This window comes from Halichoeres trimaculatus, unplaced genomic scaffold (assembly GCF_033239565.1).
Source record: "Halichoeres trimaculatus isolate MK-OKI-2021-1 unplaced genomic scaffold, fHalTri1.1 fHalTri1_scaffold_8, whole genome shotgun sequence".
NCBI classification, from domain to species: domain Eukaryota; kingdom Metazoa; phylum Chordata; class Actinopteri; order Labriformes; family Labridae; genus Halichoeres; species Halichoeres trimaculatus.
The window spans coordinates 13477955-13766312 of NW_027437186.1; the positions used below are offsets into that span (position 1 = coordinate 13477955).

Consider the following 288358-nt stretch of genomic DNA (forward strand, 5'->3'; position numbering starts at 1 on the left):
TCTGAAAGTATAGAAAACAACAGACAGAGTAGAAAGCTGATGGAATTCAAAAATGCTGTACTACCAGATCAAGCCGAAATAGGATGCACAAGTTTTCCACTGAGGGCTTACGTTCAGCCTCTCAAGTGCAGAGAAGAATACAGATATGATGTCTAGACTGTAAAAACAATCTTCAGGTTAAATGTTGCAACTGCAGAGGCCAGCGCTGTGGGCCATATGGAGGATGTGAGGTGAGAAAAGGTGGAGCTGAAATCCAGAAAGTCAAAACCATGAACAATAGAAGCCATTCAGTGGTAAGGAAGAAAGTACAAACACACAAGGGGATGGAAAAAGACGATAAAACAAGTCAAAGTATCAGGATCAGAGAAAGGAAAATGAGAACAAGAGAACAAGAAAGCTGCACGAATCACGCTTTACACAAAAACAAACAAAAAAATGTAAAAGAAAGATCGTTTTGGAGGCAGCTGAAAAGTTCCTGAATATAAGAGAAGTATTATTTTGCCTTATATTAATTCATATAAACTTTTCACTTTCTCTTTTTTAAATTACTTTTCTTTGGGATTGAGGTCAGCTTGTTTGCCAATAGCTTGGTCATTAAACCAATTTCTGGTATTTTGGTATTGTTGGCAGGAGCCAGGTCCTGCTGCAAAATGAAATTAGCATCTACATAAAGCTAGTCAGCAGAGGGAAGCATGAGGTACCCTATTTTCACCCATGTATTTACATGATTTTCATTATGTTGCATTTGTTTGAGTTTCATTGGTCACCAGGAAGCTTCAGACCACTCACTGATGTCATCGAAGGTTGGTGTTGTCCTCCTATGGTCTTTATTTTTTTCCCTGCAGGCATATGTCTGGATAATTTTCATCTGGTGTTAGTGATTAGGAGTTAAATATTTTTACCATTACTTAAAATATGAAGATTTACATTTTTTCTTCCTGATTTTTCACAAATTTTAGAGCCTTACTTTTGCGTCTGCTCATGACACCTTTTCTTTGTTAGTTTTATGAGTCTTTGTCCATGGAAAAGTAAAGGAAGAGTACTTCACTTTGCCATGACTTGTTGTACTCAATATATTTTGATGTTGAGTATTGTTTATTTCGGGTAAAATATACCAGAGGTTAGTGATGGTGTTCTAGGGTTAAATTTCCTGGTAAACGTCTACATTAACTTTAAACCTCAGAAAACACAGTGACACAGTGAACAAACAGCAGCAAACCATCACTGACTGTGGAAACTTCCCTCTCTATTCTCGTTCCCCAAAATTCTTGAATGGGTTTTTCTTGGCTATCCTCTCCGGTCTGCTGTTGTGCATCTTTTTCTACTACACCTTTTTCTTCCACTCATCTTCTTGGTGATCTGCTTGGATACAGCACCCTGAACAGCCAGCTTCTTTAGCAATTGCCTTATGTGGTGTAACCTCCCTGTTGGGGGCGTCAATGACTGTCAGTTCATGACAGTTCATTGAGATGTACCCGTATTACAAGCTGCAGATTTTAGTGTTTCTCTAAATAAGCAAAGTTTGTCTAAAGTTTCTCCACAAACTCACGTTTGTGTGTGGAGTGCTTGTAGGAAGGCTGAGCTGTTCAGACAGCACAAAGGCCCAGCTGTGTAGGAAGCGATTGCTAAAATTGCATCATGGCAGCCTCTCCATTTTTGACAGAACACATGACTGCATTTTCTTTTCTCTGTCTCCTCTGAAAGAGTTCCTGAGCTGGGAGGGAAAAAGCTGCTGCTGCAGTGGATGCAACGTGTCCTTATTTGAATTCTCACCTTCGCTGTCATCCCAGCTCACTCTTATCATCTCGTCGTTTGTTCTTTGTTCAGTAAGCTCTCTGTCATCCTGCTCTCCCAGGTTCTTTTTTCCACCCTCCTCGTTTATCTTGTATTTCACCCTCTGTTGCTGTCATTTCCCCCTCTCCTGTTGTATTGTGATTATGAGCCTCTCTCCTAATAATGTCTCTGGATTTAAGCCTTTTTTTTTTTCTAGTGCACAAAGCGACAGAGTCTGCAATGTACTGTCAGCTCAGGAGGTTTTTGGATGCAATAATGCGACACAGAGGCAGAAATGTTCAGACTGCAACTGTTTCAAACCATACATTCATACCAAAAATTACAGACACCTGCAAAGAGTATATGCTAGAATCTTTATCCAGTCTCTATTGTGAGGTCTGTTTGATTTATTTGCTACAGTATGGCCCAAAAAGAGATGTCATGACTCTGCTATTTAAAGTTCAAGTCCCTGTGTTCTCAGTGTTCCACTTTCCTCCTGCACCGTCAGATAATTTCACACTCCACCTCTTGCCACTCCTCCTGATGAGCAGCCTAATGAACTAATGATGTAGATCTAATGAACAATCATGTCGAGTGAGACGTCTGATGTCCCACCTGATCTATTGAGACATGAAGTGGCTTTTTTAATAATTTACTACATTCTGTCTGTCAGCTGTGCATTTTTCATTGCAGCTTAAACTAGATTTACAGGTGACCTTGTTTCTTTGTTTCCTTGGTGCCCCTGTCTGCAAACACTCAGCACATCTTGAGTGTGAATTCATTTTCATAATGTAAAGGTACATTTTGTTAACACAGTTTTTTTAATGCGTTTGAAAAAGTGCTGACTTATCTGTCACAAGAAAGAGCTCACAGCGCAAAAGAACAAAAAATAAAAGTCTCCATTAATTTCAAAATGTCTAACAGTTTTTCCTCCATATTTGATGTTGAGGGAAACACTCGCCTCAGCATCTTCTTGTTGTCGGGAACAGGAAAAGATACAAACAGTTTATTAAACACAATATTCACAATGCAAGGAAAGAGGGAATTAAAGGGTCATGGGAGAGAAATTGTATCAGGCTCAGCTCTGGGCTGAAACTTCACCCTCCTGAACCTCAACTTCATGAAAGAGAAAAAGAAAAGAAACATAAAAGGCTCTCTGAAGTAGAAGCCTGTGGGTGCAGATCTTTTCAAAACACACAACCACATATAATCTGCTCCCCCTGCCATCTCACTGCTTGGTGGAACAGTGTGAGTTAGTGACACTGTCAGTGTTTGGACAAATGTCCCGAACAACTTTGACGTCAGCAGCAGCAGATATGAAAAGGACACCCAGGCACCAGCACACATTTAGGTGGGTATCAGTGTGTGTGAGTGTGTTTATGAACAACACCTCCTTCGAGGCTTCATGTTCACTTCACAGCTAGTCCCTCTCCAACACTTAACAAATAATAAACATGTCCATCAACAAAACCAGTTCCTAGTTCTTCAGTCAGTAAAGCTTGAAGCCCAAAGTCAGTTCCGTGCCATAACACTACACAAATGTTCTTATAGTTCAAACAACTCAGACAGCAGATGTGCCTTCCAGATTGTCCAAAAAGGTCAAGTCACCAGAGGATGACCAGGAGACGTTAGCTGCTCTGTGACCTTTCCTCTAATCGAATCATAAGTAGAAGTTTATACCTGCGCTCAATTTTGAAAACTGTGACTGAGTGCACAGAACATGTTTTGTCACAGTCTCCCTTCAGGCAGTCAAGCTCCCCAGAGGAGAAGCCTTTCCATTTCTAAAATCTTAAAACTACAACCATATTGTCTTTTCACATCACATGTAGCCTCACTTTGAATTCAGTAAACGCAAACCTTGTTTGATTTGATTAAAACAGTTTATAAACCAAGCCAACAACTTTGTATTTAAGTTAATTCCGACAATGTTAATTATTTTGTTATGATCTGAGTATGGTAGGTGATGCTCCATCCTCTTTTCTCCATATTACCAAGGAACTACTCCAAGGTTTAGTCATTCTCCTCTCTTTTCACCTTAACATAAAAAAAATGTTACAGTAAGTCATTTAACAACTGCATTTTTCATCTTTATGCTGATGACACTGTCTTTTACTCATCTGCCACCCCCATCCATTGTAAAACTCTAAATCTGGAGAAAGCAGCTCCTATATATCAAAAGGATGCTATTTTCAAATGTGGGGTTTATTAACTAGCATTGGCAATTGAAAGGATAACAGCAACCTTTTCATTTATCTTGAAATCATTGAACTCCTGAAATAACTCTCCCCCTGATCTTTCAACCTTACTCTCTATTAATATAGGCAGCCACCACACTTGCTGCCGGGAAGAGCTCATCCAACAGGTCCCCAAATTTCACAGTTAGGAAGATCTGCTTTTAGCTTCTTTTGCTTTAAATACTTGCTGATATCACTGAAATTACCAAGTTTTAATTTCTGATCTAATTTTGATTGTTTTTGCTTGCTTTTATGACCAGCACGTTTTTGATTTTTTTTTGACTCTTTGTATCACTGCTCCCCATCCATCCATCCTTTTTTTTTTTTTTACCTGCCTATTTCATTTGTTTATACCTCATCACCAAATCAGGGATCTTTCTAAATGTGGTTTACAAAGATTTAAATAAATGATGATGACGTCCAGAGCTCAAATAAATGTGAACAGCACTCAAAAAGACTGAAAAAACACAGTAAACCTATTTGAGAAGCAAACTTATTTTTTAACTGTTAAACGATTTATACAAGTGATCAAACAAAACAATGCAAGAGAACTAATATGAAAGGAGTGAAGTCAGTTATATAAAAGAAAATTTTGTATAATGTGAACAAGATGCAAAAAATATACACAAGAGGTACACTCAGGCAGCTTTAGCAGAAACTGCATTAAAAAAACAGCATTCCTTCAGCTTCATCAACAAACTCAACATCTGTCTGAAAGAAACAGCTTTCAGCAGCTGGAGAAGAAACAGAACTTTGTGTAGAAAAGATCTTTCAGTAACAGGTACAATGTTATGTCCTTGGGCTTTTTCTGTCCTCGGAGTCACATTTTGCTCCTTTACCAACATTATTTTCAAGAGAAAGTGCAGAAGAGGATTAATCCAAGTTTTCTGAAGGTTCGATATATTTCAATGCTCAACAGCAGCTTTTGTTTTTATCAGTCATAAAAAAGGCGGTGGTCGTCTCTGTTTGAAGACCTTTTTTTTTCACTGCTGTGGCTTCTTTGATAAAAGTAGAAATAAAGAAACATGAAAAATCAAACTCTAGCAGAGACCAAAAATCTTAAAGATTGCACATGAAAGTAAAGTCAGAATCTCGTCTTTAAAGTGTACTACCGTATGAACAAAGTCAGAGTGCTTACTATGTATATGTAGTTATTCTTTTGTAAACATGGAGATCATATAAGACCATCAGTAGAGTGTCAAATTAACATTTTTCAGTCCAAATGTTGAAGAAAAGTTGATAGAGTTTAGTGTCTTCTGCTTGTAAGATGTTTGTACACTATAGACTAAGGAATGTCCCTAAGATGTACAAAGTAATCTTATAAACTCTTGCTTTTTTCAGGAAGACTATCCAGCATGTGACGAAAGCAAAATTGGAAGTGATTAACAGCATGTAAATGATTGTAAAGGTTTGTGAACTATTTGTGTTTAAACTTTAAATGAAGTCTTGCAGCTCCATGACCTCTCTGCTAATCCTTATGCTAAACTATACAGATCGTCTTACAGCTCCACTTCTTACAAGAACAGTTTCAGTTTTTTTGATCAACAAAACGAAAGTTAGTGTATTCCTGCATACTAGATTTGTCCTCTACATGCCACACAGCCAACTGTACAGTATTGACTTTGCTTTAACATAAGATCTACTTGACTTATTAAATATTACAGATAACAGATTAAATAAGGTGACAAAGAATGTGTGTGTTGCTATATTTAAGACTTTCAGCCATCATAACACAGATTATTGCTTTTTCCTTCATTTTTAAAAAATAATGATGCACACACACACAAAAAACACAGTATACAGTACTTTATGAAGGCAAGTTATTTAGCTATTCTTGATCGAAGACGTCTCTTTATGATCTGATGGTCGCTCTCTTTCTCTTCTGGTTCTCTGCTGATTATCTTCAATTAGAGGAGAAAGAACAAGTTGTTACAAACGCACAATAGTGTAAAATAGCTAAATAATACCTTCATCAAGATATCAAACACAGAAATAAGCTGAGGTACCAGTGTTCTACACTAATTCATCAGCATGTTTTAATAGATTATTGCAGAGAATAAGAGCCAGTCCCAAATGTACTCCTTAGCCCTTTGGTGGAGCAAACAGACTTCACAACAATGAACTGCATTTCATGAATGATTAGACAGCTAAGCTGGATCCAGGAGTAGCAATAGCTACAATATATTATCAAAAGCTAACATTACGGTATTCGGGAGCTACACAATAACATAGCTTCTGAAAACTTACATTTGTGAAAATTTTCCCTTTTCATAGCTTAACTGTCTCATCATTCATGTAACAGTACGATGTAGTGAAGTCTATTTGCTGTGACTTTGTCATCCTAATCTGACAAAGGTTTATCATCAGTTTGTAAAAATGTGTTAGGTTTGGACGTTAATAAACTGTTGCTCTAACTACGACATAGCCAGGAAGTGACTAGGGATGGTGACGTAGCAGTTATCGAGTGGCGTCTTGTTTCTGAGAAACGTTTTCACCTCTTCCCCTTGGCCCTCAAAACAGAGGGTCATGGAGAAGGGATAGATGAAGGCGTAAGACAAAGAGTGACAATTGGTACTGGCTAAGTCTATCATGTTATGACTGTGGTTGAGATGCTCTGGTGGTGAGACAGGAGAGGTCACTTTATGTTATTTTCCAGTGCCCCTAGACTAGGTTGTAACAATCAGCATTATTTTTCTTTCATCAAAGTTACGGTGCAAAAGAGAATCAGGAAAAAAATAAATAATCCCAGCAATCCTGACATGAAATGTAGAAAGCAACTTGCTATAAGTATCAAAAAATCATCACCAGCAGTTGGCCAAGGAGTTGAAGTTCTACAGGGTGAGAGTGAATTAGTTCATGGTTTAAAATCTGAAGGTTGAAAAGCATTAAAACAAGGTTGAAACGTCAGTGGTAGTCCAGTTGATTAATGCAGACAATGGATACAAACTGTTACTTGGCCGTGCATTGATTAAGGCTGCACAAACTTTATAGACTTATACTGTTGGCAAGGCTTCTGCCCAGAGGTTCCCAAAGAGAAAACACTCATAGGAGAGTCAGGAAATGTCTTCCAAAGTCCAACACTATTTATGGTTGCATATTTCATCCATTTTCTTTAAATTTTCAACTAATATAGGAGTTAAATTTGAATCAAACCATGCAAACAAAAAATGTTTATCTGCCTCTCACGTTTCTCTTGTCAAAGTCGCATTCATTCCCAATTCTGCTGCTTTTTACACGTCATGTTCTTGTGCTGAGTACAGGGCTTGAAGCAGGAAAAAATCCTGTGCCTGAAAGCGGGGGGGGGGGGGGGGCGTTTACTGCGTTTAATATTGTTTTTAATAATAATAATAATAATAATAATAATAATAATAACAACATTAAACACAGTAACACTAATTTTTTGTTCACACAAACGGTCAGTCAGCGATACAGCATAAGTACCTGTGGCCATCGCTTCTGGTAGGGTCCACAATATTGTTGTTGGATAATTATGTTTGATATGATCAAGGCGGATGATGAAATGCTAAAGTTTACCTGAAATAGATTTAAAACCTTTTTAAATATAAATGACCCCTGTGCACACTCAAATAAAGACTACCTAAATCAGGTATTCAGCTCTGAAATGGTTGTGCTCCTTAAATATGAAAATATGCAGACTATTGAAACAATCTAATTAAAGGAGGAGCATAATATTGCATTCAATGAAAGTTGTGAAGGTTGAAGATTAATTGAAAAAATAAAAACTAAACTGAAAAAGCTTTCTAGAAACACTGTCTACTTAAATATTTATTTACAACAGTAATTTTTCACTAATAAACTAGTACCATACTTTCTGGACTACAAGTCACTTCGTAGTACTGTCATACATTTTTTGAGGTCGTATCAGTCAAAAAAATGCGTCATGAAGACGAAAATAACGTAGGCCTACCTAAGTCACACTGGACCATAAGTTTCATTTATTTAGAATGATTTGGTTTGTTTACAGTATTTCCAGAGTGAACTTATTACATATAACTTTTAAAATGTTTGTTTATTAGGAGGTTTAAATACTGTTCCTACGGCTTCTCATATCTATGATCAGTTTCACTTCTCTACGTGTGCTCCTGTCTTCTCCTCCTCCCCTGCTCAAGGTGAGTGTTGCTGGTGAGAACGGTGCACTGTGAGCTTAAATGAGCTCCGTCTGATAAATGTCCTCACTTTTAACAAGTTACGGAATATTTGGCGCTAGATTGTGACTTAAATCCCGGAATCCGTTTACCATAGAGAGCAAACAAGACGCGAGTGAAGTTTTAAAACACGTTATCAGGCGCTAAACACCGGGAGCTGTCACAGTGTCCGAGACGAAGGCTGAAGACCAGCGCGTCTGGGGCGCCTCTCAGTAGAAGACTTTGCGAAGGGACCAATGAGCAAACACTGTGTGCAGGCAGTGCTCGTGGGAGTTGTGGTGTCGTAGTCTCATACTGCAATGGGTTTAGTATTTCAGATGCCGTTTCAGAAAACTACAATTAAATAATTCAACCCGCCGAAGTCGCTAGTAGGAGGGACGGTTTTACTGAAATTCACATGGATGAAAAATACATCCATGCGCGCCCGATTGCGTGATTACAGACTCGCTGGCGGCGCAGTTTTCGAGCGGGTATCCCGATTACGTGGTAAACTTGCTCTCTGAAGCCAAGCTTCTTTGTTGTCCAAAAACATCTCTCAGTATCACTGCTTCATTATAAGGGGTTGCTACTCCGCTTCTGCTCTCCGCCTCCGTCATTAATTACTCTCTTCACGAAGCACATTTATCTGACAAATTAGACGGACAGTGCCATACTGGACGATCGTTCTGCCAGTCACACTCATCATAGACCAATACGCATCAAGCCACGGTATGACGTAGCGGATTTGGGCCGCTGCTGCTTGTTTGTGAAAGAGAGGCGGGAGCTGCTCTCTGCAGCTCCCGCCTCTCTTTCCTGACTGGTTCAGTCGGAACTCGATCGAGTGAAATCAACGGAGGGCAGCCAGACCGACCTGCAGGATTTCACAATCTGGCAGGTTTGTCTACGCCGGATTTCCGGCACTATGCCGGAGGTCTTCAAGCCCTGTGAGTATTCCTCCTGCTCACTAACAGGAGTTGTTGTGAGGAGAAAATTGTCGTTTAACTGGCCTGTCAGTGGTAATGACGCCATGGCTGAAGAACCTTTTTGGTTGTTTTTTGATGGAACAATCAATTCCCTTTATCTATAGAAAGACATCTTAAAAATAAAGTCTGCTAAAAAATTATGTGTTTTTCTATACTCTAGCTAAACATGTTGGTGCGGAAACATGGGTTGTGAGTTTGATACCCAGCTGAAGCACTGTAGTGGTCACGTGTACTGTGTGTGTAATGTGCAGGACTTACAGGATGAGAAGGCATGTCCATGGGAGAGGAGATTTCAGGCCTGTAGAGTTTCCTTTTGTTCTTCTTGGCTCTTAGGCTGAGGGATGAAGAGGAGGAAGAGGAGGCTGCTGAGTCTGCATCAGCCCGACCACTCACCAGGCTCATCATCTTCTTGGCTGCAGTGTTAGAGACAGTTTTAGAGGAAGAGGAACATGCTGAATAGATACTTGGGATAGATTGATATCTTTTAATTGGTTGCTTAACTTTTTTTGTTGGTTAGCATATTTTTAATAAAGTGCTGAATGTACCACCGTTCATGTTAATGAACCATTAAAGCAGGAGATTTTATTACAGTAGTGCCTATTAAATTACAGTCAACAATTTTGATTACTGACCAGATATCAGAGTCTGACCAAATGTGTTGTACCCAGCTCAGAATGTAAATGTAAAATCAGAGTTGGCTGTATGATGCTGGGCTCCTTTTAGTCAGTCTAAACCCCTATTTAAGACACCATTTACCAGAGTATTTCAAAAGTCAGGCCTCTATGAGAAAAAAAATAGTGGTGTCAATTGATGAAAAAAAATTAATCTGAGTTAATCACATGTCTATTTTGTGATTAATCATGATTAATCACACATTTCCTTTTTGCTTAATTAAGTTTATAGATACAATCCATCTAGCAAAATCATTGACTTGAATTTTGTTATAAGTAGTGCTGTCAAACGATTCAAATATTGAATCAGATTAACCACAGGGTTGCTATGGATATTAATGTTCCATTTTGCATGATCAAACAGACTCAAGAAAGGAGAAAAATTTTTTGCACTTGAGGTGTTAACTACACACCTTTAACAGTTCATGTTAAAAAAAACTTTGTGCTTCTCGATGGAGCCTTGTACAAATGCATCTTGAGGGGCAACTTGCAAAACCTTTGCAAAAAACATGTCCTCGTCAGAATTAATGGCTCTTGAGTTTGTTGCAATTCACTTTGTAATTGTGTCAATTTGTTTGAGGTAGACTTACTGAAGCCTCGAGGCAGATAAGAAAACTCCTTCCTGCAAAGTGTGCATAATACTTTATGTTGGTCGACTATTCTTGTCATATTTTATTTCTTTTTCTTTTTTGCATTCAAATCTAGTTGGAAAACTGCCCAAAATGTGTTGCCAGAGACATTTCAGGGATTTTGAGTCATTCTGCACGGCAGAGGAATTAACCTGGTTAAAATTTTTAATCAGATTAATCATGACGATGGGATTAATCTGATAAATGCATTGATTTTGACAGCTCTAGAAAAAATGTCTACTGTCCAGAAGTTTTAAACTCAACGCTGCAAAGGAAAGACCTGCCTGCACAGCCTGTAAACTGCACAGCCTGTAAACTGGAACTTGCTTTTTATGGGAGCACAAAAACACAAGTGTCTGAAGAGAAGAGGTGACATTTAACTCAATGGTCCAAATTCAAAGGCACAGTGTGTACGCTTTATATTTTTGGTTACTTGCATGATTATTTTTTATGTCTTTATTTGTCTTAGGATTAAATAATCATTGCATTCCTAAATGGAACTGGTCCTAAGTACCCAAGCCTTGGTGGGACTACAGGGTGTTGCATAACAAGCAGGATGACAGACATGAGACCCACAGGAGGTTGTATGGGAAGCATCAGAGAGGTTAAGTGGATGTGAGAGGAAGAGGTTGGAAAAAAGGACAGTTCAGGGACAGAAGAAATCAGTGATGAAGAGAGGAAACTTTCGGAACAAAAAGGCAGTGAAGAACTTGAAGAAGTAAAATAACTTTGAATAGAGGACGAGTGAAGGTGAGAGATGAAGGATTTAGAGACAGCAGGTTGAATTAGGGAGCAGCACTAAGAGAGATACAGAGAAAAGGGGGGAAGATGGAAGGGGGATCAGATGGTGGCACACCACAGCACCCTTGCACTGGAACCCTGGGGCGACAATTAATTGACCGAGTGAAACTGCAAGTCCCCGAGGATAAAAAATACTCACAGATGACTCCAGTTGATTCCAATATGTTCTCTGTCATTACTCTCTCCTCCAAGCCATCATTAGTGTCACAAACCTGCTGCCTTTGCCCAGTTACTTTGTCAAACTCGTGTTATCCTCCCACAAATGACATTTAGACAAAACCTCTGCGGTTTGTCCTTGTGTGTCCGAATGTTTCAGCAGTTGTTTGCTGTTAAACTTTAAACCTATCTGGATCAGGTGACAGCCTCCTGGACTCCATCAAGGAAGTAACTGGAGGTGAATGTGGAGCTGAGAGCTGGTAACCTTGGAGTTCTTTTGGGAGACAGCTGGAATATCAAAGCTCTTCTTAAATACTAAGCAAACTGGTTTTGAGTGTCTCAGGAATATTGCATCAGAAAAGAAATGTCCATACACAGCACATGCTAATAGACTGCAGCAGACTTTCATCATTAACAGGTTCGATTACAGCACTGCTTTGTATTAAGGGATTTCTTTTAAGATACTTTGGTTTATCTGCCCTCAAATGTTACTCGTTTGAAATAATCAGTTTGATTGCACTAAAATGCGAGGGGAGGAAGTACTTGATCTTTTTTTGGGATTAAGCAGTGAGGTCTATTAAATGGCAATGTCCAGGAAACACATCGTTATGACAGTGATGTTTCAGTGCAGAAGCCAACACAAAGCATCTTGGCAAACTGGTTGCAAACATTGCCACAAACCATAAAACTTTCCGTGGTAGAAGCTGTAGAGTCTGATCAAAGTTGAAGGCAGAGCAGCGTGACTACAGGCTGTCAGCTGCTCCCTGCTTCGATGACGACTGTCAATCACTCAGCTGTCTGAAACACTGTGCTGCACGTAGATGTTATAACTGAGTTTTGGCCTTTACTTTTCTTTGAGTTTGGACAGCGATGGTTGGAAAAAAGAATAAAAAACACAACCGTTCGAGAACAATCCCATACAGGCTGATAGAGCTTTGTGACCCGCTTATGATAAAAAGGAGCTATAAACATACGGATAAGAGCTCAGAGGACTATTACTGCCAGTAATGGACAATGGTACTGTGATGTAGCACAACCTTAGGGATCAAACAGCAATTCACACCTGGTGTTAGTGATGTATCTTAGTTAACCTGAGCACAAATAGTCAAGTCTAAGCACAGCTGTTCTGTCTGGCCAGATCACGTGTGCCTCCAGTGACTACTTATAATCCAATCTGTATGCAAAATAACATGAAGCCTCAGTCCCTTCTGTTAGACATTGAAAACCATCATAAGATAGTAGAGCTCATGAGGAGTGTGAGGGAAAGAGATTCAGGTGATTGACTGATGCTGTGGAACACAGCACAAAGACTTGAGTCGTGATGTTCCTCTACAGTTTTGTAGTTAATCAGTGAATCACCGACTGGGGGCAATTAGATGAGACACAGAGCTAAGTTATGAACTTAAAAATGGAATCTACACTCCGTCTTCTTATCTCCTCTGAAAACATTAAGACTTTAAATCAAAAGACACTATGCACCCACCTTCCACTGCACTACCTAGTTAGCTAGTTAGCTAGTAAGCATCAGAATGAAGAAGAAAGGTGAATTAAGTGACTTTGAAGTAGTGCTGCACGATTTGGGGAAAAGGTGCGATTTGCGATTAGGTGGACAATATTACAATTGCGATTGTGCTTGCGATTTAATAAAAAAAGTTGTGTCATGAGTCTACAGACTTGCTTGGTTATCATGGAGAAAAATCAAGAAAAAAGCAGAGATGGATTACTGAAGATTTTAATTGTGTAATAATTCTCAAAATATCCAAATTTACTGTATACAAACAACAATGTACAGCACAACAGTACTGTTTTGTTTGTATTCAAAATAGCACATTTATGCCACTTTTGCTTTGCATGTCTTGAAAATTACATCTTTTTGCTGTGTCATTCAACCTGTAACCAAAATAACACCAAATAACAGAGGTAGAGTTTCTTTTCGCCTTGAGCGCCTCACTTACTTCTTCGTGCTCCATCTTGTCTGATTAAACTGCCGAACCAGGGGGGCAGGTATTCACATGACCAGTTGAAACAGTGACTGATTAGTCACCTCACGCTCTCTCTCTTACTCAGTCACACACACGCACACACACGCACGCACACACACACACACACACACACACACACACATCACTCACATAAACACACTCATTTTTTTACACTATTTTTTAAATAATTGCACAATTGCACCTCTTTTTGTGATAATGTAATTGCATGTGCTGACATTGCGATTGCGATAATCGTGCAGCACTACTTTGAACCTCGCATGTTTGTTGGTGCCAGGCTACTGGTCTGAGTGTTTCAAAATCTGCTGATCTGCTTGGATTTATCCACACAACTATCTCAAGGTTTTACAGAGAACGGCCCATAAAAGAGAAAAAAATCTCTGAGAAAAATGTCTTGTTGTTGCCAGAGGTCAGGAGAATGGACAGAATGGCTGAAGGCTACAGTTCTACTCATGACAAGTAATTTAGGCATTATTTTTATCTTTTAATTTATCAAAATAAGACTTTTTTTCTGGACTTCTCAGGTAAATGTGACTCATATTGAGTCTAATAAAACATTATTTTTTATCTACAAAAATTAAGACTTTAACATTTGTTTAGAGTTTAGTTGCAATGCACACCACCTTACCTTCATTCCTCATGAAACAAAAGGATGCGCTGGACAACTTTGACCTTGTCACCTGTTCTCAAGTTTTCCTCCCTTCCATTACTTTTGAAAACCCCACGAGAGTTACAGTTTCCGAAACGCTCTGATCAAGCCATCCAACCTTTTTAGCTTGGTGCGTTTCAAAGTCATTTCCCTTCTTACACTAACCCCTTTTTTTCTGCTTTCAACACTTCAAGGACAACATGTCTACATGCTGCCCAACAACCCCCCCCCACTGACAGGTATTCCTGTCATTGATGTTAGTTTTTTATTTTATTAAGTGTTGTAATAGAGTTGTTACAGTGGATCCACAGACAGAAGCTTACTGCAGTAGCTTGTTATCTTTACAGCAATAAAATCACTTCAGAGACTGTCAAGCTAAAGAACAGAGTGCCTGTGGCTATGTGACCGACCCGTTACACTGACAGCCTGTGTATCTGTCCAAGAAGTTCAGCAGAAGACGGTTAGAAACAGTTTTCCTAGCAATGAAGAGACAGTGTTTTTATTTCCACTTTAGCAAACAGGAGTCTGGTTAGGCTTTGTCATGGTGTTTAGTATCAATTTGCTTTGGATTTACGTTACTGTTGCTTTTCAGTTTTTTGATTTGTGTTAAAACAGTTATGTAGTCATTAATGAGAGCTCTACAATCTCTTTATTTTATCTCCACTGAACATAAATTTGCAGATGCAGCAGTTAGTCTAGTTATTAACATGCTTTATGCATCGTGGACATGTCATCAGTAAGAAAGGTATTTGTTCCGCTCTGAGCGACAAAAAGCTGTGTCAGCCCTCTTCTGGTGTAATATTTGCTGCCTCATCGTATCACAAGTTCTTTTAATGTAATTTCCTCCTACAATGAAGCATAATTACATATAAACCCCAAAAAATAAACAGTCAAACACTGACACACTAACCTTTAGAGCCTAGGAGTGTGGGGGAGCTCTGCAAGAAGTCCCCGATCTTCTGCAGCGTTCCTTCTTTTCTGCTGCGGAGACTGCTCTGGGAGTCATGGCTCCTTGCAAGGGACGAAACCTGGGCACAGGCGAAATACATGAATATAAATGAATGAGTAATAAATTCAGTGCAGCTTCTTACAACGAAACACAGCAAATGCTACTGTTTAAAGTCTGAAATTCACTGGAAACCTTCAAATTACTGACATGCAGAAATTGTTGAAAAAAATCCTTACTGATCCTTGTTAATGTCTACATGTCTCTTGAATTAGTTTATAAGAGCATATTCTATAAGCAGAAATATATCTTGTTCTCTTTGTAATCAAGCCCATAAATTTAATATAATGACCAGGGATGACAAAAAAATATACATGAAATGTAACAACACCTCCTTTCTTTCAGGAGACCTGTGAGCTTCATGCCGACATTTCATGAGGCACAATTTAATGCTTTAAACAATAACTAGTTGAAGCCCTTACCTTAAAACAATATTTCATATTAATATGTTTTATACAGCTTTTTTTATGACAGGAACAGCAACCTTTATTTCATGTCATTAAGACATGCAATGAAATGACAAGTTTGATTTTTTTTTTTAAATCTTATTTTATCACCATTTTTAGGAGAACAGTGCATATGATTTGATGTAATGTGTCTGCTTGTGTATAAATATAATAACTAAATATTGGCAGAGAGACAGTGTATGATGAGTTTACATTCCACCATCCTGATTTTGTACATCGAGGTATCAGCTATGATTACTTTGGTTGACACATGTAAAGATGTCTCACAGCACATGGTCATGGTTATTCATGTGTCTGCACTTATCTGTTTTTGCTTGTTAGGTGTTTGTGTGTGTGTTTGTGTGTGTGTGTGTGTGTGTGTGTGTGTGTGTGTGTGTGTGATTTTGGTGTGTTGTCTGGTTGTCACCTCCTCTTGGTGTGGAGTCAGCTTTGGTGTCAATTTGGTCCGCGTGTTCCTTCTGTTCTCTGCCTCGACCTCTTCCTACAAGAAAAACACAGAGGCACATCAAAACGGAGAAACACACACCCAGACACACTGTTAGAAAAAGCACACAGACCAAGTGCTAAAACTCTGAGTATGTACTGAGTCATCTGTTTGAGCAGAAAGGGTAGAGAGAAGCAGGGGGCTGAAAACAACCACAAAACGTTTCTAAATGAAAGGATGGTTGGATGAATAGTGGCTGGTCATTAATATGGGACAGACGTCAAAAGACAAACATTCAGACACTGCACAGAGCCGCCTTGGTGGGCGGTCAATTCCACTTTTACCATTTTCGCGGCTAGAATAATCTTCACAGGGAGAAAACAAGCTTCAATTTAGGGTTATTTACCTGCCAGAGAGGCCTGAAGAGTTGACAAGCTCAACTACTACCAGTCAAAATATATTGTATGGGTGTCTAAGAAACACCCAATTAATCTGCAGTTTTACTTTGGCACAAGGTTTTAATGTCAGCACCGAGCACCGTGATCGACCGGGCGTGGAAAACTTCCATTGAGACTAAACAAAGAGAACAAATCAAAGTCTTAGATGTTTTCATTGCTTCCTGCTCAATAAATCTTTGGGAAATTCTAAATCTCCCAGAGAAAGGTAAGAATAAAAGTTTTAAAACAGGTTTGAGACTGATTATTGTGGTTATTTATCTAGCTTTTCTAAACACAGGACATCACAACTTTCATTTATCAAGCCAGGTATTTGAGATTGTGTCTGTGCTCTGCTGCTTGAGAGGTTGAGTAAACTGGTGGTTTAATGAGATGACAAAGGCAGAGAGGTTGATGAAAAATGACTGAGTGAAACAAACGTTTGTATTTTTCACCTTATACATTTTCAAGTTTTGTTTTTTTTGGAGAGTTTAAAAAGGCTGTGAGGGCTATCAGGAAAAGCTGGTATTTTTCTGGGATAAAGACTCCATTTCCTGTTAACAGTTGCACTTACTGCTGTGAGAATGTGACTGTTACTAAGCCGTGCGTTTGTTTTAAAGCAAATAAATAGAGAGGAGATCTAATTTTTAACACTGCTCTTCTGTGTTCAAGACAACTTTTACCAGATAAAGCGCAACAAGGTAATGTATTCATTAATAGATTCGTAGCTCTATTGTTTTAAACATGACAACAATCAAACTTTGCCAACTGATTTTGTTCCGTAGTTTAGTGCCAAGTGCACTGATCCAGCTTTTCTGGCTGATTACCAATACCAATACCTGGGCTTTGGGTATTGGTACCGATCCTGATCCAATACCAGTGTAAAACAACAACCTGCCTGCTCTACTGTGGGATAAGGCTGGTAATGTTTTGAGTGAAAGACAAAATGACTACATATGGAATTACTGAAGTATATATTGATTTAAACTATGTGTTTAATGTGTTTAAATTTTTAACAGCAGTTTGATTAAAAAATGCTTCAGAATTTACAGAAATAACTATTTGATTGTTAAATTTTACACCTTGTAGACTATATCATAGTCTAGCCTTAGTGTCAAGCTTGGACCTATCCTTTACCACCGTTACCCGATCCAGCTTTGAGGGGCTAGATAAGTGCTAATACCTGATACCAGGATAGGATCGGTGCATCCCTAGTGCCAAGCTATATTTAGTGTTACTCACAGCCTGGCACTCTGAGTTGGTAACTTCTAACGTTAGTGAATCATGGTTACGTCCTGCCCGTGCTCATCTACCATCTCCAACCTCACCAAGCAGAGCTAACGTAACCCAACTCTTCATTTTATTGACAAACTCTCAAGTTTGAACAGACCACTGCAGAATAACTGCTGCCTGTGTGTGGAAATGCACGTTATCTCAACCAGCCTAGCCCATAATTTTAGCTAGTGTGCTATCACACTTCTGTTTAGCTTTCTTCTGCTCTTCAGTCCTTTTTCTTTTTGGGAGTCCAGCTTCAGTGTCTATCACTACAAAATTAATCAAAGAAACCGTATTCAGAAAAAAAACAGATCTCTTTTCTCACTGCAAAACTTCATAGACTGGCATGGGGTTGTGCTGTAAAATCAATCCCGTCCCACCCAACAGGAAGCTGAGAAAAAGCCTTTAGAAATAACCGTCTTTGATCATCTCATTTTGAAATGTGGATTACAATTAGGCGTATACCTAAAAGTGAGACTTTTTCAATTTATTAAGGAAAGTCCTTATAGGCTCTTTAATTTCCCATCATCACATCCTGTGGTTATTCTGCCCTCAGCAGTTCCTTTATCCCAGGTGGCAGATCTAGGTCTAATAATACAAAACCTGTATGGAAGTGTTGTAAAACTGCAGTTTCTCAAGATTACTCTTGAGGCTGGCTGTAGAAATACACGCATCTTTAGGCACCCACATAAGTGCTCATTTTTACAAATCTTTGCTTGGCTAACAGTGGCTATTAGCTATGAGCAAAACTAAAGGGAAACATAAATTCTGAAAAAGGCACCAGAAATATAAAAACCCAACAATCTCAGTAAAATAAACACAGCTCTGAACAGTTTTTTTTTCCTTTCCTTCACTGGCTTCAGTAATTCCTGGCAAACAGAGTAATTCTGACTCACAGCTAGCTGTTAGGGTTTCAGCAGGCTACGCTGACGGTATAACTTGGTGCACCAACATGCTCCAGTTTAGAAATTACAAAAGAAGTCAAAACACTCGGCGTCATCTGTGACTCATGTGGCATTTTCAGAAATAATCAGAGAGGAGGGAAGAAATGAATGGAAGTGCATGAAAGAAGTGCAGATGTGGGAACTGGATGGATCAAGAATGTGAATAAAGAACATAATGGAGCTGAAGTGAGTGAGTGTCTAATGTAGTACGTGTGAGAGCGAGGCTGACAGAGCTACAGCAAAAGAAAAAGACACAGACGAGTAGTGTTGAGTGGTAGAGATAAATAGTAATTGGAGTGTGTGGAGAAAGTAAACAAGATGAATTGTTGGGGAGCAGAGAGGAAGATGAGACGATAGAGGGAGCATGTAAAAAAATTAAATGAGACATAAGATAATGTGAATCAACACAAGGGACAAATAAAGATGTAGTGAAGATAGGGAGAGTGGAAATGTGCTTCTAGTAATCTTCCATAAAGGCACTGCTGAGAGTTTCCCTGAGGTAATCTTTTACATCAATGAGAGCCTCTCCTATTTTTTAATTGATGAAGTTCAACCAAAGCAAAGCTGATTAAGTCTATTCCCATTCTTTCTATATTCCACAGTTTTTGTCTTACAAAGCCTTTAAGTAATGTCACACTCCACAGAAATCATATACATGTAGCTATGAACACAAAAAACTTTTGATATTGTTTTTAGTTTTTTGTGTTCCTGTAATGAATGTAGAATGAAAAATAAGAAATCAACAGGATGGCAGAAAGGAATGCTGATATGATATTTTGTTACTGTGTGTGTACATTTTGATTGTATCCGGTTACAAAGAAGGGTTAGGGTTAAATACATATTCTAGGGATGACCACTTTTTGACCCCTTGTTTATTTATCTACATAAATGTAGATAACTATAAGGCTGTCAGAGTAAAAAAAGAAGAAAAAGTGTCTACACTTTGTTGTTTTGGACTGTAACAGAGTTTCACAACACAGCTTATCAAAGTGTACGTGAGATTGACTCCAATCCTCTGAGTACTTTGGTTGGCAGAGCCACAAAACTCTCACTGAAATCATAAAAGCCGAAAGTTCAGATAAGGATTTTCTGGGACAGTGACGATGTCTCCCTTTTGAAGAAAAGCCACAGCCTGGTCAATAAATCGTTAAGATCTCATCTGCTCAGCAGACAGAGAGACATGAGAATCAGAGAGAGAGGATGAGAAGGTTGAGCTTGTCTGAAAAATGATTAGGGACAGATAAACAGGATGGTGGATGGAGAACAGGAAGGCAGGAAAGACAATGATTGCAAGTGAGAGGTGAGGCACGGGATTTGCTTGTGTGTTCATATCGTGCTAGTTTACATGTTCAATCCTGCCAAAACTCCACTATCTGAGAAAAATTGAAAAGTGCAGAGGTCTGGATAGCCGATGAAATCGGCTGCCCCTCACTGCCCACGGATGTCAGCCCCATCAGATAAAAATCCACTTTACCATACAACTCTCCTCCTGGGTTTTACATGGATGAAATGTCAGCACTCAACCTAAGAAATAGCAATTACATTTAAATATTCCATTGATTTTGACAATGTAATTACTTTGAGCAAGAACATTTCAAAAAGATTGGAAAAAAATCTACTTTGCATTAAACAAATGAAGCAGTGAAAGGAACACTGTTTCTCACGTGATGCTCTCTAGCATTTAGCTTTAAGTCACTGATGCTGAGCATGTTGCCTGTAATCATTTAGGTGTAAAAGCTACCAGTCCCAGCATTTTTTATTGAATTCTATAAAGTGTTTTATAAAAAACAGAGAGATATGAAAATATTTGTCAACTGTATGAACATAGTGTCAAGGCAAGGGACTGCACATCATCTAAAAAAGAAACTGTTGGAATGAGATCCTAAATCTCAGCACTGTGAAGAGGGCTCAGCTTGGTGAGTGGCCTCATCTTTATTACATTTTATGAAGTTAAAACTGGTGAACCCAAGTGCAGTGCTAGAGAAAGAAGTCAATCCAAAAAGAACTCCATATTCTGAAGGGAAATGTGTAAGCCTGTGGTCATACAAGCTGCCCTTTAATAATAGCTTTACACCTCAAACCCCGAGTTGACGCTTAAGTGTCCTTGAACAAGGAAGTGAGTTCTAACAATTTTGAGGAGCGCTGCCCTGTGGCTCAGCCTCCACTGCGACCTCCCTTCAAGAGGGAGGAATGAGCTACAGCTTGATTGCACCTGGAAAAAGTCAAGAGTCTGAGGCAATAACAAAAATCTGTGCAGACCAAAGCTACTTTTCTCCCAAATACTCTCTGGTCAACCAGGTGCAAGCTAGAAAGAAAATACAGGGCTTGAAGCAGGAAAAAATCCTGTGCCTGAAAGCGGGGGGGGGGGGGGGGGGGGGCGTTTACTGCGTTTAATATTGTTTTTAATAATAATAATAATAATAATAATAATAATAATAATAACATTAAACACAGTAACACTAATTTTTTGTTCACACAAACGGTCAGTCAGCGATACAGCATAAGTACCTGTGGCCATCGCTTCTGGTAGGGTCCACAATATTGTTGTTGGATAATTATGTTTGATATGATCAAGGCGGATGATGAAATGCTAAAGTTTACCTGAAATAGATTTAAAACCTTTTTAAATATAAATGACCCCTGTGCACACTCAAATAAAGACTACCTAAATCAGGTATTCAGCTCTGAAATGGTTGTGCTCCTTAAATATGAAAATATGCAGACTATTGAAACAATCTAATTAAAGGAGGAGCATAATATTGCATTCAATGAAAGTTGTGAAGGTTGAAGATTAATTGAAAAAATAAAAACTAAACTGAAAAAGCTTTCTAGAAACACTGTCTACTTAAATATTTATTTACAACAGTAATTTTTCACTAATAAACTAGTACCATACTTTCTGGACTACAAGTCACTTCGTAGTACTGTCATACATTTTTTGAGGTCGTATCAGTCAAAAAAATGCGTCATGAAGACGAAAATAACGTAGGCCTACCTAAGTCACACTGGACCATAAGTTTCATTTATTTAGAATGATTTGGTTTGTTTACAGTATTTCCAGAGTGAACTTATTACATATAACTTTTAAAATGTTTGTTTATTAGGAGGTTTAAATACTGTTCCTACGGCTTCTCATATCTATGATCAGTTTCACTTCTCTACGTGTGCTCCTGTCTTCTCCTCCTCCCCTGCTCAAGGTGAGTGTTGCTGGTGAGAACGGTGCACTGTGAGCTTAAATGAGCTCCGTCTGATAAATGTCCTCACTTTTAACAAGTTACGGAATATTTGGCGCTAGATTGTGACTTAAATCCCGGAATCCGTTTACCATAGAGAGCAAACAAGACGCGAGTGAAGTTTTAAAACACGTTATCAGGCGCTAAACACCGGGAGCTGTCACAGTGTCCGAGACGAAGGCTGAAGACCAGCGCGTCTGGGGCGCCTCTCAGTAGAAGACTTTGCGAAGGGACCAATGAGCAAACACTGTGTGCAGGCAGTGCTCGTGGGAGTTGTGGTGTCGTAGTCTCATACTGCAATGGGTTTAGTATTTCAGATGCCGTTTCAGAAAACTACAATTAAATAATTCAACCCGCCGAAGTCGCTAGTAGGAGGGACGGTTTTACTGAAATTCGCATGGATGAAAAATACATCCATGCGCGCCCGATTGCGTGATTACAGACTCGCTGGCGGCGCAGTTTTCGAGCGGGTATCCCGATTACGTGGTAAACTTGCTCTCTGAAGCCAAGCTTCTTTGTTGTCCAAAAACATCTCTCAGTATCACTGCTTCATTATAAGGGGTTGCTACTCCGCTTCTGCTCTCCGCCTCCGTCATTAATTACTCTCTTCACGAAGCACATTTATCTGACAAATTAGACGGACAGTGCCATACTGGACGATCGTTCTGCCAGTCACACTCATCATAGACCAATACGCATCAAGCCACGGTATGACGTAGCGGATTTGGGCCGCTGCTGCTTGTTTGTGAAAGAGAGGCGGGAGCTGCTCTCTGCAGCTCCCGCCTCTCTTTCCTGACTGGTTCAGTCGGAACTCGATCGAGTGAAATCAACGGAGGGCAGCCAGACCGACCTGCAGGATTTCACAATCTGGCAGGTTTGTCTACGCCGGATTTCCGGCACTATGCCGGAGGTCTTCAAGCCCTGAAAATATCAGGTGATATCAAAGACATTTGTTGTGCTGTGTTTCTGATGGGTACTGTACATTTCATAAAACATCAAAAACTACTTTCTGAGGAACCAGTGAACCTCACCCATACTACATTCCTAACTACACTGTGGAAAAAATAATCTTTGAGGTTGGATACTGGTGGGAGTCAGTGATGTCAGATGATCTGAGTGGAGGCTTTGCCTGCCACTAGTCACACTTTCCTCTGTGTAACACTAAAAAGGGTTAAAGTAATGGACTGCTTCACCCAAAGGAAACTATATTGGTGCAATTTATTACATTACTGGCCCTATCAAGTAACATGCAGGCAAATGTTGCCTCACTCTCGTTACTGCAAAACACCAAATCACCATCTGCTTACAAATCTTTATAGAAGTAGAAACTGCTTAATAGGAGTATGCAGTTTCCTGTATCATATTTATACAGTTTTGCATTCTTTCTTAAACAGTGCGAGAACCGATAAAGCTTAAAACAGACTTAAAAAAATTGGCTTAGGGTGAAATTTAAATTTTTTTATTAAGGTTTGAATTACTAACATAGTGAAACTGAGAATCTCTCCAAGGCTAGCAGCCTTTTTATGTAAAACAGTGGGTATTTGCTCCACCAAAGGTCTCAAAAGCAAACTGCTTTTAGACAGTTCCAGATAATCACTGACTGTGTGCTTAGAAAAACAGTGAAAATAATGAGCCTGTTAATTACCAGTGGCCTAGACTTCTTAACTTGCGCTTTATACATACAGAAAAAAAACTGTGTGTCAACAGCACACTCTGCCAGTGAGTGTCATGTTTAGTTCAGGTCAAATGACTGTTATCACACATAACTATACCTGAAAACCGTTGTTCATGATTACAGCACTTTAGCCTATAATTGGAATGTGCTGCATTCTGAGAAGAATTTAATTATTGCTTTCCTAACTGAGAAACTGTAAAGATTCAGGGTGGCAGCAGATTCATAGGAAACCCTCTTTGTTTAAGAGGGGTGTCATGCTTTTCCATTGTTTCAACGTGTTTAAAGTGACAACGCTGGATGTTTATTCTGAACATGCAGATTTTGAGAGGACAAATGTTATTACGGACAACATTTCTCTGTAAACAACAGTGAGTTGTCTACAGATAAATAACCACAAGTTGAATAAATCCCTGAATCTGACTCTAAACTGCTCCAAGCACTCTGTTTTAAACAACAGCACGAGGTCTTCACAAGACTTGCTGAAATGATGCAGTCATCACATATCGATCTCCTAAACTGGTTCATGACACATTAGAAGGGCAGGCTTCAATCACCAGGTCTGCCCAGCTCTGCCCCTGATGGGTCTCAAGAAGACCAGCCAATCAGAGGGGGCACGCGTTGCAGGGAGACATAACAAGGCAACACCAGAGTGAGGAAAGGAGGGATATTTTAGGCTGTATACCCTTTAAAGCTAGATGGGAACAAGGGGGACAGAACAAAGCCTAAAAAATACACCCCTTCAATGTTAAACGCTTCAGCTACTGCCACACTAAAACAAGTGTGAGTATACTATACATGAGTGTTAAGTGATAATGAAGGCTATAATGAGGAATGTTTGCATGATTGTGGATATGAGAATGAAAAATGAAAACATTTACTAACAATTAATAAAAACAAACATCAAAGTACCTCTTGTGTTGCTCGTCGTTTACTTCTCCTGAAAATATGAGGCTTCAGAAAAGAAAGATCATGGTCAAAGACAAGCCAGTGATACAGTGTGAAGACTTTAAAACAATAACACTTTAGAACAGTGCCAAATATAATAGCACCAATATAGCTACTAAACATTAAACTTAACAGATAAGAGCCTGGGATGCACTGGAAATCTAGTCTGTGACCTTCTCAAAGTGAGCAACACCCACTGAGACTCAAAGACCCAGAAGGGTCAACAGCCAGTTTGAGAAAGGTGACTTCTTATGTTTACATTTCCTGACATGCATGAGCGATAATCAACTGCATTTCTTATTCCTTTGAGGTTTGGAGAACATGGTTGCCTTGTTCCCCACCTTGATAAAGACCTTGTGTGGAATGGAAGAAAACGTGTTTGCCATAGTCAGCAATAGCACAACTTTTCTTTCTTTGGTATGGCCTTAATTCAAAGGGCCAACGGAGCTTGATGAGAATAAACAAGCATGGAAACACATCACATTGCACTTAGCAGCAGGGGGCACGAGAGCGAGTATTGGTTGGGAGATTTTTCCCCAGCTCTTTGTCAGCTATACAGAATGTGCTTGTCTGTGTGTGTAAATGTGGGCGTATGTTTGTGTGTCTGAATGCGTTGGGGCGGAACTTTGCCATGCGCAAAACAGCATGAGGAGAAATGTGAGTGCTACGATGTACGGACAATTGACATCCCATCAGGTAAATTAGATAGATAACATAAGGTTATTTAGTCTGTTAAATCAAAAAAACAAGGCATAAACCTTATTTATGAGAGAGGTAACTAAATTACCTGTACTGTGATCTGGCACTACATGGAAAATAAAATTGACTCAACTTCCTTGGGGGTCACCGACGTTCATGGCTACTTACTTGTAATCCATCTAATTAAAGGTTTGCAGCATGCGTAACGTTGTATTTACACAGACCAAAACTCATGTACATTCTGTTTGATATTGTGTTTCTCACATGTATATGTGATATGTATTCAAAATGGCAGTGAGATGGTTTATTATTTCATGTTATTGTTAAAAGAAGCATCAAAATTTGATAGTTTCGACTCTACAGGGGTTGGATGTTAAGTAACTACTGATGTCAACATGGAGTGAAGACTCTTTGTTGAGCAGTTTAAACCTCAGGTGTCCTGCTACTCCATGCAGCATTTATGTTTAATTCAGAAACTCCCTTGTTTTATTGCATATATTATATATGAACATTTTTGTTTTTTTATAGATGGAAAATACTACAGTCATTGGGGAGGATATCAACATACATCTGCCTTAAAAATGTGAACACATGTACATATTCGCCTCACTGCTGATGGAAACAAAACATCTCTTTAAGCATTCAAAGGAAAATGCTTAAACAAAAAACAAACAAACACAATACAATACACAATACAATACAAGCACCACCCAGCAAAAGCCTGCAATCCAATGCAACACGTCCACTTACTAAAGCATGATACGCTTTAAAGAGATGTGAGAATTTAAGGTTTAATGTTTAGCTTTTAAACAATGACGATTGAAAGAATAAATTATCACTAAGGGTGATAAGTGCAATTATCTGCAGCAGTTTTCCCCCTTACTATCTAGCATAAATCACTGATGCAGCAACCGACAAAAGTCGACGGTTCCTCGTGCAACTACTAAATCAAAGGTGCTTAAAAGGATACATTTTGGCTCCTTAACAACATGACGCTATGTAATGTGGTATTTTTCCCTTAATTACTTCCTCCTTTTTGTGTCTATGCATCACAAGCACAGCCAAGAAAAAACCCACGTGCCATAAATACTAATCTATTCCCCAATCACTTAAGGGCTGAAGAGCAAAACCGAGAGAGATGGATCGGATCTTGTCTTCATTTGTCTGAACTGAATAAATGCAAATCTGCAATTCAGAAATAGAGCTCCAAGGACCTCACTGTGTCTGTCCGTTCTCTGACTCTTATTCTCTCCCTGACCCCTGTGAGCTTCTATTAAGTGTTGTCCCATTAATCAGTGGTGAACCCACTCTCTGCCTGCGCCCTGGCTGACTCTGAGTTAGATCAAGGATAGGCCAAGAACCTGCTGACAGATGCTCCAGCAGATAAAGAGACAGAGTGAAGGAATGGGACAGAGAGACTCGATCAGTCTGTTTCAAGTGATCTGTAACCTTCTCTGGCAGCAGCACTGTACAACACATTTGACTTTGGTGCAACATTGGTCATGACAAATCAAACAAAAACACGAACCTTCACAACCATCTTAATGCATCGTTCTTGTTTTTCACCCATGATGCACTTTTTAAATATCTTTTTTCACCTTTTGTGTTGTAGGAGTATCTTAAGTCAGACGACCTACATGTGTGCTCTCTGCTCACATCAGTTTGTAAAATCCCAGCTCACCAGGGTCAGGAGGCAGATGAGCAGGTTGTTACAAAACCGAACCACTGTCAGTGAAGTTGGCCAAATCACACTTGACCCAGACAGTCATGATCAGAGTAGGGAGTGAAGGAACAGCTGACAGAGCCGAGTCTAGCTGCCTTGCCTCTGGCATCACGCTGCCCTCTGTTTATACCACCCTTCTCTGCGCCCTTCACTGTGAGCTTTGTGCTTTTAAAAGTGTTCACTTGAAGACTCAGTTTGCCAGGCTTTTAGTCTTTGTTTCTTTTCTGTTAAATGCACATCAGCCGACTTTGTTTTTACCCACAGAATGATACAGGACAGGAAAAAAAAGCCTCTTTTTATCACAAGTTGTCATTTCATTAAGTCTGTACTGTAGCCAGTTTTAACAAATGTATCTTTTTTTTTATTCAAGAGCTACAGATCTTCCTGGATTCAAATTATTGCCCTATTTCTCTATAGGACCCACACAACTGCCTCTTATTGGTTGGCCACATACCAGCAGTAGATGGAACTATGCCTTGGATTCACCGTGGGTGGTTGCACCCAATGGAATGGAGCGCAACACAAGATGACTTAAAAAGTCACAAAGGAACTTATCCATAGGGCAGATCTTGTAAAGAAAATGATAATGCTAGAAATCTTTACTCAAACATAAAGCTATGATGACAATGTACCTGTGGTGGGCACCTGAGGAGGAGTAATGTATTAAAATAAAAATACATGTGTTTAAGTGTACATTCAGGAACAGATTTCATTTGCTCAATTCATTTCTTCATTGTAACATAATTCCATTGCAAGGCATAAAGAAAAACAGGGTTTTTTGTGCAGATACAGTGAAAAGGGCTGTTAAAATCAAGGTTAAGGAGTAGAAACATCCACAAACAGGGGACTGTGCCGGGTGCTATCTAGCACCTCATATACAACTCCACTTAAAGAGAACAACAACAAAAAAAAAGTGTTGAATAGGGTTTTGATAATGTTATGTTCTTTCAACAGAGACCAAGTTAAAGGTTTATTTTGTCACTGATTGTTGTGCTCTTTTTAAAGGTTAACTCCAAATTACGTAAATTAATTTTACAGAAGGCTGGGGACAATCTTCATCTGCAGCAGTGCTCCACCACAAACCATTCATGTAGTTAAAATGTCAAAATTGCACAAGCATTTTGTGTGTTTCTTAAGCTAGCCAGGCTGTCTCAGTTTCTATGTAACAGTTATTTCCATGTACTCATTATATTATAATGTCTTGAATGTTGATGAGCACTGACCGTTTTTTTTTTCTTCTTTAAATTTTGATGGGTTGAGAAAGCCTGAATTACAGGCTGAGTAACTGTGGTGGGAGATGGGGGGAGAAGAGTGCGGTGATCAGTTACATGCTGTGTGAAGGAGGACAGTAGGTTTCTGTAAGTGCAGGCTGTGTCACTTTGCACTGTGTGGTTTTCTGTATGTATGTATAATGACACGAAGGAAAGAAACAACTTAAGATTTATTTTTCTATGAGAACACAAACTAAACGCAAAGCAAATATAGCGCCCCAATAGAGGTCATATGGCTTTTCCTTTATCTGTTCACTTGATAACATTGCATGATATCTTTTTTTCTCAATTGTGAGGGTTTATAAAGAAACTGTGGCACTGGTGTAAGAGGTTATAATTATAGGCTCTATTGTGTACTGACAAGAAAAGGGGTGCACAGTGTGCATAAAAATCTTTAACACGTGACGTGTGTTTACGTGAGAAGATTACATGCTGTGTTAATGGAAATGTGTGAGACTCTGGTTCTGTGCACTTAAACTCAGCTCAGCTCTCAACTTTCTCATTCTCAAATGTAAGGGATATCAGAGACTCATGCTCCATTTTTACCCTTTCCATTGCTTTTTACTCTCTGCTCCAATTTACCCATCCTACCCACGATCTTACCTCTTTCATCTCTCCATCTAACTTCCCTCAATCACTCCCCCACACACCCTTTCTTCAGCTCTGCCACTTTCAGCTTCACTTTCTCCTATTTCCGCCCAGTTTTCTTCTCTTTTCCTTCAATCCACTGCTGTATTCCCTTTGCTGTCTGTCTTTCCTTGTCTTGTGGTATTTCAGTTTCTTCCTCCCAAGCCCCCAACCCTGAACCAATCTCTCTCTGTTAATCAATTCTTTGCTGCTTCTACCTTCCCCTGCACTCTTTATCTCAATTTATCTTTGTCCACTGCTCCTTTGTTTTAAACTTACTTCCACCCTTTTCTCTCCCTTTTTATGTCATCTTGCTTTACTAAAACAATTCTTCACTTTGAACAGTATAAAACTGATGGGGTCACCTATGTGCTGACTGTATGATCCTAAGGGTCTGGACACTTAAAAATTCCCATAAATGCATTAATTGGTTTACGCAGAAGCAAAATAAACAGATATTTAAAGTTCTTGCTAAAGCAGACAATCCATCTCTTTAGAGCTGAAATCATTTTCTAATTGATTAATGATTGACACATTACATATTGAAATTGTGTTTTTGTGTTCTTTAGTTATCTGTCACCTCCTGAGAAGTTGTCTGATTCTTGCCTGTTAGTCTATTTTTACTGGCTTTAAAAAGAGTTGTGTTCATGTTCATAAATGCTGACTTGGGTGCCCCAGATACTAAGAATAAGTTGTGATGTAACACCACATCACTTAGGATGCGCCGTAGAGCTGCTTCCTCACAAACACCTACTTTTTGCTGTCCTTTGATTACCCATCCCTTCCTTCTATTTCTGTTCCAATTCGCTCTTTAGAGCCCAGCTCAGTCAGCAGAACGCCAGTCATTAGTGGAATTACTTTGGGGTTTCATCGCAAAGCTTTCAACCCCTTAGAAGTACTCCCCACTGCTGGTATCAAAAGAAATAATGGCGTCATATTAGCGGAGTTCATGGAGCCTGAAACAGAAGAGTGTAGACATGGGAATACTTTTTACATGAATGTAGCCTATCTTGTCCTAGAAATGAGCTGTTGTCAGAGCAAGAAGGCAGAGTGCTAACAAGTCTTTACAGGTTTTACTAAAGGTTTTAAAATATTGCAGGTGGAAGATGTTCAGTACGGGGGTCCCTAATTTTATGTACACTCAAAAAAAAGTGTACAAAAAACAAAACAAAACAAAACAAAACAAAAAAAGCTGAGTAGTAGCAATGGAGTTGTCACATTTTTGGCTCCTGTTTTAAGTTAAATTTGAATTTTAGTCTGTAAGCTACATGTTGCTGACTAATTTAGGCACATTTACTGTCAAAGAGTGAACCATTTCGTTTGAAATGGGTTTAATTGCTGTAGAGTTGAATTTCTCTTATGTTCCCTGCGAACAGGGTTTTTTTTAAACTTACTTTGTCAGTTGTGAAATAGGCCAATTTTCCCCTGGTTCTGGGTATTGTTATGACTATCTCAGGGAGAGTATCATCCAAGTGTTAAATCGGATGCATCTTTTTGTACAATTTTTTAAAAGCAATTGTCATAAATAAATAAATATTTCAAACGTTTCTCAGTGCACGAGTTTCTGCCATGACAAACACAGCGATACACAAGGTGGCATCCCTCGATACGGAAAGCATCTCTGTAACACCAGACTGGTGACAAAAGCACTGGGAGATGTTTCTTGTGGTGGTTTTCCCAGCTCTCTGTCAGCTTTTCAGAATGTGCTTGTCTGTGTGCATGTATACTCTATTCAGTTATTAGTGTGTGTGAGGAGGTAATGTGTGTGTGTGTGTGTGTGTGTGTGTGTGTGTGTGTGTGTGTGTGTGTGTGTGTGTGTGTGTGTGTGTGTGTGTGTGTGTCTGTATGTGCGTGTGCTCTGCTTACGCGTGTCTGTGTGTTGGAGTTTCAGTCAGTACGTTTACATGGATGCAGCGGTCTGACGAAGGTTACCACACAGATAAATCTCACAAGACATCAACCATCTGTGCTCAATTACATCTTTGTAGTAGTGCTGCACGATTTGGGGAAAAGGTGCGATTTGCGATTAGGTGGACAATATTGCGATTGTGCTTGCGATTTAATAAAAAAAGTTGTGTCATGATGAGTCTACAGACTTGCTTGGTTATCATGGAGAAAAATCGTAATTGCATGTGCTGACATTGCGATAATCGTGTAGCACTACTTTGTAGTAGAGCATTGTAGTGTTATGGAAGCAGTCATCAACTAGAGCCAGACCTCTGGCTTGCAGGGGGTAACTTTACTACCGCTTAGACGCAACATGTAATCAGCATCTTGGGGTAATGCATGAACTAAAACTGATGTTTGACTACAACTGTCAGGTAATCACTAAATTAGTCATCCAGTAGCAGCAGGTGTAGATATTTTGATGCTCAACAAACAGCATAATAGAATAGTTTCCATGCATGTAAAGATACTAGTTAAAGAAAAAAAAATCGGAGTAATGTCACACTTTTTCTTCAAGCTGCATGCGTGTTTTTGTTTGTAAGAAGCATGCTTTTATCAGAGCTGTGAGTATGTCTGCACTTGCTCATTTAGCACTTGTATGCGGCACATGCCTTTGGGAGCGAGATGTCATTGAGACATTAGCCTACTTCCCTTGAATTACTTGAAACAAAACCTAAGTACAGCTCACACACTGCGTTTAATCAAATTCCTGTGAGACAGTGTCCTGAAAAATACCTTTACCCTGCTCACCCAGCCATTCTGCTTCACTTCACAAGTCTCAGTGTCTGGTCTTTTTTCACTGGAGCCTCTTTGGTCCGTTTCTGTGATTACTTTTCAAAACAACATATCACATGCAATTGGTTTTGCAGACAAGCTGAGGTATCCAGCAGTTCACAGGATGAGGACTGTGTTATCTTTTTCCAAATGGCACAGATGGGTTTGGCTTTTTGACCTTGTTACTTGTCACATATTTCAAACACAGTACGCCAGCAGGATGCTTTGGGCATTAGGGACTAGCACACTGATCTTGGTGAAAGGCCAGTATTTAGATTAAAACTGAACTGTGACTGGCCTTTCCAAAGATATATAAATATACAAAATAAACCTGTTTGCATTTTCTATCAATTTTGTTTTTTCAGATCTTTGTTGTGGAGGTGAAATTTGTTGAATCAAAAATAATACTGATTCCAATTTTTCTCTAAGGTGTAGGAACAGCAAAAGAAAGGTAGGGCTTTAAAGTATCTGTAAGCGTCTCTTAATAGAAAGCCGGTGTGATTTAAGATTACACACTGATGCAGGGGAAGCTCAAATCCTCTGCCGCCAAATACACTGATTTTTCGATTGAATAAATATACAGGGTCAAGTTTTCTGAATCATATTATAAGTAGCACGTAAGCAGCGCAAGCTTCTCAACCATAAGTAAAAAAATGTTAACATAGATAACTGAATTAAAGCATAAAAATACCCAGACTTGTGATAATCACATGATGAATCATAAATGTTTGACTTGTCTGTGTCTTTGCTTAGGACTGCAAAATGTACAACAGCTACCGAGTTAGATTTGCCCCATTCTGAGAAGATACTTTCAAAACAATCATGCACTTTCCAGTGCAGGATGAACAGTGGCTGAGGGAAAGGTTTCACACTGACATTTATCTATAGAACATGCTTGAAGAATAACCTTTCCCTCTGAAAATCACAGAAAAGGCCAATTGCTCCCCCTCTCTGGAGGATTCATGTTTTGAAACTTAGGAGTACATATTGGTTTTTCATTCAAAAAAGCAGAACACTTGAGAATGTCCTATCAATTCCAGACTCACTGAAAAGCTTTGGATTTGAATATAAAAACTGTTTCTACTGCTGTTTCTTGTGATTGTCTCTTACCCTTTGCATCTCTCCACTCTTCCTCTTGCGAGCTGAGCGGGTGATTTTGACAGTGACAGCGCTCTCCTCCCCCTGGCGCCGCAGAGCCATACGGTTAGGCTGCAGAGGGCTGAAGGAGATCTCCAGCTCTGGCTGGGGGAAGCGACTTGTCCTTCCATTCTCGGTGGAAATCTCAGAGGAGTCCAACACTGACGGATAACCAGCTGAGCCCTGTGGGACCAAAAAGGGTTCATGGTCAATTCATGGGTTGAGTAACAGAGGGGACAGACAGGTCAACAACTTTTAGATTTCAGCAGCAGCCAGAGGATTCAGAACTGTCTATTGCTGAGCAAATGGAATCCAAAAACTATACAGAAATATGTGACATACTGTGTCTATACACACCCATTTGTTTTCTACAATTCGTCAACCTATTAAAATACCTAAGTTATTTTTTCCAAGTTTTTGGGAAAACACAAATAACTTTACCCAATACAGAGCATATATTTATGAATAATTTCAATCAAAAAGGCCTTCACACTGGATGACTGTTGACATGCATAGAATATTGTGTGTCAATCATGTAATATCAAAGAATAAAGTGACTTTTTCTAACATTCTAGTGTAACTTAGGCAACTTTAAACCTGGCTTAAACTGTTCTTTCATTCCATAGTGCTAACTCAAAACTGAAATTACACTGAGGTAAATTTGAAAAAAAAAAAAGTCAGGTAAAACAAAATGATCAGGAGGCAGTCCCTTCCCTCACTTTTTGAAGTGAGTGCGCCACAAAAACTACTTCCCCTGGTGGCTGGCTGCAGTATAGGTAAAAAAAATCAGACTCCCCAGTCATCCCTGCTGAGCTGTGGTCAAACTTTAAAAAATTAGTACACCTTGTTGAAATGTTTCTCACATCAGACTGTTGTAGTGATTTGAAGACATCATTCGACTGCCTTGTATTCAAGTCCTCTTTCTTCTGAAGAATTTTGTTTTCATTAGTTGTAAGAGGTTAAAAACAAGGTTTTATGACATGTTTAATGATGATTGACAGCTGCCGTTCTTGTGTGTTTTTATCAGGGATTGTAAATTATGTCGGGAAGTAGAGTCAAGAAGTGATTAGACTCGCAAAAAAAAAAAAAGAAATTATTATTTTTGTCACCCGGCTCCACTCAGATTCTCCCAGAATCCCTCACAGTCTTTACTGTTGAGACTCTGGCTGCACAACAGCTGCCAGTGGCTGTGCCTGTGACGGGGGAATTTTGGCTTTGAAACCGTACAGTGGTAAATGGTGGAGCCACACTGTCCACTCTATATACAGTCTTTGGTCAGAACCAAAGAAGAATAAAAATATCTGATTTTATTTTCAAGATTATCATAACTTGGCCTCGTTCAAAGATATCGCAGAAAGTGTCTTAAACTGCAAACTTTATCCCCCTGCTTCTTGTAGAAGGGATTCATGAACTTGTGATCATACAGTGCTTGGTGACCCTTGTAGCTTTATGAAAAGCAAAGGAAAAAGGACCTTTAGAAAGATGCTTGAGATGCAGACTTTCTCAATCTGCGCACCTCACAAAATGTTGTGCAAAAGGGCTGTGACCAGAAAACCAAAACCTTATGGTTTCTGAAAGGTGAGGGTGACGTAAGATGCTTTCTGACCTTTTCAGGAGCACTTCATTTAAAACATTTTGATGTTTTTAGTTCTCAGAGGAATGAGGAAATCAGAAACCAGAGCAATACCATGATGGAGAGTTTTGTTTAAGAATCATTTGTTACTTTCGCATCAAAAATGAGGGGTGGGGTTATGATATTGTCCTTTAAGTACCTCCATGGTAGCTTTACACGATTGAGGCCCCACACTCCCTCCTTGTTTTTGTTTTTTTTTTAATGGCAGGACAAATTTTTAAAACATTAAAAATAATCAAAGGGCAGCAAATGTGATAGACTCTGTACCCCACATACTCTTTCTATAAGGTTTCCTCTACTCGCAGAGAAAGTTGTGATGTTGTAACTACAGACTAGCGGTAGAGACTGAAATATATGTCGAAAGCCTCTCTTTTACTGCAGCTCACTGAAGTGTTTAATATGGTTTAATGTGGTTTATTAAAGGTTAACTCCTGAAACATCTTTGTCATTTCATGAGCTTACCTGGCTGCTGACTGATGCTCGAGTATCCCTCCTTCCTCCGGACTTCCTCTTGATTATTTCAGTGTCTTGTTTTCCAGCCGGTGCAGCAAAGCTTTCCTTTACAATAGTCTGTCCAAGACAAGACAAGCAGTGGTAAAAGAAAACAACCATCACTCGTTATACAAAACATGTTGATGATGAATGTATTCATTTCTGGCATGTTCAACCAAAGACTCTACAGGTTTCCTGGTTAGCAGAATTTAAAAAATAGCATCTCCTATGATAGTCATAATTATATTATTATAATTGAAACCCAACTTAATTTCAGTCTCAGCTTAAACACATAAAGGAAAATCACTATCAAGGCTTCAAAAATGAAAGAGAAAATATGAGCCGACAGCCTGGCATTCTGTCAGCCACGTGGTTTCGGCCTCTTTCATGTTTCAGGTAAAGTCTTGTAATCTGACCTGTGTGACTGTTTCTGCCTTTTTGGCTCTTGAAGCCTCAAGCTCCTCTTGCAGTCGCAGGATCTCTGCCTCTCTCTCCGACAGAACAGCCTTTAGTTCAGTCAAGTTGTTCCCATCAACATCACCACTCTGTCAGAGAAAGTAAAACAATGTTTTTTATGGATGTTATCCAGAGCTATGAATCACGAATGCAATTTCATGTACATTTTATTCAAATTTAATAAAATAATTAATGTTGACGATTCACAAAGCACTAAACCAAACCTATGTATCCAATGATATTTTTTCAAGTTAAAGTCAGGACACTGGTTATTTCTAAACGCTTTCTAATGATTGGTTATGAAACAAACTTCAATCAATATCCGTTTCCCACACAAAGCTGAGGTTTCCATTTATGGGGAAAGACGAACAGCTCATTCTCAGGAAAAAAACAGAAGTAAAACCTCAGAACACTTCAAGCAAAATCAGAAACCTAGAAACTACACATTATGCCACAAAATGCCTTCAAAAATAATTACAAAATAATAATTACAACTACACGTTTCACCCATTACTGTTAGAATATATTAAAAAATGTGGTCCAATTTTATATCAAACCATGCAAACAAAAAAATCTTGATTCCATTTTCCACTTATTTTATTGAGACCACCAAGTTGACACAGCCAGGATAACAGTGATGTCAGTCCCAGCAGGTTATTTACAACACACAGCAATATGTGTGCACTGGTGGTGTAATTTAGGTTTTAGCTTAATTCAGTATTTTGGATTGGTCTAGCAGCATATTCCCATAACAGGAGGGGCTCTGGCACCACTACTTGGGTCAGGGGTTGAAAAGTTGATCCACTTGTTTAATACATAATGGCATGTAACATTTTTTAAATGGAAATGTGTCTCCACTGTGACAATACTAAGATAAAAATGAAAATCCTGCAGTTGCTCAGAAAGGAAAGAAAACCAGCTGGAGTTAGCCTGAAGCGTCATAAACGTATAAAACAGATGAGAACTTCTGCTACAGGCTGTACACCTCTACTCTGTGACCTTTTAGAAACTTGGCTGGCGAGGTCAATCACTTCACCAATCAGCACTGAGAGTGCCTTTTTTGGTTTTCTGCTGAAACATTGTTCACAGAGCAGCGCAGGAGCAACAGCTTGGCAGGCTGTAAACTTAACAAACCGAGTCTCACAATTACCCTGAATGTATGTCATTCACAGGGTTTTTCTCTGAGCCTGAGTATTCTCAAAGGTCTCCTCTTTTCCAGGGCAGAAGACACCAAGTCATTAAAACATTAGAATTGTTTTTTTTTTTTGTCTCCACTGCTCATGTTTGGTGGATACCAGCAGCTAAAACTTGAAAAAAAAAAAAAAAAGCTGAGGAGAGCTTACAGCTAGGTGGTCCGGGGCAACTGCACTATTAACTCCATTTTTTTTTTTTTTACTTCTATTGGGACATTTAATGAGAGTTAAAAGAGTTGTAGGTGGCTCTTCTCAAAAGAAAAATTCTCTGTAACCAAAAAAACAGATAAACATAAATATGAAAGGTTAAAATAAGGCCAGGCTGATATAAGAGTTTGGATTGACACTAAAAGCAAGAAACGGATCAGGGGAAGCCTTATCTAGAGAACTCTAATGTAATCTCAGTCAGATACAGGCCTAACAAAAACCAGTTCTTACTTATCACCAAATGAATTCTGTGTGGCTGCGGTTCTTCTATCTTTCTGTGGGGTTTAAACAATGTCTGACGAATGCCTTTTTAGCTCCTCCCTCTGTAGGAAACTAAAAATAGATGATCCCAATAAATTCCTCTAAAGCGTAAATCAACTGTGAATCAAATGGGCCAGAAAACTGTTGATACGGCGCACTCGCAGGTTTCAGACTTTCAGTATAGCTTCACCTGTGGCGAAGCTCAGATCAATAGTGTTACTGCAGATAGTTTGCCCTGACAGATGATTGGGAACCAATTGCTCTGACATCTCTGTTTAGAGTGCACACTGACTCGAGTCTTGAAAGAAAATTCAAATAGTAGAGAGAAGCAACTTTTTAGTTTTAGGTATGATTTTTCAAGAAAAACTATTTTCTTTTAAAGCAAGACATACGAGACAGCTGAAATATATATTCATAAATATACTGTGATTTAAAATAAATTAATACAAGAACTTTGCCTTTCACAATCTTTACCCACCCTAATTACTCTTACCCTTCAATAGACGCATGTGACAATAACAATGTCTTTACCCTTTTCTTTCTGTCTCTATGCTGCGTACAGTCCGCTCAGACAGATACAGGGACCACACACTATCATGTCTTCTTGATGCCACACTGACCTCTTGTGGTAGCTCTTTGTTGCTCTGGCTCAACTGTTGGATGAGTTTGTCTTTCTCTGCTTGGCTGGTGAGCAGTTTCTGCAGCTGGATCTCTAAAGCTGCAACCAGAGTGTCTCTCTCCTTCCTCCACTCCTCCATGGCCTGCTCCTTCTCTGCCAGCTGGGATGTCAGTGACTCCTGGCATGGAGGGAAAGGCAGGTAAAACTTATGTTGAGAACTCTGGTTTTGATCTGCATAATTGTAACAGTGAGATAAAGATACAGAGCAAGTACTGTGCCTTATTGAACAGTAGAAATCATGATCTAAGTATAAAACTTAGGCTAAGCTGTATTTGGTCAAAACTGGGTCAACTTCCATCAGGAAAGTATGTCCTCATGTCTAAGCTACTTTATTACATGTCGCACATGTCATCCTCATCTTACCAACTGGCTCTGCTGCCGAGTGTAGCGTTCTCTGTCATCAGCAAACTTCCTCATTTCCTGGTTCCTCTTGTCCTCCGCTTCTTTAGCTTGGCCAATCAGGGACAGCTTCTCCTCCATCCACTTTCTTCGTTCAGTCTGGTGTTTCTCGTTGCACAGCTGTATCCAAAAATGTTTTAATTTTTTTCTGTTATTAGAAATTACATTAGTTTAACCATCCTAATAAATTATTTCTAGTTCTCATTGAAGAGCCTTAACACATCAAAACAATTATGGGTATTTATCCTTGTGCTGAAATTTCTCACTGAAAAAATAAGTTTCTTTTTTTTTCAGTGAGGAGGTACTGTGGGGTTTTTAGGCTTTATATTGTCCCTCTGGAGCAGCTTTACATAATTGCCAGCCCTCTGGAGGCCAGTCAAGGGTAGAGCTATGGGCAGACCCTGGTGTTTAAGGCCCGCCCCATCCAACTTGTCATCAACCATTTAATAGAGCTCTATTTGATAACTTCATTATTTCAACAAGTCTTGAAAAGATCTCCAAAGATCTGACTGTTTTGAGCAGTTTACAGACAGCTTCAAGAATAAAAATAATATGAATATGTAGCTGTTTTTTTTTCATATCAAGTATGAAAATCTAGCACTGTTGCCTTATTTCCATGTTTAAAATACAGTAAAAGCATAATACCTCCTGTTTTAAAAACTGTATGTGTATCCAAGCAAATGTGATATTGTGGTGGGATAAACTCGTTATCAATTATCACAGTGACTTTTAAAAAACAAACTCTACATAGACTATGTCACTAAAATTGCATTTCCAGTTAAACCATGTGAAACATTTTGATATTCCCTCATTACCTTCAAGCTTTCTTGAGTCTGTGTAACTTCCTGTTTGGCCAGTGTGAGCTCATCTGATGAGTTGTCAACCTGATGGTGTGAAGTGTTTCCAGTATCCTGCTGCAACAGTGCCCCTTTCAGTTTCTGAACCTCTGAAACATAAAATGCATCAAAAATAAAGACACAGAAACCAGAGCCAAAAAAAATAACTTTTGCATGGATATTAACACTTTGTTTACATTTAGAGAAACTTAAAACAAAGATTTGTTTCACTAAATCAGGGAGGTGAAAAAAACGTTTCATCCTTTAAATAATACATTTTTTGCTTGTTTGTTTTCACATTTCATAAACTGCAATTTGTAAGGACAAAATGATTAGACCAAATTGTCCTTCACACATCCATTTTTAACAACAAAAAAAAAACAGAATCTTCCCTGATGCTGTGTGCTATTCATGATTCTTTTTAATCTTTTGTCTTACCGCCGGAGAGCTCCTGGATGAGGTTAAGTTTCTCCTCTAAGACCTGCTCCATCTGCTCCTGTGTTTCCTCCTGCTCCGTCAAAGCCAAACGCATGTCTTCCATCACACGTTCTCTGGCTTCAAGGTCTAAAAAAATTATACACAGAAAAGTAGAGTATTACTAACAGAATGACCTCTAGTCCCAAATTGAGCAGTGAACTACTTTAAAATATGTTGATCCCTAAGGGAGGTATTCTCTGTTTCATAACACTTCAGTAGAAAAAGTCAAAGGTCAGACAGACTTAAGCTCAGAGTTTGGGACAAGACCATTTGAGCTTAGAAAAGTTTGGAGATTCACTTTCGGCAGAGGAGGAAAATGTTCAAAGACTCCAAATTGGAAAGAAACTGAACTTGGCCAGAGGGATGAAACTAAAAGAAAGTTCACTGCTGAAAAAGTCAAAGTTTCAAAATGTAAGGATGGATATACAGACTTTCCAAACCATAAAGAGCAGCAAACTTCATGGGCTTTAAGGGGCTTGGATAAAGGCTTTTGGCTTTTTTTCTTACCCTTATAGAAAAAATAAATAATAAAGATGGATTTTTAAGTATAATACCTTCTTTGTTGACAAAAACGTGACCATACTGGTCTCAACAGCTGATGTCTTTCCATACGCCATAACTTATAATCCAATTAGAAATTCTCCTGTTTACCTTTACAGGTCTTCTGGTAGAGCTGAAGTGTCTCGTCAGGCTTTGAGTCAGATGATTGTTCCTAGAGGGGAGAATAACTAAGAGATTAGAGGATCACAAACACAGCACATCAGACACCAGAGGTAAATCCGTTCAGCTGCTCTCTAGCAAACAAGATGAATTGCGTTGTGGTAAACAGAGCTAAAAGCTTCAGAGATTTATACTTAGGTAAAAAATGAGAGATTATTTACTGATTTGAGCTGCTGGATTGTTCTGTCCCTGATAGCAAGGTCTGTCTGAAGCTGCTTCTTGGCTTTCTCTGTGTCAGCAAGCTTCTGTCTCAAAGCCTTTTCCTCTTCTCTCATGGTGGATATCTGGGAAAAAAACAACAGATCTGTCCTTGTATTCACAGCAAAAAGTTGTTGACAATTTTCTCATCAAGTTATTGTTGTCTATAAATTGAGTTATAAATGTGAGTACCTCTTTTTGGACCTGTTGTATCTGCTTCTTATAGTCTGCTGACTTTTCTCTGAGGTCTGAAGCGTCGTCCTCCTTCCTCTGAAGGTCCTGGCTCAGGCTCTGGACTTTTTCTGTGTCCTGTTTGGCATTTTCTTTAAGTCTAGACAGACAACAACAAACTGTTAGCACTAAGAAAACCTTCAGGAGACACTTTATTTCAAATAAACACAAGGTCAAAAACAAAAGCTGTGGCTCTTGAGACCCCTTTGTACTCTAGAGAATAATACAACTCTCTGGATATTAAGATATTTGTAGAAAGCCGATAGGAGAGATGAAGTGAAGATATATTTCACAATGACAGAATAATAAAGTGAGCCACAAAACCAGATGACAAGGTAAAACAAACAGACTGCTCTCACTGTTTATTAGTTTTCTCTGCCTCCAGGGGAAAACTCTCTGAAGAGGGATAATAAATAACTCCAGCATGACACAGGGCGCACCTTTCTTTCAAGAGGCTGCTTTGATTACATTCCCATTTAACTCTTTCCGACCTCAGATGAAGGTCATGAATGAAGCATTACTTCTTTTTATAAGAGTCCATATGTCTGTGAACCTTAATGCTTTATACTTCTGCCTTAAAAAAGGATCAAATCAATGTTCAGAGTTTAAAGCTGACAGAGCTTTAATTGCAGGCCATGTATCAGACCTGACTCTGAGTCAAAGTGTGGAGTAAGTGGAGCCCCTTTGTTCATCACAGTGTAATAATAATATGAAATGGAAGTGGAAAAGTTACTGAAACTTGGATCATTAAAAAGAGGAAGCGTTACCTTTTGATTTCCTCCGTTTTTTTCTCAAGCTCAGCGTCCTTTTGTGCGATAGCTTCGTGTGCTACAGCAAGCAGCTCTCTGCGCCTTTCTACCTCCCTGCGTCGAGCCTCCTGCACTGCCTGGCTCTCCTCCTCTTCCCGGCGCTCCTGCTCCTCCTTCAGGCTCTTGTGGAAGAATTTTATCTGTTCCTCCTTCTCTAGAATCTGTCTCTGCAGCTCTGTCTCCCTTTCTGTAGAGACTTTCATATACTCTGTCAGCCTCTCTTCCACCTGTCTCTCCTTTTCTTTTAGGATACTGTCCGTCTCTGGAGGTGAATGATGAGCTTCCGTTTCCTTTGCTTCTTCCATGTCCAACACCTTTGCCCTCAAGGATGCCAACTCAGTCTGGAGGTCAGAGTTTAATCTCTTGAGCTCTTCCTCAGCAGCAGAAGTAGAGACACAGTTTGAACATTTAAGCTTAGCCTCTTGTAACTCAGCCTTGAGCAGCTCTACAGTTTGCTTCTTCTCACTAAGCTCCTGTTTGGAATCATCTAAAAGTTTGCTTTGTTCATTCAGTTTGTGTTCAAACTCCTCCTTCTGCTGCTGTGACAGCAATTCATGTGTCTGCAGCTTCTCATTGAGCTCCTCAATCTGCTTCTTCGCCACCTCTGGTTGTTCCTCAAGTTTTGCTCTCAACTGAACAACTTCTTCATTAGACGCCTTTTCTTGGCATTCAAGGTTGAATCTGAGCTCATCCAGTGATTGCTGCGACATCTTTTCTTGCTCTTGAAGCTTCTTTTGCAATTCTTCGAGCTCCAGTTTTGAAGCTGCATCCCTTTGGTTCAGCTTCTCTGTGAACTGCTCCACCTGCTGGTCAAAGGCCAGCTGATTCTGGACCAACTGCTCTTCTGTCTGGGCTAGCTCACGCTCCGAATCCAGCATCCGTCTGTGGTTGCTCTCATTCTTCTCCTTTTCCTCTGAGAGGTTCTTCCTGAGCTCCAAAACTTCTGATGCTGCCAGTGTTTGATGTTCCTGTGAAAGGCCTTGGACTTCCTGTCTCAGTGAGTTGATCAGGATAGATTTTTGTTGAATCTCCTCAGAGTGTTCTTCTAATAGTGTTTGAGCAGTCTGTAGCTGGAGCAGTGCTTGTTCAGCCCTCTCTTTTTCGCTCTTTACCTGTGGTCAAAAAAACAAATTGGGTTTCTATTCGAACGGTAACATGAAAATAAAAAACAGTAATGAGAAACATGGTGTACATTTTTTTGGGAGACAAAGCTCAAAAGATTACGTTAGGTCACGAAAGAAACACAAACATATAACCGATAATACACTGAATGCTGTTTGATAAGTAGTCACACTTGCACACCTGACTCTTTGTTTCTTCCAGTTTGGCGGTCAGCTCTCTGCATTCTTGTTGAAGCCCTTCACCCTTTTTCTTAATCTTCTCTATCTCCTCAGCCAGCCTTTCATTTTCACTAAGAGCACTTTGTAGGTCCTTTTTGCTTTGTTTCTCCTCTGCAAGCGATGCCACGGCATCCTCTTTAGCTCTCCTCTCAGCTTCAAGATCTGCCACCACTTTCTCGTTAACTTTTCTCTCTTCTTTAAGAGATGCTTGCAACTCCTCGTTGTTTTGTTTTAATCCTCCAAGTGCAGTAAGAGCCTCCTCCTTCGCTCTCTTTTCCTCCTTCAGGGACAGCAGTGCTTCCTCTTTTCCCAAAGTTTGGTACTCTAAAGCGGCAATGGTGTCTTCTCTGCCTCTCTTCTCCTTCTCAAGGGCGAGAAGTGCCTCCTGTATGAAAAATAATCATCTGTTGTGAAAGCTTAGAGGATTAGAAAGTCTGGAGTTATAAAAAGTCCAACAAAAAAAGAAAAAGACTCCCCAATCTTTCTCAGAGATATGACTTTCCACTTTTTGCATAACTGCTTACTGTGTAATACAAGAAATACACGCTCACCCCCAAAATTAAAAGATAATCTGTGGGCTTAGAAAGACTAGTGTGTGTAGAGATTATTTGTTTGATTCTGTGAAACTTGAAAACAGAGTAAACCAAAAGAAACAAAGAATTATCTTCGCCCACAGGGGAGTTTCATTACGTCATATATACCTTGCCCTTCTGAGCCAAAGTCTTCCACAAATATTTTCAAAATAGCAATAATGACAATACACCTCCCCCTATGTGCTACTCTCCTCTGAGCACTCACCTGAAGCTGCTCTCCCTCACGTGAGCCCAGCTCCACCATCCTCTTTAGATCTTCAACTTGTTTCTCCAGCTGGGAAACCTCTGACATCTTCTCCTGGAGCTGAGAGAAAAGCTTTGTTTTCTCTTCATCCACCTCTGTACTGGGTTCCTCTGAGGAATAACACAGACATGAAAAAAGACAAGAGGATGTCAAAAGTAGGTCAGGATCAAAAGTTTTACCAGTAGTTGTCTTAATTTAATAAAGCTGTGAGATCTATAAGAGGAAACAGAAAGAAAACAGGGTTTCTACTTCTAAACATTCAAAAGGCACACTGTGTCTCTTTAAATAACCTAAAGGTTCTCTGTGAAACAACTCTTTGATGAATAAATATACAATTATTCTAACACAAAGTCCCAATGGAAGCCATGCAGTCAAATATTTGGCTACACTTAGCTGTTTACAGGTCCTCTACCACAAAAAAAAAGTAACAAAGACTTGTTTTTTTCAGTCTGCATTCAACTTCTGCCTTCCTGAGATCCATTCACTGATAGATATGTAAATGTCCTTACCAGTGAGTTTGAGAGCCCTCTGCTCTTGGACTTTTTGCTGGTGCTCATTCAGTCCCAACACCTTCCTTTCCAGCTCCTCCATAGCATCCTCTCTGCCTCCCAGAGCTCCTGCTCTGCCTGAAGCCAGACACTTACGAGCAGCCTCGGTGGCTTTCATGATGTCTGCCAATTCAGAGGAGCTAGTGTCCAGAGATTTGTCCTGCAAAAGGAGGGAACCATCAGAAAAATTAGCCTGGGACATTGAGGAGCAGAGGATTTAAGTTTTGTGTCCTGAGGTGGTTTTGTCAGAATTCCTGGAGTAAAATACTGGAAAAAATCCCTGCTCAAGTGGCTAAATATAAAGGAATCGTTGGGTAGTTCACTTCGGATGTTGTACAAGGTTAGAGAAGTGGCCCGATTCTTTGTTGACCATAGAATTTCATTTGCTATCACAGCATACAACGCTGCTGCAGAAGAAATAATTGTTTTAATGGTGATCTGTAAGAAGGGGTAGGTTACACTCAGTAATTCAGACAGCTCAGCCATGGATAACTGAAAGTGCAAAGTGGGAGTGTAGCACAAGAATCTCAAAAATGTGAAATAACTTGCCTTTATCAAAAATGTTTTTTTTTCCTATCAAAAAATTTGAAGAATAGCCTTTGAAAAATGAACATGCATTATATAACATTATGTTACCATGGCTTGTGCATCTTGGCTCGGTCCAGCAGTGCCCAGTTTGTCAATAAGGTTCTTGAAGATCTCCAGTCTCCTCTCTGCTCGCTCCTCCAAAATCTCTCTCTCCCTTGCCAGGCGGTCACTGAATTGACACACACATGTTCACATGTTGAAAACTTATACATCAAAGACAAAGATTTTAGGAAAAAATAACCCTTGAAGGAAATAGATCTTACTTGTAGTCACTCTGCATATCAGAGAACAGCTCTGAAAACTCTCTGCTGATTTCTTCCCTGACTCTTGCCTCCATGAGCAGATTGTTGGCTCGCTCCTTCTTCAGCTCTACCTGCAAATGCTTCAACAGCGCCACCTGCCTCTAAAGAACAGGACACACAAGGATATTTTTTATCATTAGAAGGGCCCGTCTATTTCCATTAGGGTGTGCTTTATCATACCGTCTACAAAAACACTGGTATATTTTTTTGGCATTAATTCGTCATTACAGGATATTTACAGTGCAGAGACTGTCATATGACACTCCCTACTGTGTACAAAACAACAACGGCCGAGAGCGAAGATAGCACGGCAGCACCAACTTCATCCTCACATGAGGATTTAGTGCCTAAAAGAGGAGCTACCTCAGTGATGTGGAGGTGGTTTGGCTGACCAAAGATCAGACACGCAGCAAAACACATTAAATGCAAAATGTGCAGAAGTACTATTACCGCGAAGGGTGGCAACACCACAAACATGTTCCACGACCTAAAGCTGAAAGCCACAGCTGAATAAAACCAGGCTGTGAAGACATGTGAGGAGGACGTGAAAGCTGCGTTGTTATCAGTGGAGTTGTCTCACCTCTACGACAGACGTATGGTCAAGACGAACAGCCAAACCCGATATCAGCACTATCCTTAATTCACTCGTAAAGCGTGAGTGCTGCGCAGCGCAGTTCTGCAGATTTTGGGTGCGTGCCAATTCATACTGGATTCATCACTGGATGCGCAGCACAGCGCAGGGCAGCGCCTATAGCAGCTGGATACCCCAAGATCACAAGATCACAGGAAAAACACATGTTCCTGCAGGAATCCCACCCATGTCAACGTACTTTCATGTTAATTAATGAGTATGTTAAGCTCATTTGGCCCTCCCAAAACTTCAGCACCTTCAGCCCATATCTACTCCTTTCTGTTAGTGTCCTTATAGAAAGAATGTGTTGTGTCGTTTAGAATTATGACGTTTTTTGCCTGCAAAGATCAACTTTTCCTCATACAAATCGTCACATTTCCTCTGACCTACTTACTATGTTGACATTTCAAGCTTGTGTAGTAATAGTAAGTGGTTGGAAAAGTGGCTTCCAAACTGTGTGTGCAATAAAAATGCTGTTATTCAGAAGCAGCAACCACTAATAAGTTGTTGTTTTTTTTTTTTTTCTTCGCCCATATCGCCATATCGTTATTGCAAATTTCCTTGAAATATCATGGTATAATTTTGAGGCTATATCGCCCACCCCTTATCTACATACTAAACAGACAGAACATAAACTAGATTAATTCATTTACCAATACAAGAACAGAATGTGAATTTAGATTCAGTACAGAAGAAACAGAAGAAAAGTGAAGTAAAATTCAAACAGGTCTGAACACAGTTTGGTTTATATTACTGAAATAAGTAGTTCCACAGTTCTATGTTTTCTAAGCCACTGACCTGGTGAGCTGCTTTGTCCTCATTTTCACTGCCAATCTCGTCTACTGTGACATCCATCAGGCTCCCATCTGCCTCATGATCATCATCCTCATCCTCCTGCACAAAAGGTTTGAACATGAAGACATGAGTAGTTTTGATCGGAGCCCAAAAAGTATCATCATCAGAGACAGTCAACATCCCACCTGTACATCCTCAAGGCTACTTTCCAAGCCAATGAGGGAGCTCCCCCCTCTGCCCTGAAGAGTATTTCTCTCATTGATCATGGTAAGGGATCCATCACTGTTAGACCCTTGGAGTATGATGGGAAGGGTCCTGGTGGCAAGTACTACCACCTGGAAACAGACACAAGCAGAAACTGAGGTCAATCAATAATAAGCATTAACACTGCAGACTTCAGGACTGTTTCATGGAGCATTTATGAATATATTTTAGTTTGCAAAAAAAGAAAAAAAAAACACAGAACAGCACCTTCTGAGCAACAGCAGAGAATTTGAGGACGTTGAGAGTCTCGTCATACATGGAGGCACATTGGTTGATGTTGACGATCATACAGGCTTTACCCCGACCACAGAAGAAGCCCTGCAGGTAGTGGGTCAGCTTGCTCTCTCTGAAGGGAACATGCTGGAGCAGTCTAAGGGAAAAAATGGAAAAATCAGAGATGGCTAACATGCATTCTAAATAGCTGGACACACTGACTGACACGATCCACACAACGTGACTAAATAAAAATTATACTTATTTTAGTTCTCTCTTGACTATCTAGAGTTAAAAAACAACACATTGGTGTCGAACATGCAGCAGACACTGAGCAACTTTTAATCCTGTTTTATGTAGGTGAGCCGAAAATATTCACTCTATTTTTAGCTGTAAATAAATATCTGGCTCTGTTTTTTTAAGCTGATAACAGCTGCTTACAGAAGTCAAGAAGAGCCACAGCATCACCAAAGACAGTGTACAAAACAAAGTAGTGTACTAAGAGAAGCATCCTGTATCAGAGTCTAACATTAAAACTGACCTCTTTGCATCATATGTTTTGGATTTGACCTGATTTTAAAAGGGAGAAAAAAAATGACAGAAGATTAAAAATCTCACTTGGCCTGCTGGTTGTGTCGTAGAGCATTGAGGCATTTTCCCAGAATAAGGAGCGAAGTGTTGATGTTTCCAGCTTCTTTCAGGCGCTCTCCTTTATTCTGTGTTTTTGCACATCGCTCAGAGCCGGCTAGGTCACACAGACACAACCTGAAAACAATGAAAATCATTTTTTATTACAAAAAAACCCTGAAGGATTGCAGTCATATTTTCAACATGCTTGAATTGAATTTTACAGGATTTTCTGTTCTACATCAGAAATTATATCAAAATACTTAATAGATAAATATTTGCTAGATGGATAAGGATTTCCACTTACTCGCTGACTGTGTGGACCCTTGGGATCCCATTATCCTCAATCTTCAAAATACGTATGGAGAAAATACTGTGACTGTGGACAGGGAGAGGAAATCAAATACATACTTTTAATAACTTCAAATTTAGAAGGAATAAAGAGTCATGTCTAGAGAAAGGACACAAAGACATCATTTTGAAAAACAAAAAAGAAAAGTGGAAAAAAAAAAAATCTCCTTAAGCTCAGATCAACTTTCTATTTAGGAAAAAAATCAAAGCTAAATATCTGTACCTCCTGCTGGAGAGCTGGTTGAGTCGGGTTGCAGAGAAGCTCTGGTTCTTCTTTCCCACTTTCATCACCTTGTAAGCCTCTTCTGCACTGTTCACCTGAACCCAACGCAGATCTAAAAACAAAATGCACAAACCATGTTTTTGTTTTTTTAAACACATCACAAACATAACTTTTATGTCCAATGTTGTGGATGATTCCTTCAGTTATGGCTGTTACATAAAAACATTCAACAACAATTATTGAAAATATCTGAAGCATTATTTTACACAAACATAACACATAATTGTTGGGACATGACCACATCTTTTGTCCTGATTCAAAGAAAGAGAAACTCCTACTGATGTGCAATGTATCTTTAGGATATATTTTATGCTGAAGTGGAGCTTTGTAGAAAATAAACAAAGTAAATAAAGAAAGGGAATTCTTCACAGAAAATAATTGAAAAATAAAAGGAACAAAAAACAACAACAAACCTTTGACAAAAGCATTTCCCTTGATGTCCTGTGACAGACGTAGTGCAGTTCTCTTTAAGGGCCCACTGGGCATGACTTCAAGGAGGTCGTGAATGTTTTCATTGTAAATCTCACAGAAAGACACCCAAACAGAGAACTTGATTTGTGTTTCCACTTTCACGCTGATTTTATCCTCCACTGAAATCACTGCACCAAGCATGGAAGAGCCTACATGAGAAGCACATTAGAAACCTTTAAAGGAGGGTACGGACACATGACCACAATCATCAAAAGCAGTTGATTACTTTTATATGTTGACTTCACTTCTCAAGTTTAAATGCGGTATGAAGATAATGTCAGATGTGTAGCTGTGGTGGTTATTTACAATAAGTAGATAACAGATATAGAACAAATGTTAATCTTGCCTTCAAGGAGAGTCTTATTTGTGGAGTTCAACAGGCTCACATTGCTCTTTTCATTCTGAAAGTCAGAGAGAAAAAAGGTGAGCATTACAAATGCCTTGTGCACACACAGGCATATTAAACAATGAGTGCTTCAGGAGCAGGTCACGATGTGCTTCATACTGGAAATTACTAAAACAAATAAATACAAAACAAACATAGTATTGTTTTCAAGGAGCGTCACCACTTCGACTTTACCAGTGTTGAACAAAGCTCTCAGAGGCCTACTTTTTGCTTAGAGAAGCAGCAAATTAATCACAGGAGTGGCTGACCATCATTAAGAGTTCTGAAGGCATTTGTCATATTGTCACAAATCGGATAACTTCTACTCTTACACATTTGGAGCTAGAAATCCATGCAGGCACCTATCAAAATGTTGCAATCCTCTATCTAAAGAAGTTGAGTGAACAATCACACTGACTGGGCAGCAATGAAACCTGATATCTCAAGCCTTAATCAGTGACAAAACAAATTATTTGTAGGTACATGGAAGCCTCTCACACACAAGTTACCTCTTTAAGTTGCCTGAAGAGGTTTCTCTTAAACATTGCCTCCTCAGTCTCTTGCTCCTTGGTGAGCCTTATGGCTTCCCGGCACCGGTGAGGTTTGATGTTCATGCCAGTGAAAACCTGCCCATCAATACTGCTGAAAATTACATCAAGTGATCTTGGCAAGATACCAGGATCACCATCTGGACCTGGACAGAGATAAGCACAAAGCCCGGTCTTCAATCTAAATACAAAGATCTGTTTTTAACAGTTTGAATTGAAAAATTATACATACATGTAAATATGACAACACTTGAGATTTCATTCAGGGTAAGTTGATAAAAGTTATTGTTATGAACTGCCTCGTGGTTTCCAAAAAGAGTTCCTTGCAACTCATCTACAAAGCACTTTCTCCTAAGAAGTCTTCAAAATGGTGCAGTGGTTTTTTGATATAAGCTTACAAAAGAGCCCTTAGAAAAGAAAAGAAAGTGAAACCTAAGAATGTGAAGGTCTTTCCAGCATTGGTGACTCCATAAGTGAACACCAGAGAATTTCCTCCTTCAAGAACATCTTTCACCAAGTCCTTCACGGTCCCTTGGAAGAGCTCTTGCTGTGTTGTCCCAGGACCATAAACCTGTTGAGATACGTAAAGAAGCTTCTCAGCAACAATTTTAAACAATGAAAATAGCTACCAGCTTGTGGTAATAAACTGTAGTAGACACGGATTCTGGTAGCAGAAGTGAATGCGAAAAGGAAATACCCAAACTTGCAGTTTTATTAAACCATTAAAGCATTCTTACTTATTGGTTTCAATCATTAGTTTTGAGTCCCCTCATATAAAGCATGGCTTTTATTTCCCAGATTATGGGTCCATATGAGGCCTGAATACATATTACGTTAGTAAAAATACATTCAAAATTAAAATTAGTGCATATCCACATACAAGTCTAAAAATAAAGAGGAAAATGCTTTCTTTGCACAAAACAAAAAGACATTATGAGTGGTTTTGTCCATGCTTGGAGACACCAACCTGAGAGAACTGAAAGCGCTGCCCAGTTTGAGGGAAGGGTCGATCAGTGCTGAGCCTCGCAGAGAGGGACAAGCTCGGAGGCTTGAGAAGAACTGAGTCAGCGGGTTCAATAACAATGCAGTCCTATTAAAAGTAAAATGCAGAGAAACAGAAAACATAAATCTCCAGTGACACCGTATTAAATCATCAGGAAAATCTGGTCATGTGGAACTTTTGATGGAAGGTTGTCTGTTCATGAACTGTTATTAATTTATCAACATTTGTTTTGTTTTTTTCTTTACTTGTGACTCTCCGTTAAGGTCCTCTGCTGATGTGAAAGGGCGGATGCGGAGATAAACCTGAAGGTGCTCTTTCTCCTCCTCCATACTGGACTGCTGCACAAAGTAAAATACAACATATTTAGTCACAACATTGAAGCTTACATCTACACAAGAGACAACATCAATTGGCCAACTTAATGTTAGTACCAGTCACCTCATTTTGGACAAAACAACTGAATTGTTATCATTATGAACTGCCTCATAGTTTCCATCTTTACCTGTAAGTCTGGAAGGGGGTTGTACTCCGATGAGAGACCTCTCTCCATGTCATGGTCTTCTACCTGTGTCGGTCTGACAGCTTTACTCAGACATGACTCCATCTTTCTGTAACATACAAGAAAGAGGAGAAAGCACAAAGCGTTGTTTAACGGATGGTGAGAATGGGAACATTTCCTTTCATTCTGAATTGATATCAACATATTAACGACTCTTGGATTAATGCAGTTGCTCTGTTGTACACAACACACCTCACAAACAGGAGTGCTAAGAGTTGACAGAAAAAAATTAACGGGCTTTTAGCTGTCAGTACGCTACTCTGTTTACGTCCTTTTCAAACGTTGCTGAACGTAACTGTTTTTTTTTTTCAGTTTGTTAAACCAATGCTGGGGGTTTCTTCGTCAACCCAGCTGGTAAGGTGGACAAGTTTACCTGACTGGTGTTTCAGATCTAAACGTGACCACGCTATACCACCTTCACTAGTGCCCCAAAACTGTCAAATATAGTTTCGGCTTCACGACAGACCACGTTGACTGGCAACTTTCAGCCGAAAGTGTCAATTGTGTTACGATGCGATTTTTGTCATGCACGCATTTTCTACGTTACTTGATTCAATGCGGACAATAAAGTATTCACATGGACAGCAACTGTCCTCATTTCGTTAGCACATCGACCACAATCGCTGATAGTCGCCGATAAGTTGTGTCACAAGCAAATTCGTAACATTTATTCATGGCAGCCCACGTCCTGTCAGTTGGAATTTGAAACAAAATTCAGTTTAAAAAAAGAGTTTCCGTTTGCCTTTCTGGAAACAAACGGCACTTCAATGGGACTTTTCTAGCCTCGAAAACTTACCTTGTAGCTGCTAATTTTAAGACATTTAATATATTAAATGAAATATGTCTTCCTTTTTCTGAGTTTAGCGTTCACGCTAGCTTTGGTTTAGCTGCTAAACAAAACAACACCCGCCGACTGCGTTTGAAACGGACCAATTAGATTCATTCTGAAACTGCACATGCGCTGTTGTACTTTCTCCTTCTTCTTCCTCCTCTTTGATGGTAGATTAAGGGCGAGGGTGTGTACCGCCGCCTACTGTCCAGGAGTATGAGCATACTTTATTTTCTTTGTCACAGATATATTTGTCAGCTTCTCATTAGACAGCTCTTTTTTAATAGGAATATTAAGCAAAAAACTCCACTGGCTCCTCACCCCCATTGATTACTTAGACAACTTTCGGGGCTTTAGTATGAACTTACATAGTTTACAAAAACAATGATTCTAAAAGCCATTTTTCTCTTTTTCTCTTTCCACTCTGTCTCTGTCTCTCCAAACACACACACACACACACACACACACACACACACACACACACACACACACACACAGACACACGCACACACCCGCACACACACACACACACACACACACGAGACGCGCACACACTATCTCTTTCGCGTTTTGTGCTATCATCTGACCTGCGAGTGGAAAGTTACAGAGGCAAAGGTTTCAGCTGCTTTCAGGAGTATCCTTGAATGTAAGTCACAGACACAACATCCTGATCACAATATGAGAACAGAGTCACTTTTAGAGCATGCAGGATAAACTTAACATGCCAACCTTCACACCTTCATAACTTGATTTTAGTATATTAGCTGCAGTTCTTTTAAATTAGGAAAAAAAATGTGTAAGTAACATACAATCTGCTCAACCAGTCTTTCAACCTATAAATATCTCTTGATCTCTTTCGCTTTGTGCAATCTGACTTGGAAGTGGAAAGTTTCAGAGGGAAAAGTTTCACATGCTTTCCCTTTTTAAACACCTATAAAGGATAAGACTTGTTCCAAGGTCAATGAAAGTAGATAATGCAAGACTATTAAATACAGTCAGTGTAAACATAAAGGGGATATTTTAGTATTGTGCTGTGAATATTTTAGTGTCCATCTTTAAGTGTCCAACTAGAGGCTGACGCTTTGGACAGCTCTGCAAAGGGGAAAAGAGGAAAAGGGAGGTTGAGTTCAAGAGAGAGAGGAGTTCCTCACTCCTAAATCTCACTCCTATATAAATACGTAAAAAGTAATATCTCACTCCTATGTAAATATGTAAATTGCAATATTTTTTTCTACTTTTCTATACTTCTTATATTCTTTATATTTCTTCAAGTTTTTAATTTTATATTCTATTATCATTATTCTATTTTTATTGTTATTGCATTACTGCACTTCTTTTTGTGAGCTGCTGTGGCAAAAATAAAAAAATAAAAAAAAAACCAAGGGGGATCAATAAAGAATATTCTAAGAGTCACTGTGTGCTATCCCCCTTTCCTGGCTGTGAGGTGTTAAACAGACTGATAGCAAGGGGCAAAAAGAGTTCCAGAGTCGGTCAGAGAAGCAGGACAGTCACAGCAGTCCATTGTTGAATACACTCCTCTGCCTGGTGAAGGTGCTATGCAGGGTGTTGGGTGTTGTCCCTGACGAAGAGCATTTTGTTTCGGGTTCTTCTCTCTGCCATTGTAACTACAGAGTCCAACTGTGCTCCCACCACAGAGCCAGACTTCTCACCAGTCTGTCCAGTCGTGCTGCATCCCTCTTCTTGCTGCTTTCACCCAAGCATACCAGAGCATAGAAGAGGGGGCTGGCCACCACTAACCACTCGAACAACAGTAGCAGCTTTTTGCAAATGTTGAAGGACCCCAGCCTTTAACGGCTGTGTCCCTTCCTGCAGATTGTGTACAAGCATACAGGATAAACTTTGCATACCAACTTTAATGTGTTGTCTGTGGTTTTTCCTCACACATCTTCACGCCTTTCATAACTCACTTTTACAATATAAGCTGTGGTTCCTTTTTAATGAGGAAAAAAACGTGTACATAACATACAAACAGCATCAACCAGTATTTCAACCTATCAACCAGTCCATCAACTTATAAATATGTTTCTCTCTAGCATCCTGTGCTATCATCTGACCTGCGAGTGGAAAGTTACAGAGGCAAACGTTTCAGCTGCTTTCAGGAGTATCCTTGAATGTAAGTCACAGACACAATATCCTGATCACAAGATGAGAACAGAGTCACTTTTAGAGCACGCAGTATAAACTTTACATGCCAACCACAGGTGTAGTCTGTGGTTCTTCATCGCACATCTTCACACCTTTCATAACTCACTTTTATATATGTATATCTGTATATTAGCTGCAATTCTTCTAAATGATGAAAAAAACATGTGTACATGACATGCAATCTGCTTGACTTTGTTACCTTGTTGCAACTTTGGATTCTAACCCTATCCTTCATATTTGTGCCACAGCTTGCTGCCTGGCCTGCTTGCTCCACCTGCTCCCCCACCTAACCTTCCAGCAGCTCCGTCACTCCCTAGCTACGGCATACATCTCATCAGCTCACCTTTCTCCACCTTCTCTAGTGCTTACAATTTTTTTGTGTTTGTCACATAGTGTACATGTTCCAGATCACAACTCTCCAGTCTAGGTGCCCTGCTTATTATATTCTCGAGTTTTCATTTAGCTTAAGTTGGTATAGGCATATTTAGTCTGTAGTTGGCTTTCAGTTTTATTTTGACTTGTCTTTGTTATCTTGTGAAAGCAGGGGAAATTATTTGTCTTCCACTGGTGCTTGAGTCAAACAAACATTTTGAATCTTTTGTCAGTGATTCTGACTAATGGAAATCCTGAATTAATGACCGGGCAGGTAGGAAATATGTGATCACACCCAAACCGATAGGTGGGCCTGGCACAAGTGGTGGTTTCAGCTAACACTAAGTGAAAACAGTTTTGGAGAAGAGAATGCATGACTTGTTTACTGTTGTAGCTGTTGATGACAGACAGTCATGTAGATTGATGAGAGTGAACTCCATGCTGACAACATTTGGCTTACCTGTCTTTATAGATGAATCTTGCCTTGTTTGCATACTGATGCACGGTTCTAGAACAGGTTGAACTTGTCAATGAAGAACATACTGTGAGAACTGCATGCAGATTAGTGCAGACTAAGGATTATGAAAAGTTCAGCTCCGTGACCCCTGCTGGTATGTGATGATCAAAAAATGGATGTCTTCTATTTTTGGGGCACCCCTGTAAAATGTGCTGCTGAAATATTATTGGGAGCTCTGTTGTCCATTTCACCAGCACTGGAGGAAGTTGTTGCAGGGCCAAAGAATAGAGAATAGAATAGAATAGAATAGAATAGAATAGAATAGAATAGAATAGAATAGAATAGAAAATACTTTATTTATCCCCGAGGGGAAATTCAGGAGTCACAGCAGCATTTAAGAAAACAAAAGTAAGAAAGTGTATTGCAAGTGCAAAAAGGTCCACAAGAATATAGATGGAGGAGTAGAGGACTGAGATGAAGAGAAGAGAAGAGAAGAGAAGAGAAGAGAAGAAAGGAGAAGAGAAGAGAAAAGAAGAGAAGAGAAGAGAAGAGAAGAGAAGAGAAGAGAAGAGAAGAGAAGAGAAGAGAAGAGAAGAGAAGAGAAGAGAAGAGAAGAGAAGAGAAGAGAAGAGAAGAGGACTGTGACCAGGTCTTTCTCAGCATCTTGAATTTAGTTGAGATTGAAAACTGCGTTCCAACCCAGAAGTTTTCTTGCTGAACTCAGCACAGCTAAAGACAAACAATAAGCACAGTACTGACACATTTTTGGGATACATATGGTAGTAGCAGGGATTATTATGATGTTGAAGATGTTAGGTATTCACAAAATGAAAATACATTTCCTGTCATGCTGCAAAATTTAGTGCCCCAGTCCGTCAACTCCTCTTCTGTCAAAAAAAGTCTGGTCTGTCCCAAGCAAGGAGATCCATTTCTGGACTTAGATGCAATTCATCTTGTTTTCTGATACTATTTGCCATCTGGATAAAGCTGCTTGACTGGTATATTTACTCTGCCAGTCAAACATTCTGTCATCTTTTGTGGGTTCACCAGTTCATGATTCCACCATAGCTGTCAACATCCCAGGAGTGGTAGCATCAGCATCTAGGCTTCTTAAAGTCTAAAAGGGAACAGAGAATACATACACACTCACTAGTCCAGGAACCACCTGCAGCATCAGATTCATACGCGGGAGACTTGAGAGCCGTGCACCTGACTTGGCATGTTAGCACAAGCTAATCATGGGTTTTCAACACATACCTGGTCAGCAGAAAGCTAACTTGCATTGCTTTTCATCCTTTCCTCAGTGCTATGTCCACTATCATAGCTGCTCTGTATAGTTTCATTAACCCGCTATCATTAACGCAAAGTCACCTGCGCACTGGGCACGCTTTGATTGGCTGATGTAACCATGCTTACTTTTCCCCCAGAAACGTCCCATCACAACAAAAACAACAACATACAGGCAGAGGAGAGGGTTGAGGCATACGCTGACACACACATGTATAGAGGCCCATAGGAGACCTTTAAGCAGGTTGTTTTCTGTGAAAGTTGAAATTCTTTATTTTTTTAAGAAAATCCCACAGACCTTATTTTTAAAGAAACAGCAACTGAAACTAAGCATTTCAAAAAGAGCCTTAAACAAGAGTTTTCTGAAACACTAGGGTTTTTTTTTTTTTTTTTTTTAATTTTAGCTGTAAAACATCTAAAGCTACTAGGAGAGTACAAAGGGACAGTGTAAACCCTTTAAAATAGGATACTACCCCTGGTGTAACCTTTTGTCGGGCAAGGAACTATATTTTGTAACTTTTGCACACTCTAAAAGAAACACAATTTAAAAAAATGCTGAAAAAGTAAAGTAATCTTGTTATGTGCTCCAATTAAAATAAAAAGGGTTGACATTTTGCATTTAAGAGTATTCTAATGAGTGCACTATAAAAAGTTACGGTCAAAATTCTGAGTGACCCATTTAACAGTAAACTAACAGAAGATTTCAGCTTAAAATAATGACATAATGTGTTTTTCTACCCATTAAAATCACTACTAAAGATATATTTTGTTTAACTGTAAAGGCAATTTTCAAAACTGAATAGTCAGATATGAAGTCTTTCTCAGGGAGACAAAGATGTAGCAAAAGGGTAAGAATATTCATCATATGGTGAGGAAAGCAGAGCTGACACAGTGAGGAGGGTCTCTCTATGACTGCACTTGACTTGCAAAATCACGACTTTAGCTATGCACTGTAGCCAACTCTTGCATAAGACCACTGTAAATAAATCCTTCTAAAATAGCTCTGCAACTGATAAATGAAATATAGGCTATGGTTATGTAATATGTGTGTTTAGTCAGTGGTAATTTGAGGGACTTTTGCACCCCACCTAAATTCTTGCTGTTTTCAATAAATGTATTTCACAGTTTGTCCTCTGGTTTCTTGCATTTCCTCTTCTTCTTCTTAACACTTCATCATAATGACTCCCTGTTAGTATATTAGCTGCTGTGCTTTTGAATAAAGTAGAATACAAATGTTTGGCCATAATATACAAACAATAATATATATCTGTTAGAAGTCTGCAGGGTGCAACATACTCCTTGTTAGTGTTGTATCTTGTCAGATTGTCTCAAACTTGAGCACAGAAAGGTAGACACAAATCCATCAACTGAGACACCAAACCAGAGTTCAAAAGGCTAAAGGCTTTAATGAGACTCCAGGCAGAGGTCATTCATTCATTCATTTTCTGAACTGCTTATCCTGTTCAGGGTTGCTGGTGGCTGGAGCCTATCCCAGCTGTTATTGGGCAAGAGGTGGGGTACACCCTGGACTGGTCGCCAGTCAATCACAGGGCTGACACAGACAGACAGATGAACAACCATTCACACACCTACGGTCAATTTAGAGCAACCAATTAACCTGATGAGCATGTATTCGGACTGCAGAAGGAAGCTGGAGGACCCGGAGAGAACCCACGCATGCAAACTCCACACAGAAAGGCCCACCGGCCAAGCTGGGAACCAAACCAGTGACCTTCTTGCTGTGAGGCTGCAGCGCTAACCGTTGCGCCACCATGCAGCCCCAAGTTGAGTTGGATACAAAAACAGGCAGACGTAACAGGCAAAAGAAAGGTCAAAAACGGCAGGCAAGGCTTAAAACATGGCAAGGGTTTTTACTGTGAATAAAGGCTGGAATGAAGACAGAAGTGCAACGAACTGGCAGTGAGACAGTGAGACAGTGAGAGACTTGAGGTTAAATACAAGAGGTAATGAGGGTGTTTGGAAACAGGTGAACAGGAACAATCAGGGATCAGGTTTAACCAGACAGAGGCAGGGCAGACACATCTAAACCAGAGACAAGGGTTAGTGATTTCAAAATAAAAACATTACATGAATGTGTAGACAAAAATGAAACTAAAGAGGGATCAGCAATGCTGCACTGCTAAGTATAATGGTTTGTCAACTGACATGGAGGAGTTAACCACCAAAAAACGCATTTTTAAACTCAATATCATCACTTATAAGGTTGGTAAACGGCTCCCAGGTTTGTTAAATAGCAGTGAGTGAACAGAAGAGATCAGCAAGTGGACAGATATCAGGTGGACAGACGCCTATGGCGGAGACATCCAGCATGTACCCAGAGAGCAATTTAAACACACAACTGTCACTAGACGCCCAGGACTGCATCATCCGGAACCAGGAAGTAAAAGTGTCAATAAATCAGAAACCCTCTTAAACCAAAAAAAGCACACAGACTGCTGAGTCTGAGACCCGGTTCATAATAAAAGAACCAGAAAACTGCGACCCCAGCTAATTATTTACCTGCAAACGTTGCTGGTGTTTCAGTGTAAAGTGTGACCCTGTTAACTGGTGACTCTCGGCCGTAAATCACTGATTCTGTTGGCTGAGAGTCACCAGTAGGCGTGGTCGCTATTAACTCCAAAACACTGGTTGCTCTGTGTCGCTCAAAACTTGAAAGACATTGCCTATGTTGTAAAGTATCGTTTCTAAAAACTGACCACAGAGCAGTCGTACGTTTTTATGTTGTTAACAGGTTGAATTTAGTGTTTAAAAACAGCTAACTCGTCTGAATGAATGGAGCTAAACGCTGCTTCTGTGGTCAAGATTTGTGGGCATCTTTATGATGACATAGACTGATAATCCCTCTTTACAGACATGACAGACCCCCCCCCATTTGGCCAGAGGGTACAGAGCACTGGTCTTAACTGGTTTGACAAGGCTGACATGGAAGGTGGGGTGGATTTGCACAGACCTGGGAAGCTTGAGTTGAACAGAGGTAGGGTTGATTACCTTACTGATGGGGAACGGACCAATGAACCTGTGAGCAAGCTTCCTGGATTCCACCTGGGCCCACCTGGCAATGAGAAACTGGTGGAGAGGAAATATAGGGTAGCAGGTGTGACCAGACAGGGGAGGGCATGTTCAAAAACGAATACCAGCTGAAATTTCTTTTTAAAAATATTTTCATTCACACACAGTGGGCAAATCTACTGATAAGTGCAGCTCAAGGCATGCCATACCCATGTTTGGCAGTATTTTTTAGACATAAAATTTGTGCCGGCCAATCATAATGACCCCCCGTCATTAAGCGGTGACGTTTGAGAACCAAAAACTCTGTTTAAGGGTGTCCACATGACACCATGAAACCAGAGTTTTCCAAAATCTTCACTTTGGCCGGTGTTTTCAGAAAACATTGTTTTAAGTGACGTAAAGCTGCTTTTGTGTGGCTGGCAGGCATAAACGTATAAAATTATATGCGGTTTTCCATATAACCGGCTACATGTGAACATGGCCTAAAACACAGGCGAGGGTTATTGATTTCAAAATAAAAGCATGTCATGAATGGGCAGAAAATAATGAAACTGTATGGACATGACACAGGAAGACTGTAGCATGGTAAAAAAAATGCAGACTATCAAGTAAAAGCTGTACCCCAAACATGATGGAGAAACTCAATACAGAGGGCCACGGGAAACAAATGAACAAAAGAAAGTCAGGTTTCAGAACAAGTCCTAATGTTGAGAGAATCGAGGTGTAGTTTTATGAGAAAGCAGTCTTAACTACTGGCTAACAGCTAATCTATATGAATGTTGGATATGAAATTATGATTTTCCTTTCTAAATAAGGGATATGCTTTATCTAGAGAACTACAATCTAACAGCTAGGGATCAACAAGCTGCGTATTATTCTAGATGCTCAGAAACAAGGCAACTGGACTGTTAAAATTTTGGGAAGACGTTTTGGTGTTCTCAACAAAGAGGCTTCATCAGTTCCAAATTGCTGGTGAGGGAAACAGGTTTTTATGGTAATAGAGAAGAGATAACACCAACTGGGAGGAGTTGAAACTGTGGGTCATAGAAACCCATCCCCTCCCGAGAGTTGTTATCATCCTGGGTGAGCCATAAACTCCTCCTGTCATACGCGGTGTTGTGGTAACATGAGCCCAGGTGTGGCTGTTTGGAGAACATCCTGGGAAGAGAGTAGAGCAGTGGCGATTGCTCTAAGACTGCAAGGGAAGCTCAGCTTCCCTTAAAATGTCCCCAAGAAAAGTGGTGATATGTACTGCTGTGTGTACATTTCATTGACAAAATATGCCCTAGAATATCTTCATCTTTTGTTCAGAATCAGCTACCTATCCCAGGTAACTAGCACGTTCTTCGTCTCATTCATCCCCGCAGCGTCTCAGCGCTTTAACACAGTCGGACGCTAAGCGTCTTCTGCATGATGATTGGATGATCTGTCTGAGGCCGAATCCCTTTTTGATTGACGGTGAAATGAGCCAGTCAGCGATCTTGAAGTATAACCCTCCACTGGAGCATCTTCTCAGTTGTTCTGAACAGATCTGGAGGCTTTATCGATCCCCAGCGAGTTTACCTTTCTTAAAAACGACGAGCGTTGTATTTAAAGATTTTCTCTCTTTTCACCAATAAGCAGCTACAGCTACAGCTGCGGAGCTTCTCCCCCTGTGACTCACACTTACAGCCTGCAGGTGTAGGGAGGAGCTTCTCCTAATGGGCCAAGGCCGTTTAAGCAGTCTAGCTCTGCTGGCCATTGAGAGAACACCAGTAAAATCCCTGGAAAAAACACCTGGTTGGTACGACAGGGTCACAGATTATTTTCTTGAAAAGGAACCGAGGGTAGAATTTACGTTTGATTAAATAAACAAATTTATGATGTAGGTAGGAAAAAAATGAGCTTCCCCTCCTTGACTGACCAGCAGCCGCCACTGGAGTACAGCACTGTATTTTAGATGGCTGAAAGGTTAAGCCTGAAGCCACCCCCTCTTTTAAGGGCGCAGTCACACCAGCCATCCAAACCATGCTGTTCTCAAGCATAAATGGATGAGAAGTGAAACGTCCTCATGCCTTCAGTCGGGCTACCTTCTTTCTGAGCAGTCAGACTAACCATTAACTGGATGAGTAGGGTGCATAGTTAGGATGATCATTTCAGAATCCATTGCTTGGCTGTCATTGTTTACTATCAGAAATACAACACGAAGTGCAAAGTCTGTGGTTTTCAGATTTCCGGCAGACACGGAGCATGCTCTTCTTGTTTACAAATGTTCAAGTTTAACTATGCAACTTTTTCATTTTGTTTTTTAATTCCTCTAAAGTCTTATTTAATGATCTTAACAGTGATGAGAAGGAGTAGACAGGGTGGCCAGCAGAGGCCAGAGTAAATCCTCAAGTCTGAGGCCCCGTTTAAACGACAATGTTTCATCTGAAAACGCTAAAACTCAGTAGAAACACAGTGTAAAAAAGTCTGTGTTTACATGGAAACACTGAGGGACTGAAAACACTGGAGTAAACATGCCAGGCCTGCAGGTGGTGCTTTAACTGTCTTGTCCAGAAGCAGCTTTTGGGAGATCTCCACAGAAGTAGAGTTGAGCTGGTCATCTGGTGAATTGGGGAATACCAGTGCAAGAGTGGAGCAATAGAAACACATTTTGTATGAAGACAGTCAGCAGATACAACATATTGAGCAGCACAAGCTCAACAAGCTAGTTTGCGATAATTGTGACAATGGTACTGTTGCACTGTTGTACTGTTGTATGCGCTCACCAGCTTACTGTTTACTCTGCAACTGGGTCGGCAGTGTTTCAGAAAAATCCCACTCTGGAGGCTGTTTTCAAAAGTTTGCGTTTAAGGTCGGCTAAAACACCTTTACCGTGTAAATGCAAGGCTGAAACGCAACAAAACTTTTGCATTCCACCCCAAAACTGTTGTCATGTAAACGGCCCCTAGGTGGCTACCCAAATATCCAAAACAATGACTGACTTTTTGCCTCCTTAACAGGATATAAATAATACAAATATTGCACGTAAAACGCATTATATTAACACTTTTATTTATTTGGTTTATTCAAAACCAGATGGAAGAGTTTGTACAAGACAATAAAAATGTGTCACAATCAAAGGTAGAAAAAAAGGTCTTTCTCATGGTTTGGACCTTAGTTAATTGGTGTTCGAACATCTTGTTCCTTTGAACATCTTGCCTCTTAATGTGTAACTCAGTCTAACATCCAGGGGGGGAAAGGGAAGGCATTTAACACAGAGAAAAGGAGATTCACTCTCACTCAGTCAAACATCATCCAGTGAGGACAGCAGTCAGCCAGTTTTATCATGGCTGTCAACATCCCAGGAGTGGTAGTAATGGTGTTTTTCTACTTGCTGGTTCTTGGAACTGGCATCTGGGCTTCTTTCAAGTCCAAAAGAGAACAGAAGAAAAGTGAAGCCACAGGAATGGATATGGTTTTGTTGGGAAACCGCAGAATAAGCTGGGTGATAGGAATCTTCACAATGACAGGTATGAGTCCTGTCAAGCTGACAAAGAGGGACATAAACTGTTTTAAAGTGGATTAAAAAACATGTTTGCATATAAAACAAAGACTGTTTGCAGGATGTGCACTTTTACAAATTGTCACGATTTATATCATTTAACTTCGCTCTCCACTTTAAGAACTATGAATAACTAAAATTGTACAGATATTTCATTCCAGTTTTTTGGTTTTAGTATAAAATATGTTACACATAATGTGTGTCAGCCAGTCTGTTATTTTAAAGCAGAGTTTTTAAGACAAAACTGATAAGACAAACCATTGAATTACTACAAAAAAGGGCATTTAAAGCAGTAATAGCAAGAACATATTTAATGAAAATGCTGTGTGTGCAACATTCCTTGTTACTCAATTAATCACCATATTATTTTAATAGACACAGTCACATGCAGATAAATCAAAGAACGAGAGTCATCTTGTTGTCAGCCACCCTACTGAGTGTCTCTGACTGTTTGTAGCTATGAGTCTAACTACAAGGCCCTCACAGACATATTCAGTCACAGCCATCTCACTAACATGTGTCTTTTATATGGTGTTTTGAAGTGATGCTGCTTGACATGTAACAGATGGTAACTGCAGGTAACTGAATGGCACTGATTGAGGATTTACTAAACAGTCAAGTTCCAATTTCTCATAATATAAAAGGAAAAAGTTAAAACATCTAAGAGTTTCAGCAGGTAGGCAAAACAGCTTTTAACATTTAAATGCAAGGGACTTGAGAATAATTCATACATGTAGGCTCCTGAAAACTGAAAATACATAATGTGTTTTTCATTTTTCTTCAAGACTTCAGTAGGTAGATCTTGCATTCACACAAGTTGGGTTTAGAGATCTGGGGCTCAAAAAGGTTGGTGACCACTGATTTTAAGCGATTAAAATATATATATATATATATTTTAAACTCTTGTAAGGAATCTGCTTTACTAAATCAGACTGTTGTGCAATGTGAAATCAAGTCTGAAGAATGTGTTTTATGTTTTGATGATAAAAATCGTCCTGATACTCTCAGGTATCTTATGATTCATGTTTGACTGTGAGAAACACATCCAAGCATGATGGAAGAAAGCGCTGATAACATAGTGCTTTGCAGGCATGAATAAGAATGAATTGCTTAAGCAAGAAATGACTGTCAAGAGATTTATAAATTAAAAAGAAAGAATTCATGCAAAGCGTTTGTATGTGTTGTGAAGATTTCCAGGAACTAATAGAAAAGGCTCCAACAGAGCAGGACGAAACGTTTCAGTCGACTTGTCACAGTGCAGGCTTACTAGGAAGCAAAAGTCACTGCATTGAGATAAAAAACAGGCCTTAGTGCCAAAGGATGCACAGCTAATAGCTGAAAATAAGGAGTTAGGAATTCAAACAGCTTTGGCGGTGCATAGTATAAAAATTAAGATATTTAAAAAAAACATGATAGTTAATGAATATGATGAGAAATGAATTAGTACTAAGATGCAGCAGCCCCAACACACACACAAAAGACCCTCTGACCTTTCATTAGGAGCCAGACCCCAGTTACAAACACTGCATGGGTCTATTGCATTTCAGCTTGTCAAACATCAGCAATCAGCTGTTTCAACTTTTTTCCCGTGTTTTGAGATGACACTTGATTTTAGACCCCTTATAAATGGAGATTTTCCCAAGAAGAGACAAATGACACATGCCTTTGTATTTATACACTGGCAAACAGTTTTTCTTTCTTCTTCTTTTTTTGATTGTTAATCACTGAGAAGGCAAGTAGATAAGTAACAGCAAAATCACACCACATCCGTCTCCACTCCGTCCTTAGTGATAGGATTCAATGGAAGTTCAAAGTGCACTAGCTACAATAGCTGTAATGCAGTCCTACTATGTGTGGGTGAGAGCTGACTGATAAAAAGCACTCAGCCAATATGGAATCAAGTGTGGATGGAATGGACACAAATCTGGTATCAGTGTGGTATAAAAAAAAGTCTTATAAGAAATTCAGCTGAATAGACAAGGATAAATAAGTCACATATTCTAAAATTTTCACTCAATAGATCATCCCAGTTGGAAAGAAAAAAAATATTCACAGTCTTTTGGCCCAATATCAATAAGATGAAGAGTGAGGTTACATTAGGTCTGCTTGATGAGGTTGCAGTTGGTAGATGAGCACTACTACTATAGCTTGGCCTCAGTTTGTGTTACAAACTGAGTTTACAAAGTTTGCTTTTTTTCACATTTCAAACTATAGAGCTATGTAACTTTTAATAAATATATTACTATCTCTTTTGTATCTGGTAAAAATTTGTCTCTAAACAATGAAAAGTAGTGTTAAAAAGAAGATCTGCCCTCCATGATTTTTTTTCAAAACAAACCCACACCTTGATAACAGTTACACACTCACAACAATAGGTGCAAGTGCTAATGGGAAAGTCTTTATACCAGAAAAAAACCCTAGCTTCTTCAGATAGTCTTCACAGCCCCTCTAACAAGAAAATGTGTCAGTTCTTTGAATTATAACAAGCAATTAGGGTCTTATTTTGTTCTTGTATTGTCTTAAATGAAGATGTTTACCTGAACTTGTCAGGTGATAGTGGCTTACATCAAGTATACCAGGTGTACTGTGTTAACCGCTGCTGTATTTACATTCAGTTCCTGTCTCTTCCTCAAGCTACATGGATTGGAGGAGGCTTTATCCTTGGCACAACTGAAATGATGTACACGCCCTCTATGGGACTGACCTGGACGATAGTGACAGTATTGGCATATAGCGCTGCTTTTGTAGTCGGTAAGCTACTAAAATTGTGTCGCACAAGGTATAAAAAGAATACATGTTACAACTAATTATACATAGAATTGATTGATGTGTTTCCTCTCATGACACTGTCTTTTAATTTGAACTTTTTACACATTCATTCAAACATGCTGCGTTCTGCTTACAAGGAGAACAAAAGAATTATCTTTGTGCATGGTGGCATCTCTTTGTTGATCTAAGTCAGTGAAGACTTGGCTGTACATTCAAGAATGAAGATTCCTAACAAGACCTGGGAATGCTGATGAAATTTTGTCGTTGCAACTTGATAAACCTCTGTCATTTTTATTTCAAGGTGGCTTGGTGTTTGCCAAGCCGATGAGAGAAAGAAACTTTGTGACAATGATGGATCCTTTTCGAATCAAGTATGGGAAAGTACTGACAGCTGGACTGTGTGTGGCTTCACTTATCATTGATTTGTTTTGGGTTCCGACAACGCTGATTGCTTTAGGTATGGGGACAGATTTCTCTCTCCTTATTTTGCAGTAAAATCACTTTATTAAAATGAGTAAATTTAAAGAGGTTCTGTAAAGAACTGTTTCAGTGATCCCATTGATTTAATACTGTAGGAGGGACCATGAGTGTGGTTTTGGATGTATCCTACTCTATTTGTGTTTGGATCTCTGCCACAATTGCCATCATATACACACTGCTGGGAGGTCTGTACTCTGTGGCCTACACAGATGTTATACAGCTTGTCCTTGTGTTCCTTGGCTTGGTGAGTTGCCTGCGATTAAATGAGTAGAGTGTTGAATCAAACATTCAGAGCCATGCTTTTTAATATTTCTGTCATTAACATGTTATTTGTCTCCATAGAGTATCTGTGTCCCTTTTGTTTTGATGAGCCCTTTTACGTTAGATATAAGCCAGACTCTGATGAATAACACTCTTCATGCCCCCTGGATTGGTGCTCCAAAGCTGGAGAAGATCTGGATTTTGATTGATAACTTCCTGTTCTTGGTAGGAGAGCTAAAGAACTATCTTAATATATCTGTAAAGTTACATCTTGTTGAGCATTTTGCAGCATTTTCTCTCTTCAATTCAACTGTTTTACTTCTTAGACACTTGGGAGTCAGGGATATCAGTGTTTCCACCAAAGAACCCTGTCAGCCTCTTCTCCATCTACAGCCAGGCTCACATGCCTTATTGCTTCTCTTGCTGTTCTTGCATTTGGGATACCTCCTGTACTGCTTGGGGCAGCTGCTGCATCTACAGGTATGAACAGCTTTTGCAAACAGGTGTTTTTTGTTCATATTTGAATAATGCAAACAAAAACGTGAGTGGATATATGCCACTTCTAAAAAAAACAGTCCATCTGGTACACTTGTGGTAACTCTATATGACTTACAGCTAAAAATAATCCTAATTTTTCTCACACTGGTGTTAAAAAAAAAAAAAAAAAAAAAAACTGTTTCAGCCTCTGTTGGCCACCTTTCGTTTTAGCAGCTGCCCCCTTGAGTTTCCCACTCTACAAATCCCCCTTCCCTCTTCCCTTACCAGACCTCTGGAGGTTGCTGAAGGCAGAGCTATGGGCAGACCTTGGTGTCACCTACAACATGTCACAAAGATGGGAGACCCTTACACGATGACCTCATCATTTCAGCAAGTTTTGAGAGGATGTTGGGCAATATAGAGAGCATACTGTTTCAAGCAGTGGGCAGATAGATTCAGAGATTTCTACAACAGATGGATGTGTAGTGGTTTGAAAATCTTCACATTTTGAGTGAACATTGAGCATTGTTATTTGACTCACATGTAGGGAAGAATTGTAGCCACTCTTGAAAGGTAGGGTCTGCAATAGTTTTTGTTACTTGTTAGTAAACACAACATTCAAACTCCTCCTTTGCTTAGTGCCTGCTGCAGCACACACCCACATCTTATGACCAAAGCTATATGAAGACACTCACCAGCCCAGCAACTACCTGTAGTATTGTATTTCTAAGTGGGAAAGACGCAAGAGCTGTGCACGTGATTTGGCGCAAGCCAATCACAGATATGTGACACAAACCTGGTTAGTGGAAAGCCAACTCGTGTCGCTTTTCATCCCGTGCTGCTCTCTAAAGCCCTGTTTCCAACAAGAAGGCCGGTTCAGATTAGTACGCTTTGGAACAGGTTGACATGCACTGTAAAAAATTTCACTGTAAAATTACAGTAAGTTACTGGTTAATAATTGCATTACTTTCACAGCAAGTTGCTGCAAATATTTTCACAGCAATTTACTGTAAGTAATACACAGTAGTTTACTGTAATTGTTTCACAGTAGTTTACATTGAAACAACAACACTTTACTGTTAATTCACGGTTGCCAGGCCCAAGGAATTACCGTAAAACAGGACAAGCAGCCTATGCTGTGGAGCACAACCAGGCAGCCAGGCAGCCAATGTCACTGGGCACAGCCAGGCAGCCAAGACAAGCAGCCTATGCTGTGGAGCACAACCAGGCAGCCAGACAGCTAATGTCACTGGGCATAGCCAGGCAGTCAAGACAAGCAGTCTATGCTGTTGAGCACACACAGCCAGCCAGCGCAGTGGCCCATAGACAGCTAGCTGGTCCATGCCATGGAGCACAGACACACTGGCCCTGTGTGGTATCTTAATGTGCATCAGGGTCTCATATCCACAGTGTTGCCTCCTCACCCATGGTTTTTCCTTTCGGGTTTTGCAGATTATTGAGTTGAAACAACTGAAAACTTTAAGTTGGACTGATGCAAAATGTTGATTTGAGAAGAATTAGAATATTTAGTTTATTTGACCTATTAAGTTGTGTTAAATGAACTAGTTTATTTCATTTCAAAGAACTTAATTTATTTAGGTGTGACTAATTGAAGCCATTCATTTAAGTTGGTCCAACTACTTCTTTTTATTAGTTGTACTAACGCAGAATTTCAAGTTGACATGATCCACAAAAATACATTGGAAACCTTAATCTAAAAATTTTGAGTTGGATTGATTGAAAAAATTACATCACCTCAACTGACTAGAGATTCCCTTTTCACAGTGTAAGCTGACATACAGTCTTTGTTTCTAACGTGATCTAAAAAAGATTTTTTCCTCCTATTATTGACAAAGGAACAGTTTACATCTGTGCTGGGAGCTGGCCCACACGGTGACGCGCTTCATGGCCTCTGATGCGCGCCCCGATGGTCAGTCTGTTCTCCCGGTTGCTGAGGTAACAGAGGCTCCGACCGTCTCCGCTACCCGGTCTTTCCAGCACACTTTTTCCGCGCTGGCATGGATCATCCAGACCAAGCAGTCGCTGCGCCTTGGCCGCAATAAAAAAGCGTCAGAAAAGCAAATAAAAAAGCGTCAGAGAAAAGAGGAATTAAAATGGTGAACTTCACACTAGTTCAAAATGACAATATGTAGATAAAGTAAAGGTGGAAAACAAGGGTACAATAACTTGACAGAATATGTTAAACTTACTTTGGTGGCATCAACCTTGAAAATGTTGAAAATCTGCTGCACGTCCCACAATTCAGTTCATGGAATTTGCTGTTTTTTTGCAGTGGATAGTCTTAATACAGCATTTCATGGTGAAATAATGCAATAAAATGCTGTAAAATCCTGGTAATAATTGAAACAGCAAATATCACAGCAGTTGACTGTAGTAATACTGTTGTTATTGTAAATTTTAAAATTACAGTCTTATATTGTAATTATTACAGTTAAGTCCTGTAAAGTTGTAATACAGCAATTTACTGTGAGAAAATACAGTGAAACATTGTGAAATCCTGGTAATTTTTTACAGTGTGGTTAAACTTGGTCTTGTTTGGTAGGCAGCGTGTTAGCTGGATGCCGCATGTAGTGTAATGCCATAGCAGCGCAACACAGTTTACCTCGCTAATAAATCCAATGAAGAAGAAAAACGCGACACAGTAAACAAAGAGCAACGATGGGAGACATCTAGCATTTCGTTCTCTGCAATTGGCATGTAGCTCTTTGATATAAAGTGCAATCAAGCTTTGTTTCAGAGAAGTCTGTGTGCCGCCAGGAGAAATACAGCCAGAATGGTCATAATAAGTGACGATTCTATCAACCAATCAGCGGTCTGCAGTGTTGTAGCTCCAACCTTAGAGAGCAGATCGGATCGGTCCCAAAAAGTGTGACAGCTCGTTTGGGGATCTGTCCCGGGGTAAGTCAGTAAAAACGCCACAAAATACATGCCGTACCGAGATAAACTGAACTGGACTACTTGGTGGAAACTCAGCTTAAGTGCCCAAAAGAGACTAAAAGTCAAGCCAAGCTTCACCCTCATTTAGGAGTTTTATCTGTGCAGCGTTTCCTTTCACAATGGTTCTTTGGTTGTTTCTCCATGCTACGTCCGCTATTGTAGCCGCTCAGGATAGCTTCTTCCACTTGCTAATCAGCCCGTCCTGTGATTGGCTGATATAACCATGCTTACACTCCAAACACTCCACCCAGAAACATCCCAACACAACCAACATGCAGGCAAAGGAGAGGGTTCAAGGCAGACAGAGACACTGACACATGTATAGAGACCCATCAAGGCAAGTAAGAAGGAATATTCATTCTATATATTTTTTTTTAGAAAATCCTGCAGACCCTGCCTTTAAAGTCTTGTAGCTTTACAAAAGCGAGCATAGACATATGTCCAGTTTTGTAAATGTTTACCTGATTGTTTAGCAAAATGTCCTTGAACAAGGTTCTAAATAATTAAGTCTGAGATCACAGCTGAAAAAATAAACAATATAAAGGGTCTCTCATTTGACTTACAAACAAGTCGTCGCATTTCAAAACAACCACCAACCATCTAACTATCAATTAATCTATCATCCATGCAGATAGAAGCCAGGTGTGCTTGCTTTGACTAAGTGTTTTGACCCAAACCCTGCATCTAAAATTTGGAAACAGGCCAGGAACAAAGACAGACGTTCCATAGCCCCAAAAGTTGTCACTTTCAATAATTTTTAAAAGTCTTCCCATACGCTTGATTAATGCTAAACTAAGCCTTCATGTACCAAACTTTAGACCAAGGGTGAGGTCACAGTGGCTATTCAGACCATGACTGTGAATTGTGCTCAAGCGAGGCTTGCTTGCGGTCAAACAAACTAGACTTTGTAGTTGAAGTGTGCTTAAGTATGATATGGTTTGCCACTGTGAACATGTCCCAAATGCTCAGAAATTTATATTTGTGTGATTCTATTTCAGCAAACAAAACTTACATGACTAATAACTTCCTTCTTCTTCTGTGCCCTTGTTCTAGACTGGAACCTGACTACTTATGGTTCTCCATCACCATATGAACGTGGGGAAGCAGCTCTAGCTATGCCCCTTACCTTACAGCATCTCACCCCTCCATTCATCTCCATTATTGGGATTGGATGTATAGCTGCTGCTGTCATGTCATCTGCTGACTCTGCGCTGCTTTCTGCAGCTTCAGTTTTTAGCTCCAACCTATACAAGAACATCCTCAGGCCTCAGGTGAGAAACTTACAATCATCTTCTAATGTACTGTATTGAGTTTTGAGAAAGGAGGTAAAAGACAGAGAGGTACAGAAAGAAATGAAAGAGAGTATTCTTTTGGACAGGCCTTCATTTGGCTGATTACTACTTCTGATCTTCATCTTGACTCATCAGATGGAGATTCTTAAATGTGCTGCACAAAATTAAAAGCTTTGATCTTATACAATTCTTTATCAACTGTCTTTCTCAGGCCTCAGACAGAGAGATTCAGTGGGTGATTCGTACTACAGTGGTGATTTTTGGAGTAATTGGCTCATCCCTCACCAGCCTGAAAAACAGCATCTTATTGTTCTGGTTTCTCGGTGCTGAAGTGGCCTACTTGATAATCTTCCCTCAACTCTTCTGTATCCTGTTCTTTGACATCTCCAATGGTTATGGGGCTGTAATGGGTTTCCTTGTGGGACTGGTGTTGAGGCTGCTCAGTGGAGATAGAGAATTAAGATTAACACCAGTCATACACTTCCCAGGATGCACTCTTGAGGACGGTGTTTATGTCCAGTATGCTCCAGTTAAAGCCATCTCAATGTTGTCTGCTGTTGCTGCAATTGTGAGTTTCTCCCACATCACTTCTTTGCTCTTCAACAAAGGCTGGCTTCCTGAGAAGTGGGACATTTTTGAAGTGAAAGCTAAGCACCCACCACATCACCTGACAACAACCAGTGGTGACACAGAACAAACTGAAGATGAGAAATGTGGATCTACGGACGCACAGACTGAAGCATCAAAGCCAATGCTCAACACAAGCTGTTAGCTGTCTTGTTTGATCTACAGGGGCAGCAAGGGCAGAGTGGCTACAAGATGGTTTGATGTGTTGGGTTTATTTTGATGTGTTGGTTGATTGGTAATGACATGTTTTCCCATTATTAAATTAATCTTCTCACTAATAACCACTGAGATTTATGATGGCGGTGTAAAGCTTTGGCTGAGTTGTGTGTGGTGTGTAGTTTGCTCCTCAGGGACACAAGAGTTTTACTGTACTCTCGCAAAGGGTCATAAAAATGGTTCCAACTGTATTTGAGACAAATCTTCGCCTACACCCTCCCCACATTTTCTGTCTCTTATAAACTATAGACAAAAGGCAACACATATATGAACAATAAGCTATCAATCAGGTCAGCGTCCAGCTTCACCTCCACTGACCTCACTGAGAGTCCACTGAATCAAGTGGAGCTTACATTACTTTAGTGCAATATTAAACTACATTGTGTAATGTGTACACCAAGTGTGACACTGCCTTTCTCAGTGTCTGAAATGCTTGTCAAATGGGAGCTTCACATTTTTATTTTTGATAAGCAATAAAACTTAAAACCAGTCATTCTCACCAGGGAGAACAATTGAACTTTTTTTCTTTAAAGTTTTTCTAAAAACTAATCAGTCCCTTCCACAGCTGAATTTTGGAGAGTGGGGAAGGTCCATTATGGCTGTCAACATCCCAGGAGTGGTAGCTATGGGGTTTTTCTACCTGCTGGTGTTTGGGACCAGCATCTGGGCCTCTTTCAAATCCAAAAAGGAACAGAAGAGAAGTGCAGCCTCTGGAGTGGATATGGCTCTACTGGGAAACCGCAGCATTGGCTGGGTGGTGGGGACCTTCGATGACAGGTCAGAAACACTCAGCTGGCAAAATTGTGCAGAAATTACTGGACCACAATTATAACGAATGGACTCTTTCAAGGTGCAAAGGCTGCATGAATGACAGAAACTACCCAGTCATCGAACAGCATGGTTATTGTTATGGTATTAACTTTATCAGGTTTATGCTCATAGTCTTTTCTGGCGAAATATGACCTGCCCCTGCTTTTTGAGAGCCTGTATAAAATACTATGACACGTAATGATATCTTTAGCTCAGTTGTGCTTGTTGAAAAAGAGGACAGACAACCTATACTGAAAAAAAGAAAATAGTTGGATCAACTTTAATTATTGCTTCAATTGGTCACACCTAAAGATATTATTTGAAATGAAGTTAATAATTTCAATCAACACAATTGATTAAGTCAAATGAACTAAAAAAAAAAAAAAAAAAAAAAAAAAAAGATTGTTCTCAAGTCAACAATTTGTATCAGTCCAAATTAAGGTTTTCAGTTGTTTCAACTAAATAATTTGCAAAACCTCAAAGTAAAATCTGACAAGGTGTTTTTACACTTTATTGCACTGTAAAAATGTGACAGGTTGAGCTCACTTAAAAGAATCTAGGAAAACAATTGCACTAAAAAGGTGAGTAAATATGACCAATAATCTTAAGTTGAGTTTACTTTGTCTTCTTGTAAAGTTTAATTTACAGCCTATTGAATTGACTCATTTCAAACCGTGAGTGAGGAGGGAATGCAGTGAATATGCATCCTATGCTGTGGAGCACAGCCAGGCAGCCAGGACAAGCAGCCTATGCCGTGGAGCACAGCCAGGCAACCAGGACAAGCAGCCTATGCCGTGGAACACAGCCAAGCAGCCTTTTCTGTGTGGCACAGCCAGGCAGCCCATGCCGTGAAGCACAGACAGCCAGTTGGTCCATGCCATGGAGCACAGACACGCTGTCCCTGTGTGGTATCTTAATGTGCATCAGGGTCTCATCCACAGTGTTCCCTCCTCATCCATGGTTTGTCCTTTTGGGTTTTGCAGATCATTGAGTTGAAAAAACTTAAAACTTTAGGTTGAGCTGATGCAAAATGTTGATTTAAAAATAATTAAAATATTTAGTTTATTTGACCTTTTAAATTGTGTTAAATGAACTTGTTTATTTCATTTCAAAGAACTGTATTTAGGTGTGACCAGTTAAAGCATTTAATTTAAGTTGGTCCAACTACTTATTTTTATTGGTTGTGGCAATGCAGAATTTCAAGTTGATATGATACACAAAAAACATTGGAAATATTAACTTGAAAATATTGAGTTGGATTGATTAAAACTATTGCATCTCTTCAGCTTATTGAAGATTCCCTTTTTACAGTGTAGCTTAGTGGAATGAAAAAAAAAAAGTTATCTGGATTAGTTCAAACACTTTGCCAGTATCAGAATATATTTATGGGAGGTTACTTAATTAGTTCAAAGGATTAAGGTTCACACTTTTCAAGAAAATGGTCCTAGTGATGGCAAGGCATTTAGCATTTCATGGCAATAGACGCTTCTCCTGCCTGTCATTGTTGAGCTGACAAACTTTCCTCAGTCAGCACTCCTGTGGTGGGATTTTCATATTACTTAATGCCTTTCCCTAGTTGATTCTGTAAATTGTCTCTATATGTGTCACAATAATCCCTGAATTTGCTATCTGTACAGTTATCTACAGTGTGTTTCTCGTCTGAGTTGGATTGGATTCACACATTCCTGTCTCCTCGAACACTGTTTCTCACATTGAGATCCCAAGCTAAGCTGAACCCACTGGCTCATAGATAGACATAGCAATCCCAATCTCAGGAATGATAAATACTGAGCACATGGATTGGTCTGTCAGAATTGACTCTCCATTACTCTGGGCACCCATGTGTACTGTCTGTCCTCTTCCCCTCTATCGAGCTATAAAAACTTTTCAACCTAAGCCATCTGAGTCTCCTGATTCTTCTTCATCAAGTGTCAAGATTCCTGAAATTTCCTCAACACTTCCTTCCTGTCTTAGCTCTGTAGCTGATGCACCCTTAAAAAATTATCAAATGTCACAACTTTTAACACTGTTACTTTCAACACCCAGCACATGGTTTGAGTCTTGTTTTTTTTATATATATATATATATTTTTTTTTGAGTAAACAGTAAGCTAAAGTTCATTCACCTGCTACGCTTCTATTACTAGGGTTGCTGAACACAATCCATTACTAAAATGTCCGCATTGACGATGGTTGAAATATCAACCACAAGCCTCAGCATCCACATGTGTGATCATGACCTCTGATGTAGCAACACAGCCAGTTAAAAACAAATAGCACCCTCTATACAAGCTTTACATCTGGTTTGGGAAATGTTACTGAGCTGATTTTGTTTGACTCTTAGGATAGTGGCACTAGATGATTTTATTCTGTTTATTGCACTCTCTTTTTATATCTATTTTACTTGTGTGTTTGTGTGTTTCAATCCATTTGTAGCTTCATGGGTTGGAGGAGGCTTTATTGTTTGCACAACAGAGATGGTATATCTGCCCTCCATGGGACTAACCTGGACAATCATTATGACTTTTGCATACTGCGCAGCACTAATGATTGGTAAGCAAGAACAGACCGTACAAGAGCAAGTAACACTGACCTAAAAAGACTTTCTATGTCACCTTCAGCACATTAATCCAACACTGAAGACATGTAATAAATCAGCTATAACAGTTTAACGTTCAACCTACCAAAGTACAGTGACACTCCTCTTCAGTGCAACTCACCCAGGGCTTCCCCCTCCTTACCCATCTTCAGACCTGTTTGCACTTGTCAGTCCTGCAGTTTTCTGGACTTAACATACCTTTCCTGAACTTCATTAACAGGCAACACCTGCTTAGTGTTAACTAGTACTTTAACACATGTCATAGCCAGGAGCCATCTTAACATCACATGTGCACATTTTTTTCAGTACAAACTTGAAAGGGGGAAAGAGGCATGCCCAGACTATTTCAACTGGGATTGACATCAACTGGGATTCTCTCTGGGGTGAGATGATAGTCGAGTGCATACATATATATACCCTTTTCAATCACACCTATTGTATCTCCTTTAGCACTCGCATTTATGTAACCAAAATGAGTTTTATGCATTTTTTGTGAGCTTCAGGCCTGATACACAAGCTCTTGTGTCTGGGTAAACCAGGCTCCAGGGGCTGAATGTTTGAAGATAATGGGCCTGATTTAGGGTGTGGCTAAATTAGCCAATAAACTATGCCCACTGTTTAAACATTTAAAAAAACATTATATCACTCTATTAGGAGCCTGCATGGCTTGTTTTGTGACTCTACAGTTTGTTCAAGTCGTTCTTACAACAATGTCCTGTCTACTTCCTGTTTAAAATTTTAGGGCCCTCATCAAAGCCATCATTTACAGAAGAAAACTGTCAACCTATGGGATAGAGTAGGGATCTCACACCATTGAAATCTAATTTTTAAGCACAGGTTTTAATATTTAATATATACAAAAAAGCTTCGCTAAGAGGGATCTCCAGCCCAGGATGCCCCACATATTGTTGTGCAAATGTATTTCAGAATTTTCTGTTGTTCATGCATTTTACCTTGTTGGTTTGTTGTTTTTGTTTCAACAATTAATTTTTGATAAATGTCATGCATTATTTCATATCTTAAATAAAGGTGGCCTGGTGTTTGCCAAACCAATGAGAGAAAGAAAATTTGTGACAATGATAGATCCATTTCGTATCAAGTATGGGAAAGTACTAACAGCTGGACTGTGCCTGGCTTCACTTACCACTGATTGGTTTGGGTAACTTTTTCTGAGAAATATTTATTTATTTATCTATTTGTTTATTTTGCATTTTTGAAAATGCTTCCATCTGATTTTTGGTTTGTATTAGTGCTGTCAGGCGATTAAAAAAATAATCTAATTAATTACAGGATTTGTAATTAATTAATCTAATTAATCGCATTTTAATCTCATATCTGCTTAAGGTCCCAAAATAAAGAATTTGAATTCCAGGACATTAGAATTACATTAAAAAAAAAAACAATTAAAAAATAAGGTGGAAATATATATAACACATTCTTAGGTACCCTGAGGCATAAGGAACAAATGAAAAAAGTGTTATGGTTCTATCTTTACAAAATCTACACAGTCCTGCACCTAAGATAAGCTGATTTGATTTTTGGGACGATTTTTGCTTCTGTTCACATTTTTACTCAATGTGGACTCAATTTTCACTGCAATATTAACTTCTATACTTCTATGAGGACAGGAGAACCAGGGCTACTGGCTAAAAACTGTGAGGAACTATGTACAAAACACTTTTTTTCAAGTCTTGGATCAAAAAGGAGAGTGAAGTATTTTCAGTTTTACATGCTCTGAACACACAAACTGTTGCTCATTGGTGCAGAGCAGCCCCAAGCTGAAACATGAAACCAGGAAGATAGAAGGAAATTTTCTAAGAATTCTTTAGATTTAAATACAAGACATTTATCGATCATTCAGGGCTTCTTCGATGTAGTAGAGAGTGTAAAATTACCTGTTTTTTTTACAGAATTGAGCTAGAGCAAACGGTTGATTTTCTGTAGATTTTCAAAAAGGACGTGTGAATGAACGAGATGTGAACGGCAGTCCCCTTAACAGCGCTATCTCTTCCCCCGGTTCAGAGCATGATGTCAGGTGTGATACATTCAGGGACCGTCAGAAATTTGAAAATCTGACAAGAACACCACTTTTTCCATGTAGGACAAACGGTTTGTAAATGCTAGACATTTGAAAATAAGTGGGTCTTTGAACGCCTCCCGGGTTTGATATCCAGATTAATCTGCGTTAATTTTTATAACGCGTTAATTTGCTGTGTAATTAATTAATCAAATTAACGCGTTAAAATAAAACCCCTTGTTTGTATATATATTTGTTATTGATATGAGTAAAATATGCACAGAATGACAATAATAGCCCAACACAACTGGTTTTGCAGGAGGAACCATGGCTGTGGTCTTCGATATATCTCACACCGTTAGCATCTGGATTTCTGCAGCTGTTGTCATTACCTACACACTGCTGGGAGGTCTGAACTCTGTGGCTTACACTGATGTTATACAGCTTGTCCTCATGTTCCTTGGCTTTGTAAGCACTGAAGAAATCCTTTTTGTTTGTTTGTTTGTTTGTTTGTTTGTTTTTAATAGATAAATCGACTCCGATCAGTCCAAACATTGTAAATTATGGGCTCTAATTTTGTGGCGTAGTGCAGGGGGTGCAAGCCTGGCGCAACCGGCGCAGTGTTAATTTCGTGCGGTGCACCACCGTGCGCTGCCAATTTGACAATTTGGTAGACCGTCTGTGCAGAGATGGGTGTGACGACGCGCCAGGGGGAGTTGACGGCGCACCAGGGGGAGGTGTTGGCATATTCATGTTGGTGCATTGACAATTTCATGCCAAAAACAGTACCAAAAAAGTGCGCTGAAAGCTAGCTAGCTCCAACCTGGTCTATCCTCGGTGCAAAGCGGAGCACACCCTCCGCAGATGTAGTTTGGTGACAGGCGCACATGTGCACACATGTCAACAAAGCCTCAGAGGCAGGTTTCCAGAGTGTCAGGCACATTTTGATGCAATAAACAATCACAGTAATCGCTATTTAATGTAACAGTCTGAGCCAGCATTTACATTTGTATCTATATTAACTGTCCCATCACATCTGATGTCAGATTGAAGCCGTTTGTCATAATGGAAAGTTAACCTGACGGCAGCTGGAAGTTTGATGCACATCTTACAATTAAACAACAAACAGCCTTAACATCTGATACTGAGTATATATCTGGTTCTCTCATTTCATTTAATTCAAAGAAAAGAGGGAGAGAAAAGACGAAGAAAAAAGAGACAAAATACATTTTTGTCACTCAGGATTTACCCGTGATTTCCCATATTTTTCTGTTTTAGTCTTTATTTTTAATGTGATCTAAAAAGATGGAGTACATTATTGTAAGGAGGATGAGGTGGAGACATCGGGAGAGTATACAGTATATCACCAAAGGTTCTGCTATTTGGTGATGACAAACCAGGAGTGCAGGTGGATCAAAAGTATTCTGAATGGATAAGCCAGCTGTGTAACTGTCTCTTAATTTTGTACTCCTCTTAATGACAAAGGAACAGATTACATCTGTCCCGGGAGCTGGCCCACACGGTGACGTGTTTTTTTTTCCTCCTATGTGCCCCGCTGTCCATTCTCCTGCTGCAGGGACAGCAGCTCTGACCGTCTCCGCTACCGGGTCTTTCCAGCACACTTTCCGCTGTGTCAGGGATCAGTCAGACCAATCAGACGCTGCACCTCGGCAGCAGCGCATTTAGAGGCGAGGAGAGGCGCTCATTTGATCGGTGAAAACAGCGCTCGGCTGTGTTTAACCCACTCACGGCTTTTCTCCACCCTCTCTGCCATTTGCGTAGAGGGAGGCGTGGACACGCTCTTGCGCTCCTCTGCGCCTTCAATGCACCTCTCTTGGCACTGCAGGAAACTTGCAAAGTGCGCCGGTCACACCCTGTCCGTGCAGCAAAGGCCGGCGCAGGGCAGGTGCGCCTGCGCTTGTGCCTGGTCTACGAAATTAGAGCTTTATGTTTATGATTTACATTTTATTCATCTCCACAGAATATTTGTGTCCCTTTTATGTTTTGATGAGCCCCTTTACCTTGGACATAAGCCAGACGCTGATGAACAACACTTTTCATGCTCCCTGGATTGGTGCTCCAAAGCTGGAGAAGATCTGGATTATGGTTGATAACTTCTTACTTTTGGTAGGGAAGCAAAAACGTGGAGCTAGTTAAATGAACCCCCGGTCAGAAAGAAATATCTATTTGACCAAACTGTGTAACACTTCAGTCAAGTCAGGAGAAACCAGCAGCTGGTAGGCCAAGAGAGATACTGCAAGAATGTGAAAGAATCTGAAGGTGACATTTGCGACTTAACGTTTCCTGCAAAGGGACCATGAATATGTAAAGTTGACCATAGACCCTTCGAAAAGGTGCCATTAATTTGCAGTTAAATTGTGGTGGTAAAATGGCCTTTTAATCTTGTTTTTGGTTGCATTAGAGCAACTTAACTTAAAATGAAACTTATCACAGGTCCCAGAGTTAAGGACTGGAGGAGTCCAAAAATAAAAGACTTAGTCTGAAAAATGAGAATATTGGATGGTGGTGAGGGATGAGGCATGAATTGGAAGTGAGGAAGGGTGTTTAAGGTGGAACTGGTGGATAAGAAAGATCATATGGTGATTGTGGAACATCAAGAAACTAAGGAGTTGTGATTTAGTGTTAAGGTGCCATTGGGCTCAGAGTGAACACTAAAGAAGAAAAAAGCAGTGAGAGTTCTTAAAGCCTTCAGCTTTTTGTAGAACACTGGTTCCTCTTGAACAATTTTTTCATCCCAAGAGAATCTTCAAGACTCCTGACAACTCCTTAAAAAATAATCTGTGGATAATTACACAAACAGAATAAATGCAGATTTTCTGAAGTGTTTGTCTTTTTGCCCTTGTTCTAGACTGGAACCTGACTACTTATGGTTCTCCATCACAATATGAACGTGGGGAAGCAGCTCTGGCTATGCCCCTTGTCCTGCAGCATCTCATACCTCCATTCATCTCCATTATTGGGATTGGATGTATAGCTGCTGCTGTGATGTCATCTGCTGACTCTGTGCTGCTTTCTGCAGCTTCAGTTTTTAGCTCCAACCTATACAAGAACATCCTCAGGCCTCAGGTGAGACGCTTGCAATCATCTTCTGATGTGCTTCATCATTTCATGGAATTTTGAAAAAAGAGGCAAAAGACATAAAGGGGAGGAAAGAAAATACTACTTTGTTGATCAGACCCTGTTTTGGCTGTTTACTTTTCTCTGTTTCATCTTTCATCTTTAGGCCTCAGACAGAGAGATTCAGTGGGTGATTCGTACTACAGTGGTGGTTTTTGGCGTAATTGGCTCATCCCTCACCAGCCTGAAAAACAGCGTTGTAACATTTTGGTTCCTTGCTGCTTATGTGGCCTACGTGATAATCTTCCCTCAACTCTTCTGTATCCTGTTCTTTGACATCTCCAATGGTTATGGGGCTGTAATGGGTTTCCTTGTGGGACTGGTGTTGAGGCTGCTCAGTGGAGATAGAGAATTAAGATTAACACCAGTCATACACTTCCCAGGATGCACTCTTGAGGACGGTGTTTATGTCCAGTATGCTCCAGTTAAAGCCATCTCAATGTTGTCTGCTGTTGCTGTAATCTTGAGTTTCTCCTACATCACTTCTTTGCTCTTCAACAAAGGCTGGCTTCCTGAGAAGTGGGACATTTTTGAAGTGAAGGCTAAGCAATCACCACAACAGCTGACAACAACCAGTGGTGACACAGAACAAACTGAGGATGAGAAAAGGGGATCTACGGACGCACAGACTGAAGCATCAAAGCCAATGATGAACACAAGCTGTTAGCTGTCTTGTTTGATCTTCACAGCAGCAAGGGCAGAGTGGTTACCACAAACTAGTTGTTTTAAAGGTCCCAAATTAAGCTCCTTTTCTGCAGTTTAATATGGATCATTGATGTCTTCATGAAATGGTAGTAACATGTTTTCATCCAAAAAGCTAATAAATCAAGCACAGCAGCATTGTTTCCAGGCTCTCATAGCCCCTCTGTTCAGAAGAGTCCGATTTAGTGGGCTTGACCTTCATATGTAAATGAGCCACTGCTGATACCGCCCCGCTCTGAGATCGGTGCCACAAGCTTCAAATGCACAATGTTTAGGAAACAGCGAAGCTCTTTTACTGTAACATTACAGGCTAAAACAACAGGCTAACCACAGCTAAAGTTAGCATCCTGAAGCTAACACAGTGACAGGGGGGACCTTATGATAAATTAAATGTCAGCTATGATGGAACATACACTCTAATGCAACAGAATTCAGAGAGATGTTGTGCCTCCTACTTTGTTAATAGCACTGCTTCATTTGTAAGTCAGACCTGTTTAACCTGTGAACAAAAAGTTTGGCATTACAGTAAAGCTGTCTGAACCGCTTAACCTCTGTATGAGATGTTCTTTTTTTTTAACTTCAGGGTTTACTCTGGCCCATTTGTCCCTGCAACGACTGTGTGCGTAAGAGAGAGAGAGAGATAGAGATAGCCGACATTAACACTATGTTCTCATTTAACCTTGTTCTTTGGCCTCAGACAAGGCAGTGTGGTTTCGTGTTTGTTGGCGTGGAAAAGGATTAACTTGAAATAATTTATACTTTGCATGTTACAACAGCACCTGTAAAATCAGAAGAGAAAAAACATCAGTCCTTGGGTAAGAGAGAAAAGTTTTCCCTATGAACATATGGCTGAAGCTGCTTGACCACACCATGAGCTTACATCCCTGGAAAATATCCAAAATCTATCGGTAAATAGAAACAAACACAGACAGGCCAACTCTAGATTTATTAGACAAAAGGAAAACAAAACATAAACAAAATCCAAAACAGGAACCTTATCAATGTACAACATGAAATGACACAAACATAGATTTACTTTTTAACTAAATCTTCTAAAAGTTGGATGTTTTTTTCAGTGTTTTTTTTTTTTTGGGGGGGGGGGGCTTCAAACCCCTCATCCTCCTTTCTGGCCTCCTCCTGTAAAAAAGTTTAAAAAGGCCCCCCTGTTGGGCCTCTGCTTTTTTTTTTTTTTTTTGGGGGGGGGGGGGGGGGGGGTGCAAGGCCTGGAGGAGGTTGGTGGCTCATCGTCTGGAAATAATAATAAATTTATCTTACATAACATTCTTTCAAACAGGGACACGGAGTGCTTTTCCAAAGAAAGATAGGGGGTAAAAGTGAATTATACAACACATGTCAGGACAAGAATTAAAACTTTAACAGAAAGATTAACAGAAAATTAACAGAAGACAAGAAAACAATTCGTAACAGGCAAAAGAACCACCAGCAGATGAAAGAAAGTGGAACTTTAGACAAACTTAAGAAAGTAAACATGAAATTACATGCTTGTGCCAGGCCTCTTCTTCTCCTTCTTCTTCTTCTTCCTCCTCCTCTTCCTCCTCCTCCTCCTCCACCTCCAGGGCCCGGCGACAAGCTGCAGCTGTTGATGGGCCATCAGTGGAGGCCACAGCAGCATCAGCTCCAAGGCTTTCCCCCACACGAGTCCATCAGGACTGGAGGCTCTATCGAGGGCCGTGCCCCAATGGCCTCATGTATGGGGGAATACCAAGGCCAAGTTGCCCCCCGTCCCTGTTCCCATTGGCGGGTTGCGTAGCTCCTGTGTAAAACAAGAAACAAATATTCTTCAATGGGATGCCAACAAGAAGAAAAGTACTTCAACATATCGGATTAAGACACACAAAGCTTCGACAGCATCTGGAACATGCGCTGCATGCAGGAAAATTCTACATTCTTACTTTAGATTTTCTTTTAAGATTGTCCCACATTTTGGAGGCCTGGCCCACCGCCAGGGCATCATTTTTGGCGTGCAGCTCGATGAATTTGGCTGTTATGTCCTCTGTCTTTGTTATGACGCATGAAATTATCAAACTATTAATTTTGCTCATTGTGTATGTGTCTGTCTGTCTGTCTAGATTAGATTGATTATTCAGTCTATTTATTAGCTTCAAACTGAAGCCATGTCAGTACAAAGTGGTGCTTCCCAGGTAAATGATCTTGAAACATCTGTTACTTACTTCTGGTTTTTGAGCATTTCTACAAAGCAGGCTTGGACATTACTTCATTCATTATCAGGACTGCTTATCCTGTTCAGGGTCGTAGGTGGCTGGGGCCTAACCTTGCAGAGCAGACAGACCTGCCTGATTCAGTTTCTGAACTCCTGCAGGTCCATCTTACCAGGCTCCAATGACCAACGATTTCACTCGGCTAAATTCTGACCGGCCCAATCAGGGAAGAGAGGCGGGAGCTGTGGGAGCAGACGTGACGTCAGCAGACTTTCGTACTTGACAGTGTTCCTTTGATTCTTAAGTTAAATTTATAAAAACGGAAGCTGTCGTCCAACGCTTTTTTCACAGCTGTTCCTTGTGATTCAGTAGTTGTTCATCTATTGTTTCTTAGAAGCATCGGCTCACATAAGCTACGTCATACCATGGCTTGATGTGGATTGGTCCGTGGTGAGTGTGTTAATCAGAACGGTTGTCCAATCACCAGCTGCAGTTCTTTTTTTTTTAAGTCTGGCCTCTGAAAAAAAATCGGAAGAGCTGCTACCCAGATGGACTGGTGAAATATTTCCATGACGGATATATGAAACTGTTCGTCTGGTGTGTCAGGTTAACTGGGGCCTATCCCAGCTGTCTTTGGGCGAGAGGCGGGGTACACCCTGGACTGGTCGCCAGTCAATCACAGGGCTGACACAGAGACAGACAACCTTCCATGCACACTCTCACACCTTTTGGACAATTTAGAGTGGTCAATTAACCTGATGAGCCTGTTTTTGGACCGTGGGAGGAAGCCAGATGGACATGACTTATTACAGCTTGATTTACATCTACTCAGAAATCATCAATCAAAACTATCCATGTAAATATTGACAAATGTATAAGCCTGAGGACAAAAAATTGTATAAGACTGAAGACTTCACCTTGGCAGGTCACTTGGCCCTAGCCACAGGATGTTCAGAGTTCTGACATCACAGTTACCCCAGTAGAAAAGCCTGTCAAGCCTGAAGATCCAGGAGATCAGTCCCAAAGGTGCTCTATTGGATTGAGATCTGGGGACTGTGGAGGACATTTGAGTACAGGGAACTCATTGTCACGTTAAAGAAACCAGTCTGAGATGATTCCAGCTTTATGACATGGAGCGTTATCCTGCTGGAAGTAGCCATCAGAAGATGGGTACACTGTGCTCATAAAGGGATGGACATGGTCAGCAACAATACTCAGGTAGGCTGTGGACTTTAAACCATGCTCAGTTGGTACTAAGGGGCCCAAAGTGAGCCAAGAAAATATCCCCCACACCATTACACCACCAGCAGCAGCCTGAACCGTTGATACAAGGCAGGATGGATCCATGCTTTCATCTTGTTGACGCCAAATTCTGACCCTACCATCTGAATGTGGAGCAGAAATCCAGACTCATTAGACCAGGCAACGTTTTTCCAATCTTCTATTGTCCAGTTTTGGTGAGCCTGTATGAATTGTAGCCTCAGTTTCCTGTTCTTAGCTGACAGGAGGGTCACTCGGTGTGGTCTTCTGCTGCTGTAGCCCATCTGCCTCAAGGTTGGACGTGTTGTGCGATCAGAGATGCTCTTCTGCAGACCTCGGTTGTAACCAGTGGTTATTTGAGTTACTGTTGCCTTTCTATCAGCTTGAACAAGTCTGATCATTCTCCTCTGACCTCTGGCATCAACAAGGCATCAAAGTCCCTTTAATCACCTTTCTTCCCCATTCTGATGCTCCTCTCAAAACAACAAGATTCATATTATCCCATTATCTTAAAAAAGGGGTGGTTGGGATGACATAAGCATCTCAGGAAAACACATGAAATTTTGGAAATGAGAGCATATTGTATCACAGCCTTTTAGTGCTTTCATATTTAGCATTATTTTCAAGTGTCCTTATCCCAACTCTATGACACACTGAAAACATTCCAGTTATGTACTGTAGTTTGCAGGTAAACTTATTCTTGGGAATGTCTCTCAACAGAAGGCAAAATTCAGTTTCAAGGGGAGGAGTTGTTTGACAACACGGGAAAAACAGGGGAGGCATTCAACACAGGAAAAACCGGAGATTCACTCTCACTCAGTCAAACATCAGACAGTGAGGAGAGCAGTCAACCAGTTTCATCATGGCTGTCAACATCCCAGGAGTGATAGCAATGGTCTTCTTCTATCTGCTGGTTCTTGGAACCGGCATCTGGGCTTCTTTCAAGTCCAAAAGGGAACAGAAGAAAAGTGCTGCCACAGGAATGGATATGGCTCTACTGGGAAACAGGAGGATTAGTTTGGTGGTAGGAATCTTCACAATGACAGGTGAGGGGAGCACAACTGGCAGAAGGGGTATGGCAGTTGATGTTTTAACTTAACTAATACTACTAATAATAAAATATATAATTCAAAATATACAATAAAAAACATTTTAGATCTATTAGCAAGTATCAAAGGTTTGGAAGCAGGTGGTGATCAATTTAAAGAAGCAGAAAATAGTTACTGGAGAAGTTGTCTATAAGGGTTAATTGATAAAATGGCAAATCATAAAATATAGCCATATTTTCAAAGAAGTTGTAGTGCTGTGAAAAAAATCAATAAAGCTTTGATAAATTTTGAATTAATAAAAAAAAACTATTTTCAATTGTAAATAGTGCGTTAACAGCAAATCAGATGCACAGCTATCACATTATGAACAAAGAAAGAAAAAAAAGAAGTACTTGGAGGGACCATAAAAATTTAACATCTTTTGCTACCATAAGAAACACCTGGAGGAACTCAGAATTTACACCTAGCAGCTAGTCCAGGCAGGCAACTCAAGCTGTAAATCCTTTAGGTTTGACTAATGTCTGACAGTCTGACACATGATAAATTTTTCTCTTGGAGATGAAAGATCTCAAAAGAGTTTTATGATCCCATACCTCTTTCTGCAGGTATTACAACAAACTAACAACAGGTACAACACAGGCAGTGGTAGACAGTTATGGACTACATTTACCTAAGTACTGTCATAAAATTTCTAGGAAGCTTGTTGTTACTTGTTCTTTTTAAGCTCAGCATTGCTCTGTAGCCATCTGCTGGTGATTTTTTGTTAGTTTTTTTTCTTAAATGCAATTGGCCGCATGCTGTGCATGTCACAGAAAGGAACCGATCACAGTGGTTTATACCTGGGATGGATTCAGACACAGATCATCCTCACTCTGTGCGGCAAGCTCTCCTGCAGTCATTTAAACAAAACTTGATGATGACAGGAGAAACTCAAGCTGAGAAACCAGCTCACTCATGGCCACATCTCAGCTTGATGTATTTGAAATTCCACAAATCTTTTGGGCCAGTGGTTCTATACTGGAGTAATGTTATGGTGGGGGACGAAATGTGGTTTGGGGTGTCATTAAAAAAAAATAAAAAAAACAACAACAAAAAAAAACCTTAAAATATTTGTCTATCATCTCTGTTCACTGAGGTTTTTTATTCTTGGCTCTGTGTGCTGCTCCATATGTGTGAGCAGAGAGTCACCAACGGTTAGACATAAACCAGAGGTGACGTGAACTGCGCCTGTTGTGACCTCAAGAAACAGCAATAAATCTCTGTGATTCAAATGTCAACATTGTATCCACTTTTGGTACCACTAAAATGTGAACATGCAGACGTGTTTATTCTGCTCTCTCTGTTAAAGCAGGTCACTCCACCCTAACAGCTAATTGTCACTCCCAGATTTTTATGAGGTGCCATTTGAGCCAGAAATCTGTTAATGGCTTTAACGACGGCGCCATAATATGTCATTTGACAAAGTGTTGTTATGATGTGTTGTTTGGCAGCGTCATGTTTGTAATGGTGTGTTGTCTTGATGTGTAGTTTGGCATTATAACATGTCATTTGACAACGTTGCTAAGCATCATATGCATCATGACTATGTGTCGTTTGACATTTAAGTGATTATGCATCGTTGTTATGCGTTGTTGTTATGCGCTATTACTATGCATCGTTACTATGTGTCGTTGACAATGCCATTGCTGTGTGTTGTTACTATATGTCAAAACACACATAGTAACGACACACAGCAACGACATTGACGAACAACACGAAATAATGACGCATAGCAATGACCTTGTCAAACAACATTACAATGACATTGCCAAACTACACATCAAGAGAACACACCATAACAAGCATGACACTGTCAAACAACACATCATAACAACACTTTGTCAAACGACACATCATAATCACACAATGTCATGACATGGTGAAATGACACAAGTACAGTTTAATATTCACTAGAAATAGACGAATGTCATGTCACATGCACAGCAGACATACACAGTGCGCATGACAACATACTGTTTGGTACAAATGGAACCTCATAGATTTTACCTTGTATTCGTGTTATTTTATATATTAGAGTCTTGTTTACAGAGTGAGTGAGATCAGGAGAGGAGGCCCTGAACATTTTAACAGGTCCAACATAAACATGATTTATTTATTTGTCATTATGTTAAATTTAAATAAGCCCTGATAGATCTTAGTATACATAGTGATGGGCAGGAGTAATGGCAATTGGATTAGTTTATTAGAATTATAGAATTACCAACTTCATATAATGCATCCAGTGTATAATCTGATCTAAGCTGAGTAGCAGCTTATTCCTCTGTCAGACAGAGCTATCACAAAAAGTGACAATTTCTCTAGATTCTCAGTAAGTTGGTCACACAAATAATGTGAATCTGGCAGAGAAAAAGTTCTTTGTGTAAAGATGATATAATATGAATAACACTTGCTTTTTCTAAAATTTTTGTTAAGATTGATGCCATCATTGGTACCAAAAGGGACGCACAGCCAAAAAAAAAAAAAAAAAAAAAAAAAAAAAGAAGACAGTTTGGAACCACTGTTCTGGGAATTTCCATCATTTTCCACAGACATGGAAAAATGCAGGGTGGATATTGTGTGTGGTTACAGAATTTATTAAGGTATTGATGGAATAGGTTACCACTTAGCCAAGTGGTTCAACAGGCTGATGAATCGTTGAAAGCAGAGTTGAAGCTTGTGCATCAGTCAGTCAGTACATCATTGGGTGGTTTCAGAGAGTTATAAGGTTCTGCAAAAGCACTGGGGAAAACAATACATCAAAGTAAAATTTTGACCAAGCAACTTTTACTTGTAGTGGGGTGAGATTTGACCAGTGTCAATACTTTGACTCAAGTACTGGCGTTTGCCCACCAAGGAACACAGGCCATCCCAAACTAATGAGCTTTATCGGGTAAGTTGTGGGCAACATTTCACCCCCAGAGCCCCCATAACTGGTCTCTTTGGTTTTCAAGCACATTGTTAAGACACCATTTAAAACACACTCCTGTTCAGATTTTTTTTTTTAAATGCTGCTGGCATCAAAGTATAACAAACTATAAGCATATTTTTGTCATAAAAAAAGAACAAGTTTAACGACTAACATGTAGTCTGTTCACCATTTTCAACTAAACATTGGCATGGAACTATTTGCAAACCATAAAATGTTTTTATCAATATTTTTAAAAGTGTGTACCTTTTTTTTTGTTTTGGGGATTTATGTCAATGAAGTCTATGTGATGTACAAAGTTTGTTAAAAAGTATGTCCAATGCATTGTATCCATCCTGCAGCTACATGGGTGGGAGGAGGCTTCATTGTTGGCACTGCTGAAATGGTCTACACCCCCTCCATGGGTCTAACCTTGGCCAGTGTGATGGGGATAGCATACTGCTTCTCGTTTCTCATTGGTAAGTAATTTTATGAACTCATGGTTTGGCACAGCTTTGTACTTTTATATGTAAGACAACAAGTATAGCCAGATAATGTCCGATTTGAAAACCAAGGATTGCCATGTAGTTCACAGAAGATCCAGGCTTCTTTTAAATTACTCCATTCCTCACTGTCATATCCATAGAGTGTATAAAACAGGTTTTATTAAGTACATGGGGAGTTGATGTTTTTTGCATCCGTGTTCCTAATTTTAACCCACTTTTTAATAATAATAATCAATAATAATCAATAAAGATAAAAAAAAAGTGTTATTTGAGGGTGACACTTGCAAACTGGAGTCTCTAAAATGTATGTTCTACTTTAGTCCTTGCATCCTATTTTAACAGACATGTAATATGAGAGTTCATTGCCTGTGCAGTGTGAATGAATAAATGAATGAATGAAGAAATTGCAAAGACTAAACTTGTCTCCTGTACCATATAAACATGCTAATTTCTGTGGTTTGGCTTAGCTTTGCATGTTGTCATTAGGACTTGATGTGGACTTTTTTGCCTTTGCAGTTAATCTTAGGAGACAACATGTTTTTCATTGGTGCTGTTTAGGGAGTTTCCCCTTTATTAGCATTTGCATGCTCATCTCTAGTTATGTGTTACTTTGTTTGCTCATTCATAACAAACCCTGCCTTGAATGACTGATCATATCTGGTGCCTAAGCAGTCCTCAAGTAGTCATTCACAGTTCACAGAGCAGTAGTTCAATGTTTGAATCTCTATCTTTGTTCTGTTTTGTGTTTCCCTGTTTAAATCAAGTTGGATTGGTATTTACCAAGCCAATGAGAGACAGAAACTGTACGACGATGCTGGACCCGTTTTATATGAAGTATGGAAAAGGACTAACATCTGGACTGGCCCTGGTTTCCCTTTTTACTGATATTGTCTGGGTGCCTGCAACACTGCTTGGATTAGGTACGTCTTAGCTTTTTAAATGTACATGTACAAGCACCAGCACCTGTTTGTTGCTAAATATACTGAATATGATAGTTGTACTGCTATTACTTGTGTTTCATAGGAGCAATTATGAATGTGGTCCTGGATCTGCCCTTTACTCTTTGCATCTGGATTTCCGCTTCAGTCGCCATCATCTACACACTGCTGGGAGGTCTGTACTCTGTGGCCTACACAGATATCATACAGCTTATCCTCATAGTTATAGGCCTGGTAAGTATAGTGGCACTCAAGTGACTAACCCCAAATGCAAATTAGGTTTGTAGAAAAGTAGGAAATTAAAAAAAAAACTTTCTGTGCTTTTTTTTTTAAATGAAAAAAAAACAGTTTCAGGAAAACAGTCTTACAAATACAAAATCTTCAAATGATCTAAAAGTTGCGTTGTTTTTCTCTGCAGTGGGTCGGTGTTCCCTTCGTTTTGACGAGCCCCCACACCCTGGACATCGGCCAGACTTTGATGAACAACACCTTACATGCTCCCTGGATTGGAACCCCAGAGCTGAAAAAAGCCTGGTTAATTTTAGATGACTTCTTATTCTTTGTAAGGACAAGCCTTTTATTAAGTGCACATGACTTTAAAACTGTTTATGATTTAGGAAAAATAGTTCAAGACCAGAGATGGCAAGAAATGAAGTACAAATACTCTGTTACTGTACTTAGGTTGGTTTTTCAGGCACTTTGTACATGTAGAAGTATTTATTTTTCAGATGATTTTTTACTTTTACTTCGTTAGATTTTCAACATAAATATCAGTACATACTACTCCTTACATTTCCCAAAAAAGCTTTATATATAAAGCCTGAGCCTATATATTTTTTTATTTTTTGGTGCTGCGACATAAATGCGTGTCAACTGTTTTGGGTTTTGGTCTGTTACTGCCCTGGAGGAGACATGGCTGTCTGTGTGTGTGCGCGTACGTGTAAGGGTGCATGTGTGGTGTGTGTGTGTCAGAGCAGGTCTGCCACTCCGCGCACACCTGTTACACCACTATCGTTTGAGCAGCGGCACGAAACGGACAACGGTGAGGGTCCCACACAGTCACAGGAGCAGCACCAATTGGCTAGAGAAGCTTAACTATTTTCATCCGTTGTCCCTGGGTGTGTCGCTCACAATAAAACAACGCCTGTGCAGTCAGAAACAATGGTTGCCTGATGTGCTAATTAAACAAAATATATACAATTAAATTATAAAAAAGGAAAAATGCTATAATAAAGTTTGATTAAGAGTTGGGCAAATGAGTATGATGTGTGACCATAGATTAGAGGCTAATACTGGTCTAAAATTCAATATTCAGAAGTGTGACGTGTTAACCTCAAGTGTGAAATACAAATGCCTAAAGGACTATATATTAAAGTGCATTAGGATACTAGGCAGCTTTTACTTTTACTCAAGCTGTTTTTTATTTACTTCTACTCAAGTAAGGGATCTGGGTACTTTTACCATCTCTGTTCAAGACCCCTTTGCATCTGTCAACTTAACAAAACCTATCTTGTCTTTTAAGGCGCTGGGGAGTCTGGGATATCAGTGCTTACACCAGAGGACACTGTCAGCTTCTTCAACATCCACAGCGAAGATTACATGCATTGTTGCTGCTTGCATCTTTCTTTTATTTTTAATACCTCCTATACTGCTGGGGGCAGCTGCTGCATCCACAGGTAATATTTTGTAATCCACTATTCTAAATTAGATTATCTGACTAAAATAGGTTATTTCTAAATGCAATATCTGTTTCCCTGTTCAGGTCGTCCAGGCTCAGATTTGATTTGGTAAACAGAATGTCATAGTGCCACTTTGCTGTCAAAGTCTCGCAGAGAAGAAAGATCTGGCCCTTATCTAGAAAAACAATTTCTTGGATTTTTATTTTGTAGAAATAATAAGAAATAAGATGGACTTACAAAAATAAAAAAGGCGGCAGAGCAAGTAACGCTTGCTCTACTTGTAAGGTTAGAGTTGGTAAATGAGCATTGGTAGGACATGACCATAATTCACTCACTTTACTGTTCTGCCAGCTCACACAAAAAGTGAGCTAGCTCTGAGTTCAGTTCACCCCAATTACAAAACTAGTTCACATTCATTTTGGAAATGTTGAGTCAAATTAAGCCGCAAAACCAAAGACTTTGGTTTCCCAGTTCGCTGCCCAGCTGGTCGTGGTGAGGGTGCCACCAGATCGCGAGTCGGCATTGTTTATGGTTGGAACTATGACGGTATCTGATCGTCTTTGAACCTCCGAATTTCGTTACTGATTAACGAAAACATTCTTGGCAAATGCTTTAACTTCAGTGCGTCTTGCACTGGTCCAAGAATTTCACCTCTAGTAGCGTACTACGAATGCCCCCAGCCGTCCCTTTTAATCATGGCCCCGGTTCCAGATCACGTTCACACATTTTTTCCCTTCAAGTTCTTTTTTTCAGTAGAGCCATCTATGCTTAAATTTATATCCCTCAAGCTAATTCCCCAAATATATGAATCTCTGTATGCTGTTTTAGCACCACAGACAGAAAATCCAAAGCTGTGTTATGTGGATTGTCAGCAGGATGATCCTGTTCATGAGTTAAAAACTGAGTGGCTCACTTCACTGTTCATGAAAACATCACTGGTTCAATGAATGCGCTGATTGTTACTTGTTCAGTCACAATGCTGGATTCACTAATGTTACAGAGAGATCTCAGCACCGTGCTGTAAGGAACACTAAATATAGCTAGCAACTTAACTACAGTAGAAACTGAGTTTACAAAGTTTGCTTACTGTTAAATTTTAAATAATAGCTCTACGCACCTACAAATAAATACACCACCTCAACACTTTGTATCCATTTTTATGAACAAGGAAAAGTAGTGTTAAAAAGATCTGATCTTCATTCATTCGCTTCATAATCAACATGCCTTTGCAAGAGTCACGCCCTCACAACTGGGGGTGCTGGTACTCATGGGAAATTAAGTCGTTTTTTCCGGATAGTCCTCACAGAGCCTTCAACATTTTAGCAAGAGTTTTTATTAATAAAAATGACGTGCAAAAATCCCAAGCTGGATAACAGTATTTAAGAACACTGACATTTTAATTTTGTCAAAATTATACTCAGAGTTTTCACTGTAACTCCAGGGAGCAAGCATGCTGTCCACCTTCTCATACGGTGAATGGTCTGTGTGCATGTTTTATCTGTTAAGGGGGAAACTTGGTTAGCAGGAAACCAGCTTGAGCTAATGAAGTAAACATCTTTTTTCAGAGGTTTGTTTAGTAAACTGAACCTAGTGTTAGTTCAGAAAGCCAACTGAAGTCACGCTTGTCAGTCAAGTCAGGGCTACATCAGTATTCTGACTGACCAAACCAATACCATTATTTTAACCCTGTGTTTTCTTTTGTCACAAATTCGTATCATACCCTGTCAGGTCTTGAAGAATAGAATAGAATAGAATAGAATAGAATAGAATAGAACAGAATAGAATAGAAATAGAACAGAAAAATACTTTATGTATCCCTGAGGGGAAATTCAGGAGTCTAAATGATGCAGCTATAATGACCTTTGTGTCTCATTGTTACCTATTGGTTCATATTCTACATACACCAAAAATCGTATCAGATTCACTACGTCACAATATATTGGTCAGGGGATGTAATTCTCATGTCTATGTATGTATTATGTAACCAAATTATAACTATTATGTGAACAATACTCAAATTAACAATCTCCATTCAATTTATCATTTGTAAAAACGCACAAACACATAACAAACAATCTATGTTTTATAATTGTTAATTGAGGTAGCAAGGGGTTAAGAACTTCTTTTGTATGTGAGTAAAGACTGGTGTGGGACTTTTGGTGTTAGAAATTTCAAGAAAACCAACAACGTCACCTTGGCACTCTCACCCAAAGATTATTAACAGATGTTCTATTTGGTTCACTGCACCTTTAACAGAGGGATAAGACAAAGGTAACTTCTACAAAATGGATACAATGGCATGCATTTTTTTCTTTATTTATAAAATAAATACAAACTTTATTTTTTATCCACAATAGAAAATTAGTCATTTTAAAAACACAACAATGAAAATTACTGCATTAATAGACAGTTGCAGTACACAGGTCTGAAGTGACACCCTGAAAAAAGAGACACTGAACGATGCCTAGCAGGATAACTAAGTCAAGCAATAAAACACAAAAAATGTCACTAAGCTGGTCCATGCAGGTCAGCACAGACAGCAGGTCCGTGCAGTGGAGCACAGACAGCTTGTGCCTCCTGCAGTGTAACATCTCATTGTACAGGTTTGCCAGTATTTTACAGTTATTTTACAGTGTATTTTTTTGTACTGCTGTATTTAAACATAACAGGATTTTACCATTGAAATTTCCAAGTAAATTTACAGTAACTTGTGACTGTACTGTGTGTACTGAAAAAAACCTCTGCTTTTAAGAGCAAAAAATAAATTATTCTTTTTTAAAAAGGTGAACTCTAAAATTGCCTACAATGCACCTGGGTAATACTCACGAAGAGGTAATAACAAATGCGTGTTTTATCCCCATTCCCACCCAAATACCTTCATTGTCAAGTTGACATGCATTTCTGATTTATGTGGACATGACAATGTGGATGACTGGGTCTTTATGTGACATTTATTTTTTTTGTTAACTTCTCAACCAAAGGCTCAAAGAAAACATCCATAAGCTTCATAAATGAAATCCTGTGACTTGTGTTTTTAGCTCCTTGTAAAAGTATCAACTGAGCCCTGTTTGTCACTCAAATGTTATCATTAGGAGAGAAGCAGTTGTCCTCTTAAATAACTTGTGACAATTTTAAAGTCTTTCCTTCTCATTTCTGTTTCTTTCAGACTGGAACATGACTTCCTATGGTTCTCCCTCTCCATATGAACGTGGGGAAGCAGCTCTTGTTCTTCCCTTTGTCCTGCAGCACCTTACGCCAACTGTCGTCTCGATTATGGGTATTGGATGTGTTGCAGCTGCAGTGATGTCATCAGCCGACTCTGCTTTGCTTTCTGCAGCTTCAGTCTTCAGTGTCAACATATACAAGGGCATCATCAGACCTCAGGTAGGAAAAGTTCTTGTTTTTAATGAGTGTAAAATACATGTTCACAGTAGGAATGATATGAGGTGACACTAAAAAAAAATGTCAAATAGCAAAACAGAAGAATTTGTTCTTACCTTTTCCTCTTTGCTCCTATTTTCTTCTTTAGGCATCAGACAGAGAGATCCAGTGGGTGATTCGCGGCGCTGTGGTTGTGGTGGGCGTTGTTGGTACATCACTCACCAGCCTGAAAAATAGCATCATATTGTTTTGGTTCCTTGGTGGTGAATCAGCGTACATCTTAACCTTCCCTCAACTTGTCTGTGTCCTCTTCTTTGAAATCTCCAACGGTTACGGGGCTATCATGGGCTCACTGGTAGGAGTCACTTTAAGGCTACTCAGCGGGGACACAGTAATGGGAATAGCACCTGTCATACACTTCCCAGGATGCACTCTTGAGGATGGTGTTTATGTTCAGTACGCGCCAATCAAGACCATTGCTATGCTCACCACGTGCGCTACCATCTTGTTCTCCTCCTATCTGGCATCTATGCTCTTCAACAAAGGCTGGCTTCCCGAGAAACTAGATGTGTTTAAAGTGAAAGCAAAGGAATCACCACAGCAGCTAACACCAATAAGTGAAGCCATGGAGCAAAGTGAAAAAGAAAAACTGAATAAAAACTCTCATACTGAAGAATCAGAGTCACAAGCTGCCACAAGTTGTTAATGTTCATATCTGTCTGAAACAAGTAACGTATGTGTGAACTTATGTCATACTGTGTGATAGAATGCTTTTACATTCTACCTGTGACGGTGCTGATAAAGTGAATACTTTGTGGTCAGGTAATACTGTTCTTTAGGAGACATGCTGAAAATGTTTAGTTCTTTCTGATAGCCCTCTACAGCAAATGGGTTGTCGCAAAGTATGTTGTGTCGATTTAAAAGAAAAACAAGAAAAACTTAGCAGTTCATATTTAATTGTCTGACTTTTGTGTAAAGAAACTCATGGGTGCTGGTGTTTTATTATATCATGCAGAAATGGGTGTAAGGCTGCTGTGAGGAACTTTTAACATTAATATTTTGGCAGGATAAAGTAGTGTGCCTTGTATAAGCTAACTTGTTAATGTATTTTTAATAATTTGAAGAAAAGGAGGTTTTTTTTTAGTCATTCTAACACGATGATGCAAAGGAAGAGGGTAAATATTTTTCATGTGTTTACATGAAGACTTGGTTGTGGTACACATTTTTTGTCCCCAGTAAACAGTCACCATTTTTTTAACATTATATTGTTTTGGTCAGAGCTCTCCATATGTGCTATTAACTGACTGTCCCCAAAAATATTAAAAAGTTTGAAAAAAAAGAAGAAGTAAATACAAGAAGTCATTATATTTTAGGCTTTGAAATTACAATAAAGAAATGATAAATCCCTTATTTTGGTGGTCTGGTTTGGTTTTTGGAGATCACATAGAGCCTTTGATATATTAGATGTATTAATAACTTGTAATTTGATGTAACCAATTAAAAACTCATTACATTAGGGACTTTAAATGCTTGTAGAACCTTGATATAACAGGAGTATGAACCCTAGAAAGGGATGTAGATAAGATTGTCTCATAATGGGTTTTCAGCAGCAGTGTCTAATAGAGCCTCTAGGGTCATATTTGAGGTGCTAATAGACTTGATCAGATGGTTTGAAATGCTGTTTGTGATACATTAATACCATCCATTGTCATTGGTACAGTCATCAAGTCAAGCAGATTTTTCTTTTCTAATCATCAAGCCCTCAGAGTGGCAGAGCAAGTACTTTGTTAAACTCTGTGCTTTTTAATCTCCACCTCGATGCTTCCTGAACAGCACAAAGACTTGCTTACTTTGACCCAGAGCTAAAACAAAACAACAAAATATATACATCTCTACTTGTTTGTGCTGAAGCTGCATTTTATGATGGCAAGTTGTTAATTTGATTCTCTTCAGGCACTGACAGCACTGTAGCGGGGTTAATTTAAAAATGCAGTGAAGATCAGTTGGTTAAATGTTGCAGAATGTACTGACTTTAACGTTGAAACTCTTCCTCTAGTATGTTGGTACAGATATGAGACTTTAACAACCATCCTGCCAGTGATGTTACACTCTTCCACAGTTCAGATTGTAGCTGTTACAAAAACATGTGCAACCATGTGCCAACACAGGTGACCTTGGGGCTGAGGCACATAAATCAATCACTCCTGTCAGATTCTACAGGCAAGCCATCTTTCAACTCAACATGAACTTACTTGCTCACATTTTTATGTCACTTATTTTTTTAAGTTGATAACACATGCAACGCACCAGCCAAAAAATGCCTGAGGTGCTTTCCCACGTGAACTAAAGAATGCTGGTGAGATCCCTTTAGGATCTGAAGCTGTCTTTCTAGCAGACGTGGAAAGATTATTAATAATTTGAACTCAAGTATAAGTACTGTTACATTACTTAAATTGTACTTAACTACAAGTAAAAGTACTGGTATTAAAAAATACTTGGGTAAAAGTACAAAGTACTCTTCTCAGAGTATTAGTTACTTTTTAAACAAGGATGTTTAATTGTGTTATCGAAAGCACATATTTAAACTGATTTGAGGAGATGTCGCTGCAATAGTGATGTTATGATGCTGCTTAATCTTTGATGGGTGTTTCCTCTGTAGACATAAGTATACTATCACACATCATGTTCAAACATTACTTCATCACATCACTGCCATTAGCACAGAAGAACAACACGTTTTTTTAAAACTCATTTAACCAGGGAAACAATCTGAGCTCAGGTTTGATTGTTGAGCATTGTATAAATGACTGAGTGGTAAATTTGGTTAAGCTTTACAGATACTGTGTTAAGTCACAAGTGTAAACAAAGTTTGGATCATTGCGAAAAATCTATTTCTGCAAACATTCAAAATTTTGTAATGTGTATATCTGTTTAAAAAAAGGATTATACAGACACACCCACACTCAGAGCGTTTCTGCTAGAAAAAAATGTTGCTGGTGTTGCAAAAAAAAAAAAAATTGTGACCAGTCATAACTTGTGACCTCGTGGTTGTTGTTTGCATGATGGGTCAATGGCATGCACTTGAGAGTTTGACACCAAGGTACAAGAAGAATACTTGCATTAACATCATAAACTATCCAAGACATGAACATGTAACAATATATTGATATATTGATTGATTGATACAGAGAGTGAGGCATCAATTTCCACATGTAACTTATTTGGACTTGCAGGCTTAATAACGGCTCATTCAGCATCTTAGAAAATTATAGAAAGCACTCAAGCTAACTGAGACATTCCCTCTGGTGCTGTCTCCTTTTCTCCCTCTGTACATGAAAAATTGTTCCAGGTATGGCCACGTATCAAGTATCAACTCAAGTATCATCTCTGTCACGTTGGTGTACTACCTCCAGACACCTGAGCTTGCAGTGGCAGAGTTTCCCTTTCCTTACGTCATTGGCACAGCCACAATTGGACAGCCGGAAGGTTTAAATATTGATTCAAATGGTGGGAGTACTCAGTGGTGACTTGTGATTGTAAAAGTATTGAAGTTGATTACATAGTGTAAATTTTTTACTAAAGTATGAGAAAAATTACACACTTGAAAAATATACTCATGAAAGTACAAGTACCAAAATAATCATCGTAAATACATTATCTTTAGTATTTGTAATTCATTACTTCCACCCCTGCATTCTAGTAACTGCTATTATTATTTTAAATTGTTTTAAGACCAATGAAACAATAATTTTAGTATTTGCTCCATTTTTTAAATTTATTTATGCCTGTGTTGTCTGGTCTATTTATGTACAGCGCTTTGTTTGAGCTTGGGTTGTTTTTAAAGCACTTTATAAATAAAGCTGAGTTGAGAGTTGAGTAATCCTCTTAAGTTACATGTTAACACTGTAAGTTTGCAGACATGTATCTTTAACTTCATGTACAGAATTTGTTTTTATATATTTTAATTTTTTTATTATAAATGGGAAAAACAGGAAATGATTGTATGTCGTTCTGACTATTTCCCAAAACTGATAATTTATATCATGAAATTACAGAGATTTACCTGAGAAGAATGTGTTTTGACTGAATTTCTTTGTTATTTTACAGTATAATGGACATTTATCAACTCTGAAACACTGTAATACATCAATATATTTTGACTGTAAAATCCAGTCCTGTATTTTTACAGTTATTTCACGTAGTTCTGTGTTAGTGTCTGACTGTAATTTTATGGTATGTGCCTGTAAACTTTGCTGCCAGTGCTTTTAGCATTTTTTTTTCTTTTTACAGTGTAGTTGTATGTAGTACTTGTTGGTAGAATAGAATAGAATAGAATAGAAAATACTTTATTTATCCCCGAGGGGAAATTCAGGAGTCACTGCAGCATTTAAGAAAACAAAAGTAAGAAAGAGTATAGAAAGTGCAAAAAAAGTCCATAAGAAATTAGATGACGACATCCCATCCACCACTCGTCCACCACTCTCCAGCCCAACCAGTCTCCAACTCCACAGGGTCCAGGACTGAGCCTCCCCAGAAGACTGTTCAGTCTCTGTCTCCTGGATCCTGTCTGCTCACAGCAGGCGAAGCTCCTCCAATGTGGCGCCGGCGTCCGATGTCAGCTCCAGCAGCCACGTCCGTGAACAGCATGATGCCGCTGGGTTAGCACAGCTAGCTCGTCCATCCCCCGGAGCGAGATCCCACGTTCCCAACAACGATGGATGGAAGGACAGGTCCACGTCGTCACCTCCCAGCTCACATCCGAGAACCAGCACGTCGTCCTCACCTCCTCCTCCTCAGCTCGAGGGAAATCATCAAGCCCTACACTAGTTAGCATTGACATGCTACAGGCTGCTAACAGCTAATTTTGCATGTAAACAATGCAGCCATGGTTACATGTAGGATCTCCAGACAAACACAGGAGAAAAGTAGTAAAAAATATCGCCGAAGCCACAAAAAGTTTGGTGTTCGTGACCGACAATGAACCATACAAAGTGATGATCCACTCCAAATACAAAGATTACGAAAAAGAGACAAAAAAATTACAAGAAACGGACAAAGACGAGAGAGCTGCTGCAACAGGCAGCTACTTAGATAGCGCCTAGCAACGGAATGGTAATAACTGTATAAAGCCCAATCACACCAACTGTTTTGAAATTTAAATCTCTTTAAAAAATAACCTTTTTGAAAATGTTTAAATAACTTAATTATGCCATTATTTGTTTTCTTCTCTGTTGTTCTGTTCTTAATTGTACTCTTGTGCATCCAAACAGTTTTTAATTGTATTTTTTTCCTGGATGTGAATTGATTTGTTACTGTAAGACTAGATCACTTTTATGAAGTGGAGCAGAAAGGAAATTACTGATGCATGAAACACAAAGAAATGGGAAAACAAGAGATGCTTGTTGCTAAAACATTTAATTTACATTAAACAAAAAAATGCCACACCATTTTAACCATCAAAAAAAACAGATTTTTTTTCTTGTTTATGTGACCGAAGTGGAAAATTTCCAATAGCACATTTTTAGCAAACATTTAATCAGTACAACTTTATATTCACACTCCTAACAGCCAAAACACCCCCAACCCTTAAGATGTTTAAAGACTTCACTTCTTGTCTACAGAGTTAAAGAACTTATTTTTTAAAGAGGACTGCTTTTCAAATGCTAATTTTAACTCAGTAAACACTTTTTTTTTCTTTCTTTCTTTTTTTCAATTTTCCATGCAGTTTTTCTTTTGTTGTGACAGCATAGAAAGTCTCTTTGGGATACAGATACAACACTCAACAGGATGCAACCATTGGCTCTGAGGCATCTTGGTGAGTTTCAGTTTCGTTACACTTCTTGTCACTGAATTCTTTTGTGTCTCCTATGGGTGTTAACTGCTGTACTGACTGCTGGGCTTTCACTTTAAACACATCCCACTTCTCAGGGAGCAGGCCTTTGTTAAAGATTTTAAAAGCTAGGTAAGAGAAAAATAAGTTGCCAAATAAAGCAGCCAGCATGGCAATGGTCCTAACCGGAGCATACTGGACATAAACACCATCCTCCAGAGTACATCCTGGGAAATGTATGACTGGTTCTACTTCAAATGATGGCTCCCCGCTTAGAAGTCTTAACACCAGCCCAATCAGCCAGCCCATGATGGCCCCATATCCATTGGTGATGTTGAAGAAGAGGGCACAGATGAGCTGGGAGAAGACCAATATGTAGGCTACATCACACCCGAGGAATATCATAACTACGATGCTGTTCTTGAGGTTGGTGAGTGATGTACCAAGCAAACCTCCAACAACTACTGCAGCACGGATTACCCACTGGATTTCTCTCTGTGATGCCTGGAGAAGTTTAAAGGAAAGAAAAATATAAACCTTCTAAAAGTAAAGAGAGGTGTATTTTCCTTTTTTGTGATGAAGAAATTGTAAAATTGCATCTGACGTATTTGACTTTACCTTTTGCCTCAGCACTGTCTTGTATATATTTGAGGTGAAAATGGAGGCAAAAGAGATCAAAGCAGAGTCAGCTGAAGACATGACAGCAGCAGCAATGGCTCCACTACCAATGATAGAGATGGCAGTTGGGGTAAGGTGCTGCAGGGCGACAGGCAGAACCATGGCCCCCTCCCCACGCTCCAAAGGAGAAGGAGAGCCATAAGAGGTCAGGTTCCAGTCTGACATGTAGACAGGAAAAACAGGTACAAAGATGGTTACATGAGAAAAACAAGTCAAGCTGCATTGAATACCTTCAGTTTATTGAGGATGGATGGTTGTTTGAGTAAACCATCCTATCAAGCGAAACAAACAAAAAGTTATCTTAAACGTGACAAGAAGTAAGTTTGTACCATACATTCGTGGACTAACAAGACAACAAGGGAACTGTCAGTATGCACAATAGTTTAGTAGCCGTTTATATTAAGTGCTACTTACAGCCTGGTGCCGTGAGACATGTTGGTAATGTGCAATGTTAGTAAATCCTGGTTAGCTATGTCCTGCCAGCGCACATCTACCAAGCAGAGCCAACGTAACCTCAATCTTCATTTTATATACTGATAGATTCAAGTTTGATCAGACCACTGCAGAGTAACTGCTGCAAGTGGGCTGCAATGATCATTATCACAAACAGCTTAGCTTGTGTTTTAGCCCTTAGTCTATGCTCTATCACTCTCCTGCTCGGCTTCCTATCTGACCGGGTAGCTAAAAAGTATCATTTTGAAAATAAACTTTATTGGTGCTGATAATCTTATTTTAAAGTGTGGATTATGATTGGGCAAACATCTAGAAGGGAGACTTTTTCAAGATCACTTAGAAACTTCTCACAGCCCCTTATAGGCTATCCACAATAAAATCTTGATTGGGCAACCTAAGCAGACCACCATCTGTATTCCAGTGGCACTGATAAAGAGCTAAATCTCACGTATGCATTTTTTTTTAAAAGGCGGCCATTGTTGCGCATTTTTTAAAAACACATAGTGATTCCCAAGCAACTCTCTGTACCTGTGGATGCAGCTACAGCCCCGATGAGTATTGGAGGAATTCCAAATGTCAGAAGTGCGAAAGCAGCAACAAAGCAGGAGGTCCTGGCTGAGGATGAGGAGGTGGCAGACAAGATCCTCTGGTGAAATGCTTGATATCCCAGGTTTCCCAGGGCCTTAGGAAGAAAGTTGTTTGAAAGCTTTAGCCATGTTACTGAACTACACACACGCACACACACGCACACACACACACACACACACACACACACACACACACACAGTGCAACCACTTTCTATTTGCTTACTTCAGCGTGGCTTGTGTTTGGCCTGTATGTTCACAGAAGCTCTCTCCACACATTTTCAGCTTTGAGTTTTAAATTTTGTAGGTATAAAAACACTTCACTGGCAATCCATTCAGTTCTGTCCCCACCCATTTTGCAAAGCAATCTTTCAACATTTTCTGCATAATTATTAGGCCCATTTCAAACCTGACATTTCCCCCCTAAAGTTCTTGAAAAAATTTGGCTGAACAAGTTTTTTATTTTTAAATTATTTTTATCTAATTATTTATTTAAATAGAAATGAACTCTTTGAGGAAGTTAGGTCTGGGTTGAGAGCACAGCACAGCACAGAGATGGTCCCCTAAGAGTGTACCGACCGGCTTATTGCTGCTGATGCTGGAAAATTAAATTTTAAATCTTTTAGACTTATATGGTGGCTTTGGTACAGTCAATAATTTCATTACACCAGAATGACTGCAACACTGGGTTGACATGTCTGGTTCAGTTTTCTATTGGCTTCATCCTATCTTAAAGCTATGGTGTACGATTTGGAAGCTTTGTATATCTCAATAACACCATTAATAGGGCTGTTATGATCCTATGGTCCAATCTTCACAATATAAAGACCAAAAAGAACGAAAAAAATCCATTTAGTATATCGGCTGCAAAGCTGCATACTAGATGACCAATCCAAACCGCACACACCGCGGTTCAGATAGGTACGTGAGTCCGTCCAATCCCCTGTCTCCCTCGCTTCGCACCGTCAGGCCCATGGTCCTACCTCGTACTTCCCCACTACCCCTCTCACGTCAGCTAGCTGCTCAGCAATCATAGCGTCATGGAGCCAGAGAAGACCGAAACCAGGAAGCTGTTACTGTTACCCTCCACAGGGAAGGGAAGAAAACTAAAACGTTTCAAGGAAAAGGCTAAAGCAAGGAAGAATTACAAGTGATACAGGTGCCAACAGAGACTGAATATTGGAGAAATGTACAACTGGTGGAAAAAGTTGCTGAGGGATTTGGGACGGAAGACTGACGCTGAGACAGCTGAGTTTCTGTTGAACAGATAATGACTTTGTTTAACACAGTTGGAGATGTCAGCTGAATAACTCTGGTTAGTCTGTGCCTATACTGGCTTATGACTGAATGCTGCTAGTTGGAACAGGTCGGCTCTGTCAATAGGTTTTAACATAAGTTAGCCACACATCTTTAGCATTGTAAACTGAGCTGGTGAAGACACGCAGAGAAAGGTAAAGCCTCGCCCACAGTCGGCTCTGCTCTGATCAGCTGGCAGTGGCAATGCCAGACCTGCTTCGCTGGCTTATTCATGGTTTTGATCGCGCCGGTCTAATTGAAAAAGCTACCACTGTGTGTTACAAGGAGGATGACTGTCTTGTTTGTTACATTTTCTGCTGGCTGGCTTCTTGCTCTGTAGGGGGGGCGTGTTGTTAGGAGGCGAAGAAGGGCCATACGAGCTGGGACGTGGGATCTTGGAACACGGAGTGGAGGGGTGAGTGAGGCTGCATTTTTCAAATGTGTCTCATCAGCCAAACTGGGTTTTGGATCGTAGACCATAGCTTTAAATGTGGCAGTTGGCAGCTCCTGATTATCTCAGAGCTGACCAGCAGGGTGCCCCAGCAGCAATGACACCCAACTCTTTTAATCCCAAAGATTGTAACCATTTTAGTGCACTCTGTGATTAATCTTGATAAGATTAAGGTAGTGATTGTCAGCCTTGGTTCACCAGGAGTAATGACACATCTTGATTCACTTGCGCAGAATGTTGCTGGCAGATGTAAAAAAACAAGTGTCATCTTTGATAAAAACCTCACTCTGAACCAGCATGTCAACCAAGTTGTACAGTCTTGTTTCATGCAGCTGAGTAAAAAAAAAAAAGGATTGGGTTTTTATCCCCCCAAATATCACATCTGTCATAAATCAACTCCTCAATAAGATTTTTAGCTCCCCATAAATCTATGAAGATAGAATTTAGCACTGTCGGGTTTAGACCTCACAGTGCTGCACTGCACTCCACAGATTTGAGATTTGGCACCTCATGTCATCCATAAATAGGTACAAATTTCTTGCACAACTCAGGGCTGCATAACTTTGTGCTTGCTTATCATCAGAACGTTTTGCTTTGTGGATAAAGTCCTTGAGACAAGGAAGATAGTGGGGGCAAATAATGTGCAATTCTTTGTGCTATTAGCAGCTGGAATCCATTCTTATTGCAATCTCCTTTAATGTGAAATGGCTTCACAAAGTCTCTGCTGTATGCACTATTTGAACTCAGCCAGGGCATGGTGTAAAGAAAAGAAAAACAAAAAAAGAGAAATACAGTAGTATCAATTTAAAAAGTACATTACTTGAACCTACCAGATATAAAAAGTTGTCCAAGGTAATCCAGGCGAATTTGCTCTCCAGTGTATTAATCCAGGGATCTTGAAAGGTTTTGTTCCAGGCTGTCTTGGAAATATCCAAGGAGCTGGGGTTTAACATGACAAAGGGAACACAGGTCCACTGCAGGCAAATTGGACACACCACAGACAAAAAAAAAAAAAAATCAGTTTGCAAGATTTTGACTCAGCTTTCGGCAGATATCTTTTTAATTGCAAACTGGACGCAACGCAAACCTGTGTCTGTACATTTTATACTAAAAACCACACCCACTTAAACATTGCTTCTCAACTTGGGGATCTCTAGCACCTGGACCAAGAGTCATCTAATACATTTGATGGGGCATTTTTTTCTTTTTTACTGCAGGGCCAGATACTCTTGTGAAACAAATACAATTAATATTGTATCCTCAGTATTATATCAATATATGATTTATTAATTCTAATCTTACTGTTAAGTATTTTGTCAGTTTTAATAATAGATTATGTAATAAGTGGATATTTTTAGTCTCTGTGAATTCAGCTGTCTGTTTCTGATATGGAGTTTTGAGACAATTCATTGACAGGGCCATATAGGAAATGGAGCGTGCTATGAGCCTCTACACTAACAACTGTAGGGTGCCCACCTGTCAATCAACTGAGATCTGCTTCTGATTGGGTAGACTGGCAATCTTAATCTTTTCTAAATCTCTTCTATAATACTGGTTTTAAAAAAAATCACATGAATAAAGTAACACTATATTCTCATCATTACATTGTTAAGTTTAACTTGTTTCAACATAAAAATTTGAATAATAGGATGCCTTAAAATTTGAAGTTACAGCAAAAAGAAAAAAAATGTTTGTTTTTTTTTAACGCAAAATAAGTTAACTTGATTGAATAAAACGTTTTTTGTGTGTGTGTGAGTTGAATTGTATTTGTTTAATTTCTTTACTTGAAAACAGAACTGTAAAAAAGATATGGTTTAACACTGGCAGCAGGGGCTGCCAGTTATTTTCTGTTATTTCACCTGTTTTAGCACACAGGCTGCCAGTTGTTGTTCACTGACCCAGAGGCTGATCCTGATTATGTACAATATACAGGACACATCTCATACATAAATAAAAGCATCCTCACCAAGGTGATGAATATAAGGATAATCTGAATTATATCTGTGTAGGCCACAGAGTAAAGACCTCCGAGCAGTGTATAGATAATGACCACAGCAGCAGAGATCCAGATGCTCGTAGTGTAGGACAAATCCAAAATCACATTCATAGTGGCACCTGTAATGCAAGCAAGTACACATAAAAATTTTACAGTGTGAATCCTAGTTTTGTATTTATTTTAAGTTTGGATTTGATTCAGCTGTTTCGGTCATCTTTTTACCCAGGCTGATCAGGGTTCCTGCCAACCAGACGACATCCATGAGAAGTGAACTCAGTGACTGAATGACCACCAACACTTTTCCATACTTGACTAGGAATGGATCCAACATGGTCACATACTTTTTTTCTCTCATTGGCTTGGCGAACACAAGACCGCCTAAAATAGAACAGACAGGACATGTGTATGCACTAAATACAAGGGAAAAAAAGCACCATACTCAAGAGTTCTCTATCCTTAGGCCCGGGTAATATGAGTTAACACTGACAAATATTAAACATAAATAAAGATAGATAAAATAAACTTAGATTTGGGATGAAAATTAATATATCATTGGTATCTCAGGAACCACTTTAGCTTGGCTTCAATCGTATCTTTTGGATAGACATCAGTTTGTTCCTGTGAACAACGTCTCTTCTTTGCACACCAGGGTGCAATATGGAGTTCCTCAAGGTTCAGTGCTTGGACCGATTCTTTTCATCTTGTATATGCTTCCTCTCGGCACTATATTGAGGAAACACTCCATGAACTTTCACTGCTATGCAGATGACACTCAGCTTTACTTGTCAATGAAGCCTGAAGAAACCAACCACCTATCTGAACTCTCTCACATTCGACAGGTTTCAAGGATGGCATTTTTTCATCTTTGTAATATCAAGAGAATTAGACACATCTTGTCTCCCTTCCTCAGAAACTAGTCCATGCTTTTGTTTCTCGTCTTGAGATAACGTTTGCTATGATTTGGCGCTATACAAATAAAGACTGATTGGTTGATTGATTGATATCATGTAATGTAAATCTATTACTTAGCATTCAATTTTAATTTTTGTTATTTGACTAAAGCATCTGCCTACATGTTTAGCTTATCTTGGACAAATGTAGTTGATGACCCCTGTCATATGGAGTGGTGGCATGATGTATCATATTTGGAAGACATTTCCCTTCATAACGCTGAAAGACAATTTTTTACTTTCAGACTGTTTTGTCAAAAGAAAAATAAAAAATAAAAATACATCATCATAATACTAACAACACCATTTAGTTACATAAACCTGTCATACTTACCAAAAATAAAGGAAAAAGAGAAAGCTGTTATCATGGACACTGCTGATGTTAGTCCCATTGAGGGCGTATAAACCATTTCAGTTACGCCCATGATGAAGCATCCTCCAACCCATGTGGCTGAGGGATGGACAGACACATTAAATGTAAGCAAACAGAAGAAGCAAACACACTTTAGACAAAAGGCAAAAAGCAAGCAATGGTTGGGTGGTGTAGTGCAGTTACAGTTTTTTCTCAGTACATCACTGGCCTAATTTGCATCATCTTTGAAGGACTTTCTGTGTTTAGAAGTTGATCAGTGGAGTTGCCAGGTGAAACCTCACCTGTCATTGTGAAGGCCCCTACCACCTTCTTTATGCCCCTGTTCCCCAGTAGGGCCATATCCATTTTGTCAGCCCCACTTTTGTTCTCCATCCTTTTGGACTTGAAAGAAGCCCAAATGCCGACTCCAAGAATCAGCAAGTAGAAGAATACCATTGCTATTACTCCTGGGATACTGACAGCCATACTCAGCTTGATATCTAATCAAAGAAACAAATGAAGAAAAAGTTAAACCTGGAAAAACAATACTCTCTGATTATTTCACTGAATTACTTTGGCCTTACAGTGTTTGAAGTCATATTATTGGTCAAGTTACGCAACATTTCTGCTGCCAGCTACATGATAAAAAAATGACACTCAAGAAATCTTTATAAAGCTCTGTCCTACAAAGTAGGACAAAAGAGGGTTGTCCTTCAAGGTAACTATGTTGTCTTTCATTCCTTCATGAGCAGTCAGATATGTCACCCAGAGTTTAGAATGCAAGAAAACAAAGCATGTCTTCAATAAAACAACTGATGGCAGATTCAAAGGAATGAGGTTCAACAACTACTAAATCCCTGATGGTGGATGCAGCAGCTGATGTGATTTTCAATCCCTTTTCATTAACAAAATAAGTATTTTGCTTAAGAGGAAATATTGTACTTATTTTTAGGGCTGTATACTCTCACTCTTTTAACATTTTTTTTCTCACACTGGTGTTTTAGAAAACCCAAAGCCTCTGTCTGAAACTCTTTGTATCTGCTGCTGTCTCTTTAAAGCTCTCGCTCCTCAAACCCCTTTCCCACTGATTGGCCAGACCTCTGCAAGTGTCTGGGGCAGAACTACAGGCAGGCATTGGTGTTGTTGTGTTCCATTTGTACTTGGAAGTTGGAATCTCCGAGTTCCCAGCCGGAACGCCCCTCGAGATCGGAATTTCCGAGTTCAGGGGTAAACAGTAATTAAGCTCTTATTAGATTATTTTTATCTTAGAATGTATGACTAGTGTTTTTTGCAATAAATCAGTTGTATATATAGTATTTTTTGATGTTTATATACAAAAATACTGCTGTTGTGGCAAGTTTTTTTTGGCTTGGCAACTGGAAAGCCCAACTCGGAGATGATGTCATCCTCACTCCTAACTTCCGGTTATCGGTTTGAAAACCTTTAACTGTTCAGTATGAACATCAAGCTTTACAACTTTGTTTACACCTTAAAAAGATAACAAACGACAATATTTTGTTTTAGCAGATTACATTGTCTTTAGCATCTTGACTATGAGTCTCATCACTCTGCAGAATAACTTTACATGCCGAAATGAAGACGTGATGACATATCTTATGCCCCTTATAAAAAAGCCAATTCACAACATATGTTATGCCAAGATGCTTTACAAGATGAGACTGTATTTTTTTATCATTCACAAAGACCCAGCAATCACACAGGTTAACATCTACTATAGGCAAGAGCTTCAAATTATATATAAATTAATTTGAATTTGAATTTCCCTTTGGGATAAATAAAGTATTTTTCATTTCATTTCATTTCATTCATTTCATTTCATAACAGACTGGAATAAATACTTAATAAGGTAGTTAGTGTGAAACAGTATTGATTATGGGTGGGTGCAGGAATGAAATCTACCTATTCAGAACCTACAGGTCAGGGACGTGCAAAGACTTAGGAGGGGCAGGTGCTCAAAGTTAAAAAGGGGTCACATGGAGCACTAAGTCAAAATACCATACAGAAAGTAAATACCTTGCATTGTAACCAGCTGAATTGTTGCGACCCATATTCATAAAGAATGTAAAAGAATCATAACGTACCTTAACATTGTCCAACACCTCATAGATTTCTTAGATGCTAATGGAAAGTAAAAGTAGTGCATGTTACCTGATGGCCTGAGGACACTGAGCAGGTTCTGTTGAGGGGTTGGTGAGGAGGGTGCTGGTGTTGGTTTTGTTGAAAGTGGGCTGTATTCATCTGAGTGTAGAAACTAAAAAGAACATGGGAGACATAGTAGCTGATTAAACAAGTGTTATGTAATCATGACAAGATGGAAAGATAAACAGCAATGAAAATGGCTCCCTGTGACTGACCTGTCCAACTGTTGATAGGGACCTTGCTTTCCATTTTAATTAATATATGACTGCCTCAGATCAATGTCTTCGACAGCTGTGTATCATGCCTCATTCCTCTCTGAGGTTCATTACCAACTGTAGACCTTTGACCCATCATTGTGAACTATATTCTCGAGTGGGATGGCCTTCTTTGTCCACCTGGAGGCTGGGACATTGGTACATTTTCATTTATAAGGCTATCCTTGGACTACTGCCTTCCTAGATTTGCAATCTGATCACTTGGAGACGTGTTGATTCCTATGGTTTGCGCTCTAATGACCACTTGTTGCTTTCAGTTCCATTTGCCCACACAGAACAGGGTAAAAGGGCATTTATATACTCTGCATCTTCTGCATGGAACATGTTGCAAAAAGACTGAAAATTAACTGATCTCGTTTCTATAAATGCATTTAAATCCAGACTAAGAGCACTTGAGACAGCCTCCTCAAATTGTACCTGTTTTTCACAATATTAATTTTTAATTGTAAATCGCCATACTTTTACTGTGTAACTTTGCTGCCTCTTGGCCAGGACGCCCTTGAAAAAGAGGTTCTTCATCTCAATGGGACCTTCCTGTTTAAATAAAGGTTAAATTAAAAAAAAAAAAAAAAAGTAGGATAAAAATGGAGCAGTTATGACAGCTCTTTATTTTAATTTCACAGCTTTATTTTTGATTTCACACCAAAATAACGTACTAAATAACTGTTTTATACATAAAGGGGAACATTAATATATGGTGAAAGAGAAAAGAGGAGGTGTGTGTGTGTGTGTGTGTGTGTGTGTGTGTGTGTGTGTGTGTGTGTGTGTGTGTGAGAGTGTGTGTGTGTGTGTGTGTGTGTGTGTGTGTGTGTGTGTGTGTGTGAGAGTGTGTGTGTGTGTGTGTGTGTGTGTGTGTGTGTGTGTGTGTGTGTGTGTGGAACAAGCTTAATCTATTTTTTTTCTAATTTAAGGATTATCCTTGGGCAACACAGCCAGATTTTCTCACGCACACTAACATGCACATAACGTGCCTGCTACAGGTGGATGCTCAAGATGACATGGGACTGAAAGCTTGAGCACAGAACTAGAGCAGAATAGTGTTGGCATTGGCAAATCAGAGTCAGAGACCAGAGATCCTGGAGTAGAAGCCCCGAAAAGGAAGATACTTAATCTAGTTTTTAAGAGAATCAGAAAGGAATAATGAGAAAGTCATGAATATCCAGTTGCCCTACTGAACTCTGTCAGTTTATGATGTCCCTGTAGCAGTTGGTTGAAAGCACAGTCAATTGTAACTTGTTTTAACAGGTTTTTATAACACCTGTCTAACCCTGTCTGATCATGTTGTCCACAAACTATAAGTTCTCCCTTTCAAATCCTTCTACTGAAAATATTTGCTTCTCTCTAAGATTTAAAGCATCTTTAAGCACTAGGTCTAAGGTTAAGCAGCTGGTTGGTCCAATTCATTGAGCATGTCTGTCTTCTTGAAAGAGCAGTGTGATGTATTCAAGTTAAGAAATTAGATTTTTTTTCACCCAAAACTTAATTTTCTGGACATGAAGACTACATTTCTGCTCACCATGATTGCTTTGCATCCTGAAATTTAAAAAGTAAAGCCCAGAGGACTAATCTTTGAGCAATGAGTCCAGGAAAAATAATGGTATTTGCTATAATGCAGTCAATCAATGGTTGTAGTCATTACAGTTTGTGTGATTAAGTAAGACAGCAACAAGAAAATGATTTAGTAACACAGAAGATCTTGGAATAATAAATACATCATCTACTTGCCAAACAGGTTAGATTCACAGGGCTGCTGCAGTCAACGGGCAAGATAATCCATAAAGAGTAGATTTAAAGTCAGGTTAGATATCAAACAGAGCAGATGGAACCTTTAGTGAAACAACGTGGATGTGGGAAGAACTACCTCAAATACTGCAGAGTCAGCTGGTGGAGCATTTCAGGCTGATCAGGGGTGGGACTTCTGGATATGGAGCAACAGGAACAAGGAAGAGCAGATAATATCAACAACAACAAAGAACTTTGTTTTGAAGAGACAAAGTTCCTTCAACCTTGTTGACTTTCTAAAGAGATTTTCTCTTTGAGTCCAATAATATCAATGATTTTATGGTGAAAATTGCTGAATTTGCATAGTTCATGTTCAAATACAAGGGCAAGGCGTGAAGTGCAGTAGTGAGCAGTCGAGCCGCACCTTAGTCTCCAATATGATATTTTTAGACACTTTTAATATACACTCTGATTTTCCATAGCTAGGCTAGTAGACAGAGTATTTGTGTGTAACATATTTCCTTTTGCTGTTTGGAAGAAACCGCGGATATCAGACAATAAGACTGGAGTCACAAGGACTTGACTTGAGTCGGACTTGAGTCGCAAATTTGATGACTTGCAACTCGACTCAGACTTGAGGGTAAAAAACTTGAGACTAGATTCAGACCCAACTCGACTTGAGACAAGCTGAGTCTGACAACTCGTAGCATGTTCGCCACGCTATAGGTTCACACTTTTATCGATTGATTGATTGATTAATTGATGGAGTGACTGGAGACAGGGGAGTGCCGAGATTACAAGCACGCAAGCAGTCGATGGGCACACACAACACAATGCGTTTGTCAGCTAATAATGGCGACTGCCCCTAAGTCTGTAGCCCGTTCTGCTGTTCCTAAAGTAGTGCAATTTGCGTTTAAAAACTTCCACTCAAATGGAAAAAGGAGGAAAGCACAATGCAAGACATGCAACGCTAAAATAAATGAAAAAGAGGGAACATCGTCAAACTTTATTTGCCATTTAAAGACTGCACTTGAAGCCAAGGAAGTGTAACCAAGCTAACACCATTAGAAGTGTGTAAGTGTGTGTGTGTGTGTGTGTGTGTGTGTGTGTGTGTGTGCGTGCGCGTGTGTGTGTGTGTGTGTGTGTGTGTGTGTGTGTGTGTGTGTGTGTGTGTGTGTGTGTTTTTGTCACTGTCGGAATTGTGATATGGGCTACTGTAGCCTCTGTGACTGCATAAATAATATTCACTCATGGTAGCAAGCCCCCCTCTTCCAACACTTTATCACTCTTCACAACATACATCCACTCGTGACTTGTCAGCAGAGTAAATGACTCCCATGCAAAACCTTTATCCCTTCTCATTTAGCCTTCAATAAGTTTTTCCTCTTGCAAGTTGCATTAAGTCCACTCTTTTATTCTTTTGGAACACGGATAAAAGACCCTATGCTAGAAAAACAAATGCACGTGGCCAGGCACTATAGACAACTAAATTTGTGCCTGATCATACATGACATTAATATAATTATACCTCTCCATTATAATATTAAAATATATGGTTTAATCCATGCAGAGTTGCAGACTGATCTGCATGGTATTTTTTTAAAATTTACTTGAGGAAGATAAGGTTTCTCTCTTCAAGATACAACCCTGAAATATAACTATTGACTCGACTTGAATTGACAACCTTTGTGACTTGACTTGACTCGACTTGCCCACAACAGAGAAACTCGAGACTTGCTTGAGACTTAGACCAAATGACTTGCTGCTCGCATGGGACTCAGATCTTAGGGACTCGTACAATTGTCTGGCAGATATAAAAGCGCAAGGAAGGATGCAAAAGGATTGCAAAAGGATGACTTTTGCAACAAGGCAACAGACATTTTCGTTAAAAGGGGACCATTGAATGTTTTTTTTTGGTTTGTTTTTTTTAAATACCAAAACTGAGCTCAGATGAAACAAATTGGTGTTAGGATTAAAATCTCAGTTTTGAACTTAAATCTGTAAGGTTTTTTTTTGTTCATGTTCATGTATGGTGTGGTTTTGGAATAATTTTATGTTGTTTTTGTGTGATGGCATGCTAACAGTGGCGATTGCTCTAAGACTGCAAGAGAAGCTCAGCTTCCCCTAAAATATCCCTAAATAAAAGTGGTGATATGTACTGCTGTGTGTACATTTCATTGACAAAATATTCGCTAGAATTCCTTCATCTTTTGTTCAGAATCAGCTACCTATCACAGGTGACTGTCTCGACCTCCTTCTCATTCATCCCTGCAGCGTCTCAGCGCTTTAACACAGTCGGAAGCTCAGCGTCAACTGACTTCAGCGGGGAAGTGTAGAGTGGGTTGTTCCACTGTGGAAACTGGACGGTAATTGGATAAACGCTGGGCTTTGTCCTGCCCATCAGACGCTCAGCGTCTCTGGGGGTCTATGAAGCAGTGGGCTGGCCTGGACGCTGGGCTTCTGCATGATGATTGGACGATCTGTCTGAAGCCGAATCCCTTTTTGATTGACAGTGAAATGAGCCAGTCAGCGATCTCGAAGGAGAACCTTCCACCGGAGCATCTTCTCAGTTTTACAGTTTGTGTTGGACTGATCCGGAGGCTTTATCGATCCTCAGCAAGTTTACCTTCCTTAAAAATGACGAGCATTGTGTTTAAAGATTCTCTCTCTTTTCACCAATAAGCAGCTACAGCCGCGGAGCTTCTCCCCCTGTCACTCACACTTACAGCCTGCAGGTGTAGAGAGGAGCTCAAGACTTATGCCCGCAACACAGTGGGCCAAGGCCATTAAAGCAGTCTAGCTCTGCTGGCCATTGAGAGAACACTGGCAAAATCCCTGGAAAAAACACCCGGTTGGTACGACAGGGTCGCTGATCGTTTTCTTGAAAAGGAACAGAGGGTAGAATTTGCATCCAAATAAATAAATACATTTATGATGTTGGAAAAATGAGCTTCCCCTCCTTGACTGACCAGCAGCCGCCACTGGATGCTAATAACTGCAAATAAATTGAGGCTTATTTTTATCCAATATCTGTAGTTTGACCTCATGCTGTAGCTGGAAACTTCCTGGCATTAACAGTTTTACCCCATTCAGGCCACCTTTGTTCATTTTTGTTCATGACTCTTCTCTTCGTTAAGAAACAAAAAAATAAAAAAGAGGAAAGCCAATACTGGTAACTACTACCAAATTATCAGTGAGGGGATTTACAGACTTGTTGATTCCAAGGATACCTGTTGGCCTTGATAGTCTTGTTAGGGAGTGTCAGTTTTGGGGAGGGAGACCAAACAGTAGATGTTATCTGTACAAGTTCCAGGGTAGCCATTTCCATTGTAAACAACATACGTCATGGCTGCACTTTGAATGAAATACCTCAGTGCTCTCTTTGAAAAGACTTTAGATTAACTACAAATAAGTTTCCTGGATCTTTATTCTTTACTTTAGAATTTCCTCCAAAATACCCTTTACAAGGGTTTAATCTTATTACAAAACATCCTAATTTCCATGAAAAACCAGCTGCTTAGACTACAGACACCTGAGAACAACTGAGACAAAAACACAACACACCAAGAAATATCAACCAAAGCCTGAAAATATAAACACAACACAAAAATATGTGTGTGGTCTATGGCATCTAATTCAAAGAAAATTTGGAAGGCACTTTTAAGACACTTCATTCACCAATACAGGACAAAAATTACCAGCTCTACTTTGAAAAGCATTAAATTAGTAGAATTATCAAGCTCAACTTCTACTGCCTTGAGAAACAATTGTGCTGCATATGTTGCTTGTAGATGATCGACTGTTTTTTGATAGTTAAGAATATTTTGAATATTCCCACAACACTTACACATTAGCCGTCAGCTGCAGTTTGTGCTCATTGGCAGATGAAATGAATGATTGGCCTAAATATTCATCAAAAGCGGCAACCTCTGGTATAAGAGTATGAGACAAAGCAGACAAAACCTGTATTTAGTAGTGCTTGTGAATGTAAAATCCTGACCTAAAACGAGCTGTTTGGATTTGGGGGATTTGCCGACATCAGCGATTCCCTTTTTTTACCATCAGGAACTAGTCTGACCTGATTGGTCCACCAGAGCAAATACACCTGCACCCCCTCCCCGCCCAATCCCCTCCCCGCTGCTGCTCCAGCAGCCATCACTGCTATCGCTGCTCTGTTTTTGGCTGTAAACAGCCACATAGTTCCCTGTACAAGCTTCCCATCTCAGAAGAAGACAAGTCTAAGTGGCTAGAGTTCATTTATCAAGGAAATGTGCCAGCTACACTCAGTAAAACTGAGTATGTGTGTGCAAGTCACTTCACGGCCAATTGCTTTTTCAACTTTGGACAGTACAACAGAGGGCTAGTGAATAGACTCGTCCTGAATCCAGGCACATTACCAACCATCCACCAACAAACCTTGGACCCTGGAAATGTGAGTATTTTAAATGCTGTGTGCTGTGGAGCAAATGTAAGAGCTTTTCTTCAGTGTCCCCCTGTCTCTGTGTTAGCTTCAGGATGCTAACTTTAGCTGCGGTAGGGTTGCCAACTGTCCAGTATTAGCCGAGACGTCCCGTATTTGAGCCAAAAGAGGCGCGTCCCGTACGGGACGTTGTTTGTCCCGGCCGCAGAGGCAAAGGCAAGATGCATATATTTTTTCTCTCTGTGCACCATGCATTGTGTGTCTGGCTGCCTGCCATGGCCGTGCTTGTGTGACCAAGTCCCATTACGAGAAACATCCCCCCGTCCCGTATCTCTCTGCCTCAAAGTTGGCAACCCTAAGCTGCGGTTAGCCTGTTGTTTTAGCCGGTAATGTTACAGTAAACAAGCTTCGTAATGGTAAGCGGTGGCTCATTCACATATGAAGGCCACGCCCACTAAATCTGACCATTCTGAACAGAGGGGCTATGAGAGCCTGGAAACAATGCTGCTGTTTCTGATTTATTGGCTTTTTGGACGAAAACATGTAAGTACCATTTCATGAAGACATCAATGATCCATATCAAACTGCAGAAAGGAGCATAATATGGGACTTTTAACCTATTTACAGCCTGGTGCAAAGAACATCCCCCGTCTGAGTTGCTAATTTAACTATTGGCACACACTGTACGTGGGGTGAATTTTTTTCTAACTCGGCAGTTTAGAGGATATTATGGGCTTTTACAGTGAATCACAAAAGTTTTTTTTTTTTTTTTTTTGCGTTTCAGCTTTGCGTTTACACGGAAAAAGCATTTTGGCCGACCTAAAACGCAAACTTAAAAAAAAAAAAAAAAAAAGGCCACGAGCAGATTGCTAGAATGTTGAAGCGCATAAAGAGATGAGTCAAAGAGTGGATGACCATAGGGAGAACAGAGGACATGAAGCAACCGCAAACAGGAACACAACATGAGCTGTTGGCGGGATGCAGGAATGGATGAACCTGGAGATTTACAGTGAAGAGGACCTGACACAGGTGCTGATGCTGTTGTTTACATCTTTAAAAAAAGAATACCAGCAGAAAATTATTTAGGCTTTACAGAGAATGGTATCATTAAGTTACAGCAGGTAAAATTTGGGATACAATGAAAAGGACCTTCAAAATATTCAAGCTGTTGTAATTAAAAACTGATATGTAGCATGTGGCTGTAAAGAGAGTCAGTTTGGAGGGCCCAGATAAACAACACTGGATTAGTCTCTGATAAACCAAACTCTTCACTCACACTTAACCAGCGATGATTTTCTATTTATCCTTTGTATATTATTTACCCTTACATTATTCCTTACAAACAGGCAATCAAACATGAATCTTGACCAAACTTATGATAATAATAACTATAATTATAATGAATAATAATAATAATGAATAATAATAAGGATAATAATAATAATAATGAATAATAATAATAAAAATAATAATAATAATAATAATAATAATAATAATAATAATAATAATGAATAATAATAATAATAAAATGAAATTAAATCATGGGACTGGCAAATAGCTAAATGCATATATTCATAGACTGGTTTAGGATAAGGGAGGCATTAGGGATCAGGAAGGGAGCCTAGAAGGATGTTTAAACCAGATGAAGGGGCCTACATACTGTCCAAACACTAATAGAATGCAGTGGGCATGGTCTCCTTGCCTGAAGCCTGTGTCAATCAGCTTACAGACAAGTCACAGCAACATTTTCCCTGGAAGCTGGATGCTAAGCTGAAGTTCAGATATTTGAAAAACATGTGATAGTGTCATGGAAAAGTACTGGGAAGAGAGAGAAAGCTGAGAAGTGGTGAAAACTTATCTCACATGTCTTAGCTACACCCTGGAGCTCTTCTGGGTTCTTTCACCACACCAATAACCTGTCACTGAAATATCTGAGCCACGGAGTGTGATGCAATAGTAAAGTGTTGTTCAGGTACAGGAAGATCATACAGGCTGGCACTATTACAATTATAAAGAAACTGAAGTTAAAGCACAAAGTTTAGTTTAGGCAATATAAGCACATTGGCTGATCTGGCATCAACAAGGTATTCTGTCCCAGAGAACTGCTGCACACTCGGTACTTTTCTTTTTGGGACCTTTCTCTGTAAACCAAAATGTCAAAGTTTTGAAATGTATTTTGCTTTATACACTTTTCACATGGTTTGGACTGCTTTACACAAATTACTGCATCATTGAAAGGATCAGCACTAGGTTGTTCTGATTGCAGCCTTCAATTGCAGCATTTAGCGCTTCTGCATAGGCTTCATTTTCTAAGCAGAATGTTTCCCCTCGGTTAGTGCTAGCAATTAAGGCTGTATTCAGACCAGAAAAGTCCTTCAGTCCACTTGTTTGGTCCGGACCAAAAGCGGACTTTTTTTTTTTTTTTTTCATTTGGTGCGGTTCGTATTCAGATTGTACTTTTTGCAAGTGGACTATATTCTGTAAACACATCCACGTGTGTGACGATCAGTGCTCTCATTGGACAGAACTGACAAAGGGCGGCACACAGAATACAGACCCGGAAATGGAGGTAAACACGTGTGTTTATGCTCTCATTAGAGCTGCAAAATCATTTTCAGTTTCAAGAGCAGCTCCTTCAAAGCAGGCTTAATAACACCGCTTCTAAGGCGAATGCGCGCTGCAAGGAGACGCTATGCTCTGCGTGTCCTGACCCACAACATGCGAGCATAGATGGAAGTCATGCAGCATTTCGTCCTCTCTGTGATTGGCATGTTGCTCTTTGATACAAAGTGCTATCAAGCCTTGTTTCAGAGAAGTCTGTGTGCGGCCAGGAGAAATACAGCCGCTGTCAGGGTAAGCGACGATTCTTTTGAACAATCAATGGTCAGCAGTGTTGTAGCTCCACCTTCCGAGAGCAGATCAGTTCACTCTGGCACTCATACGAAAGGGTCCCAAAAAGTGGGACGGCTTGTCTTGGTTATTTGGGGATCCGTCCCGGGATAAGTCAGTGGAAAAACTACAAAACGCACGCTGTACCGAGACAAACCGAACTGGTCTGCTCAGTGGAAACGCGGCTTTTGTCTTTGTTGAACCACAATGAAGACACCGCAAAGTCAAAATCATCTTTATTAAATCAATACATAAATATGGGGCAACATTTACATTTGTCTTAAACATTAAGAAATACATTTAATATCACCATCTTTAAATCAGGATCTGTTTAACCAACACAAACACTTCTTTAACATCCTCAAAACCAACTGACTGTTCATCTCATTCTCTCTCACACTTGAATAGGTGAGCACAGAGTGCTCAAATGAAGCTTCAGTAGAAAAAATCAGCCAATCTGGTGTAGACAGATACTTTGTGGAAACATTTGAACAAATACTTATTTTCTTGTTTAGGTTTAAGGATAATCAATTGAGTAAAAAATATGTAGATATTTATATTCACATTCTATTAGAATTGAATGATTCATTCTTCAAAGTAGAATAAAAGAAGACTGTACACAGAGCAGCGCAGCAGTCAAGATCTAATTGTACAACTTTTTGAAAGTCTGGATTTTTTCCACAGACACAAAATGTAAATAATTATAAATCAGTAGATAACAGCATAAAGATTCAAAACAAAAGTTGAGAGATTCTTCTTCAAGTGATCCAAAAACTTACGTCTTCCTGTCTCAAATCTGAAACGCAACAGACCCGAAAAACTTTTTGAACTGTACACTCGCCTGATTTTTAGGAAAACAGCAAAACACACCAGCTACAAGCAAAAAGAGAGTTAGCTCCTTTTCTATTTTCTAACTTGCTGAGCTGAGCTGAGGAATAAATAGGTAATGAAAAAATAAATAAATAAATAACTTCAGTTTTTCGACTGGAATCGATTGTAACAATGGTGCTGTGTGGAAACGTGAAAGATGTGAAGTAAATCCGGGAAACCTGAAACAGTAATTCCCAGTTACCAAAGTGAAAAAGTCAAAAAGTATAAATGTTAAAAATAATTTAAAAATAACTCCTTAAATCAGCTGTGGCATAACTCTACACAGTCACTCAAATATTAAGTATATACTAAAGAAATAAATGCATTAAACACAGTAAACTGATTTCTAACAGTTTTTGTGAATCAATAAATATATCATCCTCTAGATGTAGTATTGCTGACTTCAACTCAGCTTACAGTTAAGAAAAAGAAATGCACATCCTCATGCCCCCAGCCGAGACATTGTCCAGCAACATTAGGCGATCAATCAATCACATCAATAATACCATCCTGATCAGATTTCACATTGTTGATAGAGTGCTCCTTCCACGTCACTCTCCACACAAAAGAGCCACAGTCTGTAATTAGCATTTCACATGAGAAAGCGACACCATGCACAAAGGCTTAAGATGAAAGCCTGGAGAGGTGCCAGCTCAAATCCCTGAACAAATGAGATAATGACTAGTGTTCGCTCTGCTAAGATGCTTTTCAGCACCAAAAAAGCTCTGTTAAAGCCAGGTTTGGATTCAGTTATGTGTAGGTGACTTCCTGAGGCATCATTAGCTGTCAGTCAGCACGTTCATAAAACCAGGTAATAATAGAAATCTAAGAATGGAAAGTGCTGCTTTGCTTCACTTCAAATAGAGAGGTGAAAACCTGCTGATAAAAGGTCTGGATCTTGCGTTGAATTTCTGCGTCTGACTGGAATGTGTCGTTTTCACTGTTCTAGTTTCTCCTGGTTGAAGTTGCACAGGAGGCTCTTGGCTCCATTTTGCCAGGAATACAGCGTTTCCATTGGTGTTTTTCCATCCTGCAAGAGAGAAATAAACACAAAAAGGGTGCAAGGTTTTAACAAGGTTTTAACTACTATTGTAGCATTCTGATAGATATGGTTGATTGCTAGGCGCCGCCCTGTTGGCTACGGCTGCCTTTTGCAGCAGCTCTCTCTTCTTTGTCCGTTTCTTGTAATTTCTTCTTCTCTTTTTCATAATCTTTGTATTTGGAGTGAATCAGTACTTTGTATGGCTCATTTGTTGGTCATGGACACCAAACTTTTTGTGGCTTCACTGATATTTTTGCTACTTTTTCTCCTGTGTTTGTCTGGAGATCCTACATGTAACCATGGCTGCATTGTTTACATGTGAACTCAGCTGTTAGCAGCCTGTAGCATGTCAATGCTAACAGGTGTAAGGCCTGATGTCTTCCCACAAGGTGAGGAGAAGGAAGTGAGGCCAACATGCTGGTTCTCAGGTGTGAGCTAAGAAGTGACAACATGGACCTGTCCTTCCATCCTTCATTATTGGGAACGTAAGATCTATCTGTAATAAGATGGACAAGCTAGCCGTGCTAACCCAGCAACAGAGGGAATACCAGAAGACAGAGTAGCATCATGCTATTCACAGACATGGCTAATGGAGCTAACATCAGACACCAATGCCATGTTGGAAGAGCTTCACCTGCTGTGAGCAGACAGGATCCAGGAGACAGAGATGGAGCATGACTGAAGAAGCTCAGTCCTGGACCCTGTGGAGGTGGAGGCTGGCTGAACTGGACAATGATGGACAAGCTGTCATCACCTACTTTCTTATGGACCTTTTTGCACTTTCTATACACTTTCTTACTTTTGTTTTCTTGATTGCTGCTGTGACTTCAATTTTGTTGTACTTGTTACAATGACAATAAAGTTCTATTCTATTCTATTCTATTCTATTCTATTCTATTCTATTCTATTCTATTCTACATCTGGCTATTGATAATGGGAGGAATGAGCATAGATGATCTAAAGAACCTGTTTTCAAGGGTCTAATGAAGCGGTTTAATTCATGCTTTAGACTAATTTAAAGTCTTTAACTTGTATTTTTTTGTGAATACTCTCATTTTTTTTGTTGTTGTACTTACACAGTTCTTGGTGTTGAGGCTGGCCCCATACATCATGAGCAGCTTGATCATCTTGAACCTGTTAATTCTCACAGCATCGTGCATGGGTGTGTCTCCATCCTACAGGAAATTAAAAAACTCAGCAATAAGTTCATTTCCATTTGGCAAGTGGGATCAATTAGTGTTTTTCTCACTGTGTAATCAACAGCATATGTGAGGGTTTGACAATTATCAGAGAAATGTTTTAATCATACTTGAAATTTATGATCAAAACAAAAAAGGCTGACAGCTCCTTCAAACTGGATAAAGGCCAGCTGAGCTCTGTTGCAACTACTTGGACCCAAACGACTCTTTTCTTAATTTACACATTGTTTTGTGTGCAGATATTGCACCATTGTATGAGGTGGTTGTGGCTCTTTAAGCTTACTCTGTCTTTAGCGTTGACATCTGCTCCACAGTGGATGAGATGTTCAGCACACTCGCTGTGACCCGTCCTCACGGCCACATGGAGAGGAGTGCTGTTCAGCTGAGGGGAAAAAAGCAGTTTGATTTTTGACTGATGTGAAAAAGAAAAACACAACATCTGCCTTGGGCTCCGTGAAGTGACAGGTGACTCAAAGTAACCCCCCTCCAATACATCTAGTGTGTGTCTCACCTTGTCTCTGAGGGTGAGCTTGGCTCCCTGGTCGAGGAGGAGCTGCAGGGCAGGCAGGCTGCCTCCTCTGCAGGCCCAGTGCACTGCAGTGGCATCCAGCTGAAACACAAACCCTGCTGTTAGACATATTCAAGCTTTACATTGGTGTGTTCATTTGTTTATTTGGTTGTTTGTGTTTTTGAATCAGAAATACAAACAATCATCAATCACCTTGTCTTTTTTCTCAACAGCTGCTCCAGCCTCCAGAAGTTGTTTCATGATGTCCACGTGTCCTTTGAACGAAGCTTTGTGCAGAGCCGTTCTCTGGAACTAGATTACAGGAGAATAATTTAAATGAATCTGTTTTTCTTGCTTTTTACTTATCTATAGACCCAGCTCAAGTTTTGAGAGATGTTTTGGATTTCACGCCCTTGAACATTCTTTAATGCGACCATGAAAATTTTCCAGAAGCAAGCCGTGCAGTGTGACACTCACGTGGTCTGCTGCGTTTGGGTTTCCTCCATCAGTCAGGTACTTTTCCACAATAGGCAGTTTGTTCTCCATGGCTGCTGTCAGAAAAAGCTGCTCATCCACATACTCTGGCTGGAAGGTAAATATAGAAAAAAAAAGCAAATGATCCACAGCACATGATAAACCACAGGTGGAGGAGAAGGAGCAGAGTAGCTGGAGTTGTTTTAAATTTTATGACAAATGTACTGTGTCCAGTTCTGTGTTTCTACAAAATGCTGCTGTTTTGATGTTTATTTATGCAGAGTTTGACAGCAAAACCAGAAACAAGGTCTGATTTATTTCCCTCAGTTATGTTTGTTGATATCACCACTGTAAATATGAAATCTAAGAAAGTATTTCTGTTCTATTTTAGTGAAAAAAAGTCTAATTATTAGACTTAGTATGAGCTACATTCACAAGTCAAGAAAAAAATCTTATATAAGGAATTGACCTTGAAAACATAACTGCCAATCTGGATCAACAAAAAGTTGGCTTATCTAGTATCTTGTAAAAAAACAAGATTCCTATTTCCAGACATTGATAATTAGACTTTTCGTACCCTAGTTGAAATATTTGTTGAGCAATATATATATATTTTTTTTTTTGCAGGGGGGGGGGGGGGGGGGGGGGGGGTGTCTTTTAATATCTTAAAATTTTGCATTTTTCTGAACTTCCCAGTGAACACGGCTCATGCCACTTCACATTGAAATTATTACATGGACTTAAAGGAGAAAATAAACATGTGATTACGTGCATTTAAGTAATACAAAAACAAGGTATTTTGTTGTTGGTGGTGGTGTTTGATTTTGTTATTATTGTTTTGTTTTCTTTTTTATTGCAAATTGTCTCTTCAGGTGCACTTCAATGAGAATTTTTCTTGCAACAGTTGCTTGTGTTTGATAAAAAGATATTTTTTTTTGTTTCTCAGTTTTCTACAGGTGGCCACATGAGGGCTCTGCTGAGCACTGAAAATCTTATTTTTCCTCAGAACTACAAAATAAAACAGCATCATTATGGGGAAAAAGACATTTGGGATTTATAAATTATGTTTCTTTCCTCTCTAATTTTTTTTAACATGTTAATTAAATCACCTTTTCCGAAGTAGGGGTTGGGACCTTCACTAGGGATCAGGGGGAAAATGTTTTCCTTCCACATGACTTTTTTGTTATGAGAGCCTCAAGGTGACTAAGCCAGGAAAATGACAGTGGTGGCATATTCATTCCCACTAGCTAGCTAAGGATCTTAGCCTTTTTCTCATCTTGTCAGTTTTTGTATTGGTCTATCAGTATATTCCCACAGCAACAGGATGTACTTTTCTATCAAATGATAAAAAGCAACATAATCTCACCACAATCTCAGGCTGTGGCTGGTGTTTCTTGTGGACAGGGACCCTCCTCTCCCTCCTCCTCTTCTTCAGCTGCAGGATGTTGAACAAGTCATCAACTGTCTCTAGCTTCAGACGTCCGCTTTTGTCCATCTGACAGGGAGCAACAAGATAGACGGCTTCAGCACAGAGAAACAACAGTAAGAGTGGAAACACGCTGAGAAGAGAAGTTTCTGCTCCTCCTGAAAAGGCAAACAGAATCAGCTGAGAAATAATATTGTTTTTTATATCATGCATGTTAATCCACAGTATAACTATTTTTTTTTTTTGCTGCATTTTGTTAATGGTGAAGCTTTAATGCTTTGGCTTTGATGTTAAATGATTAACTGTAAGGTTTAAATCTGTTTCAGCCAGCTCTGTAGTTATGAAGATATTTTTTTCTCTCAAAAGGCCACTAGGAGGCAGCATGGACCAGGAGACAAACTCATAATTGGCATCTCCACTCGACCATATACAAATATTACCTTTGAAGAACAGTTTGATGATCAATGAACCTTTTACTTGTGTTTTAAGAGGAGGCCGCTGAGGGAAGCTCTGAGCTTGTCTGAAAAATATTTTACCATAACTGTTTTTTTTCCTGTCCTGAAACCCATGATGGCTCAACTTGAGCATGCAAATAGTACTTAAATGTGACATTTGTATTTGTTTACCTTTCATTCATCCCTTCTCCTGAGATAAAATAAATAAATAAATAATAATTTAAAAAATCCACAGAAAGAGGCTGTGAGATTAAAATGCTCTGAACTTTTAAAAAAGAGAACATTTCCACACTGATGAGAAGCTTGATTATGATCACGGGACTCAAGCAGTTAAATCCAGATAATATAGTGCTTTTTGGTAAATATACTGACAGAGTACAAGATAAGATGTAGCTTTAAAAGGTAAGATAAAAAAATAATGAAAATAATTGAGTGTTGATTATTTTACTAAAGTTGAAGTCATCAGTTGTAAAATGTATTGAATTCTCTCTGTGTCTGTCCAGATAATTGCAGGGTTGTAATCAAACCACATGTTGATTTCACTGAAACTAAGCCTAGATTTAATGGAAAAAACAAATGAAGTTCATTGTCTTATAGGACTTAATATGGACCACATTGATCTGAAAAGACCAGAAATATGTCATATTTCAAGACTGACTTGTTTTGTTTCTTGTATCAAAACATTTTTCTAGTTTGAAGAAACTTGGTGAGTTATTGTTTCTTTCCTTATTGGCAGATTTTTTCTTTTTCTTTTTCTTTTTCTTTTTTTGGGGGGGTGATTTCAGGGGTCATTTTTGTCCTTTGATAGCTTGAACTGAGACAATTTTCTGGACATGTCAGTTGAATGTGGCTCAAACTAGTCTGATAAGACAAATTAGACATCAACACTTCATAAACATATCGGTTTTTGCAGTGAACATGAGAATCTGTGAATAATTTGAATGAGCTGAACAATTCTTGACATCGTCCCATGTCCAGTGTTATAAGCTAGCAATAAAAAAAGACTTCATCTGATTTTCTTACACTATGATAAATAATATTCTTAAAAGAAAGCAGTTAGAGTAGTTAGTTAGTGATTCTAACTGTATTGCTTCAGTGTGACTGTTCCTTTAAAAAGTGAATTTTCTCTTTATGTGTGTCCTGATGAGTTTTTTTTTGTTGTTCTCACATTGAGCGCAGCCACGCTAACTTCCTCCTGTTCGCTGCCGCTGTCACTCTCCTCTGACAGACCCCCACCCACATGCTCTCTGTGGGACTTGCGGTCATCCTGTTTCTCTTGATTGACTGCTGCCTCGTAGGCGCCCCCTTGGAAGTCTTCTGCCTCTTTGCCCTCTGCCCTCTTACCGGACACCTGGGGGTTAGAGAAAGCACGAGACATCAAATTATATATATCTGTTTTTGTAAGGAAGCAAACTTCTTGGTATCATTAAGAGGAAATATCAATGAATTTTAGTTACAATACACATTCAGAAGATATTGGAAGCCAATAAAGATAAAAAAAATAAAAAACATTGAGGAAGAAGGTCAAACTGTCAACAGATTCCCACAGTTAGATCTTAACGTGAGCTCAGCAGGAGATCTTTGGTTTCATACTGTTGCAGGTTCTCTTGGCTGCTGCTCGGCCAAACACTAATGCTTTCAGAGGAATGTAAACACAGCACAGCTCCAACACAATAAAACACACGCTGCTCAGCCCCTCACTCTCTGTTTAAATGTTACTGAATGGTTCATGTCGCCATTCAAACTGCATCATGTGACCAAACTTTAACCACTTTGGAAGAGAGTCCCACAATGGTTAGACAAAGTAAAAGGCAGTAATGAGTATTGATTGTGGAACATTAGGCTCTTACATCTACCTGCACCAAAGCTGATATTTGGCAGCCTCCTCTTCTTAGCGCATTAGTTTTAAAGGATATGGGACAAAGGAGTCTGTACAAGTTAAACACCTCAGAAAACCATTGAAATTTAAGAAACTAAAGTCATGTCTTCCATGTAAGAAAGGAGTCGAGCAGTATTTGTTTTCAAAGGTACGAAAAACAGTACTTGTGTTTCAAAAACTGGATCATGAGGAGAATAAGTCTGGAACAACTTCATCAAAGCATCATCATTTTTCAGCAAAGTCATTGCCAGGTCTTATTTTCTAATCTTGTTGTTGAGAACACCATGAAGAGAAGATTTGTGGTTTCAACTAATTCCTTCACTGTTAAAACAAAGAGAAAGTCAAATACCGTCACACATCCTGTTTGCTTTACGCTCGTTCATTCAAGACAGAAACATTTATTTAACTTGTCATGTACTGTAAAACCATCTAACCCCTCATTGTCCCATATGTGTCTCTCTCAGCAGATCTTACCAGTTCCTCAACACTGTGCAGTCCCATTCTTCTTCTTGGTGTAGTGTAGGTGTAAAGCACCGAAGGTATCTGGAGGTAGAGTAAAGTCCACTGGTCCTCTGCTCTGATGTTCAGCGTCTCTCTGTTTGTCTCTCTGTCTGTCTGCAGCTGGAGCATCGGCCTCTTATATCTCCGCCCCTGTCACTCAAGTCAGATCACATTACTGCCCTCATGTGCTCATTTGGCACGCTCACTGGTACCAACATCACCCCCACCTCACCTCCACACCCAGCCCCTCCCACCATAAGCAATGCCCAGTTTGGGCTTCACTTTGTCACTGTTCAAAGACGGATTAGGAGTAAGAGGGGTCACTCTGACTCACAAACTGACTTTATGTTTTAGTGAGTGTGATACTGAATAACATGACACGGCAAAAACAAAGTGATTAAAACCCTAAAAGTCTCTTAGAGTAGCTGACTATATATGAACAATATGGATAATAAAGGATATGAATAATGTAGCATGACTAAATAGACAGACTGACATATTTTGAAAAGTATTTTAACAACTTTTTCTCAAAGAAAGATAAACATTCAAGTTGCCGTGTAACCCTTGTGCCGTGTGTGTCTAGTTTAACTTGTAGAGCCACCGTGCAAGTGCAACAAAAGTAAAAATTAAACAACACGGAAACAAATTGTCGATTAGTTGTGTAAACCATCACTGTACGCACAGATTCATTTACAGATTTGTAGAATTTTGTTTTCTGTAAGGATCTTGTTCAATTATTTCACCACCGTCATTACCATGTGATCTTTTTTTCTTCTTTTTTTGTGAATGTATTCTTACTGACCTAAGATTGCATGTTTTGGTTAAACCATTTTCAGTAACCACAGGGTGAATCACCTTCTCAGACATAGACCATCTTTGGCAGTGTCCCGTCATGCCGGGCATGTGGCCACAGAAATGCAGTGATATCACCGTTAGGAGACAGGTTCATGGTGGTAAGAAATAAATAGTCACACTTGCAACTACTGCACCTCTCACAGCACTGCAGCCAATCACAGATCAAGGTCAAAGGTCAGCAGGATTCCTGAGTGACAGACGGCAGCGGGTAACGTCATATCAGGTGCTTCTCTCCCTGCTTGTAAATGTGGTCACACAGTAGGCTATATTTCACATCTGAGAGCGACGTAAAGTACATGCTCTGACAGTGATAACACCTAACGGGAAGAGACAGTCACAAGCTGCCGGAGCTGACAAATCAGATGTCAGACGGTGAAGGTGTCAGGCGTAATGCAGTAAGAACATATGTACAGGGGTTTGATGGTGTTGCAATATGGGTTTAAAGACATACACAGATATAAGGCCATCTAAAGCCCACTCACGGTAACTACTCTGAAAACACTGGAAATACAGGGAAATACAGGGAATATGAAACAGTGTTTTACTGCTCTTTGTTAACATAGTTGATTCCCTTAAAAAAAAAAAAAAAAGGTCCAATATCATCTAACACACATTCAAGCAATAGAAAGACAAAACTGAGTGTAAACAGGTATCAGTGATTTTATTATACTTAAAGCTCCTGTGATGAGTTTTTATTTGGCATTGAAACCAAATGACATTTACAGAGATGCCTCTTAATGACCTTAAAAAGTAAACAGATTATCTGCAACATGACTGGCACTTTCTATGTTATCTTTTTTTTTCTACTCTGATATCGTTCTGAAAAGGGGTAGGTGTCAGAACATGTAATTGACAGTACACCAAAGACCTCTGCCAATTGTGGTTGTCACCAACACTTTAGTCCTACTTTAATGTTATACTCCCTTTCAGCAGACTGTCTGCTACAATTTGGTGTTAGTTGCAGGTTTGTGCAATAATTTGTGACCTGACAGTGTTGAAAATTATGATGACCCAGTACATATTTCATATTCTAGATCTTAGTATCCAGAATATTGCCAGGATCTGGATCGCACTTTTACATCTGTCAGAAATTGTGGCGACCTTGTCTTGGATTCTTTTGCAAAGCAATCTGACCATTTATCTCACAATAAGAAAAAAAAAAACTTTAATCACCCCTTCCTTATCCCTTTTTGAACATTTCCTGAAAATTTCATCAAGATCTGTTTTTGAGTTATGTTTTTCAAAGACAAACAAACAGACAAACTCTCCCAGAAACATAACCTCCTTGGCGGAGGTAATAAGATCAGTGGAGACAAGTTATACTTTGTTCTCAGGGAGTGCCAAAATTTACACAAGCAGGAAATTATTGACAGAAGCTTTAAGTAGAGGAAAGATGAGGAGGAAGAGTTGGAGCCAATTTTCTTGAATTGCATTCCTACTGGGGACGGAACAGACTGGTAATGCCTCCACTGGTACAATTTTCTACGTTGCATGTCACCTATCCTGCCCTTTGCATAAAGATCTGACATTAAAGCAACCCCAAAAAAGTGAGAAGTAAAGCTGCTGAGTGGACATAGTGTACTTCTTGATTTTGTCTTCTTCAAGGCTGCGATGCCTGAAATATGCGGCTCCACATTCAAGTTTTGCATTCTGTTCAACATGACTTATAACACAGTGAAGATCACAGCAGGGTGAAATGTAAAGTGAATGCAAAACGGCAGTAGTCTGTATATGCTCTTCCTGAAATCCTTACACACCAAAACCAAAGGATCACTCAGATGTTTGCAGTCATGTTGTCTGACCCTTGAGTTCTTCTGAAAGTGAATTTATAGCGGGACGCTATTTTTACAGCTGACCTTGGGACCAAAATAGACTGCAAAGGGGGGAAACTGTTTTAAACGTAGACCTTCAGACTTGCTGTACACCACTTTAACTATCCAGCGGAAGATGTGTTTGCTGTGCCAGAAAAAAAAAAAAAGTTCAGTGTCTCGCTCAAGTGAAAAAAAAAAAGCAGGGAAGGCCAGGTGTGTCAAACTGCACCCACTGTCCTGACTCTACCAGAAATAATGACCAAGGACATTACAGTGACCAGTGTGCTGTCACCACAGCCTTCACTGACACCTACCCTGTGGCGGTGGTGACAGGCATAAAAAATACACTGAAATAAAAACCTTGTTGCTGGTGGTTTTGTTTTCATTTGTGAGTCACGGGAAAGCTAATTAAGTTTTTTATAACCAGTTAAAAAAAAAAAAGTTAAGTAGCTTTGAGATGTCCATCTAAAAGGTTTGTTTTGTGCCATGCTATCATGATATAATCAGTAACTCTGTTGTCTGTGAATCATATCCACTCAAAGCTGAGTAAATCTGCCAGTTCATTTTCCCCTCTCTCTCTCTCTTCACACTAGAAGAACCCGACTCTATTGTTTATGACATCATTCAATACCAAATACAGTTTCAAAGAGCCTAAAATATACCTAAAGAACTTCATTGCAATGTATGTGCAATGTTAGCTCCGTTAGCCATGTCTGTGAATAGCATGATGATACTCTGCCCTCTGGTATTGCCTCTGTTGCTAGGTTAGCATGGCTAGCTCATCCATCTTATTGGAGATAGATCTTACATTCCCAATAACGATGGATGGAAGGACAGGTTGATGTCTTCACTTCTTAGCTCACACCTGAGAACCAGCACGTTGTCCTCACCTCCTTTTCCTCACCTTGTGGGAAGACATCAGGCCTTAAACAAGTTAGCATTGACATGCCACAGGCTGCTAACAATTTAGTTCACATGTAAACAAAGTGGCCATGGTTACATTTAGGATCTCCAGACAAACAAAGGAGAAAAAGTAGTAAAAATATCGCTGAAGCCACAAAAGGTTTGGTGTCCATGACCAACAAATGAACCATACAAAGTGACGATCCTCTCCAAATACAAAGATTCCGAAAAAGAGACGAAAAAAGTGACAAGAAACAGACAAAAAAGAGAGAGCTGCTACAAAAGGCAGCCATAGCCAACAGGGCCATGCATCAATGCTCAACCCTGATTTGCTGCTCAAAACACATTTTTGTTTGTTTGTTAACATTACATTTGTACATGTGGTCTGTCTGCAGACTGTGTTGTGAACAGCCCATGCTACTAAAGTGGCCCAATTGAACATTAACAACATCAGAACTTGAGATATGGAAACAGCTCTGGGTTTTGGGGGCTTGTTTTCCCAAGTGGAGTTGCTTATTTGGGCTTGCTTTGCTGCCCGTATGATCCCTGCCTGATTATCTCTCAGCTCTCCTCAAAATCCATGAATACATACTTTAGTTTCACTTTCGCTTTTCTCTGTGTGCTCCTCTCCACCCCTACCATCTCCATCTCTTCTTTCTTCTATGTCTGTGGTCACCGAGCTTGGGTTCTGCTCCAGAACGAGGTCAAAGAGGTCAAAGTTGAATTGGACGCAACCTGGTTGTGCAGATCTGAGTCACATTGAAGAAAAATACGAGACATATCAGATTCAGTACAACAATATTACAAATTTTACTGAATCTTATTCGAAAATGCCAGATTTGATGTGACTTGTGTTGTTCAGACTGCCAAAAACAAATTAAATGTGGGTCACGTTCGAGTGAAACAATTAGATTCAGGTCACTTTTAACTGCAGTGTGAGCATAGCCTTTGACAGAGATGCATTCATGCTACCAAGCTCAAAGGAGACAATCATTTCATTAGTATGAGTTATCAATCAATCGTTATTGTGGGCTGTGGGTAAAATAAAAACACTGTAGGCACTCTGATAAACAGAAACAGTCCCAGTCAAAAGGTCTCATTCCTGGGGAAGTTTCCTGCTGCTGAAAAGCACCTATTGAGTCAGCAAACCAAGATTCCCAGTCAAGTCTTAAGGTTCCAGTTTTCAAGTCCAAGACGAGTCTAAGTCACCAAAGAAGAATTCAAGTCTAGTCTAGTTTGAGTCCCCATTACCTGAGGACTTACAAGGGTGTTCACTGTTTCTCTCCAAGTTAATTATCAAAGGAACTTAACTCACAGTGTTCCTATTTGTCTGCCAGGTGAGTTGTGCCCCTGAATGGACAAAATTATAATCTTAATATCTTGCAAACTGCTGAGTTATTTCTTTATTTATCACTTCCTTATGGCAGGAGGTTACTGCTTAATATCAGTTGATTCTGAAATCCCATCAGACAGAAGTTAAGTCACTAATGAAGATCCAGTGCTGTACCTCATGCTCTTTCTATGGGGAAACACAGTCATTGATTCTGCTCCAGTGGGATCACTGGGGGTGTCAAAAATACCTGCAGCCCAACAGCTAATAATCACCACTTCAACATGGACTGCCACAGTTAGCAAGCAGCTTTCTACCAGTAACAGATGAGGTAACTTGAGCGTCTCACTGACTTTTCCAAGTGTGTCCTGGATATATGGACTAAAGGCAATGCACCAGACCAGGATAACACTGAAGCTATGAGGCCACACCAGAGTTTAAGCAAAAAAAAAAAAAAAACAGTTAATCTCATTTAACTGAGTAAAAAGAGACTCAAATCTCAATCTTCTGCAACATCTACTGCATAAATTGTTTTTTTTATGTATTAAAGTATACCCAGTATTTTTGCATGGATTGCTGAAGCTAAATCTGCAGGTTGAAACTTGGTTTTGTCCTTTTCGTGTCTTACTCACCATGTGTTAAGTTGAGTTACTTGTAGTGTTCCATTATGATTGAGAAAAGTCTATTACAAATAAAACTTCACAAGGTGATGAATTGCTGTAAACCTGTGTAGAATTAAAATAAAGAGGGACTGAACTGCACTTCTGCTGGAGTAGAAATTCTGTGCAAACGTTATTTTTGAAATGTTCATCAACTCATAAAGAATAAGACAACTTCTTTTTAACCATTAAAACTTGGCTGAGTTCAAACTGTATGGCAGTTTTAAATGTATCAAGTTGCAAGTGTCCCCTGTTTCCCCCATTCTCCACCAGCACCATCACTGATCCTGAGCAGCATGAGAAGGGACAACTTTTCATTCATTTATTTTTGTTCTGTGATGAAGTCTGTGATTTCTCTGCTGACAGCCTCACAGCTGCATCAAGTGCATCAATATCATGTTTTTTGCATGCATGAGCACTTGGCACATTGAGTGGGACTAAATAAAAATAGTACCCATCACCAAAATAAAGTCCCTTGTGCCTATTTTAGTGGCCTCTCCCTCCTCTCAAACACACCCCTTCTATCCCTCGCTCATATTTGTCAGCGACTGAAGGGGAGTGTGAAGATGACACTATCTTTAAATGGTGGTGTGTGTGTGTACCGAGAGTCTGTGCAGCCTGGTCAGCAGCATGGTGTTAGTCTTAGACTGGTTCAGTGTTAAACCCCTCGGGATGCATCATGGGATTCAGTAATTATAAATAGGACCCGTGCCGAATTCCTTCTCTGGAAATAAATCTAGTTTACTCTATTATTAGGCACGTAAATCCCCCCTCACCCAGTATCCTCATTCAGGGGGTTGGAGGGGGCACTGCATCCAAGAGATCGATCGCAGTGCACCTCAGCACTGTTTACGAGTGTGTCATCATATGAAGACAATCCTTCACTCACAGAGACAAACCATCCGGTTGTAATTCATTACACTGTTAGCTTTCTGACAAGAGCCTACGGGCCCTGCAGCCCCCTGACTGTCCCCTATTCATCTGTCTGAGAGAGCTGTAACTGTGACAGGGATGAAATTTAAAGGTGATTTGTCAGACTGCCGCCACGTTCCTCAGAACAGACAGACAGAACGGAAAACGACAGCAGTGATGGGATGAGATAAAGAAGTGACATGAAGCATGTTAAAAGCGATAGCGCTCTGTCTCATTCTTATAGGGACTTTGTGTCATGCCCTTCCTCTCCCGCTCTACTTGGTGGCAGCTTCACTCTCCCTTTTCCTTTACTTTTTTTCCCCCAGGTGGGTGTAGGTAAGGTGTGTGCAGGCAGGTGCTGGTACCTGCTAATCACCAGAGACTCATCAGCCTTTGTCATAAAGCCTGACTGTGACCACAACTCAGCTCTGGACCATTGTAAAACCACAGCTCCTGACAAACCGTGTCTGCACTGTCTGCATCTTTGCCTGACCTTGCAACAACTGTGAGATCACTCCAGCCACGCTGCACACCTCCTCAGCCTGCCTCCCCTCAAACTCTCCCCTATACAGGACTGTCAGCCAAGGTTCACTGCTTCCCCCCCAACTCTCTCTGTCAGGTTATTTTGTTGTGAGTGTAGGTTTTTGTAGTAGTTATGAATTTAGTCGCGTTGGTTAGCCTCCTGTTAGCCTTGTTAGCATAAATTGTCACACAGCATGAACATCCGAGATGTTTTTGTTACTTGGGATGAAAATTCTGATGGTGGTTCTACCAGACTGAATATCAACTCAGTAAATGAACCTAGAGTCTACTACTCTTGATCAGTGCAGACTGCCATAAAAAGGGTGTTGCTTGCAGCGTCTGACCAATCTGACCAATCACGAAGACAGAAATACGAGAAACCCTGCAGAGCAGCCAACTCTACCCTAGAGGAACTGGCAGTTGTTCTTTAAAGGTAGAGTCTGCAGGATTTTCCTAAAAAAAAATAAATGTCAACCTTTACTGGAACATTTCTGCTTTTATCGTCTCTACGAGCCTCTATGTGTGTCTGTGTCCACCTCAAACCCTCTCTTCTGCCTGTATGTTCAAATTCTGGTTGTATTGGGATGTTTCTGGGTGGAGAGTAAGCATGGTTGCATCAGCCAGTCACAGCATGTTGATTAGCAAGTGGAAGAAGCTATCCTGAGTGGCTACGATAGCATGGTGCAGCGAAAGAAAAACACGACAAAAGTGAAATGAAACCCCAAACAAATAAAGCTTTTTACTAAATGAGGGTGAAGCTTGGCTCAACTTTTCATGGACTTGGAGAGCAGCACTGGGCGAAGAGCAATTCAAGCTGGCTTTCTGCCAACCAGATATGTGTCAGATAACCCAGTGATTAGCTTGTGCTAACATGCAAAGTCAGGTGCATGGCTCTCGAGTGACTCCCACGTAGAAACATGATGCTGCAGGTGGTTACTGGGCTAGTGAGTGTGTTTATGTCGCTAAGGTTGGAGGCAGTAGGTTTGCGTTGCCACCGGCACTGATCCAAGGGGAAGGAGCCCAGGTTGAATGTTCTGTTTAATAACAAGTAACAAAAATTCCTGCAGACCTGACTTTTAAAAATACCAAGAATTTAACATGCCATCCAGGCCAAAAACCAAGAGGGAATGCTAGCAGAAAATTGCTGATTGAAATTGCTCATTGGACAATATGAACAAAAAGCACTCTGATCACTCAGTTTTACTCTATTATGGCACAAACATCTGGGGCAGAGCGCTTCCTCAGTGCCCTTCCTTTCATTTATATTTTCTATTGAGCTCATTTGCCCCTCAGACCCACATGTGAGCAAGTTTTGTGGAATATTAGTTCCTCGATGTGATGGAACAAGTAGCTGTGCATCCCACAAATTCATGTCTCTGCAGTTATGATATGTGTGATAGTATTAAAAGTATTTAATATTTGAAGCATTTAGTATTTAAAACTTAATAATTTTAGGTAATCCCAACTGTGATGCCTTAATTTTCAACATATAGCTTCATCAAATGACAAAGGTTGTGCAGTCCATCCAATTAAAGTCTGTATCTTTTGGACAGGATGTCATCGAGGACATCAAGGATTACATCTATCACTATTAACTTGTTCTCTCCTGAGAACTCCTCGAACAAAACGAACCATAACCCTTACCTGTAGTAACCCTAACCCTACCTGACCCTACCTAATCCTTACCTTGACTTAAGAAATCCTCACCCTGACCTAGCAAAGCCTTACTCTCACCCGAACAAAAAAAAACATTTACCCAAACCATAACCTAGTTTACCCTAACCCTAACTTAAAAAGCCTTGACTCTAGCCATAACTTAAGAAACCCTTGCCCTAAGCTAGAAAACCCTAACCTTAACAAGTTAAAACCATTACCTTAACTGACTTAACCCCAACTAAACAAGCCCTAACCCTAACCCTAGAAATGGGCCGGCCATTTTCCAAGAGAACAGACTGGTCAGGAGGTGGTGATTTTATACTTGTTGATCTCTTATCTAGAACTTGACCTGTTTCTGCAAGTTAGTGGTTTAACATAATTATTCATGTTGATTTATTCTGGTGAGAAGTGAACCAGCTTCAGAGGATGAAAAATACAAGGTTAAACCTGAATTTACCCTAAAAAGAGAACATCGAGCTTCCCGGCACAGACCCCAGGTCTTTCACTCAAGTCCAGGGTTAGTGGTGTGCTCCGTAGATTTCTAGCTGCCTTGGGTTAGAGTTGGTCTAGGCCTTTTTTGTCTTATATAGACTTTAAGTTGTAGTTTTTATCCCATCTGGCAGTTTATCTCCTTAGAGAGTACTGGTTGGTTTGCCCTGCCTTCTCCCTTTCCATGTCTACTGCCAGTGCAAATTACTCTGATCTTTTGTTGTTAAACAAACTGTTTATTAGTCTGTTTGTTGTTCTGTGCCTGGGTCTCTAAACCGTCCTGTCACACTTTAAGCATATATGATGAGTAGCCCTGTATAGTGAATGCATAGTTTCATAGGTAACTGTGATTTTATTTGATGATTTTATTTTCCATAACGTATACACACTGCAAACATTAAGTTCCAATTCAGGAAGTGTACCAAACTACCAGACTGACCAAAGAAAACCAAACTAATGAGAAGTTCTGGTTTCTGTTAATTGAAAAAGGTAAATGGGTCAGGCTTTTGATAGTATTATGTGTTTACAATACAACCTTAAAGGAAAAGAATACAAAATACTTAAAAAGAAAAGGCAAGAAGGAAAGTTTTACAAGATATAAGAACAAAAACAATTAAAAAAAATCTCAAATTTATCGATAGTTTTGATAGATTGAAGTAAAATTAAAAATGCAGGTGCAGCTTGGGACGACAAAACTTGGAAATTGTCTCTGAGACATCACCCATTGTGTTTTTAAGAGGTGTTTTGAGTTCAAATGTAGTGGGTCTTCATATTGGCTTAGTGTTTATGTGACTTCCAGTACCTTCGGAGACAGCCTCAAGCAGACGCTTGAGAAACAGCAGATTTTAGCAACTCCACGTTGTCTCATATTTTTAAACCAGGGGTTGCCGCTTGATTTGCAAACATAACATGTTATTATTAAGACGGGTGTGATTGGTGGTAAAGAAGCCACTGGGCTTGTACACTTTTATTAGGGGGCTTTATATTATTATCACAAGTCCTCTCTCAGTGAAACTCAATGATTTATGGAGACTAAACGACGAGATTTTTAGTTTCTGGGGGTTAAAATGTTGACAACATCAAAACAACCTATAGCAGCAGCTAGGCTTTAGTGATTAGCAGGTCTTACATGTGTGTCATCTGGCTATATAGTGATTAGGAGGTATCAACACAGAGACACATTACAACTTCTAGGTATCAGTAAGGATCAAAAGCCAATGCTTATCCAGTTCATCCTCCCTTTTTTTCTTTTTTGAGGCCTATTCTCAGGCATTTAAGACCAACAGAGGCAGGGCTAAATTGGCCTCCTGTTTCAGTCAAATCATGTTGGAAATGTGTTCTGTTTAACTTATTAGGGCCTAAAGGGAACATAAATGTTTGGAGGAAGATAAAATTTAACAGTGCTCACAGTCTTATGGGTAATAAATCCAGCACAACCTTGGCAAATCACTACAATAGCATGACTCTGCTGATGCACAAAGCTGCTCCAGGACCTGAGGTGTTCCCTCTGGACAATAACTCCTGGAAATAAAGTTTGTTGCTAAGCAGTACCAGGCAAAAAATGGTTTACTGGAAAATAAGGCATTTGTTGCCAAGCAACATTACCTTATTAGATGCGTGAGAAACCTTTGGGGAATATGGAGGCCGTCAGTTTTGGGATTAAAACACTCCGTCTTAAATCATGACTCACGCTTAATAACACCTTCATCAGTGGGTTGAATGACACTGAGGGGCTGCAATGTCAGAGAGTAACTCATGAGTCAGCTTTTCTACACTTCTTAAATCTTCAATACAAGACAAAAACAGGACAAGGAGAAAGGCAAAGGGATTTATGATAAATTAGAGCTACAACCCAGATATTTTCCTTTCAGCACCAGTCATTTACTTATTACATTAAAAAATGAAATTATGAAATATGTGAAGGCTAATCTGGTGGTTATGGACCAACAGGGAATTAAACAGCTGAATCTGCAGCTTCCCTTTATTTCACCAAGCTTAACAGTGTCTCTGAATTTATGGTTCATCTGTGCAGCAAGAAAACTGGAGTTTAAACCAATTCAGGTATTTTTTGCAGAACACTGTGAAGCAGGCTGTAGGTCAGGCCTGCTGGTTAAGCGCCCTGACCATTTAGTGGGCATCCCCAATTTCTAGCTTGAGGCCACTTTCCTGCTTGTCATTTATATGCTCCTGGTTTCTGTCCAATGTCACGCCCTCTCCAAATCAAGGTATAGAACTCCCAAAATGAATAGGAAAAATATTTAAGATCTCTAAAATGACTTACAATAAGTGCAGACAACTTCAAAAAAGTCCAAGTTGAAAAAAAATCAAGCTTTAAACCTCAAATTTCTCAGTTTGGACAGTGAATTTTTGCCGCCTTGATGAAATTTGTGCTGAATGACAAACAGAAGGAATGTTGAAAACTATATAAACCATTCTTCATTGGAAAAACTTCAAACATGAGCTGAAGGTAAGAATGGCTGCTCTGCCCCTAAATCTCTCTCCTCCAATCAGTCAGACAGACAGTGAAAGGTGTGTCTACTGAACATACTTAACTTACCAACTTTCAGTTTGCAATCAGTAGCTTATCATTCAACATTGTCCATTCTTAGTATCAACGCAAGCAGAGCTAAATGTTCGGCTGTGTTTCAGCGTATTGGTTACTGATTTAGGGCTGCACGGTGGTGCAATGCTAAGCTCTGCAGCCTCACAACAAGAGGGTCACTGGTTCCATCCCCAGCTTTGCCGGCGGGCCTTTCTGTGTGGAGTTTGCATGTCCTCCCCCGTGCATGAGTGGGTTCTCACCGGGTCCTTAGGCTTCCCCCCACAGTCCAAAACTATGCTCATCAGGTTAATTGGCCATTCTAAATTGTCCGTAGGTGTAAGTGTGTGAGTGAATGGTCAGTCCCGTGATTGACTGGCGGCCAGTCCAAGGTGTACCCCGCTTCTCGCCCAATGACGGCTGGGATAGGCTCAAGCCACCCGTGACTCTGAACAGGGTAAGCGGTTTGGAAAATGAATGAAGGAAAAATTTCTGATTCACAGGCAGAACTGCAGAGAGTAGTGAACACATCATGAATTGTTCGGTGAATTAATTTAAACGGTCACTTGACTGAGTTGATGATAATGATTCAGTATACTTAAAAGAACTGCTTTTTCAATCACTATCATGGATTATACATCATATCCTCGTTGTGTAGATGTGTTTGTGCATGAACTGCTCATACACGGCTAAAGCACACCTCTCCAAAGAGTGCCAAAGCCAAGGAAAGAAGACAGGAGCGTAAGTGTACTGTGCTTGACTGTGCTTAAGCTTGGGTTGAAGCATGCCTGGGCATAGTATGGATGGTCAATGTATGGAAGTCCTAAGATAATGTTTGTTTTTAGTAAATTTGACCACGTACTGTAGCAAAAATACTATTGACAGTACAGAAGTAATTGAAAAAATTTGGTACGAGAGGCATGACAATTAGAAAAATCTGAAAAAAAGTGCAAGCTAAATGAGGGCAGACATGTCACCATAAATATTCTTTCATAAGTCCTGTTTACTTGGTCTAATGTTACCTTTAACGTGTAAGGCCACACTCACAGCAGGGTCATGTGACCTGAATGACCAATAGACAAGCTTAACGACCCAAGAAAGTATGTTAACGACTCTGCTAAAGACCCCATGTCCCAGCCTTTGGCATTCTGAGAACTTACCTAACTTGACTAGCTCAGTCCACCAGTGAGCCTGAATTTCTGAATCGGTAAAGTCATTACAAAGCCACACTTTGTCTAGGGCTGTTCATGTTTTAAGTTATAAGTCAGTCAGAATCAGTCAGTTAGAGGCAGGAAAGTGAATGGTGAGTGCAGGTTGTCTCCTGAAGGTGAGCAGGCCCTCAGTCAAGGCAGATGCCTGAATTGAATTTTAAACTTGTGTCCAAAATGCTTCATAAAGTTTTGGACAATTCGGAGAACACTCTCAAATTTAAGTCTCCTAGCAACCATCAGAAGTGATTACAATTCAATGTTTACCCAAGGACACTGACACAGGGAAAAGGATCAAACTGTCAGATTTCTCGAGTCGAGTCGACGCTGTTTGGCTCAGCAATGCAAAGATGACTGCCCTTAAATTGGCTCCATTGATTCTACCCATAATGCCACACAAGGCATCCTCATGTTGAAAAGTGTTTTCTTTCATCTTTTTCTTTTTGCACTTTGGTTTTCTTTAGAAAGAACAGACTGTGTGAGGATGACATAGGTTGTTATGATGCTCTACTTTATGACCGTGTAAGAATGAGGTCAGCTTGGATGTTGTGGCACGAGTCCGAGGGGTACAAGCTGTTGCTCAGTTCCCTTACCCGACCCCCTCCCCCAAATAAACACTTCCTGTGAGTGCTAATAGAGTTAAAGAGTGAGGCATCTCTCTGTGTATTAATAGTCACAGAGAGCCTGATAAAAGTAATGAGGGTATTTAGGAGAGTGGAGATGTGATGAGATTAAGAAAGGATACATCAGCATATATGGACACTCATAAAAGTTGCTCATCAGGAAGATTCATTGGCCAAGGTCACTGGGTAACTCTGTGTGTCTGTGTGGCTTCACGTGTGCTCATGTGATCATCCTAATAAAAGTGGGGGCAAAGGTCAAGTGCAGGGACCCAGCACCTGCTGAAACCAGACACACACACACACACACACACACACACACACACACACACACACACACACACACACACACACACACACACACACACACACACACACACACACACACATTCTCAGCTTCACCCTTTACAAGTTATTTCTGACTGTCACCTCAGATGATAAACAATCTCTAATCCTTCTGTAATCTCCTTCACACTTCAAACTTAGTTCCTCTCACTAATAACACAAAGCGGTTTAATGAAGGAGAGTCCAGCTGTGGACAGAAATAATGGACAGATCATTTGCTCAAAGACAAAACCAAACAATAGGGTGGGAATCTTGATCTCAGAGAAACCCATTTTCAGCAAACTACCTTGGTTTATTCTTTATTCTCCTAAAATTTCAGTTGTACTTAACATTAAGCTTGCATGGTCAAAAAGTTCACATGCATGTGACTTCTTAAAAGTTGCAGATACATTGGTATCTTCACAGGCATATTTCAAAATCAAAATCTAGTGATTTTTTTATAGTGATGTTATAAGATGATGTGTTTTTACATTCAGTAATCCCCATGTTTGCTAGATGCTCTTTCATGTCAAAGCTTAAACAGAGGGTATTCTGCTTTCCCATATTTTAAACATAGATATAAAGTGGCTGGATGTTCTTACTGAAGTTGAGCAGATTTTACAAAAGTAAATCATATGTCGTGGAAATCCCTGAATCTGTCTGTGATCTCTAAAAACAACAGCATGAGACTTGCTGAACTGGTCTGTATGGTCACTTCTGGCAAAAAATAAAATAAAATAAAAAATTAACTACTGCTTACTTTTTGCAGATTATTCAGTCAAGATCCATTTAAAGGCTGTGCAAAGTTGTTTTAGGTGAACTGAATATGATATATGAAAGGATATGATCTATAAGTATATGTACACAGAACAAGAAAGTTTGAACTCTTCCACTTTCATTCAATTTTGTGACAATGTGATTCCTTCTTTGTAGATTAAGTGTGATAAAAATTGTGCAAAATTTTGAACAACAGCACCTGCCATATTTGTGTGCACCACACTGCTGCAAAAATATAGTGCTAAAGTAATGAGTTATAAATCATGCAACCCTATAAAGTGTGTGCAGATAGAGACATTGGGAGAAATATGGGAAATCACGGGTAAATCCTGAGTGACACAAATTTATTTTGTCTCTTTTTTTCTTCGTCTTTTCTCTCCCTCTTTTCTTTGAATAAAATGAAATGAGAGAACCAGATACACTCAGTATCAGATGTTAAGGCTGTTTATTGTTTAATCGTAAGATGTGCATCAAACTTCCAGCTGCCATCAGGTTAACTTTCCATTATGACAAACGGCTTTAATCTGACATCAGATGTGACGGGACAGTTAATATAGATACAAATGTATATGCTGGTTCAGACGGTTACATTAAATAGCCATTGCTGTGATTGTTTATTGCATTAAAATGTGCCTGACACTCTGGAAACCCGCCTCTGAGACTTTGTTGACATGTGCACACATGTGCGCCTGTCACCAAATTACAGCTGCGGAGGGTGCGCTCCGCTTTGCGCCGAGAATAAACCAGGTTGGAGCTAACGAGCTTTCAGCGCACTTTCTGCACTGTTTTTGGCACAAAATTGTCACTGCGCCAACATGAATATGCCGACAACTCCCCCTGGTGCGCCGTCACACCCATCTCTGCGCAGACGGTCTACCAAATTGTCAAATTGGCAGTGCACAACGGTGCGCTGCAGGTAATTAGCACTGCGCAGGGTGCGCCAGGCTTGCGCCCCATGCGCTGCGCCACGAAACTAGAGCCCTCAGTGTTCATATGGATTGTCAGGACAAACACCAGAGTATTCAACTCTGCTTTATAAACCCAAATCATTCTGGAGTTGCAAGGAGTTGATGTTGTCAGGACAAAGTGTGAAGTTGCAGCCACACATAGTAAAAGCAGATGCTGAAGTTAAAACAGACATAGGGGCATCAATTCAGTGGCATGTGTGTGTGTGTGTGTGTGTGTGTGTGTGTGTGTGTGTGTGTGTGTGTGTGTGTGTGTGTGTGTGTGTGTGTATGTGTGTGTGGGGGGGTTGCATGTGTCTTTGGGTGTGTGCTCTCATGGATGGATACATGTCCACAAGAATTCCAACTGCTCAGCATAAACAGGTGGAGCGGGTGTAGTAACGGGATGTCAGAGGCAGTGTGGTGAGGAAAAGCTTGCAGACACCAAACAGCAGCTTCAGAGGGATCAGTGCTGATCCACGGTTCAAGGTTAAAGACAGATGGAGTGAGGGAGGGAGGAAGGGAGTCGAGGGCTAATAATGATCTAAGTGCCAAAGTGCTATATGCAATGCCTGAGAAAAATGCCAGTCATGTGACAGTCCTGTGCAATGAGGTCAGTGCCATACCCAATTAACTGACCGGATTAGTGGGACCCCTATCATTGTTCTGCTTTTGAAGTTTGATTCTGCACTATAAAATTCACATGATACTGTTATTCTGCTTTTCCACATTTGATCATAATTTAACAGTAACAACACTAGATTTTCATACTTGCAAATATTAAAATCACATCATATTCTTACCTTGTAGAAAGCCCTGAATCTGTCTAAATACTGCCTTTAAAAGTGTGCATTTTGAAAATAGGACGAGATCTTCTTAAGAACTTGCTAACATGATGAGGTCATCGGATAAAGATCCCCTAACTGGTGACACAATGGAGGGGCGGGCCTCAAACGCCAAGCTCTGCCTTATAGCTTTGACCTGACATGCCTCTAGAGAGCTGGCCAATCAGAGGGAAGAGGGTTGGTGAAGCAGGAAGCCTTAAAGAAAGTGCAGCTAAAATGAAACGTTTCAGACAGACCATGAATTATTATTACTATTTTTTTTTTTCAAGCACCAGCTTGAGAAAAACAGGGATTTTTTTGGAGCTGCAAGTCACTAAGAGCTTTTTTGGTGGGTACGAGAGGGATAGTATAGTTCTTTAAGAGGAAAAAAAAAACATTCACCACTTTAAGCTTTCTTTAACCACACTTTCACAAAAGTCAGAAAATACTTTCCCCAAAAAGAAAAATGATTTGTTTTAAGTTCAAATAATAGGGACATTTCTGAAATAAAACATCAGGGGAAACAACAAATACATGTGAATCAAGTTGTCTGATTGTATAAACAAAATACCTCTTTTCTTTCTTTTCTTTTCTTTTCTTTTCTTTTCTTTTCTTTTCTTTTCTTTTCTTTTATTTGGTGGATCCTTCAGAAGTTTTTCTTTCTTAAGCAAAAAAAAAAAGAAAAAAGAAAAGAAAAGACAGTTTCAGCTCCAGATCAGTTAAAACCCTAACACCAAAGGTGTTTTCAAGCAATTAAGGTGTGTTTTGTGGGGAGCAGATTCAGTTGTTTTTGTTCTGTGGTTAGTGGTAAAAAGTTTTATGATAAACCTCTATGAGCAATAAAAACTTTGAATGTTCCACAAGGAGCTTGTTGTCCTGCATAAAGTCACTTTGTCAGTGTTGATGTCTCATATCTGCCCTATTAATCTATCTCATCCTCCAGACTCTGCCCTCCAGGAGCATATCTGCGGTCAGAGCTGCTGTGTTGAGGGAACTCCATGCACTGGTGCCTATTACACCCTGAAAATAATACCCATTTGCTCATTTCTGACTCAGCTGCTGTTTAGATGCCACAGGCTTCATCCCTAGGGTTGGGCAATCACCGGGACCATTTGGTAACACTGGATACAGAAATAAGTGAAATCTGAATGGCCTAAATAAATCTGGGGGTGGTGTCCTGACAAGGGATGACTTCAATTACGACTGACACAGATGCTCAGAGTTTGGTTTCAGAAGCTTTAGTTACTGTGCCAGACTAATTTAAGTCAGAGTAACATTTTCAGGATTAATTGTCACTTATTACCCTGCTGTGTTGATGACTTGACTCGAATTGGTCAAAACCACAAAACAACAGTGTGTTATGACTATAAAGTTAAGTGTTTACATGGACAACCTGTTCCTTTGTGTCACCCTGCTAAAAAGTTTTAAGCCTTACTTTTGTTTTCCCAGTGATCAGGGGACATAACCAACTATATGACCAAGTAATTATCATGTATAAAGTACCACTATGACTATTTACTGACAGCACTGGAGCCTTGTAAACATGTTTAATATTCAAGATTCTTGGTTGGACAGCCTCTGAATGAAGTGCTCTGGTAGCCAATGAGACGAGCAGAGTGTCATCAATGATGTTACAGTTTATGAGCATGGCAGCGCACACAAATGAGGACCAGCTTCTGGTAATACAGACACACATTCATTTCCCACCTGATGCTGAACAGGTCGTTGATTAGCTCAATTAGTTGGTTATTTTGCCAGACGGTAAGCAGATGATTTGTAAGAGGATTCGAGGATGCTCTAGCAAGAAATATTAGCAGTGACATCTAAATCAGGGTTTTCAAACCATGCACATGTGCACATAAGCAAACACTTTATTCACTTTTATCAGGATGAAGGACAATTTTAAAGGAAAGAAAAATGAATTGATAAAGGAGCACACATCCAGCAAACACCTGTCAATACCACAGATGCCATGACAGCACTGGGGTTTGGTATCATGTAAAACTATATTTTGACATGTAGACAGGAGGAGCCAGAGCTCTAACCACAACTTTTTTTAGCCACAGTCCTCCAACAATACTGATTGGTTGTAAATTACCATGACTCTCTGCAGGGAAAAAAATGTCTTGATTGGATGAAGTATTGGTGCAGGAGTTATTTTGACTATCAAAGGGGACTTCCATGGTTAAAGTTCATCCAGCCTATGAAAGAAGCACTTGAAGTCAAAGGCAAATCAGATTTCTTTCTTTGAAGCTGAAAAGATACTTTGAGACCAGAAATCTGGACTTAAAGAATCTTTTCATTGCAGTGGATGCAAAATTTTCTAAAAGCGTATCAAAATGAACACAAGGGTAAAAAACATGGGAATTTCAGCTACAAAGATTTGATTCTAAACTCCCTCTTACACGTTGCAGCAGCTTTTTTTACCCATGCAGCAACTTTCCCATGGTTGCATGCAAGTATAAAGGTGTTGCTCTGAATGTGACTGGTGTAACTCAGGCAGCGTGAATAATGAGTCATTCAAAGTGAAATGATGACTAGAGATGAGTCAGAGTCTAGAGATGAGAACCCGCTGAAGGAGAGCCAGAAAACAAAGATGAGAGGAGGGGAGGGTGGATATAAAAAGAAGAGGTTAAAGAAATGGAAAGTAGCAGTGGAAAAGGTTTAAAATTAGACTGAGAGAAGACAAGGAGAAGAATAAGGTAGTAAAGTAAAAGTGCTGAGGAACGGAAGAGGGAAATGTGGCAGAGGAGCGAGAAGAAAAAAAGAGGTTTAAGGCTTCAAAGGCTTAAAGAGCAAAATGAGTAAAACAGAGCCCATTAGAAAAGAGGAAATGAAATGAAGGAGAGGGGAATTCATGAAGCAGTGGTCAGTAATTGGGGGGTTCAGAAGTTGATCCACATTCCTGTAGAGTGAGGATATAGAGTAAGGCTGCCAGTAGCGTATATAAGAAACAGAAACACCCGAAGTTCCAGCTGAAGATGAGGAGGCCAGTTTCTTCTCTCAGGATTCTCTTTACTTGCTTTTCCCCATTATCACATTATCTTAAAGAGGGGTTATTGGTTATCTCTTTAAGTCTTTTTCTGATACCCCTGTAGTAGCTTTGCATGATTTACAACTCAAAAATATTCTAATTTTTCACATTTTTATCATCAGTGAAGCTGAATGGTGGAACTTTGCCGCATACAGTTACGAGTTTTCTTCTTCCAGCTTTAATCAGGGAGCAACCAAGTGATTGTATCCATTTAAGGACATTAAACAAATGCTTTCCACATATGAAACCTCATTAACTTTTAGTTGGACAACATCTGCAGCAGTAAAAATCAATGTAACTGAGAGGAAAAATATGTATTGCTATCTGTAACATGTTTAGCTTGGAGCATTTTGAGCCTGTTTCCCTTTCCTGATACAAGTCTGAAAGCTCAAAATGTTGATTGTTGTAAAAACAATTTCTTGTGGTGTGAAGAAGATTGGGGGTGTTTTATATACCCTCATTTGCAAGAATGAATGTTGCTTTCCACTATTAGAATCATGAATTTTTAACTTGATTACTGATCAGATATCCTGTTGTGTAGGGGAACCCCAAAGACATCCCAGCATGCACTCAGTAGCTTGTCATTGAGTTGTCTCGGGGGACAAACTGCCTGCCAACCAGGAAGTGAACTGACTGAGAAAGGCAGCACAACAACATGGTGACAAAAATATCATGAAGCCACATTGGAAGTGGAGGACCAACTTGTCGATTTGTTGTCACAAATGTCCGCAGTAGCTATAACACTGTCTGACCTGCCTCTGCTTGGTTGAATTTTGGTTAAGTGCTCTCTCATTCATCAGTTTACACCAGCTAAACAGCTTTCCTGTCCTTTTCATTGTGCTCTAGATGAACTAATACATCATTACTTTGGCTGAAACAGAAGCCTGGAAGTGTTTCAACCTGCTGAAACTGATATGCTGTCGGATGCAACAGCACAAGATGTTCAAGTGTGACTTCACTCATTAAACTGAACTGAAACATATCAGATTCCACAGGATTGGACTGGGGACAGATCTGATGTGACTTGTCTGTAAGCAGATAGGAACAGTAAACACGACAATGGCCTCGTTATCTGCCATGTCTATTTACTCTAAAGCAGTGGTTTTCAAAGTGTTAGGCGTGCCTGTCCCGGGAGGCGCAAAAGGAGTCCAAGGAAGTTGTGAGTAGAGGCAAGATAGCAGAGGGCAAAAAAAATAAAATGTCTGACCTCCAGTGTGCTGGGTTTGTGACATTTTTTTTCCTGACTGTGTGTGTGTGTGTGTGTGTGTGTGTGTGTGTGTGTGTGTGTGTGTGTGTGTGTGTGTGTGTGTATGTGTGAGCGCGCACAATTATTTGTGTGTCTGGTAATGCAGCAGGTTGGTCCACGATACAGAGTGCAGAGCAAGCGACAACCTCCGGTGTAAAATATGAGACAATGCAGATGCGCTGAAACCATCTGTTCTGGCTCTGGAAGTACTACACCAAGCCAAAAAAAAGCAGTTCTCACGGCAGAAATTAACGTATGTACAGTCGAGTTCAACAAAGGTCTCTTGTCTGAATCGTTAATTTCCTTATCGGCACACACTGTACAGGGGTGACATTTTTTTCAAACTCTGCATTTTAGAGGATATTAAGATTGCAAGCTCCTTTAATCAGAGGCACAGCTCAGCTCATGTGACTGACATGCCCCCTATAGCTGTAGTTCCATCACTTCCATTATAGCCGCGATAGCCGATTTGCTTCAGAAGTCTGTATCAGAAACAGGCGGGTGACATTATGGAGGCTACACCCATTAATAATACAGTATTTGTGACCAAAAAGGACACTCATGCATGCCCCCGGGTGCGCACTCACTCAGACCTGAATATATGAACCCTACCCATCAATGTATGCTGAAATTATGCAAAATTTACAGCCTTCCTTCCACCATGTATTTTGCACTGTGATGACAACGAATATTTAAAGTTGGGCTTCTCTTGGACTGGATGCTTCAAGGCCACATAGTGTGGTTTGCTGAATTTGTTGTAATCTACTTAATGGGTTTGAAAATCTATTCTAAATGGTCACCATAACGAGAATTTTGTAGATGCTAAATACAGCTTTGTGTGTGCTTAATCTGTGATTGAACTGTATTTCAATTGTTGCATTTAAAGCTCATGAGCTGCCTTCTCATTGTATCATTATGTTTGAAGTTAATGTAGGCATACTAATAGGCACTGACCCCAAATTCATTAATTCTTGCCTTTTTTTACTAAAATGTGGAGTAGACTGTATAAGGACTCAGTGTTTAAAATAAATACTCAGATGTTTTGTGGTTGTAACCCAGAGTGGATTTTTCATTTATTATGAATAGTGTTCCTTTTAATAAAATAGGGGAGGCCCCGGTGACTCTATGTTCTCTGAAGGGAGGCTCACTGTCTTACACTTTGAAAACCCCTGCTTTAAAGTCAAAGTTGATGCAAGGGAATTCGTGAAATGTCAGAACCAGGACTGTGGTTTTTGGTGAGAGGATCTGTCAGTGTGTGGTGTGCTTGGTGTGCCCAATCACTGCACATCATATGATACAAAGAAGAAAACTCTTTAATCCATCACTATTTGTTGTTGTCTGTCGGTCTCTTAAATTATCATCATCTATCTTTGATTTTTGAACACTGAAAAATATTCTTTAAGATATTTTTTAAAGATTCTTCCAGTGTGACTATGTATGTTGTAGTCTTTGTATGGTGCACAATGTTGGCATGTAAACCAAAAAAAATGACATGCTGCATACATCATAAGTATTTAACGTAGAATTTATAAAACATGCATGTAATCTGTGAAGTCACCTATCTGTTTCTGACAGAGTTTTGAAGCAGATTGTTGACGGGGCCATGATATTAATGTTGATCTCAACCTCGCTTTGTTAGAGTTTAGATGAGACAGCTACAGGGTGCCCACCTGTAGGTCAAGTCATGCCTTTAAATGGGTAAAACTTGTAAGTTTAATAGCTTTAAAAAGTACAAAGTTATTAATAAATTCATCCCCTGTAGAGTGTGCTGATAAGAGAAATGAGGTAGTATTTTTTTAAACATTTAATTTATTTTTGATCAGGCTGTAAATATTTTCTTTTTGCTGTGAAGAGTGTCTCTTTGAATGGGTGTTTATATGGTTTCCAGTGGATGCAGTCAGCCAGAGGAGGATGCTTGATGAAATGCAGTTTTTACCACTTTCTTGTAGGTTACATATTTTTAGAGTGGTGGTTTCCACTTGGTGTTACACCTTCGTAGCATTGGCTAGTTAGCCCTCACTTAGTGTGTATGTTAGTATGCCTAAACTTGTACCTGTAGCACCACAATGACCAATGCATCTGTCAAATGAAACTTTTTTGACCTTTAATGTTTGAACATCTTTGTGATGAAATGAAACACGTCAAAGTGTCCCAGAAATACACAATAAACTACACTCATAACTGTTCAAACCATCTCACACACTCTTTGTAAAGAAAACCACAGCTATAAAATTATGCATATGTGTATATATAGCTCCAGTATCTATGTGGATTAGCATGCATGCAAATAACAGAACAGATGAAGTGTGATGCGTGTGTGGTTTAAATAAACAGATAAAAATACAAGGTGGTGAAACTGTTGCCATGTTAAAAATCATTTCAGTGTAGCTGAGTCACTCTCTGACACACTTATCTCTACCACATCTTCTTTCTTGTCTCTTTCCTTCTCTCTGAATATATTCTTTTTTTCTTTCTTCGCTGTCTTCATTTTTCCGCTTGACTTTATCCATCTCTATCTGACTCATGATAGTTTGTCTTTTTATCTCGCTTTGTTTAACCTCTTTCTCTTCATATTTATCTATATTTCTATTCTCTGGCTAAGCTCTGCTCTCTTTTCGTTTGCCACTTTTCACCTTCCAGATCTCATTCTTCTATTTCCTTTGCCTTGAAATAAGTAATGATCTTTTTCTTGCATTCTTTAACCTTGCATCTTTTGTCTTTGTTCCTTTTAGATCTTACTCCCTTGTGTCTTTATTCACCTATACATGTTACTTTTGTCCTGTATTGTATGTATCTTTTCCCACCCCTCTCTGTCTCCCCTGCCCTTCTCTCTTTACTCCTCTTTTCCTTTATATCTTTTATTCTAAACTTCACTTTGATTTGATTTGACACAACCATCTCTGCACTAGTCTTTACAGATGGCAATTGGTGTAATTAGAAAGCCAAAATGTGTGTATTGTATATATTTATTTAAAAGGTAACTGTAGTTATGGTCATTAAACACTGAAGTTGTAGATGTAAGACAAAAATACTTTCTCATCCTTTAATAATAACAATAATAATAAAGTAATGATTCATAAATATTCATTACACTTGATGAAATGATGAGGTAATTACACAAGGATTTCCAAATTGGTTCATGTAATTTTGAAAGGGTGGGTCTCAAACACCAAGGTCCCCATCTTTGTCCCCAACAGGCCTCCAAAGCTGGCCAATCAGAGGGAAGGGGGTCTGTGAGAGCGGGAGCCTTTTAAAGACAGGAGCTTAAAAGAAGACTTTCAAACAGAGGCTGATGTAAATGTTTTTGAAACATCACTAAGAGTAAAATAAAGATCTTGTGAGATTTAAATCATGTAAAGCTACTATGGGGGCACTGGTGGGATTGCGTGAAGTTACTATAAATCACCCTTGCATGTTAAAATGTTGAAGCCTTGTGACAAAGAACATGGAACAGTCAGCGTTTCATACTCTGGAACTGCACTGTCATACTCCCAATTCTCATTTTGATTATCTGTCGAGTTCATAAAAACCTGCCTGGAGCCAGCGTCATTCACAGGGACCTTCCTGTTTACTGTTTTTTCATTACTGGAGCAGAATATTATGAAACTGAATGAGCAAGTCTCACGTACTGTAACTTGATCTTATCAAGACGTGACAAACAGGAAACACTGAAGTGTACCCAGTAAAGCTATTTGCATCTTTATCAGAGGGAAGAGGATTATTAATTATTCCTGACATTGTCCAATAAGAGAAACTTGTTTTCCTCTTACTGGAATTGTTGCAGGGCAAAATTTTCCTTGGAGAATTTATAATCTCATGGACTGTCCGACTGTGACTCGTAACGGTGTTTCCATGGTGATACATTCCTCTTCCCAAAACAAGAGGTCATATCCCACAGGGTGATGTCACTGAAGACTGTTTTCCCCCCAGTGGCCCCTTCAGTGTGTCTGTGCAGGAATGACAAGGCGGCTTGAGAAAAAAACAAAAAGGGAAAGCCTTTTGTCAAAAAAAGTTTTGATTTAAATGTCACAATTAAATTGAGCCAGGGGATATGTGTATGCTTTGATTTCAGGAAAACATGAAGTGCTATCGGGATACAACAGATGGGCTAGAGGGCTAGACATGGACAAAAGCTCAAAACAGATCCAGCAGATGCAAAACCAAAGGTTAAGTATTTAGTCACTAGGTTATTTTAAAGAGGGGTTAATACGCTGTCTAATATTTTAAACATGGATATTAAGTGACAATGATGGATGTCCATACTAAATCTGAGCAGATTTTAAAACGCTCAAATTAATGTCATTGAAAAAAAAATATTTGTCTGTAAACTGTCTGTAAATGTGTCCAATCTCAAAACGCTTAGTTATAAAATTAGTGCAAGCTCGACACAAGATCTTGAGGTGATCTTCAAGAGACCTGCAGAAATAATAAGGTCATTGCGTAAGGATTTCTGAACTAATTCATAAAAGAAGAATTTGGCACATCTTTTAACTGCCTTTTAAACATTTTTCTCTGCTCTCCCTTTTTCTAAAGATTGAACCCATTCAGGACTCAATTTAGGTCTTTAGCAGTGAAAATTTATTGACCCTGTTCCTCTTCATACTTTCTTTACTCAAGGACAGTTGATGAAACATTTATTGGAGGTTGCCAACAAAATCAGCCCCACGGACTGTCAGTGCCATCTAAGCCAAATTGATATCTGTGCTCACCAAGTGTTGGTTTTTTTTTTTTTTTTTTTTTTTTTTTTTTTTGATAAAACAAGTAAATTGAAATACAAATAATTAAAAAAAATCACAAAATTGAACACTGCATTAACATTATTAGGTCTGTGGTATTGTGATTTTTTAATGATCTATTTTAAGTTAGTATCTTACTTGTTGATTTCAGAACATTGTCTATTTTTAGCAGATTAAGGAGGCACACAAATATAGTAATGTAACAAGGACATGTAATATTAACCAGGCTCTAATGCTTTCTTCAAACACTGTCATTTTTAGATCCTTTTTCATGAAAATGGGTTGATATTTGACATAAATAGGCCAAATAAGTTATCACGAATGAGATTAACTTTATTTTAGCTGTTAGTGGACCTGTCATGATAGCTATACTTTTTAGGAGCAGTGTGCTCAATTGTTTACTTGGAATAATCCCAAATACTTGGACTTTTATCTAAGGTGGTAAACTTTTTATGGTAAATGCTGTCAGTCTATAGCCTAAAGTAGCTTCAGTCTTTTTTTTTTTTTTCTGAAGGGTGATGGAGATTTTATGACAGCCAACTTTTATGTTGCACTAGGATTTATTCAATATTTCTTTCTAATAGCACCTAGTTTCCATCTCTCTTCCTTTCTTCACACAGCAAACGGTGCGTTTTGTGTATGACCGTATACGTGTATGTGTGTGACTGTGTGTATTGTAGGCCAATAGTCGCTCAGTTACACAACCGCTTTCAGTTTCCGAGCCCTGCCTGCCTGCTCGCTCGCTCGCTTGCCTGGTGGCTCCCCGCCCACCGCTGCTCTCTGCTGCCTGCCTGCTCGCCTGGCTGTTGGACGGACTGGGGCAGATCCGAGCCGACCAGTTCCGTGTTCTCTCCTCTCCCAGTCGGCTTCACGGAGCAGCCTGACCAAGAGGACCTGGTAGTGTCATGGTGGACACTCCTCTCCAGCCGCGGCACCCATAACTCCGGGGACAGAGGGAAAGTGTAGCCGGAGGTGAGGTATGTGTTATTATCGCTCATTATTTCTGGCGAATTCATCAGCCGACGTCGGTCGCGTTACGTTACAGCCAAACTTTGACGCTGCTGGCTGGACCTCCTCTCTCTACCCCTCCCTCCCCCCACTCTCGCTCTCTCTCCTGAAACGCAAAGTGCGTCGCCGTGCACTCTCACATGCGGGATTACGGTATGTTCACGCATATGGTAGCCTACATAACTCGCGTGCGGTGCGCTTCCCGTCCGTGTCGTTAAAAGGCCTTGACATGAAGCTCTGTAACTTTTACTGTCGATACGTGCTGCGTGCGCGTGTCTGCGCGTGTATGTGTAGATAGATGGGTTTACTGTACCGAGCTGCGACATGCGCGTATGTTCGCGCGCTTGGTGTACACAAACGTAGGACCATGTACTAGGCTGTATACCAGCGCGTGTCACTGTAATGATCATGTGTCGTCCATTGATGTTGTTTTGACACAGGTGACGTAGACCGTGACGCGCCTCAACGATGAGATAAGCGGATCTGCTTCGTGTGAAGAAATAGCATGTGTGCGCGTGCGAGACTTTGTCTCATTGACGGACACTGAGGGGGATTTTTGAACTGCGCACTTGAGATTTTTCTAGCAATAAGCGACCCACGCTGAATGAAACAGGAGTCTACATTGAAGTAAACACTGTTTCTTCTGTCTGTATGAGTTTCTGCAGTGAGTAAAGCTGCCTGAATCCAGTCCTGCATGTCTCCACGACTGTTTACACACCTGACGTCCACACAATGTCAATATGCAGTTTTTGTGACGTCATATTAAAAAAGATGGTAGGTACACATGAAAGAATTGTCCCTATGTTTATAAAACTGATATTAATGAACACATACAAGTAATTTAAACATAATTGACAATTTTAAATTCCCTTTATTTTGTTAATATCTATTTTTTCCTTACTTATTTATATCCAGTATTCAATATCATTTTTGCAACATTGTCTTACTACTTTATTTTAAGTATCACACAGCGCAGGGATTGTTATACCCTCATTTCCAGGGGTGTGCACAGAGGAGGTGCAGGGGGGTAGTTGCCCACCCTTGTAGCCCAGTTGTTGAAAATGTGTGCTAAATTGATCTTTTCAGAACCTAAACACATGCTAAAATGTCCTCTTGGGAGCCAAAATGTGCACTCAAGTACCCTCCTGGTTGGAAAAACACACTAAACTGCTCTCTTGGCTGGTTAAAATATGATAAACCACCCTCTTGGGTGGCAAAAGGTAAACTGTGTGCTTTTTTTTTTTCTTTTAACCCCTGTCCTTCAAAAAGTCTGTGCAGGCCACTGCTTATTATTTCCGTTGTCTTTCAGTAGTTTAGGTCAATTTCACAAAAACACTGAGCATATCCTATTTCTGAGTTATTCTGAAACAGTCACAGCACAATCCCATAACATTCATTGTATGAGTAGCTGAAAAAAAGAGGCAAGTGAAGCCAGTAAATGCCAATGACTCATTTTGAGTTTGCTGATTAAATATCCAAATTTGAGATGTTGAGTTAATATGTATACCTTGCTTGATAAATAAATAAATTAATAAATACATAAATAAATAAACATTGTGCTGTTTAACTGTCAGTAATTTACACAATAAGTATTCAAAGGTAGCCTGTTATCAAGTCATGGACAAACTGCTGTGTGTTTATAAGGGGAATGAGTCAGACATTAGAAAAGTGACTAATCCCACATCCAGCATTTACTGTCTCCCTCACCTCATTTACTGTAATGTCAGCACTGAAAATAAATGCTTCTTAAAAGGCACAGTAAATGTGAAAAACAAAATTTGATTTACAGAAAACTTAAAGCCTACAATTGCTTACAAATGATAAATTTGGTGCATGAATTAAAATGTATTTAAAATCCATCAAAATAGGGATGTAATGGGGGAAAGTTGCAGGGTTTATCTATTTATTGCAGTGAGATTAATAGGTGTCTTGGTTTTATCCAAGTTGTACTGCTGACCTTTAGTGACTGCTAAAGCTGACTGTTCACTGCCTGTGATCCCCATGTTGAGCTTCTCTGGTCATTAATACTGTGCTGCTCCATACTGAGGCACTTTTTGGGTTTCAGTATCATAACTATCTGATCATGTGCTTGTATACATTAAAGAGTGGGTGTTGTGCTTTTCTCCAGGCTCTAAAAATCCTTATTTTTCTAACACTGGCCATTTAGAAACTCCAATTTCAGCCTCTGTTCTGAATGCTTCATTTTAGCTGCTGCCTCTATAAGGATCCCCACTTTACAAACTCCCTTCCCCCTGATTGGCCAGCCTTCTGGAGGCTTGTTGGGAGCAGTCCTTAGTGTTTGAGCAACATGTTATCATCAAATCTTTGCACTATTTCTCTGACCAAAGCACAGTACAACTCAAATGTTTTTTCTTTTCTTCCTCAGGATAACTTCAGTTTGATCTTCAAAGATCATCAGATACCCCACCATCACAGATTGCCAGCAAGTGAATGAAGATGCCATGAGCCACACTAAAATGATCCATGGACAGGTTAGAATGAGACAACTAAGTAGATGTCCTTGGCCTCAATCATGTCAGCTGACCTTTGACCTCTCCCTGATGGATTAAAAAACAGCACTGTGACTGGGACGAGGATGAGAATAACTCTGTGTAACTCATCAAGCGTGTTTTTTTTCTGAATCAGACTGGATGAACTGGTTCTCTTCTTTGTTTTAATGGTACAGAGATTGCTTAATGACTATGGATTAAGATCTAAGAGGGAGATGTTCTAAAAGAAGAAGTGACAACAAAACAAGAAAAGCATGGAGAAGGATTTCACACAGGAACATCTCTCTTCTCTTTCATGAATTGTGGATATTGAATACACACATTATCCTGGACTGGCTTTAGCCAATGTTTGTACTCCAAACTCTTTCTCAAAGAAGACGTCACCGAGCTCTAATGGGCAAGTTTAGCCTGTGACTGCAAATTCATCTGTACTTCATTGTCATGAATGGATATCTGACTCTTCAAAGACAAGGAGGTGACATTTCTGTCAGCTTTAAACCACAACTCTGAGTATCTTGCTGCAACACAACTCAAACATGGCTGCTACAGGAAGGAGGTACATGGTGAAAGACTTCAACCACTTCATCACCTGTTACCTGTGCAGAGGATACCTGATCAAACCGACCACAGTCACCGAGTGCCTGCACACCTGTGAGTGATGCTGTTAAACACACACACACACACGCACACGCACACGCACACGCAGTTCATTGAGACAATTTAAAGTAAGCTTGGTAGCTGAATATCAACACTGTCTTTGCTGAAACCCGTAATCATCTCGTCCAGTCACTTATCCAGTCCGGAAGCAAACAAATCATGTTTTGTTCTATCTTATTCAAAAGTTGTTGTGAGCCACTTGATGTTGGAAAATAGTCTGAAGCAGTGGAACAAATGGTAAACAATGCAGTAAAAGAAAGCCTGACTGTAATTCTAATATAGAAACACTGGCACTAAGTACTGATTTTAATAGAGTAACTGGTGTGGTAGACAGATTTCTTCTTAATTTGACTGAACTGATGAGTCCTTGTGCTGGTTGTGTGAGTGACATGAGTGAACATAAGTAAAAGTTCCTATGAGAAACTTCCTGTTTTGCATCAATTTTGTGGACAGGTAAACATAGCTGATTTTGTCCTGTACAAAAAGTATTTCTTGAAAAAAAAAAATCTCACCATGCCCTAAAACAACGTGTTTAAATTATGTGGTCTGACACAAGCCTCCTGCCAGTTTTTTCAAAAATTTGAAATAAATTTATTGAAAGTTATTTATGGCTTTGTTTTCTTTTGAGTTCATGAAAAAAGAACAAATTTAACACAAGGTTAAAACTCATCACCAGAGCTTTAACTGGTCAAAGTTCCAGTGGCAAAATAGCAGAAGAAGACAGCAGAACAGAAGTGAATAAAGAGAGATTAAATAATTTAGCACAGTTTGTTGAGATAGGAGGAAAAGTAAAAGATGATCTAAAGTCAGTGTAGAGAGATGCACTCACCTGTGATGGGTTGATCTTGATCTGATACATGGAAAATTATGTGGAAAAATATACATGAAATTCATCTTAAAAAACAGCAAAATGTACCTGACTTCTAGTGTGGGCTTGTAATTTTTTTATTTTTTAACCAAAGGGTGTGAGGGAATGGGCTCTAACTGTAGTTGTAGACACCATGGCAGATAAACAGCTTTTACAAGTCCTCTTTACATTTATGTTGTGATCTGCTATGAATATAAGGGGGAAAAAACTGGAATATTGCGTATGTTTACTCTGTTATTTTGATTAATAGCTGCCATCACAGATGCTAATACAACCCCAATGAAAATTCTTGATGTTTTTTTTTTCTGTAGTTTGTAAGAGCTGCATTGTGCAGCACTTCGAGGACAGCAACGACTGTCCTAAATGTGGCATTCAGGTCCATGAAACCAACCCACTGGAGATGCTCAGGTAAGAAGGTCTCTTTTACTTTCTTCAGATTATTCCTTTGCTATTTATGGTAGTTAGTTGCACTTTAGATGTCTTAATCTTTGTTCTTTGAAGCTCTTTTAAAATCAGTGTTCTTTGAATAAAGTCATTTTGTCAAGTCTTTAAGATGCTACCCTAATTATTACTTTAAGGGGCAATTTACACTACAAATGGCTTTAGGGTGAAACACAAAAGTATTGTTGCGTTTTAGCTGACCTAAAAGGCAAACTTTTGAAAATGGCCTCCAGAGTGAAATTTTTCTGAAACCCTGCCAACACTGTTGCCCTATAAATAATAAGCCGGCATTTTTAGTGGAAATGCTGACATCACACTCCACATCTTGCAAGTGCATAGAACAGTACAACAGCACCGTTGTTACGGTTGTCGCGGACTACCGTTTTGTGCTTGTGCTGCTCAATCTGCTGACTGTCTTACATCAAAAAGTGCAGCTGTTGCTCCAAACAGAACATATGCCAGTACACCAGATGATCAGCCCAACTCTACTTCCGTGAAGATCTACCAAAAGCCGCCTCTGGGCAAGACAGTTATAGCGCCAACTACAGGCCTGGCATGCTTACTACAGCATTTCCAGTCCCGCAGAGTTTTGTGTGAACCCAGATTTTTTTCACTGCGTTTTAGTGTTTTCAGATTAAACGTGTGTAATCAGGGCCTAATACTCTATTTTGTACCGACGACATCTTCTCATTTTGTCTTTCTAATTCTTCACATGATGTACCTTAACTCACACCCTGACTTCTCCCCTTAATTAATTCCTGTCACCTTCTTTAACACTTCACTTATTTATCATCTTCTTTCCCGCAATGTCCTTCTTACCCCCCTCCCCCTCTGTATCCTCAGGTTGGACAACACCCTGGAGGAGATCATTTTCAAGCTGGTGCCTGGCCTCAGAGAAAGTGAGTTACCAGATGGTTTCATCAATCTGTCTCACCAGTTTACAGTCAGAGTTTAATTATGGGACTGTTCGTGAAACCACTCCAGCTCTCCAATCACTTACAAAGGGCATACAAAGGATTTATGAATGTTCAAAAACACAGGATAATGTGCAGCTGTTTGCAGTAGTAGAAAAACTGGTTTACTCATTAGAAAATAAAGGAAACAGTCGTATGAATTAACCAGGTAAGCCTGCTGGTTTAGTTCCCTGACATACCGAAGAGATACTGGCTCATCAGGCTGTTGGTGATCAGCCGTCCAGTATTTGTGTTGGGTCCTGAACCATTGGCACTAGCTGGTCCTTGCTTCTGGACTGATTAAGCATGTTGACTCTCCAGTGGGGAGAGAAATCCCTCTATTTGGCAAGTGAGCTAAGCGTGTCAACGCTTGAGGTGAGAAACTGAAGTCAGGAGTCAAACCAATGACTACTTCTGCACACTCCAGTGGTATTTATTCCCTTATATCTCAATTAAAAGAGGATGCTTTATGAATTTGTCTGAGTGTAAAGTGTGATGTTGGCGGCAAGACTTTGTTTTGATTCTCAAAAGTTGGTATATCTGTGATCCTATATCTTTTGTAGTCTTATGTTTTTTTTAGTAATGAGGCCCCTAGTAGTGCAGCAGATAAGTGAAAAGATCGTTCACATGATGATGTAAGCATGATGCTCTCTAAGGGACACTCTTTTAAAACAAAACGTTACAGACCCAAAAATTTGAGATGGCGGCCATTTTTTAAGATGGCCGTCATGTCCATGAAACGCTCATTTTTCCAAAAGTTTGAATGGTGATGCAAGCATGAAATTTGGTACACATACTCTCCAAGGGCCACTGTTTTAAAATAAAACGTTAGACACCCAAAAATTTGCAATGGTGGCCATTTTTCAAGATGGCCACCATTTCTTTTGAACACTCATTATTCCAAAAGTATAGTACCTGCTTATTTAAATCCTTAAACTAAAAGCAGGCCCACAGTTACAGATTTTCAAAATTACAAGAGATGTGGAAAATGTGAGACCTCTAATATAAAGACAAATCTTGATAGATTGTCCAGTTTTGTACAGATATCTGTGAGGAAATGCTGATTGAGTCTAATACTAGCAGTTTCAAGATGATGTGTAGACAACAGTCTTCTGAGCAGAGCAGGGGAGAAGAAATATGTTTTAACAGCCCCAGAGGGCTCAGTTTGACGCATGTTATGTCTCACCCTGTTTCCTATTTCATCCACTGTCCTAAATAATACTCAATTATTTCTACTACTCTAATTACATGCATAAAAAGCCTAAAAAAAAACAGTCTTAAACAAGGTCTTGGTTTTTGAGCCCTGTCCTTCAATTTTGTCAACCAGTTAGGAGATCCTTTATGATGACCTTGTCATTTCAGCAAGTATCATGAAGAGCTTGTGAGGATCTCAAGCTATTTTTTTCTGAGCAGACTGTTTTGGTCAATTTACAGACAGATTTTACAACATGTGAATATATCCAAGATAGAAAATCAGTTTAATATGAACATACAGCATTGTTACTCTATATCAGTGTTTAATATATAGGGGAGCTTATCAACACTCACTTTAAACAAACAATACAAGAGCTTGAGCAGAGTACTTCATCTGCTCTACACTGAGCTCCCCATTAGATGGAAAGGAGTTTGGGCTCAAATGATTTGTCTGTGCCACATTACTTTCAAAGAAGATGAAAATGAAGAGTTTTAAAACAAGATGATAAACTACCTTCTCTCTGTAGCCAAGATGATAAGAGGTTATGTCAACAAATCTCATGACTCCATAACTGAAGCTCAACTAAGTGAGAAGAATTGAAATAAAACACATATACTCAGCAGGGCCTTATGATTTAGGGCCGAGTGGCTAAATAATCAGCTTCAAATGGGTTCAGTGTCATTGTTTTTGGCAAGTAAACAGTTTGGTTTTTCTTTTTGTCATAGCCATACTGGGAATAATTTACTTGATGATAACCAGTGGCTGGGCTACCTTAACCTCAGCTGAGATTTATACATTTTTATCTGTTAATTGCTAATTAGAGGCTTAAACACTGAATTATTTAAATCTCATGACAGATTCATAGCCATCCACCTGCTCTCTATGCTCCCACTATGTCCCATCTCTGTCCAACTGCTCTTTCAAATTAAGACCAAAAATAAAATAAAAGAAAACATGGTACATTGGAGTTTTGGTGAGTTAAACAGTTTAACTAAAATATCTTTCAATTTATGCAAACAAATTTACCAAAAGAGCTGATGGGAGATTTAGTGGTTTGGTTGCTTTCAGTAAGTTTTGCTTTGTGTTCGTAACATTTGTCAATGTTCTTTTCTTCATACCTTTTTTTTTTTTTGTAAACCAGAGGAAGAACAGCAGGAACTGGATTTCTGGAAGAAGAACCAGCCCAAAACAAATGGCCAAGGCAAGCTGATTGATATTCATACTGTGCAAATGACCCAGCAGAATTAAAACTGTTAAAAAGTATTTGGGAACATTTGCTAATTGCATAGAGGCCTTTTGTCTTTTGCTGTCACAACAAAACAAAATTTACCTAGTTGATGTAACTTAAAACACTGTGTTTCTGATTCATGTATAAAACAGACTTCTGTGTAATTTGTACATTAGTGGAGTGGAGAGCTGATGTGATCACACTATCTTACAGTAAATTGAACTTGAACTTTTTATTTGTACTTTACAGATTCTGTCTTGCTACTCTACTTATCTATTTAGTCATTTTATTGTATAATGTTGTGATTCATGAATATGGGAATAGTAATCACATTTAACCTTGTTTATTTAGATCTGGGTCAGGAAATTTCCTGCTCAAACATCACACACCTTGCATCATGCTCAAATGGTGAAAAACAGTTTAGTACTGCTCTCTAAAAGTGTAATAACTCAGTGAAATCATCATCCATCATTCAGTTAGGCTGATGTTTGTTAAGCATTGCATACTGATAGATTGGTGAATATATTTTTGTTTGTTTCACACCTTATAGTCATGCACACTATCAAACTCAGAGTTCTGACTAAGCAGTGGCATCACTCATTGTGTGTTGTGTATTTGAACAGCAGATAACTTGATGTGTCAAAGGCTCGGGCTGCCCGGTGTTGGAGATGGTGATGGTGCTGGTGGTGGTGCTGATGAGGATGGTGCCGATGAAGACTACCACAGAAGTGACCCTCAGATAGCTATCTGTCTGGACTGTCTACGCAACACAGGACAGTCGGGGGAGAGCACTGTTTCGGTGTGTTTTATGAGAATTTAGCACAGAAGAATGTCTCTAATCAGTCTCGACCTCATAAGCCTAATTTATGTATATGTACTGTATGATTTTTAAATCAACTACATTTTTCCTTTTACACATGTTTTTAAACAAATGCTGGGTTAATGTTTCTCCCTGCCAGCTTAACAGTCAGTTCTGATTTTTTGTAAGGTTTAATGTTTTTTCTGGGCTCCTTACAAGGATAATTCTATGTTCAGTTTTTCAGCTACCACTCTCATTTAGTCAGGCTCTAATAAAATTTGTCTCTCGTCCAATTAGGACTTAATGAAGAGGTTCATCCGCTGCTCTAGTAGAGTCACTGTGGGAACAATTAAGAAGTTTCTCAGTCTTAAACTAAAGCTGCCCAGCTCCTACGAGGTAAGGATCTTTCTGACAGTTCGAACATGTCTTTAAAGAAAAATATTTCTTATGACTACATTGCTAAAATTATTATTTTTTACTTGACTAGTCGCAGATTAATTCAGAACACTGTACTTGCATTATCTGAACTCATCCATAAAAGCAAGAAACTTAACTTACGCTCAACTTGTGGATAACAGTAGAACAAATTCAGCTCTTTTCCAAAGCTCAGACAACACACATTTAAAACTTACCAAAAAAGGAAAAATTGATTCCTTGACAGTCATGTGAGTAATTTTTTAACCTGGTAATGAATCAGACGAAAATTTATATTGATACAAAATGACCTGCGAAAGTAGAGCTTCAGGGGCCCAGATTGGTCGAGGTGTGGTTGACCAACCTGCCCCATGAGGTTCTCACCACCAAGGACAGACTGGGTTCGAATCCAGCCTGTGGCCTCTTTCCCTCATGTCACTCCCCACTCTTGCTCTGTTTCCTGCTCTATCCACCGTCCTCTCCAGTTAAAGGCATAAAAAGCCCTGGAAAATAACTTCAAAAGTAACTTTTAAAAAGTTGAGCTCCAGAGAAAACATGTCAGAAGTCAGACAAGCCTAGTACAACACAAAAATGTATTTTAGTTGTTTTAAAAGGAAGGCCTACAAATAAACAAACAAACAAATAAAGACATGAATAAAAAAGAACACATTTTAGCGCAAAGCTCTTACAAGTATGTTTCAGCTGTTTATGAAACAACCTGAGTTAACTATTGATGGCCTATTGACCTAATAAAGCTGAATGGACCATCGATGACATGACTGATCATTTCTTTTTTGTCACTTTGAGTGTCCAAAAAGCTGTAGAGTGTAAGACAAGGAAATTTACAACCCACTGCCAAAACAGCCTGTGTTTACATTTTCTAAAAAAAAAAGGTTATGGTTAAAAGAAGGTAGATTTATTCATTTTGCCAAAAAAAAAAAGAAGAGGAAAATAAAACGAGACCAGAGAAGCAAAAGGGCATGAGCTACTATATTGACCACAGAGGGCACCACAGCAACTCAAACTAATCATTTCCCGCAGGAGCTTTAAATAAATCAAATAAAATATGAATCTAGTCTAACAAGTCTTACAGTTTGGTAAATTATGTATCAAAAGCCAAAAGCAAATGAGTGTTGGTTTCAAAAGTGACGTCAAACTGTAATGATGTTCAGTGTGACTCAAAAACCAGCAGGTCTTTCTGAAGCCAGATGTGCATTAATATCCCATTAACAACTTAAATCTATCAAACAAAAAAAAGTTTGTTGGCTTCCATATTTGCTAAAGACTGAGTTAAATGTAGTGTCTATCACACACTCAGTCAGTGCTTCACACATGCTGTGCAGCCTCCCCCTCATTACCACAGTGAACTTCCCCTTTCCTTTCAGCATGTGAATTAGGACTGACGTCCTTTTTTATCTCAGTAACCTCATTTTTGTGTCTGTGCCTTCTCTTGTTTAACTGCTGATTTTTTCCTTTTCATTTAAATAGCTTGTTTTTCTTGTATTTCTTTCCTTTCTTTGCCTTTGAGAATATTAAACTGAACTTTTTCAGCTTTTTCTTTTTTTCTGTTTTTGTGCTGTGCCCAGCTGGATGTGCTGTGTAACGGTGAGATCATGGGGAGAGATCACACTCTGGAGTTCATCTACATGACCCGATGGAGGCTACATGGAGAGAATGTAAGGCTGTCACCCACACTTCCTCTTTATGTGTGTTTCTGTGTGTGTGTGTGTGTGTGTGTGTGTGTGTGTGTGTGTGTGTGTGTGTGTGTGTGTGTGTGTGTGTGTGTGTGTGTGTGCGTGTGCGTGTGTGTGTGTGCGTGTGTGTGCATGCTGCTGTGTATGTAGATGCATCAGCACAGGAGCTCATTTCTGTTAGTTTTGTTATTTTTTCCACCTTGTAGAGTCTTAAATACAGTCCTTGCATGTTCCAACTTCTTTAAAGGGGCTGCAGCACCTGTAAATGTGAGGAGTTTCTAAGTGATCTTGAAAAAGTCTTCCCTCTAGATATATGCCTGATTGTGATCCAAACTTTGAAATGAGATTATCTGAGCCAATATTGCTGGTTACAGGCTATTTCAAAATGCTACTTCTTAGCTTCCCAATTGGGTTGAGTGGGACCAGATTGATTTATGGCACGTCCTGGTCACTATGATGACACAAACACTGACAAAGTTTAGAAGTGAGAGCTGTAATTTTGTTGTGATAGTGGACAAAGGAGCCTAACTGTCAGACAGAAAAAGGACAGAAGAGCTGAAGAAAGATAAGCAGGAGAGTGACAGTGCATTAGCTAAAGGCTAAGACACAAGCTAAGGGTGAAAACAGTGGCTAAAATGTTTGTGATAATGTTTATTCCAACCCACAGTCATCCGTTATTCTGCTGTGGTGTGTTCAAACTTGAGAGTCTATCAATAAAATGAAGAGTGAGGTTACATTAGCTCTGCTTGGTAGATGACTTGCAGGACATAGCTAACCCGGATCTACTAACATTACACAATACGCACATGTCTTAGAGCACCAGACTGCCAGCTGCACTAAATATAAATGGCTACTAAACTACTACTAATAGTGTTTACTTCATGTTAGCCTACAGAGCACTGGGCTGACGATAGCGCTACATATAGCCGGCTACTACAACTTCGGCTTGATGTCACACTTCAAACTGTATCGCTATATAACTGTACTGATAAGTATCCTATCTCGGTGTGTTGTATCTGGTGAAAGCTTGTCTTGAACAAAGAAAATTCATTCCCATCTAATTTCCTTTTAGTTTCTAAACAAACACACACCTCACTAAAAGTCATAATGACAGTGTGCGTGAGCTTCCTCATAGCATCTTTAGGTTTGGGTTTGAGTAAGGCTAAAGTGAAGTTTAGTGTTGCTGTGAGGAAGGATCAGTGAGTAAGAATGAAAGTAAACTGAATTTTCTCAGAAGAACTTGTCTTTATGACTCAGGTTCTGATCAAAGGATATCTTCAGGACACATTTAGCTCTTGTGAAGACTTCAAATCAGTTTTTTTTTTGTTTCTTTTTCTTTACCTGCTTGCAAAGTTTGCTCAACAAATTGGAGAAAACTAGGTCAGCATAATGGGTTTACATGACTTCATTCAATGATATTGGATTCCCCTTTGTTGCTTTTTTTGTAAACACACATCATCATGTCATCAGTGGTGGCACACTTTACTCAACATTTCACACCAGAGTTGTACTGTGATATGACCTTTAACCACACTCAGTTCTCAAGTCATAACAGCAGTGTCATTGAGATTCAAAGCTTCAGGCACACTTCTCTGTCAGTCTGACAGTAAAACCATACCAATGTGGCTGTTGACTTTGATTGAGCGGCTCTACATGAAAAGTTGAACTTCCCTTTGGTCTGAGTGCACATTCACACCAGCCTTGTTCTAAAACCAGCTCTAACTTCCTGCTGGAATGGACGGATGAATATCCTCACTTTCAAAAAAGGTACTGACAATAACTAATAACAAAACCTGTCCTTACAAAGATATAAAAAAAAAGTGTGACTAAAGAGAGAAGCAAAAGTTTTGACCTCAGGCTGAGGTCAGTGTGTGTTTTGCATTTGATTCCTGTACATGTTGACTGAATCTATCTGCCATCCAACGTTTGTGTGTGTGAGTGTTTTAGCCTCGTTATTCATTTGAACTGTGAGCAATTGAAATGTCTTGTCAAGATGTGGCTGGTGACTGAAGGGTGCAGACAGCTGGCACCACAGGAGGCAACAGTTACCAGGTCAGAGGAGCAGAAGAGGATGGGAGGAGGTGAGGCAGAAGAGGAGCAGGGACAGGGAGTCCGTATGAAATAAGACACTAAGAAGTGTGTAGTTTTTCCTCTCCAGCTGTGCTCACATGTCCTCAGAAGGGGAAAATATAAATAAAAGGAGTCATTTTCTTCCTCATAAGATCCCTGAAAGAGTAAAATTCACAATTTTACTGAGAAAATCTTTGTTGTCTAAAGCTTAAACTGTCCTTAGAGATCTATTTGTTCGTGGGTAGAATACAGTGTTGGAGGATTCCAACTCCTTGTAAGGTTACATTACAGGATAACCAGAGGACCAATTGTACATTTGTAATTTAAGTTTCAGTTAATTTATTTTAGATTGGGAGTTGATTATGCCCAGCCACACTGAAAGATTTAAGCCTAATTTTGGGCCATATTAAGGAAGGCCAATTATCAGGGGATGTTGTAAACAATTGTTTATACAAATTACTCTCAAGTGTGTGGTGTCAATAAGACTACTTTATGCTCCTGACTGAGTCAGAGCCTTCCTGACCTGGGATTGTAAATATCAAACATGACAGCGGGCGTTAAAACAACCGTACCTTGAACAATATTGAGAATTAGACCAGCCTGTGGAATTATTTACCCATATTCTCCAGGCTGTTTTTCATTTGATGCTGCCAAATAGAGCACATGCTGGGAATACCAGTTAATGACACAGATCATCAGACATGTTTGTTTATCTTACAAAGCCACATTTTACGAAGCGAGTTCTTGCCAATAAGAATCTTTATGAACTGAATCATATGGGGTGTGAGTTATTTAGAAGACTGTGATGTTAAAATTCAATCAGAACTGTCAGTGCATGTCAGTGTGCTCTCCCATGGTTTTTAAATGGATTAAAATCTAAAAGTGAGGCCAGCATAAACCCCGAACTCACCAAATAATGCCTATGAGTTCAAAGCAACTGTTGTTTTCTTTTGTTTTTTTCTAGCACACTTTCTCATCTGACCTGAACGATCCAGTGTGAATTGACATCCGTCTTATGTAATAATGAGACACAGATTCTCTGTTTGGCATAGACAGATTGATTACATAATTTTCCATCAGGGCCTTTATCCCATATATGATCTTACATGTACATATACAGGAAGTTGTGGACTAACATTATGCAAACAGTGATCAGGTAAGATATCTCTGCAAGTATCCCTGTGCTGGTTTATGACTATCAGTCATGATCAGGTGGTGCACATAAAGCCACACAGATGAAGCCAGTACACATGCATACATGCTTATCTCCTATTCCATGAGGTCTTGTTGTAATTTAGAGACTGGTGCCTACCTTACACATAAACACTGGAAGGTACAGTCTAATTTCCACTCAGTTTCTGACATTATCCCTCAGGTATAATAACAAAGCTTCACAATAAATCCACTTAATTCAAAAACCATTAACGGCTACCACAAAACAGCTGTCTACCCCGTTAAATGATCCATAAATGTTCCTTATAGCATACTGCCGTGCTCCTATCGATCACCTCATCATTTTTATGTATTTGAGCTTGCCCTTTTTGCACTTTGAGTTAAGCTCTTGTAAAAACTTTAATTTATAATTGTTGGTGCAGTCTACATGAGTCTGGGCCTGGAAATAGACAGAAAAATTACCCAGTAAGAAAAAGAACTACAGAATAGAAAACAGTAGAAAATTTGGGCCAGCAGGAACACTTTTTTGTTATTGCTGTCATACTGGAAGTAAAAAGAAAAGACATACGGCAGTGAAATCATAATTTTCCTTTTGTGATAACTTTATGAAGACCTCTAGCTAATAGTGTTTTAAACGGCCTAGGAACAACAGCAGCAACAACATTTCAGTAACAATAGAGTGTGTACATGTGATGGATGTCACCACAGTAACATCCATCCATCGGGTGGCAGAAAGTATGTAGCTGCACTGATTAGCACTGAGTAGCAGCATCACTTTTCACCCTGAAAGCTGCACAATAAAAAAAGTGTCATAAGAATTCAGAGGTGCTCTACAAATGGAGATCAAAGGTGGAAAACTTGTTTATCTTTCAAGTCTGAGTTTTCAGTGTCATAAAGCCAGCTCTTCAAACGTAGGAAAGTTAACCAGGTTAGGCCAGATTACGATTCAAGTTTTAGTCAACTGTATCATCAGCAACCTAAAAAGAGCAATCATGGCACCCCAGGACCACGAGTTGTGTTTTTAAGCTAGGTCCTAGTACCCTCTTAGGCTTTTTAAAGGGCTCAGCATTAATTCTTGTTTTTACCTTTTTGTTTTCATAGTTTATTTTTATTTTTTTAACCAGAAAAATCACTGAAGTATCAAGGTCAAAGGTAATTATGTCCCTTTGCTTTTTATGAGTTAACACCACATTGACTCCAAGGTCATCATTAGGACTGCTGTTGCTTTGTACTTAGTGTCTCTGTCGTAGAAGGTAATGTCACCCTCACTGAGGGTAAAGCCTCCAAACTTCAAACCACTCAAAAGCATCAGGGAGGTTGTTTTCGTTCTTTGTTTTGGTTTCTTTTATTTTAACTTAAACTCCCTTCAGAGTAAATATTGTCTTTCCTGTGTTTTTTCAACCTCTTTGCTCAACAATCCCTAAACAACAGGCAAAGTCTGTGCAAAAGAAATGATAGTCAGAATTATTTACGTCCTGCAGGGTGACTCATCAGGACACACACCAAGAAATTATTTTTGAATCCTGTTTGAGTCCTGTCTGTGGGACGAGGTAAGGAGAGGAGAGATGAAGAGGGCGAGTGAGACTGAAACAGAGACTGAGGGTCACAAATGGAGACGGAAGGGGACAGGGTGGGATATGTGGTCATTTATCAATCTTATTTTTCTGTCAGCTCCACATTGTGGCTTTGTTCACAGCCTCTGACAAAAACATGACGTCTAAATTATATCAAGATAAAACTGTTCTGAGGCCTGACTGTGAAATCAACCCACTCAGAGGACTTTTATTTATACTGACAGTTCATTATATCACTCAGCAGTACACGTGATCTGTGATTTTATTTACAGTTACAGTTATTAATTTGCATTCTTTAAAGATAAAATAACTTTTCCACAAGATATTGAAAAATTTACAGGAATCTTCTCATTTGACCTTGCAAATTTGTATTAAACAAGCAGTCTACCACCGCAGTGCTTTCCCCCTGCCTTTACATGTGAAAATTAGAGATAAATGAAACAAAATCTTATTACATATGTTTAAATAGAATATTGAATAATATGCCATTATTTATTAATTTAATTTATTTTGGGGGAGAACATTTTTCAAATTTCCAAGCCTTTTATTTTTATAATTTTAGCATTAGTTGCTCTTGTCTGAGTTGGAACCTGTAGCTTACATATAAGAGTTTGTTTATTAGCAGCTTAAGACTTGAATTTCAATAGAATCTGTGTTATTTTGAAATCTTCTCTAATAGGCATATTTGAAATAAAGAGGAGATTATAAGGTTGTACTATGACTTAAAGGGAGAAAAGTCAAATTGCCAATCCGTATCTTTGAAGCACACAAAAAAAGACCAAATCAGTTTTTTATTATATGATCAGAGTTGGAACTGACATGAAATGCTGAAGTGCAAGATAATAAAATACCTGAATCTACCTAAAAGATAAAACCAACATACACTAAAAATACAAATGCCAAAAGTCCAGTGACAGTCATGTTGCTTTAACAGAATGGTCCTCCATTGTCAGTCCATGTTTACTCTGGTTAGTAAAAGGTTTTCTCTGCCTCTGAGACTTTAGTACAAAAAATAGTTCCATGTTTATTAAAAAAATCTCTAAATAGAAATTTATTAGTGGCAACCATGACTGGAGTTTTTTAATCTCCCCTGAAAGTGAGAGGCTATGGATTCAGCCGTAATCTATTTTAGGTGTTGGTTTGTTCCAAACTATGATCATGGAGCTGAACTTTGGATGAAACCTACCACTTTTTCCTGTAAACTACTCGGCACAAGCTTCATCCAGAGAGAGATGGATTAATCACGACCTTTAAACAGTGATCATGATTGGAGTTTCAACATATTCTTGTATAACACCACATTTCAAACGCCACCATCACCAACAACACCAACAACTAAAATACAGTTCAGTGCTGCCTTGTATAAGAATGGGTACCTTTCACATTTGAAACAGTACGGGACCGATGCCCGGAACTCAGCAATCGGTATTGGTAATTTTGGGTACTTTTTTGTGTTTATGTGTTAAAAAAAAAAAAATAACAATAAAATCTCTTTTCTTTTTCAATTTAACACATTTATTCTTCAATATATAAACTTGCAATGCTGGGTTCATGTCCAGCATGGAAAATCACCTACTCTTACACTCCCTCACAGTCACAAGGATACATTTAGGTACCTAAAATCAATTTGACGTGAATCGGTACCAGGTACTTTTGGCTGAATTTGGTCGGGAGAAGTACCTAATTCGGCACCCATCCCTAGCCTTGTAAGTGTTTCAGCAGGAAGATAGCGATTAAAAAAATAAATGAATAAAAATTAAAAAAACATACGTTTAAGTCAGATGACCTGAAAAATGTCCACATAGAACTTGCAAGTAGTTAAAAATAAATTGCTATACACCTTCTTTTCTAAGTTAGGTAATAAGAATTTTGTCTTCCACAGAAAGGATTGTGAAAGAGACTTATCAAATGTGGGGAGAAAACTCACGGTTTGGAAACCAACAATCCATAGAAGATAAACTTTAACTATTTTGATGATTGACTCAACTTTCTTTTATTTCACCACAAGTTTAACCTAGACAAAACTCCTTGTTCAGGACAAGGGTTAACTGTGACATATCTTTGTTTGTTATGGAATTATAAAGACTATCTATGGTCCCCAGGGAATGAATATTAACATTGTACAAAAAAGTACGCTCATGACTAACTATATCATCTGTCACTTCTAATGGTTCCATGATTTCAATCAGACAAGTCACAGGACCAAATCTTTCCAAACTTTCTCAAAGCTTAAAAGAAAATGAGCAAGTGCAGTATATTTAGTTTTAGGGAAGCAAAATGCTTAGTGAAGATTGTCTAAGCAGGAGACACACAGTTTCAGTGACTGTCTGGTTATGTTGGATTTACTTAAGGTTTCTTTTTGTTTTTTTGGGACATGATGCAGCAAAATGCAGAAAGCTGGAGCAGATGACAGCAGCTGTACTCTGCTGCACCAGCAGCCTCAAGCTGCCAGAAATAGGAGACAAGACTCCAAATCATGAGACACACTTCTTACTTTGCAGTTACTGTGACACACTCACCTTTTTCCTGTCTGAAACTCCCACAAAAAGGGGGCCTTACGTAACCGTACAGCTAAACGGGGCAAAACGAATGAGTTGACATTTATAGTATTTAACCTTGCTGATGGATGACTTACTGAATGAGACTAATGGCATCAAACCCACACAGCAGCCAGAGTCCATCGATCCCATGGTCCAAGGCATCTGTTTGAAGGGATTGTTAACTTGTGAAAAGCTGAATGTATTTTTTTCAGTATTCATCAGGATGAAGCCACATAACATATGGTGACACCAACATTAAAAAGTTATCCTTCTATATCTTTCTAGTTTTACTGCAGATTGTTAAGTGCTGAACTACGGAAGCGCATTGCATTCACTGGATAAAAGAAAATAGACACCTTATCTCGTAATTATGAGATCCTGATCTCGTAATTATGAGAAAAGATCTCGTAATTACATCAAAAGATCTCATAATTACGAGAAAAGATCGCTTAATTACGAGAAAAGATCTCATAATTACGACATCAGGATCTCATAATTATGAGATCTTTTCTCATAATTACGAGATCAGGATCTCATAATTACGAGAAAAGCAAAGTGGAAGTTTCTTCTTCGTGGAATATGATACGGAAGTACAGAAGCGTAAATCCTACTGCAGTGATGGAGCTGTCCCAGTGCTATGTTCTAACCACCTTCTCGGTTTGAGACACGGGGAAATATTTCTGAAAAATAAGAACGAAAAACAGAAAATCCACGATTTTCTGTCCTGGTTTTAAAAATGGAAAAATGAAAAATAATAAAAGATTGTGTCAAAGTTGTTTGTGTGATATTTTGATATTAAATGTGAACATCTCTCTATAAAAATTAGACTAATAACTCACATTGAAGGTTTATACAGACATGTTCTTGAGCTTTTTTTTCTTTATAAGTAACAGATCGCTGACGATCCACTCCATCTTATCCGCGCGCATCTGTGCACTCCCATGTGTTTCAATGAGACAGTGCACAGTCTGCAGCTGTCTGATCTGCTCTCAGATAAACCAAGAAACATCAGAGAAGATGATAAAGTTTTTTTCTCTCCTTCTTTTTCACCTGTTCCATGAGCTATGAATCATTTCATGCTTTGCCTTAATTTCTCTTCCGCAGCGCTCTCTCATCAGTAAAGAGGCTGCATTTAGGAAAAAGAGAATTTAAGTATACCAATAAGTAATCTTATAATGGCTCACTTCATGCTTAACGGCTTTGTGCCTTTATTTCTCATCCGCACAATCATCCGATTGTGTTATGACAACTTCTCCAACATTGCGCAGCATGTTTTTGGTTTATTCATTGTATTTAGCCCCTCTTCACGTCAGCCTTAAGACTCTTTTACCACCGCGGAAGCACTTTGGTTAATCAGATGTGCCCTAATCAATTTCATGACTTTGATCAGGGCTCTAAATTCGTAGACCAGACGCAAATGCAGGCGCACCTGCCCTGCGCCGGCCTTCGCCTCACGGACAGGGTGTGACCGGCGCACTTTGCAAGTTTCCTGCAGTGCCAAGAGCGGCGCATCCACGCCTCCCTAAATGCTAGAGGGGAGGAAAAGCCGTGAGTAGGTTTAACGCTGTGTTCACCAATCAAATGACCGCCTCTCTTTGCCAGGCACATTTTAATGCAATAAACAATCACAGCAATCGCTATTTATTATAACCGTCTGAACCAGCATCTACATTTATATCTATATCCCTACTGCAATAAGACTTTATAACACACACACCTGAACTCTCACCAGAATGACATCAAGCATTCAATAGATACATGTCTTTTGCTAACCGTTCCAGTACTCACTGTAAATTTTCATTGTCAAGAACCAATCTTTGTATATATCTTGCTCCTATATAAATATGTGAATAGTAATATTTTTCTACTTTTCTATATTTCTAATTATTATTTATATTTCTTCAAAGTTCTAATTTTATATTCTATTATATTCTATTTATATATCGACTCTGACCGTCTCCACTACCAGGTCTTCCAACACACTTCCTGCGGTGGTGGGTATCAGTCAGACCAATCAGATGCTGCGCCTCGGCCGCAGCGCATTTAAAGGCGGGGAGAGGCGCTCATTTGATTGGTGAAAACAGCGCTCGGCTGTGTTAAACCCACTCACGGCTTTTCTCCTCCCTCTCTGCCATTTGCGCGGAGGGAGGCGTGGACGCGCTCCTCTGCGCCTTGAGTGCGCCTCTCTTGGCACTGCAGGAAACTTGCAAAGTGCGCCGGTCACACCCTGTCCGCGCGGCTAAGGCCGGCACAGGGCAGGTGGGCCTGCGCTTGCGCCTGAGCTACGAAATTAGAGCCCCTGGAGTTCAGTTTCGAACCGTAGGCACATGATCAAGCATTGCACTTTTTGTTCTTTTGGAGAATTAACTGATCACTAGCTTTTCAGCAGTGAGCTGACGCCAAGCTTCTAACTTTATTTTTTACATTTCTTCCACATTAGACCCTTGGCCTCAGTCCCTGCAGAGCAGAGCCAGGTGGATCCTGGAAAAAGTTTAATGGAAACAGTTTTATATTACTACTTAAACCAGATTCAAGGAAACTGCAATTTAAGGTCATATAGCGACAGAGTCAACTGGACTGTCTCACAATAAAACTAAGAAATAAAAGAAAAGGAACATTTAAGCTTCAACAAACAGGTTCGAATGTCAAAAAAGCTGGTGTCAAATGGCTGTAAATCTAACTACTGGAAATAAAGCCTTGGTTCCTTTACTCTTATTCACTCACTGCCTCAGTCACAAATATAATACTTGATGAATCAAGCCTTGAAATGTTCCCTCAGTTTTTCAAAACAGATTTCACAATCTTTTGGCCTGAATAATTGGATAGTTTTGACCATTTAGAGGTCTGTAATAAAATTTAAGGGCATTGGAGTGAGCACCACATGACTCGGTGAGATTAGACAGGAATTTGGAGTGCAGGTTTTTTGGACGGTACAACTTTGGTTTTCTGACTTTGTGTCTAGGTATGCATATTGGTGTGTTTCTGCCTGAGTAATGTTGTGCTGGTGTAACAAGGGTTAAAACTGTGGAAATCTTGCACACAGGAGTTTCCAGCTGCAGTGATTCAGTTTTAATCAAAGGCCTTCTCTCGGTGTTGCTGCAGTGGCAGAAGTGGTGCGTTTGTTCTCTGAAGTGTGTTTATGTTTACAGTGCGTTGACCAAAAGATTGATTTCTCCTCTCTGAACACATTCTCCCTCTCTTTTTTATGTCTCCCTCAGACGTATCCCATGGTTCTTGAGTACCGGCCACGAATCGACTTTGGCTGAACCACAGATGCAAGAAGAAGACCGCACACACACTTGCACATACACACATACACAAACACATTCATGCAGATATCTAAGTACAGAGACACAGCTGCGAGGAAACAAACAACAATACTTACATGTAAATGCAAACCCCTTCATACATGTGCCCAAAACGTGCAGAGAAAGAGATTTAAATGTATTTTTGTATAGCCAATGATGAAGTGCTTATGTTGTAATGGTAAAGAGGTTTTATGCTACATAGAATAATATATGCTATAATAAATATATATATGATATTTTTAAATGTATGTCCCTGTGCCTAAAACCTGTTTGAGATCAGAAATGAAGTATGAGCATATCTTCACTTTGCCTGTCTAACTCTGTAGATTAAATGTTGATTTTCTACTGTTCATGGTTGTTCAGTTTCATTTCACCACACAGACTCTCGTCATCTGGGTATGAGTCTTACACAGCCAACACTTGGCCTGAATTAAGTCTATTGAAGAGCCACTCTAGATCAGGAATAAATGTCCTACACTGATGTAGCAGGTGAGTCACCTAACCTCGAGTTCCTGTCAAGTCTCCAGCCCCAAGAGATGAGTCACCAAAAAAGAATCTGAGTGGAGATCCCATCACCTGAAGATGTGACTTTAAACTATTCACATTATGAACTTTGAGGGACCTTTTGGACGGTTAGAGGTATTTTTCATTTGATTCTGACTGATCCTGTCGGCATTTCTTGAAATTCATAGCATTACCAGAGCGACAGCACTGTGTCTCTTGCGCAATATTTTCACCACCTCACTTTTAATGAGGAGAGGCGTAGTAAAGATGTTACCAACAGTCCAAGTGAATATATCTCTACTTTTTTTTTTTCCTTGTGAGATTTCTGTTAAAGTTTGAGCTTGTTCACATCTTCCTTTTGATGGTTCTTTTTCACAACATACAACAGGTTGCACTGATCTTTCATGTGCAAATAAAACAAGGAGCAAGCCATGTTCTAAACTGAATACATGAAAAAAGTCCATTAATTAAGTTATTGTGGGGCGCAGATGGCCTAGTGGTTAATGTCATGCCCCATGAGGTTTGCCATCAAGTGAGGACCAGGGTTCAAGTCATGGCCTGTTTCCTGCATGTCACTTTACACTCTTGCCCCCTTACCTACTCTATCCACTGTCCTTCACTCTATCATTAATAAAAGGCATGAAAATCCCCCCCCCCCTTTTTTTTTTTTTTTAATGAAGTTATTGCTTTAGTCAGAGCCCCAGACCCAGTCATCAGCAACTGAGTCCATGTCAAGCCAAGCCAAGCCCAGCCAACACACGCTAAGGTTAGTTTGGGTTTGAAACCGGAGACCAAGTCAGCACCTTGACATCCAGACACCTATGGGTCAGAAACAGCTCCTGTGGCTCTTCTGTTCAGTCGGACCTCACAGTGACATGTTCACTGGTTTTCCTTCCTTGGACCACTTTTGGTTGATTCGGACCACTAAAGATTTGGACTCCTGCAGTCTCAGAGAGGATCTAACCTAGTTGTTTAGCCATCAAAGTTTGGTCACCTTTGGCAGGTTTGTCAGGGTTGCTCTCTTTTTTCCTGCTTTCAGCATGGATAAACAGTAGACGTACATTTGCCATAATAAATTTACTTTTTTTAAGAGTGCCTAATTCAAATAAAAATTGCTTTCTATCTTTTTTTTCTATAGGATTGTGTCCACTAATTACAGGTACCATATTATTATAAGTACACATCTTTACAGGGGCAAAACACAGGTTTTGTTTGTTTTTTTTTTGTATTTTGTTTTTGTTTTTTTTGTGGGTAACCTGTACAAAATCTGAGGAAATCTTAACTTTCTTCTGCTTTTTGAAGATTGTTTAGTGTCAACTTTGTGTACATGAAAATGCCACATCCTGAATATGATGCAAGTTACTTGAGTCCTTGTAAACACACTGAGTGATCATCAATAATAACAAGCACTCACATATTTATGACAGTCATATTGTTTAAAGAGACACCATAAAACGTTACTGTTTTAACCTTGGAATGGATGATCTAAGTATTTCCTTTGTCACTGGTCACACTTCACACAAAATATACAACCAGCCACAAACAATCACACACACACACTCTTACATGCCCATTATGTTTTATGCGTTGAGGTGTTGAGGGTCAGAAAGTGTGTCTGCTAATAAAAAGTGAAATATGTCCATGTCTGTTTGTGTGGATGGGAAGAGGAGACAGAATGATAAACAGACAGGTATTCAAATTTTCACACACACACACACACACACACACACACACACACACACACACACACACACATAAAGAGGACCTATATGTTACCCAGTCTGCATTGGAGGCTAGAAGAGCAACTGGATATGTTGATGTCTCAACGTGTAGTGGAATGCTGTGGCAAGAACAGGAGAGACATACGTTAAACCGCTGTTAGCATCTTAAAAGGAATGTTTTTTTCTTACATATGTCAGGATATACTTCCGGCATCAATAACAGAAAAAAATCACAGATTTTCAGTTCCAGTCTTATTTTTATCTATTAACATTTTTAACCAATTTTAAATTTAACCAAACAAAACCTCCCTGTAAGGTTGCTGCATAAACCTTCATATGAAATAAAATCTTAAGAAAACGTTAATTTTTTTTTTTCAACACAACACATGAATTACCTTTTTTAATCCCTTTTATTAACCACATGAAATATTATCCCTAACATAAACTGTATTGTTGTTTGTTCATCCTGATGTTTTACTATTTGCACAAAATAATTGCATATATTTATCAAAGAAACACCTATGTGTACCCTTTTTGTAACAACAGTCTCACAAAAAAAGGTGTTATATTACTTTAGCGATGCTTTCGCACACTTTAACATTCTACCAACACATCCATAACTTTATTCCCAACACAAACATGAAAATACAGCTAATCGTAGCATTAAACCTTCAACTTGTATTTACAACAAAAACTGACCAGAAAATAAACATGCGTGAGAAAGTGTTTTCCAACTGTAGGTGTATCAAACAGTACAGTAGTTCCTCTCTTACTTACGGTAAGTTCATTTATACTTTATCACTACTCCACGTGCCAAAACCGCTAGCGTTAGCATGGTAAGCATTCAGACTTAAACTCATGTTTACACACTCCTGACTAAAAACGAGCTCATCCAATAACTTGTGTAAACACATAGAGCTTGGTGCTAATGTCTTAAAACTGTTTTATTCTGGTTTTTGTGACTTTTGAGTGCGTTTTACTAACCTGTGGTAAGAATGGGGGAGACACACGTTGCACTGCTGTCAACATCTCTAAAAGAGTGTTTATTCTTCCTCTGTGCTCAAACGCTATTTTATGCCACCAGCGCCACTGCGCCCCCTATTGGATGGATGTGGGATAGCTAAATAGAAACTGAAACTGCCAAGAAACCATATAATTGGAACTCTGGAAAATAAACATTAATAAATGAAAAAATAAATTAAAGGGCTCTCTGTCTTCATCTGCTTCAATCGGCTTGTTCTTAAATTTTTTCTAAAGACACTGATTTCAACTCTACATATACAAAACCCAGTAGATGGCAGGTTTATCAGATGGCACATCTACACTGATGCCTATACTTCAAGTGAATGTACACGCTCTGACAGTGTAACCCATCCTCTGTTTCCACACATATCCATCCCTCCAGCTGTTGGTTTTGCCCTTGTGAGCGTTGTTTTTTCAGGTTAGAGTTATGTAGGCCAAAGGTCCCTGTAAGTGTCTATACGACCCACTTTAAGCTGCTGACCTCTCAGTTGTGTGTAATACCTGCTGTGCGAATTTTTAAAAAACAACTGGAAGGCAGTAATCAACAAACCAAGTTGTTAATTGATTATTTTAGACACAAAGAGAGGGTGTTGTACTTTCCCATATATTAAAAATGAATATAAAGTAACAATGCTGGATGTTAATTCTGAACAGGTGAGTTTTTTCATGACACATTGAGGGATGGGCGTAAAACACCAACGTATGCAACAGGGATATCAGAAGGGCAGTCTATAGCCTAATAAAAGCACTTACCTAAAAAATAAATAAATAAATAAATAAAAGAGTGACTAAGACCCACCAAATATAATCGAATACTTCAGTTGAGAAACCAATGTATCAAGATTCTATTTTCAAATGTCAACTGTGTTTGACTGCAGCCTCATGAAAAATGTACAAATTGAAGCACACAGTAGAACAAAATAGAACCCTCTTATTAGTTAGAACACTCAAAGGAATTAGATGATAAAGAATAAGGGTTTGAAATTCATATTTTAGCAACTCTAAAGCCTCAAGAAACATGTTGCATTTACACAAATCCTTCTCAGTAAGAAACATAGAGTTTGACCTTATCTGTCTTCACTTATCAATAATCATATGACAGTCACTGTCACAGTTTATTGTTAGGTACATCATTTAAAGCAAAAGTCGAAGATGCAGGGACTATTTTCATTCATTCAAAGAACTTTATTTATCCGTTAGGAACTTCGTTTGTGCAGAGCATCAGTGCGTGTACAATACAACATGCATTCAACAGTCAACCTAAAAATACTGATAAAGGACGATTAATTAAAATGAATGAATGAGTGAATAAATAGAGCTAATAAGTAAATCGTTAGTAGATTTAGCGCTTTAGATCGAACTCTAGAAGGAATTCATTTCATCGACTTAACTTTGTCAGAGATGTCTGTGCCTTTTGTAAGGAGTCATTTATAGAAACAAAATAAGGCCTGTGGTTATTAAACTGGGACATTGTAAGAAGGCAGGTGTGCCTCAGGGTTGCTGAGACATGGGGTGCACTCTGGATTGCCAATAACCATTTTATCCGTTTTGGAGGGAGTTTTAGCCTTTATTAAATAAATGGGGATGACTTTCACCAAATCATGTTGGGAATCAGATGAGGAGAATGGCCCCTGTACATGGGGCACCACCTACACCAACTGTGCCGAGGTAGTCTTAACACATACTTGGAGGTCACCTTCAGAAGGAAGACCACACAGCTGTAGAGAAAAAGTCTGTAAACAATGCCAGCCCTAGCTGTGTGGAGAAATTAGTTGAGCATATTCTATCCCTGCCTATGAATCAAGAGAGTGAAGCAAAATAAAATGAGTAGGCCTAAAGGGGATCTACCACAATCTTGGAAAATGTTGTTGAGCTGTGTTTATGTGGCACCTTGAAGGGTGTGTGTGAACATCTCTACTTCAGGTTTGGTTTCTTATCTATATGAGAAACAAACTGGTAAAACAACAAGTTTGATTAAAACTGAGAATAACAAGCAGGGAAAAGTTTACACAGCTGAGAGAAAAATGAGTTTTCACACTCAGAACACAACCTGCACTCTGGTGTAGTGAAGCTGCTGCTAGAAGACAGATGACTGTCACTTCCTGTTTGATTCATCACACATCATCAAATGAAAAACTGAAGTGAGTCAATTTGTTTCAATGACTTCAAGTTTTTCATGTATGCTAATAAACAAACAAGTTTGCAAAGGTTGAAGTGAATTAAAACATGTTGTAATGGAAAGTAGCACAGCCATAAATCAAGTTCTCACATTTCCTTTACAGTGCTTCAGAACCAAAACAAATAACACAGTTTTAAAAGAAACAGTTCACATTTTAGGCTTACTTAAAAGATCTTTCATGAGTACCAGTTGTTGCACAAGCACCCCAAAGAACAAGCACAGTGAGATGGAAGCTCTAAAGCTTTTAAAAGTAGAAAATCCACAGATCTGATCCTCTCACACTTCATACAGAGCCTGTTTACAACTGGTACATGTCAGGAAAAGAGGTCAGCCTGTTCTTTTTGCTCTTCTGTTGCTTCAACCCTGTGAGCTCACGGCTACAATTAAGGGTTATCGCTAAATTAAAGATAACATTATGTGGTTTCTAACATAAATTGTCAGTTTAGAACAGCAGTTGCAAACTTGACTGTTTTTGCTTGATTGGTTAAACTCCTGATACTCATAAAGATGGTGCTGATGTGCAAACATTACTTTTGAACTCTGTAAAATTAACTGAAAAAAGTGCTGGATGATTCATTCTACACTATGTTCAGTCTGGTGTCCAAACACATCACTCTGCGGGCTACATCCTCTTCTAACTCCTTCAGCTCTGGACTCCTGCCAGTCTGCTGGACAACAAGACACTGTGCTGTGACTTCAGTGATATTGAGGAAGACTGTGTCTGGCACAAGATAGTGATATGTCCTATCCCTGCAGCTCAGTCTTACCCACAGCTGAGTTTCAACCTTGGACTAAACCATGTCCTTTTATTATATTATCCTGGAAGGACACTCCTCAGTGGGCAGTGTGATTTGATGCCAGACATGTGAGGCTGAATGTCATTTCTGTCTGGAGATTGTAAGTTCACTATTGGCCTCAAACCAGCCATTGACATTGTTACCACAGAAATGTGGGGACAAAACTGGACAGAGTGTCACACGGGGTTAGAAGTCATGTTTGGATGGTAAGCTTATTTTTGGTACTTTTTCTATTTGACCTCTTGCTACTGAAGCATGACTGTGACAATATCTGTCAATCTGTTTTTTTTTTCTGGCTAACCAGAACCAGGCTGTAAAAATATTTCTTAATGCTGCAAAAGTCCTCTTAGTTTTTGTTAGGTGTGTATGTGGTTACCAGTTTTTCAGTAGCCAGCCTCAGGCAGACACTCAATGAACTTTTAGCATTTCTGCAGAAGCTTCATTTTTTGAACCCCATTTCGCCCCGTTAGAGCCCAATGATGACACAAAGAGTAATTGGAAAAAATGCACCAAAACCCAAAATGTACAAAAGAAAAAAAAATTACTGGCTGAACTTTTTTGAGACTTTTTTTGTTACATTTTGGGTGTGGGATCTTGTTACATTTTAGGTGTTATTACATTTTTTTGATTACATTTCTGGCTCAGCACTTTTGTTACATTATCCACCAGTAATTGCATTTTATTTATTTATTTAGATACATTTGGAATCATTGTTACAAATCAAACTCTAACATACACATTGTTTGTGACCCACACAATCTTGAACCATTTTGGACCCATACAGTATTCAGTACTGAGAGCATCTGGTTTAAGCCAGGTGAGAAGTTAAGTGATGTCATAGTCTCTTCAAATTCCCTTGGATTAACCTGTGAGGTCAACATCTCTGAGTTCTCACAAACCAGTCAAAGCTACAGACCTGGTGTCAAACATTAAGACGACATTGACTTACCGCTGTTATACAAAGCGAATGACCATAAACATAGCTGCATGTAAGAACTCACACAAGAGACCTTGAAATGAGAGCCAAAGAGTACCTTGAGAAAGCCGCTGGAGTCAGCACCTTATGCCCCCAAGATGCCAAATTGGAGACATGACAAAGTGTTGGTATTTAAAAAGAGGAGAAAGAATTTGTCTGACATCTGTTGGGATTTTCATGACCAAGTGTGAATAACTTTCAGAAGGACACTTTAAGAACCATTGATAGGTTGCTGAAGGGTTGCTCTTAATTCATTGTCCAATCACAATTAACCCTTACTATTCATAAACTCCCATGAAGGTAAGGTAAGGTAAAGTGTAACGTCTCATGATCAAACAAGTAGCACAACGTTTAATCACAACATGCTTAAATCACATCATTTGGCTGAAGTGTGTAAAGACATTTTGATTTCACTTCACTGACTGGATGTGCGATCAGATGTTCAAGGTGTGGTCCTCTCTGATCATGTAAATGCTGACTGTCTTCATGATATGGATCACAGTTGCAGTTCCATGACCCAACCCCACCCTGATACCATCGTATCACTTGGTATCAACACTGGATACAGGTATCAGCATGTCAAAGGTTGGCCAAGTTGAACAGCAGATGGCATGTGACATCATGCAGCAGGAGGGGAGCTGACACTGAGTCTGCTTAGACAAACAGCAGCCGGCAGGAGCCTGCTGAGAGGGTCGGCATGTGAGACATCAGGGCATCACGTGTGCATGTTCTCACTGTGGTCATGGGATCAACGTAAAGTACAGTACATGAACTACAAATACATTTTCCAAGTCCTACCCATGCCATTGTGTTGATTTGAAGTCTCTCCATCAGTATGTGATTGTCAAGATGTTCTTTTGTACAATGCCTTCAGAACAACATCTCATAATCTTTTAACTCTGTGCCTCTTTGGATGTGTTGAATTAGACAACATTTAGGATGCTAGCTAACCCCAACCATATTAAAAACATTGCTTATGAGTCATATCGTGTTATATTGTCTTATCTCCTTTTATAAGCTGAATACCTTGAATTTTATTCCAAATTTATTTTAACCCTTGGTAGGGATGGGTACCAAATTAGGTATTTTAAGAGGTACCGACCGAATTCAGTCAAAAGTACCGAGCACCGATTCACATAAAATCCATGTTCAGGTACCTAAATGTATCCTTGTGTCTGTGTGGCAGGGGAAGATTAGGAGATTTTTCATGCTGGACATAAATGCAGCATTACAAGGTTATACACTGAAGAATGAATATGCTGAATTGGAAAAAAAAATGAGATTTTGTTATTAAACAAATATATTTTATTTACACCATGAACACTAAAAAGTACCAAAAATTGATACTGTTGAGTACCGATACTGATTGCCAGGTACCAGGCATCGGTACCGTATCGTTTCAAATGTGAAAGGTACCCACCCCTCACCCTAAGTATAATGAGGTGACATCAATGCCAAAATAAGGGACAATTTTTTAAGTTGAGTAAAGTTTAGGATAAATAATGTCTTTTTGGAGCATTTGGCTATTGTCAAGTTGATCTATGAAGGCCAGAACTGATCATAAGTGGTTGAAATTTTGGTTCTGGAGTGAAGTGAGGGCCCTAGAAAAAGCCATATTATCAAAGTCTGAAATCTAAACCTTTGGTTTATCCATCAGCTAATGCTTTAGCTCCTAGTGACGCACCCACAAAGAAACAGTTACTACATTGATATTGTCTTTGTAGTGTTAGCCAGCCTGAGTAATTCATGTGTTACTCTAGAAAACACCAGAAAAAGTCTCTTTCTCAGTGCTGCAGGTTGGGTTCGGACAGTTTGATGAATCAGTAACAGTCGGGAGATGTATTACTCCCCCTCTGTCACATCAACAGCAGTGACAAGATAGTTTCAGTGACAGATTGATGTGCAAAGATCTGCTGACACATTGGTATCAGTTGACTTTAGTCTCGGTTTAGGTTCTTTAGTCCCTTTCAAGTTTGTCCACAAATCCTTCTACAGTAAAAAATCCAATTATCAAAATGTATTTCTGCAGACAACACAGCTCCTCTTCTTGACATTTGTAGTGGATGCTGGATCAAACTGCCATTATCTGGCATCAATGCAGCAGAGGTGGGGTTTTTTTTCAGATTGTAGTCTGGGGATCCAGACATGACAGTGTAATTAATGTTTGTCTAAACTGCTTTTCTCCAAACGCAGCTGTGTGTGGGACAGGTGGTGTCACCACAGATGTCATATGTATTCATCTCTTCAGTGGTTTTAGTTAGAGTTTAAAGAGGAGTTTCCTGCCTTTATTTTATTTTGGCTTTATACTGTCTCCCTGGTTCCCCTGTAGTAGCTTTACATGATTTACAGCCAAAGAAATCCCTATTTTTCCTCACACTGATGTTTAAGAAAACCCTTATTCCATCTTTTGCCTGAAAAGCTTCATTTGAGCTGCTCTCTTTAAGGCTCCCTGCTCCATAAACCCCCTTTCCTCTGATTGGCCAGACTTCTAAAGGTATGAAGGGCAGAGCTTTGGCAGGCTTTGGTGTTTGAGTCCACCCCTTCAGCATGTTATAATGAATCAGGAGATCCTTATGTGATGACCTCATCATTTTAGCAAGTCTAAAGAAGGCCTCTTGCTATATTTAAAACAGACCATTTTGGGTAGTTTACAGACAGATAGAGATTCAGGGATTTGCACCACAAAGAATGAGTAGTGTTTTTGAATTCTAGACAATTTAAGCACAAACGTCCAGCACTGTTACTTTATATCCATATTAAAATATGAGGAGATATACAACCCCTGCTTAAAACAAAGACAAGATAGCTAAATCAATGCTGACTTAAAGAGCTGTTCTAGATTATATTCTTCTATACCGAAACTTTTAAACAGGCAAGGAAATACTTATTTTAACCCTTTGAGAACCATAAGCAAAACCAGCTTTATAGGTGATCTTTGATAATCATGAAATCTAGCTATTGTGCTAATTCCGGCATATTTACAATGACGTGTTTAGCGAAATTGTCGATTGATGTGCACTGTCCTAATCAAATAAATGAATAAATAAATAAATAAATAAATAGATAATAGAAAATTAAAGCAGCCACAGTGGCCTTTAGGCTTATTAAAAGAGTGGCCCCAATCTTTCACCCTGTTTGAAACGAACACATCAGAGATCTAATGATGCAGTCATGGGTCTTCTGCTCCTGTGAGTGAGGACTATTTTAGATGTATTAGAAGTGTGATAGTGAGGATGAGGAAGTCTTGCAGTGCTGCTGACTCAGCACATGGCTCAACGATGGCCATCATTTGTGAGAATGTCATGTTCGTGTTCTGAACCAGCTACTTGAAGCTGGCGACACATGAGGATGCCAGAGGAGTGAGAGCATGGCCACAGATGGGCCGGAGGTCAGAGGTCATTCACATTCAACAGGGTGTGGAGGTTCAGGAGGTGGAGTATACAATGCGTCAGAGGGCCTGCCGTGTGTGTGATTTTTGATACTGTGCATATGCATGGCCAATGGCACATGTCGACAAGTGTGGAAATTTGTCTTGGTGGAAAGTTTTTCAACTTCACTTGTCTGTTTTGCACTCTTAAAGAGGTTTAACCTTTAGAAGTTCCTAATGTCCGTGGTGAACATTCAGTGTTCCTTCTGAGTGTGCCACCAGTGGAAGTGACTCTCATACTGCAGAAGCTTGAGATTCGGTTTAGACGAACTTTGAACTTTACTTTTGTACCAAAAAGAGGCTGCTGATTTTGTCAAGCAACATGCACTTTAAAAATGAAAAAGAGGAAGTGTGGGTCAGATCAGATCATCAGTGTTTCAGGTTTTATGTTGGCGCATGGTCATTGCTTCAAGACAGATATTAATGTCAAGGTATCTGCCACTGCTATTTCTGTAAAATGATTTCTGCTTTTTCCAAGAAAATCCAAGAAATAAAGAAAGAAGACCAACATATGCATGCACAGACACGGACACATGCACACGCATGCACACCCACATACACACAAACACACACACTGATCCGTCAGCTCGTAGGATAAATGGCGTCTGGGTGTGTTGGTGACAGCTCATTCCAGACATCACGGTGAAGATTCTGTTGTACAGTAAGACGATCTGTCAGCTTCTCCCCTCCTGTTGAGTCACCTCGTATTTATGGATTACTGTCACAGTGGGTACGAAGTCATTTTGTCCCCTCATGAGCTCATGAAACAGATTTTCATTTCTTGTTTGAAAAGAATCTCTAATCCCATGGGAATGTTTTCTCTTGTTGTTTCGCCTCTGACACTGGACTTGGGAAGTAGATTCAAATCCTTGTGATTTTTCTCTTTAGGTCAGCATTGTAGTTTATACTGCCTTAAAAATGAAGTGCACATTTAAAATACGGACATTACTGTTTATCTTGCATCCTGTATATCACTCAAGCAACTACTAGTCATATCACAAATGTGGACAAAATCCCTTAATAGTTTTGTTTTATCCTCAGATCAAAAATTTGACACAAAAGTAATGTCAGTGTTAAAAAAAATATTAACACAGATAAAACTGGATTAATCCAGGCTTTTTAAGTGACAAATAATAGCATCAAAAATTTAAGCAAGTCTATACGCCTGACTTTGCCTAAATATTATCAAAATGGATATCTTAAAAAAACAAATTCAGTGAATTAGAAAATAAATTATCAATTAAGATTTGAAGGATTTGTTTGTTTTCTTCTTTGGTGTCCACTCTGAACTTGTTCAGAATACTTCAATACATTTTTCAGAAAAAAAAATAAACTCCTGAATCCATCTAAAAACTGCAACAATACTTTGGAGTTTCACCCTAAAACCCCTCACTCTTCGGATGTATGATTAAAAATATACTTTAGACTTCTTCAACATTTGTCCTCTAAGAGCGGCGTCATTAAAAGTTGTCTGTGTTTACTGTCTCACAGGAGCTGCTTCCTGTCCTGTATGAATTATGCAAAAGTGCCTCTCTGGTATATTCTGCTTCAGCTTAATAGGAGCATCTGCAGGATGATTTAAAGTTGAAATGCTGCTCTCTCTCAGCAAGTTCAAAATGTGAATAAAAGAAGTGTGTGGCAGATTCAATAAGCTGTCCTTGCAAAATGGAAATGAGACTGGACTGTGAACGGGTTGATTTCAAACTATGAACCTCCACGGCAAAAAAAAAAAAAAAAAAAAAGTGACCGGTGCACAATTTCTTCTACTTTACTTTCATTTTTTTGTATTTGTAATGGAACATTAGTCACACAGGGCTTATTTTTATGACATGCCTTTCAATAGTAGGTCTGCATATCGAAAGATAAGACTTAAATAAGATGGCAATAAACACCTGACACACTTAAACCTTTTTGCATTACACAAATATAAGAAACTGCTGTAACCGTCCTCTTTCCATTTTGTTTTTTTCTTCTAGATACCGTGCACTTAATGCAAGAAATTTTACAAAAAAAAAAAAAAAAATTCCGAAAATCATGGACAGACACTCAAATGCTCTGTGGTTTTTAAATGGTAAAGTCATCTTGTGCACAAAATGTAGGGTGATTTAGAAATAACAACAACAATAGTAATAATAATCATAATCATAATCATAATCAAAACATGTAACAGGTTGAAATCAGAAGTATATCAACAGCCATCGTTATGTGGAGAAGAATGTGATGTGTGTGCGACTGTGCCACTGAGTCACAGGTGCTTCTCTGAAATAGAAATATGACATAATGCTCTGACAGGCAGCCTGATGACACAGAAGCGTGTGTGTGTGTGTGTGTGTGTGTGTGTGTGTGTGTGTGTGTGTGTGTGTGTGTGTGTGTGTGTGTGTGTGTGTGTGTGTGTGTGTGTGTGTGTGTAAAAGAGGGATTGTGTGGCTGGACAGAGGGCTGGTGGTAATAAAGCACATACTGTATGTGATCTATAAGTAAGATCCATAGGTTGCTTTGTATGTGTATGTGTATGTCTAAGTGTGAGTGTATGTGCTAATGTGCATGTGTGTGTGACTATTTTATCGCAGCAGGTGTGTGACAGCGTGTAGTATATATGTAAAGTATGCAGTTACTTCAACCCTCATGTAATTTTGCCTGAGCAACTCATTGCATGTGCATGTATGTGTGTGTGCGTGCGCGCGTGTGTGTGGATGTAATCTTATACTTCTGAATTGTTTTTCAGCAGGGTGGAAATGGTTTTTGAAGTGGTTTCTTCTGATTTGATCAGAGCAAATCACTAAAAACAAAAGGTTTTACACTATAATGATTTGACCCTTTTTTTGTTTAGAAACTGTGCAGTTTTCCTTTTTTGTTTTTGTCTGTTGATCCTTTGGTGTTTTCCTGGCTTTTGCTTACAAAATGTGAACTACTCAAATACTAGTAATCATTAACTGTTTCTCAAATGCAAAGACTTATGATGTGCTGCAAGTGGACACTTAGCAATCAGATATGATTTCAGTGATGTTTCCTGTGTTTGGAGTTTAAGTTAAGAAGCATCAGGGTACAAGAGTCTTGAGTAGCACAATCTACCATTTACATTTATATAGGAGAATTATAATCCATAGACTGAGTTGTGTGTGTTAAGTGCACTGAATGAGTACGTGTTCTGTGTAATTTATAATTCTCACTTCACAAGGAGCTGTCTGCCATGGCGCATGGCTGCTGTTATCAGGTTTCAGCAGGTTGTGTGGAAGCTGGATCACTTTACAAGATCCAAACACTGCAGCCGAACATACCTGCACACACTGCTGCGCTCAGGTCACAGTCGCAGAATCTTTGTCATTGTCAACATTCGGAGCTGAATGAGCCTCTGACATTAGGACTCATGACTAGAGTGCCACCAACACCCCCCACCCCACCCCACCCCACCCCACCCCAAGTCGGAATAGGTTGTTAAAAAAATAGTAAGAATTTTTGGGAGGATTGTCCATTAAATTATCAGTTTTAGTCTAAAAATTTTTTGGTTCTTCACCAGGGTTTATCAGAGGTCTCTTCTTCCTGACAGAAACTTGTCTCTGAAGCTTCAGAGGACTCTGTATTGTTTCCTTCACAGATTCAAACAGTTTTCTTTATGGGCATGGTAGAAGGAAAAAAAGAAAAATTAAAATACTGGAAGACACTAGCTTCACCATGTCTCAGAAACAGGTTGCAGGACCTCATCCCAGTGATACACAGATAGAAATTGCAGATCAAAAATTCAAAATGTAAATGTAAATGGGAAGGTAATTATTGTTTCTTTTCTTTCTTGCAAGATTTTGATTTGCCTAAACATTATCTGTTATTTATTTATGTTATCGTTGTCATTATGATTATTATTTTTTCTCTTTTTGTCTTATTTCATTCAAAAATGCTCAAATGATCCCTTTGGATGGAGGACTGACGGCATGGTTGATTTAATGATTGTGTCTTTGTAAAATGAAAAAAAAAAAAAAAAAAAAAAAAAGATAAAATATTTCTCATATGTGTGCCTCTTTGGTTTTGTGTGTGTGTGTGTGTGTGTGTGTGTGTGTGTGTGTGTGTGTGTGTGTGTGTGTGTATGTGTGTGTGTGTGTGTGTGTGTGTGTGTGTGTGTGTGTGTGTGTGTGTGTGTGTGTGTGTGTGTGTCTGTGTGTGTGTGTGTGTGTCTGTGTGTGTGTGTGTGTGTGTGTGTGTGTGTGTGTGTGTGTGTGTGTGTGTGTGTCTGTGTGTGTGTGTGTGTGTGTGTGTGTGTGTGTGTGTGTGTGTGTGTTGTTGCTGTTATTGTTTTTATGTGTTCTTGGGTAGGTTCTGGGGTTTTTTCTTTTTGTTGTGTTTGTAATGTGATGTTACAAAAATGTAAACCAAAAAATAAATCAATATTATTATTATTATTATTATTATTATTATTATTATTATTATTATTATTATTATTATTATTATAACAATTATTATCATCATTATTATTATAATTACAATAATAAATGGTTAAGTTTAGTGGATTTCTTGCAAAAGAAATCCAACAAGTTGGCACGTTCAAGAAGACTGTGTTTATTTACAATAGTTTCTCTTTAAATATCCAAGACTTCAAATATTTGTCCTGTAAGATTTACCGCAATGAATGGATCATTGTTATAGCTAGCGTTCATCCATGGATAATGCTCTGTAAACTACAGTTGCTGACAAGGAGCAAGGGCCAAACAACTGAAACATATATAATGATAAACACGCATCATGACCAGAAACATATTCAAAATCAAATGTACACTTCCCAATCAAATGCAACGTCTGAATCATGCTGCAAAGGAAACACACGGCTGCAAGAGGCAAAACAACAGCATCAACATCAAACAGGCCTCAAAAACAGATGCTTAAAACTGATCATCCTCAGAGCATCTTTAAAGGTTTTTTAATTGTTAATGAAATTTTGAAGAATATAATTTCCTTTTTGACTTAATCCTGTAGACTGATAAATTTGAAGTGTTTACTGTGGTCTCTTTATTTATAATTGTCTTCACTGTTTATCTCCCCTTGTCCCAGGACAGATTTTAGTCCCTTGATTACATAAAACAAGATTTGAATTTCAACATGTAAACTGTAAGGTGCTTCAGAATTTGACACATGGTGAGTAAACATATATATGACCACAGTCGGACAGTGTACACTGACATGGTAGAACTTCATTTGAAGTGCAGGGCAAGACATCTATAAACAGTATACATATCTTTCTATAAATATACTGTCTACATACTGGGGAAAGCAATGCAGTTTTATGACCACCAGGATGTGTTCTGTCCACGTGAGTAATGTCAAAAACCCATAAAGATGACATCTGAATTTACAACAGTAAAACTTGTGGTGTTGGGACTTGTGCTGGTGGAAAAAGAGGTCAGATTTAAACTTGAGTATTTTCTTTTCTTCTTCTTTTTTTCTTCTGTTATAAAATAAACAATCTACAATCTCCATTAAAGATCTTAGACATTTTGAATTAAACTTTAAAAAGACCTGCCAAAGCTTAATTTGAATTCTGGTGCCAAGAGTTCAGTTTGTGAGATGAAGACAGAACAACTTTTTCTCTGACCTGACTTCTTGACTAAAGTTAGATTTTTTTGGCATTTTGTGGTTCTGTGAAATATTTTAGAGGATAATATCAGCACATGTTCAACACAGAGGGAGCAACAGAGGTCAACATGTAAACAAAGTCATCTACTATCAACAGAAATATATGTCAGGTATTAAACATCAGCACAGGCAATATAACTCTATCTACTCATCGTAATGATCAGATTCTGCTCAACATGTTCATCTTGGCCAATAGAGTGACATCGAATGTAGGTCACTGTGCTCAGTGAGCAAAGACAGGTCCTACACGTTATAGATATCATCTCAGCAGTCTTATGAGGCCTGCTTGTCTTTATGATCACGTTCTGTACATCATGTGAACATCAGGGTGCCTGGACTTTGCAGCCTTTAAAATCTAAGTCATGAAAATGCCTGGTCCTTTTAATGGCTGTGTTTACCATGAAGCTTCATCGTGAACATGATCGACTAAATCACCATGAGTCCAAACTCATGATGCCTCAGTGCATTGTGGTGGAATCTGTGAAACTACAACCAGTCAGTCAAATTTTTAGAGCTTTGCTGTTTTGGATGTTTATTAAATGGCTCCATGTTAAAGTCTTGATTTATAGTATTTGGAGTTGTTTTTAGAAGCATATGTACTCACAAATTTTACAGTTTTACTCAACTTCAAAACCTCAAAGACGATGTTGCAGCTAAGTGATGTGAACTGAATGTCTGTCACCACTGGTGAAGTTAGAGACTGACTGCTGGAAGACTTAATGACACTGAATTACAGACTTCTAATGCCGTGGCCACACCATACGCAAATTTAAACACGCAACACGCCTGTAACATGCCGCATGAACGCTCGAGTCTGGACGCTGGACTATTTTGACAAGCTGAGGGGCGAACGCGTGTCACTGTGCTGGTGGAGTAGAGAGCCCATTCATTTAAAGACCAAAAGCCCAAAAGAGCATCTGAAAAACAATGAGCTGTGGTCTCAAAAGCATGACAGAAGAGTGTGTGAAAGCTTTGGAGATCACAATCAAGGCCTGCTGCCTCTCCCTGGCAATCCACGGGCCCTGCCTGGCTGTTCCCTGCAACTGCATCCTCAACCCCCTGAGCCCCCGACCCATGTTCCCAGAGGTCTCCCTGGGGATAATGAAGGGGCCGAGGAAAGAGAGAACCGCAGAGAACTTCCATCTTTTCCCTGGCTCTGCCCCTGCCCCGCTCTTTCCTCCCCTCTATCAGGCTCTTACATCTTTATCGACAAAACTCCGCTAAGGAAAACGCAGTCGGACTCAGTGATAGCCCATGCAGGCAAATCCAGCTGGAAACAAGCATTTACAGAACTTACCTTCAAAACCTGTCTCCCCAGCAACTTTCACCCGAACCTGCTCCTTTTTTCCGGTCTCTGTAGAGTGCACATGTCGTATTGTATAACTCTGTGGGGAAAACACGCAAACGCCCCAAACACGAATCAGTGTCTTAACGCGTCTTTGCATTGACTTTGTATGTAATCTTGACGCAAATTCGAGCTTGGTGTGGCTGCACCATAAATCATCAACACGTGTTCTTATAAAAGCAATGTTGCTTTAAGTATTCAGACCTGCCACTTTGATACCAATTACAGATCAGATCATTGAATCTATTAAAGAAAAAAAGTAATGGTTAAATTGAAATCCCTTTTTAGTGGCTAGATCAAATCTAACACAGCTGCAAAAATAAATAATAGATAACAGCACACGTATAATGTAATAAATAATGCTCAATAATTTCTATTTAAAACCATAACAGTTCTTAGAACTAATAAAATGTCCTGGTTGTAAAACTTCAGAAAAGGTTCAAAGCCAAAGATTAAATTCTCCTTCAGGGTCGCAAAAATTAATGGGGAGTGAGGATGAGGTGGTATCGTCTAAAATAGGTGAATAGGTGTTTAGTTGTTTATTTTTAAACCATGCAAAAAGAAAGGGTTTGATCTGTTTCCACATTTCTTTGCAGCCATAAGACCCCAATGTGACTAAGCCTGGATAGCAAGGTTATAAGTGACATTCATTCAGGGAACACAGCAATAAGTGCACATCAGTCGTCTTATACTGACCAGCTAAATTATTTATCTTAAGCCTTTTCTGTTTGTTTGTTTCTTTGTTATTGGATTGCCCTTATTATTTTTTCCCACAAGAGGGGGTCCCTGGTGTCCCGCATCGCAATTCTAGAGGTCGCGGGCTGAAAAGTTTGAGAACCCTTACTTTGTCCCTGTTTGGCCTCCACCATGTTGCAGAACCTAAGACAACAAACAGCGGAAACTTTTAGGCCCTTTTAAAGTCATTACAATCTGAGCAATTTAACATACCTACATCCTAAAGAAGACGCCAGCTCACATTCAGCATGGATGGGGCAAAACAGGTCACTATGTTCAGAGTCAACAGTAAACATAGTATATGTACTAAGAAATGTATGTCAGGTGATAAATTTGAACGAGGTGGTCACATAAGCCCTTTCACTCATCTTGATGGTCACATGCTGTACATCATGTCCACGTCTCAGGGTGAGTAGCACAAGGCAACTATTTAAGTCAACTGTAAACATATTAGACATACCTGAAAAGTATGTCTGTCAGGTTATAGACAGTGTTGATGTTTGAATTTCCTGCCATAGACTCTCAGGCACCAAAAATGGATAGCCCCAGTCCATGAAGCTGCTTACCATGAAGGTTCAACCTCGTACACCAGGTCAAATCGTACTGAGAGCCTGGTTCACAGGAAGGCTGCATCAATTTTACAACCTCTAAACTTGTGCACTGAGCAAAAAGGACATTATGGGATAAATGCTACACAGACTTCCTTAGCATCTCTGTGTGCCAGTGTTGTGTGCATATAGTCAAATGAGTCATTGTGCATGAGTTCGGATATTCATGTTCATTCCTGTGCAAAAAAAGTCTAATCACAAATAACATCTACTGTAATTCACGAACACTGGTTGTTTCAGCCCCACGCAGTCAAAGGCTAATTATTCACCATCTGCTGAAAGTTGGTGTTGAAAGTTATTCCACATCTGGATGGTCGTGTTGGTCTAGGTCAACTCAGTCACACTGACACGCAGAACTCACACACAGAATTTAGTGAGCATATCTGGGCTTAGACATCATGAAAGTAATTTTCTTTGAGGAACTGAAGACAAAGTAGATGGCTGGAGCACAATTTTTGTTGCCATTAGCAGAAAGAAAGACTTCAAGACAGGTGCACAAGGTGGTCTAATCTGCTATGCTTAATTAAGTATATTAGGCCTATTTTTTGTTTGTTTGTTTGGATGGCCAATCAGTGTATGTCTGTAGCAAGGGGTTGCCAGTCCCCAACACATCTATACCAAGCTGCAACCTCCAGTCTAAGAGTATGAGATAGTGTGGCAGTGCTGAAATCTGCCGTTTCTCCAGTGTCCGCCTGAAGCAGGCTCTGGAAGTACAGGAAGTCACATATACACCAACTCTCCAACTTTATTCCAACTCAGTGGTTCAGAGGTTATTAACATCGAGAGCTCACCCTATCAGAGGCACTGCTCAGGTCACGTGACTGATGGGCATCCCATGGCTGTACACGAAGCCCTTGCCACTTCCAATATGGCCGTGATTCCCGCTAAGCCTAATTTTCCTTTTCAGAAACAGACGGGTGATGTCAGGGAGACTGTCCATGTTTTATAGCAGTTTATGCTCTATACTTGAAGCTGTGGGCTGAAAATTTTGGGAACCAATAATCCAGTGTATACTTGGCCTTATCTGGAAAAAATTCTGAGTTTAACAATAGAGGTGTGAGAGTGTGCTGGATAATTCTTATCACCCTTGAGTTTTTAGGAGATGTAATGAACAATTGGCCAGACTTTCTGGTTGTTTATCTTTTCAAAGTACAGCAACATCAAAAGACCAGTGGCTGGTTCATGCTGGGTGACGCTGTTTGTTAAGATATCGTTTATCTTTTTGGTTGTTCTCGTCTTTTTACTCAGACTAATGTTCCTGGGCAGATTGGCCATTTAGTCTCATTATTTTACTAATTTAATGACCTCAGCTAACTTTTCTGACTAATGATTACAAATGAGACTTAATATAAGTCTTTATCCAGCATAAATCAGTGTTTAAAGCAAGCTCACAGATGGCCCGGCAGGTGCATCTCATTCACACACAGGCCTCCAACATTAGAGTGGTTTGATGTCTGTGATTAATTAGATCATATTTCCACAGCAGCAGCGTGGGGGCTGTAAATAGGAGGTAATGTGAGGCTGTAAAAGTCTCAGGAACAGTGACAGGAACACACACACACACACACACACACACACACACACACACACACACACACACACACACACACACACACACACACACACACACACACACACACACACACAATCATACTTGTGAGGATTCTACATGTCTTATCACATGCATCACCTGGTGCTCAGGTTCACACCAAACATTTCCTGAATAGAGCCGAATGGGATAGACCTGGCTGGTAAGAGGTCACAGAGTCTACACACACACACACACACACACACACACACACACACACACACACACACACACACACACACACACACACACACATGCAAACACCTATATAACAAAGGCAGGTACCCAGACAAAATGTTTAAAATAAACTTGTTACAAACTGAGGGTCTTACATTGTGGATCACACAGCCATCAGATTTTCATATTAGCTTTTATTGCCCCCTTGTGGACGAAGTAGTACTTGCTGATCATTTCCCTGTATGCAAGTAATATTTTTACTAAAAAATCGTATAATACTTACTTTGCACAGTAAAACGACTTATTCAGAGTCTGTAAGATATAAAATAATCTGTCTCTTTCATGGGCTGAATTGTCTCATCTGACACCTCTCCAACAGAAAATGAACTGACAAGAATAATCATGTTTCCTTGTGAGAGACTTATTTGATTTTGAAGGTCACACATTGGCAATAATGCTAATGTTAGTTTGTCTCATAGACAGGTCAAAACTCCCCATAGGAGGAGTGCAAAGGGCCTCTTTCCTGCATGTCGCTCCCAACTCTTGCCCTTTTTTTATCCGCTGTCCTCCTCCATCCAATAAAAGGCACAAAACACCACAAAACATAACTTAAAAGCAAAAAAAGCTTCCAGGAGGACATTCAACTTTCTGTATTTTCTTGTGGACAAAGATACAATTCAGGTCTTTGCTGTGTTGAGTTTGATAGTTGTTTTAGTTACATATAGAGAAGCTTAAAACAGACTTCTGGGACTGGAAATTTAAAGTGTAGGTAATGCGCTTTTTCTGGACCTTTTCCTGGACCTTTTCCTGTCCCTTTGGTACTCCTATTATAGTTTTACAGATAAAAATTAAAAACCTGTTTTCCTCTCTGGTGTTTTAGAAAGGCTTTTTTTTTCAGTTTTGTCAGGAGTGGAACTGTAGCAGACCTTAGTGTTTGAGGCCCACCCCTCCAGTGTTTTATGAACCAGTAAGGAAATGGCCTCATCATTTCAGCAAGTCTCATGAAGATCTTGTGAAGATTTTGTGAAGATCTTTCTACCTTTGTGCAACCAAATCCAGGGACTTCTACAACATATGAATATGCTTTAAGATGTGCACATATTTAATATAAACATCCAGCACTAGTTCTCAGTATATATCCATATTAACAATTCAGGAAAAGGAAAGCATTACACCCCCTCTTCGATGGGAGTCTGTTTCTGTAGCATGCTATCAGTTGCTTTAATTGAGACTAGGGATGCACCGATCCAACTTTTCTGGTTCTGATACCGATACTGATACCAGTGTTAAATAACAACCTGCATACCCTACTGTGGGATAATACTGGTAATGTTTTGGGTAAAAGGCAAAAAACAAGTAGATGGAATTATTGAAGTTAATATTCATTTAAACCATGAAATATCTAAAGGTTTGCGATCAAATCAATTCTTCAGAATGTACACAATTTCTTTTCAAATGTACTGGTAATGCAGCAAAAAAACAAAGAGAGTGCATCAGAGGTAACATTTCAAGTCAAGTATCAAAGAGCACTGGTAAGAAAAACAAAAAGGCATAAAGCTATTTGCCTGGATTGGCACCATGGATCTCTTCACACTGATACCGGTACCACCGATCGGTATCGGAGCACCCCTAATAGAGACCTCTCTTATAGAAAAGCAGAAAACTCAAAGAAATTTTCGTTTTTTTAATTTTCTTTTTTTTAAAGAATGCCTTGGTCAGACAGGCAGCACAGATGATGAGTTTAATACATAAAAAGCTGAAATTCTGTTTTTATTCCTTCAGTGTCACAGGCAGGTTCTTATATTTTACATTGTATTTTAACAGTTTTACTCTCATATTTTGGTGCTTTACAGTCTTTATGTTGTTTGATGCTCTGCTGTTATTTTTTGTGGCTTTAATCTTGAGTTAACTGGGCTGTTCAGTGTGGTGATGAGCAACAAGGCTACCCATGCAGATCATAGACAAACAGCACCCTCTTGTGTTAAACAAAGACATGAAAAGTTAATAAAAGATTTGTCCTTTAAGTAGAGCTGTAGAGCTTCATCCTTTTAATCAGAGGAAGAGAACAATTGAGACATTCATAAAGAGGAATGTCGTACATCTTCTCATTCTCTCATTCTTTATCATTTCCCTGGTACACAGCTCAGCTTTGTCTCTTAGATTCTCTCCTTTCCTTTCTGTGTTCTGTTGCCTACACTGTTTTACATCTTTGTAACACTCCTGTTTATATTCACCCACTTTCTCCTGTTATCTCTTCATTCATCTCTCAGTACGTCTGACACAGACTTGTGTACTGAAATGTTCGGACTGGAAACAAAAACACACCCTCATGTGCAGGAAATGTGTGCACCATTTACCCTCCTCCTCTTCTTCTCCTTCTCCCCGTCTTTTACACACACACACTCTCTCTCTCATACACACACAAAGACACACACACACACTCTCTCTGTTTCTCTGGATCTTGGTTGAACGGGAGTAACCTCTCTCCCTCTCCACTCTGGTTTTTGAGGAAAGGCGTGTGTGTGTTTTGCTGCCAGAAGTTCTGAAAAGAGGATTCTGCTCCCCTTCTCCTTCTCCCAGATGTTCTTTCTGCTCTCCTTCTCTCTGTTTCTGTCGGTCCTGCACTCTGAGGCGTTGCTATGAATCAAACCAAATATTCCTCCTGACAACAGATGCTTCTCCTCCCTCTCAGCTCATCTGTGGCCCAACATCAGTGCAGAATCAAAATGATCACAGCAGATGATCGAACCAACTCCTCATTTGCTCACGTACACACACATGCACTTTGAAACACTGACTTGTAAGTGTGCTTTGAGTAAAAACAAAAGAAGGACTAAACAGAAAACAGTTTAGATTTTACGTTGTTTGTAGACTGTGGAGCTTGATGTTGCCTGCTGGTGTAAAAAAGTCAGAATATTTGCAAAAGCTTATGGTCTGAACTTCCTATTTTCAGCCATCATGAAAACATAATGATGTTAAAATTTTTTGATTATATTCCAATTTGGACCTAAATATATGATAAAGAAAATGCAAGGTCAGCTGTGATTGGCATTCTTTATGTCATCAGTTAGTCGTCATTGATCTGATTTATATGCAATGCATAACAATTGTTCTTTTTGTTGAAGACGTGTCATTGTGCAACCACTTTCTCAATTTAAGGCGCTGTGAAGACTTTCTGGAAAAGCTAGAATTTCCCAAGAGCACTTTCACCCACGGTTGTGAGGACATGACTTTTACCAAAGTGTGTGTTTGTTTTGAAAACAATGAATGGAGAACAGATCTTTTTAACACAAAACTTTAAGACAACTTTAACGCAAAACAACAAGGTAATGTAGGAACTATAGTTGCATAGCACTGTTGTTTGAAATGTGACATCAAACTTTGTAAACACATTTTTACCTTTAGTAGACAGCTATATTTAATGTTACGTGTATGTTATGTACATTACAGGCTGGTTGAGACTTGTCCGTAACCTGCAGTGTTAGCGAATCCTGCTATGTCCCATCAGTGCTCATCTTCAATCTCACCAAGCAGAGAAAACACAACTTCACTCTTTACTCTATTGATAGACTCTCCAGTTTGAGCAGACCACTGCAGAATAACTGCTGCATGTGGGTTTGAATGAACATTATCAGAAACAGTTTAGTCTGTGTGTTCACCCATTTTCTGTCTCTCTCCTGTTTAGCTTTCTTCTGCTCCTCTGTACTTTTTCTTTTTGACTTTCTACATTAATTACAGAAGCAGAAGTTTTAGTCTACTCTGTTACAGGGATAAAATCCTTGGAGTGGAAAAGCTGGAGGCAGGGTTCTGTTTTTCTTTTCGTTTTGGTAATTTTCTCCAGGAGTGCCCAGACTTTAAAAAGTTGTGTGGGTCAGCAGCTTTTGATGCTTATGTGGGTTAAAAATACTGCAGAGTTTCCTCTCTGCCAGCCAGTCCTGGTCTACTCGACTTCTGTTCACTTCTGGGAAGCTGTACACTGACAGAGCCATGATAGTGCTCAGTGAAGATAACCTGAGTCTTCAATGTCAGTTCCTCACCTTTTCGCCTCAATATCCACTGACTGTTCACATCAAATCCTTCTTCAATGGTTCCAACTTAACTTCTGTTGAATATGTGAAACTGTACCTTCAGAATCATCTTCATCATTGTTGTCATTATCGCCATCATCACCATCATCTTCATGATCATCCGCTTTTTCATTCTTGTTTTCAACAATAACGTTACGATCATCATCGTAATCATTTTCATTATCAACATGACAATTATCTTCGTTATGATCATGGTCATTATTATGATCATCATCGTCATTCACATTATCAACATCAGTCATTATTATCATCATCATCATCATCATTTCCGTTATAATAAACATTACAATCTTAATCATCATCATGATATTATTATAATAATAATAATTATTATTATTATCATTGTTATTAGAAACATGACCATCATCATCATCGTTTCATTGTAATCATCATCATCACCATCTTCCTTCAGGGCTTTCCCATTTTTTACAAAAATACAATAACACCATTACTATGACACTAATCAAAACAAACTCAGAAGGATAATAACATAAAGATAAATGTATATTCTAACCATGCTAAAAAAAAGAAAAAAAAAGAAAGAAAAAAAAACAGAAACAAACTCACAAAAAGAAGAGAAAAATAAAGAGCCCCTTTCTATCAGGATTTTGCCATTCACACATGCAACTCACAGCTCAACGGCACATTTTCACAACCAAGAGTCCCCCATTAGTGTGTGTTTTGGGGCTGGGATGGGCATTTAGGGTGAAGTTAAGTTTTTCAACGGGGACTTCTTGTGGTAATATCTCTATACCATGATTACATTTTTTTTTGTACAAACTACAACAGTAGAAAACAATCCATAAATACTCTGCTTGCAATCTGGCTCTGTAATGCTGCTTTCACCTCCTTTCAGCTCACATCATTTAATGCAACAATTTTGTCATCAGAATGGCGGGGAAAAAATAGATAAAATCAAATCCAAATTCTCCTTTTATGCCTTCACAATAACAACACATCCAAAAAATGTTTGGAATTTTCAGGGAGTTTTTGCAAAGGGGTTCTGATTTAGAGAAATGAGGTGGCATTTCTTGCACATCCCTTTATTTGTGAAGGAGATTCTTTGGTTCCTCACAGACATACTTCTGTCCTTGATACCAATCACAGGCATAGCTCCATGAGAGGTCAGAGGTCAATGTTAACCACCTCACGTTTGACCTGGAGGTTTTAAACGTCTCTGACAGAAGAGAGCCAACCTAAAGACCTCTGAAACTCCTTCAAAAACTTTGTTGGGTCTGTTGGTAACTCATTCATTCATGCTCACACTTATCCGTGCATTCACCCATTCTTGGATTTAATTCACGTCCTGACTCATGTATTCATTCCCCAGCTTTTTTGTATCTTGATGTTATTTCTGAAGAAACCCACAGCCCATAAATCCATGAGTCAGCCACGGCCCATCTGCTCTTACATAACAGTCCCACAATGCAACAGTGTTGGGTGGCTCAGTCCGCTGCCTTGATCCTCCATACTTAAAAGACAAAAACACGCTGTGATTCTAACCTTCCTTCCATTAAAAAACTAAAGATAAAAAAACAAAACAACAAAAAAAATGATCCAAACCGTAACAAACTGAGATGAAATGCGTGTTTACTGCTCACTCTGGTCAGGCCTGTGTTTAAAGGGGATCAGATCAGTCAGGGTGGAGGTATACACCAAACCACATGTCAAAACTCCCAGCAGGCTTTTTGTTTTCACATCAGGTGCACACCGCTGCAGAGAGGTTGGGGGCCCAGTCGCCATAAAAATGGACACACAACACATCTGCTGCTCCAGTGAGGCACAACACTCACACACACATGGAGGGATAGCTGTGGAGAGGAGTTTGTGCTCTAAAAACAAACAGAGCTCGACCTGACGGCTGGACTGAACCAAATTTAGAAACCTGGAGCTTGAAATATTTCAAAACAGAACAAAGAAGTTTCTGCCAAACAGCAGCCTGAGAAAGTCCAGACAGTTTCATGAAAGCTTTGAACTATAATGCTCTTAGTGCACTTTGTTGTGACACATCCTCCAGGTGTTGTTTGAGGAGTCTGAGAATGAAACCAGACCAAGTTCTGAAGTTTAAATCAGCCGTGAAATAAAGATGCACAGAGTAAAAAAAGCTTCTTAAACTGTGACCCAGGCTTTTTCAGAACCTGCCGGAACACTGGGGCTGTGTTTTTTTTCTTTTTAGAAAACCAGACGGCGAGTTCATATGATCTCAACTTTACAGAGAAACCACACACACACACACACACACACACACACACACACACACACACACACACACACACAAACACACACACACACACACACACACACACACACACACACACACACACACACACACACACACACACACACACACACACACACATCTGCAGCATCAGGAGCACTTCAGTTTCTTTATGTTCACTGAGAGTTGGTCTGCAGCCCAGATCCTGTTTCTCACTAATTATGGACAGAAGTTAAATTGAAGTGGTGACGCAGTCTGCTGCCTCCAGTCAAGACGCAGAATTTACAGCACATCACACCCTCACAACTGTCAAAATAAAAGTCCAAAGTTTTGAACATAAACAGTTAAAAATGATTTGAGGTATTTTAATTCCAATCTGAAAAGTATATCTCAGTAGTTCAGTGCGATGATACATATTGAATGCTCTACACATTTAAATATGTTAATAACAAAAAGCCAAAGTGCTTGTCCTAAGAAATATAGGATTTTGATGTTTATTATTTTTTTAAGCAAAGAAAGTTAATATGTTTAATCAAAGTCGATATCGTGTGAAGTGATCCTGTGATTACTTTGTCTATAAGCTCATAACAAGTGATCCTCGGCACATGCATCAACTTCTGTAACTTTTTTAGGAGTTCCACCTCGGTTTGTGACCACTGGCTTGCAGTCAGTTACCTCCTGCTCAGTGAGCGCTGCAGTTTACTTTTCCAATTGCAGGTATTAGTCAGAGTAGCTGCACCTGTATGCTTAGCTTGTTTCTCTCCTGTAGTACTTTTGTACCACTGAGCCAATCACTGAAATATGCAGTGGCCTTGCTATTTTGTCATCAAGGCAGCAGTAGGAGTGGCAACTGAAAACAGCACAAGAAGGGACAATATGGTGATAAAAAACACAACAATTGATGATGTTGACAAATAGATAAATAAATGAATAAATAAATAAATGAGTTAGTCTAAAAGAGTTGTTCAATGCAATAAAGTCACATTTACCTTATATTTAAGATGATTATTTTCTGATTTAACCTCTAAAACCGTTTGTTGGTACATTACCTATTACTGACCAGATGTCTGAAAAAAAATATGCATATATATATATATATATATATATATATATATATATATATATATATATTTGTTGATTGTTCCTCAACGAACAGTAAGTGATTTAGTCAGGTTATCAGAAATCTACTTTTGGAAAAATTTGATTATCCACCAAAGTTCGAACACTGTCACTGAAACTATGAGTAACATTTGCAAAAGTGTTACATTTACAAAAAAAAAAAAAAAAAAAACTATTTCAATGAAACAAGGGGCAGCTTAGGGTCTTTTCCTCTGACTTCTGTCCCTTTATTCTGAATCGACCATAATTTCCGTCTCTCTCTCTCTCTGTTTTGCTGCTCTGCTCTCCAGGCACCTCCTCCTCCTCCTCCCCCTCCTCCAAACATGGCGCTGACCCGAAGCTTTGCTGCTTCCCCGACAGACGACGTAGAGAGGGACAGAAGGAGGAGAAGAAGAAGCGGGCAGAAACTCTCTTTAAACGTGTTTTAATATTTCTTTGAAACGAACACAACCTCACTCCCTCTGAGACCAGAACCAGAGACTTCGCGCACACATTTTTGGAAACGTCTACGCGTCAGGCTGTGCGCGTAACGCAGAGCCCACCTGTCCGACGAAGGTAGATGTCACTCCGTTTTTTCTAGGATGTGAATCTCCCTGATTTGTGTGAAGTAACGGATCAGTCTGAGGAGTCTGACTGGTAACTCGGGGTCAGGACTGGCTCTGGTGTAAACATGTGCAGCCCTTTGATGTGCAGAAACACAGGGGCTGAAGAGGACTGAGGCTTTTCAAAGGAAAAAAAAAACTTTTTCCGCTCTTCCACGCCGAGAGGATGGATGGAGAACATTTTACGCTGTCAGGAGTTGAGAGGGAAAGAGAGAGGCTTCCACCAATTTACAACAGCTCCCCTCCTGCTGTAAGAAAACCGTATTTTCTACCTTTCCCACCTCAATTATCTCTTTCCTGTGCGGGAACTACAATCCTGATGGCATAATCTGTTTACCGACGCATATCTTCTTTTTACTTGCACGTAAACAAACATTTCCTATTTAATTCACTATGGTAAAAGCTGCCATTATATTTCCAGACATGAAAATATGACACATTCTGTATTGTAGAAAAAAGTGATGAATCAAGATATTTCTTTGTGATTTGATGTCTTATTCACTGAACATGTGATAATTTGCAGATGATGGAAAATGATGCAACAGCCAACTTCACAGAGATCACTTTCTAAGACTTGACAATAGATGTAACAGACTTTTTTTTCCTGCAATTTCCATAGAAGTACAGATGTAGAAAATATTGATTTTAAACAAAATGACGTCATAGAATAGAAATGCTGATAATCCAAGTCTGCATTTCTAGGTGCAAGTAGCTAAGCTGTTACAGCCTGAGCACCACTTTTGTTTTAGTGATATTTTTCTATTTCTTCCCCCTGCCATGTCTTTTTATGTTTTTAAAAACATTTATATAACTTAAGTAAATCATCATCCATGCCTAGATGTGCTTCATTTTGTTTTGCAAATTCATGATCTTAAACTTCTTTTTCTCCCTCATCATTTTCTAGCATCATTTTCCATCTTATACTGAACTGATGATGATGTTGCTGTTGTTGTTTGCTGACCTCCTAGGGTGACAATAGTTTCTGGTGCAAACTTTGTTATGCAGTCGCAAATTGTTGTAAAACTTAAAGTTGCCTCAAACATATACTCTCACTTTGCTTACAGCGCACACTTATTACTTGACATTTTCTGCGTTTGGAAAAAGTGATGCCCCTGTCTTACATAATGAGGCCTGACATCAGCTCTGCAGTGGTGTTTGATGATGTAATCGTCATGTTATAAATGCATAGCAGGGAGCTGAGTGTCGGCCCTGCTGGACTTTTTATCGCCATCTTTTAAGTTTCATTTCATGGGTGTCACTTTTGGAGCTGACTGGCGGGGTTGCAGCCTGGTTGGTTGATGTCATCTCCATTGTGTCAGGGAGCAGGAATGTGCAGATCAGATGGTTTTGACCAATAAACAGTCTGTCATTGCTCAGACCCACTCTGGCCATGTCTGGAAATGCCATAGAGTGGCTGCATACGTTCTCTCAGTCAGACCAATTCTGTGATGCCTCCGCAGAAGTCCTGTTGCCCCTGGAGCTTACATCTGAGGAAATTCAGGCTCAAAGGTTGGATAAAAAAAGGCTTGGATTCAGCAGGCTGTCATTGTATCACAGACCAATAAAAACAGAAAAATTGAAGGCAGCTGGTGCTCACTGAAGAGGCTTTTTTTTTTGTACCTGAACAGAGCTGCTGTTTGTGTAGGCTGCCTCAGGGTTTCCTGAAGCTCAATTTGCTCAATGAGTTTTTCTCCAGACCTCCAAGAACTGGACAAAAAGATTCTTAGGTTATATAATATCCAATTAAAAAACAATTACATAAAAAACTAAAAGATGAAATTGGGCAGTGATTATTGGGAAAGCATCTCTCTTTAAGCCCCAAAGTAAAATATACTTTCTGATTTTTGGTACAACAGGTGTCTCACTTGAAGTATTCGGCCATCACCTGAGCTCCCAGAAGAGCTACAGAATACAATGTCTGAATTTTAAAGACAAATGAAAGCGTCAAATTACCTCTGAAGTTTTGCAGCTCTGTGCGGTTTGTTCTTGTGTTGCATCCTCTCTTGGAGATAAGCTGTCAGCGTCTCCACTCCCTGCTGTGCCGAGCTGCGCTGTGTGCTCTCGTCCTGATCAGCCCTCGAATCTCTCCACATACAGATGATGAGCAGACAGGGACAGACCATCACAACAGCTCAGACCATCTCCACACACGGAAAAGTGTGTGTCAGGTAGTAAATGTGAAATCACACATTGCGTAGCCAATATTTTGCCCTTGTGAGAGCATGTACTCAAGGCTGGTACACATTACAGGATTCTCCAAAACTTCACATATTTAGAGAGCACTCACTTGATGATAACAAAAGACAGATCACACAAGATTTCTCTCTCCTGATCTTACAGTGTGCGGTCTGCACTCTGAGGACACCACACACTAACAGACTCTTCAGCAAAGCTTCAGCTTTTCACGCTCAATATTCCAAATCTCGCGCAGTAAAACGTGACTTCGGTGTAAACGAACGTGACAGACGTCTGGGAAAAAAGCGATGATGTTTGTTCTCGGACTCTAGAATTTTGAAAAAAATGCACTGAAGAAAAGGGCTTATGGAAAAAGTTGTGGAGACAGCAGGGATATGGGCTGTATGAATAACAGTGCGAGTTGGAGGTGAGTAAAGTCGTTTAAAGTGTTACAGATAGATTTCTTACGTCGGCTTTGGTCACTCAGCTGAGTCAGCTCGCGTCTTGATTGGCTTTGCTCCGGTTCATGTGAAATTACATGCTGTACCTGTTTGGTTCCTCTCGAAATGCTCCACACACTACAGGATTTTTAGTCCCAAATATTAAACATGTTAATTAACCACGATCTCTGAATCGGAGGCCTTCTGAGCGGCACCGACCAGTAGAAATCACTGTTAACACACATTATGTCATCAAACAATCGGGCCTTTGCTAGCTTTGATTGTAAGGGGGAGATCAGGACAAAATTCAGTCTGATTATCTATCTCCTAGTGTGTACCTGCCTAAAGGTGCAGTGTTGACAGAGATTGGTTACAGTGCTGTGACAGAATCTCAGTAAAAAATGGGCTTTTGAGTTCAGCCTGGCAACCCGTATTTTTTTTTTCTATTTGGTTAAAAACCAATTGTGGTTTCATTATTTTATCCAGTCTTACTCAGTGAATCTGTCCATAGTTCTCACTCACCCAATGCAGTGTTATTCTATGCTCATACTTTTTTTCACCCATAGAGCCAAAGGGACCAGTAGTTGCTTCAGTATGTCAAAAGCTCAAGGAGAAACACAGACCTGGGATAAATGGTGCCAAAATATCGGCTCAAGTCAACTTAAATCAATGTTGTGAGTCATACTGAAAGTGATCTCCATGCCCATTTCATTCATAATCTGCTGCATTTAACCCTGTACCTGAAACCGAGGCTGCAAAATTGATTTATATCTAGTCCATTAGTGCCAGAATTTAATCAGAGGTGCTGAAACTCTGCTGACTTTGGTGCTATAGGGAGAAATGAGAGGTTACTGGTCTGACTGTTTGAACATTTATCCGTTAACTTCTGAGGATGTGGTTTGTTGAAATACTCGCAAAATACTCAAACCTAGTTTTTATTCCCAGAAGAGTAGAATTATCACAATTATATTGATTAGAGGGGACGGGTAAAACTTTGTTGGTTCAATAAGTTTTATTAACACTGTCAGCACTACTGATACAAGTACACGCAGTGTCACAACAAGCCACTGCATCTGGTTAAAGATTAACAGCTGAAAGAGGAGGTGTGTGTGTGAGACAGACAGGCAGACAGACAGACAGATGTGGTATCCTTGAGCTCTCCTCTGCGAGTTTTTTTCTGGATGACAACATTTCCTCTCACTCTGAATGACTGAGTAAAGTTGGAAACAGAAACAAAAACTAAAGCAGAAAATGCTGATTGCTGTCAGATGTGAAGCAGGACAAAGGCACCGCTCATTGACTCAGGAAAAAAACTCATGAGAAGGTGTTGACGTCTTTTTTTTGTGTGTGTGTGGCGGGTTTGGGGGTGGGGGGGCTCAGTAGAAAACAAAAGGAAAGGAAAGCTAATTTGGATTCTTGCATTTGTTCACTGTGGTTTCCCTGCTCCAAGTTTCCCAGAGATCACCTGTCAATCAGAGGATGTGGGTGGAGCTTTGGCATATGTAATGAAAGAGACGCCAGTGAGTTGGGAGTGATGTGGCTTTACTGAGACAGTAGTGTAATTATGCCCTCACGAGTCAAAGGTGCAGGGATGAAGCTAACTTTACATGAACATGAGTCTACAGCAATGCAAACACTGCGCTGAGTCAGCGATTCAGGAGAGTGGCACTTAAAACAAACTACCAAACATGCTCTGTAAGCCCCCCCTGTTTGAAATTATAGTGAACACTATGGTCAGTATATTTAGTGTAGAATAGAAAATATTTTATTTATCCCTGAGGGGGAAATCAGGAGGAGTCACAACAGTAGGCCTGTCACGATAATCAATAAATTGATTAACCGAACGATAAATAAAAACGTCCTCGGTAAGTTTGCCAGCCTCAATAAACTGACACGTGCATGCATGTTTGTTTTCCTCCTCTCTTTCGACCAAAGAGGCTGAATGAGAAGATGGCTTACTACCTCTATCTTTCCTAACATTGGGGTGCATAGGTTCTATAGCGGATTTAGCGGATTTATAGCGGAGTGAGCATCTGTCAAAAATGCGATCTCTGGCATCTTTTGCGACGGGGCTGCTCGCGCGTACACACGGAGAGAGCTGAAGCGAGCGTCCTGAGGGGTAAGGAGGAAACACACGCTAATATGAGTGATGGCACGAAAGATACGGTTCTTAAGCCGCCTGCCACAGTCCCAGTTTGGTAATATTTTGTTTTTTATCAGAATGAACAAAGTGTGAGCTCATGAACACCAACGAGCTATGTCGCATTTGTTTGAAAATAGTGGCGACGAAGAAGAAGGGGAGGTGCAGCGGAGCCTTGTTCTTTGACAATCCGCTCTTACTGAGGCTTTTGGTCTGCAAAGTAAATAGAAATAAAAGCACCAAATGGTGGGCGCTCAAAGACAGCTACATTGCCAAAGAAATGCAGCCCTTCAATACGGTTGAAAGCCAGAAATGTTAAAAATGTTTGACAGACAGTATGGATTGACTGGGAAAAAGTACATGTTGCAAACAATTCAGGAACTGTATAAACTCCCTATTATTAAGGCTATAGTTTTTATTGTTTTTTTTTTTTTTTTAGTTTTGTTTTTTCTTTAGAGACAGGGTCTGTGTTTTTTAATTTTTGATTGGTATTAATTATTTTCATTGACATGTATTTTTTTCTAAAAGAGAGTCCATTTCATTTTCATTGTGTTTTTTTCTTTTTCTTGTTTGTTAAATTTATTATTATTGTTAAATTATCATCTAGCAAAATTTGTTATCGTGACAGGCCTACACCGCAGCAATCAAGAAAACATAAGCAAGAAAGTGTATAGAAAGTGCAAAAAGGCCCACAAGAAAATAAATGTTCCTCTGGCCCCACAAGATGGAAAAAAGAAGACTTATCCACTCATATATAAGAAATCCAGTATCCTTCATTTACAGATATAGATTGATTTCTGGAAGAATGCATCAAAGACCAACGATGGCGTTCCCTCATATTGTAACTGTCAGCTCCAGCTGACTTCTAACAGCTCTGGAAAGCGACAAAGAGGTGGAGCTACAGCGAGCCTAAAGAGCTCAGGCAAAAAACTAAACACACCCACCTGTCAGTCAGTTATTTCCCTGATAATACCTAATTATACACAACACAGTGTTTTGCACTTCCCTCTTGGAATCATGTTACAAGCTGAGGTTACTGCGTGGTTGGTGGTTGAGTCAATCTGTTAGAAAATTGGTTTGATTGGCTGTACGGACAAAGAAATGAGTAAAGAGAAAACCTTAAGCATTTATTTCCCTGAAATACCAGGGTCTGTAGTTTTAACTGGCACCCTCATTTAGACTTCTTAAATGAAGTGGTATTGTGCTTTTGTTAATAGGCTTTGTGCCGTGCCTCTGTTACCCCACAGAAGCTTTACATGACCTATAGAAAAATGTTTTTTTTTTCCTCCTCACACTGGTGTTTTAGAAAACCCTTATTTCAGCCTCTGTCTGAAACACTTTGTTTTAGCTGCTGTCTCTTTAAGGCTCCATGCTCCATAAACCCCCTTCCCTCTGATTGGCACATTTGTAAGACTTTATGTAGCTGCTGCTAATGGAAACAGATGTTATTTCTTCGTGGACCTAATGTGAACTCGGTGTTTATGTCACAGATGTTCTGTCTGATTTTGGTGGATCTGTTTTACACCTGCTCTTGTTGTCATGCGATCACTCTGCACTCTGTGTGTAGATCAGTCAGTGTTTTAATTGGTTTGGTCTGTTCTTAGTGAATCTGATTAACACTCTCCCAGAGTGTGTGTTGTGTTCAGCCTCCTCTAAAAACACAGGTTTCTGTTGCATCAAAGACAAAGTGTTCTTTTATTTCTCTCCAAGTGTTGCTGTAAAAAAAAAAAAAGAAAGTGATTGCCTGATGTTGAAATTGGGAATTGATGGAATTATGTTTTTATTTGTGTTAGCGTTAATGTTTGTGTCAGTGCGTGTGTGTTATGTGTGTGTGTGTGTGTGTGCATGTGTGTGTGTGTGTGTGTGTCTTTCCTAACTGCTGTCAGCAGCGGCTGCTGTGCATCTGTTGATCTCTCCACATCCTCTCTTCCTCCACCTCTCATCCCTCCACTTCTTCTTCTCTCTTCTCTCCATATTCTTGGATTTACTGCATCTCTTCAAATTTCCTTCCACTCCATCTGTCCTTCACGTTTTTTCAGTCTTCCTCTCTTTAGCTGCCTTAATTTCCTTTCTTTTACCTCTTTGATTCCCTCCTTCCTGCTTCGTCTCCATCTTCTGTCCTCTTATGATTATGTTCCCATCACTTTGCTTACCTCTGTCATACCCTCTGTCTTCTTTCCCTCTTGTTCTTAAAACCTCATATCCCTGTTTGTCTGACCTCATGTAACCTCACCTCCTCTCCCCCTTTTTATGTCTTAATGTTTCCATTTCCTCCTCCTTTCATTACACTTCAATGGACTCAAGAGTTCATAGTCTGGATGATGTCAGAAGTTTTATGTCTGGTGAGAAATATTTTGAGGATGAAGTGAAACTGGTCTCTAACTTTTTAAGTCACACACGGAGGTAGAGGTGTAAAAAACATCAATCTCGCGTTATATTGTGATACTTTGACAACTGATACAATATTGATATTTCAACTCTCAATATCAATACTTTTGTAAAAATAAAAACTAATACCAGTGTAAAAAGATCAATACTCTAGTTTAATTTTTTTCTCTGCATGTGCTGACAACTGTGGTTTTATAAAAGTGTCGACAAATGTCACTGTGTCACAGCGCTCCCCCTCCCCCTCCTGATTTTTGATGATGCACTGTCACATGGCTCAGCGTCACCAGGGAAACAAGCAAGTAGGCCCAAAAAAGAAGTTTTGAGTACTGTAAGCATCATCATTTTGAGCTCTATGGACCTTTTTTGATGAGCAGGGATAGCACAGCAGCGTTGCAATATGTGACTCATAAACCTGATATATTGATGTCAACGTTGGGATCAGTATTGGGTGATGAGATTGATACTAAAGTTTCAGTTTCTTTTCTCTACATGTGCTCCTCTCAATCGCTCAAGTGCTGATGGAAAGATGGATAGATGGATAGATAGATAGATAGATAGATAGATAGATAGATAGATAGATAGATAGATAGATAGATAGATAGATAGATAGATAGATAGATAGATAGATCAATGGAACTTTGTCTCTTCTGCAGTAAAAACAGAACTTAGTCTTTGACGTGGCTTCCAGTACAATTTTAAACACACTTACAAATAGAGCACAACCGATATGGGATTTTTGGGGCCGATGCCGATATTGATACTAGGGGCAAAAAAAAAGCCCATATCCAATATATCGGTTGATATATATAATAAATTCATTGTGATTTATGATTAAATACAGTGTATATATCGTGTGTAAATACACATGATATATACACTGTATTTAATCATAAATCATTATAATACCCATATGATTCAAAACAAAGACGGAACACTATTAAACCAAAACAAGGAACTTAAATTATAAAACTGTTAACATAAGAACAGTAGTGTAAACTTTAAACTGTAAACACCTTAGATAAATAAGTCAAACTTTAAACACAGTAAGTATTAAAAAAATGAATAAATGTAAACACACAATGAGCAACTTACACGACGTTAAAACACTGTGTTATAGTCTTAGATTAGATAATGGTGGACGTGTGAATTAACAGTAGCATTTGTCTCTGTTTATCTCACAAAATAGCAACTAAAATGATGTTAAGACTTCATTCTATAGTCTTACATTAGATAATGGTGGACGGAGGGGGCGGGCACTCGGGCAGTGTGCAGCCCAACACACAGACACACAGGAGCAGGAGTGACAGAATCTCAGTGGAGCAAATTTTTTTATAATCGGCTACATTTTGGCCATTGTTGATTAATCTGTGACAGGCATAATCGGCCCGGCTCTACTTACAAATACAATAAATCTCACTTTGAAAATCGTAAATGTACTAATTCTTATATTATGTCATTTGGTTTATGTGTGAGAGGAAGTGTGTTTGTAAGAACAGGTTTTTTTGTGGCTCTTTGTCTCTGACCCGTTGTCCACCCCTGTATTACGCCATCAATATATACATTGACACGTTGCAGAAATTAATGGCTGAGGAGTTTTGAGTTTTGAACAAATAAAACTAACAAGAGCTTAAAGAATGTGACTAACACTTAAAGTTGTTTCTCTGTTTAACTAAGACTAAATCTGAGGGGCAAAAAAGCTAAAACAAACCGTGGTCTTTCAGCAGATCTTCACCATGAACAGGTATTCAGTCCTGCTGTGCCACAAATAAAAATGATATGCTTTTTCTGCTGTTTCTCAAAAAGACATATATTGTCATTAAGAAAGTCACTTACAACTAACCCATGCAGAGCACCACGTTGATCTCACAGGTCACTTCCTCACCTTTAAGTGCTTTTTACATTTCATCAATTTGGCTCTTACCTCAAAAAGGGGTCTTCAGCCAAATAGAGGGTTGCACAGTCTGAAGGACTGCAGGGTTTTAGCATGCATGAGACTGTATGTGTCAGATTAAAGAGGGGAAATCTGTGGCATGGGGTAGAGTTTTGTAGATATGACAATTTGGTGATAACTTCCCCTGACGTGCACTCACCCTCCTCCTCACAGTGACTGGATTATTTTTGAGAGAAAGACACACAGAGGGGTTCGAGATGATGAGCAGAAGTTGCCAAACACTCTCTACGTAACTGTCCCCTGAGATATTCAATTTCATTTCCCTCTGGGTTTTAACGTGACACAACCATGATGCTTCCTCTTGATGAGTTTTCCTCCTGCGACAGGGTTTGGGACGAGGAGTGAAGCAGCCATTTCCATCTCTGGGCACTTTCATCTCCACATTGAGCCAGAGGAGGGACACACTGGGGCGAGGCCTGACTGGCGGCATGACAGGAACCCTGACCAGCACCCAATGGCTGAAACATGGTGAGTCCAGTGCTGTGGTGTGGAAAAGTGACATCATTTTATCAATCAGTGCAGCTGAACTTGGTGTAATTAAAGGGTCACAGTTTCATCTTTGGGGAGCTTGATTTTGGAAACAAATCAAGGTTTTCTTTCTCTGTCTCTAAGCACGGAAAAGACGTTTCTGTGTTCAAAATATAGGTTGAGTCAGCATTTCCAACATGGCAACCACCATCCAGCTTCCACAAAACCAACGGGTGAAGTTGTCACAGAGACCAAGTTATTGTTTTACACAGTCAGTGGCTTTGCCTCAGTCAGATGTAAAAACAGATTTTGGTGGAAAGTAACGTGTCAAAAGGCAACAAGAAAAAGAGTGCAATTTGAATTATAAAATACTTTTTCCTTAACTTTTGGTGGTTTAAGTTAATCTTGTCGAGAAGTCTTGATGACACGTCATTGACAGAAACCTTTATTCCAATGAAGGAGTTATTCTTTCATTTTTCCAAAGTCAGAATATTTCGATGATGCAGTAAAAGTGACTTCATAGGGAAGCTCCACCTTATGTCTGATAGAGCATTGCATGAGCTTAGAGACTTTAACCCTGGTTCCTTAACGTACCACTACATAAATCATTTCACAGTAAATGCTTCCAGTCGAGCAGCTCATTTTCAGTGCGGTGCATTCACTATTTGAATGTCTTTGTTCTCTGAGACACTGTGGTCTGTGTCTCTGTCTGGGATGTAATGATGTGTTACTTCCTCTGTTTACATTTCCCAATGTATGTACTCAGACTGTGTTTATGTTGAGTTGCTAGCAACGACTCCAGAGCAGCAACACATGTCTCCATGGCTGTGGCTCTGTGGTGGGGTTGGCTGTCTTCAGTTTGGGAAGTCCAGGATTTAATCCTGGTGTCGTTGGAAAAGACTCTGCTTCTGGTGGCTGTGCCATTGGTGTGTGAACGGGATAAGTCCATACTCAGGGATACATTTCCTAGCAGCCTCTGCCATCATTTTATGTACTGGTTAATGTGACCCAAAAGTTCTTTGAGTCGTCAGAAGTTAGAAGAAGCCATATGCTGACAGTTGCTATTTACTGTTTCATAGAGGAAGATTTTCAGGAGAGACAAAAGAAAACTGTTTGAAAAGTTTTTAGATCACACTTAAATGTTTGTGGGGCTTTCTTATCTCCTGCCATCTAAAGAAAAGTAGAAGTCCTTGTTGATTTGACGTGAGTAAGTGATCAGGAACAGTAAGAATTTTCATTAAAATAATTAAATTTGATTTCATTAAAGGGGATGTCCTTTCCCGTAAAAAGCAAGGTTATTTCTGACTGCCGTGAGAACATAGACCCAGAAGAGTGCTCACCAGCCTGCTTTGTCACCACTGCTACTGATGCCAGAATAATTATGCAAACCTCCGCCCCAAATGAAAACCATATGAAAGTGAAAACACACACACAGAAGATAGCGTAGCATTCCTCTGGCCCAATACAGTCATCTGGCTTGCTGGATAATCACCACAATTTGCTGTTTCATCTGTTAAGCGTTACAGGAGGTTTGTATTTCCTTTTAATATTGTCAAATATGGTTTTGTGTGGAGTGGCTGAACTGAACAAGAACCCATCTGAGTTTCATTCCAGGATCTGTAAACAATGACACCTTTTCTGGAAAATACAGGCGTTGAAGCCAGGCTTGTTGGAAGAAAGGATTTAAAACTTCATTGATTAAAGAGCTTTACATTTCAGCAGGATGGGCTGACCTGATTCATGGATTCATGTATAAACCATCCTACACTGTTGATAAGAAGCAGAAAGCTTCACATCATTCAGGATTATTTTGGACCACGCTTCTGCAGCAGGGTGTCACTTCATCGCCTTGTCGTTTCATCTTGGTTTTCTGGAGCCAGAAGTGGGCAACAATGGAAATAGAAAGTCAGTTATTGTAGTAATTTATCAGTCACAAAATTCTCTATCATTTACTTTAGTCTAGATAAAATGGTGATGGATAAAATGAACTTCATGCAGCATTAAAAAAAAAAACTTTGAAACTAGAAATTGGAACCACAAACTCATGATCGAAAAAGCTGAATTGAGCTACAAATAATATGAGATGTAGCCACATTTTGTGGTGGGAGTTAGGTTTCTAAGATTGATCTTTTTTTTCTGCATTGAGTTGCTTGTCAGTATGTGGTGACAAACTCAGGGACCAAAGAGACCATTTGATAACAAATGGCAGGGCTGTACACCGATTGTATAAAAGAAGGGGTCCATGGTGGACCCCATTGTGTGTAGGCATGGGTACTGAAATAGGTACTTTTACAGGTACTGACCAAATCCTGTCAAAAGTACCGGGTAACGATTCATGTAAAATCAAAAGGTACCATGTTTAGGTACCTTAACGCATCCTTGTGACTGTGAGGGAGTGGAAGAGTAGGGAATTTCCACCCTGAACATAAACACAGCATTGAAGGTTATATATTGTAGAATAAATATGTTAAATCCATTTTTTTAATTTTCTGTTGTTGAACAAATTGATATTTTTTACCACAAAAACACAAAAAAGTATTGAAAATTGGTACCGTTGAGCACCAGTACTGATTGCCAGGTACCAGGCATCAGTACCGTACTGTTTGAAATGTGAAAGGTGCCCATCCCTAAATGTGCGTGCTCAGGCCCCTAATATTGCCACATTGTGAGCTTCATTAAGAAATTACCTTTAATTCTATTCATGATGCATTATGATTTTATTTTTGTTTTATACAATTCTATTTCCACCATAACCCATCAAATAAATGATCATTGGAATGTGGGCAATTAAGTGGCTTATGCCTAAAATTTGATAGGAGATCCCCAAACCCACTTCTTATAGCTTTACCCTTAATATGTATAAATAAACCCTTTCTTTTGGTATCAGGCTTTAAAAAAACTATTCTAAACTGTTTCATCCAGGCTCTTTACTGTTAAGGTTGCCCTGCTAAAGCTAGCAAATCTGTTTTCAAAAAGCTGCTAAAGGCAGATCTTTTTTGATTCCACCATTTGTCCACTTGTGGCTCAAGGAATACAGTTGGAACCCTGAAAGTTTTCTCCCCCCCTGCCCCTCAGCTATGAGTTTATGAGTGAGAAATAAAGAATAAGTTGAAAATGTTTTTATTCTGGTAGAAATTATATGGTTGGATAGTGTACCAGCCAGTCTTTGTACCTGCCAGCCAACCCTTGCAAACGCCACTTGGTTTTTGGTCAGAATCAAATCAGGCAATTTTCCACTAGAATCGACCTGAAACTGAAGCAATCTTCAGGAAGATTGCAGGATGTTTCTGATGAGAAGCTGGTCTAGACTTAGATTATTAGGGCAGTGTTTGAACAGTTTTTGAAAAAGGGGCAGAAAGCATTAGCTTTAAAATGATCCTGGCTATCATCTGATCACTTAGTTTTCATTAATCCACATACACATACATGCATGCAGGTGCAGCCCACAATCATTGAGATTTTTTTTTCCTGTCACACAAGATGACCTTAAAGTACGAACTGCCCCTTGAGTCTCCTCATCAGACCTCAGCCGAGTGGTGTGATGATACTTAAGGGTCCTCCTCTTCCTGCCTGTCAGAGGAAAATCTGAGGCTCTGTCGTAACCAACTGAACAATGAACTGAAGGAAGAGGTGACGGAGGTCTTGAAGGTGACTCTTCTGATTAAAGGATGTCATGACGACTAGGGCTTGTTGCTGTCAGGACAAAACTGGGTGATGCACAAGCTGACGAAGCAGCGGTAATTAGAAAGCAGTGATGGACGATTGAAGGTGCAGTGTCTTCTCGAAGCATCATTACTCATGGTCCTCAGAGGATGAGCCAAGTAACCATGAGTATATAATAACCACTGATATTTTTATGTACGCTTCTACAAAGTTTCGTGAACAAGATTTCTTCATGCACTTGCCTTCCTCTTACATACCCCTTGTTTTGCTCTTAAAGAAAATGTGTTTGTCTTTCTTTGCTTCCCATGTCTTTTAATTTGAACAATTGTGGTGACTTTTCATGTTTTATGTGAACTTGTCTTCTTAGTGGTTGAAATTTACCAGGAAGTAGTTAGCCTCTGACATAAGATGTGTGTGTGTGGGTTGGGCTTTTATGAAAGCACTCTTCATGTTTTCATCAGTTCCTCATGTCATGGGTTTTACAAAATCCTTAATTGGAGTCAGCTCAAAGCAGTTATTTACCAAAGCTTTTAAGCGTGTTATGAAACAGACTGAAATAAATAAAGATACTATTTTATCACTTTACAAAAAAGGTTATTCTATAGAAGTATTTTTAATGCTGGGGATTGCTTGAGGCATTATGCTTTGCATATTTTAAACATATATGTAAAATAACAATACAGTATTATAACTACAGGGGAACCAGATGGAAAGTATAAGACTTTAAAAAGCATGAGCATGAGTACTTGTAATAAACACTGATACTTTGAGACATTTAAAGGATAAATTAAACAAAGTTGCTCAAAAATAATTTTCAGCCTCGATGCCACCTTAACCTCTAAATCCTAAACATGGTGCTGAAAGTGTAGCAAGAAAAATTTCTCTCCTTTTGAATTGCTAATATCAAAATGCATGCCTCCCTCAGCCTCTGTGTTTAAGCCCCTTTTATCTTCTGCTTACCCATGCAAACAGATTCAGCCCCCACAATGCACCCGGACAGATCTGCTGGTAACCATTGTTACTGTGGAAACAGATACAAAGGGAGACTAATTATAAACAAAATTTATGGATGCTCAACAGTGTGAGAGGAGGGGTGAGCATGTGTTCCTGTGTGATTGAGGTGAATTATTATCAGTTGTGCATTTGTGAGACGTGTTTGTGTACAAGTAAAAGAAACATTATCCAAGACATTTGTCTTTTTTCAAAATCATTCTTTCCCTTTTTGTATTGAATATATATCAAACATTTGTCTACCTATTTAGATAGGAAAAATAAAATAAGATAAATTTATCCCCATATACTTGTTTACTGTTTAGCTATTTTTTAATGTTTCTGATGTCACACCCTCTAGTTTGATAATCAAAAAATAATCTTTTATCATCTCTGAGTAAAAGTGAGTGTTTAACCTTTAATCTTTGGCAGAATTATGCTATAAACTGCACTTCAAAATTTTGAAATGAACTCTTGTTGAAATTACTCTTATGAGAATAATAATAAAAAAACATCAGTGGTTTGTACAGGATCATGTTATTCCCTGAGCTTTTAATATATCAGTGTTAAAGAGACATCTAAGCAGAGACATTAGATTTATAAATGATTTGATAACATCAGTACCAAACTGTGGTTTCTCAAACTGCACGGACAATTGTCAAAAAATGCAGCAACAGATAGTTCCTGCTCAACAGTTTGCGTAAAAGAACTAAAACAAAGGAATTGTTGAAAAGGAAATCACTTAAAAGTCCTTAAAGATCCTGTTAATCCTAAAGGGTCCTGATACTCCCTCAGCAGCAGGTGCTTCCTTAGTTCTGATAACAAGCAGGAACACACTGCACTTACTGCACCTCGAGGGGACAAAAGTGGATGCTTCATATTTTCCCCCAGCTGAGGTTCTGATTTTAACTAAGTCTGTCATTTACCAATATATTATCACACATATTTTATTGGATAGCCATGTGAAAGCCGATATAGCTCAAAAAGTTATAACACTTTGATTGTAGCTTATTCTCCTACATAGTAATGAATGTGATTGTTGTTTTTTTAATGATTTAACGGAACTAAGGGTTAGTTTTTCTAGCTCTGCTAACATTAGCCACCCTTTACTAACCCCTTTGCACAGACCCTGATCTGGTGTTTTTTTACTGTTTTCCGAGTGCTTTCTTAACTTTAGATCTGTCAACCTTTAAGTGTGTGACTATAAATATTAAACACATCATACAAAAAAATCCACCTTTCAAGTGTCAGTAAAGATGCTTTTACTAAACTAAACCAGACACAAAGACAGTTGGAAAGCAGTATAGGTGAATACATCAACCAGTCAGATAGCATGATGTGCAGTGGCTAGGTGAAATAAATAGTAATTGAAAGGTCAAATAAACATTTGTGTCATTGATAACCAAAGTACACGACCTAAGAGTCAAAACCTGTAGGCCTTACAATCTAAAACTTGTACATTGTGTTGGTTAGGCAGGTCAAGTTTTCCTGTTTGGGTCAGTTGATCCTAACTTCACCTCAGCTGGTTATATTCACTCGAACTCTTGGCAAATAGTAAAACAGGCGTTGTATTTAAACTGCTTTAACCTGCCCACTTTTGCTACTTTCCCTGCAAACTGCTTTTTAGCTCTTTTTTCTTTTTCTGATTTCACCAGTGTCATATGTACCGTCATTGGTGCCTTCTTTGTTCTATAACCTCTTAGGGTCTTTGCTACTGCTCTCCCTGTCATGGCTGCACAAGAAAGTGGAGGGGCATGTTTCCTCCCTGCCTTTGACATAGGCATGTGGGAGGCCAAGGAACAGAACCATACCACCAAATATAACTATTGCAGGCAAATTATGGGTTATTTTGAAGAGAGTGGTCCTGACAATGTGAAGTGAACACGAACAGGGTATTAGGTTAGCAAATCAAGCTTGTTAATGGCAGCTGGGATGGCGGATTAGTTTAGTCAATTCCTGCTCCAGAGCATCCCTACTCTGTTTCACTACAAGTGTCTCAGAGAGTGTTTCATTTTGTTTGTGTGTATTTCTCATCCAGGGAGAGAGCTGCCTCCAATCTGCAGCAATGTTCGTCAAAAACAGCGGCTCTCCATTGACACTCTGCCCCAAGAAGTCAAAGCTCCATTTCCCTGTGACCCTATCATCCCCACACGTACCAAAACAACCAAGGAGTTTCAGTGAGTTTATAGTCTCTGAACTTTAACCTTCAACATTAAAGGCTCTACTTAGTCGGGTGATGAAAACCATTAAACAAGTCTCTCTAACCTTTCATGTCCAAAACACATTCAGATTCATATTTACAGATGTTTTCTGGTCAGGCCCCCTTTGTGTTTTTTTTTCAACATTTTGTGTTTGTGTTACCAGAGAGGACATTGAGCATGCTGTCCAATCAGGAGACTGGAGGGAGGTTCGAGAGTTTTACCTGACCACCTTTGACTCCTTCATAGAAATTAACGCTGCCTTCAAGGTGAAACATGCTCACTATCACATACACTCATACACAGACACACACATACATTCTGGCTCTCAGAAGAACGCCTGTTGTGAGGAAAGTCTTTCAGATGCTATTAAAACTTTCCCAGACGCCATAACCTCTTTACGATGGGAAAGCATTTTTTCTCCACTGTTTTCCTTCTCCTTTTTCTTCCCAAGCTCTCTCACCTTCCTTTTCCTTCATATTTTTTTCTCTGCCTCTTTTCCCAGAGAGAGGCAAATGGATCATTTAACACCATAGACGACTCTGGAGTCAACGCAAAGTTTGTCAATGCTGTTTACGACGCACTGCTTAGCACAGTAAGGATGGGATGATAACACCTCTCACACACACACACACACACACACACACACACACACACACACACACACACACACACACACACACACACACACACACACACACACACACACACACACACACACACACACACACACACACGTCTTTCATTTTGACTTTTCTTTCAATAAAGAATAGGTTAGAGACCTATGCTGTAGTTTTTGCAGTCTTGTCTTGTAACCTCTTTTGTTTTGTGTCCACCTTCTCATTCTCTATGTCATGAATGCTGAATATGTTGTTTTTTTCTGTGTTAAGCCTCAGGATATCCAGAAGTCAGTGTTGAAAGGGATCATCAACAGCCTGCTAAGGGAATGGAAAGGGTGAGAAAACTTCAGTGGGGCTCACCAAATATTTAGGTTCTACTTTGCACATTGAAAGTATGTTTTTTCCATCTGTGGTCAAAAGTGTTGTCTTTCAACTTTAGAGGATATTCATTCCAAGGATATTTACAGTGTTCCTCTGATGTTCAACACTTACTGGCTGAGAGTATTTTCACAGATGTATTGTCATACCATCAACATGACAGTATGGTATTAAATGTGATGAGAGTCATAGCACCAAAAGAAAACACAATCTTGAGCAAAATTAAATGCTTTTTCCTTCAGCTGCAGCTCCTCTATTAAAAATGTTTACCTACTTGACTTGGTTTCTATGAAAAAAAAAAGATGAAGCCAAGGTTTTTGTCTTAATAGTAATTTATTTGTGTGTTTTGTTTCCAGGCCTCGGACAAAAGATGACCTGCGAGCTTATTTCATCCTTGTTCAGGTATGATGGAAAATCTTTTTCCAAGATAAAGTGTTGATGTTTCAAAGTGGCAAGTAACAGAATCCCCCAGCTGACTTCAAACTAGGCAGTTTGTTTTATATCATATATATTGTATTCTAAAAGAATTATCCTTAAAAAATAATTACAAATCAAAACTGCTTTGAGTGTAACTTAAGTAATTGGCATAGAAAGATTCAGGTATATACATCCACTGACAGTTGGCAAAGTGTATAAGCTAATGACTTTATTTCTAGTTTAACTTTATTTGACATCTCCAGGCCAAAATTCTGTAGCAGTCTGACTTGTTAACACCTTTTTTTTTTTTAGACATTGTATGATACGGTTCAGTGCCATACTGTACTGTATTACTGTGATGAAAAACAACACAATACACCAAACAGTATGATACCCTGAGGTAAGATACAGAAAGGTTCAAAACTAAACAAAACACAAGAAAAGGAAACAAAGCTAAATGGAACTAGATGTAAAAGCAAACAACAAATGGTGCAGTCCATATGATACAGGTACGGTACACTACAGTACGGTACACTGCAGTACCTGTTGTTTTTTTTTAAATAACTGAATGGTACTGAGAATGGGTCAGACTTTACTTCCTGGGCTCTTTTGGCTCATCTTAGAGTATTTTCTGATTGATTTCACATCATTAAGAATGAAATTACAATGCAGTACTTCTTAACAGTGCTTGTTTGTGGACATTAGCAGATTCTTTATTCTTTATTCTTATTTGGATCCCCATTAGCTTCCACTGTCGTGGTTGCTTATCTTCCTGGGGTCCACATAAAACATCACAACATAAACAACATACAATTATCATACAAACAAAAACTGACGCAAGTCAGTGTAAATCAAAATAACATCAATCACAAACATGCACAAAACACAAAACAAACAAAAAACATTGATTATTCTAATTATTTTACTTGTGTGGTCTCTCTCAATAATATTTGTTTGATAGATGTTTGAATAAGTATTTACTTTTAATTCTTTTCATATTTTGAGGTAAAAAAAAAAATCATTGCTGAATGGCTCTGTAAAAAAAACAGTTTTTTTAAGTAATTCTGAATTTGGTTTTGGAAGTTTTAAATAACCCTAGCTTACTTGTCTAGTTTTATGATTATGATTTAGACCTGCATTTTTTAATTGTTCACTAAAGAAATCTGGCTTCCCCTTCATAATTGCATTTCTAGAAAATTTTATGATACTAGATGTTAATTTAGCCTCAACATTTAACCATGCCAAACTGTGATGCATCCTTGCTACTTTGGTTTTAAAAGAGCAATTAAGCACTAATCTTGCAGCTCTATTTTGAGCTGATTGTAGTTTTTTATCCATTTTAGCAGCAGAGGACCACACAACCATACAGTACTCCAAATGAGAGAGAACCAATGCCTGCATTACCTCCTTTCTATTTGATGATGTAATATTGGAAGAACATCTACGCGTGACGGCAATGCCCGTCAACAGCATCAATGTGATCTGACCAAGTCAAGCGCTCATCAATTGTGACCCCCAGTAACTTAATTTTATTCATTTGCTGAATTGAGATACCCTCAATGGACAGACTCAATCTGGAATCTCTAGCCAACATATCTCTAGTACCTAAGACAATGCACTTTGACATGGACAATCTTAACCACCTTGCCTAATCACCCTCTAGAAGTAGCCCTTACATGTGATTCACCTGAAAAATTTCACCAACACTAAGGCAAACAAGTGGACTAAGGACATCCACTCTTTACATATAATGATAAACAATATTTTTCTTTCAAAGGTACTGGATTACTTCCTTTCCTAATAGTCCCGTCTTTCTTCTACCACACCCTTTTTTTCTGTTCTCTCCCATCCTTTTCTTTTCTTATCAGTGGACTGAGATCTTTCCCTCGTACCCCCTTCTGTCTCTTCTGTATTCTGCCCCCATCTCTGTCTCTTTCTTCTTCCCTGTAGGTTAATTTCTTTTGATCCTATTTTTGGTCTCTCCTCTTTCTTTTCTTCTCTTGCCTTCATTTTCTTTCTTCCTTTCTGTCTCGTTCTCTCTGGTCTGATTTCCATATATGGTTTTGAGAATTAGAATCAGATAAAGACAGGAATCTGCAATAGTTCCACTGTGGTTCCACGCTCCATCAGGATGGACACACACACACACACACACACACACACACACACACACACACACACACACACACACACACACACACACACACACACACACACACACTGAAGCACATATGCACCCAAGCCAAATGTCGGATTTTGTCCCATCAGACTTTGCAGACTTGCCCCGTTTTCCAGCTCCCTGCAGAACACAACCACACAGATCTGAACTTGGTGAGGTCATGCTGGAGTTGAGGACTGGTGGTTTCCTGTCTGAGGACTTTCTCTTCTTTACGGGCTTTACAAGCAACACATTAACCCTCTACTCCTCATCTTTGTTTTAAAACCCTGTTAAGACTGAATGAAGCCATTTGGATTTAGCAAATTGTTGCCACTTTTGATTTATTTCATTACGTTTTAACAACAGTCAGACAGAAAGAACCTAATGTTCTGGCAGATGCAGTCATGACAGCAACAGCAGCTTGAAGCCAGCTTTGTCCTGCATCAATCTCTCTTCCAGTAATCCTTTAGGTTTATACAAGGTGATGAAATCATCATTTAAAAGGTTCATGGCCAGTTGTTTCACACTGAAAACTCTAACTGTATTCTAAGAAAAGAGAGGGTTTGTCCTGAGAAACTTTTGTTTTTCTGTCTCTGTCTTTCATTTCTTCCCACTATAACTGCAGTAATCATTGATCTTGCCAGGAAACAGATACGCAAAGTCTGACTGAAGTTTATCTACTATTTCTTAAAGTTCATCTCCCAAATAACTCATCCAATTAGGACCACATATACACATCTGGACCTTGAATGTAAACAAGATAAAAAAATACAGCAAGCCTATTCATGGACTACTGTTTGAAGCACTTGGTTTTACACCGAGGCTTGAGAACTCAAAAAAGACATACTCTAGTGGCTAAATTTTTGGAAGAAAATAAGTTTAACCAAACTGTACTTAATAAACACAAAATCCATGGTTGTATATAAATATATAAAATTTGATGTGTATAAAAACAGAGTAAAATCTTGATTTCTACATACAATTGATGAAATAAAATATAAGAGAGGACAATCCACATTGAAACTCTATGGTATTCATTAGAAAAATGACTAAGAGATGTTTTGTGTAAGTGAAGATGAAGATTTTTAGCTTGTGGAGATGGTTAATTGTGGAATTATTAGAGTAAGAGTAAGAAATAAAATGATATCTAAAACTATGAGATAAATTTAAGAGTCTTATATTTCACTTGAAAAACAAATGTAAAGAATATGTAACAAAATGTCAAAGTGTATGTTATCATCTTTCTGCAGAACAAATCTACCTACTTGTACAAATAAAGTAACAAAACCTAATTTATTTTGCACCATTTATACTCAAAGTCCTAAACAATCGATGTATTGCAGTTGGGAGAATTTCTCTGATGTAATACAAGACAGAACAAAGCCAAAGAGGTAGTTGAAAGAACTCCTCTTTTTTACAAGATACCATGTTTGTCAGGTCAGTGACTATTTTTTTATGTTTTTGTTCACAGAATCCTCAGTACTCAAGCACAAGCACTTATGTGATCTATGCTCATCTGCTGAGACAAATCGCATCTCTGTCTGAGGCTGATCTTCACTTCCTGGTCCACTGGCTTAAAAAGTAGGTCTGAGTTTGGACACTTCTGTGAATTTGCTTATGTATAAGCATGACAAGCAAGTGTTTCTTCTTTGAACTTGTCTGCTTTCATTAGTGTGTTTCTCTGTAAACTCCAATCACTCTTTTCCTCTGTGAAGTTGTTGAGTTTACATCTCAAACCACATTTTTATTATCTGTTGTAAAAATATCAAAAGTCAGAAGTCACTCACTTTGTTTTATTTTTTTTCTGTTTTGTATGTGTGTTCACTTTCTATGAGTCCTCTTATAGGAAACTAAGCACAGTTTTCTATAAAGGACATATTAATGCCCTCTGTGGGGAAAGTTTTAATTGGGGCTCTGATCTGGGAATGACATCAGTTGTGCAGGTTTATTGGGTTCATCACCTTGTGTTTGCTGCAAATTTCACACAAAGCTTTGAGGGATCTCTTTTGCTTCTTTGAATTAACCCAAAATTTATGATAAACTGCATTAGTTGCATTATTTTTGTCATTCTACTTCGTTACTGTTTTAAGTCTAATTCAGAGAGGTCATGCTGCTAAACTGGAAGGTACACGTCCACATTTCAAATATGCGAAACAAGATTTGCATTGATCCCCTATAGTTTTTTTGCATTAAACTATAAAAGCACCTTGTCTGCAAAAACAACTGTCAGCGTATCTTAATGCGATATGCTCTAACATATACTCCAAAAATAATGATGGTGAGAGGATTTTATTTCTACTTTTTTCAGAGCTAGCTTTGAAAACTAGATGAATGCTGAAAGCTATCAGTCTAAAGCCAGAGTAAGCATTGTACAAGACAAGGAGCCTCTCAAGTACAAATACTGGAAAAAGTTAACTAATGATTAAACAGAACCACATAGCAGAATCATTTATCTGATGTTAGTGTGATTAATCAACAGAGTATCTTTCAATACTATACCAGTTTTAAAACATCTCAGTATTCCTTCTTTGATCTTCTCATATTTTGGAAGACATCATCAAACTTCACAGAGTTTTATAAAATCCTCCAGCTTATAAAACTTCACACATATCCTACAATTACAGATGTAGGCCAGCTTCTGTGCGTCTCCCTCACCATGAAAAAGGAGCCTTGAATAACTCATCCTGTTTGTGGTGATGATTTACAAGCGAGCTGCTTCAAATTACAAGTTCTGCGTATTTCTTGATCCAGAAAGCCGATTCCTTTATCCAATGCAGCAACTTTTTTCTGACTTTGGTGCGTTTATTTCTGTCCGTGTCTATATCAGGGTATGTGATGTGCTGTTTGGGCAGTTTTGACTCTGCCAAGCTGCTGATGTTTAACCAGTATTAACTTTGTGTTTGTGTGTTTGTGTGTTTGTGCGTCAGACTGTCAGCGAGGCGTTTCAGGCAGCTGGTGGAGCGCCTCCTGCAGTTCATCTCTACTCGTCTGTTTCCTGCAGAACCAGATGAGCTTCCTCCTTTGACAAAATGCTCCTGGTGGGTCCCCTCTGCTACCAAAGTGCTCGGCCTGTTCAGTGAGTACACACACACACACACAAACACACACACATAGACTTTAGTTTTTAACAGTTAAAATTTCGCCTTCTCTTTTCTCTCCCTAGATGCAGCCAATAGTGTCTCCTCTCCTCCCATCATGCCTTTCACTGACTTCTACAACATCACTTTGGAGCACATAGACTTTATGGAGGAGTACAGGACTTGGCAAAACTACGGCAACTCTAACAGGTCAGAAATCTTTATGTGTCTTTATCATAGAGGGGATATTAGTACGGACGGCTTGCCTCCATTCTCTCCTCAGTGGGCTCTGACAGTACGCTGGTGGAGCCAAGGCATGTGCAGAGGAGATCTAGCTGGTGAAGCCACGGGACTGACATCACACCGCTTCCTCTAACCAAAACACACATTTAACTTCCCAGTAAATCGCCAAGTATTCCTCAGAACAGTACAGCCCACCGCTGAACAGATTCTTAAGTTGGTTCAAAAGCAGACTCTTGGTAATGGAAAGTTGAATCTTGTGTTAGTGCTTGTTATGTTTTTGCTCTCCATCCAGCAAAGCCTACATTTGTTATCAAAGCTGTCAATCATGACATCATTCCCCATCTATAAAAGAAAAAGGAAATTACCAGGTTGTTGTTTGAATTTTAGTATACAGCATGTCAAACCCTGCCTATCTTCAGTGCTGAATGAAGAGAGAAAGAGCAGTGTTTTTGTTGGCCTTGGATGTATTTCCTTTTGTGGACACAGTTAATTTTCCGATTATATTCAGCAAATAAACTGCCCAGACAGCAAAGGAACACACATTTTGAACATTTTGGAGCACAGGACATTGAAGCTGTGATTACATCAAGTAGTTAATTAAATTAGGCAGTGTTATACCAGTGAAGGATTTTTCTTTCCCATAGGCTACTTCATAAGAGTGATTCCAGCATCATTCCAATGACATTAGGTGAGAAGTTAACATATGAACATTCAGAGCATGGATGTTTTGTCATTAGCCTACTGATTTTCTGAGTTATTTCACAGAGTTATTTGAATTCAAACCAATCCACTGATCTACAGGTTTGAGGAAAATTCACAACTCAGTCAACATTGAGAATCATTTATTGACCATGATTTAACTCAAGATAACAGAGTCTTTGGGTAAACAACGTCAAATTAGTTCCTAGAGTGTGCATAGGCAGAGCTAGCACACCTAGTTGTCAGTCTTTCTCGCACTTTAAAGCTGATATGTCTGGCCAAGAGGTTATGTTTTTGGGAGAGTTTGTCTGTCAGTCTGTGAACAACATACCTCAAAAAGTAACAAACAGATGAAATTTTCAGGAATTCTTCAAAATGGGATAAGGAAGAACTGATTACATTTTGGAGGTGATCTGGATCACTATCTGGATCCAGGATTCTTTATTATTGTGAGATAGGGCCGTTCTCACCATATGTGTATAAAACTCCACCATAAATGGTCAGATTGCTTTGCAAAACAATACAAGGTCACCATCATTTCTGACAGATGTGAAACTATGATCCAGATCCTGGCAATATTCTGAATACTAAGATCTTGAATATGAAATATGTACTAGGTCATCATAATTTTTCACACTGTCAGGTAACAAATTATCGTACAAACCTGTAACTAGAACCAAGTTGTAACAGACAGTCTGCTGAAAGGGAACATAACAATAAAGTTAGACTAAAGTATTGTGTCACAATCACAAAATGCTTGGTGGAGGTCTGCACTCTCTGAGTGCATTTCTAGTTTAAAATTTGATGCCAGCAACATGTTTCAAAAGTTGTAACATTAGCATGTTAACTGTAGCGCAAGCTCATCTTTCAGCTATGCGCAGTAAATGTTTTGTAACAGGGGAGATCATATTTGGAGTTTGGAAAGTGAAAATGTCTAATTTTTACCTGATGTTGTATTTTAGATCCTCATCAGTTCATTTTCTTTTGTCATTTTTTTTGTTTCATGATTCTCAAAATGATTTTTTCATCAAAGTCCCAAAAAAATACAGACTTTTCATATTTCCACAAGACATTAGAGACATCTTTGGGTTGCTTGTTTTACCAAGCCAACAATCCACAGCCATTATCAAAAACACTGCAGTTCATTAAAGTAAAGTTGGGTCAAATACAATTTCTTTCTCAGTGTTTCTGTTCTGTTAACTCAACATTTGATCAAATAATCATTTCAGATGTCAGAGGACAGCACAGAGAGTTTGTTAGTGCTCACTGCTGGTAAATGGATAATTAGTAGAGGAACAGTAAGTAGTGGTTTTTCCCAGAGAAAGTCACCTCTGGTCTCGCCTGCTCACAATAAGGACCAGAAATGCTGACAGATGTGATAACACATTAGCCTGGACTTCAGCTCCTTCTGAAGATTTCTGGGAACCAGGCGGAGTATCTCCTCCTGAGCTGAGACAAAGTAACTTTCCCACAGCTGCAGTTTATCCACAACCGTGGAAACACGCTCAGAAGCTGTGAAGTGTGTTTCACGCTGCGTCACGCCTCATTGTGTCTGATATAGGAAATGGATCTACAGTTTACAGTTCAAACCATCGGCTCTTAATGTCTCTGGCTGGTGTGGTGGAGGGTTCTGCTCATTTCAGGCCAGAGATGGGGGTGGGGATTTCAGAGGTGGCTCACTTGAAGGGTTTTTTGTCTTGGTGTTGTTCAGGAAATAAATGTTAGAAACCATTGGTGCCCGGTGGTTTTCACTTATCAGCTTCTTCCTTTTCCTTCAGGTTTTCCTTCTGCCAGTTTCCTTTCATCCTTTCAACTGTGGTGAAGAAAGCCATCATCCAGAAAGACTCTGAGCAACAGATGATCAGTCAGGCTCGGGTGAGACACATACATACCTCACTCATGGTTAACTGCTGTAGTTAGTGTCTTATGTGGGTTAGTGTTTAACGTAAAATGTCTAAGCCTCGTGTCTGAAGTATATACCTGTAGGTTTAATTTCTGAAATATTTGTAACGCTTGGGAAAATAATTGGATCCCTTTTTAGTGGATAAATCTGAGCCCAAACTTGTGGCTGTCAACTGAAATTATCTACTGTGGCATTTTGAAAATGTTTGTTGAAATTAGTAACATAGCAAAATAATTAGACCCTGATCATGCCTTTGAAAACAGTACAGCCTGATTTCTTCAATGTTGCTCATTGCATGATAGGAAAAAAGTACCAAAGACAAATGAAAACAAGGAAGCAGACACGCTATGAAGCCTAACTTAAAATATGTGTGTGTGTGTCCCACAGCAAAGCTTGGTCAGTAAGGTTTCTCGCAGGCAGAGAGTGGACATGAACCTTCTGTTCCTTAACATTAAAGTACGACGAGCACAGCTCCTCAGCGACTCACTGGATGAGGTCGGTACACAGAAACTCACATTCACACTTAATTTCTTGTCACATCTGTTTCACACATTTCTTTAAAACTAAGTAGTGGTGGAAGCCCAGTCACAACAGCTAGTACTCATTAAAAAAAGATGCTGGAAAAGCTCGAACACAAGTTAGCTGTGTCTCTCTAAGCTGGTTGTGAACATGAGCAGATGTGTTCAGGTGCTGGAGACATCTGCTTGGTAGCTTGTTTTATTCCTCAGGGAAAACACTTATTTTCTGTCCGTTTTCTGCATTTTAAAATGAGTTTTTACTGAAAGTTGATTGTCAGGTTGGGTTTTGACTACCAGGGTCATAAAGCACATTGGAGCGATTTGTTGGCTCCTTTTTTGTGTTAATTTAGCTTCATTCACACAGGTGCTGCTCTCTTGAAAATTACCCAGATATGGTACTAGTGTGAATTTTCATGCTACCTTAGCAGGAAGTGCATGTGTATCTTTGTGATACTAGTAACTGGTAATGGGTACTTTTCACATTTGAAATGATGCGGTACAGATGCCAGGTACCTGGAAATCGGTATCAGCACTCAATGCCGCCAATTTTCTGTACTTTTTTGTGTTTATGTGGTGAAATATGTCAATTTCTTTAATAATAAAATCTTATTTTTTCAGTTTAACATATTTATTCTTCAACATATAGCCTTGAAATGTTGTGCTCATGTCCAGCATGGAAAATTGTGTTCTGTTTCTCTCCTTCACAGTCATGTGAAGGAGTCAAAGGATGCGTTTAGGTACCTAAACATGGAACCATATGAAATTACGTGAATTGGTACCCGGTACTTTTGACAGAATTTGGTCGGTACCTATAAAAGTACCTAATTTGGTACCCACCCCTACTGGTAACCCCTGTATACTTTACCATAGGAGTAGGATTAAAAAAAATGATGTATCAAAACATCAGGAGTGTTTGTTTAACGATTTAACATCTGAATATTTTTGTTCATTTGTTTTATCAAATATAAATCCTTCATTTTAGTCTTTGATATAGGCTGGGTTGCTAAAGTTGAGATGTCAAATCCCCTGAATAAATCCTTAAAACTAACTCATGTGATGTACATTTTTTGGGAAAGTACGGCTCCTGATAGAGTCAGATATGATCATCATTCAACTTTTTCACATGGTCTGATGTTAAAGAGGCAAACTTAAAACCACAAAATCTGAATTATCAGAGAATTGCAATTTAAATTGAATTGGCACCCAAAAATTGCAAAAGAATTGAATCTTAAGAAAAGCATATCGTCCCAACAGAGTATGAATGCTACTTGTGTGGGCATCTGATTATTGGGTGCTTTTTTACTGGGAGGTGACCTTGGGAAGACCCAGAGTCTACTACAGAAACTACGTATTTCACCTGGGCTGGTAACATCAGAGGGCGCTGGTAAATAATGCTTGGACGAGGGGCATTCTGGCCTAGCCAACTACCAAGCAGGACAACCAGAAAACAAAGGATGATTAGATTTTAATCGTAGCTTTACCAGACTGTATCTGCTCGTGTTGAGTCTTTTTTTTATATATGAAACATCTGCTGATGTGCAAACCCTAAACCTAAACAGTGCAGGATTTCACAACTCAGACGCACATCTGTGGCTGTCAGTGACTGTAACCCCAAACTTTAGGTCCTGATGGGGTTGCAATGACAAACAAAAGAAGAAAAATTTAAATTAAATGTGGTCTCTCTTTGGAAAGTGTAAGATTTTTGAAATGGAGGAACCATTCATTTTGATAAACGCTGTCTTTAATCTTCTACAATTATGTGTGAACCTCAAACCCTCAGTCTAACCTAAACCTGATTGTAAATCTTTTTCAAACCCTTAAGTTTTAAGCACAAGGGAAATGAAACACTGGGTTCACCAAACAAAATTTAGCCCAAAAGACTGTGATGTTTGAGGATTTCATGAAACATCTGAGACTAGTGAAAATGATGGCAGACCACATCATAAAAAGCTGCTATAGCAATAAATTCTAATCTAAGGTTTTGTCCTCGACAGTTGATGAGGAAGAGGTGTGACCTGAAGAAGAAGCTCCGCGTGACATTTGTCGGGGAGGCGGGGCTTGATATGGGTGGCCTGACGAAGGAGTGGTTCCTTCTGCTGGTCCGACAGATTTTCCACACAGACTACGGTGAGACAGACCTGTCACTCCACGAATCAAGTGTGAACAGAGAAAATTTAAGAGATCTCCCTATGTGTATCCAGGGAGCAGTTGAAAACACCTGATAATCTGGAGGTCTCAGATGCCAAATCCAGCTTCAGGCACAGTCAATGGAAAAATGAGGCGATACTTTATTGAAAAGAAGCAGAGGGAAAATCTGATTTTTATTGAATAAAAAATGGAAAGTTGAGTTTTATTGGTTGGATGTCTCGGAGGACGGCTCTGTGAGTTTTCAAGCAGCTGAAACTGCAGCAGAGTAAGTGTCAGATGGCTGAGAAAAGTGGTCAGTGTTGCTTTTGGAAGCTCAACAACTAAGTTGTAGTTGAGGTTGGAGCAAAACTTATGATGACTGTCATCTTCCAGGAGTCTGTTCCTCTTTATGGTTTACTCTTCTGCCTTTACTGACAGCCTGACTTTCATTATCTCTGCAGCGCATTGTCTATGTGAAGTTTTGTTTTGTGTCCTCGCTTGTTTCCCTTCACTTCATCCTTTACAGAAGAGCCTTTGTCTTGACAATTCCTCCTATGACAAAAAGGGAAAAAAGATTTATTCTCAACATAATTTATAAGCTGCATTGAAAACAATGTTAGTAAAGGCATCATATTTAGCTACTTTACAAATCAGTTGTGTTTTAATGTGTTGCACTAATTTCATGCAGGACTTACTGCTGATTTGCCATCTCTGTGAGCAAATCATCAAAAACCTATGCATCTCATAAAAGTAGGACACCCTGCAATTTTTCCTCTGAGGGTTTTGTCTTTAGTCTTTTTGGTTCCAGGGATAATTTTTTACTGAATATAAACCAAGTGCATCTACTACTTTCTATCTCTCCCTCTCCCTGTCTCTGTCTCTTCTCTGGTCAAGTTGTTCTTTCCATCGTCTTTCCGCGGTCGTCTGTGTTTTTGGTGCCAGGGGACATCAGCCCAAAGCAACACACTCAATGAAAGCTGTGTTTCCCTCATTAGCAGCACAGGGGAAAGCCCCGACTCTACCTCACTCACACACACACACACCCGCAGCACATAGGCATAGGCAGGTGTACACACACTCCCACACACACACACACACACACACACAGGCCCTCTAATGCACACAGTGGTGTCAGTTTCTGGTGTTTGGAGATGTGAGCGGTCCAGATGTGTGTCTCAGCTCAGAACAGACGGCTGCTGTTCCTCTCAGTTAGTGCTGGAAAAGCTGCTTCGCTTCACAAGTTTATTCTCCTGGTGCTACCTGCTCATTATCCCTTTTTTTATAGCTCTGACGCTCATCAAAGACATCACAAATTAACGCGGAGTGAATGCTGACAAGATGTTAACAAGGGATGCTGAGAGAAAATCAACAACACTTTGCAGAGCACTAGGTTTTTTGGGGGTTTTTTTTGACAGTGAAGCAGTGAGGTCATTTAAAGTGGAACAGAAATGGGATGTCAGTCAGCAGTGCCACAGTTAATTCAAGTTTTTTTTAACCTTCAGAATGGTACAGTAGCTGCTGTCGTTGAATAAAACATCCTTTATATTGCTTTACAAATTGTTTCTTCTGAGATAATTCTCTATGGTGGCTCACAGGTGCAGAGAAATGTCAAACTTCGCACACATAGGCTTATTCAGAACACCTACAAAGACTTAAAACCTCACAAATTTAGCGTAATGAAATAGGAACTCTTACCTGTTTTCTCCTTCGCAAACATGGAACATTCTTTTTCTCCTCCTGGTATTTAAGTCAATTTCGAGCACTTAACCACGGTGACCAACAAGTTCAGAGATGCTGTAACAGCCCAAAGGATCTTATTGAAGGCTGCTGAAAGGAACTTTGTGATGATTTTGGTGACTCCCTAGGTCTTAATAAGTCTTCACTATTCATTTCAGTTTACCTCAGAAACAGCTATAATATCATTGCAGAAGCTTTAAAGTAAGAATGCACAATATATCGGTATCGGCCGATGTGTAAAATTGGGCTGGTATTTACTCATTAGCTGCCGGCCAGTTTCAGAGCATATTACTTAAGAAAAGTGGACCCACTTTTTTGTGTTCCTCTTTCTGTTTTTGATCCTAAAAACAGACAAAATGTACTTTTTTTTACTCACATTCATCTCAGATGTCCCATCCTTCGATCCTCTCCATGGTCGTCTTTTCTCACGATTGCGCCACTCTTTCTTTCTGAACTACCGCGACACATCATCTCGCATTTTTTTTATTTTTTTAACCAGTATTGATATCGGTAAACATTGGTTATCAGCCATAACAGAAATATTCACATCAGATATCGGTATTGAACAAAATTTTCATAACGGTGCATCTTTACTTTAAAGAGGGGTTACTGTGCTTTGTTAAGGGGTGTATACTGTCCTTTTGCCATTGATCAAACTGTCATGTCCTGTCCTATTTTTTTTCTTTTGTGTCGTCTCACTTGTTCATTTTATTCTTGCAGTAATACTTTTTTTTCCATGGTCAGTCCTGCTTCTTTTCCACCCCCCGTCCCTCTATCTGTTCCATTTGTTCCTGTTTTGAATCACTAAAGCTGTATTGAGCCCACGAGAGATGTTTTTCTATGTTTTTTTCCAGGAATGTTCACCTACATGAAGGACTCACGCTGCCATTGGTTCAGCAGTTGGAAGTGTGACAACTACTCAGAATTCCAGTTGGTTGGGACTGTATCCTTTACCAAAAGATAAAAAGGGGAAGAAAATCTATGAAGAGGACTTTGATTTGTAAAACACTTCATCTTAAAGCTAACATAGTTTGATTGGGCTTAACAGTTGTTTTCTTTATTTTTTGACTTTTTCCCAGGAAGAGTTTAATCACAAACACACCAACATCATTATCTTTTATGTGCTTTTGTTATACTCACACTTCATTCCCGGTTTCACGGCTTTTGGATGCAGCTGTTGGAAGTTTTTCTCCGACTGCAGAGAAAAAAACTAAGTAGTGCTATGTACGTTCAGGCTTAAATACTTGGTTGATGTGCAGATAAGCACAAACACACTCACACACACTCTCTTTAAGCCTCTCTTCCTCTGCTTCTCTCACACTACAACACTCCTCTATTTAAAACCACAGAGGGGAAACAGATACTATAATGTGTGTTTTTAGGCTTCAGATCTGCACACTGAACAAATATATCTCAAACTAGAGTTGTCTTTTTCAAGCCCAGAATGTAAAATAAAAGAGACATTCATCCAAAATAAGAAAAACTCAGAGGTTTGACAGCCGTCCTCTTACGTAACAAACAGAACCAAACATTTAAAAGCTCATCTGAGTATTGTAAAACACATTGGCAACAACATGTTTGCATAATGGACTCTGCAGGCTCTAAATTTCACAAGGAGTGCTTTGGTCTTTTAAATACTGTGCAGATCTAAATGAAAAGTAGATTTACTTTTTTTTATTTACTAAATTTCATACTGAAAACAGTTTGTGTATTCTGCAATGTGATTTTGTCAAACTAGCTTACACTGACTGAGGCTGCATCTAAGTGTTTCCTTAGTTTTAAATCACAGTGTTTTCAAATTTTACCATGAGTCTTGAGGCTTTTTCTGACCTATCAGTGGTTTTCTTTCAAAAGTAATAATTATATTCTAAAGATTGCTCCCAACCAGATTGAGTTGAAATGCTAAGTCAAGTCTTACACTCTGAAACGTCTGACTACAACACATACACATTCTGTATCCGGGGTGAGGGAAAATGACATTTTTAACTAGCGGCTGGCTTAATCTCACCATGTAAAAAGTTTGCTAGTATTTGCAGTACATGCTAACATTATTAAACAAATGCATTAAATGTCTGCCTTGGTAGTGTAACAGTTATTTCTTTAACATGTCGTGCACTAAAATGTCACTCAACCCAGATCGGCTTAGAAGACACTGGCATCTAGAACCAAGAAGAGAAACAACATGATTAGAGAAAATGAATAAATATCAATCTCAACATGTCAAACTACGTGTTTGAATATAGTGTTGCACTTAAAACATAAAAACTCAAGTAATAACTACTGCTACTTACGCAAATTGTCCACTCTGGCCTATGATTGCCTTTATAATGTCACCTCTCCCTTTTCCTATGCCAGGACCTGAACACCTTCAGCGTGTTCTTTTAATCTTACATTTTTGTGCAGGCTTTTTTTCCAACCCACCCAGTGCTCAGACTGCTTTCTAAAGTTGTATAGTGTTTTAATTGCATTGCATTTTACTTTTGGAAATGGGTTCATCCAGCACATTTGTTTTGCAGTTGAAGCCTGTGTGAGCAAGAAACCAGTCTAGCCTGAATCTTTTAGCCCGTTTCCACCGAGCAGTTAAGTTTGGTTCATCTCGATACGACACACATTTTTATCAGCATTTCCACAGACTCATTCTGGGACAGGTGCTCATATTACACACCAGTACCATCCCAATTCTTGGTTACCCTTCTGCCGTGCCAGACATACTGCTCTGGTCGCTGTTTTCTGAATTAAATACACCGACCAAGTAGTACAGCAGCATCTGAGCAAGCTTTGTTTTAACACGACAACCATAAAGCCTGTCAGAACAATATGCAAAGGTCAGAAATTAAACTAACATCTTTAGTGCTCAGCTATAAAGGTGCCAACATGCAGACACAAGGTAATGGAAGATGTTGGCATTAAGCTAACACAGCCAGCTAACACAAGCTAGCAACAAGCTCTGACCCCAGAAAGTGAAGTTACAACACTGCTGTCCAATTGGTCAAAAGAATCATCACTTACTGTGCTGCAGTGGCTGTATCTCTCCTCACGACACACAGCGCTCTCTGAAACAAAGCTTGATTGGTCTTTGTAACACATGGAAACTGCAAAGAAGGCAAATTGCAGCATGTCTTCCATCGTTGCTCATTTTTTATTATGTCACGCTTTTCTTCTTCATAGGATTTACTGGCGGAGTTCACTGTGTCACTAGGGTTGCCAACTGTCCCGCATTTGAGCCAAAAGAGGCGCGTCCCATACGGGACGGTGTTTGTCCCCGGCCGCATAGGTAAAGGCAAGATGCATACATTTTTTCTCTCTGTGCGCCATGCATTGTGTGTCTGGCTGCCTGCCATGGCTGTGCTAACGGTCGTGTCACCCAGTCCCAGTCATAGACAGTGCGTGCGCGCTGTACTGTGTAGCGAGCATAGACTGTATAGTAGCAAGAAACTAGCCCCCCCTCCCGTCCCATCCCGCCCCGTCCCGTCCTGTCTCTCTCTGCCTCAAAGTTGGCAACCCTATGTGTTACACTGCTGGTGCAGCAATATTTTGTAGCTGATGCAGGTATCAGCATCCAGCTTACAAGCCGCCCACCAAGAGGGTGCACGGATGGTTGTGGAAACGCAAACAGGATAAACCTGTACTAAACTGTATTGATCGAAACTGGACTCCTTGACGGAAACAGCGCTTTTAAGTCACATCTGTTACTACATTCATTCAGAAGTAGTGGTACTCGGAAATAAAAGGTGGACAAAATTCTACTGGCACTATCTGTTGCGCTCAAACACTGTGGATGTTGATTTTTCACCCTGAAAAGTTTTCATTTTATGTCTTCAGCTCATTTGGAGAAAACTCTTTGTTTAGTGCACATTTCCACTTTCTTCTTATAAAATCTCACTGCCTCCAGAGCTTTAATTTCTCCCCACTGCGCACACCCATATTCTTGTTTATGATTCAGTCAAAAAAGTCAGCTCCTGACTCAACTTTCTGCTGGCCTAAAGCCACTGGCCAGCTACTGGAAGTGATAAATTTTGATGTTGTTGTTCTGCTTTATTGTCATTCAGAGCGGAAAAATGAGGAAAACAAAATCCTCTGCAGTTTTTGATACATGTCTGGAAAGCATTTGAACATGACTCTCACTTTTTGCAGTTCTGATAACTGCAGCGTAGCTCTGCAGATGTTCCTGCTGTTTGTCAAATGTACTGTACTTCCAGGAATATGTGCATGTGTGAGAGTGTGTGTTTATATACAGTTTATGTGTGTGTGCGTGCATATGTGTAAGTGTGTGTGGCTTTTGTGAATAGAGAACAGGCCAGCACTTTATCCTTCGTAAGTAGCCAGCTGGGAACTGTCAAAAGGTTATATAACCTAATGGCTGCCTGTTTCTCGCCAGGTTATTGTGTGTGTGTGTGTGTGTGTGTGTGTGTGTGTGTGTGTGTGTGTGTGTGTGTGTGTGTGTGTGTGTGTGTGTGTGTGTGTGTGTGTGTGTGTGTGTGTGTGTGTGTGTGTGTGTGTTGTATTCTGAAACAGAAAGGTGGAAAGATAGAAGGAGTTGGTTGAGTGAAGCAGAAAGAGCGGGAAATGTGTGTGTGTTAATGAGTGAGTGTGTGTACATGTGTGCTTCTGGGTATCTTGTACACGTTCCACATGTGTGCTGGTGCTTAAAGGTAATTGATCAATCTCCCTCGTTCCTGTTTAGTCGTCATGGTAGCATTGCGTAACTATGGAGATGGAAAAGGAGCATAGAGGCAGAAGAGGGTGGAGAGAAGATGTTTAACAGAGAAATGAAAACAGAAAGAAACTGATGTAGGAGGGGGTTTACGATAGATATTCTAGACATTCAGTGTAAACAGATGTAAACAAAAGGGAGAAAACTAAAGTGGAGAAGAAGAGAGACAAAGTGGGACCCAAAGCAAGAAAGTTGGACATTGAAGTATGTGACTGCCTTGAATAAGTCCATTTGCACAACAGTCTTTCTTAATGCCCTGCCTCTTTGCACAAAAATTACAGTACCCTGTCATTAAAATATATCCTCATAAAAGTTCAGATTTTACCATGAATGCTTTAGAGAATTGGTAATGTAGTGTATGGGAAAATAATGAGACAGGACCTCAGCATCATGAAGGTAAGTTATCCAGGAGTTAGCTTACCAGATGTTAGCTTACCTAGCTCTGTTATGTTGAGGAGTGACAGCGTTACAAATGGCAGCATCAGTATTTTCACTGCAAGAAGCAGTAGCTAGGTGGTCACTGTTTCTGAAATGAATACTTACTGACCAAGTGGTATAGCAGCATCTAAGCAAGTTGTGTTTAACACAACAACCATCAAGCCTGTCAGAACAGTATGTGAAGTGTATGTGTATTTCCCCATAAGCTAACACAGTCAGCTAACACACGCTTACAACATATCGGACTTAAACTATTTCAGTAGAAATACTTTGTCATTAAATTAAGTTATGCAACACAATTGTAGTTAATGAAAATAGTTATGACCTAGCTTTTTTGTATCTTGTTAGCTCAGTTTGCCACATTTCTCTGTATTTTCACCAAGTTCTGACTTGTAAGGGCAGACCTCTAAGTCCATGGTCTAATAACGAGGTAGTTTCACAACAATGTCACAAGGTTTGCTGCTTCTTTTGTTAATTTTATTTTTATTTTTTATTTTTTCTAATCTTCTCAAGTATGGGCTATAGCAAGAGGTGGTCTGGAGAAACAAACGTGTATTTAATGAGCAACATTTGCATCACCAAAAGTTCATAGCTGTCAAAAAGGGAAACTTCAACACTTCTGCTGAACACTAGGGGATCAACATTGACTACTTTGATGATTCAAATATATGGTTTGGTCAAAAAGAGATTTACAGCAGATCACGTGGATCATTGTTCTTTTAGAAGGCTGACATAAACATGTCAGCACTGTACATTGACAATACTACCATACATGCTTATGTTTTGCTGATAAATGAATCATGGTCACCTTTTGAGTGATTTCATGTAAGCTGGCTAGAATTTGACAAGTTCAGGGCAAATTTAAAATGGCATAAGATTTATCTGACAGTAATCAATCACCTCTTTCAGGTGCTTTATAATGTCAGACCCATAAGATTAATGTTTGTACAAAGGACAGATAGTTACACAAACCTGATTGCATTGAAATAGATTTAACTGAATGGGTTTTGTATCTTTGATATTTATATTTGCCATTTTTTGTTTTGTGGTTTTTTTATTGTTTCATCATTTCATCATTGAAGTAACATTAAGTTTTAAAGCCAATCTGTGAAAAAGAAAGCACTATGTACGAAGAATGAGTAAAAAATAACGACAAAGAGCTTATATAAACATGTCCTCAAAGCTACAGGTACATGAACAGGGGCCTTAAGTGCTTTTCTGTTACACTCTTTGATAGCTATGTATGTGTAAAGTGCCTGAGTTGACTTCTTAATGACCTTAATGGTTGTAGGTAAGAGTAGAGTGTATATTTATGTTCATGCTGTGCCTAAGCGAGAGAATGTGTGTGTGTGTGTGTGTGTGTGTGTTTTGCCATTTTGTGTATGTGTGTTACCTACCTGTAATCAGTGTTCGGTTCACACACACACACACACACACACACACACACACACACACACACACACACACACACACACACACACACACACACACACACACACTCAACCCCCCCAACACACAAGCATAAACAAGCAGTTACACCACATATGGTCACCATATGTGGCAGCTGTGCGCACTGTGTATGTACAGTATGTGTGTATGTGTGTGTTCTGCTGCCGCCTAGTGGACATAAAAAAAGCAGGTGGATGGAGAACCCATCACACCACACAGACACATTGTGAGTGTTGAAACTGTCACTTTCCAACACTGAAAAGTGATGTTTCCAGGAGTTAATGTGAAGCAGCAGCTCTTTTAGTTTTCCTTCTCTGGTTATCATTCCTCTTAAATTCTACACTTATCATTTAGCAGATGTGTACAACACAAGCAAGAATTTGACAGAAGGGCAAACTTAGTTAGTGCAGCAGTTGGTTAGTTATCATTTTGAAACTCTGAAAGGTACACAACAGTTAGTTTTGACCAAGAGATCCAGTTAGACAAAAGGCATTTCATGAGTGCAGATAATGAGTTTAAAGGGGCAGTGAGGAGTTTGGAAGTGATCTCTAAAAAGTCTTCCTTCTAGATATATGCCTGGTTGTAATCCACACTTTAAAATGAGATTATCAGAGCCAATATTGCTGGTTACAGGTTATTTTAAATTGCTACTTCTTAGCTTCCTGATCGGGTCGAGCATGACTGGATTGATTCAGCATGCCAAGGTCTCTATGACAACACCACGCCGGCTGACAAAGTTTAGCAGTGAGAAGAGAGATCTGTGTTTTTCTCTGCTGGAAACGATTTCTGTGATTAATTTTGTAGTGATAGTGGACACAGGAGCCTAACTGTCAGACAGAAGAGCAGAAGAAAGCTAAACAGGAGAGAGAGATACAGCTTGAGCTAAAGGCTAACACAGGGTCTAGCTGTTTGTGATTATGCTCATTCCAACCCACAGTCAGCAGTTATTCTGCAGTCTGTTCAAACTTTAGAGTCTATCAATAAAATGAAGAGTGAGGTTACGTTAGCTCTGCTTGGTAGATGACTGGCAGGACATAGCTAACCAGGATTCGCTAACGTTACATTACAGACATGTCTTAGAGCACTGGGCTGAGCTGAGCAAACACCAAATGAACTGACAGTGTTTACTTGATGTCATGTTAGCCTACAGACCAGTCAGAGCTCCAGGCTGCCAATGTTGCTACTACAATGTTCGCTTGATGTCATGTTTCAAACCATATCGCTATGTAATTGTACTGGAAAATACCTTACTTTGGCGCGTTGTGTCCAGTAAAACGTTCTCTTGAACAAAGAAAAATTGTTTCAGTCTGATCTCCAAAACAAACACATGCCTCGCTCAAAGTAATTTACAGCAGTGTGTGTGAGACTCTGGGCCAGAAGGTGGCGAGGGAGTGCAATTAAAACAGATCCTCCTTATGGCATATTTAAGAATGGTGAGTCTGCTCATTTATGATGGAGAGGGCATTTTTTTTTCCAAAGTAGGGGGAAATTAAATTTATAGATTTGATCCAGGCCACAGCAGGCTCCTGATGATTGTGTTATTTGGATGTGGTAACAAAGTAAGTTTTTATTCTCCTATCAGTGACACACAGTTCCTGATTCGTATTCCCATTTAACCAAAACCTGCAAAGTAGGATTCACTCCTGCTCAAGACATCAGTAACACATCACATATGTATATAACAGATATGAATCAGAAGTGGTGAATCAATTAGTGAGCCTTTTTTGATTGTTTTTGTTTTCTTGTCTTGCGCTGAGTTATCAGCTCTTTTTTATGGGTCTGTAGAGGAAACGCAAACACTGTATGTCATGTGGTTTATGTTGCTTTGTGTACTTGTCACAATTGTGAGTTCCTCCTTAACCTGATGCACTATCAGCTGATGGGCTTGGCAGTTTACAACAGCATCGCGCTGGACATCCACTTCCCCCTCTACTGTTACAGGTACTTCTGTTTTCACCTGGTCCACTTTGATTATGTTTTCTGTAAGGCCTGCTGCACGTCATAAAATCCATTAAGAGAGAACTTTTAGATAATACACGTCGCTGTGTATAAGTCTGCATAATGAGCATCTCTGTGACTGTGAAAACCTGCCTGGTGTCTTCTTAGGGCCTGTGCTGTAAACAAGCTGTAAAATCAATTTGTCTGTCTTGTTTTCATTTTTTTTTTTTTTTTTTTGTTAAAGCTGCTTCCCCAACAGAGGACTATTTTGTAAATGTAAAAATTCATTTAGTTTGTCTTTGTGTTTGTGAATCCAACTTTACAGGAAGCTCCTTACTCCACCCACTGCACCCTGTGACCAAAACGCTCTTGTTGGTATGGCAACCGCCACACTGGACGACTTGCAGCAGATCATGCCGGTATGCGTCTCAACTTTATATGTCATAGCTTGGGATCCTTAATGTGTGTCTTTAGTGAGAATTTCATTATAAAAATAAGATGAGTCGAGCTTGTTAGAGTTAGATGGTCTGCTGGATAGGTGAACCACAGACTAGATGAAGAAAGATCCATCGGTTTCCATTCTCTATCGAGGAGCTTGTGTGGTGACACGATGGATGTGTGAATCTGTCTTGCTTGGAGCTCAGGGATCCCCTTAAAGCTGTTGTATTCCCCAGTGTATATAGTCTGAGCAGACAGGAAAAGTCTTGACCCAAGAGCAAAGTGATATTCTGGTGAATTGCTGACCAACCCCTCCGGACCGAAAGACAGGACCATTACAAATGAGACAGGGGACCTGGGGCCTCCCTGGACCTCCGACATGCTGGGTCTTCCATTAATGACACTTTTTTTACTCTGGGGCTCAATGAACCCTACCCAGAATGTTAAATTGAATTTTACCACTGTTTTTTACTTGAGTGAGCAATGCTATCTGTACACCCTTTTTTAATTTTCATAACAATTTTTGTAGTCATTTACTCATTAATTTATGTTTCTTATTTAAACATTAAGCCCAACTTTGAACAACTTTTCTGTTTTACCTCATGAATATTCATTGTCTGCCATGCAGGGTTTCACTGTTTGTTAAATAGTTCAAAAGAATATTGCTTTAAAAAAGTTGGGTATCAAAAAATACAAGCATTTAAATAAAAAAGTTCCTACTTAATTTGCATTAAGGCTCATGAAACTTAAATCGTGTTTAACTGCACCTGTACACTTGGCTCTTCCTGTTAAAACTGTCTCTGTAACCTTAAATTCAAATCAATGAGCTTAGCTTATAGTCTACTGAATAATACAGGAAACCACATTTTACACTTGCATTTCTCTACTCTGTCACCAGAGGGTGCTACAGCACTACTTTTAATCTCACTTTGTCCACTTCCTGATTCTTCAGACCTTTGTCTGCAAGTCTAAATTTAACCATGAGTCGCTATTACATGAAAGTTAAGTCTCTCGCCAGATATTGCATAAGGCTTAGACTCAGTATCAAAAATGTTTCATGCATTTGGTCTTTTGTCATATGAAACAACTCTTTGTAATGTGCAATTTGAAAGTATTTTTTTACTCGGTTCAAAGAAGATATTTTGTTATCTAGTTTGTCACTCTCAGTACACTCATGTTCTTGTTCTGATACTTTCACATCCCTTAATGCACAGGCAAAGTCTTATTTATGATTTCAGCACTTTAATGCATATGTAAAATTTATGGAGTGTTTAACTTTTGTGTGTTTGTTTTGGTGAAATTCTCATGCTGCATGTGCTGACGTACCTGAGACAAAAAGAAGTTGTTTAATAGTGGATTGTTCCCAGATGTGAAGCTTATTCATCAGCTGCAGCACACTTTTTGCAGTGTTTCTCACACACACACCCTTTTAGCAGTGAAGTCACACATACAAGCATGCACACACGCACACACATGTACATATATAGATTTTCCAGCACACTCCTACTTGCGCCAATGTATACATCACAGTTGTACATAATGTACTCACATCATGTACTCTGCTGGTCCCAGAGTGCGTGAACACTTCTTTGTTGCCATGAGTGTGGTATATCTTCTGTGCTCTTATTTATTCACTGTAAAGAGGTGACAAAAAGGAGAAAAACTAAAAAGAACAACAACTTTTGTTTTGATTTTTAGTTTATTAAATGTTGAAATATTACAATTAAATGAGCAAAACTTCCCTTTTGCCATTTCTATAAAGTTTCTTGTTACTTACAAATAACCTTGTAGGAGAGAGGATTACATACTAGGACTGAGGAGCTCTTAAGTAAAGCATTGATCCCCACAATCTGATTGATCTGCAAGTGCTGATAGTTTAAGTCTTTAAATCAGTGAAAGTTTGCTCACTTCATGGATTCACTCAGCAGCAGACAAACACTGCATGACAGATATTTCTCCTCCTTTGTATTAAGCAGCAGCGACGAGAGAAGGGTCTTGAACTGTCTCTGCACAGTCGCTCAGTTACCCGATCCATGAGCTGATTCACATTCAAAACCTTCCTCTCTGTGAAGGTCAACATTTCGGGTTCTCAGAGCACACACACACGCACACACGCACACAAGCACACACGCACACACGCTCACACACACACACACACACACACACACATCCTGGGATGCTAGAATGGGTCGTGCTGTTACATAACAGCCGGATATCAGATATGAGGCCTGCAGTAGGAGTCGGGCAGAGTAAGTCAGGCAACTCCTTTTCCAAATAACCAAACTTTATTGAACCAACATAAGAATTTCTATTTCCAGCTGAAGCTCTACTGCCTTTTTTCAATGTGCTCTGTTATTGAGGTAGTTCCATTACTAGAAGACATATTAAGGCCAGGATGATGTTTTGACAGGACACAGATTGTCACCTGCATTCATCCTAGTTTGATGTGCAGACTAAAGATCATGTGACCACGGAGCTGTTTATCCCTAGCATGATTTATGTTCGTGCATTAAAGTGGAGAGAAAATGATACATGCTAACAACAGATATAGTCTTAATAAGGAAATTCAGAAAATGTATCATAACCAAGAACTTCAATGACATGTTTTTGTGTTTTTAAAGAGAATGATTCTCACATTATGGTAATTGTAATGGGACTGAATCATAAACTCTTAAAGTTACTTTCCTGACTTTTGTTTCTTGTGTGTGTTTGTGTGTCTGCAGGAGCTGGCTCATGGTTTGGGAGAGCTGCTGAGCTACGAAGGAAACGTAGAGGAAGACTTCTACCTCACCTTCCAAGTACGGAAAAAACACACATGCAGTGAAGAGCAGATGGCTTTTTTTTTCCCTAGATACTGTTAAATCAGTTGTATTTATTCCTAAAATTGTTTTTCACTCTGTATTTATCTAGGACAGAGCAAAATATGCCCCTCTAAGCATAAAAGCTTGTAGAAACTGAAGGGAACTACATTTGCCAGGATTTCATTTGTTTTTTGTCTACACTTTTGTTTCATTATGTAAGAATGATGCGTTTACTCATAAAACTCCTCAGTAAAAAGTTATGTGCACACTCACTCACCAAAGAATGGGATAAAAGTGACTCGGCAGATCTGACTGTGCTGACAGACAGATGTGACTGCTGTCACTGTCGTGAGAGTTTAATAACAGCCTGAGGGGATCTGGTTCAGCTCCACTGATGTCATACAGCTGATTAATCCAATGTTGAATGCTTATTTCTTTATGTAAGGCATGTAATGTGAAGCCCGGACGAAGGTGCAAAAAGGTTTTTGTCTGAAACTTGCATGAAGTTCATCAAAGTAAGCAAAAAAGTTACAGTTCAATGCATTTTCATCCCATGAACTGAAGCTTATTTCTGAAATGAAGGGGAAAAAAACACTGCTGGAGACTTAAGGGTCTGTTGTTACAGCTGATGCTGAAGGTGTTTAGTGCTTCAAGCGCTGCATTGTTGCTGCATCGTAAATGCTGTTGGTGGACATGGGCCATAAAAATCTGCCATGTCTCTGCAACAGAATGTTGTGGATCAAATTTGTGTGAAGTCAATTAAACAATAATATGTATCAACATGACAATGTCTCATTACTGAAAAATCCAATATTCTCATTACTATTGGCCTGTCATAGATTGGACTTTTTTTCAAAATAAAATTAAGAAGGAATCAAAGCAAGCAAAAGTATTGATATAATAATTGGCAGACTATTACCACTTGCTTTGTTCTTAGTTTAATAAGATAAAAAATGTACATCAGTGTGACAGAAATCAATATACTTTGGAAAACATTTTTTTTTTGCAAACAAATTGAGATACTCAATATTTGAAAATAACACGGTCTTTCATCACTGATTTGGGAGAGTTTTCAATCAACAACTCAGGTTAAGTCATGTGATTGGACATGATACTTCCTGCTGTGTGGCTCTGCAAACAGATTTCACAGCACAAAATGCCCCAAAAATGTGTAACTTCCTGGATAGTTGTCATAGAGACCGGAACAGGAATGCTGACGAACTGCTCAGTGTTTCCTACAAAATAATACTAATTTCCTGGAACTCAAGGATTGTGATTGTAAGTGTATTCTTGGATTTATCGAGTAACTTAGCAAAACATTTTAAATGATGCATTCAAAATGCCTTAAACTAAGCACAAATATGCAGACTGCATTAGAAGTCTTTGAGGCTGTGTTAAAACAGACGTTCAGGGCCCCCAGAAAACCTCTCAGAGTTACTCTCGCTGTGTTTATCATTTTATGACGTAAGCATGTTTCATGAAGCAGGCCTGTCAGACCGGGCTGACTGTGGTTACCAGGTATAAAGGAATGCTTTATGGTGCAGCCAGGGTTAAACGCAGCAGGGACATGGGTGTTGAGTCAGAGCTAGAGTGAAGGTGTTATTTTAACCCACAGTGTGAGCTCACAGTTGGAGCTATAGGCTGGTTACAGTCACACCACTTAGATACAGCCGAACCCACTGACCTGCTGCACTCTGACTCTCTGCTCTCTGTAGTTTCCATGTGTCACTCAGTCCGATCATCCTGACTTCTTATTTTTTCTCTGTGTTTATTTTTCTATTTCGATGTGTGCCTCTTTGACTGTATTTTTACCCCTTTATTTACTGCGCACATATAAGTGTTTACTGATGTTCTTCCCTCACTATAATTCACGATCACTGTTTCCCTATAGCTCCTAACCACCAGCTAAACTTATGTCCAACCATGAACCCAAAGTCTGTTTATGTCTCAGTTATTCCTTGTTGACTGGGAATCAGACCTTGGGAAGTATGAGTTAATTTTCCAATGTATAAAATTAAAGCTGCCTGTGACTGTATACTAGGACTTGAACACGTTCAAAAGTCCGGTACATTTTGTCTAGTTTGTTTAAAGTTACAACAACAATAAAGAAAACCTTTAAATTTTAACATGTTAAAAGACAAAATGACACTCATAAAATTTTAATGGGGTAAAAACAACTGGTGGTTTAGTTCCTTGTTTAAAGACACTATTCTCAGTTTGAGAAACCTGACAACCATTTTTTTTTATTCCACTTGTAGATTTTTTTCATTCTTTACAAGCAATTCAGGCATTATTTTTTGTCTACTATTTGAACTAAGACATTTTTCCTCAATTGTCAATTGTCATATTAGTTCAAATAAGAGAATTATTAAGAGAAGTAAGACAAAAACACTTGTTTTGATTTCATTTTTGCATTGCAGCTGTATCTGAACCAGGAACAAGTTCATTCCTAAGTCATCTGCTACAATGATTGTAAAAAGATTAAAAAATAAAAATAAGAAAATGTCAAAAAAGCATTGTTTATGTTTTCATACATTGTGATTAATAATCTTTAATGTTTAATGGGTGTGTACAAAGTATATAGTGTGAAATACAGAGTGAATGTGTAATGTACAGACTTTATAATCACACGTGCTTTAATGTAGCACATCACACTCAGATGAAGAGTCTCAATCTATTGCCAAGATGGTACAGCACTGAGGGAAACTGAGGACGAGACAGTCAGGGGAAAAAAAAGGTCTGGGTTTAGCTCTTGTGATTAAAAATACGCTTTCTTTTTTTCATTTTCAAGTCTGAACAGCTGATTGGGGATAAATCTTTCTCTTTGATGGTTCCCTACATAACCCCTGAAGTAAAGTATTTTAGGTCTACTGAAGTCGTGTGTTTGATGTGTTTGGACTTGACTTTAGAGCAAGCTCTCACCCTGTCTGTGAGGTAATATAATCTCTTAATTGAAGATTACACGTTTACTTGGTCATCAAAAGTATTCCAATTGTTTGGTTTCCTAAATCTGTGATGAAACCTGTCCAATTTGTAGCTCGGGGATAGAGTGTGTCATGTCTGGCATCAAAGTGTGAGCTTGGGGCAAAGAAGAGACACATTTAAAACTCATTTAGCCCTTTTACTCACAAAAAACCCAAACAAACAAAAAAAAGGAGTTATTACCTCTCAGGTTCGTGAAATGGTCAGCTCTGCTTTACTGACTTCAGAATTTGTTTTGGTGTTGCAGGTGTTTCAGGAAGAAATGGGCATAGCCAAGTCCTACAACCTGAAGCCTGGAGGAGATAAAATCCCTGTCACCAAGCAGAACAGGAAGGGTACGTCCATGCTCATGTTCATATTTCAGCAGTGAATGACCTCTGAGTCGTTCACTGCTGGTCGAGAAACGTGCCGACTGACACACAGACCAACTTTACACCTGCACAAACCTGCATTCAGTTGGTTTATCAAACTCAACTTGAGCAAAAAGATGATAAGATGCTCACACAATGATCATTGGTTAATACACAAATCCTTGATGTGGATTTCATGTTTGAAGAACTAACACACCTCATTACAAATGCCTTTTTGTGCTGTGTTATGTTTGGAAAACCATCTCACATTAAAGTGAGATGTATGGAGGACCAAAACTGCCAAAATTAAAAAGAAATAAAAGTGAAAATAATAACTAAAAAAATACATAAATTAATGAATAAAGGTAAAAAATAAATAAAGAAATACAAAAATAAATGTGGAAATAGAATTAAATATCAATAAATAAGAAAATAAAAGTGCTCTGCTCTTATATTTATTTATTTATATATATATATATATATATATATATATATATATATATATATATATATATATATATATATATATATATATATATATATATATATATATATCTCTTTTGTGGCAGACACTGCCAGCATGAAATACAGAAGGAAATGTTATTCAAATGAGGGGGCGGTCCTAAGTGTGTCTTGAGTTGAACTGTTTGCCTATTGGTGGATCCACAAGTGAGTGTGTTGTTTTTCTTTTCACTTTTATTCATTTATTATTTTGGCATTTTTGGTCCTCTGTAGAAATGTGCTTGGACAGTATTCTTAAATTTTCATGTTCTTGACATTAGACTAGTGTCATTATCTGTCTTGTAATCTGCTCAGTGGTGCTCTAAGCAGAATAAGTTGACCTGGACTTGCTATTACCTTTAAAATAAAAAAGAGCTAAGTAGAGAAACTAGAAGAATCTACAAGTTGTATATCTCTTTTCATATTTCATATTGATACATTTTAAGCTTATATGCACTGCTCTTTTAGTGTATTCACCTTATAACTACGTTGCAGTTTTCCTCTAACCTTATGCCGCACGAAACACTCAAATATTGTTATTATGTCACACTAGTCTTATTAGTCATGGTGCTGCAGGTTCACAAGTTAGTTAAATGTTAGGAATCACTGTTTTACATTTTACTGATTAATAGGAAGCTTAAAAGACATCACAGAATAAACTTCGACGTCATAATACCTATTCATAGCTTTCAGTTAACCTCGTATATGGGCACACAATGCTTGATTTCTTAGCTAATATTAGCACTAGCCAGGGCTCCATACCTTTCTTGATTTACTATTTATGGCCCAACGTAAATTGGGGCTTTCCCTATTTATTGTCTTCTCTCATTAATTAAGATATAAGCTTCAAGCTATTGACACTTTACTGAATTTCTTAGGTTTGCTGGCTGAAAACACAGAACTTTGCTTCTGCTGCTCAACTTCCAGGATGAGCATGTGGTCGAAAAAAAGGTGGCCACCAATTGAATATGGCCATTTGCAGTAAAAGAAGAACTAAAGCCTCAGCATAGAAGCTACAGTGAAAAAAAGATTTATAGAGTGTAGCAGATCCAAACATGCTTCAAAGTCAAAATGCTCCCACTCTGCAGGCTTTATTCTCTGACTACTCAAGGCTTCCTATTTCATCAGTGAAGCACCAAAAGTAAAACCTGGATCAGCTCAAAAGCTTCTTTGTTCCATTTAGACAGATGAAGTCAAGCTTTATATCTGTTATTATAACTCATTTTCCATCCAGTGGTCTCCAGTTGACTGTCTTTTTGCTCCTGTGTGCTCAGCATTATGAGCCAACGCTGGAGAGGAAAATGGAGAAGGGCTGTAATGGAATTAAAAGTAAACCTTACCGTTGTGCTCATTCCCTCTCCACAGAGTATGTCCAGCTCTACGTTGACTTCCTGCTGAATAAATCCATTTACAAACAGTTTGCTGCCTTCTACCACGGCTTCCACAGTGTGTGTGCCTCTGATGCTCTCATGGTGAGTTTGAATGGATGAAATAAATGAGTCTCTTAAGACTCACCTTTTGGTATCTTTATCCATACACCCAAACCCATATCTATGGTCATTCAGTCTAGCATATAAAGGATCAATCTTGTTGCTACTGGGTGGGTTTATGTAGAGGCCAGGTCTTTGAGGCATATTCGATGCCTCTCAAAAAAGTATGTTTGTTTTTTGTTTATGTGCCTTACTTGGTAGGTATCACAGGAACAAGACTACATACGGGCACCTTTTGATGATGTCATTCTGATCAGTTTGCAGCTTTAAATGTGTACAAATGCCAAGTAACAAACAGAATCCCGTGGAGTTTTTATTTTGTGTGTTGCTTTTGATTCAGCTTATCTCAGTTTGTTCCTGTTTTTGGGGTTTACATGATACATCAGCTCAAATAGTGTCATTGGGTTAAGTGTACACTTTTCAGACTGTGACCCCAAAACAGTGGTGCCAGCCACTGCCGTGGGAATACACTAAAGCCCCATTTCCACCTACTGGTCCGGTATGGATCAGTCCAGTTTGGTACGGGATGGATTAGATTGGTAAAGCCTGATCCTGTTTGCATTTCCACAGTCGACCATGCCCCAACTTGGTAGGCGACATGTAAGCCGGATGCTGATAGCCATGTCAGCTATATCGACCATGGGACACTGTTTTGTTATGACAATTTCCAAACAAAAGCAAAGTTATCGTCACAAAATTGACTGGAAATTTAAGCATAGCAGGGTTATGTGCTGTTTTGCCGCTGTCACACAGGAAGTGACAGTTATTTTGATCAATGAAAATTCTGCAGTGTTTCTAGCTCCACCTTCTGGGGTAGGTTGGTATGGCTTTCACCACAACATATAAGGTTGCCAAAATGTGGGATGGTATGTGTCTGTAATTTGGGTACCTGTCCTGGTTCTGCTCCAAGAAAAAGCCATGAAATGCATGCCGTGACAAACTGAACCACTTGGTGGACACAGCGCTTAAAACATACAACAAAAAATCTGGTCATAAATTTTGAACATATTTGATACCTACAGTTCCCAATTGGTGGGTTATCTCAAATTAGCATAGTGTCTCACATCCCAGAAAACAAGATGGCAAAATGAATTTTAGAGCTTTTAAAAACTTGTAAAGTTAGACTTTGCTGCTTTTTTCATATGGGTGAATCAGGATGTAGATCAGCCCAGTTGTCTTTTTTGTATGTTATAATTGAGTATCAGTTGAAATCAAGTTAAAGCCAAAAATCTTGATCTCTGGATTAGGGACATTTTTAACATGGCTTATACTGATTTCTCCTACTGTTGAAATAATACAATAATTTTATTGACTGTCTTGTAAACAGTTTTGCGTGATGTTCAGCATTCTGGACATGCTTTTATCTCTGGTAATAGAAGATAAACACACGTCACATATGTCATCTTAACTCCTTGGTATCAGAGCAGATATGCTGAATCTTTTAACTAAATGTCAAGATGTTTTGAGGGATAAAAACAAGATTTCTAATTAATCTGGCTTATAAGGCTAAAAGTACCCAGCGGAGGTGAATTGTGATGTAAACCCTGTTTGAATATCAGTTGTTTATTTCCTGACAGAAGGTGAGTATAGATTTCCAGGAACACCTAAAACATGCTGATATCATTCAAGATTGATATTAGATAGATTGAGGATGTGCAGCAGTAGCTGAGTAACAGCCTTTCTATACTTTGATCTGTACTTTGCTGTGTTGGAGTTTTAACATTTAAATCCCTCTTTCCCCTCGTCTCTCATGAGCTGAGACATTTGCCTGAAAATGGGGCTCAGGCAGGGCACTGTGTTTGCCTTCCTTCTACAACAAATGTTAGCTTTCAGTGATAAAAGGCTGCTGACTGAAATCTGATTGTGTTGTTGTTTGTTGAACTCTTGGGGCCTCAGAGACGGTCAAACGCCCCTGAGGAACCCGTATGAACACAGTGGAAAAGTCCAGAACATATACTCAACCTATAAAAATCTGTGCTCTTTTTCCTTTTTTTATTCCTAGATAATCTTATTTAAGAGACAAACTGAAGTCACCATAAAAGCTTTATAAAAAAAAAAAAAGCCTATTACATGCTAAAGTGCTTATTTACAAGTCTTATTAAATCTCTGTTGGTCAGCACTTCTCTTTCGCCAAGATACTCAGATCTAACCATCTGACAGGTGTAGCATACAAATCAACATTGTTACACAGGTGTGTCTTGAGGTGGTCGTGGTTAAAGGTCAGTTTGAAATGTAGTGTTTATCTGAGTATGATATGTTTGCTAAGCATGGGCGTATAAGTCTATAAATACTTCATGCTGAAGGAGTGTCTGTGTAAGATATTTCCCACTTGTTCATGTTTAACCAGTGATCTACAGAAACCCTTTTCTTTTTCATTGCAAATATCTTTTTTTTTAAGTACATGTGTTTTTTTGTTCATATCATAGCTTAATATTTGCATAGGTTTATGGATATTTATGCAAACTGACATTTCAGAAGGACACTGTGAATGGTTCAAAAGACCAGAGTGCCTGCAAACACTGCTAAAAGTTCATGGTTGACCTCTGACCTCTTGTCTCTGCAGCTCCAAGTTGAGTGCCGGGTCAGTCAAGTTCACAGTGACTCTTAAAGGAATGTGTATGTTTTTCTTAGAGTCCTTCCTCTGCCACTGAAGATTGACCACAGTGTGATATCTGTGTGAGAGTAGCAGATAATATGGACATCATATGGACAGTTTGACTTTTTCAGCGCAGTCTAAATCTGGGTCACAGATGAGGACAGGTTGGTTCATTGAATTAAGCCTTACAGGCAGATCTTTTTGGTTTTTAAAACATATTTATTGAAATCTGCAGAAGCTACAAGCACAAATTTAGCCAGTTGAGCAGTAGTTTTAAGCAACATGAATCAAATTTATCAGATGCATGTCATTGTCTTCAGAAACAACAGTTTCAAGTTGGTTTAGTTGAAGTGTAAAATGTTCATGCTTACAGCATAGGATATACACTTTAGAGATGTGCTGTTTAACTCTGCATATTTTGTCTCTTTGTGGTTTATCTACATGATCCCTCAGTCACGTCTACAATGTGTGACATACAGGATGTGCTCTGACAGTCTAGAGTGTGTGTGTAGTTTTGTGGTGTTGTTTTTTTTCTCATTAGGCGTGCATCATTAGGTTATGAAACATGGGCTGTTTTTTTGGTTTTGTTTTGTTTTATTTTTTTACTCTGGGTTCATTAAACTGTCAGAGGCTACCTTCAAGTCCAGTTATTTTATGCGTTTGTAAGTCTTGCATACAAGATATGTCAAACACCTCAGTCATTTACTTTTATTTTGTTCTATTGTGACCTACTTAAGGGACCTGCTGATCTATATTTCTACAGTTCAAATATGAAGCATTGTGGTTTTTTACTTTTGCATCAGAGAGGAAACAGAACTCTCTCACAGTTTGACACACTTTCTGTTGTCAGCTGCTCTGATGAGGTAGAACTTCCTGTGTCTCCACTCGATTTACTGGTTGTTTTGCTCTTGCAGGCTGTTGTTGCTCCATTTGAGTGGCGGATATGAGTGTTGCATCGGATGCCTGTTGTGTTGTAGTGGAAATTACTCGGAAAGGCTGACGTTGTTCGCACTGGGTTTTTTTTTTTTTCAGAAAATGGTTCCTGACTGTAGCTCCGTGGGTTTGGCCTGAGACTCACCCTGCCAGGGTTAGAAGCATGACCTGCAGGTTTTCAGTCAGAGCTAACTGAGGAACTGTAATTCTAAAGGGAAATCCAGATATAAAATTATTGAACTTATTGTAGATGGGTTTTAATTCGTTGAGATGTTCTGTTATTATAAACATCATAGCATGCTCATTTTGCTTTACCTCATAGTCCCTCAGTATTTCTGTTGTTTCCACTAAATATAAGTTGTTTTTAATAGACAACATTGTCTGTCAGTAGAAAGGACTGTGTGGTTCCAAACAGAAGGACCACTTTAGGTCAGGGGGCTTTCTTGGTGAAGCTACTTCCACCTGGAATACTCCTTCAGCTCAGCTTACGGTGCAAGACACTTACCTTTCTTTTAAAAGAAATTTAAAATTATGGTTTAGAGACGATCAAATGTGAGACCATCTGGTCTGACATTTTAATTGTATTTTATTTTATGTTTGTTGTGAATTTTTGCAATGTATTATTGTACTGCTCATGCCACCTGCCCCAGAGGCTACAGTTGAAAATTAGCCAAATTGGCTAAACCGGAGTATCTACAGAAATGTTTATTAATATGTACTGTGTCTGTATATTAAACCAATAAACTAAAATAAAATAAATTGAAAGATAATACTGTGTATGCCCTACCCTCCAAAATCTCACATGCAAAATGTTTTCTGTGCAGTTTTGTGTTTTTGTATTTACAATCTCTTCTTGTGTTTGCAGTTGCTGCGGCCTGAGGAGGTGGAGATGTTGGTGTGCGGGAGTCCTGAGCTGGACATGAGTGCTCTGCAGAAAGCTGCTCAGTATGAAGGATATAGCAAGACTGACACCACTATACGGTAAAAACACACCGATTTCTTCTTACTGCACTCACCCCACTGACAAAATATTGACCCTTTTTCCATTTGCCTTCATCAAGATAGACCTCGTAGTCAGGTCTTTTCCAAGTCAGATTGTTTCAACTATTCAAACAAATTAAACCATGTTTTGATTAGTCTCTTTTTACTGATAGAAAGTCTTATTCCAAACAGTCTGAAAATCAACAGCTCAGCTCTGTGTTGCTGCTTTCACCTGAAAAAAAAACAGTAGATCTGTGGCCGAGTTTGTTTCCTCTTGTCCCCACAAGTTCTTTTTCTATTTGTTTTTGTCATGTCAAAGTTCGTGATGGTTGACAAATGGTTTGCATTGTTTTTAAACTGCAAGCAGGCCAAGCATTAGTTTTGTAACAGGAAGGAACTCTTTCCCTCTCTGTCGTTCTCTCTCACACACAAACACACTCACACACATACACACAGATGTCCTTCAGCCCTTTTGTTTCCCACAGAAAAACCAGCCAACACTCGTCAGGCACAGATAATGTAGCTCAGCACAGTGCTGACAGTTAACAACAGACAGCTGCAGACCAGTTACACAACTTTAAAACTGTCTGTGTCAAACAATTACTTCCTTGTCTCTCATTAAATAATTAAAATTGTAAAATCAGTGCAAACATCAAGATAACTGAACTTTTTTTTCATTATCTTAAAGTTTGCAAAACGTTTTTCACCAATCTAGGACATGTATCTGTTTAAATGTTGGTTTATTTTGAAAGAGTCAAATTCAAAGATGTAAAAAAATTAATCTTCAACCACCAGCTATAGCTGATTCTCCTAACTTCTTCTAAATGCTAATGTTATTTGTTGTATTACACCAGATGTTTCTGGGATGTGGTGTTGGCCTTCCCCCTCGAGCTGCAGAAGAAGCTCCTCCACTTCGCCACAGGAAGTGACCGCGTTCCTGTCGGAGGAATGGCCGACCTCAACTTCAAAATCTCCAAAATTGATGTTTCAACTGACTGGTGGGTTAAAAATGTGTTTAAACACATTCAGACACAACTCAGCTGAACAAACTCATGTCCACATTAACCCCTTACGGCCTGAATTGATTAACAATTAAAAATAGATTGTTTTCATGTGTTTTTGCATTCTTACAGATGTTAAATTGAGTGGAGATTGTAAATTTGAGTATAGTACACGCAACAGTTATAACTAAGTCATATTATATAAATACACGTGAGCAGTTCATCCCCTGACCAATATGTTGTGATGTTGTGGATCTGATATGATCTTTGGTTTGTGTAGAATATAAATCAATTGCTAATAATGAAATACAAAGGTCATTTCAGCTGCATCAAGATCTGACAGAGTATGTCTCAAATTTGTGACGACAGACATTAAGGAGTTAAAAACCTGTTGTCAGTGATCTGTGATTTGAAATAATTACATACTTATTAAACAAATTAAATAAGACGGATGTGATGTAACCTCTGGTACCTTTATTTACTGTCTGAAGGATGTGAAATTACAGCAGAGTCCACAGATCCAGTCAAGTACCTCCTTATTTGGATTGTATTTCCTGTGTGTTTGAACGAGCTAAAAGACTGTATGTGAAGTATATCTGGCCTTTTCTGTGCTGAAGTGACTCTGATCACAAAGTAGAGTGATCTGAAATTCCAAAGATTCAACACATTGCTTCCACAGCAAAGACTTCAGTCTGGTTTAGTGAGGGGACAAACTGTTCTTACTCTGACACACACTTTTTATATTACAGTGGAGGTGAACTCACCAAGTTTTTCCACAGTCAAATGTGAAGCTGGATCCATGGCCAAGCATGTTTGTTTTTTTGTTTTTTTTTTGACAAACTGGAAAGAAGCTTAAGCTCTGGTACTGACACACTGGATCGGGAATTCCTGTGAGATTCTTAAATTTAAAGTAAACGAGGCCAAAACTAATGTAATGTTACACACTTCACAATGTTTATCACATGCTTTGTTAACAAACATACCTCCTGTTACCTTTGCAACTTTGTTGCCACATACATCCTCTGTCATGTGTTTTCTATTGTATTTCCTCTTACGTGTGAGTGACTTTTTTTTTTAATCCGAACTAAAATTGACAAATTATCATTTAACTGTATCAATAATATAAGAAAAAGAGGGAAGAAAAAGTGGATTAGGGCCTGTGTCCACTGACAGCACTTTTTGCTCTTGCAGCACCCCTGACTGTTCAGTTTGTTTGCCTCTTTTTGGTGAAATTTTAAAAAAGTGTGGTATGAACAAGAAAATGTGTCCTAGTGTTGGCAGGAAGTCTACTCATGAAAATAAGTGCCTGATTATTTCATTTCTTCTGCTATTGTGGACAAGTTGATCCATCACTTTTTGTTTATGACTGGTTGTTAAGGGAAAAGTGACAGGGACAAGTAAAGTGGCGCTCCAAAAGTTGAATAAATTTCAAGCATTTTGCACAGAGAGTGCTGCAACAGATTACAATGAGCTGTCTTGATGTTGTCAATGCAATAAACGTGACAATCAAAAGGAGCAGCACAAGTGGACCCAGTATGAGGTCGTACAAGTTTGGGCTCAGGTAACGTTATGTTTGAGAGCTTAATATTAAAAGGCTTTTCTCTGTCTCTTCTCCTCTGTCCCTGTAGGTTGCCGATCTCTCACACCTGTTTCAATCAGATCTGTCTGCCTCCCTACCGAACCAGGAAGGAACTCAAACACAAACTCACCATCGCAATCTCAAACGCTGAGGGCTTCGGCCTTGAGTGACGGGACGACATACACACACACTCCCATATGTAAACACAAGCAATTAGCACACCAAGTGTAAGCGACGCTAGCTGTGTGTTTGCCAGTTACTAAAAAAGCACCTTATAAATCTTTGTGGTCATAGATCAGACTTCTAAGAGATCAGCTTTCTCAGCAAGCGCTTTTCAAGGTCAGATAATGTTTTTGAGTGTAAACACAAGTTTGTGTCGGACATGACTCAGTTCGAACTTTTTCTTTTTAAAACACTTAAGCTATTTTTTGATTTTGTCATTGTGTTGCGAAAAAGTAAATCTGCCTTACATTTCAATGGGTCACAGGTTTGCTCGGGTATTTTTTAATGTCAGTACAAGTATTTAGAAACAGGAAAACAAATATTTGACACCAGGTTAAATAACAGTAATTTGTGAGTAGGCCTTAGCCACTCAATTTAAATTCTCTGTCCTATTTCCCAATCTGCTAAAATTTTCAGAATGTAAACAGCTTGACTTAATAAGCAGCTTTTATTTTTTTGTTCGAATATAGCTCCAAATTTTATTTAACTTAAAAAAGACAATGTTCAACAGTTGAGTTTGTAAAGAGAAGAGAGAAATAACTAAAACAACTTCATGATGCAACAACAGAATAACATGAAAGCAGGGATCAGTGTCACCGAGATTACAGAGAACACACTTTTTTTTTGAGTTGTATAATTTCAATTCTCTAATTTTATGTTCGACTTCAATGCCTTTGTGACTCTTGGATATATTTTCATGTTTGCATAGAAAATGTGTTGTATTGTTTTGCTTTGTTTGCAGCACACTGTTGGAACGTTAAGCTTTGCTGGGAGAAGATTGCCTTTGTGTATCAGGAGATAGATTGTCTTTGGATGTGTTTGATGTTTTTTTGACATTGTTGCCTCTTTTATAAATGAAAGGCTGCAGCACAAATGCTTTTATGTTGTGATACTGTTATTGAAACAGAGCTGTTCATTAACAGTTCAGTGTATATTTTATTTTTTTTATGTTCTTGTAAAGTAACATGGCTGCTTTTGCTCTATGGGATGACCATCAACTTGCAGTCAGCTGCTTGCATATGTTGACATTTAGTTAAGGGACAGATGTTCAGACTGGTGATACGAGTATGGATCAACTCAGACTTTTTTAAATGAGATCTGAAAGCATTTTATTTTGACACATGGTCTGTCATCCATTGCTAATACATTTTGCATCTATGTTGGAAATACAAGCCCACCATATGTCAGAAGATGTCACTTTTTTTTTCTTAACTTAGCTGCAAAGGACTCTTATTCAGCGCGCACAGCTGCCAGTGGCGCATTGAAATTTTATGGTAGCAATACTGACTCATAACTTTGCCTGCATCATAATTTTCATCATAACAAGTGCAACTTTCAACCTTCAAACCTTTGTTATAGACAAAGAATGACTTCTGTTGCTTTTTTTTTCCATGTGTGTAAGTGGTGCTTTGTCTCTCAATTTTGAGTTTCATCTCTCATCAAGATGTTTGCCTACTTTCAGGATTCAGTAAATACAGATCTTCATGGATGAAAATAAACTCCTGTCTCTTGTTCTTTTTTCTAAGGAGGGCTTTTACCCAGTATGTTTTTATGAACTCACTAAACCAGAGGTCTGTATTATAAAGCAGGCTTATCTGGTTTCACTGACCCCGGCAGAGTAGAAGGAACTCAGTGGTCTCACAAAGTTGGTTGTTATCACTAAGGTAAGTCAACCCAGAGCCAATGTAATTGTGTTCACGTGAACGTGCTTGGCCAATCACAAATTTTAGCAAGTTTGTCATCACAATATCATCACATTTTTAATACAGGGTAATTTTTTTAGACTTACTCCATCAGCTGTAAAACCCTGAAACTGCCTCAATAACAACAAACCCTGCTCTCTGGAGTTACATACAGGTTGCTCGTGAAGAGACTGAAGGTCTGATACGAAGGCAAAGTAGTTCAATGACAGATTTGGCTCAAGTTCCTGAGAAAGGAGACCAAACTCCCACAACTTGCCATAGGAGGAGCAGATGGCATTATTTCTATATATAAACAAAAAACAATAAATGCTATGTATATGGCTGATTTAGTGAAAACAGATCAGCTTTTTGAGCACCTGTGTCACTTCCTGATCAACATCCAATCAAAATCTAAAAAGGGCTGGACTTTTGATATCAACTTAAAGATGCTATAAGGAGGATCTGTTTCAATTGCACTCCCTCACCACCTTGTGGCCTGGAGTCTTCACACACTTTCAGTGCGGCGTGTGTTTGTTCTGGAATGAAATGGAGATTGGATCGAAGCAAATTTTCTTTGTTCACGACAACTTTTTACTGGATGCAACATGCTAAGGTATGATACTTATCAGTACAGTTACATATCTATAAGGTTTTTAACATGACATCAAGCAAATGTTGTAGCAGCCGGCTATATGTTAGCGACATCCTCAGCCCGGTGCTCTGACATAGCTGTAGGCTAACGTGACAACAAGTGAACACTGTCAGTTTGTAAGTAGGTTAGTAGCTGTCTATATTTAGCGCTGCTAGCAGCCCGGTGCTCTAAGATATGTTTGTAATGTGTGACGTTATTAAATCCTGGTTAGCTATGTCCTGCCAGTCATCTACCAAGCAGAGCTAACGTAACCTCACTCTTCATCTATTGATAGACTCTCAAGTTTGAACAATCCACTGCAGAATAACTGATGACTGTGGGTTGGAATGAGCATTATGACAAACAGCTTAGCCCCTGTGTTATAGAGTGATACAGCCCGAGCTAAAGGCTAATTAGCCTTCAGCTCGGGCTGTATCTCTCTTCCATTGAGCTTTCTTCTGCTCTTCTGTCCTTTTTCTGTCTGACAGTTAGGCTCCCATGTCTCTCCTCACTACATTTGCTATGATCCCGGCTGTTATTAGTCGAGCAGCTACAGGGCTACAACGGTCACATGACCTAAGCTGTGCCTCTGATTGGAAAATTAACTGATCCTAATAACTTATAAACCACTATAGGAAAAAAAATCACTCACCGTACAGTGTGTGCCAATAGTGAAATCAGCATTTTAGACCCAAGCTGTTTTTGAACCAGGCTGTAAATATGTTTTCCAATGCCATAAAAGTCAGTTTTTATGGCTAGATGTGTACATGACTTCCGGTCTTTCTGCAGCCAGCCTCAAGCGGATTCTCGACGAACAGCAACTTTTAGCACTTCCCCACAGGCTTCATTTTTACTGACCGGATGTTGCCCCTTGGTCCCCACCTGTCTGTCAACTCAGCCATGTCCCTTGACAATTTAAAGAATTTCACCCTTGTATAGTGTGTCCAGATGTGTTTTGAACCAGGCTGCGAACATATTTATTTTTGCTGTAAAAATAATCTTTTTTGGCTAAGGGAATGTGACTTTCTGTGTTTCTACAGGCAGCTTCAAGTGGGATCCCTGAACACTGTACAGCCTTCATATTTGCAGACTGGAGGTATGGACACATGGCTTTGACATGATTTATATTGATAATACAGTTTCTTCTTAAAATGCCATTGAATGAAAGCGAGTATGAAGCATGCAGAGCATTGTATAACAGATGTAATGGTAAGGAAAAGCGGAAGTGCGACAAGCCCTCTGCTGTTGAGGTCAGCACAAAAAGCCTCAGTGGACACTGCCCTTGATTTGTCATGTAATGGAATAGAGAAGAATGTGCGAGACTACAACGAACTGAATAATTCAGAATCTGCTCCATCCAAGTGTTTCGCTGGTTTATAGTTTGCAGGACTTGTTCAGTTTCACTAGTTAAATTTAAAGAATCACAAATGGACATACTGAGAAAGAAAAGATTCAGTTAAATTAACTTTTTAAATCAGTGTCACTTTCCCCAGTGGGTCAGTCAATTGTGTAATCAGACAGCCTGGATTTATAGTATCCAAAACACTCTGCTGTGGCTTTCATTGCTTCAGCCAGAGTTGAGCTGAGCTTGACTGGTCTCCAACACTTCACAATGTCTTATGTAAGGTTGCCATGGCGAGACGTCTTAAGCCCCAAAGACGAACTGGCACCAAACCAAGAGGTTACCAAGCAACGCTAAAGCAGCTTGTGCTGCTGGGCCGTCCAAACCCACATTAGTCTTATCTGGGTCACTCATTCACTGGGTCTCACTGGGCGTCTATAGGGTCTGAAGAAGCTCCTTATTCCACAATGAATCTTTTCTGTCATCTACCAGCCAGTCCAGAGCAGTGGCAGGGGGCAGAGGCAGATAACTACGCCAAGTTCATCAAGCTGCTGACTCAAAAAATGTCTGCGTAGGAAGAGGGGAATGTGAGAGGAGGAAGAAGTGGTTGGATGGTAAGACGACAGCAGATGTTTATGAGGAGGCTCATTTAATCATCTCTCTTAAATGTAGCTGGGGCGAAACCATGTCAGGGTGAACAGAAAAGCGTAAAAACCCTCTCTTGAATCAGTTTTAAAGAGCTCAAAATGTTTCAGAGGATGAGTTCAAACACTTTCATTGATCATGTTGGAATCAGTGTATTTGTTAGGAAGAGGAACAAAAGTAAAGAAAGGTCATTTCCTTGTTTTAGGGTACATGATGAATGAGACGTGAACCTTTAGGGTCTTATCTCTCTGTCTGTCAAATGTTTGGTACACTTTGTATGTTGGATTTATACATACATTTCCAAGTGAATGACTGTTTAAGACCTATTCCAGGTATCTTGTGTGAAAAGCTCCTGCATTGTTCAAGTCTTATATACCATTCTATATGTACTGCAGCACTATCATGAGCTCACAGTAAAGGTGGACAAAGGTTTATCTGTCTTGAGATAATTACTTGTTGACTAAGTACTTCTTGTAGGTGTACTGTACTTCATGTTCATGTAAATTCTCACATTCGCACTGAGCTCTTAACAGCTACAGTCCTCTTCTCACAGTGAGCAACCAGAGAGAGGATATATGCAAGTCACAGTAGAGGTACAGGGTCCAAAAAAAAAGTGCAATCCTGGAGCTCACTATCAATCATTTTGCCAAAAGACCTCTGCTGGAAAAGGAAGTCTTGGCTAGAGGTCCTTTGGGTTCAGCTACCAGTGTTAAAACAGATGAACTTTTAAATGAAAGAGTTGAAGTGATTTTTTTCATTTAACAGATACAGTATTTGATGCCTTTAAGAAAACGCGGATATACTTTTTAGTTCAGTGCTGATGGCCAACATATTTGATTCACAGATTTATAAACGTCATTTATCAACTGTGTGCAAACCTTAAGTGAAATCTGACAAGCAGAAAACTTCTGCTGCTTGCACGTTTGAGCGAGCAACAAAGAATTCTACTGAGTGTGCTAGACTGTGACTGTGCATGAACAAAGATCTGCTTTTTTCCCCCTCTTGCTCAGTTGAAGGCTCTGTGGGAAAAAAAATAAGTGATCTTGAAATGGTTCCTTTACCTTTAAAACATTTGACTCTTCATGATCCACAGTTTAACCTCTTGAGATCCAGTGTCCACATATGTGGACATTACATTTCTGCCCCCCAGACCCGTGATACTTCACTTTTTAAAACTTTGACCTATTAGCCACATTTAGGGACACTGCCCATGTCATTTTTTGGTGAAATCTTATACTTGGTAGGTTGTACTTATCCCAAATAGCACAGATTTTTTTTTTAAATGCACTACAGACAAAAGCTCAGGTCTCAGGATGTTAATATTAGATTATTAGCGTCTACATTGTTTATTTCTAAATGTTATTTTTCAGTACTTGTGGATGGGTTGGATTTTCCCAGTGGAAAACAAATCCATTGAGGCATGTAGACCAAAATTCCCTTTTATGAAACTATACTGGCTGGAAAAGCTAAGCAGTGAGAAGAAAAATTACCAAGTGAGAAGCAAGATCTGGTCTTCCCTCAAAGAAAATAATTTCTTGGATTTAGTTTGTGGAGATAGAAAAAGAAAAGATAAAAGAAGAACTTCAAATTAGGAGACTATCAATAAAATGAAGAGTGAGGTTATGTTTGCTCTGCTTGGTGAGGTTGGAATTAGCAAATGTACACTTGTAGGACATACACTTTACATTTGCAAAAACTTGTCTTTGTAAAAAACAAATGTGTTGAAAAGGAGATCCACTCTCCTCTCATTTGCTCCAAAACAAAGGATCATGTTGGTAAAAGTCACACCTTTATGACAGTGGGTGATAGTGCTCATGGGAAATGACGTTTTTAGCCTGAAAAAACAAATGGGTCGACACAACGCCTTTAAAGCAATATTGCGTCAGGTTCAGGTCCATCCTGACATTCAGTTTACCTTCCGTCTCTGCTTTCAAAACTGTCAGCGCTCGGACCTCTTCACATGACCTCCTTATATCTGTCTGTTTCTAATAAAATGATTCATAAAAAAAACAAGTAAATCAAAACCAACTGTTTGGTATAGTCACATATGGGGCTGTCATAAACTGCTGGAAGGGGACATGCACATGAAACCTGAGACACCAAAAAACATAAAAGTTATTTCAGTGACTTAAACATCAGTTACTGTGCACACAAGGTAAGTTACAGATTTTAGCTGTGTCTGTGATACAAGTATGCAAATTATGGTTTTCATGTGTTAGTAGGGAGTAAAGAATCTCTTTACCAATACAAGGGTGGGACCTTTCATGGTGCCAAAGAGAACTGGCTCCAGGTGACACCACAAGGTCTATGTGATGGTGCCACACCTACCAGTCACACAAAATAGCAAGACAAGAACAAACAAAGCATGGCTGGACAGGCCAAACCAAGATAGCATCTATTTTATACACCTGTGCAGAGATGTGGGGCCTGTATGAACACTGTTTTGCCTTCATATGAAACAAAGGATGACATTTGACTCAGGCAGTTACAGCATGTTTAGATCAAAACAGTAAGATTTTGGAAAACATTAGCAGATATCAAGCTTTGGACTTTTGTATGTAAGAGTGGAAAAAATAGTGTAGTGGTTGCTCTTTTCTTCCTAAAACATCACTGCAAATATCTCTTTTTAGACTTGAGTCTGGCTCGTTGTATAAGCCAGCAGCTAGACTAGATCCCGCAGATTAAAGATGTTATTAAGATTTAGGATGGTGTTTAGTAACAGGGGCTTTATTCCCTCAGCTGCTGTGGACACAATCAAAGGCCTTCTAATGCTTTCATGTTGCTGCTTTGATCTTAACAGGCCACCATACTTGAAGATAAAGGGTAAATTGCCAGGAGTAAGTACAGAAGGGGACTGATCACACAAACACACTTCTAACTTGATTATGTGTCTTTCACCACTAAATTACCAACAGTCATTTTAACTTTTTTTTCACTCCTTCTCTTCCAATCTCTCTCTCTCTCAAAGTGGGAGGGAAATGTCCCAGTTTAATGCCAGGAATGAAGAATCTTATCGTTTATTAAACAAACAGAAATATGTAGGCCATGGCCGGCACCGCTCTGTCACTAAGTAACCCGACAACAGGCCACTATTATCTGTTTATTCATAGGAGGGAAGACAGGCTGCCTCAGCCAATTTCATCCCTATTAATTTCCAAAAATAATAATTGCACTGTCGTCCCAACTGCTTGGTGGGCGACCTTAACCTGGCCTCTTTTTACTGGTCTGCTTTGGAGGTCTTTAAAATTTCATATTCACTCATATACAGTTCATCCCACTATTGATCTGTTACTGTTATATTTACACTCAACCCTAGGGACATCGGGGGAGGAGGGGATGGTCCTGTACTTATTATTGGCTTGTTTTTGAAACTTTAGCCATTTCATGTCCATGAACTTTCTAACTGGCACAAAGTCTCTGTTTATGTTTATGGATTTTGAAAGATTTGACATCTTTTTTTTTGGTCAAGTTCGAACTTTCTATTCACTTGTGTTTGCCTTATGAAACTTGACGTATGAAAAATCTATAATCTGTTTTAAAATTATGTAACAAGTTAACAACACAACAAGATACAGAGCTGAGATATAATGTAATGTCATTTAGTCAGACTTGATTTAAAAGGATCTATGTTAACTCAAAAAGCAACTATGCATGTGTGTAGTATCACTGTCAGTAACATACACCATCTTTGTAAACACTGATAAACTTTGATGCTTTTACTTGTATGGGAGGAATGTATATGTTTAAACAGCCCACGTATGTGTTGTTGAATGTCACATAGTACATACATCTGCAACTATAAGATTTAATGAAATGAATAAATTGATAATAAAAAAAACAGCTCTTAGGCACTTCTAAGCTTTACAAAATCAAACATGTTCATCTTTCATCCATCTCTCTCTTTTGTATACCAGACCAACCAACTTTTTGTAGCCGTTTGTTTTTTATATTGTTTTTTTGTTTGTTTGTTTGGTTTAATGTGTGTATGTGTATGTTTTTTATTAATTAATCATCCTCACATAAATGATGCATTAGCTCTAAATCCATTGTGTTTTTTACTTGTTATATAATTCTGTAACAGATTATAGATTTTATTATGTCATATTTCAAAAGGCAAACATAAGTGATTAGAGAGTTCAAACTTGGAAAAAAAAATCTTTCAAAATCCATAAACACAAAGGAGACTTTGTGCCTCTCAGAGAGTTCACGGACACAAAATGGCTAAATTTCAGGTTATCGTTTTTCACTTCTTAATCCCAAAAGGTTTATCACCATTATCAGCTTATTTGTATCAAGACTTCGACCCTGAGGCAGTGATTTAAACAGTAACTCAAATTCAACATTTTTTTTTACCCTCAGAAAACAAACCCTTTAATATACTTTCTCTAGTCCAGCATCGTTTGCCTTAATCATCATCCCAAACTTCAAAAACGTTCTGCTCAAATAATTTTCCTACATCCAGGAGGGCTGGCAATGTTGTTTAGCATAATTCAGATAATCTTTGTTTCTGTGGATAGGTGAGCAGTTGACTTGAAAGCCTGTTTCCTGTCATGATGACACTAGAAGATCCGAGGCGAATTAATAATGGTGCATTGCTTTCCTTCAGTCAGGTATGGACAGAAGATGAAACCTGTCTACCACCAGACACTGTTTAACAAGGTATTACTGCTGCATCTGAGTACTAGATCTTTTCCAAGTCAACTGATTGTTTTAACAACAACAGGGTAGGTCACCATGAAAAAAAAAGATCAAAAACCTCCTTTTCTTTAAATAATTACAACTTCTTTTAGTCTTGGATTGTTTTGTTGCGTGAGATGCAGTGGAAAATTACTGAAACTAGGCTCAACGACCAGCAAGCTGCCATGCACGTAAGACCCAGTGTTTGTATGTGTTTTAAAGTTCATGGATTGTTAACTTTGGTTCTTCTCCAGCTCTGCTGACATAATTCACACGTTCCAAACTCTGTTTGATAACAACTTCTTTATTTATTTATTTCTACCTCGGCACGTTAGGTTTATTGAATTCAAGCAGCTTCATTCATCTCATCATTGTTACTAGTTAAGTGTTCACGGTTGAGCAGAGTATAGTGGAGCATATGTGCTTCAAAGGATATCGTTCTCCTGAATCCAGTGCTTATGGTTTATAATACGATCGATCTTAAAGAAGTTACACAACGGACTTAGCAGACAAGGTCGACCTTGATGATGGCCCTGGTCGCTGGAGTGATATCTCTTAATATACATATTGAGACAGAGCGGCCTTGAGCTAATCCAGCTATCTTTTATTTAGTTATTCATCTCTTGTCTGAATGGCTCTTAATGTGTAATCTTTGGTTACCCTGACCACAAAACATGTGCAGCTCCAAATTAGGAGCACCAGCTTCTCTGACACCTGTTAAATGTCTGTTGCTCTCCTGTGTTTGCATTACGCCCTGATAAATAAGTCCCTTCATGATTAAGCAGCTAGTTCATCTGACAGCTGTCAGGACTTTATCTTAAACGTTGGGGATATTTCATCATTTCTTTTTGGAAGCTGAATAGAGTTTTGACAGTAGATATAGTTCTCATTGTGAAGGCCCTTAAGTTTTAATCACACAGTTTGGCAGATACCGTTTTTTTTTTTCTTTCTTTCTTTCTTTTTTTTTTATTTATTTATTTATTTTTTTAAATCTCAGAGCCTTGCCAAGACTTGCTGGCTTGTACTGATTACAGGAAGAAAAACAAGAAGCTCCTCCACACGTGATACTTGTACACAACACAATGTCCCACAGCTCACAGCAGCATAATGAACACAGCGATTGCAGAAACATCTCAACCTGTAGCCTAAAGTATTAAAGTTGTGCAGAAGTGGTAAAACCTGCAGTCCATGGAGCGTCTACCTGAGGCTGGCTGCAGAAGCACCGTGTCTTATACAGTGTGAACGAAACACTTATCTCAGGCAGAAGCTCATATGTGTAAAAGGCATAAAAATGTACATAAAAGTTTCTATTTCACTGATCTGTTCAATGAGTTAAGTTGAATGATCTGACACATACCCAGATCGAATTTATGCATCACAATGTTACAAATTCATTGGAGATGACCTACTCTAGAGATGAAACAATTTCTATCAGATAGCACCTTTTAGTATGATTCATTTACTTTTTATTTCATGTTTTGCGAATGTATTTAATCATTTTTCCAGCAGAAGAGACACAGTTTCCTTGTACACCCCTTGACGCACAAAAAATCTCCACCCTTCAGACTTCACAGAATAAAGGCGCTACTATTTTGAACATTATATTTCTCACTGCAATGAATCATAGACATGACACACTGTGGCTTAGGAATGGGTGAAGCCACAGCCTGAGCCAAAATTCAAGGCCACTTTTAATCCTTTGAGCCTGGCTCTGATAAGTTTTCTTTTTCTGCACTTCAAACTGAAGAGCTGAAACACAAAACTGAGCACAAATCAAATGTCTCCAAAACATCTTTAAATGATCAAGTCTGAACTCGCTGTGATTAAATCACCTTTAATGAGGTCACAGCGCAACATTTGAATTTCCCATAATTATGATGACTAAGATTAATGTTTACGTTTACCACCAAACAACATTCAGGAATGTCTGGTGCAGGATTCATCACTTCCTTTGAGGGTCACCTGAACCAGGCGTGAGACCAGGTGTTGATCTAACCAAAATAACTGATGTCAAACCTTCTGATTATCAGAAGAGTGGAAAAAACGTTTTTTTATATCATTATTTCAAGACGCTAAAGATAAAAATTTCCCTAAAACAAGTGGTTAAAAAGCAACTCAATATTACACTCTATTTCTCATTCCCTTTTTTGAATGGTATCACTTAATGTTGACACTTGGGGGCTTTTGTTTCTCTGTTCATATATAGATTAATGACTGAATGAAGCCACATTGTAAGCATCATTGAGCAATGAGGATTTTGTTTTTAATGTTCAGGGTAGATTTTTTTTTTTTTATGGTAAGAAAAAGATTTTTTTTGTTTTGAATATGTTTTTTGAATCTTTCTTATTTGATGTATGTTTTGCTGTCATTGGCAGCCCCCGTAGTGATGTGACAGACTCAGGAAATGATGTGTATTTTAATGAAGTTTTGTGCTATATATCAATAAATGAGTGCGCTGGGTTTCAGGGTTATGTTACTGTACGTACAGAGGCCGTATGCTGACTCAACGAGTAAAACATTCTTGTCCTCCCTCAAGAGTGGTTATAAACAATAAGCAAGTTAAGAAAAGCTTCAGAAACAAAAACAAGACTTCAGATAGCCACTACACACATATCGTGGCCTAAGGTAACTTTACATAACCTAACATAATGACATAGTGTAGCATAACGTGACGTGACGTACTGAAAACTTGATATGACACAATGAAACAAAATATAACATAACCGATGGGACCTGACATAATACAAAGTAATTCAGCATAATGTGACAAAATGTGTGGCACCTAATGTTATGTAATGTTTGTGACGCAACGCAATGCCACTTATGTATGTGATGTAGCATAATGTAACGTAATGTAAGATAATGTAACGTAATGTATGTGATGCATTGTAATGCCAAGAAATGCAATGTAATGCAACATAATCAAACCCAATGTATTGAAGTGTAACATAAAGTGAGGTAGTGGGATGTAGGTGATCCAACATAAGTTAACAGCACAGCATAATGCACATAACTCAACACTACGGCACACATTATGACAAAATACAACATAGCATACCACAAAGTATGTGTTGAGGTGATTTCTTACAAATTCTTTTCAATATTAGACTGAACTCTGATTTTCACAAAAAAAAAAAAAAAACTGAGTAATGCTAAAGGTATATTAGCATGATTTTTTTGGAAAATTGGAAGCCTGCATTTTGTATCTTGTATGAGTTAAAACTTAAGCATTCAAACTGAGTCCTCCCACATTTACAGTTTAGGTGTGGCAAAGTTACCGTCATTGCTTTTGTAATCACTTTCCCACAATGTTAATGGGTGCAACGGGCAATGTTGTCATACCACACGTTGAAAGTCTCCAAAGAATTTTTAGGACATCACAAATCAAGTTCTTTCTTGAGGTTTGCCCAGTCTCATATAACACCACTCCACCTCAGGCTCCTTTAACTTCCCCTATCAGTATGGAGGTCATAGTAACTATGATTATTGTTGCCGCTTTGTTGCGTTTTGACAAACCAAATTAAGCACTTTTCCCACCAAGCTGTAAAGACTGCGCTCCACTTTTCCTCCCATCTGTAACCCTGCAGTAAATTTTCCTCCCATGGTGTAAACTCTCCTGCAGACCGTTGTCCTCAGTTGACCCTCAAGGCTGCTTCTCCCTTGTTGAGACAGGTGTGTCTGCAAGAATATTTGCAAAAACAGAACAGACTACACTGCAATTGCAGAGCATCAGACTTAGATTGGTTATGCAGGGACACAATTGTACGGGCACGTGTATGTAAAATGTAAATTTAAAAAACAAGAGATTTACATTTACATTTATTACAAATTATGGAGAACATAGTTGAATGATAGTTGAAAAAAAAAATAATGACCTGATTTTTGCAATGCAAGATAACAGCATGATTTTAAAACTGTACCATGAACTGTGAATGGTAAATGGATCAGTACTTATATGGCACTTTTCTAATCTTTCCACCCACTCAAAGCACTTTACACAGCTGTCTTATTCACCCATCCACACCAAGGTTATAATAGTTTTGGATTTTTCATTATAGTTAAGTTTTAGTTAGTTTTGACATTTTATTTTCCATTACAGTTTAGTTTTGATTAGTTTTAGAGCGGGCATTCTAGTTTTTATTTAGTTTTGATTTTTGCAACAAGGCTTAGTTTTAGTTTAGTTTTATGACTCGTGGACTACCAGTGAAGTCAGCATTTCAGTGTTAATAATTGAATTGTTTTTTAAAAAATATTTTTGTGACGGCAACAAAGAGTCATTATAAATGTTCATTTCAACATCACTTGCCTCGTGTTTCTTTTGTTCTGCACCCTGCCCCTCAGCTCTGGATCACCCCAGAGAAAGGTTGAGGGTTTATATAATTGCAACCAACACATTTCTATGAATAGATCGACAAGTGGAGGGCTTTTACCATGAACAATGTCTGTCTGTAAAAACACAATGCTCTAATAATGAGAGATCAGATTACAGAGCATCAATTACTGAAATGATTTTCACACCTGGATTTCTCCAAGAGGTGAGTTTGTTTACCGCAGGGTGGAGTGTGAGATGATGGATGTGACATTAGCTACATCTAAGCATGAAGAGAGGTTAAATATGAGAAGTTACCTGTGGATTTCACCGCAAACTCAAATAAAACAGCAGCTTGTTAGCATGTTTAAAGAGAGGGTGTTGTCAGTCAGAAACCTGTTGACCTCACTGAGACTAAATCCATGATTTATTCAGACACTTAACACACGTTAGATGAACAGATACACACACTTAATGTGAAACTTCAGACTGATTTGATCCTAACAACCCTTACTGTGTTAGTGTTACTCTGAAAGAATAAAGATTTATATCCCTTAATGATAAATCCTCTTTTTTTTTTTTTTTTTTTTGCTTTTTATTCAGGGTACATTTAAGAGGAGAATGTACAGAAGGAGACATGGGTCTCCAGTTTAAGCTCTGCTCTTTGGTTGAAAGGCACAACTTGGCAACGCCTGGAGGGAAACAGCCGTGCCCAGAAAGAGGGACCCTTGGTCTTCTTCTCTTCCTTCTTCTTCTCCTGTTTGATGACGTTTTCTGCTGAATCCGTCTTCTCTGCCCCTTTTGGCTTCTCCTCTTTATTTTTCTGAAAGTATGAAAACAGACACAACAGACATGAATATATAAAGCTCACAGTTCAGAAAACAAAAAAGGACAGACCCCTTTATTGTTTCACAATAAAAAATAATATTAAAATGATGCAGCTGCAGCACAAAAGAATCTTTACATCGAAAGGTGCTTCTTGAGCCGACAAAATGATTATTAGCTTGGATGTATATTCATCCTTACCTTTGAGAAGACTTTTCTGATGTGAATCAGGAGGGATGTCTTTTTCCTGGGTTTTGTTGCAGGCTCAGGGTCTTCAGTCACTTCACAGCCCTCTAGAGGCTCAGGATAGCTGGGCTGGTATTTGTCCATGCGTGAACCTGTCTCCTCAGCCACTGATGTGTCCTCTGACACTTCACATGATGTAACCTGAGGGTCTGAGCCGGTCTGAGTCAAAAACGGCTCCACAGGTTCAGCTTCTGACTGTGCCTCATCATCAGTCTCTGTGAAGTCCTCCAGGACTAAAGGAATGGACCCGTGGACTGCACCACTGCAGGAAGGTGGCTCTTGTGGACAAGTACAGTCCTGTTTGTCATCGACAGACCAGCAAGCTGTGGACCCAGGACTGGCTGAATTAATTTCACCATCCACATTATTCTCTGGAGCTGGATTGATCTTTCTCCATGCTCTCCATTTTAAAAAGCTCCTCTTCCTCTTCCTCCTCTGTAAAAACCCTCCTGCCTCTGGTTTGTCTTTGAAGACTACAATGACGTTAAGGCTGAATGGGTCAGAGTTTAGTTCCTCAGTGACCCCTGTTTCTTCTTCGATCTTGTTCGGAGCATCGTCTTCAAGATCAAGGACAGTGACCTCTTCAGGGATAAAGACAGCGTCCTCTTCAAATTCAAGGACAGCATCCTCTTCAAATTCAAGGACAGCGTCCTCTTTGGGGGTAAGGGCAGTATCCTCTTTAAGGTCAAGGAAAGGATAGCCAAGGTTGTCGTTGCTGGTGATTGACTCATTGTCCTTCATTTTCTGGTAAACCTCTGGCAATGTGTGGATGGAGGATGAAGAGGACCATCTGGAGGTAGCCCAAGATAATACCGACTTTACTGAGGCCCATGATGCCTCTGATCTGATGGAAAGTCTAGAGGCTGACTCTGCTTCCAAAGTTTGGTCTTCCTCTTTGTCTTTCACGTCTTCTGCCTCAGTCTCCAGGTCTTCTGGGAACAAGGTTTGGCAGGCCTTTGAAATCTCCTCATCGAGATTCTGATCTAGACATGAGATGGTTTCAGAGATCTCGTAGTCAGAGGAACACTCTGAATTGGTGTAACCATCCCAGCTATCTTCGCTGTCTGACCAGGAGTCCCCGTCCTGTTCAGTTGGTGAGGCAGCATGAGAGCTGGTGATGTCTTCCTCATTCAGGACAGCGTCTAGGTTCTTGGACTCATTGAGATCAGCTGTGGTTTCCTTCTGGACGGGGTTGTTTGTTTCGGCCATCTCAGAGGTTGTGGGACATGCAGCAGTGGTGCTTTTCTCTGTTTCTTTGTTGTTGGAGTTACGAGAAACAGGAATCTAAAGCAGAAAAACACAAACATTAGAAAACGTTAGACTGTGCTGAAGTGATGGAGAGGAACTCTTTGAAGGGGAGATATCATGTTCCTCTCAGGCTTTATTTTGTTCCTCTGAAGCTTTACATGATTCACAGCTTAAAAACCTATTTTATTATCTGTTGTCTTTGTAAACCAACATTTTAGTTGCTTATGTTTTTAGCTAAAGCCTTTTGAAAGACCCCTCCCTCCCCCTAAAAACCCACTTTCTCATCAGTAAATGTTTGCTGTGAGCAACACATTTTAATCAGATCTGATATATATATTTTTTTTTCTGTTGTAGCATCTACAGGACAAGACCAAGAAAGCAATATGATGTAAATCTTTGCCCACAAGTGATCCAAAAAACAACAACACAGACTTCAAGTTTTTAACATGAGACTGACGATGATTGCAACGATTGGCTTCATTAATTTTGATATTCAATGCAAATATAGATGTCTGTGAAAAATATTTACAGGTCATATGAAAGACGGTTGTTGGGGAGAAATAAAGAAGCTCAAACAGAACAAAAATGTAGTTCAATTTGTGATATAGTGGGTTTATCCTTGTTCATTAAATCAGATTCGCTCATAAAAACACTGGGTATCCAGAAGTTAAAGCTATTCGGTTTACACCTCATCCCCAAGTGAATCATATCAACTAACTTATTTAACAGCAGAGTAAACTCAATTTGTAAACTATTTACCTCTTATATATATATATATATATATATATATATATATATATATATATATATATATATATATATATATATATATATATATATATATATATTTACTCAATAAAAAAACCTTAAACAACATGACCTTAAAGTGTGGGCACAGCTCACTAACTTACCTGTCTAGGCTCAGACATCGTCAAATGAATTGTTTTATGAATGGTTGTTTCTCTTCCTCTGAGCTTTCTGGACTCAGTCAGTCAGTCTCAGTTTCGGTGGAAGGAAAATGTTCGAAGTTTCACTGTAAATCGTTCGTACTTCGTGCAGGTGACCGCTCTATAGAGATCATCTCTGTGAGGAAATGTGAGCTGAAATGCTGGTCTAGTCTGAAAACTGTGGAACATGTTCTGTGAGGTCACAGTGCTGTTGGAACTCCTCACTGTGACCGTGTTCTGACGGAACTCTGTGTTTACATTCAAATCTCTCAACTCAGTTTAATGTAACTCAACTCAACTCAACTCAGTTTAATGTAATTGAACTCAACTCAACTCAACTCAACTCAACTCAACTCCTCACAGTTCGGCCCTAAAGGCATGAAAGTAAAAACAATGTTTCCAAAGCACCAGTTATATAAGACAATAATACACAATGATATACACAAGGAAAGCAAAGATGACAGACTTTTTCACGCAGAAAGTAAAGCCCCTTTGAGAATAGAATAGAATAGAATAGAATAGAATAGAATAGAATAGAATAGAATAGAATAGAACTTTATTGTAAAAACAAAATTGAAGTCACAGCAGCAATCAAGAAAACAAAAGTAAGAAAGTTTAAAGAAGGTGCAAAAATGTCCATAAGAAAATAGATGATATCAGCTTGTCCACCATTGTCCAGTTCAGCCAGCCTCCACCTCCACAGGGTCCAGGACTGAGCTTCTTCAGCAGTCTGTTCAGTCTCTGTCTCCTGGATCCTGTCTGCTCACAGCAGGTGAAGCTCTTCCAATGTGGCGTTGGTGCCTGATGTTAGATTTGTTTGCCATGTCTGTGAATAGCATGATGCTACTCTGCCCTCTGGTATTCCCTCTGTTGCTGGGTTAGCATGGCTAGCTGGTCCATCTTATTGGAGATAGATCTTACATTCCCAGTAACGATAGAGTGAAGGACAGGTCAATGTTATTACTTCTAAGCTCACACCTGAGAACCAGCACGTCGTCCTCACCTCCTTCTCCTCACCTTGTGGGAAGACATCAGGCCTTACACCAGTTAGCATTGACATGCTACAGGCTGCTAACAGCTGAGTTCACATGTAAACAATGCAGCCATGGTTACATGTAGGATCTCCAGACAAACACTGGAGAAAAAGTAGTAAAAATATCGCTGAAGCCACAAAAAGTTTGGTGTCCATGACCAACAAATGAGCCATACAAAGTAATGATCCTCTCCAAATACAAAGATTACAAAAAAGAGACTGTAGACAAGTATTTTCTATTCTATTCTATTCTATTCTATTCTATTCTATTCTATTCTATTCTATTCTATTCTATTCTATTTTTTTTTTCGTTGCTAGGCACTGCCCAAGTAGCTGCTTGTTGCAGCAGCTCTCTCGTCTTTGTCCGTTTCTTGTAATTTTTTTCGTCTCTTTTTCGTAATCCAATTACATCTTCTTAATTTTTTTCAGATTGTAGTTTGAAAGCAAAAGTCAGTCTTTCCATATTATAGATTTCATGAATACTTTCTTGCCAGTCCTCCAGTGTTGGTGCGTTGGGTTGTAGCCACTTCCTTGTAATGGCTCCTGGACACTATAACGGTAATGACCATTTAATGTTACTGTAGTACTGTGTTTGTAAAAGAAATTCAGTGAGTTGTGTTTTTCATACCTTATTAACCAGGTGCAGCATTCAAAAAGGTCAGAGTACATTTTTTTGTAATGCTGTTTATTTTCAAGTCCAACATAGTGCTCACTGCTCAGTCAATGCTGATACCGAAATGTTGGCTGCTGCCTTAAACACATAAAAAATAATATAAACTTAGTATAAAAAATACAAGCATAAATTATATAAAATAATGTTGACATAAATTACATAATATAATATTAACATAAATTATTGAAAAAACAATATAATATGAGCTTCAATAAATAAAAACTTGGACTCTGTAACAATAAAGGCAGACCCAAATACAATAAAAACTTGGACTCTGTAACAGTTAAACTATTACAGATGCTCTGATTCATCGCTCCACCACATTTCGTTGCAGCACAGCGCACAGCCAGTCAGTGCAGTAAACAACCTAGTCCCTATACGCCGCTATGATGGTGCTGTGCGGCACTGACAACTACCTAAAACTGTCTAGAATTGGTTGGGAAAATGTGTCGGATTAATTTAAATCCTAAAGGCGATTAATATTGTCAAAAGCTATAACTAAGGGAATTTTGTCTATCATTTTAGTTAGTTTCAGTTAGTTTTGTGAACACAAGATTCAGTTTTATTTTACTTATCATTTTTGTTTTCTTTTCTAGTTTTGATTAGTTTGAGTTAACTGCAATGTATTTCAAATTTTAGCTTTTGTTTTTAGTTTTGTTTTAATTAACTGTTATAACCTTGATCCACACCACATTCACACACTAATGACAGAGGTTTCTATTGAGAACTATTAATTTTTAACACATTCACAGCCATCCATACACCACTGGCCAACGGTGGGAATAATTGAATAACAATTGTAAGAGTGTGCTTTATCATTGAAAAAGCAACAAATTGGGATCTCTTGCACCAATAAAATAAGCTAATTTTTGAATATTCCCATCCAATTTAGTTTTGTGTCATGAGATCAGTTCCCTGGTTGTAACATGTTTATCACAATATAGTTTGTAACAAGAGAAAACAAACCCTCAAAACAAAAAAAACACCTTGGTGCAATGGTGTGCACAGACTTTTTAAAGGGCATGGACGAAAAGAAGAAAAAACCAGGCACATATAACATGTGTTTTTTGCCACCACCCAAGTGGGCAATTGAGTGTGTTTTGCCAGCCAGGAGGGTGCTTTCACACACTTTTTGGCCCCTGAGAGGTCACTTCAGCGGGGAGTAACTGCCCCACCACTGACTTCGAGGTAACATTTTCTCAAAGTTTACAAAATGAATTACTTGGCAAGTACAAATGTTGCCTAATCCTATAATTGCAAAATACAACACATTTCATTCTTACGAAGTGTTAATATTAAGCTAATAATTGATAGGATAACGAGGAGGTGCTTGGGGAAATGTCTAACCTGAAAGGGTGCCTCAGTCTAAAAAAGTGTGAGAACCCCTAGCTCAAGGACACATAAGCATGTGACTGCAAGAGCTGAAATCAAACCCCCAACCTCCCAATAGAGAGGCAACAACTCTACCTTTGAGCCACAGCCACCCGGCAGAAAAAGACTGAAATAAAATGAACAATGAGGAAATAGCAATGTTACTTTGATGCTAGTGGAGTTTTTAAAAGCTCAGGTCTTGCAAAATCTCATCCCTGGGTCAAAAAGTTTATTTGTGTTTAATTGTTATCATTGGCTCATGTATAATTCATTGATTAGGTGAATCCAGATCCTGTAGCCCTGCACTGTATGTAATAAGGCTATAAAAGAGCTTAACCTAGACAATTTCCATTGCTTTCAAGTATTCTTAAAGTGTTATGTAACCCTGCTGTATTTTTTCCCCTAGTGTTGAATCTTTCTTTCAAACACACCAACATGCAGACACAAACACAGCCCAACAAGCACTTCTTGTTTCTGTTCCAGATGTGAAGAAGCAGCCTTTGTTTGCAGCTCGTCAGTGGTCTGGAGAGGTTTCAGGGTTTGACTTGGCAGATTTAGAGACTCCAAAAAACCTAGTCTGGTTGGTTCGGTTAGAGGGAAAAACAGGAGTTGGCAGAGAGTCAGAATGGTTATACAAGCAACTTTTTTAGCGTCATCATTACTTCCTGTTCATGCAGAGCAGAGACCGAGGCAAAAGTCTGCTCCACTCCTCCACTTTTACAGTTCCTCATTTCCAACATTCACCTTACATGCAGGTCGGTCATTTGGTTAAATAAGTTGTGAGTTTATTATCCCAGAGGACCATCTGGTGAACCAATAAAGAGGTTTCTGGCAAAGTGCCAGCAATAAGTATAAAAAGGCAGAGAGGTTGCAGTGTTTGACTACACTGGGGTAAGGTCTCAGTTCCACAAACAAGGATTGCTCTCAGTTTTTGACGTTAAAGTTTTAACATGTGTTTGAAATTCTCCAGTAAGGATGCAGCTTTATGCAATGCTAAAGATTTTTCAGTGAGAGGAACGCTTATGTAGCATCGAGCTAGCTAAACTAGACACAAAAAACACAACTTGGCTCAAACACTGACGACCCAAGACTCACCTCAAAACTCAAGTTTGGTCACAGGACTATAACACTGATACCAGGTATCTCAGCAGCTAGCAACATTTAACTTGACTAAAAATCATTCTTGTCTTCTCACTTGTTTATTCTAAAGTTGGGTTTTACCTTGAGAGATTTTTCCTATTCTGCCTTTACATTATGAGAAACTAGTGAGCCCCTCCTGAACAGCGCCCTCTTGCTGTTTTATACGAAAGAGTTATCCAGAATGTTGTTTGCTACAATCTTTCTCTTTTAATATAAGTGATCTCATTTCTTATATCACACTACTACCCATGTAGTAGCTTTAAAAAGTCTAATTACAACCTGAGACATCTTGTCAGGTAGCATCAAAGCTTCAGCTAGCTCATAATTCATCCCAAAATAGACCTCAGGTTACATGCCAGATGTCATGTGCTCTTACTTTAAAGGAACACTGCTTTTTTGAGAACGTGTCCTTAACACCAAGAGAACAAGGACCAAGTCTTCATCCAAACCTTCATATTACTTTTTCTTTGACACCCCCTGGCCACCAAAGCCTCTCTGTCTGTCATCAGGCAGGCATCGGGTATCTTTAGCGTGTCCATCTTTTGCCAGTGAAAAGTCATCCGACCCATTTCCCTGCATGTAAACAACATTCAGCATATTCCAAACATCCCGCAGCAATCTGTCCTGGCGTGGTGTCACAAGCCTCCCTGGTGGCAGGAAGGCTAACAACCACCTCACTGAAAGCAGTGTCATTTCTAATTATATGCTCTGTAGCTATGTAAATGTAAAACTGTGGGCAAGTGATGCATGTATAGATGTCAGAGATGATTTGATACACTGCATGTCTGTCATCTGATCAGTATTGCCAACTCATGTCTCTGTACAGGAAAGCAGCTGAAGTGGAGCCAATCTATGGTGGCGTAGTGCATCCCATGCATTGTCATCTAATGATGATACAGTTTTTTTTAATCCCCATAAACATAGGTCTAGCAGTGTACTCTCACATAGGTATTCTATAGCTAACAGCTGAGCACATACATTGACTTGGCAGTCACTCAAAGACACTTATATTGTTCTCACTCAAAGAGGCTTATGTTGTTGGCTGATGGGCTCCAGGCTGTGTAAGGGTTGCTAGTAAGGGATGATATCGAAAGCTGTTTAAAACCATTTAACCCTTTGCTTGCAGAAGATGGGCAAGAAGCCAAAGAGGAGGCATGGTAACTTTGAAAGAGAGTGACAAAGCAGAAGAGTGAGATTAAGACAAACCATGGGACACAGAATTGTGTAGGTATGTACGTAAACTACCAGTACATTAGGTGCTCTGACATTTTCAAACTCTGCGTGCTGGAGACTAAACAGGTGGGTGTATTTCAGATATGTTTCAACTAATCTTGTTCACACAGCAAAGGCTTCAACAAGGGGTAGTTCAGCATCCCCGCCCAAACAGACAACTGGACCTGGATAACAGTAGTAGCTGTCATTGTTTTAATGTGTTTGTACACGTGTGTTTTGATCTAAAATGACCAGCAGCTAAGATGAAAATTGAAAATGGAGCCACACATATCAAAGTCCAAAAGTGACACCGCAATAAATACAGATAAATTCTCTACATGACCGCTGAGCAGCTCACATCACACTCTGTGACTGGTAAACAGCAGGGCAGTCACACCAGGCAGATCAAACAGAGACTTGGTGTTCCTCCATAAGGACTCCCTGTAATTTTCAGCTATGCTTGTTTTATTTTTTCCTCAATCAGCTGATAGGAGCTGACAGATGGCAGCAGACATCTCCAATGACATTCAGCGAGAGAATAGTGTTAGTCTAAAGGAATTGCTAAGGCGATCTCTAAGACACACACACACGGACACACACATACACACACATATTCATTCATGCTTTTGAGGAGTGCCTCTGACATGCAATAGCAGCAAAACACATGCAGCTAATTGCGATAAAGTGCTTAAACAAAAACCATGATCTATCTTTTACAGTTAAACTGCATTGCCAATGTCAGATGTACACAATCCCTGTAGAAACACATAATCAACTAATTCCTACATATTCAATGGATCGTGTGCTGCTGTTATCCATGTGATGAAAACTTAGATGCAACAAATATCAGCTGTTAGGGGGCAGCAGAAACAACTCCAGAACAAAGAACTTATGTCTAACCCATAACCTTTAATAGACTCATATGTTCTTGTTTTCTAACACCTGGGGCAGTAAGCAGTCACAGAGTGGTGCAAAGGTTGTTATTAACACACACACAAACCCACACAGACACAGACATATATGCATATATATATATATGTATATATATATATATATATATATATATATATATATATATATATATATATATATATATATATATATATATATATATATATATTAGTGCTGGGCAAGTTAACGCGTTATTTTCGCGTTAACCCGTCAATCTATTAACGCTGTTGAATATTTTATCGCACATTAGTGCATGTTGCCCACATGCTTTTATTTTGTAAACGTCTGTTGCTGACCGCGTCGGAACAGGAAGTGAAATTGGCGGAAAAACACGATGAGTAACCAAAACAAGCATGGAGAAGAGGGGCAACGCCACGGAACTTAAAGGCGCTCGCTGCTTAGTGTATCAGTCCGCGCGCGCACGGCGTGCCAGATATAAACAATCGCAGGCAGTCTGCCAGGACGAAGAGACACGATGAGAACTAGAGCCTTATTTAGCGCTGTTTTTGTGTGAAAGTAACGCGCTGAAAATTCTCTAAATAAAGCGTGAATGCAGACCGATATCAGACTTTTTCGGTGGGAGTCTGTTTATTTGTGTTTTTGGTCAAGTAAACACAAGTGTTTTTGGTGGGTATGGGGTTGATGGACAGGTGGGCGCGTGTGTAAGTGTCTATGTGCTGGAGAGGGGGTCTAGGTGGGGTGGGAATGGGTAAGGGTGGCTTTCAGACATGTAAAGCACTTTGTGCTTTATTTCTTTTGTATAAAAAGTGCTCTATATAAATAAAGTTTGGTTTGTATGTATGTATGTATGTATGTATGTATGTATGTATGTATGTATGTATGTATGTATGTATGTATGCATGTATGTACCTGATGTAGTTTGGTTTGGCCTCTGCTAATACCCGGGAGAAATGTTTGATGTTTGATGTGCAACTCGTTCAATTACAAGCATGTGATGAGTCTGCTTGGCAGTTTGTCTTGTCAGGCACTTTATCTTTCATTGTTAACATTCTTGGGGGTTTAAAAAAGGAAAAAGAAGAGTCAACCAATTAGTGCAATAGGCTGGTTATTGATGAGCTGAACTGTATTTTAAGCTACATTAAATGAAAAGGGAGATTTATACTCAGCAGATAATTCCCTGAACAGTTCACACCATCAGAGACATCTTGTAAGAGGCTGATATTGGCAGCGATAAATCATATTACATTAGAAATAAACAGCAGCCCAAAATAACCTGCAACCTACCACAACAAATTCTCTAATGAAACTGCAACCATGAAATGTTCTAAGAAACACTGAGACAAGAATTTGTGTGCTTAGAGTGCTGAAAGTTTTGGATGTTTTGGAGATGATCCTTTTATAGAAATTTGTTGGCTCGGAAGTAGTAGGTGGTGCTGACGTAGAGCTTACAAAGAAGCACAGAGTTTAAACTTAGGTCACTTCCTGCTCACCAGAATTTCTCACTTCAGAGAAAAACACATTGCTCATTCTTCTCATTTCCTTCCATATGTTGTAATTACTGCCTTAGTGATAGCAGTGACGTCCTTCATTTATCGTCTTGGTGTTATCCTTTGAAACAACTTATATCTGAGTTCAAACAGCTTAGGCATCTTTGAGTGTTAGATGAGACTTTGACTTACTGAATAGCAAGAGAAAATAAATGTATTACTGATGATTCATCAGAGCTACACTTTAAGCGTGACTCAATTCAAGTTGAAAAAATCACTAGACAAAGAATATAGCATCCAGCAACCAAAGAAAAAGGCCACATTTTAAAAGGTTTACTGACATCCAGCAGTTAAAGTCATGCATACATTGTATCAAATTTTGGACAGGACTTGTATCATTGGACAAGGGGGTAATGTAAAACTGAGTAGTATTGGCATATAAATGGTAAGATTTCATGTTTTTCATAATTGTACGCATTCGAATTTTGTAAAGAGGAGTGGGGGGGCAAGCTCTGACCACTGTGGAACCCCGGAGATGTTTGTGAGTGGATTCACAGACATATGGAAATGCCTTGTAGAAGTGACATCCTACTCTTACATTTATCACTCTGAGTCTCCTACATGTTAACCTTTTACAGACAACATCTGAGACACACTGGCTGCTAAAATAAACCCCTGTACCCAGAAAACCCCAGCGTCACATGTAGGATACATGGTCTCCCATTACAGACATGACCATACCTGTTAATGACGTGTACTGGAAGTACTGGGGCAAACCTCGTGCCTGTGTTGAAGATCAAGTTTAATATAGAGTACAACCTGAAGGGGGCGTGGTAATGTGATCCCATCAACATGATCTGTTGTCATTGAACATGCATATAGGGCAACATAGATTGCATTAGGCCAAATGGTTCAATTAGGTAAGCTTAAGTATGAGGTATTATTATATTATCAATGTCCTTTGGTCTTGAAATCCAAGGAATTGCGTTTTTCTCTTGCCTCACGATGTCCGCAACAGTTTTGATACCAACCAAATACCCAGCATTTCATCCTTTGTTTTACCATCTACTGCTGTTTACATTGGATGGTAGAACAACAGATAAATAAAACTTTAGAGGAAGTGAAAATAGGGACACTATGCCACTTTTTATGACAAACTGAACATAAAGCATAAACTTTTTCTTAGTTTGTGATCAATATAAAGCCATCATCAATGTTTATGAGAATCATAATGAATATTTGAGTTAGTACATTTTGTCCAGTGTATATCCAACATATCACCATTTGTCTACTGTGAAGTGTACAAATCTCCTCTGGCCTTGTAGACATGCGGCTTTTAGATCTGAGCTTTGAACTCCCACTCCCCACCTGAAATATGTGGCTTGCCCTCCAAGTTTTTTTCTGATCACAGTCAATAAAGCAGAGGTCAAACTTAAACTCAAAGCCAACGCTATCGACCTCTTTTTGTGATAGACTACAAGCAAAACCTGACTCAAAGTAATCACATGAATATGCATGGCGATATGTACCTTTGTTTTCTTTCTTTATGGCTTTTTATGTCACTCCCTCTGTGAAATACCAGATTCAGCCAGACACTTTGTCTACATGCTCTCTCCTTCTGCTGTGGAAACACTGTCACATCCCTTTTTTTATTACCAAAAGTTTAACATTGCAAAACTCAGCTGATGCAATTTCTGTTTTGTTATTCCACAGCAGGTAGGCAAGTCATGACCTGAACGACATCAAAATGCATCCATCTATCACGTAAACCATACACAACCTTTATCTGTGGAGAGGTTTTCTGTTTTTCAAGCCTGGGATATAGATCTGTAAGCAGTAGTTGGCATTGGCACAAATTGGATTTTATCTTTTTCTGTGGCAAAGCACCTCCTCTTTCAGATGAATTCTGATTTCCAATACCACAGGTGACTTTGACTGTTCACAGATCTAAGCTTCCATATGAGCATAGCTGTGGAGACTGGTATCACATTTCACTTCTCTTTCAAACGCTAGCACTTATCTGTGTCTGTAGATTGTACCATTGTACCTATATCTCCTCCAGCACTGTACGGTATGCTGTAATGTACAAGACAAAAAGTCCCATTCCAGGAGAACCAGCTACACCAGCCCCTCACTGACTTCATATTAATCAAATCTGATTTAACAAAAAGTACAACATGCTCTACTGTACTGTTAGAGGAGCTTGATTATAAGTGCATCTGGCAGATTGTCAACCTCCTCTCAGTCTGACTGAGAGTCTGTTTTATCAGTCGATGACTGTGTGCTGAGCAAACTGTCACACCCAACGTCACTTAGTGTGTAGCTGCCTGGGAATGTGTGCATTTCAGCATTGTGCAATGACAGACAGACATAGCTTCTTATATAACAGACTGAGTCTTGCCCTACTGAACTGACCACAGTTAGTTCAGTGGGACAAGTAGGGCAAGGTCGTATTAGTCAGGACAGATGAGCAGTTTGGTATTACTTTAAAATTGTGACTTGTGATTTCAGTGGAAAAAGGAAGTGAGTGGGGGGTGTGATTACAAAGAGGGAGCGTATTTCTGTAGCTGGAAAGGAGTTGACTTGAATGAGTTGACTTGATTTGAGTTCTCTTTAAAGAGCTTTTATTTTTTTAAACCAGGAGAGGTAAACATAAAGGGAGACTTTCACCATAACAAACCACCACATTGTGCCAAAACTAGGTTGAATGCTGAACCACAATGACATGACATGTCACAACATGTCTGCAGCTGTCTGGACTGAACAAGTCCAGGGTCATCAGCGGCACCAGGGGGAGGCTTCCTGGGTTAACTTATTTACTCAGCCTTACATAACCAGGGGGGTATTCCACGAAGCTGGCTAAAGAAGGCTGGGCTATCGCCGGTAAGCGTGGCTTGAATAAGCTGCCACTTCAATCTTAGCTGCAAGTCGTTCCACTAACGAGGCTCAGCTGATTTTCAGAGACGCTTATTCAAGCCAGGCTGATCCAAGCTGCGGCTAAGCGCGCGTCCGCGGTAGATAAAAAGCCCCGACGTGTCGATCGTCGAAATGACCAAATCATGTCAAAACCGAGAGCAGAGACGTTTCCCTCAGCGGAGAAGACACCCCTCATGGAGTCGTATGATGACTTCAAGGTGAAAATCACATAAAAGGGTGACACGGTGGCAATTAATAAAGCCAGAGACGCTGCTGGTTCAAGAATATCATGCTTATGTGTCAAATCAACACTGACTGTTTCTGCTGAGTTTGATGAACTTTTTCTTCTCACTTTGAAGCTCCTCACACTGCTGTGGCCCAGAGGAGATTGGACTTGATTAAATTAAAGCTGTTCATATATATAGGCCTATATACTTCATGGGGTGATGTTTCATCAAACACTGACTAAAACAGCAGAAAAAGACATGTAGATGAGATGTCTTTTTTTTTTTTTTTTTTTAGAGATGATTCAGCTGTCAGATGAGACGTGTCAGTGATACAGTGCTCTATATTTAAATAAGGAGGAAGACACAAAGTTATCTCACCATGTGGAATCACCTTTACATTATCATCATGATCAGAACGGACCGCCGGTAAAGGAGGGAATTTCTATGGAAAATTGTGGCTGTTGTCACCTTTTATATCATAAGACAATTTCTGCCTTTATTCTGTTATATGTTGACTGTACTTTGAGGGAGACAGAAGAAAGAAAATCAATTATTTTCAAATAGTTACCACAAGTGGGATCGAACCTTCGCCGCAAATAAAACATGGATCACCGTGCGTCTGTGCCCTTCTCTCCAGCCTCTCAGCCACCGACTTCCCTGCAATGTGAACAGACAGTCTAGTATATGACATGTCTTGACTCACGGTTATTCCAGTCTAGTATAACAGGGGCAGTTCACCTGTCAAAGGATCACGCAGGTGTCCTAAAGCGAGCTCAGGGAGGACGGAAACCTCCCGTGGAGCTGGAGGACAAAAGCTCGCTTGATCTTGATTTTCAGTATGAATACGGACCGTGAAAGCGGAGCCTCACGATCCTTCTGACTTTTTGGGTTTTAAGCAGGTATCAGAAAAGTTACCAAAAGGTCTCAGTTTATGGTTCTGAACAAAAACATCATCTATTACAGATATAGATTAATTTAATGTGACACCTGCAGTTCACAAGGCGTCTTTTAGAGGCCTGTCTGACCTTCTCTGAGACGCAGCTAAGGTAAGCCTGACGTTTAGCCTGACCGGGACCAGGCTAGTCGCACTGGCTAATTTACCATGGTTACCAAGCTACGCTAGCGCTAAGCCTCGTTTGTGGAACCCAACTCTCGCTAAAGTTAGCGCGGCTAACCCAAATAAGCCAGGCTTTGAGCTAAGCCAGCTTCGTGGAATACCCCCCTGGTCCTTCCTATATCCCAGAGGGCCTGTTACTTAAGTCCAAACAAGGAAATCCTTCATCCATCCATGTCATTGGGCGCAAGGCAAGGTAAATCCTGGACAGGTCACCAACCTGTCACTGGGTCCATGCTACTAAACTGTGGAGCAATCTAGCCTTGGACCTTAGAATTATCTATACCTATTTTTTTTATTTCTATGGGATTAAAGATCTGTGTATGCCATCTCTAAGAGGGCAGAAACCTGAAATTACAGAAAAGAGATGTAAAAAATCACAAAACACAGACACATGTGCCCATCTGTTCTGTCTTTGTTTTGTTTTTGTTTTTTGTTTTTGTTTTATTTATATAACATGATTGAATTATTTGCATCTCATGAATGTGATAAAACAACTTGATCAAATATCATCTTGTCATTTCTATTTGGTTATGTTGTAGGCATTTGGCTGAGCTGTGTGCTTGGTAGTGATGAAGTACTTGTGATTGTGAACAACTGTGAGGGACTTTGGTGTTTACCTGCTCAGCTCTGAGAGGTTTTGCATGTGTTTTTAAAGGAGTTTACTGACCACGTCCTAGGGCACCCAATTCAATTTGCTTATCAAACAAATGCCCCAGCAACACTGCAGTACTTTGTTGTATAAATGTGGGCATTTTAATGCTTTATTGTTTCATGTCAGCTATAAATAGCATGTAGCCACATAGTCTAACGTGAAGGCTCTTTGAATTACCTGATCTTGAAGTTGGAACAATATGCTGAATGGTCAATTTCCTGACAATGAGGTCACAGAGAACCTGTGCCAATGACACTTTGCAGTCTGTAATGAGGGGGTATTGTTTGTTTTTTTTTGGCTCTATGCTGTTCCTTGGGTACCCCTGTAGCATAGCATTTCATGATTTAGAGCTCATAATTAAATCCCTTTTTCCTTTTTCTTGTCTTTTAATCTTTATTTCAGCCTCTGCCTAGCACACTTTGTTTTTGCTGCTGTCTCTTTAAGGCTCCCTGCCCCACAAACGCCCTTACCTCTGATTGGCCAGCCCTCCGGAGGCCT

The 288358-nt window shown here is 39.2% G+C and overlaps 7 protein-coding genes and 1 pseudogene across 13 annotated transcripts; 5 read left to right on the top strand and 3 right to left on the bottom strand.

The window, feature by feature from the left end:
• Positions 1-5771: 5771 nt before the first annotated feature.
• kif20ba (kinesin family member 20Ba) lies at positions 5772-51912 on the bottom strand. 2 transcript variants are annotated; one of them, XM_074675839.1, is made up of 35 exons: positions 51755-51912; positions 50902-51007; positions 50645-50737; positions 50364-50486; positions 49829-49967; positions 49358-49542; positions 48810-48864; positions 48406-48612; positions 47933-48044; positions 47666-47737; positions 47350-47496; positions 46726-46888; positions 46440-46589; positions 46258-46353; positions 44790-44929; positions 44575-44695; positions 43900-44098; positions 43352-43500; positions 42516-42938; positions 41172-42325; positions 40366-40504; positions 40137-40259; positions 39907-39967; positions 39217-39342; positions 38758-38888; positions 37907-38062; positions 37485-37661; positions 35164-35292; positions 34718-34825; positions 32596-32805; positions 24409-24450; positions 15921-15995; positions 14952-15069; positions 9394-9548; positions 5772-5908 (listed from the first exon to the last, which is right to left on the bottom strand). In XM_074675839.1, exons 2-35 carry the CDS (start codon positions 51001-51003, stop codon positions 5828-5830), a joined length of 5661 nt encoding a protein of 1886 aa, XP_074531940.1. In that variant the 5' UTR covers positions 51004-51007; positions 51755-51912; the 3' UTR covers positions 5772-5827. The 2 variants fall into 2 exon arrangements, with proteins under 2 accessions (XP_074531940.1, XP_074531941.1); XM_074675840.1 differs by lacking the exon at positions 24409-24450.
• Positions 51913-62409: 10497 nt separating this feature from the next.
• LOC141795278 (high-affinity choline transporter 1-like) lies at positions 62410-71634 on the top strand. Its single transcript, XM_074676106.1, has 8 exons — positions 62410-62593; positions 65260-65376; positions 65696-65851; positions 65970-66118; positions 66217-66360; positions 66462-66615; positions 70624-70841; positions 71074-71634. Exons 1-8 carry the CDS (start codon positions 62410-62412, stop codon positions 71632-71634), a joined length of 1683 nt encoding a protein of 560 aa, XP_074532207.1.
• Positions 71635-72300: 666 nt separating this feature from the next.
• LOC141795280 (high-affinity choline transporter 1-like) lies at positions 72301-80935 on the top strand (annotated as a pseudogene).
• Positions 80936-85244: 4309 nt separating this feature from the next.
• On the top strand, positions 85245-96215 carry LOC141795041 (high-affinity choline transporter 1-like). The gene is made up of 8 exons (XM_074675786.1): positions 85245-85456; positions 88766-88882; positions 89674-89829; positions 89933-90081; positions 90266-90409; positions 91370-91523; positions 94693-94910; positions 95056-96215. The coding sequence occupies exons 1-8, from the start codon at positions 85273-85275 to the stop codon at positions 95611-95613; spliced, it is 1680 nt and encodes a 559-aa protein (XP_074531887.1). The 5' UTR covers positions 85245-85272; the 3' UTR covers positions 95614-96215.
• A 4471-nt stretch (positions 96216-100686) lies between these two features.
• On the bottom strand, positions 100687-107984 carry LOC141795281 (high-affinity choline transporter 1-like). Its single transcript, XM_074676110.1, has 8 exons — positions 107801-107984; positions 107481-107597; positions 106419-106574; positions 106167-106315; positions 105031-105174; positions 102397-102550; positions 101356-101573; positions 100687-101241 (listed from the first exon to the last, which is right to left on the bottom strand). Exons 1-8 carry the CDS (start codon positions 107982-107984, stop codon positions 100687-100689), a joined length of 1677 nt encoding a protein of 558 aa, XP_074532211.1.
• Positions 107985-119811: 11827 nt separating this feature from the next.
• ankrd1a (ankyrin repeat domain 1a (cardiac muscle)) lies at positions 119812-127413 on the bottom strand. Its single transcript, XM_074676179.1, has 9 exons — positions 127292-127413; positions 126107-126289; positions 124424-124552; positions 123061-123168; positions 122797-122895; positions 122587-122685; positions 122359-122457; positions 121953-122051; positions 119812-120864 (listed from the first exon to the last, which is right to left on the bottom strand). Exons 1-9 carry the CDS (start codon positions 127316-127318, stop codon positions 120772-120774), a joined length of 936 nt encoding a protein of 311 aa, XP_074532280.1. The 5' UTR covers positions 127319-127413; the 3' UTR covers positions 119812-120771.
• Positions 127414-153404: 25991 nt separating this feature from the next.
• Positions 153405-175446, top strand: LOC141795017 (polycomb group RING finger protein 5-A-like). 6 transcript variants are annotated; one of them, XM_074675743.1, is made up of 10 exons: positions 153405-153684; positions 154372-154489; positions 156102-156876; positions 158062-158158; positions 159035-159090; positions 161481-161540; positions 162191-162366; positions 162664-162762; positions 164367-164456; positions 175050-175446. In XM_074675743.1, exons 3-10 carry the CDS (start codon positions 156762-156764, stop codon positions 175095-175097), a joined length of 741 nt encoding a protein of 246 aa, XP_074531844.1. In that variant the 5' UTR covers positions 153405-153684; positions 154372-154489; positions 156102-156761; the 3' UTR covers positions 175098-175446. The 6 variants fall into 6 exon arrangements, with proteins under 6 accessions (XP_074531844.1, XP_074531841.1, XP_074531847.1 ...); XM_074675744.1 differs by lacking the exon at positions 153405-153684 and adding an exon at positions 153822-153868 and having other exon boundaries at positions 154381-154489; XM_074675742.1 differs by lacking the exon at positions 153405-153684 and adding an exon at positions 153838-153868.
• Positions 175447-203553: 28107 nt separating this feature from the next.
• hectd2 (HECT domain containing 2) lies at positions 203554-260034 on the top strand. Its single transcript, XM_074676463.1, has 22 exons — positions 203554-204115; positions 213286-213427; positions 220119-220257; positions 220445-220547; positions 220784-220873; positions 221169-221233; positions 221633-221678; positions 225323-225432; positions 226779-226927; positions 227015-227138; positions 229649-229745; positions 230161-230268; positions 232286-232418; positions 235010-235098; positions 242633-242697; positions 243020-243113; positions 245856-245930; positions 249163-249250; positions 251132-251238; positions 255651-255766; positions 256621-256764; positions 258396-260034. The coding sequence occupies exons 1-22, from the start codon at positions 204032-204034 to the stop codon at positions 258514-258516; spliced, it is 2289 nt and encodes a 762-aa protein (XP_074532564.1). The 5' UTR covers positions 203554-204031; the 3' UTR covers positions 258517-260034.
• Positions 260035-288358: the final 28324 nt, after the last annotated feature.

Excerpts from the sequence above, each read along its gene's own strand:
- LOC141795278 (XM_074676106.1), top strand. The coding sequence starts at position 62,410 with ATGGCTGTCAACATCCCAGGAGTGGTAGTAATGGTGTTTTTCTACTTG. Across the intron at positions 65,852-65,969 it reads GACAACGCTGATTGCTTTAG|GAGGGACCATGAGTGTGGTT; the intron begins GTATGGGGACAG and ends TTAATACTGTAG. Across the intron at positions 66,616-70,623 it reads GGCAGCTGCTGCATCTACAG|ACTGGAACCTGACTACTTAT; the intron begins GTATGAACAGCT and ends CCCTTGTTCTAG.
- ankrd1a (XM_074676179.1), bottom strand. The coding sequence starts at position 127,318 with ATGGGACTGCACAGTGTTGAGGAACTG. Across the intron at positions 126,290-127,291 it reads TGCACAGTGTTGAGGAACTG|GTGTCCGGTAAGAGGGCAGA; the intron begins GTAAGATCTGCT and ends TCTAACCCCCAG. Across the intron at positions 122,052-122,358 it reads ATGTCAACGCTAAAGACAGA|GATGGAGACACACCCATGCA; the intron begins GTAAGCTTAAAG and ends AATTTCCTGTAG.
- LOC141795017 (XM_074675743.1), top strand. The coding sequence starts at position 156,762 with ATGGCTGCTACAGGAAGGAGGTACATGGTGAAAGACTTCAACCACTTC. Across the intron at positions 162,367-162,663 it reads CGGGGGAGAGCACTGTTTCG|GACTTAATGAAGAGGTTCAT; the intron begins GTGTGTTTTATG and ends TCGTCCAATTAG. Across the intron at positions 162,763-164,366 it reads AGCTGCCCAGCTCCTACGAG|CTGGATGTGCTGTGTAACGG; the intron begins GTAAGGATCTTT and ends TGCTGTGCCCAG.
- LOC141795281 (XM_074676110.1), bottom strand. The coding sequence starts at position 107,984 with ATGGCTGTCAGTATCCCAGGAGTAATAGCAATGGTATTCTTCTACTTG. Across the intron at positions 106,316-106,418 it reads AGGAACCCTGATCAGCCTGG|GTGCCACTATGAATGTGATT; the intron begins GTAAAAAGATGA and ends CTTGCATTACAG. Across the intron at positions 105,175-106,166 it reads TCCTTATATTCATCACCTTG|TGGACCTGTGTTCCCTTTGT; the intron begins GTGAGGATGCTT and ends ATTTGCCTGCAG.
- LOC141795041 (XM_074675786.1), top strand. The coding sequence starts at position 85,273 with ATGGCTGTCAACATCCCAGGAGTGATAGCAATGGTCTTCTTCTATCTG. Across the intron at positions 91,524-94,692 it reads GGCAGCTGCTGCATCCACAG|ACTGGAACATGACTTCCTAT; the intron begins GTAATATTTTGT and ends TGTTTCTTTCAG. Across the intron at positions 94,911-95,055 it reads AGGGCATCATCAGACCTCAG|GCATCAGACAGAGAGATCCA; the intron begins GTAGGAAAAGTT and ends TTTCTTCTTTAG.
- kif20ba (XM_074675839.1), bottom strand. The coding sequence starts at position 51,003 with ATGGAGTCATGTCTGAGTAAAGCTGTCAGACCGACACAGGTAGAAGAC. Across the intron at positions 48,045-48,405 it reads GGGAAATGCTTTTGTCAAAG|ATCTGCGTTGGGTTCAGGTG; the intron begins GTTTGTTGTTGT and ends TTTTGTTTTTAG. Across the intron at positions 38,063-38,757 it reads AGACTCAAGAAAGCTTGAAG|CTGTGCAACGAGAAACACCA; the intron begins GTAATGAGGGAA and ends TTTTGGATACAG.
- hectd2 (XM_074676463.1), top strand. The coding sequence starts at position 204,032 with ATGGATGGAGAACATTTTACGCTGTCAGGAGTTGAGAGGGAAAGAGAG. Across the intron at positions 227,139-229,648 it reads AACTACGGCAACTCTAACAG|GTTTTCCTTCTGCCAGTTTC; the intron begins GTCAGAAATCTT and ends CTTTTCCTTCAG. Across the intron at positions 245,931-249,162 it reads ACTTCTACCTCACCTTCCAA|GTGTTTCAGGAAGAAATGGG; the intron begins GTACGGAAAAAA and ends TTGGTGTTGCAG.